At 36.0% G+C, this 288,358-nt stretch overlaps 2 protein-coding genes and 1 pseudogene across 4 annotated transcripts; 1 reads left to right on the forward strand and 2 right to left on the reverse strand.

Moving 5' to 3' along the window:
* Nucleotides 1-29,789: 29,789 nt before the first annotated feature.
* VRK2 (VRK serine/threonine kinase 2) lies at nucleotides 29,790-129,521 on the forward strand. Of its 2 annotated transcripts, none has more exons than XM_060117289.1 (13): nucleotides 29,790-30,078; nucleotides 32,377-32,517; nucleotides 69,457-69,506; nucleotides 70,187-70,256; nucleotides 71,858-71,945; nucleotides 73,548-73,653; nucleotides 74,859-74,951; nucleotides 101,568-101,700; nucleotides 110,281-110,401; nucleotides 112,774-112,841; nucleotides 116,607-116,773; nucleotides 121,959-122,120; nucleotides 129,150-129,521. In XM_060117289.1, the coding sequence occupies exons 2-13, from the start codon at nucleotides 32,382-32,384 to the stop codon at nucleotides 129,492-129,494; spliced, it is 1,539 nt and encodes a 512-aa protein (XP_059973272.1). In that variant the 5' UTR covers nucleotides 29,790-30,078; nucleotides 32,377-32,381; the 3' UTR covers nucleotides 129,495-129,521. The 2 variants fall into 2 exon arrangements, with proteins under 2 accessions (XP_059973272.1, XP_059973273.1); XM_060117290.1 differs by having other exon boundaries at nucleotides 112,774-112,832.
* Nucleotides 89,433-91,173, reverse strand: LOC132501547 (60 kDa heat shock protein, mitochondrial-like; annotated as a pseudogene).
* On the reverse strand, nucleotides 129,108-214,638 carry FANCL (FA complementation group L). Of its 2 annotated transcripts, XM_060117292.1 has the most exons (15): nucleotides 214,504-214,591; nucleotides 206,599-206,696; nucleotides 204,797-204,855; nucleotides 202,724-202,784; nucleotides 200,199-200,255; nucleotides 195,064-195,164; nucleotides 181,946-182,042; nucleotides 176,640-176,708; nucleotides 135,053-135,203; nucleotides 132,745-132,828; nucleotides 132,204-132,249; nucleotides 132,042-132,123; nucleotides 131,254-131,370; nucleotides 129,896-129,967; nucleotides 129,108-129,599 (listed from the first exon to the last, which is right to left on the reverse strand). In XM_060117292.1, the coding sequence occupies exons 5-15, from the start codon at nucleotides 200,250-200,252 to the stop codon at nucleotides 129,558-129,560; spliced, it is 915 nt and encodes a 304-aa protein (XP_059973275.1). In that variant the 5' UTR covers nucleotides 200,253-200,255; nucleotides 202,724-202,784; nucleotides 204,797-204,855; nucleotides 206,599-206,696; nucleotides 214,504-214,591; the 3' UTR covers nucleotides 129,108-129,557. The 2 variants fall into 2 exon arrangements, with proteins under 2 accessions (XP_059973275.1, XP_059973274.1); XM_060117291.1 differs by lacking the exon at nucleotides 206,599-206,696 and having other exon boundaries at nucleotides 214,504-214,638.
* Between the last annotated feature and the right edge of the window lie 73,720 nt (nucleotides 214,639-288,358).

A 288,358-nucleotide genomic window follows, 5' to 3' on the forward strand; every position in this document is an offset into this window, starting at 1 on the left:
TACTTAAATGTTCTGTGCCTCAGTTTCCTCATCTGTAAAATGGAGAGCATATTAGTATTCAGCTTGTAATGTTGTTGTTGTGACGATAACATCTCTTATTGCATGTAAAGGATAAAAAAACTCTGGCACATAATAAGAGTTTAACAAACATTAATTATTATTGATAGTATTTTAATCATCATATTCCTATAAATCTTCTAATTTACAGATTCTCCACAAAATTAAAATTGTGTTTTAATTTTGAATAGAGTTTGCATCTAAATGCAATCTTTTTAAGACTTCTAAATTCCTTCATTTGTATAGATGCCACCTTTTCTAGACTCTTGTGGGGAACATGAACTAGAGAGTTTTGAAAATTTGCTCCTGTTTCTTGGAATGAACCTGTTTTATTTCCCCCAGAGGGCATTTGCTTTATCTCTTCACAATAGTTTTCCTTCCCTGAACTACTAAATTTTCCATTTGCCTGGTTATTTTTGTGTTTGTTCAGCTTTACAGAGTGAGACACTTGCTCAGTTGGGGAAGGTGTTGCTGAATGAGTCAGCAGTTACGTAGGTTTCATTTCTGCTTTAGTTACAGTTAAAGGAGAAAAGAAAATATCTTCATTTTCTATAGCTTTATTTTGCTGGATCTGAGAGTCGCAAGTGCTGGCAGTGAGCAGTGCAGGAGTTTCCAGGGGCAGGACTCACATGACGGAATGTTCTCTGCTTTGGTAAGTGGGTTTTCTTTCACAGTTGAACAACCCCAAGTTAGCTGATCTCCTGCCCCTGCCTTCTCCAATTAATATTATTAATCTCACTGTTGGTCTGTTGTGACACTGCTCACTCAGCCAGTAGTTCTATTGGTGCCCTCTCTTTGCCCTCCATTCACTACTGGAGCGGAGTCAATCCTCAGCCTCTGCTCAGAGATTGGATTATGTACAAGAGGTGTTAGGCAATCTTGTTTCCTTATTTCACAGGTGGACTTTTTTTTGTTGTAAGTGCCTTATCACAGTCTAATTTTTATGGCTCTCCATCTGCTCCCATCTGCAATAGTTTTTGTAGGAACAATCCTCTAATATGGGCCTCTTAATGGCCTTTTTTCCTGTTATGCAACACTTAATAATTTTTCTAAAATTTCTCCCATTATTTATATTTCTTTGATCAATTTCTTGGAACAGTGTTAAATATATGAACACACATTACTATCCTGAAATGCAAATCTCCTATTTTCTTTTTTTGGGGGGGAGATCCTTACTTTTCCAAAGCACTGATATTAGTGTATAACGAACCCATATTTCAAGTATGGGATTAAATATGTAATACAGCTCCTTGAAAAAGTCAGTTACCTTATTTCTTGTTAATTATAATAAAGTCACTTTTTTGGATTTGTTGTTGAATTTCTGTTAAACAAATAAATGAGCACAATAATGTGAATTTTTAAACAGCTACTTGATAACTATATGAAAATATTCATAGAATATGTTGCAACATAATAGAGACAACAAATATGTAGAAGATAATCTCCCTTGAATATTAGAAAATATATTTTTAAAAACAAAAGCTTTAAATCCATTAAATTAAGTCTAGTTCTTTAATGAGAGAAAATTTTAACTTGGTTCATCTTACCTGTTAATTTTAAAAGATCTTTATTTTATGACTCATGTACATGAGTGTTTTCCTCCTTTCTAAAATTCATGTTCATTTGCAGCAATTATTTATTAAAGTCTTACATTCCTAAAATTTATGTTTCAAAAGGTATTTTTTCGTTTATAAACATAGTGTAATATTGTAATGTTGAATTATACTTTTTCAAATTACAGCACCCCTGAAGAAATTCTGATATGCCCTCCAGTCTACTTAATTATACATCTGACTTCTCCGTAATTCCTCTGAATAAAAATACTGGTCTAAAAAAAGATACTGATCTATGTGGAGAAACCACATTGAAATCTATGTTTGGTTTATTTATTTATTTATTTATTTATTAACATCTTTATTGGAGTATAATTGCTTTACCATGGTATGTTAGTTTCTTTTTTTTTGAATTTAATTTAATTTATTTTTTTCTACAGCAGGTCCTTATTAGTCATCAACTTTATACACATCAGTGTATACATGTCAATCCCGATCACCCAATTCATCACACACACACCCACCCCCTGCTGCTTTCCCCCCTTGGTGTCCATACGTTTGTTCTCTACACCTGTGTCTCCATTTCTGCCCTGCAAACTGGTTCACCTGTACCATTTTTCTAGTTTCCAATTATATGCGTTAATATACGATATTTGTTTTTTCTCTTTCTGACTTACTTCACTCTGTATGACAGTCTCTAGATCCATCCACATCTTTACAAATGACCCAATTTCATTCCTTTTTATGTCTGGGTAATATTCCATTGTACATAAGTACCACATCTTCTTTATCCATTCGTCTGTCGATGGGCATTTAGGTTGCTTCCATGACCTGGCTATTGTAAATAGTGCTGCAATGAACATTGGGGCGCATGTGTCTTTTTGAATTATGGTTTTCTCTGGGTATATGCCCAGTAGTGGGATTTCTAGATCATATTGTAATTCTATTTTTAGTTTTTTAAGAAACCTCCATACTGTTCTCCATAGTGGCTGTATCAGTTTACATTCCCACCAACAGTGCAAGAGGGTTCCGTTTTCTCCACACCCTCTCCAGCATTTGTTGTTTGTAGATTTTCTGATGATGGCCATTCTAACTGGTGTGAGGTGATACCTCATTGTAGTTTTGATTTGCATTTCTCTAATAATTAGTGATGTTGAGCAGCTTTTCATGTGCTTCTTGGCCATCTGTATGTCTTCTTTGGAGAAATGTCTGTTTAGGTCTTCTGCCCATTTTTGGATTGGGTTGTTTGTTTTTTTAATATTGAGCTGCATGAGCTGTTTATATATTTTGGAGATTAATCCTTTGTCCATTGATTCATTTGAAAATATTTCCTCCCATTCTGAGGGTTGTCTTTTCATCTTGTTTATGGTTTCCTTTGCTGTGCAAAACCTTTGAACTATCATTAGGTCCCATTTGTTTATGTTTGTTTTTATTTCCATTACTCTAGGAGGTGGATCAAAAAAGATCTTGCTGTGATTTATGTCAAAGAGTGCTCTTCCTATGTTTTCCTCTACGAGTTTTATAATGTCCGGTCTTACATTTAGGTCTCTAATCCATTTTGAGTTTATTTTTGTGTACAATATTAGGGAGTTTTCTAATTTCATTCTTTTACATGTAGTTGTCCAGTTTTTCCAGCACTAATAATTGAAGAGACTCTCTTTTCTCCATTGTATATCCTTGCCTCCTTTGTCATAGATTAGTTGACCATAGGTGTGTGGGTTTATCTCCGGGCTTTCTATCTTGTTCCATTGATCTATGTTTCTATTTTTGTGCCAGTACAATATTGTCTTGATTACTGTAGCTTTGTAGTATAGTCTGAAGTCAGGGAGTCTGATTCCTCCAGCTCCGTTTTTTTCCCTCAAGACTGCTTGGGCTATTCAGGGTCTTTGGTGTCTCCATACAAATTTTAAGATTTTTTTGTTCTAGTTCCGTAAAACGCCATTGCTAATTTGATAGGGATTGCATTGAATCTGTAGATTGCTTTGGGTAGTATAGTCATTTTCACAATATTGATTCTTCCAATCCAAGAACATGGTATATCTCTCCATCTCTTTGTATCATCTTTAATTTCTTTCATCAGTGTCTTATAGTTTTCTGCATACAGGTCTTTTGTCTCCCTAGGTAGGTTTATTCCTAGGTATTTTATTCTTCTGGTTGCAGTCGTAAATGGGAGTGTTTCCTTAATTTCACTTTCAGATTTTTCATCATTAGTGTATAGGAATGCAAGAGATTTCTGTGCATTAATTTTGTATCCTGCAACTTCACCAAATTAATTGATTAGCTTTAGTAGCTTTCTGGTGGCATCTTTAGGATTCTCTATGTATAGTATCATGTCATCTGCAAACAGTAACAGTTTTACTTCTTCCTTTACAATTTGTATTCCTTTTATTTCTTTTTCTTCTCTGATTGCCGTGTCTAGGACTTCCAAAACTATGTTGAATAATAGTGGTGAGAGTGGACATCCTTGTCTTGTTCCTGATCTTAGAGGAAATGCTTTCAGTTTTTCACCATTGGGAATGATGTTTGCTGTGGGTTTGTCGTATATGGCCTTTATTATGTTGAGGTAGGTTCCCTCTATGCCCACTTTCTGGAGGGTATTTATCATAAATGGGTGTTGAATTTTGTCAGTAGCTTTTTCTGCATCTATTGAAATGATCATATGGTTTTTATTCTTCAATTTGTTAATATGGTTTATCACATTGATTGATTTATGTATTTTGAAGAATCCTTGCATCCCTGGGATAAATCCCATGTGATCATGGTATATGATCCTTTTAATGTGTTGTTGGATTCTGTTTGCTAGTATTTTGTTGAGGATTTTTGCATCTATATTCATCAGTAATATTGGTCTGTATTTTCTTTTTTTTTGTAGTATCTTTGTCTAGTTTTAGTATCAGGGTGATGTTGGCCTCATAGAATGAGTTTGGGAGTGTTCCTTCCTCTGCAATTTTTGGGAAGAGTTTGAGAAGGATGGGTGTTAGCTCTTCTCTAAATGTTTGATAGAATTCACCTGTGAAGCCATCTGGTCCTGGACTTTTGTTTGTTGGACAATTTTTAATCACAGTTTCAATTTCATTACTTGTGTTTGGTCTGTTCATATTTTCTACTTCTTCCTGTTTCAGTCTTGGAAGGTTATACCTTTCTAAGAATTTGTTCATTTCTTCCAGGTTATCCATTTTATTGGCATAGAGTTGCTTGTAGTAGTGTATTCGGATGCTTTGTATTTCTGCGGTGTCTGTGGTTACTTCTCCTTTTTCATTTCTAATTTTAGTGATTTGACTCCTCTCCCTCTTTTTCTTGATGAATCTGGCTAATGGTTTATCAATTTTGTTTATCTTCTCAAAGAACCAGCTTTTAGTTTTATTGATCTTTGCTATTGTTTCTTTGTTTCTATTTCATTTATTTCTGCTCTGATCTTTATGATTTCTTTCCTTCTGCTAACTTTGGGTTTTGTTTGTTCTTCTTTCTCTAGTTCCTTTAGGTGTAAGGTTAGAGTGTTTATTTGAGATTTTTCTTGTTTCTTGAGGTAGGCTTTTTTTTTTTTTTTTTGCTGTACGCGGGCCTCTCACTGCTGTGGCCTCTCCCATTGCGGAGCACAGGCTCCGGACACACAGGCCCCGCGGCCATGGCTCGCGGGCCCAGCCGCTCCGCGGCATGTGGGATCCTCCGGGATCGGGGCACGAACCCGTGTCCCCTGCATCGGCAGGCGGACTCTCAACCACTGCGCCACCAGGGAGGCCCAAGGTAGGCTTTTATACCTATAAACTTCCCTCTTAGAACTGCTTTTGCTGCATTCCATAGGTTTTGGATTGTCGTGGTTTCACTGTCATTTGTCTCTAGGTATTTTTTGATTTCCTCTTTGATTTCTTCAGTGATCTCTTGGTTATTTAGTGTCATATTGTTTAGCCTCCATGTGTTTGTGTTTTTTACTTTTTTTGCCCTGTAATTCATTTATAATCTCATAGCGTTGTGGTCAAAAAAGATGCTTGATATGATTTCAATTTTCTTAAATTTACTGAGGTTTGATTTGTGACCCAAAATGTGATCTATCCTGGAGAATGTTCCATCCGCACTTAAGTAGAAAGTGTAATCTGCTGTTTTTGGATGGAATGTCCTATAAATATCAATTAAATCTATCTGGTCTGTTGTATCACTTAAAGCTTCTGCTTCCTTATTTATTTTCATTTTGGATGATCTGTCCATTGGTGTAAGTGAGGTGTTAAAGTCCCCCACTATTATTGTGTTACTGTCAATTTCCTCTTTTATAGGTGTGAGCAGTTGCCTTATGTATTGGGGTGCTCCTATGTTGGGTGCATATGTATTTATAATTGTTATATCTTCTTGGATTGATCCCTTGATCATTATGTAGTGTCCTTCCTTGACTCTGGTAACATTTTTTATTTTAAAGTCTATTTTATCTGATATGAGTATTGCTACTCCAACTTTCTTTTGATTGCTTTTTGCATGGAATATCTTTTTCCATCCCCTCACTTTCAGTCTGTATGTGTCCCTAGGTCTGAAGTGGGTCTCTTGTAGACAGCATATAGATGGTCTTGTTTTTGTATCCATTCAGCAAACCTGTGTCTTTTGGTTGGAGCATTTAATCCATTCATGTTTAAGGTAATTATTGATACGTATGTTCCTATGACCATTTTCTTAATTGTTTTGGGTTTGTTTTTGCAGGTGCTTTTCTTGTCTTGTGTTTCCCACTTAGAGAAGTTCTTTTAGCATTTGTTGTAGAGCTGGTTTGGTGGTGCTGAATTCTCTTAGCTTTTGCTTGTTTGTAAAGCTTTTGATTTCTCCATGGAATCTGAATGAGATCCTGCCAGATAGAGTAATCTTGGCTGTAGATTCTTCCCTTTCATCACTTTAAGTATATCATGCCACTCCCTTCTGGCTTGTAGAGTTTCTGCTGAGAAATCAGCTGTTAACCTTATGGGAGTTCCCTTGTATGTTATTTGTCATTTTTCCCTTGCTGCTTTCAATAATTTTTCTTTGTCTTTAATTCTTGCCAATTTGATTACTGTGTGTCTCGGCATGTTTCTCCTTGGGTTTATCCTGTATGGGACTCTCTGTGCTTCCTGGACTTGAGTCACTATTTCCTTTCCAATGTTAGGGAAGTTTTCAACTATAATCTCTTCAAATATTTTCTCGGGTCCTTCCTCTGTCTTCTCCTTCTGGCACCCCTATAATGCGAATGTTGTTGCATTTAATGTTGTCCCAGAGGTCTCTCAGGCTGTTTTCATTTCTTTTCCTTCTTTTTTCTTTATTCTGTTCCGCAGCAGTGAATTCCACCATTCTGTCTTCCAGGTCACTTATCCATTCTTCTGCCTCAGTTATTCTGCTATTGATTCCTTCTAGTGCAGTTTTCATTTCAATTATTGTATTGTTCATCTTTGTTTGTTTGTTCTTTAATTCTTCTAGGTCTTTGTTAAACATTTCTTGCATCTTCTCGATCTTTGCCTCCATTCTTTTTCTGGAGTTCCCAGATCATCTTCATTATCATTATTCTGCATTCTTCTTTTGCAAGGTTGCGTATCTCCACTTCATTTAGTTGTTTTTCTGGGGTTTCATCTTGTTCCTTCATCTGGTAGATAGCCCTCTGCCTTTTCATCTTGTCTACCTTTCTGTGAATGTGGTTTTTGTTCCACAGGCTGCCGGATTGTAGTTCTTCTTGCTCCTGCTGTCTGCCCTCTTGTGGATGAGTCTATCTAAGAGGCTTGCACAGGTTTCCTGATGGGAGGGACTGGTGGTGGGTAGAGCTGACTGTTGCTCTGGTGCTCAGAGCTCAGTAAAACTTTAATCTGCTTGACTGCTGATGGGTGGGGCTGGGTTCCCTCCCTGTTGGTTGTTTGGCCTGAGGCGACCCAACACTGGAGCCTACCTGGGCTCTTTGGTGGGGCTAATGGCAGACTCTGGGTGGGCTCACACCAAGGAGGACTTCTCAGAACTTCTGCTGCCAGTGTCCTTGTCCCCATGGTGAGCCACAGCCACTGCCCGCCTCTGCAAGAGACCCTCCAACACTAGCAGGTAGTTCTGGTTCAGTCTCCCCTGGGGTCACTGCTCCTTCCCCTGGGTCCCGATGCACACATTACTTTGTGTGTGCCCTCCAAGAGTGGACTCTCTGTTTTCCCCAGTCCTGTCGAAGTCCTGCAATCAAATCCCACTAGCCTTCAAAGTCTGATTCTCTAGGAATTCCTCCTCCTGTTGCTGGACCCCCAGGTTGGGAACCTGACATGGGGCTCAGAACCTGTAATCCAGTGGGTGGACTTCTGCAGTATAAGTGTTCTCCAGTCTATGAGTCACCCAACCAACAGTTATGGAATTTGATTTTACTGTGATTGTGGCCCTCCTACCATCTCACTGTGGCTTCTCCTTTGTCTTTGCATGTGGGATATCCTTTTTGGTGAGTTCCAGTGTCTTTGTGTCAATGATTGTCCAGCAGCTAGTTGTGATTCTAGTGTTCTCACAAGAGGGAGTGAGAGCACGTCCTTCTACTCCGCCATCTTGGTTCCTAATCTGGTTTATTTATTTTTATAGTAGAGGTATGGGCTGACTAAGAACCAGACTCTGATTTTTCTTTTTCTTTTTTTTTTTTTTTTTTTCCCGCGGTATGCGGGCCTCTCACTGTTGTGGCCTCCCCCGTTGCGGAGCACAGGCTCCGGACGCGCAGGCTCCGGACGCGCAGGCTCAGCGGCCATGGCTCACGGGCCCAGCCGCTCCGCGGCATGTGGGATCCTCCCAGACCGGGGCACGAACCCGTATCCCCTGCATCGGCAGGCGGACTCTCAACCACTTGCACCACCAGGGAGGCCCTGATTTTTCTTTTTAACTCTCCTCTATATGATCAATGTATAGCTGACCACTTCCAAATATGAAGGTACAAATAACAGGTTCTCTCCATTCTGCTGGTTTTATTCCATCTGCCTGAAATGCTTCTCCAGCCCCAGGGCTTCAACACTACCTAGTCTACACCCTCATCTCATCCAAATAACCTCTGCGTAACCATGGGTTATGTGCCCCCTTCTCTGGGAGTTTTCCTGAACCACCAAGCTTGGCTTATACTACCTGCATATGCTCATCAGTATTATAGTTCTTTTCACACAGTATTGAAAATACCACTCTAAATGCCTTTCCTCCCAAATAATTAAGCTTAGCAGGCAAGAACTATGCCTTCCTCAAATTTCTATTTACAGTACCAAGCATAGCATCCGCTCTCAAAAATATTTGTGGAACTAATTACTAAATAATGTTACCATGTTAAACGTTAGAATGATAAAGAAAAAATTTGAAAACTGCTATCACAGAGCTGGCAGCACTAAGAATATCAGTACTAGTTCTTTAAGTGTGGGGGTACTATATGCTTGAAGACTAATTAATAAGTATCTCTGAGTTTGTGAAAATTTGGCAGTCATCATGTAAATGACAACATTATGTAATGTTGACATAAGCTAAAATTTAGCCATGACTCATATTCATACCAGGTTTTCATAGCAAATGTGACAGAGAGAAATGAGACAATTATCCAGGAAATTGGGGTGTGTGATGGGAGTCGAAAACTTTGACCTAAATGATGGTGAGTGTATAATTTAATTCAGCTTTGATTTTCAATTATGACAGAAAAGGGGATAGCCTTCCAGTTAATTCAGGATCTTTCAGGCTTCTTAGCCTCCTGTTTCTAGTGCAGTCTTTCCTTCTAAACAAGTGCTTTTCATCAACATGACCTTGGGATTCTGTTCATAAAGCTACATTTCTGAGGAGGACGAGGGCTTCTAACAACTGCTCAGAAGTATACTAATCCCTTTAATGCTTAAAGAGTAAATATATATTATTTCAAAAAGAGAAAATTGAGTATATTATACAAAATTATAGTTATAGAGAAATAACTAGAGGAAGTAGAAAAACTATACGCTTCAACTTTTTAAACAATTCAAACATTTAGAAGGAAAATACAAATATACATGCAAGACAAACACAGGCCATTAGGGATGGATTAAAAAGAAGTATTAAAAATAAACCAAAAAAGATGTTTAAAAAAAACCCGAAAGAATATGAATGAAATGGTTAACACAGAACCTGGCATATAAGCTCTCAACATATAGTAAATATTAAAAATAAATAAATAAACCAAAAAAGCATAAAGCAAGGTAACATCACCAAGAGTAAACATATCAAAACATGTGGAAGATCTATACACAGAAAATATTAAACTGTACTTAGGGACATTGTTTGAAATAGTAAAATACTGAATGCTAATTAAGTAGCAATCAACAAAGATCTGGTCAAATAAAGTGGGAGTACTTAGAATCAAATACTACCTAGCCACTAAAAATTAAAAATGTTCTTTTTTCTTTGTACAGATATGGAGCAATAGCCAAGATATACTGTTAAGTGACAAAGCTAAGGTATAGATTATTGTGTAAAGTATACTACTATTTGGGTAAAATGCAGACAAATTAATGTCCTATGTAAACATATGCATATACAATAGAATACAAATATATTACATATATGCTTAAATTTGAATCAAAAGCCTCATAGGAAATATTAGTTGCTTCTGGGGAGTAGTATTTGGGGTAAGAAAGAAACTTGCTTTTCATTGTATAATTTGTTGTACAACTGAAAGATGTGCATGAATTATCTTTTAAGTTTTTTAAAATAATAAGTAAAATCTCTGAAGTAATTCTAATACTTAGAGTTAAAAGCCACTGGTCTAGTATAAACCATTTAGACCTTAATAAAGCCACTGTGTAGCAGAGGTTCGTAAACTTACCTGTGCCATAGACCCCTTTGACAGTCCAGGAAAGCTTTTAGACTCACTCCTCATAAATCTTTGATGTTTTTTAAGTGGATGAAATAAAATAAAATACTTAGGGTCATAAAGGAAATAAAATCTATTAAAATTAGTTATCAAAATATTTTTAAAACCGAGATCTGACAGTGGGTCAGATTTTTGTAATAGTGATGAACATAAATGATATTTTGAGCTCTATTATGATATGAAAACATATTCAATTTCTTTTGGTGGAAAAGTCATAAATAATGCTAATACTACATAGTTTGTTATATAATTACAGTATATGTTAATTTCCAGTTAAAATTAGTGAAAATAAAGATGTGATTTTTTTTCCCTCCCTTCCAAGTTCACAGGCCACTCCTAAGGTCTATCCAGGGATTCATTGAGTGTCTATGGGCTCCAAATTAAGAACATTTTCTTTATAAGAATTCTCTGGGCTTAAATTCTTTCAGATTAAAAAAAAATACAGATCTTTGTCATGAGGGTTTCAGATGAGTAGCTAATATGTTAACTAGAATTTTTCTTAATTCCCTCTTATAAATATGCTTGGGATATTAATTTTTTTTAAGATACCACAGTCAACAACTCAGTCAGAGATATTGTGACAATTTTGAGTTTATACTAACCTATGAAATTAAAAATACATCAATCAGTTACCCAGTGACTCCTTTCTGTGTAGACAGCTGTTATTACTGATTCTAGCCCTTTTTTTTTTTTTGGTAATTAAACTTCCTCACTTTTCCCGAGCCCTAAAGTCAGTGAATTACAACTTTTTACATTTTCTTTACTTTCTGCACAGGACTCAGCCTGTAACAACTCCCATACCTCTCCACACCATGACAGATTGCTACTAAAACCTACATCTTCATTTGATTTTATATAGCATCGTATTTTTTAGCCTCGGGTATAAGATTGAAAGAAATTGCTCAAATTCCAATGCCCCTGCCTTTTAAACAATGCTTGCTTCTTCTTTTGTCTCAACAGTCAAAACTGTTAATACTTTGAACCCTCTTTAAGTTGCAAAATGGCCACTTGAAAACCTTAATCAGTCAGAAAGTTGGTAAATTATACCTTCATGCTATCCATATTGAGTACCCATTACTCCTGGACATAGCACATTAACTGACTCATTAGCTATTGCAAACCATATGGAGTTGGGTTTGGGTGAGTCATTTTGATAATATCCTGAGGTGAGTTTCCTAATTATTGCAATTATGTGATCTCAATCATGAGGCCAAGCTCACAAAATAGTGTCAGTGCCTTTAGAATGAGTGTCAATGCACCCAGACAATGACTGAGATGAGCAACATGCTCTTTGGTTGTTATAAGTCCCTTGATACCCAAAAAGTAATTAGTTGAAAACTTCTGAGAAATGCCAGAAACAGTCTTGAGAATCAAGTAAGCATGGAGTGTTACAGTGCTTGACAATCATGAATAGATGGGCCAGAGCTGAAAGTGGGAAAACTTGAATATCTTACTGTTGATGCTTTTTAGACTTTATGTTTCTAATATAAATTTTGAATAGTATTTTAAGCAACAGGCAGATTTTTTTTTAAAAAAAAAAGGAGTGAGAAAAGAGCAAATGTAAAAATTATGTTGTCTATGAGAAATTCTGTGATAATATCACAAAACAAATGTGGGAGTTTAGAAGTTCACATATTTGGGGGGATGGGGAGCAAGAGTTGTTTTTTAAATAACTGAAAGTTTCATATTGTAAAATATACATGAAAGTTATCATTTTAAAGTGTACAGCTTTGAGGCATTAAGGGCATTCACAGTGTTGTTCAGCCATCACCACCATCCATCTTCAGAACTTTTCATCTTGCAAAACTGAAACTGTACCCATTAAACAAGAAGTCCCCAGTCCCTCCTTATCCTGGCCCCTGGTAACTACCAATCTACTTTCTGTTTCTATGAATTTGACTGCTCCGGGTACTTCATATAAGTTTAATCATACAATATTTATCCTTTTGTACCTGGCCTATGTCACTTAGCATACCTTTAATCGGTTCATCTCTGTTATAGCATGTATCAGAATTTCCCTCCTTTTTTAAGGATTAATAATATTCCTATATGTATATATGCATACATACACATACCATGTTGTTTATCCATTCATCTGTTCATGGACACTTGAGTTACTTCCACCTTTTAGCTATTGAAAATGAAACAGAGGAATTCCCTAAAGCTTACCAGTTCCTTTCATTTTTCTGGTTTCTTTACCTAACAGCCAAAGATAAACATTAGAAATCAAAAATTTCTGTTCTTAGGGCTCTAAGATATATATGAAAGCACAATCAGAGCTGCTGAAGTGGGTCATCCGGGGACAACACCTAAACACTATTGCAAGATCAATATGGAAGCTTTGGAGGGGAGTGGTCATGCTCAGGTTGATGTAAACAACCAAACTGTTGACATATGGAGGTTTTCTGGAAAAAGGAAAGAAGTCTGTAATCCCACAGCTGAATGATGAACAGATAACTAGCTAGGAAGAAATAGTTTAAATATTTAAAATCTAGAGATGGGGAGACACAGGAACAGCTTCTGAAATGAACGTATATTTAGGCTGGAAGTGTGGTCAGTGTGAGTAGGTCTCAGATTTGAAAAGCACCATTCACACTTGTGAATAGCTTTAGAGTTCTGGACAGATATTTCCAATTTAAAGGTTGAAATAACAGGCTTAGAAGTCAGAATAAATCAGGAATTAGTAGCAGTTTGTGTGTGTGTGCGTGTTTTATTTTTTCATTCTGTTAGAAGTATTAAAACACTTGATAGTGATATCACTTGTTAGTTGGAATATAAATTAAGTGGATGTATGATGTTCACCAGTTGGTCCATGGAGAAGACACTCCCATTGGCTTTAACAGTTCTAAGGTTATTTTTGGTCAGAAAGAGAATCATGGCTTTCTTGATATTTTATTTTGGAATTGTTTGTTCTTCTAAAATTGAACCTGTCCAAATTTATTCCTAGCTAGCCTATCCACTGATCCTGTTGAAGCAAACCTATTACCTAAATAAGGGCCAAATACCTTAAAGACATTTTATTTCAAGGTTTTCATGCTCTCATAAAGACCTGACTCATAAAATACTAAGCTCTTAAAGTGTTATGTAATATTTGAGTAACAGTGCATGCTGAGGGTGCTGAATTTAGTTGCTTAATGTGACAGCAACTTCATGAGAAGGATCAATAATTTTGGAAATAAGGTTATCTATAGAGCTTCAAAAATAAAGGAAAAAAACCTTCTCTAGAAACTAAATGTAAATGTGGGTGATGGACCTTGTTTTATCTGCTTAAGGGTTAGTTTGTGGAATAAAGGCAGAAGGACTGAGTGGTAAGGCTTCTCTTCTGGGCAAAGGACACCTCATTTGGCCACTATTTAATTGAGTCATTCTGTCCTTAATCCCATGTTACACTGAACATTGTATGAAGTATAGCAGAGCGGTTAAGAGTACAGGTTCTGCAACTAGACTGTCTGGATTCATATTCTGTCTCTGCTTCTTCCCTGCTCAGTGATTGTAAGCAAGTAACTAAACTGCTCAGATCCTCAGGTTTATCTGCTATAAAATAGGGACAATAATATACATATTTCATTTTTCTTCTCTTTTTTAACTGTTAAATGAGTTAATACCTAGAAAGCAATTAGAACAGGACCTAGGACATATTAATAGTTTAATATGTGGTAAGCCATTACCGTTGCTCTCACTGTGGTTTCCTTCTTTCATTTGACTTTCTAACAAGAATTCAAAAACCAATTTTAGGGAAAGCCCAAATTGAGGAATCAGACAAAAGAAGAAAATCATAGGCTAATTTTTTAATTAAAATGTTTGCTATATCTTGACCATTTCTAAGTCTTTTATCTACCTCTATGTTCATTGCTCAGGGCTGTTAAGTGAATTCTGCTCATGCATACATCATGGTTTATCTTCTTACCTGTCTCAGAGCTGAGGGACAGCCAGGGATGTGGGCATGAACTTTTTTTTCAGGGACAGAATGATCTCTCTAGCTGGATTATGATCTCTCTAGCTGGATTAAAGATGCCCTTCTATTTTGGAATGCTTTAACCTGGTGTTTTTCAAGGCTGGTTCTGTTTACCAGAGAAAGGATGCCAGTTGGGTGGCTTTTCTAGAAAAGGTAAGCTTCTGTTAGAGATACTCAAAAACCTTTCACCTGACCTTTGCAGATCACTGGTTTCTGTATTAGCTTTTCCAAGTAGTGCCTCCTTTATCTAATTTTTGCTCCCGTACTTCTAGTCCCTTATCATCTAATTTACAAGGTGTGCAAAACATTCATCAGTTTGTAATGCTCCCTGTGATTTCAGCATAGATGACTACTCTTCATGCATTAAACAGTGTTCTGTAAAACTATGTGTAAATGAAATAAAATGTGACTCTGCTGGAGGATTTTAATACTTCAACTATTGCAAGTCTTCCCTCTTCCAGTGTACTCTGTCTCGCTTCTTCCATTACATCATGGAGATGTGCCTAGCACATTTTCCCTTCTGAGAGAATAATGGAAAATCTTTCCATTGCTGAGAATTATTGGAGAGTCTATTACCTAAGAGTGGGTGTTGCCAGTGAGACCAATGGCATGTGTGTGAAAGAGAAAAGGGTGGGAAGTGAGGGAGGGGGACAGTTTAATATGTAATTTATATAATTAATTTCTGTAGCATGAAAACATTTTATATATTTAGCTAAGGGAAGTTGATAGGACTCCTGCAGACAACAGATCCACAACACTCTTCCTATAAATATGAAACCATGAAAAGTAGGTTTTCAAATAATTTGGAGGTCATGAATTAAGCCTGTCAGTATTGACATGTGTAGCGTTTTAGAAGAGTGAATATGGTTCTGCATAATTTTTAGAATATATTGACCTTAATGGACTAAAAGACCATTTAATAATTTTTCTTATAGGCTGGTGGCAAAAGGGAAATCTTTCTTTGTTGACTGCTGAAGAAATACGAATCTGCAAATTTTAGTGAGGTTTCTTTTGTTGTTTTTTTTTTTTTTTTTTGCAGTACGCGGGCCTCTCACTGTTGTGGCCTCTCCCGTTGCGGAGCACAGGCTCCGGACGTGCAGGCTCAGTGGCCATGGCTCCGGGCCCAGCCGCTCCGCGGCATGTGGGATCCTCCCGGACCGGGGCACGAACCCGTATCCCCTGCATCGGCAGGCGGACTCTCAACCACTGCACCACCAGGGAAGCCCTTTAGTGACTTTTAGCTAACCTACGGCTATATAGTTTTAAACTTCTATATAAAAAAGTAGCAATAAGTTAAATAATAGTACCATTTAATGCAAATTAAGGGTGCCCTTCCCTTTTTAATCTTTTCCCTTCCTAATCTTCTAGAACCTCTGTCCCATTATATTCCAAATTTAAGGACATCAATTCAGGGTGCCCAGTGAGGCAGCAGAATGAGAAAAACCTCACTGGAGGCCAGTGAGAATCCAGGATGTCATGTAAAGACAAAACACCTCTCCATCCAAATCCGTGAACACAAATAAAATCCCACAGTATTCAAATTACATCCAGAGAAAGGCAACAGGAATGGGTAGTGGTGAGACAACTTTTATAGAGTGAGAACAACAGCTATGATGGATAGTATAACCTCTAAGATGACAGAATATAAATCCAAAAGAGTCGCTTAAACAACAGGAGACATGGTTTCTCCTACTTAACAAAATTATGATTTTTGTTTGGATCACATGTTTGTGGTAGTGATGGCGGGAGTGGTGGAAAGAGTCTGAAAGGGATTGGTGGATTTGGTAGCCGCCTGTGTAAATGGGGGCTCAGAGTTTAAGAAAATAGTCAATTGTAGAGTTAGTCAACTGTATAAATAAAAATTACTTTTTACTTTTTGTATATCCAATTCAATATATATAAATAAATACTGAGTCTAATACAGATAGAATTATTGACAGAATATTTGTAAGTGTTTTAGACTAGAAAAATAATACTGGCTCCATCTACGAAATTTATAGAAGTATAAGTATCCAACATGGGAGGTCAGAGAGGATAATAGGAATGGTTACATAAATAAAGAGAAAAAAAATGCTGCCCTCTGAACAGAAATGTGCTTGTATTTCCATGGTTTAAATACTTTAAAACAGAAGTCTTAAAAGAAGAATTTGATTTGGTTAAATGACATAGTTCTAGTAAAATGTGACAGCACTGCAATATTCTTCTATCTGGTGGAGGAGCGAAATGCCATGGCTGGGGCTTGCTTCAAATGAAGAATTGCCTGGTAAGGAAGACAGTGACTGTCTGTTGTTAAATAGAGCTCAAACAAGCTCTTAATCTACATCTTTAATCTAGATGGAGAATGTCTGACTACTGCACCTGGACTCACCAGCTATTTTTAGGATTCAGGAAATTGTTTTCATCTTGGGACTTCTATTGATCCCAATTTAGTTCTTTGTACACCGAGAGAGAGGTGACACTTTAAGAGTGACAACCAGTAACATCATTTCCTGGTTTTGTCCATAGTTCCTATTTACTATAGCTCTATAACAAGGGTTAGGAATATACAAAAAAGGAAGCAGTTTTTTCCAAAAAGTAATCCAATAGAATCGTTTCTGGGTTCTTGAAACTCTTGACAGTTACATTAAAACACTTAGCAATTTGATCTCTCTTGAAAAATACCTGTAGACATTCTGGAAGATGAAACATCTAATTGCAGTTTAGTCATCCAGTAACTCTAAAAAAGCTAGCTGAGAAGGCTATTTATAAATTCCTTTAAAGGCCTAAAGAGCTCTATGGAAGCTGATTAACTGTTTTCTATTTCTATTACAAACCAAATTGAGGGGAAAAAATAAAAGACAAACCTCCGGGCATGAAGTCATCTGCATAATTTGCATCTCCAATTTTCTTCCACCTTCAATATCTTTTACCTGTTTGGCCAACTTCCACCATTATTTTGTCTTAGACCAATTTCCTCACAGGTACCATTAGACTTAAACTCTCAGAGGTCTGATTTCCCTCTCTAATGTTGTTTAGATGGGAACTTTTTGCTTTGCATCAATTCAAGTAGAAACTGACGTTTACAAAAGAAACTTTTACTAACATTTAAGGGGAAAGTTAAGTGATTCTATACTAACCAAATGTAGACTTAACCAAGAGCTAGTAGTATGGCTGGCATAGTTTGCAAGATCTTCCCCTATTTTCTTTTCTTAGCCACAATCTTTTCTCATGGCCAGATTAAATTATTCAGGTTGATAGGCTAAGGTATGCATAGGCTGCTTTCCTTGTCATATCGAGGTCCTTAGGAGTTTTTGTTTGTTTTTGGTTTTGTATCAGAATGGCCACTTTGGTTCCGGGCTCTGTTGAGCTTCTGGTCTACAGTTATCTTTGACTGTTGACTCTTATCTTTCATAGTCAATTGACTTTTCTTGAGTATCTGGATGAAGAAGGCACATTCCCATCTGGCTGCTAACAATGCTTTCTGATGTTGTGAAAGAAACATCCCACACAGTACTTATCATTGTTGTTTGCCCTTTTTGAACATTATTTGAGCTCTAGAGTCATTGGTCTTGTTTTCTAGTCCAAACACCTGAGTGATCAAACCTTCAGATGGTGCTAGCCCTCAGGCTGCGAGTCACCCCCAGCCTGCAAATCATCCCAACAGGGGCAAGCCATCCTCTCTGTAACCTCTCTAAGCTCCTGACCCACAGAGTATGTGAGCTTAGTAAGATAGCCGTTGTTTTATGCCACTAAGTTTGGAGTGTTTGTCACTTCAAATGGTAATTGAAACAATTGAAAATATAAATTTTGGAGTCCACAACACATACATTGCATTAAAACTTTGGGACTAGATGGAATGAAAGATGATCAGTGTCTGTGCCCTGAATAGAGCCTGAGCTGAGACAGATTAAGCAAAGTAGATTTAGAAGGAATAGCCAGTGGGCTAGAAAGAGCACTGGGAGAATGTTGGAAGAGACCTGAGATTGGAAGGGATGCATTTTTTGGTGATGGGACCAAGGGTATGATTGCCAGTTTCCTCCCTTCCTTCAGAGTAACTGACTTCAACAATTGACTTCAGTAGGAGTGGAGAAAAAAAATCATTGAAGTTAAGGGGTCAAATAAAGAAAACTTTAAAATACATTTTAAAATGATATTTAAAATACTTATTTAGACTGCAGTTCATCAATGTTTACCACCAGTATCTTCCAATGGTAATTTCCATAATTTACATGCAATCCAGATGATAAATGGGTGCTTTCCAGTCTTTCAAGATCTAGACAAAATGAACTCAAGGTCGTTTCCTAAAATTTCTATGGATTTTTAGGGGCTTGCATTCTCATGGCTACCTCTGGTCTATTGCTTCTTCATGTGCCATTTCAGATTTGAGTTACATTTGCTCAGATATGTACATAGACTCTTCAATTTACACACTCAAACACACTGAAGAAAAAATGGGAGGAAGGTAGAAGAGGAGTTGAAACCATAGCAACCAAAACAACTTTTGGGTGAAACAGTAGACATCATTCTTGAATGATCTTTTGTCAATCCTACAACCGATGTCTCCACAGTGATCTCTTACCTCATCCAACATCCAGCTTCATACCATCTCTCTGGTTTTTATGTTCTGTCTTGCTTCCTTCTCTCTTACTCTTGGAAAAGTAAGAACTTCACATTTTTCTAAATTCTATAGAGCAATTTTCCCTTCAAGTTGTCCAGCAAATGAAATTCTCTTCCATTAGTGGTGGTATGTTTATGAATAGATAGAAAAGAAGCTCTCTTCTTACTTTTGACTTATTTTAATGTTTTATTTCCTCCAGGATTTTAGACACTTTATTCAAGTAGGTTTGCTAGTATATGTTCTGACTTTTACATGTTTGAAGATATCTCTATTTTTGTCATCATGCATAAGAATAACTTGATTGTGTTTAGCATTCTTTTTTTTTTTTTTTTTTTTTTTTTTTGCGGTACGCGGGCCTCTCACTGTTGTGGCCTCTCCTGTTGCGGAGCACAGGCTCCGGACGCGCAGGCTCAGCGGGCCTAGCCGCTTCATGGCATGTGGGATCTTCCCGGACCGGGGCACGAACCCCTGTCCCCTGCATCGGCAGGCAGACTCTCAACCACTGCGCCACCAGGGAAGCCCATGTTTAGCATTCTTAAGTCACAATCATTTTATTTACAGCTCTGTGGTCGATTCTTTTTCTTCTTTTATTTAGTGTCTTAGAGAAGAATCTTTGAGACCCATTTAATTTCGCTGGTAAGTAGATTTTTGTCCTGCTATATTATGGATATTTTCCCTTATCTCTGAAGCTTATTATCCTTTCTTTTGAATTCTAAGAGATTTTTATAAGTTTATCTTCTACATAACTAATGTTGCCTTTTCAGATGTAACAAATTGGGTTACTTTCATCTTTTAATGAAAATAATTATGTTATTTGTTTTTTTCTCTTTGATTCAAGAGAATTTTTTTCTAGAATGCTTTGTGGTAGTCAGAATAATGACACACCACCGCTGAACACCCACCAAAGAGGTCCGTGTTCTGATCCCTGGAAACTATGAATGCTACTTTACGTGACAAAAAATACTTTGCAGATGTGATTATGTTAAGGATCTTGAGAAGGGAGCATCATCCTGGATTATCTGGGTGAGCTCAGATAATGTATTATCAAGGGTCCTTATAAGAGAGATCAGGAGAGTAAGAGCCAGAGAGAAATACTGGAAGATGCTATACTGCTGGCTTTGAAGATAGAGCATGGGACCACAAGCCAAAGCGTGTAGGCAGCCTGTAGAAGCTAAAATGTCAAGGAAATGGATTCTCCCTTACAGTGTCCAGAGGAACACACCCTACTGTTGTCTTGATTTTAGAATTTCTAACCTCCAGCTCTGTGAGAGAATAAATTTATATGGTTTAAGTCATAATTTTGTGGTAATGTATTAAACAGTAATAGAAAATTAATGCATACTCATTAGTTTCATAGTAAAAAAGTCTTCTTTAATTTTATTGCACATATGAATCAAAAAATGTTAGAATTCTTTTCTGTTTATTGTAGGAATTTTATTTTTTATAAAAGGTATTTTTGATTTTTTTAAAAAAAGAATGTAGTGTAAATTATAGGATTTTTCCTTAAGCATGGTAATTTTTCTCAGTTTGGTCATCCACAGAGGGCTATCTATTCTTTCCTAGTCTTGTCTTATGGCTAGGTCGAAATGGATATGATTTTCTCACTAGTATCTCTCCAGTCTAGATCAAGTGATAAATGGAAAAAGTTACAATCTAATAGTGTAACTCTGATGTCTTCCCAAATCTCAAGGTTTTTGAAATAACTCTTTCCTCTATCATAGAAATAAAGTAACTCAGGCTCCCATCTAATGCGTGTGAAGATAACGTAGTTGTTTCCTAAATAATTTCTGAAGTCTAAGTAAGTGCTTACGAATTTTAACAACCACTTGCCATTTCCCACTATGAATCATTTAGAGAATGATTACTCAGTAGCAAGAGTAATCTTAAAATGTAGATAGTATCATGTCACTCCCTTGTTTAAATTCTTCAGTGGTTCCTCATTTCACTTCGGGAAAGACAAAAATCTTTAAGCTCACAAACTTCAGTGTTATCTGTCCTGTGCCTACCTCGCCAGGATATCTGCTGCTGTCATCTCTCACCATCATCCTTTTGAGGCCTTCAATACATCAAGTTTCTTCCTACCTCAGGACTTTGCATAAATCCTTTCCTCCATGAAATGTTTTTCCTCCCCACCCCTTCTGCCTCCTAACAGCTCTTCATCCTTCAGATTTCATTGTAAGTGTCATTCCCTCAAAGGTTTCCCATGACCTTGCCTGCCAGTTAAAATTAGTTCCTCCTGTTACAGCTTCTAATAGAATCCTATAAATTTTCTCAGTGATTATTTAATGTCTGTCCCCTCTAAAAAGCTATAAGTTTTAAGAAGGCAAAGACTATGTCTTTCGTTACAGTCTATCTCCAGAGCCAAGCTCAAGTAACATTTGAGTAAGTGAATGAATCTGAATTGCTGTTTCTGGCTTCTCCATGGTGATTTCTGGCCATTGCATTTCATCCTCTGTTCTATTTCATTAATCTGTCTTAGCTTCAGAGCATGACCATCACCTCTCATCTTTGTTTTTCAGTCCCCAAGTCTGTGTTAAATGAAGGCTCATGCCAGGTTGCAGGTTTAATTTTTAAACTTCATTTATTCATTCAAAATATTTGCACTGGGCACTATTCTAAACATTTAGTGATTCTTTCTTGGTGTGGGGAACAAGATGCAATGTTGCCAGCTCATTGCTCTATGAGGCCTTGTGGTGCCCTTGATATGGTCCAAATGTTTTGGTCCGTATATGTGAGGTTATGCTCCTAAGGATACAATGCCTGGATTTCAAGTTTAACCCTAATACTTCTGAATTTCAGAGGGTGGTGGTATTAATTCGCCAGTGTTTTCTCTACTGCATTATGAATATATTACCCTTTTAAAAGAGGATGTTTGACATTGGCACTGCATGCCTTCCTTCAAAACAATTCTATGTATATCTATATTATTGATACTTTTAAAAGAAATGCATCAAGGTTTCTTGCATATGGCCAGTATTCATCTTTACTTTCTGGTGCTAATGTGGAAATTTTTCCTCTTTCCCATTTAAAAAATATTTTATTAGGCATTGCAATCAGAATATGAAAGCAGGGAGATAAAAGTCTGCCCTTTTTATTATCTTGCCCAAAAGCTGCCAGTGATTTCTTCACCAAACTATGATCTCCTTACCCTCTATCTTGTCTGTTGTCTATTTATCAGTTTATTTTTGTTATGGGTAGGAACTGCATTCTAGGAAATTATTATGTATATTAAAAACTCACGAGTATCCATATAGCGTGAACTATCCTGTAATAGATCGTCCCGATAGCCTCAGAGGAAGAATTTCATGACTCTAGTAACATTTGCATTTCATAGTTGATTGAGTACCTTGTGAAATGAATGAGTACTATCATGAATACTTCACTCTGTTGGATCACTCCAGTATATTGGCATTTGAATGTTCATCACCACTATCAAATCAATTCAGCATTACTAACTTCACTTCTAGGGAATGGATTTTTGTAGCCTTCTTCTTCATAATTTGGAAGAAGAGAAAAGAGAAAGCTCCACGAGGTATGAAAGAGTGCTAGAATTCCTCCATTTTATAAGTGAATTCAAGTGACATCAAATGAAACCCAACCACATATATGTGCGAATATGAAACACTAAGGTGTGGATAACATTCAGACATAAAATGAGATCATTATTCTCAAATAGAGTTGTTATTTTGAACAGTATTATTGGAGGATAATCTTGGAAAGAAGAACTTGTAAAACTAGTTGTGGCTGTAATCCATTAGAATGACTTCATAAGAGTGGCTTGTAAATATCCTCTTAAACATAGTTGAATGAGAATAATTGTCCTCTTACGTGCTTGAGACAGCTAAATACAGCATGGTCTTTCCAGAAATGACACCAACACAATATATCATTAATTTTATCCAATTGTTTCCTGAAGTGGCCCCAATTATATGATTTTTTTTCATCTAATATAGTTCGTTTACAGAAAGTGGAATATAAGCAACATGGTATTTTATTTTCCACTAAGAAAGGGAGTCTATTTGATATAATAATATTATTTTGGACCCTTTATATTGAGAAAAAGAATATACATCTTGTTAAACTACAAAGTATCCACATTCAACTGGGTACCTAATTATCTTCCCTGAGGACTTTTTTTTCAAGAACAAAGGTGATGAGGCAATGAGTATATCATTAGTTTCATTTTATAGAGATAATGCTCATGCATTGTTCTTTGTCATAGTAAGTAAAACATTTCAGAGGTCTAAAATAAAATATTAATCTACTCCCACCTTTCCTATTCCACATCCTGAGAGACCCAGTGTAATCAGTATCAGGATGATGTCTATCTTCCACATCATTTTCTATGTTTATACAAATAATACAATAATACAAAATATGTATTTTATACAATTAATACAAAATATGTATATATGATGTGAAAATATCCAAGACAATATACAAATAAATTCTATTTATTTAATTCTATTTATTTAATTCTATTCTATACTTCTATTATAAAATTACTATAATCAAAAGAATATGGTATTGGCTGAGGAGTAGACCTTTCACATACACACCCCTCTATGTTCTGTGTAGCTATCACACATGAGCAGTTAGTGTCAGCCTCCTGCTCAAGCTTCCAGTGATCCTCCATTGTTTATAGTAGTTCTGTCCAACAAAACTTTCTATGGTCATGGAAATATTCTATAACCTGTTTTATCCATTAGGGTAGCTACTAGCTACATGTGGCTATTGGGCATTTGAAACATGGCTCATGGAACTAAGGTACTGAATTTTTAATTGGGCTTAATTTCAATTAATTGAAATGTAAATGGTCACAAGTGGTTTGTAGCTACTGTACTGGACAGCACAGATCTGTAAAGTCAAACCCAAACTCCTTATCAAGCATTTAAGATCCTTCATAATTTTATCTCAGATGACCTGAGATCAAGGCCTATAGGACTTTAGAATAAAAACTGAAAGATAGTGGTGCTGCAAACACAGGGAAAAAAAAAGCCTAAAAGCATGGCCTACAGGACACATGGGAATACTATTCTTACCTCTGCTTTGAATATATCATCAATTTTATTATTGAAAGCACAGCTTCTGCTTAAAAATCATTCAGCAAGTTTCCTTCCTCCTTTTCCAGTTCATAGTTTTGATTATTGCAGGCATGTTAGTTGGGGAGAAAGAGGATGTAAAGGGTGAATATAGTCTTATGATTAATTAACCTTTTATGATGCATGTATTAGGGGAATGGATACAGTAGGACTAGCACCACTTTTGACTAACCAATTTTAGGTTTTACCACATTCAATTGTTTGAGAGATAATTCAATACATATTTACTTCCAGTTGTTTAGCAGCGGGGCTCTACTGAATATCTCTGGAAAATATTTTATGGAGTCGTTGACATATTGACAAATGACAAAGAAAATTTTTTGTATCGTCTTTCATTTATATGGACAATCAAGAATTATGTCTTTTGGACAAACAAGTTCACACTTTGTAATGGTCTTGTATGTGAAGAATGCAAAGATCATAGCTATTTGGTCTGATTGTTTATCTGATAGCTTTGAGATTCCATTTATCTGAATAATATTATTTTCAAAATTTCTGTGTCAGTAACTGCTTAGCTCTCCAGGGATTGCACATTTATGAGTGCAAATGGCCTCCCGATTTTTATAAAACAAAACTAGCTTCTTTGGCAGGCAAAATGTTTCCAGTGAAGTGATCTCCTTTTCTCACATTAAATAACAAAGATTGGATTTTTCTAAATGTTTTGTCTATGCAACATCTTTAACACTTTAATTGATTTGAAATGATCTTGGCCTTGTAAAGTATGTTCTCTAAATGGTTAGGTTTTTCTTCTTTCTTTGAACCAGTGTAAGCATTTCTACAGCACCTGGTTCTTTGAAAAGCAGAACCCATGCCATACCTACAAGTTGGAACACCTCCAAGAAAGTCCTTTTGTTTGTGTGTGTTTGTGGTGAATCATTCATAGTCTGTGAGATCTATCAAAATAGCGTTGTCTGAAAACCTTGTTTTCCTATTTTTTTCCTTCAGATGACTCATACTTCAGTGCTTTCATGCCTAGATTCTTTTTTCTTTCTTGTTTCTCATCATGTTCATTCAGAAGATGTTCTTTCACTAGTTCCAAAATTTGTATTTCTATATTCTGTCAGTTTTCATCTTGAAACATACACACAGCAATATGCTCGGAATTATAAAATTCTGCATTAAATCCCAACACTTAAAAAACCCCTCATCTTCTCAATACAGGTTTACCTGCACTTCTGTTCTCATTTTTATTTAGTACAAATTTATTAACATTTTAATTTCATTAGTGCTTGAAACTGTATTTTATCTGTTAGGAAGATTTTGGCTATGAGAAACATAAAAACCAATGCTAAGTGGCTTAAACAACAAGGGTACTTGATACCTCATGCATGAATGTGAAAGGTATGGTGGCTTCAAGGTTAGCTGAATGAGTAATAATGGTCTCAAGGACTCAGGTTCTTTCTATCTTTCTCTTCAGTCATTCTTTTCTTTTAAGTCAGTTTTATTGAAGCATAACTTACAAAAAAAATTCATGACTTTTAAGTGTACAATTAAATGAATTTTGGCAATAATCACTACCACAATCAAGAAATTAAACACCTCTATCATTCCAAAAAGTTCCGTTAGCCCCTTTGCAGTCAATCCCATTCTCCCAACCTAAGCCCTGCCAATTTCAATGGAATTATACAGTATGTACTCTTTTGCATCTTCTCTCCTTCACAAAGCATCATGTTTTTGAGATCCATCCAGGTTGTTGCTTATATCAATAGTTTGTTCCTTTTTATTGCTGAGTGATAGTCCATTGTGTAGGAGATATATTGCATACCACAATTTGTATACCCATTCACTAGTTGATGGGAATTTGAATTGTTTCCAGTTGTTGACTGTTACATAGGAAGTTGTTATAAATGTTCACATACAAGTTGTTGTGTAGATAGAGGTTTACAATTCTCTTGAGTAAACACTTAGGAACATGAATGCTGGGTCATACGCTAATTATATGTTTAACATTACAAAAAACTGACAAACTGTTTTCCAAAATAGCTGTACTATTTTGGATCCCTACTACCAGTGTAAGAGAGTTCCAGTTACTCCACATACTTACTAAAACTGGGTATCTTAGTGCTTTGTGAAGAGCAAAATTTTTAATTTTTATTAAGTTAATTTATCAGTTTCTTCATATAGGTTTTCAGCTTTTTTCCCCCCCTGGGTACATTCTAATTACACAAATTCAAAGATTACAAAGATTTACCAAATCCAAGATCATAAAATCTTTCTCCCAGGTTTTCTTCCAAAAGTTTTATAGTTTTAACTTTTGTATTTAGATTTAGGTTTATGATCAATTTCAAGTTAGTTTTTATGTGGTGTATAAATTATGGGTTGAGGTTCTTTTCTTTTTTCCTCTCTTTCTTTCTATAATAGATGTGATAGATAAATAGATAGATAGATAATAGATAGATGTTCTAAGTGTTCTAACCTCATTTGTTGAATGTTCTGCAATTTCTAGTGTGTTAGATTTGTACTTTGTTCTAAACTCATGGTCACAGATGACTGCAAAAATTCCAGGCATCACATTTGGAATGACATGCAGGAGAGACCATCTCTTCATAGAAGTGTACAGGAAACTTTTATTCATCTCTTATTACCTATACTTCATACATGCTTCCTGTCTAAATCAATCAGTGGAAAGGGGAATGGGACCACCATCACTCATTTATTCTTTTAAAAAGAAAATGGCACGTTTTCTATATGCATTCTAGGGGCTAGGAGTACAGTAGTGATGAGAAGAGTAAAAATTGTTGCCTGCTTTTATGGAGCATACAATTTACTGAAGAATACTATTTGCCTATTTTCAAAATAAATAAGTAACTGGTATAATATGTTGTTGTACAGTATTAAGCACTGGGAGGGAAAAAGGAAAAGGGACTATGAAGTATTGTGGGTAGGTTGAAAGTTTAGATAGGTTAGTTAGGAAAGGGCTCACGGAGTTGACTTTTGTATAGGAGACCTGAAGAAGGTGATAAAGTAGGCCATACAGATATCAGATTGAAGAGTGGTCCAGACAGAATGAAAAGTGCAATAGTCCTGAGAACAGCAAGGAGGCCACAGTGGTTGCAGAAAGTAACAGGAAATGGGGGAGGTACAGAAACATGTAGATCATTGTAGGTAAGTCATTCTCAACCAGCAGCAATTTTGGCAAAATTTACAAATTTTGGTAATGTCTGGGGGACATTTTTGGTTGTCACAACCTGTAGTACTACAGAGGCTCAGGGTGTTGATAAATAACCTACAATGCACAGGAGAATCCACTTTTGACTATCCTCCCCTTTGTCAACAAGGAATTATCTGGCCCAAATGTCAGTAGTACCAAGGTTGAAAAACACTGTTTTAGGTCATAGTGAGGACTGGCTGACAATGACTGAATTAGAATGTCACTGAAGAGTTTTGAGCAGAGAAATGGTCTAAGCTTTTTAAAAGATCATGCGGCTGTTTGTTGTGAATAGACTGAGGGGTAGAAGGGTAAGAAATACGATAGCTTTTAGGAGGGTACTACCAGTATCCAGGAAAGACATGGTGGTTTGGACCAGAAAGATAGAAATAGGAGTGGTAGGAAGTGATGGATTCTGGATATATTTTGAAGGCTGAGCTAACAGGATTTATGAACTGCTATGAACTAAATATTTGTGTTCTCCTAAAATTTGTATGTTGAGACGTAATCCCCAAGGTGATGGTATTTGGAGGCAGGAGCCTTTGGGAGGTAACTGAGTCATGAACTTGGCCAGACTCAGGACTGTGAGGAATCATCTCTGTTGTTTACAAACCACCTAGTCTGTGGTATTCTATTATAGCAGTGGGAAAGGGCTATGATACTAACATACTAGGTATATGTAGGTATGAAACAGAGGAGCCATGTATGACCCCTTAAGAGTAATCTGTTGTGCCTGGTGCTGTTGTTGCATCTTCCCAAAGATAGTAACCTGGGGAGTGGGTAGAAACCTGAACAAATTTGGAATGGCAGATTTAATGCCCATATAAACGTTGGGCAGGCAAACAATAGCATCTGTTACATATATATCTTATAGAAATAAGAATGGATGTTGTTAGACTAGTGAGTGACTATCTTAAAGGGCATGATTATTCTATGTATAGACTATTGAGTTTCTTTAAAAATGCTTTTTTATCCACATCAGAGATTTTTTAAATTATTTATTTATTTATTTTTGGCTGTGTTGGGTCTTCGTTTCTGTGTGCAGGCTTTCTCTAGTTGTGGCGAGTGGGGGCCACTCTTCATCGCAGTGCACGGTCCTCTCATCGTCGCGGCCCCTCTTGTTTCAGAGCACAGGCTCCAGACGCACAGGCTCAGTAGTTGTGGCTCACAGGCTCCGTTGCTCCGCGGCATGTGGGATCTTCCCAGACCAGGGCTCGAACCCATGTCCCCTGCGTTGGCAGGCAGACTCTCAACCGCTGCGCCACCAGGGAAGCCCAGAGATTTTTAAAAAGAGTCTTCTCATGCCATCTTTCATTTGGTGACAGTTTGATAGACGTAGGAAGGCTTAAAACCCTATTCCATCAAAGTCATTAAAGGATTTTGACTTCCAGTATTTGCATCCCAAGCAATTACTGACTTCCCATATAAGATGTTGATGTATTGTTTAAGAATTGCTTTCTGAGCATTTATTTTGCCTAACCTAAAATATTATAAGCTAACTATGAGTCCTTATTATATGTTAGAAAACTACTTATTTCTTTCACTTAATTATCATCATAATCTTATAACCAATAACCTGACAAACTCTACTTAGGTTTCTTGACCAAACTCTACTTAGGCTCCCCTGAACTCTTACTCAAATAGGCCTTGACTTTTGGACTTCCATGTTCTCTCTATACTGTCCAATTTTAGCAAACATCCTGCTAAGTTTAGCCAGAATCTCTCCATTCTCCATATCTAATCCAGTTCCTCATCCTCCACCACCCGCCCCCGGTGATGTCTGATCACCTTGGCCTGTCTTCAGCAGGAATTCTGTTAGCACCATCTAACCAGAATACTCTCCTCTCCCCTGATATTTCCTCTTAGTAATTTTCCATCCACTGACCCCCACCCAGGTCCTTGGCTATAAATTCCCGCTTTTCTTTGCTGTATTTGGAATTTAGCATAGCTCTTTCTCCTATTTCAAGAGTTTTGAATAGTCTTCCTTACCATTTTAAGAAATGTCGGAATAATTTTTTCTTTAACAAACCTTCTTAACCTGAATAACTAGGGTTATTTCCATTTCACAGACCAAAAAAAAAAGAAAGTTTTGTAAAGTAATTACGTTTAGTCAAGATTATCCAACTAGTAAATGGATCTTGAGCCAATATGCCTCTGAGAACTTAAACACAGTGTTATAGACCTTCCTGCTCACACAGGCTTCTTGCTCTAGAGGCCTGGCCAGTGTGACTGGCTGCCCGGGTAAATGCTCAGTAAGGACCGGCCCGCTGACTTGAAAACTCTAGGTACCGAGATCATGGTATAAGAGACCTGAAATTCCTTCTACACAAATGCACACCAAACTGATGTGATGGTGTAGACCCGCCGCCGCCTCTTCGTCTCTGCGTCCCCGAGCGCTGACAGGCCTCCTGAACGAGAACGCTGGCTGCGGCCTAGGCGAGGCTCCGTGGGCCCCGGGCCGGAGTCTCCGCCCAGAAGCGAGCTGTGTCGGGCGCGCGCTTCGCCGCGGGCCCAGGTGCAAGAAGTTAGTTTGGCCCCTTCCGCGGGCCGCGCCGGCTCCGGGCCCGCCTCCCCGCGGGATTGGAGGCCCGCGGCCCCGCCCGGCCCTGCTAGGCCGGCGGGAGGCGTCGCGCGGTTTGGCGGCGGGGACGCGGAGGGCCTGGTTAACCTCTTCTCGTCCCCGGTTCCTGGGGGTCGCGTCGGGACCCCACACTTCCGCGCCCCGCTCTCCGCCTGCCCGCCCCGCGTGGCGCCCCAACCTGGGGAGGAGCTGCGGTCGGAGAGAGACGCCGGGGCCTCCGGGCCGCGCCCCAGCCCCGGACGGGCAGCGGTACCTGCTTTCGCGGTTGGTCCTGACTTTTTTCTAACTCAGTGCGTGAACCTGGCGCCCCTTCAACTCCCGTTCGCCCAGAGGGTGGGGCGGAGGAGTGAGGCGGGCAAGGAGATTGGGTTTCTCTTTTCGTCGGTCTAGAGGGAGGTTGAGTCGGGAAGTGAGTCTCCAGACGCCGGCGAGCTTCGGGTGGTTCGGGCAGGCCGGGCGTGGGGGTGTCCTGGGCCGACGAGCGGGCACAGGCGGGCGGTGGGCCGCGCTGCCCCGCCCCTGCCTCCGCTCTCACGGTCCTCCGCCATGGCCGCCCCAAGCCCAGTCTTGACTCGGGTTCAGGCCTCTGGGTAGCGGTTTCTCCCCGGAAACTCGTGTTGAGCACTTTTCATCGCAGCCCTGGGAGGGGACCCCAAAGCAGCAGGGATGTCTGTGTCGGTACTGGCCTTGAGAGGAGGCTGGCGCTTCCTCCTGTGAACTTGGACTCCGCATCCATGCCCAGAATGCGCATTGTATAGTCAGTCACCTTTCAGGTCTCAAGTTCTGATGCCACAGAGTTGCCCCCAAACTTGTCTTCTTTATACTGATTGAGAATTTATGCCCTGCTGAAAAGTTGTTCTCTGTAGACTTTAGGTTTTTTTTTTTTTTTTTTTTTTTTGCGGTACGCGGGCCTCTCACCGCTGAGGCCCCTCCCTTTGCGGAGCACAGGCTCCGGACGCGCAGGCTCAGCGGCCATGGCTCACGGGCCCAGCCGCTCCGCGGCATGTGGGATCTTCCCGGACCGGGGCACGAACCCGCGTCCCCTGCATCGGCAGGCGGACTCTCAACCACTGCGCCACCAGGGAAGCCCCTAGACTTTAGGTTTTAAATCAGCAAATAAATGTTGGGCCCCAGTACATAAAGTACTGGTCAGTATATATAAAGTACTGGTTAAAACTTTTCCTGTTTTGGGCATCGTTCATTTAAATTCCTGGCTTCCCTTGTGTTCGCGTTAGGAAGAGGACAGGTGAATATTGTTAAAGATTTCTGCTGTGTTCCTTTGCTCTACCTGGGGTGTTGCTGCTGAGTAAAAGATAGGGCGTTGATTAAAGTAAGTGAAGCAGGGAAAACCTACCAAAAGGAACAGAAACCTTCTCATTCCGAAGACGGATAGCGTATACAATGAAAACTTTACTTTCATTTCAAAAGCACTCACCAGTTTTAAAAAATTCTTTGGAAATACTTAGAGGATGGCAGTTACTTTCACAGTTAGTTTCAGGCCTGTATGCTGTGTGTGTGTGTTTTTCCCGAAGAACTTTTCTCTTCCGACTCAAAAATCTCTGGTGCAATTCACTAACCTGTGTACAATTAAAATTAATTGGGTAAAGTTGTATGGCTATACTATGGAGTCCATACTTTTGTTGTTGGCAGTACTATATTAATCTCTAAGACAGGGCAGTTTTCACTGGTGAGGGTGGGGAAGGGACAGGATATAGAGGAACAGAAAGAAGCTGAAAGTAGTGTGCCAACCCTGAAACTGCACAGTGGCCTCGTGCTCTGCTTAGTTATACATCCATGAAAACCCAGTGCTTCGCTCATTTAACAGATATTTACTGAGTACCTACTCTGTGTCAGTTGCTGGGCTTGGTAATGATGTACATTGCCGTCGTCCATGTTTTCCCAGTCAAAAGCTGTATTTTCTTTCCTAGTGACTGAAAACCTCATCTTTGACACTTAGCATTCTCAATGAAAGGACTATTTTCATATATATGAAATTTATTTTCTTTTTGTAATTGGAGATTGTTAACTCATTTCTTGAGGTGTATTCTGCACTGTTAATAGGTTTTTTTTTTTTTGCGGTACGCGAGCCTCTCACTGTTGTGGCCTCTCCCATTGCGGAGCACAGGCTCCGGACGTGCAGGCTCAGCGGCCATGGCTCACGGGCCCAGCCGCTCCGCGGCATGTGGGATCTTCCCAGACCGGGGCACGAACCCGTGTCCCCTGCATCGGCAGGCGGACTCTCAACCACTGCGCCACCAGGGAAGCCCCTGTTAATAGGTATTTTGACTGCCTAACTGAATTTCGGAAATGTTAAGTGAGGTTCAGCAGGTTTATTTGTTTTTTAACATCAATGCCTCTTAGATTTCAATATTGTAATGTTGGTGAATCTCCAATTTGAATAAAATGTGTGGGCTTTCCTAAGCCCAGTTGACTTCAGAATCCTAATTTCTGGGAACCTGGGAAAGTGCCCCATAGAAGACATTTTAAGAAATGTATTTTATCTGGAGTTTTCTTTGTTGTTGTTTTTATTTTTAATCACTATTTCACCCCTTCTGCCAACAGAAGTGATGCCACCAAGAAGAAAAGAGAAATACAGACTTCCTGTTCCACTTCCAGAAGGCAAGGTCCTGGATGATATGGAAGGAAAACAGTGGGTGCTGGGCAAGATGATTGGCTCTGGAGGATTTGGTTTGATATATTTAGGTAAAGTATAAATCACCAAATATTCTTATATATGTGACTATAACTGTGATTTCTTAATAGTATTTTGAAAATTGAAACTTTGAAATAAGATATAATCCATAAATGTACTTTTCTAAGTAGTATGAAGATAATGTTTAGTAAAATGTCTAGGTTCAAGACATGACTGACCCCAGTCCTTGTTGTCCATGTTTTTCTGAATGACTCTTAGAAGTCTTTTCAGAGCATAATTACACAGTCTGCCAGACAAAATGTTAATGTTCCTTTTTGAGAGTGTTTTCCTGGAAACATTGCTTTTTACAGCTCAGAGAATGCAACTGTATGAATACAAACACTTTCCATTTGTGAATCTTAATCATTAATATTTAAGTAGTACAGGGTTCTGGTCATTTCTTAACTAGGCCTCACTGGAGAACTGGGCCTTCATACCTCAAGGCATCTATTGTGTGGAATGAATTAACTTCTGTACATCTAGAATGGTACTAGTTACATGCCATCTTGAGATAATTGTTTTTTTTAACTAATTTATTTTTTATTTACTGTTTTTTATTTTTGGTTGCATTGGGTCTTTGTTGCTGTGCGCGGGCTTTCTCTAGTTGTGGCGAAGGGGGGCCACTCTTCGTTGCGGTGTGCAGGGTTCTCATTGCTGTGGCTTCTCGTTGTGGAGCATGGGCTCTAGGAGCGCGGGCTTCAGTAGTTGTGGCACTCGGGCTAATAGTTGTGGCTCGCGGGCTCTAGAGTGCAGGCTCAGTAGTTGTGGCGCACGGGCTTAGTTCCTCTGCGGCATGTGGGATCTTCCCAGACCAGGGCTTGAACCCATGTCCCCTGCATTGGCAGGCAGATTCTTAACCACTGTGCCTCCAGGGAAGCCCCTATCTTGGGATAATTAAGAAAATAGACACTCATTTAGTTTTTGTGTTCTTTGGTACAGGTAAGGAACCTGAGTTGAGTATACTTTTACACTACGTTTAAAAATTTAAAAATTACACTGACTTTAAAAGGATTATTCAGGGCTACCTTGTATCTGTAGTTTAATGATCAAGAAATATCCATTACAAGATGAGATTTAATGAATAAAATAAGATAAATATTAGTGATTAAAAATATGCTCTTAAGGAGCAGTTCTTCTAAATATATTGACTCATTATATGTGTGTCTGTAAGAATTTAAGAAGTTGGTAAAAAACCTTCTTTGGAGGAATCTTGGGTTCCTCATTAAACATTTCAAAGTGTAGGGAAGGAAGGACTTTCCCTCTACCCTCTTAAGCTTGATACCTGGGTTTATGAAATAAACTTACAACAGGCAGATTAACAGGAGAAAAGGTATACAAATTTATTAATTATTTTAATGTTACTTGCACAGTAATATCAGGAAAAAAAGTGAATAAATACCCTAAAACACGGTGAGATTTGAGAGCTTACATACTGTCTTAATAAGGGAAGGGGAGATACAGGCCACTTAAGGAACAGTAAATTATTTTTAGGAAAGATTAATAGCCCTTAGAAAAGTAGATGGGGGCTATGATAGTTTATAACAAAGTTTGGGATTATAACAAAGTTTGGGAGTGCTGTCAACTTCTCATCTCTTCTGTGATGAGTCAGTCTTTTCTGGTTAATGAAGCGCTCCTGGAGGGAATTTAAAACAGTGGAGTTTTTTTTTTTTTTTTTTTTTTTTTTTTTTGGAGGCTCTGTCTTTAGGCAAATAAAGGGAGTTCAGAGGAAGCCTCTCCCTACATTTGCTATTTTTCAAATGCCTTTAGTTCAAAATAATCCTTATGCCAAAGAGGCATATTTTAGGGTGGCATATTCTGCCACCCTTCTCACACAAACATGTTTCATGGATCATGAAGGATAAAGCTTCTCTTCTGATAAAATTAAGATTGTAGTTTTGAACAAATGGATGAAATTCAGTCAATAAGTAACTTAGTAATCACCTGAGTGTCTAATCTAGTTGGAAAGATAAGACCAACACAAAATTATTGTATGGGTTAAATAAAGAACAGCTTCCCCATTTAAAGGATTTGAACTTTCTTGAAAAATGCTATGATTCTAAGTACTAGATTGAGTGACATAGACAGCACTGTTCAATAGAAATGTAATACAAGCCATGTATGTAAAGTAAAATTTTCTAGGAGCCACATTAAAAAAAAAGTAAAAAGAAACAAGTGAAATTTAATTAAATAATATGTATTATTAAATACAATATATCTAAAGTATTATAATTCCAACATGTTATCAATATTAAAAAAAGGAAATATTTCACTTTTTTAGTTAAAGTCTTTAAAATCCAGGATGTGTCTAGTCATATTTCAGGTGGTCAATAGCTACGTATAGGTTGTGGCTACCACATTGGATGGTGCAGATAAAGACCCTGAGAGTACTTGGGGTCTACACAGAATAGAATTCTTTGTAGAATAAGTGTTGGTTGAGACTCTGAATTAGTGAATGCTCTCGTATGTCAGAGAGTAAGGATCTCTAGTACATTGTCTTGACTCAAGGTCAGAGAAATGGAGTTGAATAAATTATTTCTGATGTGGCTGAGCTATAGCCTTGGATCGCACAGCTTATCAGTTACACTTTCAGTTTTCTAATGTTTGGATTATTTGAGTAATTTCAAAGAACTACAGAAAAGCATTGATTGTGATGGTCTTATTTCTTTTCTCTTTTTTAGATGTACACATTATATGTGTTAATATGTATTTAAATTTAAGTGCATGTTTAAAGTTAAATTATATGTCTATACACATAATACATATATGTATGTGTACATATATGTGTATACATACTCACTACTTGTGTGGTTCCTGTTGTGAAAAAGGAATTTATTTGCTTAGGCATGTGGTTTATTTGTCCCTATTTAAATACAGAAAAATCTTTGCTTCTTTCAGTCCAAGTACTGCACATATTTTTTTACTTATTTTTTTCTCAGTAAGATTTATTTTGCAACAATTTTCAAGGTTTCATATGTTATGAAATACCCCCTACTATCTGAATTTCAGAACCTGGATCCTGGAAATATAAGCAAGTGCACACGTTGGGGGAAGGACTTTAAAGAAATGTTTAGCTGTTTTGAGGAAAAGTCTCCATACTTCAGAATATATAATAAAGCTGTGTGTTCCAAGTGTTGTTATTGTTCTATCAAAAGTGGCATTCATAAATCATAAGATCAGCTCTTCAGTGAGATGCCATCAGCAACAACTTCATTAAAATTAGCTTTTACTTATTTTCAAAGCTAAGCAAATCCATATGAAATTATATCATGTTTTTGCATTTTACCATGGTTCTCATCACTTCCTGTATATATAAATGAAGAAGTAGGTAAATTCAGGTTTCCTTAATACCTTTGTGTCCAGTTTCTTTTTAAGCATCATATTTGCCAGATATACTCTTTCAGCAGACACTTCATCAGCATTTGTTACCAAAGGCTGAGAAGAAGCTAACCGCTATGTCTAACTCATTGTGTGTGTACAGCTGTCCTCGAGCTTTGAGATCAATATCCAAGGCCTTTTCAGTAGTCAGAAAGAAGGAAAGGGGAAGGGGCAGAAATATTTTATGTTTACTCTTGACTTGGAGAAATAATGTGCCTGTAGCATTAATAGAAATAGTAATAAGAAGGAAAAGAAAAGTCTGAATACAAGACAAAGTTCTTTCTTTGTATATGAAAAGAGAAGAGGGGAAAAGGGAGAATGGAAACTGGTTTAGGGGGTGGAAAAATTGCTGTTATTTTGGGATCAAATAAGTGAAAAAAATTTCTAAAACTTCAGGAGAGAGAACTAAGAGTTTGAATTCTACCTTAGTGCTAGGTATAACATAGAACCAAGCAAACTAAGGGAGAATTGCACGAATAAAAGCATGGGCTTTGGTGTTAGGCAAATTTGGGTTGAATTTGACTGAGCCTTTTGCAAACTTGAGTGACTTTCACCTATTCACGAGTCTTTGTTTCTATTCTGTATGATAGGGGTAATAATAATAGTGATGATTAAATAGGATAAGGTTTTTTTTTTTTTTTTTTTTTTTTTTTTGTGGTATGCGGGCCTCTCACTGTTGTGGCCTCCCCCGTTGCGGAGCACAGGCTCCGGATGCGCAGGCTCCGGATGCGCAGGCCCAGCGGCCATGGCTCACGGGCCCAGCCGCTCCGCGGCATATGGGATCCTCCCAGACCGGGGCACGAACCCGTATCCCCTGCATCGGCAGGCGGACTCTCAACCACTGCTCCACCAGGGAGGCCCTAGGATAAGGTTTTTAAAGAACTTGGAACTCGATAAGCAATTCAATGTAATTTATTTATTTATTTAGAATTTCCCATTCTCAGTGATAGTTGAACTCTAAATTCAGTGTCTGTTACCGCAGGAGATTAGGATGGTGACAAAGACATCTACTGGAGAGTTTTTCCATTTGTCCTGCCATGGACTGTGATGGATTTAGCTACTGAATGTGGTAAAACTAAGAACATAAGAGAATGTCAGTAGAATGACATTTTACTTACCAACCTCTATCTATTTTTCCCACTAAAATTTACAATAGTAGCCATGATGACATAGTGAAAAGTTCTCATTTAAGCTGTTATCTTATGTTTCAGATATGAAAGATACCGTGTTTCAGAAATTAGTCAAAAATCTAGAAAAACAGAATTACAGGTAATAAACTTCAGCCAAATTCTTCAAGTACTCATGAAGTCTTCTTATATTAGTACAAATAGAAATGATTTATCTGTGTAAGTTTTAGTTTTTTGAATTTGAGCATAACCATGACAATTTAACATCTTTGGAACATCAAGCACAGACTAGATGTTCAACAGTTATTTGCCTGAGAGATGGAGATAGATTGGGCTGCTTAATCCACACAAGCCAGTTGCTTTATTCTCTTCCATAATTATAGATGTTACCCTTAACTCCAGCCTGTAATCTTAGAGATGTACTCTTAGTCACAAGAAAAACTGAGACAAATTAACTCTCATGATGTCATCTAAAAAAATCTCTATACGTTTTATTGACAATAAATCAATAGCATTATCTTTTCTAAATAATATGTTATTATAACTAAAATTAGCTCTCTTGAAGCATTAAGATCAATCATTTATTCATGGATAAATGTTTAGACTTCAAGTGACTGCCATGCATTTTTTGGGTAATCCTCTCAGATCAGCTCAATTTTGCTCTTTAGAAACAGAAGAAATCTTTTTTTTTGGTGGGGGGGTGGTAGGACAGGGAGAAGAGGATAGGATGACTAGGAGTTTTAGAAATTATCAAAGTTTAACTCACGTATTTTATTGATGAAGAAACAGACTTCTATTTATGAAGAAATAGAAAAGATTATTTATACATGTATGTTTTTTACTTATTGTACTTTCTAGTAAGCTGGAATGGATTGATTTTTAAGGTATGCAGAGTAGTGTTCAGAAGAGCCTAATGATAATGCTAGCAACAAAGTAGAGTTACTGAAACATATACTGCTTCATTATACATTGCTGTGTTAAATGTTATTTTGGCAGTGTTTTATAGAGAAGGCTTTGAGATAAGCAGTTACTCTTATCTGATACAGTGCTTACTAGGAACCACAATTGTTACTAGGAAATTTTGCAGATGATACTGTGTGGGTGAAAAGAAGAAGGAAATAAATATGAAATAAGGATAACTTGTACTAGAAACTGTAGTATATAAGATAAATTAGTTCTCAGATGAAGGTGTAAGAGATAATAGGTGATATAATCTCAACAGAAGAAGAGATCACTTGGGATTTTGTGAGTTTAATAAACTTGATATACCTTTCACAAGAATACTTAAAGTCCCTCGAAGTTGTATTTTAATTTTGTATGTGCTGTCCATCAGCTATTAATTTTGAATTTTAAAAGAGTGTTCATTTACTTATCAGTTAAGAAATCTAAGTATCTGCAAAAGTTTGGATTCTTTGTATAAAAAGAGAGTGTTCTTCTAAGGCTTACTTAGCCTTTTCTTATCTCTTTCATTTTTGTAAGTGTCTGATCTTCTTTTTAACATATTTTATATTGTGGGTCTTCAGTTTCAACATTTCTACTCTCAAACTCTTTTGCCTTAAGGGAAGATTTACAAACTGCTCTGTTCTTCAATGATTTATATATTATGTCTCTTCCACTGCACCTGTTACTATCTTATAACTTTACAGTGGTCAAGGTTTTTAAAGTTGAAACCTGTTTGCTATGGGGAAATGTCTTCTTCGTGAAATGAGTTCACCTCTATTGCCACACAATAAAAAAACTCCCAGCTTTCGGGAGCTTCTGCCTTCCTTAGGAAATAAGGATAGACTTTTGCTTCTGAAGTGTTTTAGGGTTTTTTTTTTTCTTTAGATATGGAAGAAGAGTAGGAAGTATGGTCCTTCTTTTAAGAAACAGGAATATCTATGTTTATAAAATAAATGAAAAGAAAATTAAGAAACTCTAAAGCTCTAAATGGGAGAATTCACTAGAAATTAGCTATTTGGATGATGAAAATTTGTCCACCATCCACATTTAACAATGATTCAAAGTGTTTGTGGATCTTATACTGCTTACATAGTTTTGCAGTTAGTGGTCCTTCAGAAAGTTTGTCCCTTATAACTCCATTATGTGAACTGAGTACGCTATGCAGTATTCTATGTGAAAGTGTATTTTAGGAGGAAAGACACAAAACGCAGCAATTATTTCAAGAAAATTGTTGAAGATTTCCATTGTTTCTTTTAAAGAGGTGGACTTCATTTAGTCAGGTAGACTTTTCTTTAAATCTCCAATCAAGTAATACTTGAGGAAAAAGGTTCCGTAGAAAGACATCCATTGAAGGCCAGAAACATCTACAGATGCAATGTGATCTCAGGCAATGAAGCATGTGGCCCTTCATTGGCATTATATGATAACAGGAGGATCTTCTGGCAGAAGAGCTGACTTTTGCTGAGTTCTGCATGCTGCCCCTCCAAACCCATCTTTGATTGGCACCTATGCCCTATTGAAACTGGCATCACACCTTCTGAATGGGCACAGTGCCAGCCTAGCAGATGGGTATGGGCAAAAGCATGCCAGAAACCCAGTATGTGCATCAAGTTTAAGTATCAGGGGCCCAAACTCCCATCCAGGGATATAAAAACTGCAGTCTGTTGAGAGCTTTTTGTGCTTAAGGTTAAAGGACATGCCATTTCTACTCCAGCTTCGAGGTTGATTAATTTCGAAAGTCAAACAGGAGCTCCTGTGGCTGTGTCAGGCAAAATTCTGTCTTTGGTGAATGAGAATTACTACTTCATGTAGGGAAGAGAAAGTATTGTAATGAAGTGTCCAATGAGAGTTAGTCTCCCGCAAGGGCCTCCAGCACTTAAGCAGCATGCATTCAGTGGAGATGAATATTTCTGTTCTCCAGCAGAGCCAGGTGCATTCAAAGCCAGATCTTCAACCTGCTGCAGTAAAGAACCCTAAATTTAGAAAGGGCAGGTAAAGTTTGGAACTCCTTGGTGGCAGCTCTCACCCTGAGCTGATGAGGCTTCACAAAAGTATATAAAGGAGATGAAGGAAAAACTAAATAAAAAACCTTCAGATTACTTCAGCCTGAAACAGACAGATCTTTAACAAACCAAGGGGAAAAGTTTAGTCCCTTCTCCTCAATGCAGAAATTCTTCTGAATTTTATATCAATAAAAAGTTAGTTTACCAAAATGTTAGAACCAACTTAATGCATAAGTAACAAAGCTTCCTATTCTAACATTTATTTCATTGCATGTCTATCATGTATATAAACTTCACTTCTTGAATAATGGATTTTGCATAAAATTGAGTTCTAAATATCATATTCCTTATGATCGTCTCACACCAGCTACAGAACTGGGCAAAAAAAAAAAAAAAAAAGGGCATCATTCCTGTGATCACTTTAATCGTATCCCCTAAATGCTCTTAAATTTACAAGAATGCCTGTAAGACCAGCTGTGGCCAAGAGAAGCTTTTTCATAATCACCTTATAGCCATTGCTTTTTCTTTTCCACTGTGTAAACTTTATCTATGGAGCAGATTCCATGAGACCATTGTGAATACTTCAACGTATTCAAAACATATAACTGCCACAAATTAAACTACTAAAACTAAAGCTGGTGCATTGTAACTGCCAAGTAAAACTGGCACGTCCCTCTGTCAGACTGCGGGAGAGTATGCCATACAGTCCTCAGAAAACACAATTCATCCAGAAGCACTCTTGTCACTTGCTCTGATATTAAACCAGAGAAAGTGACATTAATTAAAGAAGTGACGTGAGCCAACAAAGGCAATGAAATTCTAAGCTTTGGCTCATGTGCAGACCTTACTCCTACTTGCTCTGCTTAGGTATCGTGGCCATTTCTGAAGAGGAGTGTGGCTACTTCCCTTCTCCTCCTCCTTTCATCTTTCCATTCTGAAGCATCATTTTCAAGCAACTAAAATTTCATACCCAGGGTTGCACTAGCCAGTTGGTACACTGGTAGTCATTGCAGGGTTTCCCAGAATAGTCATGTGGTGGCATGTGATGCATTTACTGCACTTGGTAACTGCATGAGATGAACAACAACTAGAGACAGAAGAGAGTTGGTCTTACAAAAAGGCAAGCAGCAGCCTAATCGAGTAGGGTACCTAGATTCGGTAGACCGGGAGCTAGGGGAGTCTGTTGCTAGGATCGCTGGTGGAAACGAATGATGGCTGGTAGGCCTTATGAAAATTCTAACGTGCTAACGAGCCGAGCAGGGGAGTAGCCACAACTTTTCTCACTCTCTCTTTGTTCCTTCCTGTAGTGTGCTCTTTCTCAGTGCTTATCTTGTTTCATATGATTGCCATTTGTATGCTGTTTACCGTCCATCAACACTAGATTATAAACTCCTTGCAGGTATTCTCTCAGAGTGTTTAGACAAGGCCTTGCATACAATAGCTTAAAAAAATGATTGGTTAAATTAACTCTAAAACTAGTCTGTTCAGGAAAAATAATTTTCCCAACAATTAGGTGATCTGAGATGAAATTTTGTTCTCTATATACTATAACATGCAGCATGTGTGTAAGGCACTGTCCTTTTAGATGTAGAGACATTGTTTTGTATATTTTGGGGAATTCGAGGGGAAAGAAGTTTCTGTTCATTCTCTTTCCAAGTATGTTTTTTAAATACAAGAAGCCTTAATCCATAGATTATACGATTTATTGGGGAAAGTCTACTTTGCTAATGCCTAGTGCAGAGAGAGTTAAAAAAAAGAAAAGGACATTATATTAAGACTAAATAGTTTTGTGTTTAGAATGAAACAATTTACTGAGTAGCACTTAATTGAAGTAGACCTAATAGCAAGTATAAACTTTTGTGGAGGAAATAGATGGGGTTTAATGTTAAATGGATTGACTTATAGGCATGTAACATGCATAAGAAATCCACTTTTCAAAGGGTATAAAGACAACTTTAGCAGAAAATAAATTATTGGAATTTCTTTTAATCCAGGTGAATGAAAGGTTTGATTAAGAGTTTTGTACATAGTCAGAAGCTTTTGTTATAGTTTCTGGGCATGGGTGTTTGAGATCAGGAATTTTCTATCTATGTAATTAGTCGCGAGGTTTAATGTACATTTTTCGTATCAGGCAGACAATGGCTTCAAAGAGACAGCAGCGCTGCAAAGGAGCAAGAAAAGAAGGCCAAGGTTGACATACACAGAGGCAAAACAGTGTAGGAAGAATCAACACGTTTTGCAAAATCAATCACTGAAAATGTGTCAGTGTTCAGGAGACTGTCTTTAATTTGCAATCCAAGTGAAAAAGAGTATTTAAATATGAGAGGCAGTATTATTGAGCCCAGCATGCCTGCTACCACTTGTTTGACTAGCTCAGAATAGAACACTGAGAGGCAAGGGCTCAAAGTTAAATGAACATTTATACATTTTAAAATCAAATGAAAGATGCAGAGTATATTCATGAATTAAATTTTTTTTCAGAACCCTAAATTTAATCAGCTGGAATTACTTTTAAAGTGTCATTCTATTTAACTTTTGGGAATGATGAATTTGCCTTTTAATAGGGATGCTGTATTTTATCATGAAGATGAAACAAACTGTCTTTTGTTAATTATTCCCCAGAGACACTGGCCATTTTTCTCTCCTATGCTTAGTGTGGAGTAAAGGCAGCTTCCCGCAAATTTATATCAAGCAAGAGCAATCAGAAGCTACAACATGTGTGAAAGAGGCTCATGGAGGGCATAGTGTCCATTGTAGGTGTTCTGAGTGCTACCTAACGAAGTTCTTAGAGGTAATGTTACCAAAGCCTCACTATGGAGGCTATGAACGTACGACATCGAACAGTAAAAAGGAATGAAAGAAAGAATCTCCGGTAAAGTGTAGCAGATGAGTCAAGTGTGTCTGGGGCATACTGCTAGGGATGGTTCTTGAAATCTTTTTTAGACAATCATCATCATCATGATCAACTGCTGCTAAAATATTTTACTTAGTGTGTGCCATGCTCTGTGTTAAATGCTTTATATGCATTATTTCATTTAATCCTCTCAGCAGCTTGATAAGGGAGTTATTGAGGCCTAGGAATGGTAAGCAATTTGTCTCTATGCTATAGTTTTAATAATTGCCTCCATCTACATTTGAACTCAGGTTTCTTTGCTCTCCTGATTGATGTCCTTTGTCAAAGAACACTTTGAATTTATTACTAGCCAGAGAAAATAGTGGCAAATGACATGCTTGTGACATGCTCATTTCTAAAATAACAGTGAAATATCTAATTGATAGTATTGGCAGCTAATGTAAAAAATATGTTAGTGATGATGCTGATAATGGTGTCATTTTCATTCAGATTGACAACGTGAGGTGTAGATCATCCGTGATATGTTTTTAATATTAAGTTCACAAAATCTTTGAAAGACCATCTGATATTTATAGCAAATCTAATGTTAAGAACTAGAAAAAATACATACACTAAAAAATGTACTATACCTAGATCAAACAATATTTTTATGAAAAAGAAGTGAGAATAGTCAACAGTGCACACAAACTGATGATAAAGATTTGGTAGGTTTTTCTGCTTTTTAAAAAATGAGTAAATTTGTTTAGTTTATAGGGATTTTATGCATTTGTTTTAAGGCTAATAACCAACAGGAAGATCAGAAGAAGCCTCTAAATCCCTATGATACAGTTTTAATAAGCATCATGTAAAAATATTTTTACAGATATTGAATTATTTTTGACCATGTCTTTTTTCATTGGATAATAATTTTTAAAAATTAATTAATTAATTAATTAATTTTTTGGCTGCATTGGGTCTTCATTGCTGCACGGGCTTTCTCTAGTCGTGGTGAGCGGGGACTACTCTGTTCCGGTGCGTGGGCTTCTCATTGCAGTGGCTTCTCTTGTTGCAGAGCATGGGTTCTAGGTGTGCGGGCTTCAGTAGTTGTGGCACACAGCCTCAGTAGTTGTGGCTTGCGGGCTCTAGAGCGCAGGCTCAGTAGCTGTGGTGCACGAGCTTAATTGCTCTGCGGCATGTGGGATCTTCCCAGACCAGGGTTCGAACCCATGTCCCCTGCCTTGGCAGGCGGATTCTTAGCCCCTGCGCCACCAGTGAAGTCCTGGATAATAATTTAAAGATACACTATTTAGAAAACTTGGTCTTTTTAAGAGTAAAATAAACAAAAATAAATACTTGGATAAGTGAGATCTTGATAAAGAATATGTTTCTTTATAGAATTTGTTCAGATGCCAAAATATTTTATATATAATCGAAGTATAGTTTTTGAAAAAGTATTCAGTTTTGCCAAGATATTATTACACAATAGTAATTTATTATGTACCTATACATGATTTTATGAAAAAAATTATAACATTTCATGAAGAGGCAAATCTTTAAGTGTTTTTTTTTTTTTTTTTTTTTTGCGGTATGCGGGCCTCTCACTGTTGTGGCCTCCCCCGTTGCGGAGCACAGGCTCCGGACGCGCAGGCTCCGGACGCGCAGGCTCAGCGGCCATGGCTCACGGGCCCAGCCGCTCCGCGGCATATGGGATCCTCCCAGACCGGGGCACGAACCCATATCCCCTGCATCGGCAGGCGGACTCTCAACCACTTGCGCCACCAGGGAGGCCCTTTAAGTGTTTTTAATGGAGATAGTTATTAGATATTGCAAAGCTAGTTTTTATGCTATGATACTTTTTTCTTGGGAGTATATACATAGCAAGGAAAAGAATGAACAAAATATATTACATTAGAATACATGTTATTGAGTGCTTATGGTGATATACAGTTATTAATTTCAGTTTCTGGAGAATGTGAAGAAAAATGCTGTTCATTATACTTGATCTTGTTTCTATTAAAAGATCATGTGTTACAATTCTAACATATATCTCCAGTGTCATATGTGAGTATTACAATTGGGCCTGAAGTATTAGTTATGTAAACCTTCTGTCTTATAAAGTGTTAGGAGGGTGGTAGAAGGAAAAGTAGTAAAACCCACTAAAAAATCTCCACACAATACACTTCAAGACAAATGAAAAGAAAGCAAAACAAAGTGGTGTACCTAATAGACCATTTTTGCTGTGTGATGGAAAGGGGAAGAAAAACATTGTAAGACTTCTATAATATCAGAATTTCTACTTCAGCAGAAAGATTTTGACCAAGTACAGATGTTCTGAAGTTAACTAGTTTAATGTAAATGGAATGCATTATGGAATCTCTCTTAAAAATAAGAGGTTTTTATTCGGGGAAGGACTTTTAAGTTTTTTCTGACCCTGAAAATCTGTGAGATCCTGAAAGATGGTGAGAGATATTGAAACATGGATAGAGGCTTTAAGGAAAGAATTGACCCAGCTGAGCAAAGAATTAGCTATACTACTAATGAGCAAGCAAAATAAATCTAAGGCACAGAAAAATGATGTAAAGAGAACATCAAGAAGAAAAAGTAATGGTTCTGTTATCTTTTTATGTAGTATGTTTTTGGATAATAAGAACATTACATGAAAAGGTAAAGACTTTCAAAACAGAGACCATAATGAAAGATATAAGAAAGATTTCCCTTATTTGAAACCTAATTTCAGCATGAATATTAGGAAGTGTTTCAAAAAGAGTGAGTGTGGAGCCAAAGTTCTTACATAGTGGCTTTTTAAGCTTGAAATGCAGAATATATAATATCATTTCAGGGAGGGAGTTCAGGAACTACTTCAGCCCTTAATTAATTCATAGACTAACAATAGAATAACTTCATAATAGCTAAGAGAAATATGGCTATCATTCCAGTACACTATCTGGCCAAACGGAATGCCTCTTAAGAGAGAAGGAAACATTTGAGGACTTAGGAAATCTGAAATCATTTTATAACAGATTACCACAAAGATAAAGTAGACTTGAAAGTATATAAGTGAAAAAGACTTCCAAGAAATAAATGAATTACAAAAAGATTTGATGACACAAAGTAAAAAGTTTAGTAAAAACTGGACTTATGAATACAATTTTATAATGCAATTCACATTTCTAAAGTAGATTAAAGAACTGTGGTTAGGAAATATAGGGTTAAGAGTTAAACAGAAATGTTGGTACATATCAACTGTTCAAGCAAGCTCGAAATGTTTAGTTAATAATAATAATAATGAAAACATCTGAATTAGAGTATATCAGTGTGAAGAGTGTTTAAGAAATAGATAAATAGATTGAAAGATAGTCTATTATAAGATAACATATGTAATATGTACCACAACCAGTAAGTAATCGGTGAAGGAGAGCAAAAAAGAATAACAATAATATAAATTTACAGAGTGTTGTATTATAATTCAGTTGCCAATTACTACATTAGATAAAAACTGTCTGAAATCCCCTATTAAAGAATGTCATTGACAAAAACCCCATAATCACTTGCCAAAAGAGAAATACCTAATACAATAAAATATAAAGACACTAAAAGATCAAGTTTCTTCATGCATGTGTAAGCAAAGAGTAAGATAAGCATTTTTTAAATTGTTTTATATTCCATAGTAAAAATTATTAAGAGAACTAAACAAGGACATTATGTAATGGCAAAAGGTTAATAAAGCCCAGTGAAAATGTAATCATAGAATCCAATATGACCAGAATGCTACTGTTCGTTTTTCTTAGAGAAGAAAGAAAATCTAGCAGGTGTTCAATAAGAACATGTTACAAATATAACTAGAGGTATTATAAACAGTCAGGAAATGACAGATCAATCACCAGTAGGTCTTCACACTGGTCTTTATGGAACCCAGGTATACAGGTGAAAGGAGTAGGGGCTGTGGTTCACTCCACCCATGTTTCAACCTGAGCATTTCTGCTTTGATCTGTTCTGTGTATCAGGCTGCCAAGAAACATTCCATTACTAAAAAAGTGGAAGATAACTGATATGCTACAATAATTAATAAGCTCCAGAGTTGAATATGCAGTTAATAAGAAATGATTTATACTTGGAGGGGACTTAACAGCATTATAGAGAATAAGATCTTTCTTCCCCAACTGTACAAGAACTCATTTTAAAAATTGTGCGTGGTGATTTATTAGTAGTAAATGTAAAGAAAAATCAGAATTTTTATATGTCATAGTCTTGGAACCCAAGTGTGGAAATAAATACCAATATTGTCTTGCTTGTTTTGTTTTTATGACCTGCATTCTATCTCAAGATTCTAGGTATTCAAATAGTGTTTAAGTTCACCTCCCCCTTGACGCCTACTGTTTTCCTTTTTGCATTTTCTGCCAAAGTTGTATATCGTGTGTTTGTTTTCAATAATATTTTTGCCTCTCTTTTGTCAGAGACAAAATTTTGGAGAATTGACATTTTTAATGTTGAGTCTTCAATCCGCAAGTAGAGTATCTCTCTCCATTTCTTTAGGTCCTTGATTTCTTTCATCAGCATTTTGGCTTCTGGCATATTGGTCCTGTACATGTACTTTTAGGTATATATGTAAGTTTTTCTCTTTTTCTTTTTAAAATTTTGATGCTATTAAAAATGGTGTTGCTTTTGTAATTTTGGTTTCCAATGGTACATTATTAGTATATAAAAATACAGTTGATTTTTGCTTGTTGACTATACGTCCCATCGTCTTGGTAAATTTACTTATTAGTCCTAGGATTTTTTTTTTTCAGATTCTTTGGAATTTTCTATATAGATAAACTTGTCATCTGCAAGTAGGAATCACTTTATTTCTTCCTTTCGAATCTGTGTACTTTTTATTTGTTTCCTGACTCCTTGCACTGGCTAGGATTTCCAGCACTTTATTGAGTAGGAATGGTGAGAGTGGACGTCCTTGACTGTTCCCAGTTTAAGGGAGAAAGCGTTCAGCCTCTCATCACTTAGTATAATGTTAGCTATAGGTTGTTTGTAGTATTCTTTTTCAAATTGAGGAAGCACTCCTTACTATACTGAGAGTTTTTATCCTGAATGGGTGTCGAATTTTGTCAAATACTTTTTCTGTATCAATTGATAGGATCATTTGGTTTTTCTTTTTTAGATTCTTAATATGGTGGAGGACATTGATTTCTTTTTTTTTCTTTTGCATCAACATTATGAGGGGAGGATATTGGTCTATAGTTTTCTTTTTCTTGCTTTCTTTTTTTTTCCCCCTACCGTCTTTGTTTGGTTTTGGTTTTGGTTTTAGGGTAATGCTGGTTTCATAAAATGAGTTGTGAATTATTCCCTCCTTTTTTGCTTTCCGGAAGTGAATATATAGAATTGATGTTACTTGTTTTTCATGTGTTTTGTAGAATTCTACAGTGAAGGCATCTGGGATTAGAGATACCTTTTTCCAAAGGGTGTTTGTTTGTTTGTTTGTTTGCTTAGAACTTGATTTCACCTGGGACTTGTTTGGTTATTTGCTTCATATCAGGTAACTTTTAGTAGTTTGTGAATTTTAAGCAATTGTTCCATTCCATCTAAGTTGTCAAATTTCTATGTATAGAGTTGTTCGTAGTATTAGTTTATTATACTTTTAATGTTAACAGTTTCTATAGTGATACTCCTTTTTCATTCCTGATATGGATCATTTTTCTCTTTTTTTGCTTTTCTTTTTTGTCAGTCTTGACATGGGTTTGTAAATTTTATTGATCATTTCAAAGAAACAGCTCTTGGTTTTGTGGATTTACTGTATTTTTCTGTTTTCAATCTCACCAATTTGTGTTTTTTTCTTTTTTGTCTCCTTCCTTCCATTTGTTTTAGGTTTAGTTTGCCCTTTTTTTCCCCTAATTCCCTTAGGTGGAAACTTACTTATTTGAATCTTTCTTCTTTTGTAGTATAAGTGTTCAATGCTAAATTTGTTTCTAAGTCCTCCTCTGACAGAATCCCACACATTCTGATATGTTTTAGTTGTCATATATTACATCTGTATTAACTTAAATTCCCCCAGACCATATTATAATTTTTGCTTTAACCATCAAACACATTTTAACTGAAGGAAAGTGTAATCCATTACATTTTCCCAATATTTACCATTTTTTTCTCTTCTTTTATTCCTGATAGTTCACATTTCCTTGTATGATTTTCTTTTCTTTTCTGAATATCTTTCTTTAGCAATTCTTATATAGCAGATCTGCTGGCTATGGCTACTCTTAGTTATTCTTCACTTGAGAATGTCTTTATTTAGCTTTAATTCCAGAAGGATATTTTTGCTGGATATTGGATTGACTGTTCTTTTCAGCACTTCAAACATGTTGTGACTCTTCCCTCTGGTCTTCAGGGTTTCTGATGAGAAACCCACAGTGATTTGAGTCATTTTACCCTGTAGTTAATTTATTTTTTACTGTAGCGCCTTTCAAGATTTTTCTTTGTTTTTGCTTTCAGTAGTTTGATTATATGTGTCTGGGCATTGATTTCTTTGAGTTTATTCCCATGGGGATTCACTGAACTGTAGGTTCATGTATATATAAAATTTGGGACATTTCAGCCATTATTTATCAAATACTTTTTCAGCATCACACTCTTACCTCTCTACCTCTGGAACTCCAATATCATGAGTGTTAAATGTTTTGTTATTGCCTACAGGATCCTGAGACTCTGTTCAATTTTTCCATACTCTATCTTGCTGTTTTTCAGGTTGGATACATTTTTATTGATCCATCCTAAAGTTCAGTGACTCTTTCATGTATCATCTCTATAATCATATTGAGCCCAATCATGAATTAAAAAAAATTTTTTTTGTTCATTGTATTTTTCATTTCCAAAAGTGTCATTTAACTTTTTCTTTGTATATTCTATGTCTTTGATGCATTGTCTGTCTTTCCATTTGTTCCAAAAGTGTTTGCCTTTATTTGCTGGAACATTTTTATAATAGTTGCTTTGAAGTCTTTATCAGATAGTTCCAAAATCTGTATAATTTTGGCATTGATGTCTTGAATTAGTGTGGTGATTTTGTTACAATTTATTAACTAAACTCCATAGTTTACATTAGGGTTCACTTATATAGTACAGTTTTATGGGTTTTGACCAATGCATGATGTCATGTATCCACGATTATAGTGTCATACAGAGTAGTTTCACTGCCCTAAGTTTCTCCTGTGTACCACCTATTTATCCCTCTGCCCCCTGTTCCAGAATGGCATACAGTTGGAATCATACATTATGGAGTCATTTCAAACAGGCTTTTGTTTCTTTTGGGTACACCCAGAAGTGGAATTGCTAGATCACATGGTAGTTCTAGTTTTTTTTTTTTTTTTTTTTTTTTTTTTTTTTTTTTTTTTTTTTTTGCGGTATGCGGGCCTCTCACTGCTGTGGCCTCCCCCGTTGCGGAGCACAGGCTCCGGACGCGCAGGCTCCGGACGCGCAGGCTCAGCGGCCATGGCTCACGGGCCCAGCCGCTCCGCGGCATATGGGATCCTCCCAGACCGGGGCACGAACCCGCATCCCCTGCATCGGCAGGCGGACTCTCAACCACTTGCGCCACCAGGGAGGCCCTAGTTCTAGTTTTAATTTCCTGAAGAACCTCCATATTGTTTTCCGTAGTGGTTATACCAGTTTATATTCCTACCAATAGTGTACAAAGCGTTTCCTTTTCTCCACATCCTCACCAGCATTTGTTACTTCTTGTCTATTTGATAATAGCCCTGCTAACAGGTGTGAGGTAATATTCACTGTGGTTTAATTTGCATTTCCCTGATGATTGGTGATGGTGAGCACTGTTTCATGCACCTGTTGGCCATTTGAATGTCTTCTTTGGAAAAAATCTGTAAGAGCCTTTGGCCATTTTAAAATTCGGTTATTTATTTATTTTTTGCTATTGAGTTGTATGATCCTAGTAAATATATTTTGATATTGGATATGTGGTTTGCAAATATTTTCTCTCATTCCATAGGTTGCCTTCTCATTTTGTTGATGGTTTCCTTTGCTGTGCAGAAATTTTTAGTTTTTCAGTTAGTCCCACTTATGTATTTTTGCTTTTATTGCCTTTGTTTTTTTGTTTTTTTTTGTTTTTTTCTTTTTGCGGTATGCGGGCCTCTCACTGTTGTGGCCTCTCCCGTTGCGGAGCACAGGCTCCGGACGCGCAGGCTCAGCGGCCATGGCTCACGGGCCCAGCCGCTCCGCGGCATATGGGATCCTCCCAGACCGGGGCACGAACCCGTATCCCCTGCATCGGCAGGCGGACTCTCAACCACTGCGCCACCAGGGAGGCCCTATTGCCTTTGTTTTTGGTGTTAAATCCAAAACAGTCATTACCAAGACAGATATGAAGGAGCCAACCCCCTGTATTTTCTTCTGGATCTTTTATGGTTTTAGGTCTTACACTCAAGTCTTCAAATCCATTCTGAGTTGATTTTTGTGTACAGTATAACATAAGGGTCCAGTTTAATTCTTTTGCATGTGGCTATCTAGTGTTCCCAGCACCATTTATTGAAGAACCTGTCCTTTCTACATTGTATATTCTTGACTCCTTTGTCAAAAATTAATTGACCATGAATTATTTCTGTACTCTCTATACTGTACCATTGATTTACACTTCTGTTTTTATGCCAATACCATACTGTTTTGATTATTATAGCTTTGTAATACAGTTTGAAATCAGAGAGTGTGATGCCTCCAGCTTTGTTCTTCTTGCTCAGTATACTTTGCCTATTCAGGGTCTTTTGTAGTTCCATACAAATTTTAGGATTTTTAAGAAATTTCTGTGAAAAATGCCACTGGAATTTTGGTAGGAATTACATTGAATCTGTAGATTGCCCTGGGTAGTCTGAATGTTTTAACACTGTTGATTCTTCTGATCCATGAGCACATAATATCTTCCCATTTATTGTGTCCTCTGCATTTCTTTCATCAATGTTTTCAGGTCTCTGGTGTACAGATCTTTCTCATCCTTGGTTAAATTTATTCCTAAGTAATGGATTCTTTTTGATGGTACTATAAGTGGGATTGTTTTCTGAATTTTTCTTTCTGATACCTCATCGTTAGTGTATGGAAACAGTTGATTCTTGTATATTGATTTTGTATCCTGGAGTCTTAAGGATTTTCTCTATAGAATGTCATCTACAAACAGATAATTTTACATTCTTTCTTCCCAATTCAGATGCCTTTTATTTCTTTTTATTGCCTGATTTCTCTGGCTAGGACTTCCAGTACTATGTTGAATAAAAGTGGTGAGAGTGGGCATCCTTGTCTTGTTCCTGATCTTAAAGGAAAAGCTTTCAGCTTTTCACTTTTGGGTGTGATGTTGGATGTGGGCTTTGCATAATTAGCCTTTATTATGTGGAGGTATGTTCCTTCTATACCCAGTTTTTGAGAGTTTTTTGATCGTGACAGCATTTTGAATTTTGTCAGATGCTTTTTCCGTATCTATTGAGATGATCATATGATTTTTATCCTTCATTTTGTTAATGTAGTTTATCACGTTAATTGATTTGCATATGTTGAACCATCTTTGCATTCCAAAATAAATCCCACTTGATCGTGGTATATGATCCTTTAATGTACTGTTGAATTCAGTTTGCTAATTATTTGTTGAGTATTTTTGCATGTATCTTCGTCAGGGATATTGGTCTGTAATTTTCTTTTCTAGTAGTGTCTTTGACTTGATCTTTTCAATTGTCTTTCTAGTCTCTATTTATTTCCATTCTGATCTTTATTTCCTTTTTCTACTAATTTTGAGCTTCCTTTTTTCTTTTTCTAGTTCCTTGATATGTAAAGTTAGAATATATATTGGAGTTTTCTTTTTTCTTAGTGTAGATGTTTATTGTTATAAAATTCCTTCTTAAAACTGTTTTTGCTGTAACCCATAAGTAGTGATATGTTGTGTTTCCATTTTCATTTGTCTCAAGTTATTTCTTGATTTTTAAAAATTTCTTCTTTGAACCATTGGTTGTTCAAGAGTGTATTGTTCAATCTCCACAAATTTATGCATTTTCCAGGTTTTCTCTTGTAATCGATATCTAGTTTTGTACCATTGTGGTCAGAAAAGATACTTGATATGATTTCAGTTTCTTAAATTTGTTAGGACTTGCTTTGTCACCTAGCATGATTTATCCTAAAAAAACGTTCCATGTGTGCTTGAGAAGAATGTATTCTGCTGCTTTTGATGGACTATTCTATATATATTAGGTCCCTCTTATGTAACGTGTAGTTTACATCCATTATTTCCTCACTGATTTTCTATCTGGATGATCTGTCCATTGTTGAAAGCAGTGTATTGAAGCCCTGTACTATTATTCTATTGCAGACTATTTCCTCCTTCAGATCTATTAATATTTGCTTTATATATTTAGGTGCACCTATCTTGGGTCCATAGATATTTACAATTGTCATATCCTTTTGATGAACGGATCCCTTTATCATTATATAATGATCCTCATTGTCTTTTATTTATCTTTTTAAATGAATTTTTATTGTAGTAGAGTTGCTTTACAATGTTGCATTAGTTTCTGCTGAACAGCAAAATGAATCGGCTATACGTATACATATATCCCTTCTTTTTTGGATTTCCTTCCATTTAGGTCACCACAGAGCATTGAGTAGAGTTCCCTGTGCCATACAGTAGTTTCTCATTAGTTATCTATTTTACACATAGTATCAATAGTGTATATATGTCAATCCCAGTCTCCCAATTCCTTCCACACCCTCCCTTTCCCCCTTGGTATCCATACATTTTTCTCCATATGTCTGTGTCTCTATTTCTGCTTTGCAAATAAGATCATCTATACCATTTTTCTACATTCCAAATATATGCATTAATATATGATATTTTTCTCTTTCTGACTCACTTCACTCTGTGTGATAATCTCTAGGTCCATCCACCTCATTACAAATAACTCAATTTCGTTCCTTTTTATGGCTGAGTAATATTCCATTGTATATATGTGCCACATCTTCTTTATCCATTCATCTGTCGATGGACAGTTAGGTTGCTTCCATGTCCTGGCTATTGTAAATAGTGCTGCAGTGAACATTGGGGTGCATGTGTCTTTTTGAATTATGGTTTTCACGATATATGCCCAGTAGTGGAATTGCTGGGTCATGTCTCTTGTTACAGTTTTTGGTTTAAAGTATATTTTATCTGAGATAAGTGTAGCTTTCCCTACTTTCTTTTGGTTTCCATTTACATAGGACATCTTTTTCCATCCCTTCACTTTCAATCTTGTGTGTCTTTGAAGCAGAAACCAATCTCTTTTAGATGTCATATAGTTGGGTCTTATTCTTTTTATCCATTTAACCACCCTGTCTTTTGGCAAATTTAGTCTATTTACATTTAAAGTAATTGTTGATAGGTGTGAACATACTGTTGCCATTTTGGTAATTGTTTTCTGGTTGATTTGTAGTTCCTTTTTTTCTTTCTTTTTCTCTTGCTCTCCTCCTTTATGATTTGATGATTTTTTCATAATGATGTGCATTGATTTCTTTATCACTTGTTTATCTGAAGTTTTTGTTTTTGGAATTACCATAAAGCTTGCATGAAGCATCTTATGCTTGTAACAGGCTGTTTTAAGCTGATAACTTAACTTTGAGTACCTAAAAAGCTCTACATTTTTATGCTCCTCCTCCACACGTTTTATGTTTTTGTTGTCAAAATTTATATGTTTTTGTCCCATGTATTCATTAACAAATTATAATATAGTTTTTTCTAATACTTTTGTTTTTTAACCTTTATACTAGAGTTGTAAATGATTTACCCACTACAATATTAGTATATTCTAAATTTAACTATTTGCCAGCTAGTTTTATACTTTTATATATTTTCATTTTAATAATTGGTATCCTTTTGTTTCAGCTTAAGGACTCCCTCGTTTAGCTAGTTTCTGAATCTCTTTCAGAGGGAGTCACTGGGTTTGTGGCTGTATATTCGGTGGAGGGAACTGCAGGAGCCTACTATGTCACCACCTTGGGTACTCCTCAGTTTTCTTAAAATGAAAATTTTAATGATATAAATTTCTTTCTAGATGCTACTTTCATTCATTAAATTATTCATCAAAAATTTAAAGAATGCCCACTAGGCCTTATAATAGGTGCTTGGGATACATCTAAATAAAACAAGCTATTCTGTCTTTGTGAGGCTTACATTCTATCAGAGAAACAAGCAGTAAATTTGCACTTTAACTACATCCTAACTAGATTCAGTATAATATTTTCAATATTATATAGTCCTGTGTATTTTCTAATTTTCATTGTGATTTCTTCTTTGGCCTAGGGACCAGGCATTATGGTCACAGAATGTAGCCTTAATAATCCTTGTTCTTTGATATTTGATGAAACCTGCTTTCTCGGTAAAAATATGGGCAGTTAAAAAAATGTTTTATGTTGGGTTAAAAAGAAAATATATTCTTCTGTTGTTTTTTATGTGGCCTTTAGATAAGCACTGTTAATTCTATTGTTTTAATTTGGTTTTGCTTATATATTATGGAATTGTATTAAAATCTTCCATGATCTTTTTCACTTTGTCAGTTTTTTTTCTTGGAATTCTGCTTGTTTGGGACATATGTTATGAAGGCACATTATCAGGTGCTTTCAAGTTCATAATTTTTGTCTTTCTGTTGAATTGTTCCTTTTAGATTAGGGTGGACTAACTCTATGTCTAATAAGTCTTCTTTCCTAAGACTTACATACTTTTGAAAATATATATTCCAGGTTTCTTTCAGCTAATTTTGGCTAATTAGTTTATTTTTTATGTTTTTATTTTGTTTCTCTGCACCACTAGGTGTTTTTTTTTTTTTGCTTTATAACAAATTTAATCAGTTATACATATACATATGTTTCCATATCCCCTCCCTTTTGCGTCTCCCTCCCACTCTCCCTATCCCACCCCTCCAGGCGGTCACAAAGCACCGAGCTGATCTCCCTGTGCTATGCGGCTGCTTCCCACTAGCTATCTACCTTACGTTTGGTAGTGTATATATGTCCATGCCGCTCTTTCACTTTGTCACAGCTTACCCTTCCCCCTCCCCATATCCTCAAGTCCATTCTCTAGTAGGTCTGTGTCTTTATTCCTGTCTTACCCCTATGTTCTTCATGACATTTTTTTTCTTAAATTCCATATATATGTGTTAGCATACAGTATTTGTCTTTCTCTTTCTGACTTACTTCACTCTGTATGACAGACTCTAGGTCCATCCACCTCATTACAAATAGCTCAATTTCATTTCTTTTTATGGCTGAGTAATATTCCATTGTATATATGTGCCACATCTTCTTTATCCATTCATCAGATGATGGACACTTAGGTTGTTTCCATCTCCGGGCTATTGTAAATAGGGCTGCTATGAACATTTTGGTACATGTCTCTTTTTGAATTATGGTTTCCTCAGGGTATATGCCCAGTAGTGGGATTGCTGGGTCATATGGTAGTTCTATTTGTAGTTTTTTAAGGAACCTCCATACTGTTCTCCATAGTGGCTGTACCAATTCACATTCCCACCAGCAGTGCAAGAGTGTTCCCTTTTTAACACACCCTCTCCAGCATTTATTGTTTCTAGATTTTTTGATGATGGCCATTCTGACTGGTGTGAGATGATATCTCATTGTAGTTTTGATTTGCATTTCTCTAATGAGTAAAGATGTTGAGCATCCTTTCATGTGTTTGTTGGCAGTCTGTATATCTTCTGTGGAGAAATGTCTATTTAGGTCTTCTGCCCATTTTTGGATTGGGTTGTTTGTTTTTTTGTTATTGAGCTGCATGAGCTGCTTATAAATTTTGGAGATTAATCCTTTGTCAGTTGTTTCATTTGCAAATATTTTCTCCCATTCTGAGGGTTGTCTTTTGGTCTTGTTTATGGTTTCCTTTGCTGTGCAAAAGCTTTTAAGTTTCATTAGGTCCCATATGTTTCTTTTTGTCTTTATTTCCATTTCTCTAGGAGGTGGGTCAAAAAGGATCTTACTGTGATTTATACCACTAGGTTTTAGTATACATTTATTTATGTATTTTTTAACAACCTTACAGTTGCTGTCCTTAGAGGGTGAGCTTAGTCTATTAAAATTTATTATGATTACTTGCATCTTTTTTCAAATCTAAGATGTTATTGATTATAGCATACATCATTATTTTATATATGTATGTTAAGTATCCATTAGATGCTTAAAAATTCATAATTATCTTCCTCTTGAATTGTTTGTTTTTTTGTGTTTATGTAAGACCTGCTTTATATGTAATACCTAATACTGCCCATTAAACTATGACACAATACCTTTAAAATAATCTTACATATGGAACACAGTTGTTGCAGTCTGTGTAAGTCTTTGGTTGCCAGTGTCAGAAATTCAAATGAATTTAAGCAAAAGGGGGATTTATTAACTCTTGTAAGTGAGAAGTACAGGGCTTTCCTGGCTTTAGGTATGGGTAACTCTAGGGCTTATGCAATGTCACTAGGACTCTTTCTCTCTCCCTGCCTTAACCCTACTTTCCTCAGTTCTGGATTTTATTATCAGGCTTTGTTTTCCCTTTACCAAAGGAAAGTGATCACTGCTATTTCTAGGATTATGGTGTCCTTAAAGCTTATGGTCTATCTTGTGTTATGCAGCATTTTAATGTCAAATGCTAGGGAAGACTTTTATACCTAGTTGGGGCACTTTGCTTTTTCTGAACTGGTTATGGTGGCCTGTGGGCTTGTACATTCCAAAGTGCTACACTTGGTTATGTGGTCAACTCTGGAATGTAAGGGAGGATACACTGTGATAGGCACCCCTACTAGGTCTACATGGATAGTGGGAGGTTTGGTTCTTCAAAGGAACAACCAGATGAGGTTACCAATGAATAGAAAAGAGATGCTAGATAGGCAAATCTCATATAAATGTACAATGCATTCCTTATCATGTCATCAGACTTCTCATCAGAAATTTAAATGAGGATGTGAGACTACTATACTTTCAACACTATCACTGTCTATGATTGATCTTTCTTCTCAACTTCTAATAGATCAGTCAGCTGTAACGTACCAGACTAGATCCCTTTCCCTCCAAGGTCAAGTCCTATCAGTTTCACTTTCTGAAATTTCTGGAATCTGCTCATTCTTTTAATCTGTCATTGATACTCTAATCCAATCTGTAGTTCTCTCTTCTCTAATCTCTCAATATTAAATCCTTACTAATCTATCTATATCTACTCTGGTTCCCTTTCAGTCTTTTCTCCACATTGTAGTGTAGTGATCTGTTCAAGATGTAAATCTCATTATGTGTTTCCTGCTCCTCAACTATACCTCAAACTTCTAAACTCTTTCATGGAGAGAAATTCTTAGCTAGATTTGCATCTGGCTCTTTATCATCTCTTCAGCTGTTTTTGCACAAGCATTCCCTTTTGTATAATTACATTGTACATTCTCATCATACTGTCCACCTCTCCTTTTAACACTTGTGATAATTACAGTTTTACACCCCATATGAGTATTTGATGAATGTCTGATTTCTCCGCTAGACTATGAAAGCAGATACCTTGTCTTTGTCTGTTTTCTGTCATTATTTAATTTCACTACCTAGAATGTGAAGGATTCTATTTGTTTTTAAGTAGGAAATAGATATTTATTTAATTAACTGATCGATTGCTGTAAAGAGACCTCCATCGTCACTAGGACAATTTATTTATTCAACATCCATCTCCAAGAGCTTTCTGGTCAATTGATTTTGGATTTAGACCCTCTAATATAATCTGACTTGGAAGTTTATAGAGAATATTGTGTAGCTTTCAAATGACAAGTGTGGGGATGTTTCAAGTATCTGTCAACACATTCATGTGAAATCATATGAAAGGAAGATTCAGATTATAAAGCAGTAAAGATACACTTTGAAATCAGCAAGGAGTAGAACATTGGACTGGTTGGATATCTTTTTTCCCCACTTGCAACATAATAAGTTACTTATCTAATTGAAACCCTCATTTTCCTTTTGTGCTTTTCTGTTTCTTATGTTCTGTTGGGTTTAAAGATGTATTTGGGGCTTCCCTGGTGGCGCAGTGGTTGAGAGTCCGCCTGCTGATGCAGGGGACAAGGGTTCGTGCCCCGGTCCGGGAAGATCCCACATGCCGCAGAGCGGCTGGGCCCGTGAGCCATGGCCGCTGAGCCTGTGCGTCCGGAGCCTGTGCTCTGCAACGGGAGAGGCCACAACGGTGAGAGGCCCGCGTACCGCAAAACAAACAAACAAACCAAAAAACAGCAAGAAAATTTAGCTGGAAATTATTTAAGGTCACAGAACACGGTTTGGAGGATTAAGCATCCACATGGGTTTGCAAATTTGCTGTTCCACATCCCGAGCCAGAGGTGGACCTGTTTAATATTGTCAGGCAGGAGAAAAAGGGTAATAGAAAAAACACTGAAGTTTGGTTGATTTCAGAGCCTCAATTGTCTTAAAAAAATTAAACCTTGTCTAGTGAGTTCAAGAAAGATTTAAGAATATACACTGCATCATGTTTAAACAATCTGAGTGAATGAAAGAGAAAAGTGTCCTGGGGGTGGGTAGAGGGAGGGGAGGAAAGTGGGGAGGTGACACCTGCAGAGGGGAGGGGCCCTCAGAATGGGTCTTGAACTCGTGTGGGTCACAGACCCTCTGACAGCCTGATGGAAGCTTTCTCAGAAAAATGATACGTGATTTTGCATATAGTCTCTGAAACACATCCTCATTCACAAGCTGCAGATGATAAACCCCTGGGTTTGGTGGGAAGTACCTACCAGCATCAGGAGACCAGTGTTTGTGGACAATCCTTTGGAATCCTTACAACTTTTAAAACTTTGTGGTAAAATGTACACAACATAAAATCCATCATTTCAAGCATTTTTAGATGTATAGTTCAGTGGGTCTGTAAACATCTCTTCATGTCCCCACGTTCAATTCTTTTGTAGATATACCCAGAAGTGGAATTATTAGATCATATGGTAACTGTTTAATTTTTCGAGGAATCACCACACATGTTTTCCACATCAGTTGTACTACTTTACATTTTAATATAACATAGGGTTGTAATAGGGAAGAACATTTTATATTCTCAATCACTAAAGGGATGTTGCCTATAAGCTTAAATTGCACACAATGGCCCATCTCGGACTCCTGCCTCCCGAGAGATTAAGGTAAATGAGCATTCAGCTAAAATACCTGTGTTTAGCTCCCAGGAAACCTCCTGAGCAGGCCCACCTGTGAGTGACTGCACGAGGGAGAAATTAACACCTCCCCTCCGGAGGCTGACAGGAAGTGCTTGGTTTTACGCCCTCCCCTTTTAGTGTAAAAGGACCGTGAATTCTGACTCAGCAAGATGGTTCTTTGGGCGTCCAGCCCGTCATCTTGCTCTGCTGCCTTCCCAGATAAAGTCACTCTTCTTTGCCCCAGCGACTCGCCTCTCAATTTATTAGCCTGTCGTGTGGCGAGCAGTACAAGCTTGGACTTGGTAACAAATTTTGAAGAAGCCACCCAGGAGCCTTGCTGCTCGTGGCCTGCCAGCCTTGGTTGGGGAATTCTGGGGTAAGACCTTAGCAGCTGCCGGGACCCCGTGTCCTGAGGGTCTGCCCTTCAGAGTTCTCTGAAGCAGCACCGGCCGCCCCAGCGCTTGGCAGAGGAAGGAAGGAATCCACGTTTGGGAGCCGACGGCCTCCGTACGGTAGGGTAAGTGGCTCCGGTGTGTACAGCCGGGAAATTGATTCCTCTCCGTTTGGGGCTTTTTCTCTGGAATAAGCCAGTTTGTTTCGTATTGGAGTGGGGTGTACCCTGTTGGAGAGAGGAAAGAGTTGTTGGACTTTTACCCGATTTGTGAACTGGTTCGTTTGCTTCTCTGAAGGCTAGCACTTGTATGCGCTGTTTGTGTTTTATCTTGAATTTCTGTCTCCAAAAATGGGGAATGTTTACCACCAACTAAAGATTCTAAAGAATATTCATCGCCCCCGTTCAGTAGGAAATAGCCAGGGCAGTCTTTGTCCCTTTTCCCACAAGATTGTAGACTGGACGTTGACAGTGGGTTATGGTAATGGGGAAGAACCTCTGTATCCTGTTACTAGTTAATGACTAAAGCGATGCTGCCTAGAAGCTTAAATTCTCCATAACGGCCCATCTCTGGGACCCCGGCCTCTCGGGTAATGAGCATTCAGCTAAAATACCTGGTTTAGCTCCCAGGAAACCTCCTGAGCAGGCCCACCTGTGAATGACTGCAGGAGGGAGAAATTAACACCTCCCCTCCGGAGCCTGAGGGGAACCAGGAAGTGCTTGGCTTTAGTCCCGCCCCTTTTAGGATAAAAGGAGCCTGAATTCTGACTCAGTCAGGCAAGACGGTTCTTTGGGGGGACGAGTCCACCATCTTGTGGGTTTGGGGGCTCTCTGAAGGAAGTCGTTATTCTTTGCCCAGCAACTCGTCTCTTGATTATTGGCCTGTCCTGTGGCGAACAGTATGAGCTTGAGTAACAGAGTTCCATTAAAACTTTTGTTTTGGGGCTTCCCTGGTGGCGCAGTGGTTGAGAGTCCGCCTGCCGATGCAGGGGACAAGGGTTCGTGCCCCGGTCCGGGAAGATCCCACATGCCGCGGAGCGGCTGGGCCCGTGAGCCATGGCCGCTGAGCCTGTGCGTCCGGAGCCTGTGCTCCGCAACGTGAGAGGCCACAACAGTGAGAGGCCGGCGTACCGCAAAAAAAAAAAAAAAAAAAAAAAAAAAAGATGTATTTGCTGTTTTGGACACTTGCTTTGAGAAAAGAAGCAGGGAGTTTCTACTGCCTTCCTCCTCAGGAAGCAAAGACCATTGCCTAGATTCAGTATTGTACTGAGTGGACCAGGGTTAGGGCCAGGACTATTTCTCTCCAGCCTTGGGTACCATAGTGGTAAAAATAGTTTGCCATGGGGTCGGAGGACAGGCTTTTCTCATCCTTTCTTCTACACTAGGACTGGACCCCTTCTTCTTTTTATACTTTCTTTAGTTTTTTACTTCGTAGGTATGGATAATCCACTGCCCCTGCGGTTCCCTTGGGACTGCTGCGTGGGTGAAAATGAAATGATTATATGAATAAACAGGAAAAGAAAATTTTAATTAATATAAATAAGTTAGTTTCTTTTTTACTGTAAAGAGGTCTGGGTTCACAGTTTATATCTAATATCAACCAAAATTGAAGTATCAATAATTTCTTTGACTAATAGCATTGCTAACATCAAAGTTTTTGGAGATTGCTTAAGAAAATTGTGCATGAGTTGGCTTAGCTGTGAAGTAGAATTTATATAGTTTAGTAAATTTATAACATACTTTACATCTGTTAAGTGAATTAATAGAGAAAAGACAAGTTGATAGAGTTAGGAGCAAAGGAAAAATGTTAGGAATAGTAATGAGAGGACATAGCGTTTTGGTAAATATACTGAAAATATACCTGAAGAATTTGATCATAATCTAACTGACAGTTTTCAATATTAGTTTGACCTTTTTTCCCTTCACTTTCCTTTTTTTTAAAAAAAAAATTTTTATTGGAGTATAGTTGCCTTACAATGTTGTGTTAGTTTCTGCTGTACAGTGAAGTGAATCAGCTATATGTATACATATATCCCCTCTTTTTTGGATTTCCTTCCCATTTTGGTCACCACAGAGCACTGAGTAGAGTTCCCTGTGCTATATAGCAGGTTCTCATTAGTTATCTATTTTATGCCCAGTAGTGTATATATGTCAATTACAATCTTCCAGTTCACCCCACCCCCCCCTTTCCCCCTTGGTGACCATACATTTGTTCTCTTGCTCTGTATCTCTATTTCTGCTTTGCAAATAGGTTCATCTGTACCATTTTTCTAGATTCCACACATATGCATTAATACATATTTGTTTTTCTCTTTCTGACTTACTTCACTCTGTATGACAGTCTCTATGTCCATCCATGTCTCTACAAATGACCCAGTTTTGTTCCTTTTTATGGCTGATAGTCCACTGTATATATCTTCTTTATCCATTCATCTGTCGATGGGCATTTAGGATGCTTCCATGTCCTGGCTATTGTAAATAGTGCTGCAGTGAACATTGGAGTGCACGTGTCTTTTTGAATTATGATTTTCTCTGGGTATATGCCCAGTCATGGGATTGCTGGGTCATCTGGTAGTTCTGTCTTTAGTTTTTTAAGGAACATCCATACTGTTCTCCATAGTGGCTGTGTCAGTTTACATTCCCACCAACAGTGCAAGAGGGTTCCCTTTTCTCCAGACCCTTTCCAGCATTTATTGTTTGTAGATTTTTTGACAATGGCCATTCTGACCGTTGTGAGGTGATACCTCATTGTATCTTTGATTTGTATTTCTCTAATAATTAGTGATGTTGAGCATCTTTTCCTGTGTTTGTTGGCCATCTGTATGTTTTCTTTGGAGAAATGTCTATTTAGGGCTTTCACCCATTTTTTGATTGGGCTTTTTGTTTTTTTGATATTGAACTCCATGAGCTGTTTGTATATTTTGGAGACTAATCCCTTCTCTAATTCCTTAACTAATCCCTTCTCAGTTGCTTCGTTTGCAAATATTTTTTCCCATTGTAAGGGTTGTCTTTTCATCTTGTTTATGGTTTCCTTTGCTGTGCAGAAGCTTTTAAGTTTCACTAGGTCCCATTTGTTTATTTTTGTTTTTATTTTCATTGCTCTAGGAGGTGGGTCAAAAAAGATCTTGCTGTGATTTGTCAGAGTGTTCTTATGTTTAACTCTAAGAGTTTTATAGTGTCCATTCTTTCATTTAGGTCTCTAATCCAATTTGAGTTTATTTTTGCGTATTGTGTTGATTTCATTCTTTTACAGGTGGCTGTCCAGTTTTCCCAGCATCACTTACTGAAGAGACTGTCTTTTCTCCATTGTATATCCTTGTCTCCTTTATCGTAGATTAGTTGAGCATAGGTGCATGGGTTTATCTCCAGGCTTTCTATTCTGTTCCATTGATCTGTATTTCTGTCTTTGTGCCAGTACCATACTGTCTGGATTACTGTAGCTTTGTATATAGTCTGAAGTCAGGGAGTCTGATTCCTCCAGCTCTGTTTTTCTTTCTCAAGATTGTTTTGGCTATTTGGGGTCTTCTGTATTTCCATACAAGTTGTAAAATTTTTTGTTTTAATTCTGTGAAAAATGCCATTGGTAATTTGATAGGGATTGCATTGAATCTGTCAATTGCTTTGGGTAGTATAGTCTTTTCCACAATATTGATTCTTCCAATCCAAGAATATGGTATATCTCTCCATTTGTTTACATCATCTTTGATTTCTTTCATCAGTGTCTTATAGTTTTCTGAGTACAGGTCTTTTACCACCTTATGTAGGTTTATTCATAGGTATTTTATTCTTTTTGTTGCTATGCTAAATGGGGGTGTTTCCTTAATTTCTTTTTCTGATCTTCCATTGTTAGTGTACAGGAAGGAATGCAAGAGATTTTTGTGTATTAATTTTGTATTCTGCAACTTTACCAAATTAATTGATTAGCTTTAGTAGTTTTCTGGTAGCATCTTTAGGATTTTCTATGTATAGTATCATGTCATCTGCAAACAGTGACAGTTTTACTTCTTCTTTTCCAATTTCTATTCCTTTTATTTCTTTTTCTTCTCTGATTTCCATGGCTAGGACTTCCAAAACTATGTTGAATAATAGTGGCGAGTTTGGACATCCTTGTCTTTTTCCTGATCTTAGAGGAAATGCTTTCAGTTTTTCACCATTGAGAATGATGTTTGCTGTGGGTTTGTCGTATATGGCCTTTATTATGTTGAGGTAGGTTCCCTCTGTGCCCACTTTCTGGAGAGTTTTTATCATAAATGGGTGTTGAATTTTGTTGAAAGCTTTTTCTGCATCTATTGAGATGATCATATCGTTTTCTTTAATTTGTTAATATGGTGTATCACATTGATTAATTTGTGTATATTGAAGAATCCTTGCCTCTCTGGGATAAATCCCACTTGATCATGGTGTATGATCCTTTTAATGTGTTGTTGGATTCTGTTTGCTAGTATTTTGTTGAGGATTTTTGTGTCCATGTTCATCAGTGATATTGGTCTTTAATTTTCTTTTTTTGTGATATCTTTGTCAGGTTTTGGTATCAGGGTGATGGTGGCCGCGTAGAATGAGCATGGGAGTGTTCCTTCCTCTGCAATTTTTGGGAAGAGTTTGAGAAAGATGGGTGTTAGCTCTTCTCTAAATGTTTGATAGAATTCACCTGTGAAGCCATCTGGTCCTGGACTTTTGTTTGTTGGAAGATTTTTTATTGCAGTTTCAATTTCATTACTTGTGATTAGTCTGTTTATATTTTCTATTTCTTCCTGGTTCAGTCTTACAAGTTTGTTCCTTTCTAAGAATTTGTCCATTTCTTCCAGGTTGTCCATTTTATTGGCATAGAGTTGCTTGTAGTAGTCTCTTAGGATGCTTTGTATTTCTACAGTGTCAGTTGTAATTTCTCCTTTTTCATTTCTAATTTCATTGATTTGAGTCCTCTCCCTTTTTTTCTTGACGAGTCTCGCTAAAGGTTTACCAGTTATGTTTATCTTCTCAAAGAAACAGCTTTTATTTTCATTGATTTATGCTATTGTTTTCTTCATTTCTATTTCATTTATTTCTGCTCTGATCTTTATGATTTCTTTCCTCTACTAACTTTGGGTTTTGTTTGTTCTTCTTTCTCTAGTTGCTTAGGTGTAAGGTTAGGTTGTTTATTTGAGATTTTTCTTGTTTCTTGAGGTAGGAATGTATTGTTATAAACTTCCCTCTTAGAACTGCTTTTGCTGCATTCCATAGGTTTTGGGTTGTCATGTTTTCATTGCCCTTTGTTTCTATGCATTTTTTGATTTCCTCTTCGGTGTCCTCAGTGATCTTTTGGTTATTTAGCAGTGTATTGTCTAGCCTCCATGTGGTTGTGTTTTTTACAGGTTTTTTTTCCTGTAATTGATTTCTAATCTCATAGCGTTGTAGCATTGTGGTTGGAAAAGATGCTTGATATGATTGAAATTTTCTTAAATTTACTGAGGCTTGATTTGTGACCCAAGAAGTGATCTGTCCTGGAGAGTGTTCCATGTGTGCTTGAGAAGAAAGTGTATTCTGCTGTTTTCGGGTGGAATGTACTATAAATATCAATTATGTCTATCTGATCTATTGTGTCATTTAAAGCTGTGTTTCCTTATTGGTTTTCTGTCTGGATGATCTGTCCATTCGTGTAAATAGGGTGTTAAAGTTCCCCACTATTACTGTGTTACTGTCGATTTCCCCTTTTATGGCTGTTAGGATTTTCCTATGTATTGAGGAGCTCCTATGTTGGGTGCATAAATATTTACAATTATTATAGCTTCTTGGATTGATCCCTGGATCATTGTGTAGTGACCTTCCTTGTCTCTTGTAACAGTCTTTATTTTAAAGTCTAATTTATCTGATATGAGTATTGCTACTCCAGCTTTCTTTTGATTTCTGTTTGCATGGAATATCTTTTTCCATCCCCTCACTTTCAGTCTGTATGTGTCCCTAGGTCTGAAATGGGTCTCTTGTAGACAGCGTATATATGGGTCTTGTTTTTGTATCCATTCAGCCAGCCTGTGTCTTTTGGTTGGAGCATTTAATCCATTTACATTTAAGGTAGTTATCGATATGTATGTTCCTATTACCATTTTCTTAATTGTTTTGCATTTGTTTTTGTAGGTCTTTTTCTTCTCTTGTGTTTCCTGCCTAGAGAAGTTCCTTTAGCATTTGTTGTAAAGCTAGTTTGGTGGTGCTGAATTCTCCTAGCTTTTGCTTAACTGTAAAGCTTTTGATTTCTCCATCAGCCTGAATGAGATCCTTGCTGGGTAGAGTAATCTTGGTTGTAGGTGTTTTCCTTTTAGCACTTTAAATATATCCTGCCCCTCACTCCTGGCCTGCAGAGTTTCTGCTGATAAATCAGCTGATAACCTTATGGGGATTCACTTGTATGTTCTTTGTTGCTTTTCCCTTGCTGCTTTTAATATTTTTTCTTTAATTTAATTTTTGTTAGTTTGATTAATAGGTATCTTGGCATGTTTCTCCTTGGGTTCATCCTGTATGGGACTCTCTGTGCTTCCTGTACTTGGGTGGCTATTTCCTTTCGCATATTAGGGAAGTTTTTGACGATAATCTCTTCAAATAGTTTCTCAGACCCTTTCTCTTTCTCTTCTTCTTCTGGGACCCCTATAATTTGAATGTTGGTGTGTTTAATGTTGTCTGCAAGGTCTCTTAGACAGTCCTCATTTCTTTTCATTCTTTTATCTTCATTCTGCTCCTTAGCAAATATTTCCACCATTGTATCGTCCAGCTCACTTATTCATTCTTCTGCCTCAGTTATTCTGCTATTGGTTCCTTCTAGTGTAGTTTTCATTTCAGTTATTGTGTTGTTCATCTCTGTTTGTTTGTTCTTTAATTCTTCTAGGTCCTTGTTAAACATTTCTTGTATTTTCTCGATCCATGCCTCCATTCTATTTCCCAGATTTTGGATCATCTTTACTATCATTACTCTGAATTCTTTTTTAGGGAGCTTGCCTATTTCCTCTTCATTTATTTTGTCTTATAGGTTTTTACCTTACTCCTTCATCTGTAACATATTTTTTTGTCACCTCATTTTTTTTTGATGAGTATGGCTGTGTTCCTGTCTTGCTGGTTGTTTGGCCTGAGATGTCCAGCACTGGAGTTTGCAGGCAGTTGGGTGGTGCCAGGTCTTGGTCCCGAGATGAGGACCTCTGGGAGATCTCACACTGGTTAATATTCCCTGGGGCCTGAAGTTCTCTGTTAGTTCAGCAGCTTGAACTTGGCGCTCCCATCACAGGAGCTCAGGCCCAACCCCTGGCCTGGTCATACAGGGATACCTCCCATCCCCTTAGGTGTCAGTGGTCCCCCACTAGCGCCCAGTAGTTGCTCTGTGAGAATTGCTCTGATGCATTCTTCTGTACTTGTGAGGACATGCGAACTCCACGTTCTTCTACTCCATCATCTTGACTCCGTTCCCCCTGGGCCATCCTGGAGAAGAGGGATTGAAGCCAGGGGAAAGCTAGAGCATGGGAGACCTGTCAGAAGGCTTGTTTGATGAAATCGGGTAAAGGATGGTGACATTCTGTACCCGGGCTTTACCCGCGGTGGGGCAGTGGGCACCTTGGGCAGCCAAGGTGTGCTTCCACCTCTCACTGATTGTTGATTATCCTTCCTGTAAGCACCTGGACATTTCTGCAGCATCGGCTCCTCAGACCAGCCAGATAGCTTCCATCAGCTCTTTCAAAGCTGGGGGAGGAACAGGTTGTGCAGGCTCTGGGTTCAGCTTGGCTAGTCTATCCCAAAAGGAATAGCATGTGTTTTGGGGAACACAAAGGGATGCTTTTCTCTTTCATAGTTACGACACTGTGGTTATAAGGGACTTCATATGTCTTCTACAATAGCAAAGAGAGGAACACACTGTTTTCTTTCATTTCCAATATGCTAATTGGTACAAACTGCTCTCAAAGGCGTCTGCATGCCAAATCCAGAAATTCTATCTGCATATTCCACTGAAGATTAAGTAGCCTGTCACAGTTCTTTATTTCTTTGATGGTTGTTGAGCTGCACCCCACTGGCCTACAAGGCCTCTACTTGCCCAGCTTCAAGACTGAAGATAGAGCTCGGACAGAGACATTAGTGTTTAATGGATGGGGGAGCATACATGTCTGAATCAAGGTCCTGGAGCAACCCCCCACGGTTTGTGGTGGACAGTGGACAGGATGTGGTGGCCGACTTTGCTGGGGGGGTGGGGGGAATCCTTTCAGTATCCTTTAAACATCATCCTGACAAACAACACAGTGCCTTGCCTATTCTAGCTTCTTGATAAATAAATATTGGTTAGTTGAATGAATAAAGGAATAAATGAATGAAGAGTAAATAGTTGAATGACAACATTCTAGACCTTCACAATATGAATAAATATACATGTCAACTTCTCTTATCAAGATTTGCATACAAAGTAATCTTTTAATAATTTAGATAATGTAGATGAAATGATTGATTTGATTTAAGAATTTGAACAGTGGAATTTTCATAAGTTGGATTACTGTATCTAAAAATGCAAATGGTAAGTAATAAAATGAAGTAAGATAACTTGAAATTGAAATGAGCTTATGTTATGAGATACATACTCTTTAATTTAGGAATAGTTGATTGCTAGGCTCAGGAGATGATTTTTTAAAGACTTTATTCTCTTTCTAACTTGATTTATTTTAGAATTTTGCCAAGTAGAAGTTGTTTTGAACTTTCTACTTAAAATGAATCAGTGTTTACTTCTGAATTATCATAGATTTTAATTTAGCAAAATTCAATCAATGGATTATACTATATATCATTTATTGGGTGTAATGCTATATATCTAGAAAATAGGTTCCCCTACATTTGTTTGGATCTATGTGATTGATATAATCTGTTGGTTTCCGTGTTTGAATGTTTGAGTATGGTTTATGGTAAAGAGTATGGGCTGTGGTGTCAGATTTGAGTTTCAATCCCCAATCTGCTGCTACTTAGTGAACAAATTATTCAACTTGTTAAACCTTAGAAGCATCTTGTATAAAATGGAGGTGATACTTACCATAAGAGGTTCTTAGTCCAGTGTCTGGGATATAGTAGGCATTCAGTAATTGGGAACAACTATTGTTTTCCTCACTGTCTTTTGTTCTGCAGCTTTCCCCATAAATAACCCAGATAAAGATGCAAGACATGTAATAAAAGTGGTAAGTATTGCTCTTAAATTTGTGTTTCACATATATTTGACATTTTTATCTTCTGCTTTATTCATTTCATTTTTGTAAAAATGTTTCTCACCTTAGTTTTCATAATTTTAATTAACAATACATCTAATATTATAATTTTCACATTATTAAAATGTAAAGACTGGAGAATTTTGTTCTTCTGCATTGACATTTATCATCCTTGTGTCTTATCTAGCTCTCTATCTTCTGCCTTTCTTTTCCTCTCTGCTCTAGATGATAAAGTCCTTAAAGGCAGGAATGAGGTTTTATTTTTGTTTGTATCCCCTGTGGCTGGTACTATGAACAAAATATTGTAGACACTCAGTAAAGGTTCATGTATGAATGAACCACCAGGGTAGTCTGCAGTGTACCCACCCTGTTATACATGTTAGTACACATTGAGTGTCTGTGTACGTGTACAGTTCTCAGTGTTTTTAGTAAGTTCTTTCCATAAGAAGACTACTTTCATGTCTAAGACTGTATAGAGATAGCATTACAAAATGTTAAAAATGAGGTTCTTTGTTTATTTAGTGCTTTTCTGAGATTTTTGTGATTCAAGTACTATTATATATTACATATGTATACTCATTTTCACAGTTGAAATACTAATTCCATCTTTAAATTTTTTTTCTAATAAAATTAACTGTTCTTTTCTTTTATAGGAATATCAAGAAAATGGCCCATTATTTTCAGAACTTAAATTTTATCAAAGAGCAGCCAAAAAAGACTGTAGTAAGTAAAATTAGCAAAGTAAGCTACTTCCATATGTATGTTTGCTAAAGTGGCTGTTAATATTTTTGTCTTTTTCTGGCCTTATGGAAAATTCTTTTCAATTAGGAATTTTTATTGTAAAATGATACAGTTATTGTTACATAAAAACAAAACACATGGTATACAAATCTTGATATTATATACATAATTGGTTATATATTTCAAGTCAAAGTTATTTCTGTTACTTTACATAAAATGTTGGATTGTTGATCTAAGCTACCAAGAGTTCTCTAGGTATAAAAGATAGTAAAATGAAATTGTTTCTTTCACAAAAAGCCATTTGGATAAAAAGGATATAAGAAAAAGACAATAAAATGGGCAGTAGATTATAAAGAAAAGGAATGACCATAGAATAGATTCGGGCATAGTGTATGGAAATGATTAAACATTAAGATGATTTAGAAAATACGTTTAAAATGTTAAATATTTGTATGTTGAGTAATTAATTGGAGCTGGATATCAGATGTAAGAACTATCAGTTAGAGGATTGGAATATGAAATAAATATGAGCAGAGCTAAGAAGAAAAAAAACATGTTATAAATACTGTATGATATAGATGGACTAGTAAAGCTTAAAGGAAATTGATATGAGTATAATTAAGGTCCTTTACATTATGTTTAGGAAAGAGAATGATGAGTCTAACCTCAATAGTTAACTTTGTTTTCTTTAACGAAACCTTCTGAGCATTAAGACTATAGTCTTTACTAACTGCTTAAACTATGTCAGAGTGACAAACAGAATCCATTAAACTTCATTGCTTATCAGTAGAGCTGTCTTAAACATTAAGCATATATGGTAGAAAAATGAAAAATTAAATAAGCTGCCTGATTATTTAAGTGGATTTGATTTTTTTTAAACAAAATTTAATCAAAACAGTTTCAGTACAACAGTTTCAGAGTAAGATGATTTTTCTGCCTAACTTTTATTTATTTATTTATTTTGACTACTGTGGCTTTAGACTTTTAGTAATACAGAAGAAAAAGCTGTCTTTCTACTGATCCTTTGGTGGTTAACATTTTATATTTAAAAATGTAACAAACATATAAGGGAATTAATTTTTTTAATGAATAGAAACATTTGTGTAAATGATATCAATGCATTTTATGACTGCTATTTTTGTTTTTGTTTTTTATTGCATATTTTATTTTTTATATTAAAAAAAATTTTTGTAATATAGTGGATTTACAATGTTGTGTTAGTTTTTGCTATACAGCAAAGTGAATCATATATACATATATATATTATATATATATCCACTCTTTTTTAGATTCTTTTACCATATAGGTCATTACAGAGTATTGAGTAGAGTGACTACGACTATTTTTGTTTTGGTTATAACTGATTTAAAATTTTAAAATGTTAGAAATCTGTGTATGTTTTTATGTTAATTATAGTGATAAATAGAATTTGCAACTATGAGCTAGATATATTTGATTTTTAAAAAATGTTTTTAGGAAGGTCTAATTTCTATTTAAGTTAGCTAAATAAAGCATCTACGCAAAAGTAAGAAATACCTTTCTAAAAAAGTGTACCTTTTTTCCTGTGAAATTTGTCTTTGCAGTCAAAAAATGGATAGAACTCAAACAGCTTGATTATTTAGGAATTCCTCAGTTTTATGGATCTGGTATTACTGAATTCAAGGGAAAAAGGTAAAATGGAATTATTATAATCAAATATTGTCCTGTAACTATTTCTCATGTGGTCTATTAGTTATTTATTGCTATATAACTAATGCCCTAAAATGTGGTGGCTTATAATGACAAACTAATATTATCTTAGTTTCTGTGGGTCAGTTATCTACGTATAAATGGCTTCCCTAGATGGTTCTTGCTCAGGACTTCTCATGAGGATATAGTCAGATGTCTTTTGGGCTGTAGTCTTCTCAAGGCTCGACTGGGGAAGGATCTGCTTTCAAAATCACTCATGTGGCTATTGGCAGGCCTAAGAAGATCAGCTTTTAAATTCTCTCACGTGATTTGTTGGCAGGCCTCACTTCCTCACCATGTAGGTCTCTCCAGAGGGTGCCTGAGTGTCATAAAGGCATGGCAGCTGGCTTGCAGTAATTGAAAGAGAGAGAGAAGGAGAAAGAGCACACACAAGAGCATGCATCCAAAAAGAAAGTCACAGTCCTTTTATAATCTAATTTTAGATGTGATAGCCCATCATTTCTATTGTATTCTTTCTGCTAGAAGCAAGTCATTAAGTCTACCCCATATTCAAGAGAGGAGAGCTAATCAAACTCCATCTCTTGAGGAGAGGCACAACCAAAAATTTGTAGAAATATTTTTAAACTCACCAAACATGGCTAGTCATCACATATAAATAATTAATAGTAGCGATTTTTTTTAAAATGTCATTTGTTAGGTACCCATTTTGTTCTTTCAGTAGCCTTTTAAGATAGGTGATAATATTTCTTTTCCTAGGTGAGAAAATAGGCTCAGAGGTCAGTGCTTTGCCTAAATGGTCTTTAAATGCTATAAATTTTTAAAAAAAGAACAAACAGTAATCTTGAAACAAAGTCAAGGGCTACCTATAGGGGAGTGAATGGCTGAGTAAACCATGGTACATCTATATCATGTAAAACTATGCAGCCCATTAAAGGAATCAATTAGAGCTCTACCAGTTGATTTGGAAGGATTTCAATGAGATATTATTGAAAAATGTATGATGCAGAAAAGTTCATATAATTAGATTGCATTTTGTCAAAAAAATTCCTACATGTATTTGTGTGTGTGTATACATAGATAGATATAGAATAGGGGCAGATATGAAGGGAAGAAAAGGAGCGGGGAGAGGTCCCAAACAGAAAAGAAAAGGAAGACATACATTTAGGAAAACACATGTTTATAAATATATAGAGAAAGTAAATATGATTTTATAAGGCCAAGAAACAAATATAAATAAAATTTTCTGTATGGAAAAATAATTGTTCCAGGCCATATGGCAAGAAGGTGATGGAGTCAAAATGAATTAAGTTCAAGACTAATTTGGAAAGACTTCTCTTTTCCTGTTCTAAGACAGTGTGAGTGGTTCAGCACAGAGCTCTTCTACTCAAAAACTAACTGCAAAGTAAATACTTAGTATGTTTCTGGAAAAGAACGGCAATATAACGTACATTCATTCTCTAATGGTTCAGATTACATCATTCTTTATTGTTAAGTTGGGGGTATTTTTCCATTGTTTCAAATTCATAAATAGACAGTTTCGGCATTGCTATTTTAACATCTCCTTTTGACTTCTCCTTCTTATAGTTACAGATTTATGGTAATGGAAAGACTGGGAATAGATTTGCAGAAGATCTCAGACCAGAATGGTACTTTTAAAAAGTCAACTGTCCTGCAGCTAGGTATCCGAATGGTAAGAAAGAATGACTTATTTCCCATGCTCCATTTTCAGATTATTTACTTGTTACAACATACAAATTGTTGCCCTTTGTGGAATTATCAGAGAATGAAGGATTATTGCCCTAGAAATGTCAGTTATTGAGCGTAGATACTATTTTGGTGAAATTGATAACAGTGGGCTCTGTAAGTGACAGAATGTGCTGTGTTTGGCACTACAAACTCAATTAGGCTTTGGTTCTACAGTCTGAGTTTTTTTTTTTTTTCTCACAGCTTTGTTTTACATATCAGAACAAGCTTGCATTGCTATAAGAATAACCTCTCTTTTGTCAGTTATATTTATAACAATGCAAAGTATGGCAAAATATTTTATTTTCCATACTACACATGTGGTGGTAAGGGGGTGCTATAAAGTTTTTATTATGAGTTTGGGATGGTGGCAGTAATTAGTGTGGCAATGAATAATATATACTTTGCCAAATAAGAAGCAATGAAATCTTAATAGCACCCATGCACACATTTTGTTTATACCACGTATTTGTCTTATCTTGTTTGTGTTTGGTTTGCCTAAGCTCCATTTTATTTTTTCCACTTTAGATAGAATGCGACTACTCATGCCAGGTTGGGATGTGGCAAACAGAACTCATTAATTTTCCCATCCATCCTCTAGCCAGCCAACAAATGTTTATTGAGCACTAGGCATAGGTAACATGCAAGTCTCAAGGGTTTCAGAGATGAAGCATAGGTGTTTTCTGTTACTCTACAGAGGGAGAATGCCTTTCTCTGTGATCATGGACGTGGGATTTTGTTCTGGGAGCCCCAAAACCTTCTCTATAATTATTGCTTGGGCGAGGGATTGTTGAGTGGGCGTCATGATTATTTCACTTTAGGTCTCTGATTTTATCATAATTTTCCTCTTTGCACAGTATGATTTGGGCACCTTGCTGTCAGGAACATAGGCATTGTTGAATCTTGGCTTCCTCTCTATCAGAGGTGCATTTAAAACACTTGATATTTGAGGATCCTTTTATTCACCTTTTTCCCAGGATGAGCGACCAGCACATGTGATAATTTTAGAATAGATAAATGCATAATTGTGAAATACATCATTTTGTCATTGTTAATGTGAAAAAAATACATGTTATTCTCTATTCACAATGTTCAGGTTGATCTGGAGTTCTAAATAGACATCAGTATAACCTTATATATTTCTTTTCACAGTTGGATGTACTGGAATATATACATGAAAATGAATATGTTCATGCTGATATAAAAGCAGCGAATCTACTTTTGGGTTACAGAAATCCACATCAGGTAAATACAGTATTAAGCTTTTGCCTTCAGTAAGGATCCTCAAAGTACCATACTGAGACATTCAAAAAACAAACTCCTAACAGGCAAAAGTTTGCAAATGAGGACTTAACATGATGAGTGTTGTAATTTATCCTATCTTGCTTATCTAATTTAATGCACTAAACTGATAAGTGATTAGGATGAGGAAGCTGAGACTGGGGGCGGGGGGGTAAATAATTTATTAATGGACATATAATGGCTGAGCAGGGATTTGAACTTCTGAGCAAATATAAACAAAAACCATCAAAATGCAATGAGAGGGCTTCCCTGGTGGCACAGTGGTTGAGAGTCCACCTGCCGATGCAGGGGACACGGGTTCGTGTCCCAGTCCGGGAAGATCCCACATGCCGCGGAGCGGCTAGGTCCGTGAGCCGTAGCTGCTGAGCCTGCGCGTCCAGAGCCTGTGCTCCGCAACGGGAGAGGCCACAACAGTGAGAGGCCCGCGTACCGCAAAAAAAAAAAAAAAAAAAAAAATGCAATGAGAGAAGGGATGGATTTATGCAGAGGAAAAAAAAAGGCTGTCACCTTAGTTCTTCCACTGTATAAACAATTAAGTTTTAAACAGAGCAGCATTGCCGATACAACTTTTTGTGATGATGGAAATGTCCTGTATGTTACTGTCCAGTATGGGAGCCATTAGCCACATGTGGCTGTTAAGCACTGGCCATGTGGATAGTACAATACCAAATGCTGGTGAAGATATGGAGCAACAGGAACTCTCATTCATTGCTGGTGATATGGCCACTGTGGAAGACAGTTTGGCAGTTTCTTACAAAACTGAACATACTCTAACATATGATCTGGCATTAAATTCCTTGGTATTTACCCAAAGGAGTTGAAAACTTATATCCACAGAAGTACCTACACACAGATGTTTATAGCAGCTTTATTCATAGTTGCCAAAACTTGAATAAAGATATCCTTTAATAGTTAAATAAACTGTGGTTCATCTGAACAACGCAATAGTACTCTACATTAAAAAGAAATGAGCAGTTAAGACATGAAAAGACATGAAGGAAGCTACATGCATATTACTAACTGAAAATCTGTATAATTCTAATTAAATAACTTTTGGAACAGGCAAAAATATGAAGGTGCTAAAAACATCAGTGATTGCCAAGAGTTAGAGAGAAGGGAGGGGTGAATCGGTGGAGTACAGAGGACTTTGAGGGAAGTGTGTCAAAAGCCACAGAATATTGAACACCACAAGTGGACCCTAACGTAATCTGTTGACTTTTGGTGATAATGACGTATTGGTGTAGGTTCATCTGTTGTAACAGATGTAATACCATGGTGTGGGATGTTGATAGTGTGCGAGGCTATATTTGGGAGGAGGGGAGAGTGGTGTATGAGAACTTACTGTACCTTCCACTCAGTTTTACCTAAATTGCTCTACATTTAGTAAAATTGAATTTGAAACTGCTCTTAAAAATAGTCTTAAATAATGAGACTTGTGTGACCTAAGAACTGAATTTTAAATTTAACTTAATTCTAATTAATATTTTTTTCATCTTACTTTCTTCCCCAGCTTTATTGAGGTTTAGTTGACAAAAATTGCATATGTTTAGGTTGTACAACATGATTTATTTAAGGTATACAAAGTGATGATTTATTATACTATATATTGTGAAGTGATTAATCAAGTTAACACATTGATCACTTCACATAGTTACCTTCTGTTTTGTTTGTGGTGAGAACACTTAAGACCTACTCTTAGCAAATTTGAAGTTTACAGCATTATTAACTATAGTCACCATATTGGGCATTAGATCCCCAGAACTTATTCATCTTCTAACTAAAAGTTTGTACCCTTTGACCAGCATCTCCCCATTTCTTCCACACCCCAGCCCCTGGTACCACTGTTCTATACTCTGATTTATAAGTTTCACTTTTGTATATGCCACATATAACTGAGATCATACAGTATTTGTCTTTCAGTGTGTCTTGGTTTATTTCACTCAGCATAATATCCTCTAGCATAATGTCCTCTAGGTTCACCCATGTTGTTGCAAGTGGCATATTTCTTTCTTTTTTATGACTGAATAATACTCCATGGCATATATATACCACATTTTCTTTATCCATTTATCCATCAGCAGACACTAAGGTCATTTATGTATCTTGGCTATTTTTAATAATGCTGCAGTAACATGGGAATACAGATATCTCCTCAAGATAATGATTTCTTTTCCATTAGATATATACCCAGAAGTGGATTGCTGGATCATATGGTAGTTCAATTTTTAATGTTTTTTTTTTTTTTGAGGAACCTCCATACAGTTTTCCATAATGACTGTACCAACTTACATTCCCACCAACAGCGTACAAGGGCTCCCTTTTCTCCCATACCCTCACCAACACTTGTTATCTCTAATAGCCATTCTAACAGTTGTGAGGTGTTGTTTCATTGTGGTTTTAATTTTTCATTTCCCTGATGATTAATAATGTTGAGCACTTTTTCATATACTAGTTGGCCATTTATATGTCTTCTTTGGAAATTGTCTCTTTAGGTTCTTTGCCCATTTTTGAATTGGGTTATTTTGTCTTGCAAGTGAGTTATATGAGTTCTTATGTATTTCAGATATTAACCCCTTATCAGATATGTAGTCTGCAAGTATTTTCTCCCATCCCATAGGTTGCCTTTTCATTTTGTTGATGGTTTCCTTGGTTGTGCAGAATCATTTTAGTTTGATGTAGTCCTACTTGTTTATTTTTGGTTTTGTTACCTATGCTTTTGGTTTCAATTGCAAAAAAATCATTGCCAAGGCCGGTGCTCAAGGATTAGAAGAATTAACATTATTAAAATGTCTGTACTACCCAAAGCAATCTACAGATTCAATGGAATTCCTACCAAAATTCCAATGGCATTTTTCACAGAAATAAAAAACCAATCCTAAAATGTGTATGGAACCACAAAAGACCCTGAATAGCCAAAGCAATCTTGAGAAAGAACAAAGCTGGAGGCATTACACATCCTGAATCAAACTATATTACAATGCTATAGTAATCAAAGCAGTATGCTATTGGCATAAAAACAGACATAGCCCAGTGGAACAGAATAGAGAGCCATGCATATACAATCAACTAATTTTTGACAGGGGTGCCAAGAATATTCAATGGGGCAAAGATAGTTTCATCAGTAAATGGTGGTGGGAAACTGGGATATATGCATGCAAAAGAATGAAATTGGACTCTTATACCATACACAAAAATAAACTTAAAATGGATTAAAGACTTAAATGGAAGACCTGAAACCATACAACTAGAAGAAACCTAGGAAAAAAGCTTAATTTTGGGCTTCCCTGGTGGCGCAGTGGTTGAGAATCCGCCTGCTAATGCAGGGGACATGGGTTCGAGCCCTGGTCTGGGAGGATCCCACATGCCGCAGAGCAACTAGGCCCGTGAGCCACAACTACTGAGCCTGCACGTCTGGAGCCTGTGCTCCGCAACAAGAGAGGCAGCAATAGTGAGAGGCCCACGCACCGCGATGAAGAGTGGCCCCCGCTTGCCACAACTAGAGAAAGCCCTCGCACAGAAACGAAGACCCAACACAGCAAAAATAAATAAATAAATAAATAAACTCCTACCCCCAATATCTTCTTTTAAAAAAAAAAAGCTTAATTTTAATTGGTTTACATTTACAAAACCACATGTGGCTGGTAGCCACTGTATCAACAGAGATTTAAAGAGTTAAAAAATTGAGTCTATAAATAATTAGAAAACATTTAACTGAATATTTAACTGAACTGTACATGAGGAAAGAAATTTCTAAATAAAAATACCCCCAAAATCATAGAAAATATTGTGAAATTTCAAATTTTAAGATATCTGTATATTAAAAAAATTGAAAAATAAAAGGCAAGTGAAAATCTGGGAAGTATATTTATGACAAATATTTTAGGATATATAGCAAGCTTTAAGAAAATTAACATGAAAAACACCAAGTAATTTCTTAAAACAATGATTAAAAAGAATGAGCAGAAAAGAAATATGACTACCTGAGAAATAAATGAAAAAAAGTTCACCATCACTAAAAACTAAGAGATATGCAGATCAAAACAGTGAGGCAACATTTTAAAAGAACTTATCAAATAGGAAAAGTCTAAAATAATAATCTGATGATATTGAGGCTGATGAGGGTGCAGACACTTGTAGAATGCCAGTGGGAATGTAAATTAAATGGGAGTAGTAGAAGAAATTAAGTTAATGGAAGGGCAATTTGGAAATATATATTAAAAGCCTTTAAATGTCTGCATACTTTTTTAAGGTTAGGTTTATTGACGTATAATTTACAAACAGTAAAATTCGTCCTTTTAAATGTATAATTTGATGTGTTTTGACACATGTATATCGTATAACCTCTACTATAATCAAGACAGAGCATTTCTATCATCCTCAGAAATTCTCTCAGTCAGTCCCCTTTTCTCACCCTGAGGAAATGATTTCTGCCCCTATTTTTTTTTTTTTTTTTGCATTTTTAGGGATGTCATATAAATGGAATTATAGATTTTTACTCTTTGTGTCTGGCTTCCTTTACTTAGCATAATATTTCTGAGATTTATCCATGCTGTAGTTCATTCCTCTTTAATGATAGGTAGTAGTCCATTGGAAACTACTGCAGTTTCTTTATCTGTTTACCTCTGGATAGATATTTGTGTTGTTTCCAGTTTTTGACCATTATGAATGAAGATGTATAAACATTCACGTACAGGTTTTTGTATAGGTATATATTTTAACTTCTTCCGGGCAAATAACTAGGAGTGGAATTTCCGGATTGTGTGGAAGTGTATGTTTAACTTTAAAAGAAACAGCTACACTGTTTTCCAGAGCGATTGTACCATTATACCTTCCCACCAGCAACGTGGATAATTCAGTTGCCCCATATCTTGCCACCACTTGGTTTCATTAGTTTTAAACATATAAGCCATTATAGTAGATGTGTAGTTATATCTAGTAGTAGGTTTTTTAAAAGTTGTTTTATTTATCCCACATGAAGTGGGAGCATAAATCCAGGCGTTGAATTCCCTCATTGCTGTAAGTAAAAAGGATCAGTTTTTAAATTTTATTTATTTATTGTGAATTGTCTGCTCATGTCTTTTGCCCATTTTTCTAACTTTTTTGTTTTTATTCCTTGATTTTGAAGAGTTCTTTAGATATGAATTATATTAGCCATTAATCTATTACATATTTTGCAGATATTTTCTCCCAATTTGACTTTTCTTCTTTGATTATACTTGTGTTGTTTTATTGTCATGTAGAAGATGAATTTAAAAATTTTTAATGTCAGATTTATCAGTCTTTCATTTACTATGGATATTGAGTCATGGTTAGTAACCTTGTTCTACAGACAGGTGTATGAATTTTATTATATGATTTCATTCTTTACATTTAAATCTCTTTTTCACTTAGTTTATTCTTTTACATGACAGGAGGTATCAACCAAATTTTATCTTTTCCTAAATGATTTTCCAAGTTTTCAACAATATTTATTAAAAATAAAAAACTTTGCTTCAGTGATATTAGATGCCACCTTTATTATATACTAAATTTCCGTACATACTTGAATTTATTCATGTACTTTCCATTGAATCCTTCTGGTTTGACTGCCTATTTATGCTTCATTGCCATACTAGTGCATTAATTTCTGAGGCTTTGTAGTGTATTTTAATATCTGGTAGGGCTGGTAGTGCCTCATAGATTTTCTTTTTCAGTGAAATTCTAGCTATTCATATTTTTCTATATTTTGTTGTGTAGCATTTTCATTGGAATTTTGTTAAGTTAGGGAAAACCTGACATCTCTATGATTATAGATGTTCTATTCAACAACAGGGAATGGTTTTGAATTTCACCAGTTTTTACTTTTGTATCTTCTGAGGTATTTTAAAGCTTTCCTCATATTAGTTTTACACATTTCTTGTTACACTTATTCCTAAATATTAAACCATTTTTGTTTGTACTGTCAGTGCAGTTTTAGTCTACCGTTTTATCTTCTAAGTGATTATTGTTTGTGTATATGAAAGTTATTGATTTTTATGCATTCATTTTATATCCTGTTAATTTATTGAATTTGGGGTAGTTTTAGTAATGATTCTCCAGGGTTTTCTTAGGAAACTGTATATCATATACAAGGAGATAATAGTTTTCCTTCTTTTCCACTTCTTATTATTTCCGATTTGTTTTCCCTAATATGCATCCAGTATATAGTAAATTGTAGTGAAGTTCATGACCATCCTTTCCTCTTCTTCATCTTATTGGAAATGCCTAAAGTAGTACCCCAATAAATGTGATTGATACTGGCTTTAGGACTAAGGCATATCTGCGTATATGTGAATATGTGTATGTGAGTGTGTGTGTGTCTTTATAGTTATATTAAGGAAATACTCACCAGTTCCTCTGTTCTTGAATGGATGTTTTGTTTGTATGGAATGGGTATTGAATTTTGTCCAGTGATTGTTTAGCATGTACGGAAATGATCACGTTTTTCTCAGGTCAATTAATATGGTATAATATATTGCTGTGCTTCTAATATTGAACCAACCATACTTTCCAGGAATGAATCTCACTTTGTTATGGTATATTATTTACTTAATATGGTACTGAAGTGTGTTCAGTAATATTTTATGTAGTATTTTCTTATTGGTATTTATAAGTGATATTGGCCTGTAATTATCTGTTTTTGTACTATTTTTTTTTATCAGATTCAGGTATCAACATTTAACTTGATTCATAAAAAGAATTTGAGGTTTACCTTCATTTTCTGTGTTCCAGAACTATTTCTACTGTATTGGCACCATTTTTTTTTTTTTTTTAACATGAAATTCTCTGGTTCTGCTGAGGACATTCCTTGTAACTCTCGATTGTTTCCCATGGAAATTGATTGTTAAGCTCTTTAATCTCTGGTTGGGTCAATTTTAGTAGTTAGCAGTTTTGTCTAGTTTCTCAAATTTATTTGTGTGATGGTCTGCATTGTACTCTCTTAGGACTTTTAAATTTCTTCTCCTTCAATGATTGTTTCCTTCTAGTTATTTTTTATTTTATTTTTGCTTTTTTCTTCTTTTTTTTTACCGTGATGAAAGTAGCTAGTTTGTCCATTGTTAATTTTTCAGCAAACTTGGATTTTGATTTATTAATGAGATATATTGTTTTTTCTTTTCTATTTCATCAATTTCTGATTTTGCCATTGTTATATCTTTTCTTGTGCTCTTTTAATTTGACCCTTTTGTTCTTTTTTCTTGGTTTCAATTTGGGATCTAATTCATTTATATTCATTAAAAATTTTTTTACTTCTGTAGGTGTTTAAGGCCATGATTTTTCCTTTGGTCACTGCTTTATATTGTACTTCATGGATTTTGATATGTAGTGTTTTTATTATCTGTATTTTTTAGAAGGTTTGTATTTCTTCACCAAAAAGCAGTGCAGTAGAAGGTTTTTAAGTTTTCATGTAGAAAGATCTCTTAAAATTTTTTGGTTATTAAAATCTAGACTTGTGACAAGATGGTCAGAGTATTGTTTATAATAATTTTATTTGGAATACACTGAAGCTTTTATCATGACTTAGAAGAGGATCAGTTTTTGTCAGTCTTCCGTGTTTTCTTGAGGAAAAGATAGTCTTTATTTTCATAGTGTAAAGTTTAATATCTTTCCAGAAGATCTACCTTATTGACTATATTATTTATGCCATCTATATCTTCATTTAGTTTTTGTCCACTTGATCTATTTTGTACCGAGAGTGGTATTTAAGCCTTCAATGGTTAATGTGTTTCTGTTGGTCTCCTTGATTCTGCTGTAGTTTCTGTTTTATAAAGATCATTGCTGTGCCATTTGGTAAATATTCATAATTATGTTTGTTGTGTTTCTTATGTGTTTTCTTTGATCTTATATTCTTTTACATTTTTTTGTGGGGGAGGAGTCTGTTTATGAAAGTTTATATTTTTGTTGTAGTGATAATCTTGGTATTTACACCTTTTAAAGATGCTTTGAGCCCACTCTTCTGTGTTTAACTTTTTAGTACTACGATGACAGTCCTTTGTGGTATTTTTTTTTTTACCACAACTTTAATAAGTTCACTATCAGTGAGTTTATTTTACTTTCCTCCTTTCCTTACTGTTGTCTTGAAGTCATACTACTTTGTCAGAATATATATCATTTGTATATTCTTCATTTATCCCTAGCCTTGTTTTTTTTAGTGTTAGAGATAATTATATTAAATGCTCACCCTTCTGTCCTTTTGCCGAAGTTACTCATCTTTTGATTGTTTGAAACTAATCTTCTAGTAGATTGTTCAAGAAGTACCCGTGGGTATAGCATTCCCTTGCATGTATAAAACTTTTGCAATAGCATTGATGCCTGAAGGATAGCTTGGATGGATTTAAAATATTTAGTTCATACTTTTTTTCCTTGAGTTTCTTGAAAAGGCTGATCTATTTTTGCCTTGTTTGCAGTTTGCTTTTAATAAGTCGGCTGCCAGTTTAATACTTACTATTGTATGTTATTTGTCCTTTTTGCCATGCTCTCTTTAGGATTTTTTCCTTTATTAATAGTGTCTAATCATTGTACCAGGATATGTTTTAGAGTAGATCATTGTGTATCAGTTTTCCCAGATGGGCCCTTCTGATATATAAAATAAGCCTTTTACTTCCAGAAAGTTTTCTTGGTTTATTGTTTTAAATGTTAGTTCTCTCTTCATGTGTGTTTTGAATTTAAACTATGGAGAAAGGAACTTCAGCAGGAAGCTATTTAATGAACAAAAGAAAAATAAGTGGGAAAAAAAGATTCAAAATTAGAGAGGGAAGATGTTTTTGAATGATTTGGCAAGAGAAAAAGGCAAGAAAAGTTGACATTTGTACAGCCTTTGCCAAAGCAATAGGGTTGTTAGGATTGAGGTAAAATTGGGAAGTAGAGTCAAAGAAGTATTGGATAAAAACAGCAGCCTTCTTAGTTACGGTGGAATGGAAAAGTTCTGACAAGGCTAATAATCAAAAGTCGTGTCCTGGGGCTTCCCTGGTGGTGCAGTGGTTGAGAGTCTGCCTGCCGATGCAGGGGACACAGGTTTGTGCCCCGGTCCGGGAGGATCCCACATGCCGCGGAGCGGCTGGGCCCGTGAGCCATGGCTGCTGAGCCTGCGCGTCCGGAGCCTGTGCTCCACAACGGGAGAGGCCACAACAGTGAGAGGCCCATGTACCGCAAAAAAAAAAAAAAAAAAGTCATGTCCTGGATAGCCAATTGGGGGCACAATTGATGTTCTGGAATGTTTTTATTTTGTTGGGTTCTTGGGGAAAATTTTCCCAAAATAATATTCATAGTGGGATCAAGCAATGTTTTTCTTTAAAATAGCCCCATTGAGAGTCTGAATGGCCTACTGTAGATTATTTTGATTCTTCTCATCACTTTCCCTGTATTTTAATAGCATTTTGGCCATTTCTTGATAATTCATCTGAAACTATCCAAATATAGAATTTTGAAGATTCTTGAAGTGTACACCCTTTACCTTCTTTCTTTCATGATTTTCAACATTTTTATTGAAAGAAAAACAATCCCAACTTCATCTGTGGAAAAATCCCATTTTTAAAAAATCTGGGATTTTTTAGGTACTTCTTTACATCATCTCTGTTTTAGTAAGATATTTTTAAAGATCTTTATTTTAGACAAAAGATTAAAGAAAATGTTTTAGTGCTAATATTGTACTTTGTACAAGAAATAGAAATCAAATGTACTGGTTTGGTTAAAAAATTCTTTAAATTAAAATAGTATTACCAGAAATGATACTGAGTGGTGGTTTTGCCAGTGAGTAGTACCATTCATTTGGCTGCATCTCCCAGTGTCACTAGTGAAGGAAGTTGAAGCACTTTAACTAAAATCAGGGTTTGTACCCATCTTTTTATTTATGGAAGGCAACCCCTTTGTTGATCAGAAGCATGTTGTTTTTTCACACAAAGCCTACATCCCTGCTCTTACCTGAAGCCTTTCTTGATGATTCTGATCTGCACTGATCTCTGTTTCTAATTTCCTTTAGCTTCTAATGTGTATTTTACACACATGAGCACTCAAGTCTCACTTGTCTTGTGTTGTCTTATACCCTGAACTAGAAAGAACTCCTTGAGACTTATAGGAAGGTATACTTCTCTTCCTTCTTTTGTATTCCTCAGAGCACCTAGGTTAGTGTTCCTTTTGTAATAACCCTTCAAGAAATACTTTACTGACTTCTCAGGACACGAGGCCAATACCTCTCACTTAGTACCAAGACTAAGTGGTACTTGATTGTTCAGCTCCTTGACCCCATCATGCGCCGTGTGTTTCTGCCCCAAAGCTCCTGCTAAGTCGAAGGTGATGGCCCTCACAGATAGAGAAAAACAGTTCTTCATGTCAACATCTGGAGTGATAAGTATACCATTGGAAACCTGTGATTTTTACAAACACTTGTTTGATTACTGGGACTTGTGCTAGACTGAAAGTCAGGAAACCAGGTTCTGGTCCCAGCTCTGACACTGAACAGAATTACAGCTTTCAGAAAATCGTTTAACTTATGTGGATTTTGGCTATTTACTGTATAAAATGTGGGACTCTGACTAAGTGATCTCAAAAGTTCCTCTTTGCTGGAAAAGTCTGTTATTCTCTGAAAACATGTTTTCCAAGTACTTAATGCTTATTGCTGAAAGTAATGTTTCTTATACTGTTTCCAAAGTGTCTTGATTTTTGTTGCATAGCTAAAGAAGTTAAAAAGTTTAAATTTAGAAAAAAATTTAATGATCTGGGAGCAGGAATTGTAGCACCTGACCTGTATCTGGTGACAAAATACTCACTTTCAGATTCCCTAGGATATCCATAGGGTAGGGTCATAAGCCTCATTAAAGCTGCTTGTTCACTGTTTGCTACAGGGAATTCTAACATAATCCATTTATCAATCACAGTTACTTATAAGATGGAGTGTGAATTTGTGTTTGTAAGAATTTTGCATGGTATGTGCAGATAATATGGTTACCATTTAGAGAGAGTATTTCCTTTGTTGAATGTATATAGTCCTGGTAACATACCTCTGTATCTTATTATTTCCAGAGTAGCATTATATGGTCTTATCTTGATGATACCATAATATTGCTAGATGGTACAGGTGGCAAGGCTACTTTCAAATATTTTGATATCACATGTATAGGGTTATACTGTAGATTAAATAACATGGTGGTGTTTACAGTCACTTAAAGTGTACAGTAACATGCATGTTATTTTCTTTCTTCCTAGTGAGGTTCTGCTATATTTTTTCAGTTGAGTAAAAATACTTTGAAAATTGTTCCTATGATTTTAGTTGTTTGAACTTTTTTTTTTTGCAGTACGCGGGCCTCTCGCCGTTGTGGCCTCTCCCGTCGCGGAGCACAGGCTCCGGACGCGCAGGCTCAGCGGCCATGGCCCACGGGCTTAGTTGCTCCGCAGCATGTGGGATCTTCCCAGACCGGGGCACGAACCTGTGCCCCCTGCATTGGCAGGTGGACTCTCAACCACTGCGCCACCAGGGAAGCCCCTGTTTGAACTTTTAAAATTAATATTTTATGAGTTTTATATTAATAGAATTATTTTTTAAATATGCACTTTCACTGAAATTTTTATCTCAGTATAATTCTTTGTCATATGAATTTGTTGTTTTTGAGATTTAATAGGTTGTATGTATCTGGTATTCATAGATCAGTTCTACAAACTTACTGTTTGGGGATTCTTTCAGAATGATTTGTCAAATAAAAATAAAGTCAGCTCCAAATTTTATTTCCATCTAACATTCTATAATGTGTTAATACTACTATGTTTTACTATGCTCTAACTTGTTACTTTAAAATTGTTTAAGTAATCAAATGTATTTCTAGCTCTGTTATCTGATATTTAATAGTGTTCCTGTCGTTAAAATTTATTCTTAACATGCGTATATTAAGATGTCTGATTTTGAATCAGATTAGTTCCATATAAAAATTCTTATTTCAAAATACTATGCAAATGACAGCTATATGAATATGGACTACTGGAGTCATATTATTGGAGGGTCGTGTTGGGTGGAAAAATGCTGAAGAAAACATCATAATAATTATAATTTAGAAGCCATGGTCTCCATATTTAAAACTAATATTTTGTGAACCTTATTTCCCAATGCAGAGACTCTGAGAACCTGTTAAGTATATAATTTTGCCTTTAGGAAGACAGTTTTTTTAACCTTTTATTTAAAAATTTTCAAACAACAACAAATTTCAGTACTAAAAAAGAGGGAACTCTGTATCCTCATCACCTTGATTTAAAAATTAACATTTTGAAAATTTGTTTTATATATTTTTTTGGCTGAAATGTTTTGAAATAAATTATAGCTATCATGGCATTTTGCCTCTAAATACTTAAGTATGTATGCATTGCATATGTATGCAGTAAGGACAATTCACCGTATTATCACAATGCTTTTATCACACTTAACAAAATTAACAATCATTCCTTAATATCAGGTATAGTTTTATTTCTTCCACTTTCTTCTTTTTCCTAAAGTTCAAGAGAAAATGGGAATAGAGACATTTTTTATTCCATTTGTCCTTGAACTCTTTGTTTCTCTATCTCTTGCAGTAGGCTTCTCTGTGGCACAGCCTCCCTTTCTGTAAAGTGGATCATATGATCCACTTTTTCTAGATCATATGATCGCTTTGGTCCCTTTTAGTTCTCATAGCCTCTTACTTCCTGGATAGAACTGGTTGTTAGCTACAAATCTGACTTAGGAAAGTACTATCACAGAACCAAGTGAGCGTTTCTTTCAGTTAAATATCCATCAGGAGAGCAAGTTTGTAGTCTTGTAAATAGGAAAACAGGAATTATGTTTTATTCACTGATGTGCATCCAGCAGCTAGCACAAAGTATGGCATATAATAAGCACTCAGTAAATAAGTGATGGGTGAACAATGAGTAATTGAATAGGTTAATGCATAAATGAATTGATTAATTAGTCATTCAGTGTTCAGGAGTAACAGGTAAAGCCAACTAAGTAGAGCTGGATATAGTTTAACAAAGTACAGTAACTAAGCTATTCGTACATTTCTTAAATTCTTATTGGGAGAAGTCTAACCACTGTGTCAAGAGATCTTTACTACTTAATATAGCCATGAGGAGTGTTTTCTTATAGATGGAGCTCTGTCAGCATATTCACAAAGAGAAATGAGAACGAGGGCTGCTATGGGTTGAATTGTGTCCCTTCAAAGGATGTTAAAGTTGCAACCCTCCAGTACTGTGAATGTGATCTTATTGGGAAATAGGATCTTTGCAGGTGATCAAATTAAGATGAGGTCATTAGGGAGGGCCCCAATCCAATATGATTGGTGTTCTTATAAAAGGGGAAATTTGGACATAGAGACAGACATGCATAGAGGAAAGATGATTTGATGATAGGGAGAATGCCTTCTAGAAGCCAAGGAACACCTGAGACTACCAGAAGTTAGGAGAGAAGCATGAAACAGTTTATTTCTCACAGCCCTCAGAAGGAACCAACCCTGCCGACACCTTGATTTCAGACTTCTAGCCTCCAGAACTGTGAGACAATAAATTTCTATTGTTGAACCCATCCAGTCTGTGGTACGTTGTTATAGCAGCCATGGAGAATTAATACAGGGGCCTAACATAAATCTTTGAGTGGAGGTTGGGATAATAAATTTTCCAAATAATTTTTTTTTAACTTTAAACAATTTTTTTTTTTTTTTTTTTTTTTTTTTTTTTTGCGGTATGCGGGCCTCTCACTGTTGTGGCCTCCCCCGTTGCGGAGCACAGGCTCCGGACGCGCAGGCTCCAGATGCGCAGGCTCAGCGGCCATGGCTCACGGGCCCAGCCGCTCCGCGGCATATGGAATCCTCCCAGACCGGGGCACGAACCCGTATCCCCTGCATCGGCAGGCGGACTCTCAACCACTTGCCCCACCAGGGAGGCCCTGGAGGTTGGGATAATAAATTTTCCAAATAATTTTTTTTTAACTTTAAACAATTTTTATTACACAAAGGTTGTCACATAATTGGATATTGCTCTACTCTGTACACAATTATTCTTACTCTCCACAGAAAGGCTGCTTCTTAACTTCTCATCTGTTGATGGCAATCACTAAAATCCTGATTTTAACAGAATAGTAGTAAAAATGCCTCAGTGATTTAAGTTGAAAGCAGTACATTGGTGCATGGCTCTTATACTCATTTACCAGGAATGTACAAATGTCTTTATTCAAAAATACAAAATAAATTATCTGTAGGCATGGACAATGACAGCAGTAAACCATTCTGTGTTGTCAACTGAAACCAGTAACTGATGGTTATAGTGATTTTCTTAAACATCAGCCAGCCTTTTCTTCAGTCATCTCCTTCAACTGACCTCTCAAAGTTATTGGTGAGGAACGCTGCCTCGAGCATCCTCTCGCAGCTCATTAATGATGGTAAAGCCCTATTCTAGGAATTAGAACATGCCACCTCCCATCCCACCTCCCATCCCACCTCCCATACCACCCATTCCACGCATTCCAGGATCTTTCTCTTCTTTAGGAATTTCTGTGACTACAACTTCTGCTGTAGTTAACAGAGAGGCCACTCCAGCAGCATCCAGTAATGCAGTTCTTACAACCTTAGTTGGATCAATGATTCCTTTTTCCACCATATTCACAAAATCTCCAAGCATAGCATCATAACCAACTTCTGAAGAACTTTGCAAAATTTTCTCAACTATCAGTGATCCTTCGACACCTGCATTCTTAGCAATGGTCATTGCAGGAATTTTGAGTGTTTTTTTAATAATTTCTATACCAATTTCTTGATCTTCATTAGCTGGAGTTATTGAATCCAAGTCTGGAAGGCACCGAAGTAGGGCACAGCCCCCTTCCAAAACAATGCCTTCTTCAACAGCAGCTCATGTAGCATTAAGGGCATCTGTAACTCTGTCTTTCTTTTCATTCACTTCAACATCACTTGTCCCACCAACCTTTAGCACAGCAACACCATCTGAGAGTTTTGCCAGACGTTCATTCAATTTTTCCTTTTCATATTCACTAGTTGTAATATCTAACTGCTTGATGATTTCTTGAATACGCTTTTCAATTTGAGCCTTATCACTTTTTCCTTTCAAGAGCATGGCATCATCTTTGGTCACAATGACCTCTCCAACTTTTCCTAAGTCATGAGGCTGAACATCTTCAAGATTTAGAGTTAGTCCTTCTTCTCCAAATACTGCACCACCAGTAGCAATAGCCATGTCTTTAAGTTGGTTCTTTCTGTTGTCACCAAAACCTGGAGCTTTGACTGCTACAACCTGAAGACCAACTTTCAGCCTATTCAAAACGAGTGTACTTAGAGCTTCTCCATCGACATCTTCAGCAATTATGACCAAGGGCTTACGGTGAGCATTGGCAATTTTAAGAGCAGGAACAATGGACTGGACACTAGAAATTTTCTTTTCACTTAACAGAACATAGGCATCTTGGAATTCACATTTCTGACCTTTTGATATATTAATAAAGTATGGAGAGATATACCCTCTATCAAACTTCATGCCTTCAATAATTTCTAATTCATCATTCAGTGTTTTTCCATCCTTTACTGTGATAATGCCCTTTCTTCTAACCTTTTTCATCGCATCAGAAATAATGTTGCCGCTTTGCCTCCATTTGCAGAAATCGTAGCAACCTGGGCGATCTCTTCCGGGGTTGTCACAGGTTTAGACTGCTTCTTAAGTTCAGCAATTATAGCATCAACAGCTAACATCACACCTCTCCTGATTTCCACTGGATTAGCACCTTTGCTAATCTTCTCGAAGCCTTCCTTGGCAATGGAACGTGCCAGTACAGTAGCAGTAGTGGTGCCATCCCCAGCCTCTTCGTTTGTGTTATTGGCAACATCTTGAACGAGTTTCGCACCAATATTTTTATATTTATCTTTTAAGTCAATGGACTTTGCAACAGTCACACCGTCTTTTGTCACTTTGGGACTTCCCCAACCCTGTTCAGTAATCACCGTCCTTCCCTTTGGCCCCATAGTAATGGCTACAGCATCAGCTAAAAGGTCTACACCTTGAAGCATTAAGGCTCGGGCATCTGCACAAAATCTTACATCTTTGGCATAAGCCCGAGTGAGATGAGGAGCCAGTGCCCTGGACACTGGCCTAATCTGGCGAAGGACTGTGGGCAATCGAAGCATTTCTGGGGCAGCGGCACGGTTAGTGAGCAATGAGACAGGCTGTCGGCGGCGAGTCCCAAATAATTTTAATGAAAAGCTCAAGATAATGTTCTGTTCCACGTAAGCTGTTAACACCTTGGCATGAATATCAGTGTATTTTGGCCATATATGAGCTTTGGATACAAGGATAAGGAAAGAAAAAGGAAAGGGGTAAAAATAAGAACAGAAAGCCCTTTTATTTTGCCTAGGGCCCCTCCAGGCAAATTGGTCAAATTGGTCAAATTGGTCAGTATGTCTCACAAGATTTGTTCTTACACATAGCATCTCCAAGCAGTTAGTTCCTGAACAGTCTGCTTGTTTATTCTGGAGCTAAATGTCCTTGTTCTGAATCAGAAGATACAAAAAGAGGGGTGTTTACCTTCTCCTAATCCCAGGCAAAAAGTTGGTTAGAAGAAGCTTGAGACTCTTTGCATAACTTTGTATTATGTTGGCGATTCAGTGTAGAATCGTGAAGGGTGTGAGCTCTGGAATCAGACTCCTCGGGTTTGAGTTCTGGCTTTATCTCTTCTTAGTTCTTATTCTTAGCCACAGTATTTTACCTCTCTGTGCTTCAATTTCTCCCTCTAAAAATAAGGATAATATTACCTCACTCAAAGAGGGATTGTAAGGATCAGATGATTTAGACATGTGAAAGACTTAGACCAATATCAGGCACATAGTAAGCCCTCAGTAAGTAAGAGCTAGAAAAACATTTTTTAAAGCTATTTTTTAAGCTTATGACAAAAGAACCCCTTATCTTATTTTTGCTCCCCCAGAATTGTTTAGATTTATGAAAAAGGACATTTGATGTTCTGGTTAGATGTTAAGAAAATGGTAATGAATTGATTTAATAAGTGTAGTTCTCCCAGGCGGGTAGTTTGATGATAGGTGTCCCTTAAAAGTTGTAAGGAACAGAATGTTCAGGGTCTGTTTTCTATAAAAGGGAAAAAGAATTCACATTTTAGGAATGTATATGTTGTGTAAGTATAGGATGGTCCGTTTAACGAATCACCTATCCCCAAGAATATAGTTCCCAAGAGAGTTAATGCTATTGAAAAATTAGTGTCCGTTCATAATCAATACATGTTTGTTGATGCCTACTGGGTCCCACTTGTCATATTATTTAAATTTCTGAAGACCAGATGTATACATGACCAAACAATTGTTTATGACCAAAATATTTGAGCATCCTAATTCACAAAGGGCTATATATGTTGTTGTTTTTTCCAGTTAATATGGGAAGTGGCATTTCTGAATTCTGAGTCAACTCACTGAGCTGTATAAATTGGTTGGATTAAGAGGTATGCCTGTTGTGGGACTGTTAAAAAACTATGGACCCCCAAGGGGATGTGCATGTAAGAATGGCATGATTGCTGGCAACCTCAACACTGTCTTTGAAATCAGTAGAATTTGTAGTTAATGTAGAGCAAGGAGATGCTTTTGAATGTTAGATAGCTGTGTGTTATGTAGACACAGCTTACATGTAGTGAAACTTTTTATAATGTATCTGACAGTCAAATTATATCAGCTAACATTTTGTATCTGCTGTTAACAGATAGACCAAGCTCTGATAATGCTTACCAGCATATTGCAAAGTCTTAAGCTCAGATTTGATTTAGGCAAAGAGGAAGCCTGTGAATTGGATGCAATTCAGATTATCCTCTTCCATTGCCTATTTATTTTGTTAAAGGACAGACACAAGTGAAGCGGTTTCATATCATCTTGGAAATGAGAAAGAGAAGGTATTGTAGGTTTCTTTATATAATCTTTGAGAACTTGTGTCAAAAGGAAAAATTGGAAATTGACTGTAATTGGAAAAGTTTTGTTTTGTAGGTGAAGGTATTTTTAGTAAAGAAGCAATTGCTAGCCTATGTATTATTGAGGGAATTTCCCCCCAAAGCCTGGAAAGAATAGTAAGTCACAGCCCAGCTGTCTTGGATTAAATAGGCTTTCACATAGGTTGAAATAGAAGGGCAGGTCATAGGGTCAAAATGCTAGTATCATTAAGAATACTGCTAAATATAACTCAGTATTTTGTTATGAATGCTTGAATTTATGGCGCCATTTAAGAGAGTCATAGACTTGGGTCTGATGGAGCAGTAGATGGAGTGAAGAGATAGTGATATGGCACAGCTTTCTGCTTTTTCTTCATATGATGACTTCATGGATGTGTCTTTAAATCTCTCACTCTCAATGAGTATTAAATATAAAGGGGAAAAAGGGTAAAATTCCAGTAGGTAGTTGTGAGATCTAGGAGGAAAAAAAAAACCCAACATATAAAGCACATGTAAAACAATATATAAGATCAAACTGTATTTTTGAAAAATACATCTTCATGTTTATTCTAATAAACATCCTGTTTGAAAAGTAACCTGGCAGCTTTTAAAAGTCATATTCTTTTGTCTAGGCTGACTAGTGATAATGCACATGTGTCATCTGCGGCATTGTGTTACTGGCAAAAAGAAGGTAGGGAAGTTGAGGAGAAACAAAAAAAGTACTGTATAATAAAAGAATAAAAAGCACACATTTATATCAAAATGTAGTAGCAGCCATGAGGCTACATATAGGTTTGTAGTAGATATGAATGACTTTGTGAACATAAACATGCTGCTTATTCATTCCATGCTTCATTCCCCTTTTGGCATGTAGTGGTTTCCATTAGTCAGTAAGCATTTAGTTTATTGTGAAGATTTTCACATTATAGTATCTTGTTGAAAGAATAGGAAAATATTATGTGCTATTCAAATAAGATAAATGCTGGCCCTTTTTTAATAAAAGCTTTTAAAGTTGCTGAATAAGTCTGTATATTTTTCCTAGAGTTTTGAAAGTGTTTTCTAAATTGCCACTAAACAAAGTCACGAATAGTGACTATCTCCCTCCATTGTATAATTTCCATCAGTCTCTGATGAGAGTTTAAGACACATTTCTTGCTACAACAGGGTGTGCTAATTAAAAGGGTTTAATTGTTTAAAATAGTCTAAATTATGATAAGGTGATTAGATTTTACAACAGGAAAATTTTAAGTTCTTGAAAAGTGAATCACATCTTGGGGTGTATGTGCATCTCTTCTCTAATGTGAATCTGCAAAGTGGCGGTAAAGGAGTAATGTGATTTAGTGGGTGGTCGCGTCTCAGTGGGCAATGAGATCTGTCCAGATTAGCATCTTTTTTCTCTTCCAGCTCCATAATCTCTTGCAGCCCTTCTCCAGCTCACATTTTCCTGTCCAGCATATCAAGTGTTGAGAAATGCTTCCATGTGAGCCATTCTGGCTGTTTGATACTTAGTTCCTGGTTGATTGAGGAACAGGAAGGCAGCAGATTTGACTCTTGATGGGAAGGAGGTCCTTTATTTTTTCCATCAACTATGAGTCTGTCACTCAGTTCTGCATAAATTGAGAGAACCAGGAACTGGTTGGATTAGGGTGTTAGCCAAAAATGAGTAAATCATTTTCTTTCCAAATCTTCTCTGCTTCCTCCTATTCTCTTTTTGTCTATTCATTGAATCCTCATATACCCAGCTAGCCACATTGTTTTCAGTTACCTTTGACTCTATCTCTCAACCCTCTTATGGCTCTGTTCTTTGTCTCCCTTCTTCGTTCACCAGTGCCCTAGTCCAGCCTCCCACTGTCTCTTGCCTGGACTAATGTCATATTCTCCTAAATGGACTCTCTGCTTTCATTTCCCCATTATGATGCTGCCAGTGCTGATAATATTATTCCTTGCCAAAAACCTTTGGTGACTTCTTTTTGCATACAAAAATTGTGTCCCAGCTTCTTAGCATGGTTTTCAAAGCTTCCTGTAAACTCATGCTAACCAGTTTTTTTTCCAGCTTGTGTTGTGTTTCCAATAACCTCTTCACTCCCAGCACACACTGACCCAGCCCTGGTTTTCCTTGTTTTATCTCTTCTTCCCTATCTCCATTTGTGGAAATCTTAGATATTTTTCAAGGCCCCAATCAATGTCATTTTGTTCTTTGAGTTCCCCAATTAAGAAGTAACCTCCCCCTACTCTAAAATATTATTACATTTAAATCTGTTATACTTTTGTTGGAGTAGATGTTACCTCTAGATGTGCTTGTGTCATCTCTCCTTCCTCTGTGTGGGACGTATGGAAAAATCTGTCTTCTGGTTAGGCTGATTTAGGTTTGGATCTCAGCCTTGCCAATTACTATAAGTTTAGTTGTTTTGCACAGAGCACCTAAACTCACTCATTGTGTTTTCTCATCCTCAAGGTATCTTAAAATAACTTGCTCTTAGTGTCATGAGGGTTAAATAATTTGACTTCTGTAAAGCACATAATGCCTTCGCATAGCAAGTATTCAATAATACGCATTCATTTTTGTTTTTCTTTCCTTTTTAGAATGTATGATTCTTGATATTTTATCATGCTTGGTGTCTATTGAAAGGAATTTACTTCTATTTGTCCAATTATTACCATCAAGTCAAATCAGTGAAATTTTATTTAAGCCTACTATGCAGAAGACCTCAGAGTAGGTGCTGTCATGGATACAAAAATGTATATATCATTATCCTGGCCCCTTGTCCCATAGGATTTTACAGCCTATAAATGTGGATCCAAGGCATAAATAAAAGCTAAATACTTTGTACATTTTTAAAAGGTAAATCCATCTGAACACAAATGAAAACCCAATGAATTGCCTTGAGGTTAAAAGGATCTACATACCAGAATAGAATTCAGGTATGAGTGGTGGATCTCGGAAGTGTGAGATGTGAATCCAGGAGGTGTGGTAGGAGGTGGAGAAGAGCACTTGGGGTATCCGTGCTGAATTGAAGACAGAGGCCCTTCCAGTGCAGGTCACTGCAAAGACGAGTTCTCACAGGGGGCTCTTTAACCATTCCTTTCACCCATCCATTTGGAAAAACAAAGTGATGTAAGACCTTACAAGCATCAGAAAGCAAGGAGAGGGAGGTAAAGGTTTAATTAAATGCATAACTTGAGAATGTGGCATATATCGTTGCAAATCTGGCTAGGTAAAATAGGAAGTTGATTTTTGAGGCAGATCTGTTTGGTATAGGAAAGTTGTGATTTTCATGGTCATCAAAGGCTAATTTGTTTTTCATCTTTATTAGTTTAGTGCTTCAAATTAAGGCTATGATTTACTGACTACCTGTGTCAAATTTGTTTTTCAGAGAGGCAGATGCTGAGACAGCATTAGGAGTGCAAGGGCTTTATTGAGGGAAGGGAGTATAGTACCTATATAATAGAAAGATAAAAGGAGAGGAAACAGGTTTGGACAAGGAAAGCTTTCAGAGTAGGATGTTGCAATGACACCTGTGAAAGGAAAGGAGACGAGAAGGATTGGGCAGGGAGAGCTCAGACTATGATACAGTTCTGAGAAAGTCTCAGCCAACCCATTAGGGAGCACCAGAGCAAAAGGATTCCATTAGGAGAGTCTCCAATTGGGTAGAAATAGCCACACAGCATTCCCACCATGATCATTCTTTAGTAGGAACTGCCTGGGAAGAGTGTCACCTTGGCTCACATGCTGTGGTGGTTCCTAATGGCCCTGCCTCTGGAAGTTGTCAGATTATTGCCCTTCTCACAGGTGAAAGGCCATTTCTTTCTTGATGGGATTGTACCTCAGTGGCTATTACACTACCTTTTCAATAATGAAGTATTAAAATTGAAAGTCCTTGAAAGCATTAGTGAAGATTAGATGTTTTTTGAGGGGGAGGGGACAGCTGAGAAATTCACTAAAACAATAAAATTTTTTGTAGAAGCTGAATTTAGTGACTGACTGTTGGATGACTTGCATTATTTGGGTGTATCACATTATTTTTCATCTGTTAAATGTGTATAATGACATATCTCCCCTACCTGCCTCACAAAGTTGTAAAAAACCAAACAAAACTAAACCATAGTACATATCTAAGGAGGGATGAGAGAAAAATGAGAGTAGCATGTGGAAATGTGAGAGGCAGTACAGTATGATCGAAACATCTATGATTAAAGTAAAGAGAAGTGGTCAAGGCTGTTCTTCTATTCATGGAGAAAGGAAATGGTTACTAAATTCAGAAAAGTTGCATAAGAAGAAAATCATTTAAAATGCATTAGGGATCTAGATATTTAAATTTTCCTAGGTCTAGTCTTATTATAATACAAATAATAACCCCCTACCTGATCTTGATGATCTTGAGATTCCTACTATAGGCTTGTCTAGAACTAGGGTTATTATATGTATTTATCCTTAAAGTGAAAAATATTAATGAGTTGTTATTTTTTATTTCATAGAAAAAAGGTGATAATATAAAAAAAGTTAACTGAAACTAAGTCTTAGCTCAAGGACATACAAAAAATAGGACCGAGACTGCAAACCCTACTGTAGATTGGGTTTTCTGCTTAAACTTATTTTTGACTCCAACAAAATTTCAGAAATGGACAGAACCACAAATTCTATACTGTATTAAAAAAAAATAGACAACACCAACAGTGAAAAGTCTAATATCAAGAACAAGACAAATATGCCCACTCTCGCCATTTTTATTCAATATAGTACTGGAAGTCCTAGCCAGAGTAATTAGGCAAGAAAAAGAGATAAAAGACATCTAACTTAGAAAGGAAGAAGTAAAATGGTCTCTGTCAATGACATTATATTATATAGAGAAAACCCTGAAGACTACACCAAAAAATTGTTTGAATAAATGAATTCAGTAAAGTTGCAGGATACAAAATCAATTGACAAAAATCAGTTGCATTTCTATACCCTAACAACGAGCTATTGGAAAGAGAAATTAAAACAATTCCATTTACAATAGCATCAAAAAGAATAAAATATTTAGCAATAAATTTAGCCAAGAACATGAAAGATCTGTACATTAAACTCCATAAAACATTGATGAAAGAAGTTCAAGAAGACACAAATAAATGGCAAGATACCCCATGCTCATGGATTAGAAGAATATTGTTAAACTGTCCATACTACCCAAAGCAATCTAAAGATTCAGTTCAGTCCCTTTCAAATTCCAATGGCATTTTTCACAGAAATAGAAAAACTATCCAAAAATTTCTGTGAACCATAAAGGGCCCCAAGTAGCCAAAGCAATCCTGCAAAGAACAAAACCACCAGAGGCATCACACTTTTTGATTTCAAACTATATTACAAAGCTATAGTAATCAAAACAGTATGTTACTGACATAAAAAAAGACACAGACCAATTGAGCAGATTAGAGACCCTGGAAATAAACACATGCATATATGGTCAATTTTTGACAAAGGAGCCAAGAATATACATGGGGCAGGGTTAGTCTCTTAAATAAATGGTGTTGGGAAAACTGGACATCCACATGGCAAAGAATAAAATTGGACACCCCTTTGTCTTACACCTTACACAAAAATTAACTAAAAATGGATTAAAGCCTTGAACATAAAGCTTGAAACCATAAAGCTCTTAGAAGGAAACATAGGCAGTATGCTTTTTGACATTGGTCTTAGCAATGTCTTTCTACATATGTCTTGTCAGGCAAGGGGAACAAAGCAAAAATAAACAAATGGGATGACATCAAACTTAAAAGCTTCTGCACAGCAAGGAAACCATCAACAAGATGAAAAGACAACCTACTGAATGGGATAAGATATTTGCAAATTATATATTTGATAAAGGGTTAATATCCAAAATATATAAAGAAGTCATACTACCCAATTAGCAAAACAAAATAAGACAATTTAAAAAAAATGGGCAGAGGACCTGAACATTTTTCCAAAGAAGAGATCCAAATGGCTGACAGATACATTAAAAGGTGTTCAACATCACTAATTATAAAGGAAATGCAAATCAAAACCATAATGAGATATCAACTCACACCTGTGAGCAAGGCTATTATCAAAAAGACAAAAAATAATAATTGCTGTGAGATTGTGGAGAAAAGGGAACCTTTGTTTACTGTTGGTGGAAATGTAAACTGGTACAGCTACTGTGGAAAACAATATGGAGGTTGCTCAAAAAATTAAAAATAGAACTACCGTATGATCCATCAGTCTAACTTCTTGGTATATTTCCACAGGAAACAAAATCATTATCTCAAAGACATCTGTACTCCCATGTTCACTGCAGCATTATTCAAATGAGTTAGTGTATTCTGAGTCAAATGGTTAGTGCATGTTTCCTTTACTGTATTGTTAGCTTCTTGTCTTTATATTAAATGTAGATCCTGCATTGCCCTTCAGAGTTTGAGTAATGCAGCACTACCTTGAGGCCCATAGCTCAGTGATGACCAAGAGGGCCTTAAAGTTCCCCTCAGCTTGACTAAACTTTAGATAGGTTTCCTCCTGACCGTAAGCTCCTGTCCTCCCTTTTCTTACAGCATTTACTTAAGAAACTTTGAAATTATAAATTCTTTCTCTGCTCCTTTGAGATGGGAATCTTTTCCCAGCCTCTTGCCAGTTTTACAACCCAGGAATGTCTTTCTCAAGGACCTCCAGGACCTGGTAGTCATCCCTTTAAAATGTAATCTTTGTTAAAGAGTGTTCTCCTATCTCTACAGTCTTTGAGGTGGGGATAGGAGCCTAAGCATCAATTAGCAAACGTAGATAACCCAGTCATGTTGACCTGTGTCCCCTTAGTGTTCTCCAGTACTCTTCACTAGCTCAGCCTCAGCTCTTAAAAACTTTCCCAACTTTTGTTTCAGTGGAGTTGAGATCAGTCACTCTTCCCTATTACAGTAGTCTTGAATACTTTCTTATCTGTTTAACTTGTCTAGTGCCTTTGAGTTTGATTGTGATTGAGATGAAGTTTCTGGAGTCAGACTCTGGCTCCATTTTACTACACAAGTCACAATGTCACTGACTGAGCTTCAGTTTGCTTACAAGTAAAATGGAGATAATGGTACCTTCCTACAGGATATCTGTTCATCAGTCGATGAACATTCAGCTCTTCTCATGCTCTCTGGTATCGATACATATGAGGCATAATCCATATTTTAGCCATAAAACATCCATAAATTTTAGGTCTTTTTTTTTGGTTAATCTACATGAAAAACATCTTGATAGTTTTTTTTAATAGTAAACTGTTGTAGTGTATTTAAAATATGTTTCCGTTTGCTATCAATATGTACATTCTCAGGATATCTACTTTGCAAAGTGAAGTCTATTTAGTTTTCAAAATAAATAAAGATAAAAATGCATCATAAATAGCGAAAGCAAGCAACCAGTTATACATCTGATCCTGAAGTGTAATTACTTTGGGCAGTTACTCCTGAGGCCATCTTGAGAAATAGCATCTGTGAGTGAGAGACAAAACTGAAATATCATGTTTTCAGACATTCCAGCAAGCTATGTTCTCCAACAAGTGAAGGAAGCTGTGCTGTTTATATTTTGAAATTCAAAATATCTCCTACTTAGGCTATCCTGAAACCAAAAACTTAAAGTAAAATTTAATTTTCTTTAATAGATATCTTTTAAAATACCAGTTGTAATATTCTGTTGTCTTAAAGCTGCATCGTGAAATGTTGCCTTATTCTCTAAATTTTAAAGAAACACACATGAAACAACACATTTTAAAAGTTGAAACTGCTTTCTTTTCCAGGGGGTGGGGGGAGGAGCATGGTAACATATAACAGGGAAGTACGATATTCTGACTACATGTCAGAATAAATGTCTATTTGTAACTGTTCCCGATTCAGTGTATGCTCTATCTGTAAAACTACTTCTCCCCTCCCTTCTCTCTCTCCAAAAGTAATCTGAGAAAAATTCACTTGAATTGCTATCTGACTTTTAACAATCTATATTCTGTTTGGAAACCCAGCTTGCGATTCTGACTGACTTACAAAGATAACAGTGATGATATGGATCCGTCTGAAAGGCCAAAAGTACTGCATTGATATTCCATTCTTAAATACGGACAACATGATGGTGTTTTTATTTATTTATTTTTTAAGAGTAGTTATTACCTCTTACAGTCTGTTCATTATTTTTAAACTTCTTGTTAATGGAGACTCCTGTAACATTAGGTTAAGATCTTTAGATTGTTTGCTCTCATCTCCCCTCCCTGCTTGAAACAGTTTTGTTTACAGGAAGGGGTTACAAAAAAGGCAGAGCCTCATACGCTGTATGAATACAGATAAAAAGACATATTGTGGTTTATGACGTCTACATGCCCACCTGGAGGGAAGGGAATTTAAGAGCAAAAGAAAAAGACTGAAAATCTAAGTCAACTCAGAAACAAGACTTGCCTATGATGAAGACAGGATTTAAGTCAGAAAGTTCATTGTTATGGCCCCCAGTTGTATATATTTTATCCTAAGGCACCATTTGGTTTAATAAAATGTAGATCTGAGGCTTTCTTAACCTATCAGTTTCTTAAGGCTTAATTATAAAGGTTATATTTTCAGAGGACAAAAACATTATTCATTTGTCTGTTCATGTCTTCCAGGTTTATCTTGCAGATTATGGACTTTCCTACAGATATTGTCCCAATGGGAACCACAAACAGTATCAGGAAAATCCTAGAAAAAGCCATAATGGGACAATAGAGTTTACCAGCTTGGATGCTCACAAGGGAGTAGGTAGGTTTCTTTTTTTCTTATTTTTATTTCAGAAGAATAATTAGAACGAAGAGCCTTAAGGCTCCATGAAATGACCTTTGCATAGTCAGTTTGAAGAATGAGAACATTGGTGAGATGTTTATCAAAAGTAGTGAGTTCCTGGGCCTCCCTGGTGGCGCAAGTGGTTGAGAGTCCGCCTGCCGATGCAGGGGATGCGGGTTCGTGCCCCGGTCTGGGAGGATCCCATATGCCGCGGAGCGGCTGGGCCCGTGAGCCATGGCCGCTGAGCCTGCGCGTCCGGAGCCTGCGCGTCCGGAGCCTGTGCTCCGCAACGGGGGAGGCCACAGCAGTGAGAGGCCCGCATACCGCAAAAAAAAAAAAAAAAAAAAAAAAAAAAAAGTAGTGAGTTCCTGTATGCCAATGAATATTCTAACAGAGGGAGGAGATACAGACTTCGACAAGTGAAAAAGGAATAAAAGGTGTCAGGTAAGCAAAACTTCATGCTCATTTGGGATAGGAAAGTACTAGTTGGTTTAGGTTAAGCTTGGAGGTCAGCAGCTGAATTTTTATGCTGTAGTGACAATTACAGATTTGGTACAGGTACACATGTGAAGAATTATTCCTGTTTTTCATTGTGCCCTTATCAGAGCTTTAGAAGATACCAACTCAACAATAAGGAAACCTTTTCTGAACCTATGAAGTGTTAACTTGTGGAAATCTCTCCTAGTCGCCTTTCATATATCTTACTTATTTAAACTCACTTTGATGGTATTGGAAACACATTTGCAGGTAAATTACATACATAGTCCTTTTATTGGACATTGATTGTACTGCCTTGCATTCCAAGGGAGACTTAATTCAACAATTCCCTAATTAGTTAAAGTCATAACCTATGTCTTGTATTCATTTACCATTAATTAAACCTTAGCTGTTTATTACACTGCAGTCTAAATCCAATAGCCGAGCCAGAAAGCCATGGAAAAGGAAGTAGGAGGTCAATATTGAAAATATATGGTGCGGAGTCCCACTGATGGTTGCTTTGTTCACAATCAATATGGTCAATGCAACTGTACTTTCTTAGTTGCTCTGTCAGCAAGACAAAAAGTCAATTCTAATGTTATGCTAGTAAAAAAAAAATGGTGATTATTGAAAAACTTTGTCTTTCAAAATTATATTCTTCATAAACTTTGTTTATAAACGTATTTTCAAATATGCTAAACCAAATAAATACAAATAATTTTAAAACTGCTTCGAAAGGATCACATTTTCACTAAAAGGCAGTTAGACATTTGCACTTGTTAATGGCTGTTGAACTGTTACCCTAAACTGATACTTTCTAACGAGTTTTAGTTGGTGCAAACAACTGTATATTATTGCCTTTTCTATTAAAAGGACCACTGACCATGTAATGTAGAGGGTCTTGATCATTTTCCAGAGCAATTAAAACCCACAGTAGTTTAAGGTAGGCCAATGAAAAAGTAAAACAAGTGTGTCGGTTGTATACCTTCTTCCTTTCAAGAAGAATCATAGGTTAAATTTTCTGGAATAGAAATTACCTTTTATACTCCTGATCACAATAAAACAAATCACTACATTTTTTTTCAAGGATAGTTTGATTAGAAAAGTAGTGATTTGCCAGATACATTAGTATGAAAGAATATTTAGAAACCTGAGAGTACTTTTTGATAGTGGTATAAACTGGAAATTCGTCATACAGATTCTTAAGCTTTGGTCCAATTATGTTAATGATGATATTAACTTATGGTTGGGCCACTTAGTTCAACCCATAGCTCTAATACTGATCCTATTAGAGTTTGACTATTAAAAAAACATCTAGGGGCTTCCCTGGTGGCACAGTGGTTGAGAGTCTGCCTGCCGACGCAGGGGACACGGGTTCGTGCCGCGGTCTGGGAAGATCCCACATGTCGCGGAGCAGCTAGGCCCATGAGCCATGGCCGCTGAGCCTGTGCGTCTGGAGCCTGTGCTCCACAATGGGAGAGGCCACAACAGTGAGAGGCCCGCGTACCCCCCCAAAAAAAAAAAAAATCTAGGAAGCCACTGTGATTGTGGAATGGGAAAGTAGAGTTGTCGTATGTTGGTCTGGTCAGTGTTTGGACTGTGGTAATTCTGCAAGTCCTCAGTTATTCCATAGTTTAGGGAAGTATTTTCATTGTGCCATCTTCATGAAAGATTTGAACAAAATTTTATTCCATAGTGCATTTAAGTTTTTGCTCCCTAAATAATAATACATGTCGATGAATTGGGTAGATTTCACGATGATAGGTCTTTGGAGAGAAGATTGAACTGAGAATGATGGGAGAAAGATATTATCTCTTTGGGAAGACTACTCAGGGGAGAGCCTATATTACGTAATTTTGGTATTTGAAAGTTATGAGCTGGAGTGAGTATTCATTTTTATCATGAGTTTCACAAGATTTCTATAAAAATTAGATTCCCTTAATGCATTTAAAATAGAGTGTACACTAAACTTTTCACCATATCTGTATTTACATGTAGACATACATATATATGCATATATATACACATATATGCATGTATATACACGTGTATATATACATAGATACATAGATGTAGATATACACACATGTATATTTGCTGAAATTTTAACATGCAGTTTTAGTCTAGCATAAAAAAAAGAAAGGTTTGATATCCTCAAATATTTGAATACTATTCACTCCTCATGTTTTACATTTAATTTTCCAAAATAAAACATTTCACTTTAGGATTTTATTAGAAATGAAGTAATCATTTAGTCATATCTAGAAACTAGAATTAAACAAGGCCATACATCCTTGTAGGTAAATGCAGAATGTCAGATTCATAAATATTCATGTGTTTACTTTCAGTACACACTATGTAGTTTAATCTCAGAAAAATCTTTTCTATACCAGTCCAGCTATGAGATCAAATAAATACTGAGGAAGGTAATGCAAAGGAAAACATAAAGAGCAAAACAAGTTATCACTAGGAAATATAACCTCTAGTTATCAAAGCATTTGTTATGTTTTAGGTTTATCTGTGCTTGATCAGGCCCTGGGAAATATTCAGCCTGGAATGTAAAAGTGACTTACGGATTAGCAATTTAACAGATATATTGTTAACCTGATCAAACTATCTGGTCTCCGCTACCTTTGTAGTGGTTATTCAGAAACAGAAGCTAACTCTCATGTTTCTGTGGATTAGTTGGGTTTTTATAATGAAGGAGCTTGTATAAGGTGCCAGTCAGCAGTTTCACCTAAGCATTTTCTAGTTCAACTGTGTAAAAGGAGGGTAGCTTGTATTATTATAAGCCAAAAAATATGAATAGAGATATATAGAGGTGAATGGACAGATGGATGAGTGGATAGATAACTATTCTTGAACTATTGTGCATCTATATATCTGTGTTTTTTTAATTGCAGTTATTCTTCCAAACTCAGTTCTCATATATGACCTAAAAGTGTTTTCTGAGTGGCTGAAGTGCTTCATTTAGTGTAAAATTTGAGTAATATATTTTGGGCTTATCTCATCTGTTATTAATTTTTTATTCTTCATAAAAACCAACACATATAAACATTGACGTATTTTGGGCTTGTTGCCTGATAATTACAGAGAATTATATCTGTGTCAAATATACTATTTTAAAATTTGTTACATTCTTAGTAATGTTAAAAAGCAATATTTGGATCAATGTGTGGTATAGATTTTTGTAGATTTTTCTGCTCACTGAGGCATGCAGTCAATACCTAATTTCTCTAGAGATATACTGCATTTAACATACTGAGCTTTTTTAAATACTTCAGACTTGTGCACTGAGTGTATAATACCTGTTTTAATTTGACATCATTGATGACCATAAAATATGATATCTAAATTGCATTTTAAATGTCCATTTGTTTATATAATATGTTCAGTATCAAGGAAAGAAATATATTACATACTTTTAAAATTTTTTGCCAATTGCTACAGCATATAAAATCCAAGTCTTGTGTTATTTCTTGCACGGCTTCATTTCACTCTAATCTAGCACTCCAGCTTACAAAATATATGTGAAATAAACTGAGAATGTGTTTTCATGCTACCAAACTTGGGGAAATGACATGGTTTATACAATATTTATCTTCTTAAACAATAATTCAAAAACGGGAACCCATTTTTCAATTATAAGATATTAAGGTAAACCATCAAGTTATTGATATGCTCTATTGAATCTATTAGTAGTCAGAAAAACACAATGTTGATTTTTATTTTTAAGTAAATTTCACTGCTATAAATAGTCTTTGGTTGATGTATAAATAAATTTTAATGAAGACACTATTCTTTCTATATGACATAACCCAATTTTGACATTTAGACATGACTTTCAAAGTCTTGGCATAGGTCTTAAACTATTTGGCTGAGTTAAGAATACACATTGGTCAAATGTAAGATACCTTTGCTCTGTTGAATAACTTTTCCTAAGCCTCACACGTGTTTCATAAAAAACTAAGGCTTAGAATTTAAAATGTACTGAAGAAATAAAAACGACCTGGGTTTATTATTTTATTTGAAATGTGACACATTGTATTCTACTTTCCTAATATCCTTTTTGAAATTGCAATAAATTGTGGCCACCATAAAATTTCCTAGCTCTTTATACATCTGAATTGACGAACTACTGAATAACATTGGTTACTAGTTAGAAAAATAAGAATAAACTTTAAATTTATTCTGCAGATAGTCACCATTCACTTCTCAGATGAACGTCTTACTCAGATGTTTTCTGCTTTCTTATTGTCATTTCTGAGTATATAAACTAGTATTTTGAGCATTTAGACCCTGTCTGCTTAAGGCAAAAGTTTTCAAGTTCACTATTATTTCCTAGCAAATCTTGTTTTTCTTCCTACTTGATAATGTTACTCTATGTAAGAAAAAAACTCAACAGGAAACACTTTAGGCAAATAATCAGAGCCATTTTGGGATTAACACTGATACTTTTCTTTTTCTCCCAGTTCTTTCATTCCATTTGGTGAATTGCACCCAGATAATTTTACTCCAGTTTGTCATTAGAATAAGGACCAGTCCTCCAATGTGATTTCTTTGTTGTTCTCATTTCAGCTTGGAAGGACCGTTTAACACTTTATAAATTAATGTTTTAATTAGACATTCTTCTTCATCAGAATGAAGTAGTTTTACAGAAATAGTGTCATGTAAGGATAGTTGCATGAAAAATTTTGTTAGTGTTACAGCTTAGCCCTCAGGATCTGCTTATTTCTTCCTTGCCAATACAACTGTCTTTGGTCAGTATGTCTTTTGGTGTTTTAAGTTAAAACGCCTGCTTCAAATACTTCCCTAACTGTAGAAGGGTATATGTAATGTTGTCTAAATGGTGCAAAACTAACAATGGAGGCAAAGTAATTGGTAGATTGAGTGGAGTGTTGGCTCTGGAGTCTGAAAGATTTGGATTTCAATACAGAGCTCTGTGACTTTTTGCTGTGCGATACTGAGCAAGTTATTTAACCTCTCTGAGCCTCTATTTTCTTATTTGTCAACAGGGTTAATGATACCTCATATTGTTAGGATGATTAAATAAGATAATATAAAAACAGTAGAGTGTCTGGCACGGTAGCAGCTTCATAAATCACATTGATCGTTTTTATTTTAATTATGTATTCTAGTGTCAGCTGTTTCTGGAATCTGCTTTCTAGTGAAATCGAATTCAAGTCCCACCCCACCTGTGCCTTTTTTTTTTTTGGTTAGTCTTGGCAATACTTTATCATTTAGAAATGTTGAGCAACTGAGAACACCACAGGCTTTCAGTGAAAAGATTCATTTACATTGCTCCATATTAATAAGCGAAATAAAAATTAGATGCTAAATTATATTTAGAAAGTGACAAGAGAATATTGATAACTAAATCTTCCTATATTTCTAAGCAGAAGTACTGTAAGTAAAAGTGTGACTTTAGGAAATCTATATGAAAATATGCTGCTAATGATTATATTAATTATCAAATGCAACTGAAAAACCTTATGTATTACAATAAATTATACAGAAATACAAATTATACAAAAACAAAATAATCCATAATATATGTTTCAACTTTCAAATTAAAAAATATTTTCATTGTTAGATGTTAATTAGTAGTCTTCCTCAACTATGATCAATTCTTTTTTTTTTAATTTTCAGCATTTTATTTGTTTTCAAATATACAGGAAATAGTAGAATAATATAGTAAATATCCAAATATTCAATTCCTAGATTCAACAGTTATCATTATCATATCATCTATATTTTGATGATGTACTTTATTTAAACTTAAAGATATATGATCAGTTCATTGTGTTAATTACATACCCATTCATAGATGCTAATATTGTCATCCAAAATATTTTAATTAATTTAACCAGTGTTAAAATTACTCTTCTGTATGTAGTAGATGGAGAGAAGACATAATCGCTGGTACAGTCTTAGAGTTTAACTTCTCAAAAACACATCACACTTTGCAGTTTGTTTCCCTGAGAGGGAATTTCAGGGAAAGGTGTGTACTTGGAAACATTTTTAATCCTTTCATCTCTCTGTTTAATGGTGGGAAAGAGTGACTATAGAATTTTTTTTTAACATTACATGTATGTCTGCAGAACTTATTGGAAACAATGAGTGGTAAAACATTTACCTAACAATAATTATTAATGTATATATGCAGTAAAAGAAAAAAGTTTGAAAAATGTGGTGCTGTATTTTAATTAGGTAAAACTGAACTATGATAGTGAAGTAAGTTAACTCTCGAAGGGCTATTTCAAATGAAGACCAGTTTATGAAATATTGGCTTCAGAAATCTAAATGACTTGTCATTACTTACAGCTTCATATCAATTAATCCCTCAGTTGGGGGGTTGGGGGAAGTGGCTGGGAAGGTTCATTCCATTTTAATTCTGATTGTTTTTCCTCAAAGGGCCTCTTATGTGTAGCCTATGTCATCCAAACAGGTGCCAGAATATAATTTTTCGAAAATTAGAGGATGTGAATTTTTTTAAGTGGTGGTGATCAGGAATTGCCATAATGGAAAAGGGATTTGTGAACACATCTGTACAAATGGAACCATTCCATTATTAATGGGAGATTTATTACTGAAGAAATCACTACAAAACAGTGTGGTAGAGATTGTGTTTTTATTTTAATAGGGGAGCCAAGTCTTGCATTAGGACATTGTTGAAGCTTGTGCAGAAAGTAAACAGTACCCATGGGACTGTTGCATTCTGCTTGATTGAAGGGCCTTTAATAAAATCCAGTACTCTAATAGCAGTTAAGATAGAGTATGTGTAAGAGCTAATCTTGTCTTCTGCTTTTATAGTAACTTATGTATGGTGACCAAAAGTAGTTATGATGTGCTAGCAGCATTGTTCTTTGTAGATGACTTTTTAAATTAAACTAAGTTTACTGAGTGACTTTTCAAAATGTATGTAATGAAAGATAATAAAACCAGGATACCTGTTTACAGCAGGTTTAACAGCCATGTATTGCACTTAGGAGATTTTATATCCCTACACAGATGAACATTCAAGTAATGGTAGAAATGTAAGCCAGCCTATTGTTTTATAACAATTTGGAATGGTTATAAAAATGAGTTTATTTTGTGGGATTTTGTTAATGTTTTAATCATTATTTCAGTAATATTTGTTATATTTGACATGGTTCTTAGTTTTTGTCCTTCTTTTGAAATCAGTTACTTTTAAAAAAATACAGAAAATTATCATGAAATTAGTCTATGGCACTAGTCTGTAGTTTTATATAAATGATATTTACAGTGGCCTCAAAATGTTCTTTTACTGTATTTTTTTATGAAAAGCCATCTTATATTAGATTATGGAAACCTCTCTTTGGCTTTAAAATTTACTTCCCACCATCTGCACCCCACCCCTCATGCACACTATTTCTTTACCTTTATATTTTTTATTCAGGAGATTTGATCAGAAGTTTGCTTTAGCACTGCTTATATCTAAAATAATATTTGTAAAATTTTAGATCCGTGTACCTAAAACAGGCATATTTATCCTGTACTTTCATTTAATTGAAAAATCTTAAGACCTGTTTTTTAATACTGTACACTAGATGGCAGTTTTGTCATATTCTTCCGATTTCCAGTGCTGCTAGTATGAGTGGAACAGGAAAGGCCATCAGTGTTTAGTCTGCACTTGAAGGGTCTCTGCATGACCAGTGCAGACCCCATGGACTTCCTGGAACATATGTTAGCAATTTAGCTGCAGACATTTATTTCTTTGTTTTACTGCTTGGCTCTTTGAGAAAGTGTTGGTGCCAGGTTATGGGTTGTCTGGATCATGTCAGAGGCCATGGAGATCAAGTTCATGTGACAGGCCAGACTAAGGAAGGATGAAGTTGGAGGAGGTGAGGAAACTGACCCTTACTTTCAACAGCAAGAAGTCACTGCCTTTCTGTGGACTGGGGCCAAACGCCTGGGCGTTTAAGCTTTACTCCAGCTGAACAAACAAAACACATCGCCCATTTGGCTTTTTCATATTTCATCGGTGGTAGTTCAGTGATTTCTCTATTTCTCAAAAATGACTTATCCCTCATCTTTCTCTCTTAATGCTTATTCCTATAGCCCTGTCCAGACGAAGTGACCTTGAAATCCTCGGCTACTGCCTGCTGCGGTGGTTATGTGGGAGACTGCCCTGGGAGCAGAACCTGGAGGACCCTGCGGCTGTCCAGACAGCTAAAACAAAGTACAGATTTTCAAGTATTCCGTTATGTACAGCACCAGGTCTGAAGGGATACCTTAAAGCGAGTTAATATCTCAGAGAAGACTGCCGTTCAACCTATTCATTCATTCAACCTGTTCATTCAGTAGGATAGCCAAGGCACATTTCTTAAATTTGAAAAATATTTTAAAAAACTCAAACAGCTTACAGACATAAAATCCATTAAGCTAACACCTATGAGATCATATGTATGAGCATTGTAATACAAAATAAAAAGTGAAATATTTGTTCCTTCACACGGTGTTTTCCAAAGCTTAGATTCTAGGTGGTGGTATTTTCAAGGAAGAGTATTTTCAGATTAGCATTGTATAAGTATATGGAGTTAGTGTGAGCTTGGTGTGATTGATATTAACTGTGCAAAGCAACAAAGTGAAATGGGACAAACAGGGCTTATATTTTTCAAGTGAGGGCAATATACATTGTTTTTAATCCTGTTCTTGGGGGGAGTGTATGTTTCTTAAGGAAGAAACACAAAATTTGTATATGAGGTGTTTATGTAAGAGATCATTTTGCAGCCACATAAACATTTTAATATTCCACAATTTTTATCACCTAAACTCTATTAGGATGAGAATTAGGTTAGACTGAGAATAGAGTAGGTTACTATTTTACTGTTTTTCTCACTGATCAGGCCTAACAAAAAGTCAATTGCATGTAGCACAGCATAGCCAGTTTTTCATTATGCACCAAGATATTCTCAACAGTAGTTATCCACAGATATAATATCACAATTGGGAAAAGCAGCTGTATTTTAATAGGGCAAGTCACAACAGAAGTTTACAAAAGTGGTAGCTAGCTGATCCATAGAAACCAGTCTTTCTAATTCAGTGTGGCATCAATTCTTAATAGAGAGGAAAGCTAGCCTGCAGATACAGAATAATGCAGATTACATTTGTAAATACTGACATATATTGTATGAAATATTTCTCCACTTGGAATCTTGATTGTCCTAGTCCCTTTCCCAAAACTAACACAATTATATGTCAGTATTAGAACTATATAATCAGTTACTTATTGCAGTGATTGATGTGTCCATATAACCCTCAGGTAACTAACAGTTTTCAATATATGGGTCAAGTCAAAGGACAGTAATGGGCATATATAAAGTCTTGGTTTCCAATTTTCTACCTCAGTTTACCTAATTTGAATAAAATACTTTATTTAAAAGACTAACATTTTAATTCCAATTATCCTATATGTGTTTTTCTTTTAATAAGACTTAATAATATTATTTGTTTTAGTCTTTTATCAATATGCATATATAGATGCCTTCATTGTATATATCTCTAATGAATATACCTACATGTATATATTTGAATATAATAGGGTATTACATAAATAATAAAATATAATGTTAATAAACATAATCTCCATTTGTATTTTGGGGCCCCTTGCATATATTAATATATTCATTTTGACCTGATTACTAATATAAACCTATTGACCAACAAAGCTAATATTTATTATGAAGTTTATAATTAAGACATATATATATAATTAAGATACGTACATATATATATCTTATATATATATAAGACATGTTCAAACTTTTTATATAGTACATAATCATAATTTATTCAACTTGCTGAGAAGGCATAACGCTGAATTACCCTATAAGGGCAGGCTTGTATATTTAACCATAATACTGTATCCCATATGCCCTTTATTTTCCTAACATAGGTTAATATTAGATCAGTGCATTTATCGTTGCAATTCTGCCTGTGCCTGAGTTTGTGAATCAGACATTCATATCAGTAACTTTAGTTGAATGTTTATATATTTGTGGCTGAAGCAACTTAAGAGATTTGTATTTGTTCAGTCTAAAACACTGGAAAGTGTTAGAATAATGGGTTTTTTGTTTTGTTTTTTGGATATTTCTTGTTAACCTGTTTAATCATGGCATAGCATAAAGCAACTGCCCAATTGAGAACAATATACATAAAATATTAAATAATTTGCCCCTTCCCAGTGCTGAGTACCTGAGGAAAAATATCCTGAAAATCCAGATAAAATTTTTCTATGTATTTTTTTCTTGAGGTTTTTTTAAAAAAAATAATGTATCCCTACTTCTACATTTCTACATGTACAGACCTTGTATTAAAGCATTTATACTGTAGTTCTACATTTAGTTTCTAGGTGATTGATATAAAATCGATCAGTGAGATTTGAGGGATCTCCCCCATCCACTTACCCTCTTACAACCATTACAGGTGGGTGAAAAAAAAAAGTATGGAAAGTCACATTACTGGTGACCCATAGAGTTTTGTTTTCTAATCAAAACAGTAAATCACAGGATTGCAAACAAATTCACTGTGCGTTACTCTGTTTTGTTTTAGTCTGTTGGATGAGCTGCCTGAGTCGGTGCTTAAATGGGCTCCTTCCGGAAGCAGTTGCTGTAAGTCAGGTGATAACTTCTGCCTTCTCCTACGTGATTTACAGCTCACCACATTTGTCACTCTTGTTTTGTAGCTTTTGCTGCACCCAGTCCCATTCCCATAGTGGTGGGAAGAAACTCTCCAGGGTTACAGATACGTTGCTAGAGAAGAGACTGTTTAGATCCTCTTTTCATTAGGACACAAGAATGCTGCAAGAACAAATGCAGGCAGCATTCTGGGCTCTGCTGATGGCATTGCTTTCTTTTAGATGTATATTTTGGGAATCATGCACAGGTTTAATGGTCAACTGTATCTGGTATTTCCAGAGTGGACTTTCTGTTTTTTGTTTTTATGTGTGTTGCTGAAAGAAGAGAAAGTTGATCTAAGGAAAGACTACTTTCAATTAATAATTTAAAAAACCAAACCATTAAACATTTGAATGCTGTTTAGACTTGGGTTATAGTCTGACTCAACAGCCAGAAAAAAATTTTTGGATTGGCAAGGCATATGACCTTGGGATTCGGAGTATATTTCATTAAACAGGTTTCTCTTTCATGTTAGTATAGACCATTTCGGAATTCTTAAATTGGTAGTACTATCAGTAAAAATAGTAAGGCAATTCAGAATTACCCAAGTGCCGCATGGCACATCGTTCAGCACCGAGTTAACCACCGAGTTAGACTGCCTCACAGAGCAGAGCCTGCTTCTGCTGTCCGGCTTGCTTTCTCTCCGAGATGATAAGCAGAGTGAATCTTGATCTCTGTTTCTACCGGGCAACTTCGAAGTTAGCTTTTAGCTGACTTATGAAAGTAAATATGTACGCTGAGTGTCTAGATAAGGTCAAATAGTATCAGTTTCCACATGAGAGTTTAAAAGTAGAGTTAAATCATCTTAAACTTACATTTACAGCCCTTCTTGGACCAGAAACCAAAATTTTCATTTCCTTAGGAAATGAACAGACCAGTTCTGTTTTCCTACCTCCATTTCCCAAATCCCACAAGTCTGCCCAATGTGAGTCTTCTGCTTCCCACTCTCTGTTGTCGCTTTCCTTCTGATGGAGGGAGGCAAACGGAGAGTAATATTCTCATTTGGGGGGATGGGTTGAAAGATGAAAACTTTTCATTTATGTAACTGCACTGAGTAACTCAGTCAATATGCCAGTATTCCTTTTTGGCTAATATTCTTATTGGCATTTTTACCAAGTCACACAGCTTTCATTTTACTCAACAGGACAGCAAAAAGAGAGATGAGGAGATGTTAAAAAAATTTTTAAATTGTATATCTCTTTTCCTGACTCATGCAGAAAAGGTAACTGTTCAGTTTAGGATTAGGAAAGAAAGCCCATGTGCCCTGGATCGTACACGGTAAATGCTTATGGACCAGTGTATATTCTGGGATACTGCTATTGCTAAATATAATATCTGAGTGGTACGAGCAATGGTGGGAGGAGTGCCAGGCTCCTCTTTTTCAGTACAAACCATTTGTTTGGGTCTATACTATTCTTTTATAAAATGAAGATTTCTATTTCTAAAGCACAAAATGTTGAAACTTTATTATTAACTGAAGGTCTCTTAAGTTAGTTGGTTATGCTTAGGAGAGTGGGTATTGCTAGCATGAGAATTAATCCAATTTTACAAAAGGTTTATTACTAAGACATTTTATGAAATAAAACAGCTGAGAAGTTTGCGACATGCATGTCCAATTCAGTGTAATAATATCAATAATAGTTTCAAAAGTTTCTGTCTCTTGAAATGATAGTAATGATACTTAATATTTCACTAGCTTAAAAAGCAGATGATTCAAGAATGTCATAATTTCATACTACTCAAAGCATTTGTTTTATAACTCTGGAAATATGCTAGTAAATTAAAAGGTGTACTTAATATAATAAATCCAGATCTTGAAAGGCTAACAGTACTATATCACAATCATCTAAGCGTCAGGTTTATAATATATTCATAACAGAGGTGGCTCTTTTCTTTTTCTCCCTCTCCTGCCTCACTGGTACCTCATTTTTTCAAACCCCAGACCCATGAAGGCTTTGCAGCACAGCTACTATCAGCTGGTGGAGCGCCAGGAGTCTTCCATTGTCTTCTAACAGTGATTTGTGAAAAGTGTCCCCAACATATTCAGCTCTCTTCTTCATTTGGGATATTCTGGTTAATAGAATTGTAATATATACCAAACTGGGCTTACCAATCTTGAACAAAGAACAACAGAATATTCATATTAAAATGGTAGTGGATGTACTTTAATCTTTTTTCTTTTGGATCATCTCTTCAAGAATTGAATGCCTCCACAAAGGGCTTCTGGAAACATGAGTTATAAATGTGATGAAGCTGCAGCACTTCCTAGTTACAGAGATCTGGTTGAGCGAGTGCTAGATAACAGAATTTGACATCTTATACATTAGAGAGGAAAAAAGGGAGGTTGCAGAATTGCCACAGTATCCAAAAACCCAAAAAAACTCTGGAGCCAAGAGTTTTCATTTTAGCTGCAATAGCCTTATGTTCCTGGAAAATAGTTGTGGACAATACAGTGTAAAATGGTCATTCTCTGATTTTCCTTGGCGGGGAGAGATGATGACTATTCCTTTTGGAATTTTTCCCTGTAGGGAGTGAAACCCAGTGTCTCTGCAGTTCCCCACTTGAAAGGAGGTAGACCTGGAAGGGAGCAAAGATCTAGGAAGTCAGTTCTGCCAAGCCACGAAGCTTCCCCAATTTCCCCACCATAGGATATAAACAACTTAGTGAGAAAGTAAGAGGTACTTGTGTCTGGGTCAGTAATAAGTTTTTGAAGAGGAAAGTCTTGAAAAACTAGTTTATGGAGTATAAACATCTCTGTTAACAAATGAAAATATGCCAGTTTTTAAACAGTGTATGGTATTATCACTTATAGCTCAGATTCAACCTCCACCTGAAACAAAAATGCAAACTACCTTTGTTGTAAAGTGGCTATATTTCTAATTTTTGGTTACTGACTCTACCTGTACTGTATTTAAAAGTTTGTAGTTCATAACCTTTTTTTGTGGGGAGGTTACTATACCATTCTAGGGAAGAGAAAAATTAAAAGGTGGCAACTTCTCATCCTTGTGCTCTAAATCAGAAAGGCTATGCATGATTGCACTGGGCTAGCTAGGTATGCAGGACTTGAACGAGGTTCGGCAAATTCTAAAGTCAGTCATGGCTAAAACTGTAGAATTCAAGGTCATTTCTAAATGAACTGTTGTAATCTCAAAATCAAAGCCTTAATTACAATTTGCAATGATTTCTTCCTTTAAAGTAAGGACGTTTATAGTATTTTTTGTTTGTTTTTGTTTGGTTTTTTTGTTTATAGTATTTTTAACTGAATTTTTAAAATTTCAAAAAATTTATTTTTAACTGAGTTTTTAAAATTTCAGAAAAAAAGTGTGAAGCATGGCTGGTTGTTATATTATTCATGTAGTTCTTAGTAGTTGCACCCTATAAATCAAAATCACTAACTATAATTTTTAAAATTTGCTTCTTTTGATGAGTGAATTGTAAACATATCAACAAAGATATGTTAAAAAAAAACAAAACACTAGTTTCTCCCATCTTGTCCAATCTGTAGGTCACTAGATTTCAGTCATTTTTGGATATCATTTAAAGAGTACTTTCCTGTTAAACTATTCATTCTTAGTTTCTTCAAGGGGGGTGTATGTGTGTGCATGTACTTGCTTGTGTAAGAGAAAAACAACAGAGATTTTGAGAGTATTAGAGTTTTGAAATTTTTTCCCATTATGAATGACATTTAAAAAATTTAATACTTCACAGGTGAAATAGCCCAGTATTTGGTATGTGCTCATAATTTAGCATATGATGAAAAGCCAAACTATCAAATGCTCAAGAAAATTCTGAACCCAAGTGGAATACCTTTAGGACCACTGGAATTTTCCCCTGAAGGAGAGAGCTTAAATGTGCGTACTCCAAATAATCAAAAGGTAAGTAACAGTCCCTGGAATCCAGTGATGACCTTCTGTGAAGCTTATGTACCAAATGAAGTTGTTTTAGGTGTCAAAATGAGTCTGACAGTCCTGTTTCTTACTTATATCTAATTCTATAATCCCCTGAGCTCTGAAAAATTTTATTGAAGGTTCCTTTGACTTGTTGTCTTTAAGAGAAAAATAGTAGGATCTGTGGCCTGTTGTGTATTATTAAAGAAATAAAGCAGTCACTGATGTCACAGAGATAGGACTAGGGTAAGATATGAAAGGCGAAACCAGCTTTATTCATGGAAACCTTTTTTTTTGCTGCTTTGCTTCAGATTTTCTTTAGTCATCCCTCTGTTTTTGCTTACTCTTGGCCATAATTTGGTGGTGGTAATAATATTCTTAAATTTTACCAGCATATTTGTACATGCTGATATTTCAATCTATAGAAACAATCCTTTTTTGCAAAAAGTTATTTTTTAAAGTTATACCTTCCACTTTATCTTCCAACTAACTCCCTCACAGCAACATTAAAAAAAAAGAAATTAGAACTGGAAACAACACAAAAGAATTAGAACTTGAAACATTTTTTAAGAAGGTGGGAGAAGCCTGAGACTGCTATCAGCAACATTACTGAACAGGCAACTAAATGTCTAATCCTGCCTTGACACTGCCCATATGCAAAAAAAAAAAAAAAAAAAAAAAAAAAAAAAAGGAGGGCTTTGTTTCCTGATGCATGTACATTAAGGTAGGGTCAGGATGTCATTCATTTTTAATATTTCTTGTGAACTTTGGATCATCACAAGTATTCATGAGCCAAGAATGCAGGATGCAAACTAATGTGACTGATAGGCTGCTAGATGAATGGTGAGTCAAGTATCAGTGCACAGATGGTTCTGATTTGCTGAATTTTGTAGCTGCTGCAACTGAAGACATAAAATATCCTTCTAGTCATAAATTAGCTCTTTGGAAGCAAAACCTTGGCACCAGAGCTTTACAACCTTCAATTAGTAGGGAAAGAAGTATTTGAATGACTGTGGTATTGACATCTGTAGGCCTGCATAGTAATCATTCCTAATAGAAGAGAATATCTGTTTGAGGAGGTTTTGCATGGCTAATTAACTACCAGTGAGAATATGTAATTTTTTCATGATCTCCTGATTGTCACCTTTCTCTCATGATACAATTACATTTTATTGTAGCAAGTGCCTCACAAACCAATTGTCAGCACTATTTACGTATTGCAGAAGGCAGAACAAAAGTTCATGTTTAATAAAAAGCCACTGGATTTTGATCTTGGTAATTACTGAGACTTATTTTAACAGTTTTATTGACTTTTGTGTTTTTACCACTTTTGCAACAAAACAAAGAGCCATTTCCTTGACATAGTATTTCCCTTGCAATAATAGCCAGCACTTAATCTACACTAATTTAAGTAGATTTTTTCCTTTTTTGTAGTTTTTCAGTTTCATAAACTTAATTGAAATATAAAAGAAGCCATTTAAAAAACTGATAGCTGTATCCTCTGATATAAAATTCTAATTATTACCCACCAGAATTTTCATTTTCATCAAATTCAAAGGATGTTTGTTGCGAAACCATTTTTATATGCAGAGATAGAACATAAAACATTTTTTTCCAGTGAGCCTCAATCAAAAATATTTTATTCTTCCCTTTTGATTAGAGCACTTTGATTATGAGTAAAAAGAAAACACTAAGAATAATATGCATTCTTAAGACTTTAGCTAATTACTGTTAACAATATGATCAGCCTCAGTATATAGACATTAAGATGAATCGGAGATATATTTCATAGCAGATCAATATTTACTGAATAATGACTTTATTTCTGTAGTATTTTGAGTACACTAATATATTTGATAATTATATAGGTTCACCATATGTGACCACACCTTAAATTTCTTTTTATTTTTAAATTAAGTTGACAGATTTTGAAATGCTGCAAAAACCAAACTTGAAAATGATCAAATGCACAGTATGATAATATAAACTGTCCTGAACTCAGTTTTCCTAAATGATCAAGGATAGTTTCCACAGTTGATTGCTTCCATAACAAAAATCATTTTTAAGTCCAGAATGAATATCAATCACATGGCCCCAAATTTCTCTCTTTTTAGACAGAATCCCCTCATTAGTAGCTAAAGATATTTCTTGTTACTCTATACATGGATCTAATTATTTAACAATAAATAATGAACTCTGGACCTGTACTTTTTGGATAAAGATACTTAAAAAGAAGTCAGTGGACCAGGAAACATACATAGTTAGATAAATAAAATGTTTCTATGATTCAGTATTCAAAGGAAAGTTATGAATGTTTAATTTTTTAAGTGTTATTTCCCTCAGTATAAGTGGTTTGTGCCTTTTAAATTTAGTAGTTATAACAAAAATATGTTTTGGTTAGGTATTATAAAATAGCACATCACCATAAGAATCTCAGCAAACTTACAGCATCTTTTTGCAAAAAAAAAAAAAAAAAAAAACAGAGGGATTTATCCAATACTGGGTTTTACTAGGCATCGTAAACTGTTCCCTATAAGCTGAACCTTCTTCTTGAAGTCCCCAAATACTGTTACTGGAGTTAAATTGGAAATGAACTTTTTGTCAAGGTAGTAGAGATGTTGATATTTTTTCCTGAAATGCAGATCTTTTGGGACATTTGCCTTAATCAAAATGATACTACGTATAGCTGATACTACTCTCTAGTAGTTCTGAAGGCTCTGGCATTGTCATATTAGAAGAATCTTATCATCAGGGCTACCTCAGTCTGTTTATGCCATCCACTGGGATGTAATGTCCAAAATTCACTGAAGGACACCATATTCAGTAAGAATGCTTATTGAGGTGAGCTAAAGCTCCAGAATTCCTGGATGAGAATGCTAAAGCCAAGCTAGAAACCAGCATTACTGGAGGCCTCAATTCAACCCTTGAATAAGCCATTTCCTCAAGAGCCAGTAGTGGATCCTTTTATCAGTTTACCAGTATCTCCCTCCTTATTCTGATGCGTGAATCCATTTTGTAATGTTATAGACACCTGAGCACAGTGAGCCGCTCATCCTTCCTGAACACTTTACTAAGGCAGAGGAGTAGCTGTAGGTCATAGTTAAAATGTTCAAGCTATCCTACCTTTCAGACAAGAAAAAGTTTGTTTTCTTCATTCACCCTGAATCTGAGGTTCGTATAGCAAATCCAGGGGTGAATAGATTATTACTGGTAGTAGTAATCTTTGTATTGAACTTAAAAGCTTACAGGATTCTTACTTGAGCTTTAATTCTCAAAATAATTCTATTAAAGTTGTCTTCATATTTCTTTTCTGTATGAGAAAAAGAATATAAATTCTTAATTATAAGCACATTTTTGCTTATTGAATTTTAGGAGTCCAAAGGTATTCCTTATTTTGTAAAACAGTATGAAGTGCCAATGAAGAATTAAATAAAAATTACCTTATTTGAATAGCCACTTTCTGGAAAGTGACACACATTTGGATAGTATCCTTCTATTTGATTATGTGGGATACCCAGAGTGTCTTCTATATTTACTTTTTTATCTTTGATAAAAAGTTTTACTCTGTTCACAATTAAGGGTTAAACTTCATGATCCCACTTCACTCTTATCATTTTAGAAGTTTCCCTAGAAATAGAAATTTTCCATAAATTGGATATCATTTTGTTTATTAGCTAGAAGTGCTCATGGCAGCACAACTTAACCATCCAGCCAACTGACAGCAAATCCAGGAGGCATTGTCTCTTCCAGGAGGCCTCAGAGAGGACTGAATATATTAGACCGAATTTTGTTTGTACATCAGAGTCTCCCAGACCAAAAACTGTTATACCTAAAGTGCCTAGCATATAGGAGGCACTAAAATTCTCAATATCTCAACTAATCCTTTCTGTCACAGAACACATTTCATAATGATTGGCAAGCCAATGTTTTATTAAGATAGAACTATGTACAGTAGCCTTGGGAAACACTTTGTTTCACACTAGTGGTATGATGGGCATTTATTACCAAGATAACTTCAATGGAAAACTGGCTCAGAAGGTGGTTACACATGAATTTTCCTAGGAGTTGGGGAGAGTTGAGTGGTAGAAATAAAGAACCCCTGAGTGACGAGAAAGCAATTCCAATTTTCAGGTTACTAAGAAGCAATGGCTTTGCTATCCTTTGAGAAGCTGGGATCCAGGAGGAGGGGTGAATAAAGAATGGTGTTGTGACAGCTTAAACCTAGCCACAAAACACCAGCATATTTTAAAGGGAAGGAGTGAACACACTTGGCAATAGAAGCTAAAAGTTGAGAGACTACAAATTAAGGCTCTGCTTGCCCAGCCAATGTAATTCATTCTCTAGTTTGGCACTGGCTACTCCATTATTTCCCCTTGCACTGTTCCTATCTTCTGCCCCCTATTTAACCCATGAAAAAAGGTGACGGCACTTTGAGCTGCTGTAAACATGAAGCTGCTGAACAAATACTTCACATAAGGATCTTCACTGTGGCTTTCAATCTTCCAACTGTATTGTGGGATCTGCCCTTCTATTTCTGTGTCTACTTCAAGGTTATTGAGAGTCAGTCATCCCCCAGATAACAGCATGGTGTGAAAAAGAAACCTTAGAGACAGCAAGCTTGTTGTAGAATTTAACCTCTGATACTGGTACACAGTATTAGATGACATGGACTGTTATTCATCTGCTCAAAGGTTAAATTACCTGTATAAAAAAGTAAGCAACATCATAAGCTCCTTTTGTATGTTCACATTAATTAGGCTCACTTCAGTGATAGAAAACTAAGATTCTAATTAATAAGAATTTAAACTAAAAAGATGTCCTGGATCCACTCCCAGCAAAGGTTAATAATGAATTCATGTGCAGTTTTCAAATGTGACAGTTTTCTGTAAAAATGCTGTTTTCAATAAGCAAGTTATCTATAGAGATAATTTCTAAAGAGTGCACGACAGTGACACTAATTTTTATTGGTCTTGTCCTATTGAGGAGAAGAGGCCTGGATCTTGCCAACTACTTACTTTTCTATAATTTCCATTTGTTGGTTTCCTCTTTATTTCTTCCTTTTTTCAAAGCTTGGCAAGTATAAAATTTTCAAGAATCTGGACGTGAATGCATTTTTTTTTTTACAAGTGTCAGAAGTTTTCCTTATATATTATTACTTACTCTGTATCAACAGGTTGATTCACGAAAGGCTGCAACAAAGCAAGTCAGTCAGATGCAAACTAGGTTACTAGAAAAAAAAGGCCACAGTGAGAAAAGTGCTGAGTCCTGTGCAACGTGGAGAAAAGTGCAAGAGGAGGAGAAGCTGATTGGGTTGTTTAACAGTGAAACAGCGCAGGTGAGAGGCGTTTTGTTGTTGTTTCCCTTAATACTATATTAGAATATGCCCTTTGGGAATAAAGACTTTTATTTTCTCCTGAGGGCCAAGGCTGTACAGTTTTGTTAAATGAGAAAGGACAGAAAATATCCTATCCAGTGGATAAAATCAAAGCAGCCAAAACCAGTTATCATAGAAACAGAATGACAGTGAGCACATTTTTGCATGCAGATCTGATTTCTTTCTTTAGCCCGAGAATCTAACGAAGTGCACTTGAATTTGTTATGCCGTCTACGATCCATGAGGGACTCACCGTATTCCATACTGTTACGTTGGCTCCTCCAGTCTAACTCATAAACAGATGTGAGAGGGTCCCTGTCACTGTGGTTGTATTTCAAAAATGACGTACTTTTATATCATCCGATCATTTGTTTGGTTAGTGACTCACCTTTAGCAGATGCCTCATTCAAGCAACAGCAAAAGTCTTTCCTAATTTAACCTTTTTTGACGAGAAGCATACAAGGTATTTCTATCTGCAGTGAAAAAACATTTTTCTCAAAATGGCTAACATTTTATATGATTTCAACATCGTTTTCTCCAAATGGTTTCAGGTAGTTTACAATATGGAACAAGATAATGCCCCCATCTTCTATCTCCCCCCACGCCCCCCCCCCAAAAAAAACAACTGGTTAATCAGGCAGCTGGGATGTTAATCATTAAACTGAGCACTGAATTTGGCTCTGAACTTCCTGGCAGCCAAGGCAAAAATTAGAAGCCTACAAGTTAGGCATTTCTCATCTAACTAGCAAGCATACAAGTTTATCTAGAGAGAAAAATGCTTTTTTTTAGTACTAATAGGAATCTTTTGCATTTATTCTGTTATAAAACCATAGTAGCATCATTTCCTTTTTGTTTTATTTTCAAATTGATACAAAGGAATCTACTTCAAGAGGACACATTTTATAGTTCCCATTTATAAAATTAAAGACAAATATTGCTTGGTGACAAAATTTAGATATTCTTGAGTGCTCTTTTTCAACCCTCCATTGTATAACTACATCATAATTTGCATATCCATTCTCCTATTAGTGGGTACCTGGGCTGCCCGTGTCTCCAGCCACCATGAATATAGTTGCTCTGAATATTCTGACACAAGTCCTTTTATGGATATGTTTTCTTTGTCCTGAGAAGTGGAATTGCTGGGTCATGGGGCAGATATATGTTAAACATTATAAAAAGCTGACAAATACTTCCCACTTTATACTCCCATCAGTAACGTATGTGAGTTCCAGTCATTCCACCTCCTCCCCACTATTTGGTGTTTGTCAGTCTTAATTTTAGTCAACGTGTGTATATTAGTTTCTCGTGGTGATTCCAGTTATCTTTATCTGATGACCAATAATTGTGAGCACCTTTTCCTGTGCTGACTGCCCATGCATATACCTTCTTTTGTGAGGTGTCTCTTCAAGTTTTATCCATTTTTATTTGAATGATTGTCTTTCTATTATTAAGTTGTAGGAATTCTCTATATATTCCACATATGTCTCCTGTCCAATGTCTATATTGTGGATATGTTCTCCTAGTGTGCAGCCTGCCTATTCATTTACTTAACAGTGTCTTTGATGAGCAGGAAGTATTTGTTTTTATTTGAAATTCAACTGATCAATTTATTATTTTTTTCTGTAAAGAAATCTTTGCCTACCTCAAGGTCACAAAGTTATTTTGCTATATATTTTTTAGAAGGCTTATAGTTTTAGCTTTCATATTTGGGTCTATGAGCCATCTCAAATCAGTTGGGTATGGTGTGAGATAGGGGTTGAGGTTCCTTCCATATTGAAAGCCAGTTACCCCAGTACCATTTCTTAAAAAGATTTTCCTTTTCCTAATTAAATTTCTTTGGAGCCTTTTTCAAAAGTCAGCTGACTATATAAGCATGGGTCTATTTCTGGACTCTCTTTTCTATCAATCTATTCCACACTGTATCAATTACTGTAGATTTATAGCAAGTTCTGAAATTAGGTAGTTTAAGTCCTTCAGCCCCTTCTTTTCTTCAAAGATGCCGTGGCCATTTTAGTTCCTGGTCCCCTCCATAAAATTTAAGAATCACCTTGCCAGTTCCCACTAAACAGCACAATGGGATTTTAATTGGGACTACACTAAATCTAAAGATCAGTTTAAAGGGAAATGAAATCCCAACAACATTGAGTTCTCCAATGCATAAACCTGATACTTCTCTCCATTTGTTTCTTTCAACAATGTTTTGTAGTTTTTAGTGTAGATAACCTATACATCTTCTATTAAAAGTATTTCTCAATATTTTGGTTTTTAATCCTATTGTATATGTCATTTTTTCAAAAATTTTATATTCCAGTTATTTGTTCCTGGTATATAGAAATAAAACTGATTTTGTATATTGACCTTGTGTCTTGGGATCTTCCTAAAATTCACTGATTAGTTCTAGTAGTTCTTTTGTATTTTTAGGATTTTCTACATCATCAATCATGTTGTCTGTAAATAGAGTCTTCTTCCTTTCCAACATGTATGCCTTTCATTTATTCCTTTCATGTCTTATTACACCTGCTGGGACCTCTAATACTATACTAACATATACTAATATCCTAATATATACTGACTACTCAATATAGTAATGAGAGTGGGCATCCTTGTTCCTGATCTTAGGGGGAAAAGCATTCATTCTTTCACCATTAAGTATGATGTCAGCTGTAGGTTTTTCCTAAATGCCCTTTATCAGGCCGAGGAAATTTCGTTGTATTTATAGTTTGTTGAAGAATAAATTTTAGTCGTGAATGGGTATTAAGTTGTTTTGGGGGATGTGTTGAGATGATCATATGATTTTTCACCTTTACTAGTATAATGAATTGCATTGATTTTTGAATGTTAACATTTTATTTCTGGAATAAATTCCATTTAGTCGTGATGTTTTGTCATACTGAATTCAATTTGCTATTTTTCCATTACGGATTTTTATATTTACATTGATAAGAGATAGTGGTCAGTAAGTTTTCTTTTCTCTCAACTTCCTTGTATGGTTTTGTTTTCCAGTCATTATATGTTACATTAGAGGGAAGTGTCTATTTTCAGAAAATGTCTCAGTAAGATTTGCCTTTCATAAAAATGACAGTTTAGAAAGAAGACTATCTAGGTCTACAGTTTTGTTGTAGTAAAATTTCAAATTATGAATTTACCCTCTATCACAGATAATAGTGATTATTAGATTTTCTTTTTCTTCTTGTGTCAGTTTTGGTAATTTGATCTTTCAAGGAATTTGTCCATTTCATTTAACTTGTCAAATTTGTCAGCACTATGTAGTTCATGATATTCTCTTGTTATACTTTTAATGTCTTCTTTATCCATTCCTGATAATGGTAACTTTATTCATTTTGCTTTATAGTGACACTGTCTCCCCAGTCCTAAACCATGTAAAGCATTGGTCTTTTCTGCATCACTATAGTTTTGTCATTTTGAGCATGTCAGTATAAATCAGATTCTACACTATGTAACTTGTTGAGATTGGCTTTATTTCTTTTACCGTAACACCCGTGAGATCCATGCAAATTTTGCATCTATTGATATTTCATTCCTTTTTATTGCTAGGTAGTATTCTGAGGTATGGATGTAGTGTTGAAGAACATGAGTTTCTTCCAGTTTTTTGCCTTTCACTATTTAGTATGATGTTAGCTGTAGATTTTTGGTAGATGTTCTTTATCAAGTTGAAGTTCCCCTCCATTTCTAGTGTATTGAGAGTTATTATGAATGGGTGTTGAATATTGTCAAATGCTTTTTTATATCTATTAATATGACCATATGATTTTTCACCTTTATACTGTTACTATGGTGGATGACATTGATTGATGTGTGAATACTGAAACACTTTTACATTTCTTGAATCAACCCCACTTGGTCATGGCGTATTATTCTTTTCATTTGTCATTGGATTCAGTTTGTTAGTATTTTGTCGATGACTTTTACATCTCTAATGAAGACTGTTGGTCTGTAGTTTTCTTTTTATTTTATTGTCTTTTTCTGGTTTTGGAATCAGGTAATGCTTGCTTCATAAAATGAGTTGAGACATCTTCTAATTTCTGGAAGAGACTGAATAGAATTAGTGTTTTTTTTTAAATGTTTTAGAGAATTCTCCAGTGAAACCGTCTGGGCCTAGAGATTTCTTTTCCTTTTTTAACTATGAATTCAAGTTCTTTACTAAGACTATTCAGATTATCTATTTCAAGAGTGGACAGACTTTCCTATAAAGAGCCAGACAGTAAATATTTAGGTTTTACAAGTCATATGGTCTCTCTTTTGTTCAACTATGCATTGTAGTGCAAAAGCATCATATACAAATAGGTAAACAAATGAGTATAGCTGAGTTCCAGCAGAACATTTATGGCACTGAAATTTGAATTCCATGTAATTTTCAAGTGTCACAAAGTATTTTTTCCAGCCACTTAAAAATGTAAAAACCATTCTTAGGTGGCACGTTCTACAAAACAGGTGTTGAGCTGGATTTGGTCTGCAGACCACAGTTTACCACCCCCTAATCTATTTCATCTTGAGTTATTTTTGATAATTTGTGCTTTTCTAAGAATTGGTCTCTTTCATCCAAGCTGTTATATTTTTATTTGTAGAACTGTTCATAGTATTCCTTTATTTAAATTCTCTAAATGGAATTGAAGCCTATAGTAATATTTCTTTCCAAATATCAGTAATTTGTTTTCTCTCTTTTTTGGTCAGGTTTATCAATTTTATTGGTCACAGAGCCAGCTTTTGTTTGAGTTTTCTCTATTTTTGTTTTGTCAATTCCATTGATTTCTGCTTTTATTTGTATTTCCTTCGCTCTGCTATGTATTTCTCTTTTTCTAGTTGCTTGAGGTAGAAACAAGCCTCAGTTATTGAATTGAGACTTTTTTTTTTTTCGGTACGCGGGCCTCTCACTGTTGTGGCCTCTCCCGTTGCGGAGCACAGGCTCCGGATGCGCAGACTCAGTGGCCATGGCTCACGGGCCCAGCCGCTCCGCGGCATGTGGGATCTTCCCAGACCGGGGCACGAACTCGTGTCCCCTGCATCGGCAGGCAGACTCTCAACCACTGCGCCACCAGGGAAGCCCGAGACTTCTTTTTTAATATAAGTATTTAGTATTAGAGATTTTCCTTCTAACAGTTAGCCATGTCCCATATTTTTTGATACATTTTGATTTTCATTCAGTTCAATATATTTTTAAGTTTCTCTTGGGTCTCTGACCCATTCAGGAGTTTTTTAAAATTTTCAAATGTTTGAAGATTTTCCTGTTCTTTCTTTCCTTCAGCTTGATTTAGGTGTATTTTCCATTTCTTTTTCTATTTCAGGTGGAAGATTAGGCTACTGATTTGAAACCTCTATTTTTTTCTAATACAAGCATTGAATGCTATAATGACCTACTAAGTCCCATTTTAACTGCATCCCATAAATCCTTATATATTGTATTTTAATTTTGTACTTTCTCATGAGACTTCTTTTGATGTCTTGGTTATTAGAAGTGTGTTGTCTAATTTCCAAATGTTTAAAGATTTTCTGTTACTGATTTCTAATTTATATTATTATCTGAGAACATGCTTTGTATAATTTTGTATTTGTTAAGGTTTATTTCATAACCCCCAGGATATGGTCTAGGTGAATATTCCAATTGCGATCGAAAAGAACATGTACTCTTCTGTTTTGGGGTGGAGTGCCCTATAGATATCAGTTAGATCCCATTGGTTTGTGTGATCTAACCTTGCTGTTTTTGTCTAGTAGTTCTCTGTTGATTACTAAGACTGATGTTTTCTAGTAAGGAGGATGTGAGCTGCTGCCTCTTTGCTGTCCCTTGCTTAGTGCAAGGCAATGGTCATCAGTAGGGCTACGTACCAGTAAAACTTTACTCACAAACAGGCAGCTAGCCAATGAGCCACAGTTTTCCAACCCTAGCCAGACTGTCTCTCCCCATCAGAGCCCTCAGTAAACTGAAGACAGCTGGTGGTTAAATCCTTTGATGAGTGCCTTCTCATTTGACATCATTTGTTGTTGCTTAAAGAGAGATAAGGTATTTAGGTCACACAAGAGATGATTCTGTCTTGAAATTTTAGTAGTTTGACTTCTATTCTTACCTAGACGGGGATTAACTAGATCATCCACTTCTACATGTAACTTATATGTAAATGCAGCATAGGTTAGCTTGCCTGTGGCTCTCAGCCTTTAGAAATATGATTTGATGGTGTATTTCTTTTTCCTTGTGCAAGAACAATGCTTTATGGGCCTACTGGAGTAACCATTAACTCATTTTGCCTTTAGTGAATTAAGCTGACAAAACTTTAGGAAAATTGCATTCATGTGACTTTGTTAGCTCTCAGGCAGTAAAGAGTAGTTTATAGATTTCTTTTTAATGGAAAAGCTAAAGAGCCTTCAAGACATTTCTTTTGACACAGTGAAACTGTAATTTGTATAAACTGCTTGATTCCCTTTTGCTTAGGAGATTAGGGTGAGCATCTTTTCTTAGGTAAGCTTCTGGACAAATAAAGATTTTTACCAGCTGTCTTCTCCAGGTTTGTTATGGGAAGATGTGAATCTCTGGTGCTCCGGCAGGAGGCTACAGGGGGCAGGCCACTGGCTAAGGCCAGTCTGTGGGTGCACAGCACCACCATCTTGCTCCAGTGCTTCTAGTATCTTTAATTATTACTGTCTTATCCCCCATAAGATTAAGCCTTTTTCTTTTTCTTGCCAAAAAATTCATTTTTTCATATTCTACCCTATTTTTAGATTATAAATTATTTAAGAAATAGCCTACTTCTTGGTTTAAAAGAACCAATCAATCAAATTAACCAGATTTGGTCATTTGATGCTGGTAAGTACTTTATAAATGCTTTAAATCAAGAACCTAAATATAACTTCTCAGGAAAAATAAAAAGTACACAAAAACTTGATCTTGTGTAACAAATTTTATTTAGTATTCTTATAGAGTACACAAAATAAACACTTGGATAACTCAAACTTAACAAACACATATGTATTTTCTCATAGGAAAGCACAAGGAGAAGACAAAAATACTGTGAGTCTCAAGAATTTCTGAATGGAGTAAAAAGTTCTCCACAAAAATCCAGCTGTATACAGTTCCCCAGTTCATTTTATGAACCCCATCAAGATTTTACCAGTCCAGATATGTTCAACAAGTCAAGCTCTCCATCTTGGTACAGGTACACTGCTTCAACTGGTATGGAGGTCACAGAATTAGACAGTTCTACAGGATTTTGGCTTACAATTTCCCAGTTTACTCTTAGTGAAGAGATAAAGGCAGATGTATATTATTATGGCTTCACCATTCTTCTTCTTTTGATATTAGTATGTCTTGCTTTATATTTTCTCTAAAGATACCAAATAAAATCCTTTTGATAATTCAAGTTTCCAGTTCTTCACAGAAATGTTGTCTTCTTATTTCAGGCTTTTTCTCCCAGACATTTTCAAGGTAAGTGGCTTAGAAAAAGAGGAATGCTTTATATTGAGATGGTGTAATGATAGAGTTTGGAAAATACTTTTTAAGGTTCAGATCACCTAGGAAATCTAGAAAAGGGGTTAACTTTTTTTTGATCAAAGGAGAACTCTGAAAATTAAAATGTTAATAGGGACAATTTATCTTAGAAAAAAATTTAAATACATTGACAGATGTTTCCAAAAATTTTATATAAGCTGATATACTATACAGTTATCTTCTAAAACATATTACTAAAAGCTAGACACATTTTATGAAATGTGATTAATAATTTGCTTACCTTACTACAATATGGACATTCACCAAATATGACGTTAAAACTCTGTCTACTAGTCGGTAGTCCTCTCAACCACTGAAGATTTTAAAAAGAGAAGAAAGGGAGCAGTGTCAACATGATTACATATTACAGGTACTCCAAATAAATTTTTCTTTTTGAGTGCATTATATTTTTATGCCAGATGATTTGCCTTCTTAATTTTCTTTTGTAAGAGGAACATCTCCTGAGCCAATACCAAACTACTAAAATGCTGAATAACAAGGGGAAACCAGTATGGACTTCAAGGTCTATACCACTGATTTATAAGCAAATTATAGGCCCCTTTAAGAATCTGATAAAAAGTATGCACCTTCTCTACCCCAAAACAGATGTACACAAAAATAACTCCATGGGGTTCACAGACCCTCCCTAAATCCATTAATCACAAATTAAGAACTCCTGCTATAAAAGATATCCTAGGCTCTTTAAAATTTAGGTCTTAATTCTGATCTTAATCACCAATAGTAGGGTTAATTCTCAATCCATTAATTACAAGCAGGAGGCAATCCATTTTTAAAAATTAAATGAATTTTCATTATTACAAAAGAAAGCACATGTTCCCTTAAGAGTATCTCTATAATTAGACCTAGTATTTTATGATTTTTATATAAGGTAAATTGACATCTCTACCTAAATTCTCCACTGTTAAACTGCAGCTAGCACCAGCTGCTATCTCTAATCACAAAAATCAGGAGGTAATATTAAGGAAGTTTTTAAAAACCGAAAGCACTATACAACTGCAAGTCATTTTGTATATAGATGCACATACAGTTAGTCATATGTCCATTGTGCCCTAAGATGAATGCTCGAGAGCAAGTGACTGCAGACAGGAGGGAAAGCAGACTTCTCATGTATTATATATACAGTAAATAAAGTGTCATTGACTAAGAGTGTTGAGTTATTTAGATCATAAAATGCATTCTTCTCAATATCAAAAGTAGGATTATTACATTTATTCTACACTTAAAAGTAATAGGTACAGTACTAGCTCCCTTTCACCTTATTGCCACCATTACTCCTACTTAACAGAGTTTGCATTGTGGTTACATGAGATATTTACGGAAAGATTCCAATATTCCATCAGTTTAATTTGTTATGCATCAATAAACAGTCCATGAGTATATTCTAGATACATTTTCCCACTTCTTGGATACTTTAGGACATTTATAAATTCATTAGTAACCACTGAAGAAATGAAATACACATTTGGAATTAACTTGAGATAATGGCAATAAAAGATCACTATTGACTAAACAGATTGTTTAGATTTCAAATATGCATATTTCCTATGCTGTTAGTCTTACTGATATTTTTATTTTTACCTCATATAAACATATTTGATGGAAAGGCTGTCCACACTGTGAATTATCACACACTTGATCAGGAATGGCACCATCAAGTTGATAGGCATAACAAATTCCACAATCCATAGAAAAATCCTTCAAAAGAAAAATATTGGGGGATGGGGTGGTGGGAAAAAAGAAATATTTATAAGAATACACAAGGTGAAATAAAGAAGTGAATAATATGGTATTAGATACTATTAAATTTTTATAAAATTTTTATAAAGAACTGACATTAGCTGGTGATTATACTAAACTTCAAAATTCTGCAACTAAAGGAAAAAGACAAAAACATCCCCACCACTTTAGTAGTCTACATTCTTAGCAGCTTTGTCAAAAATCAATTCTTAGTTTATTTTTGCAGTGTCATAGTGTCTATTCAATTTTGAAAAACTAGGCTGCCAACCTTCACAAACACTTGTTTCAAGCTAATTAGAACTTTATTTCAGTCCATAAGCAGATAGTATAGAAAATCCAAACATCTCATTAGCTGCATTAGACCTTTCCCCGACCTTTCCCCTATTTTTAATAATAAAGATGTCATTAATCACTTTACTGCTACAATGACCATGGAAAAAGTACACTTATAACCACCAATCAAAGGTTAACAAGTTCTTTGATGCAACTGCTGCTTGCAGTTCAGAAGTCCGTTATAATATTCTTCCAATTCCTTCCCTTTCAGCCTCATTTTTCTCTGGTGCTTAAAAGAACATTTGACTTTCATTATGCAACACTATTTGGAATATCAAAGCACTGATAAGACTTACAGATTTTTCCAGGATAGCACGAGCTGGAAAATCAATTTCTAAAACATCTTTCAAATTTTGTAACAGACTATTTTCTGGATCCCTGAAAACATGAAAAAAAAAAACTGTTATTAAATTTGTAAAATCATAGAAAAATAACAATTATATTGCAAAGATACCTACCACAAATGTATGTTTCTGCTCAGCCTAATTCCCAGGGGTTTTACCACTTCAAATATTAAAAAAAAAAAAAAGTTTAATAATTTAGGGTTTGCTGCTCTCATTTTGTAAAGTCACATTTGGCACAGAATTTGCCTCTTTTTATTGAGCTATAACTGATAACACTATTACAGATTTAGGTGTACAACATAGTCATTTGGTATGTGTATATACTGCAAAACGATTACAAGTTTAATTAACATCTATCATCATGCAATTACAGTTTTTTACTCTTGATGAAAACTTTTAAGATCTAATCTATTAGCAACTTTGAAATATACATAATATTTGTTAATTACAGGATTTGTTTCCTAAGTACATGATTAGAAAATCTAAATCATATATATTATATATTAAAAAAACACATAAGTACAGTTCACAATGAGACATTTTCACTTAAGATGTTTACCATTAATATATTAATATGTTAGAATAATATTTAATTACAGTGGTAGACAAGTATTTTATAATTGTGTTAAAAACATTTAAACCTGAGATCTCGTACCATGGTCAGCTCCAAGAAAACAGCACTCAGGAAGCATAGTAGGATGCCTGGGGTCTACCTCTATATTTATCGAAGCATTATTCCCTAGAATAAAGGAATATTAAAGCTTTTAGAAGTAGAACAGATAATGAAACAAAAAATAAAGGAGTATTTGTCTGGGTACTTTTTTCATTGTATACCCAAAGAAAGATTAACTAATTGTATTATATATATAGTTTTTTATAAAGGTAAATATACTACTAATTCATAATTTAACAAAAAGAAGTAATTTGAAAATTTTGATCATGACTAAAGATTTGGGGATCCGAAGTTTCAAAAAACAGAGCCAATCCATAAGTTAATATAATTAATTTAGATTCGAATCCTGGTCAGAATTCCATTAAAGTTTGAATAAAAATTTTCTATGGAGTGATAAAAATCTTTAATATATAAAAATTACAAGTCACAAGTTTAAGAAATAATCTAAACGATATCATAATATTCTTGAAAAGTAATAGAACAAACATAAAAGACTAAAAATACAATAAATGGTAAAAATAAATGTTTAAGATTTGAGTTTTATAAAAACATTTTCTGAAATCTTTATCTCCCTGTGAAGCTTTCCTGGATAAGTTAACAGAGGGGTCAATTCATATTAAATTTTTGGAAACTGTTCATTTAATAACAAAAACAACTAACAGTTTACAGAATCTCAAGAAAAGCTATTTCTACTTGGCACTAAATTCTTTTATAACTGTACTAGAGTATGTACAAATTTCAGAAATTGTATTGCTTTTTTTGAAGGTACATAGTGTGGTTGTTTAAGGTTAATTTCGATTTCATTTTTATGGTAAAAATGTCTTGATAAATTCTATATATTATAGCGTAATCCTCTGGCTAAGGTTGACAACAATATAAATACAATTATTACAGATCTAGCAAAAAGAGGTAATCAAGTAAAATAAAAAAGTAAGTCCAGGTAATTCAATAAGAAAAACAAAATTACAAAAAGTTAATTTATAATTTCATTGGTTAATGCATTTTTTACATGAACACATATTTCAGGTTAGCCTTTAGCAATGTCACCTAATGGCTCCAGAAAGTATTTTCACTTAACAACAATGGTTGTATTAACTAATCTTTTGATTAATTTGCTGAAAACCTGGTCCTAAAAGGGCAAATCAATGCCTGAAGAAAAAAAAAGGAGCTAAAAGGTAAATATAGGGAGAGTGAATAAATACCAGGTTGTTTACGCTGAACAATGAGAAATAAGAAGTATATTTAATCATAACCTAAGAGAAATAATTATTTTAATGGGGCCATTAAGATAATAAATTACTACACTTCTTTGAAGAAAATATTTTCATTTTAGTATCTACTTGTTCACAAATATACCATAACTTGGTTAACTATTCCAAATTAAATATTGTTAAGACTTTTTCAAACTTGATAAGTAACAATACTGTCTTTAGAATTGCTGCGCAGTTATACTTTCCTCTTCTCATAGTAACGTGTCACTTTTCCCCCCAGATAAATCTATTATGCCTGGGTAGAAACTACTAATTCGGATATGATTCACATCAAAATATCAAAATATCCTTCATAACTATATAGTATTTACTGTGAACTCAAATATAGTTTAAAACATCTAAAATCTTGAGAGGTTGAGCTTTAAAATTGACTTCATGTATTGCTTGCTCATAATGAGAATACATAAAACAATCATCTCATAGTAAAGAGAATATGGTAATATTTCCAGGATGATATTTATGGTTATTCCACATCTTATTAATTTTATATACTTATAGTAAATTAAATACTTAAAATATATTCAATTATTATTTTGTAAGGCTTTCTTTTTACTCTTCAATGGCATGCACGGCCCACTTCAGGTTCTTTTACCCTCCTCTATATTCCTGTCAGAAAATACTCCCAAACTTGTTCGTACTTGTCTAGTTTCACGAATGAAGACTTCATTACTTCTAACACAGTTTTTTTCCTAAGTAATGGAAGTTTTGAAAAATCTACTCCACAATTTCTGTGATAATTGAAAGCTAATTAAACACTATCTCTGAATGCTACTTCCATGGATTAGATCATCACCTTTTGTAATGAAACACCTCAGTACTTGCCCTTTCTACTTGAAATATTTACATTTAAATACATAGTAATAAAAGAAATCATAGTTCCTCTCCCAAAGTTTTAATAGTTGACTTCATACAAAAAGTCATCTAAGAGTCCAATGTCATCTTAGATTCATTTTCCTAAGAAATACAAAATACAATCAAACACCTTTAAAAAAAACCTCCTTAATCCTCTTTTACTCTACCTAATACAATTCTGCGTGCTGTAGCACTCCTTGTAGGTTTTTCCGGCTCAAGTACCCAAGTCTTCTCATCAATTTCATCCAGAACATCCCAGAATGCCTTCAGTGATTCCAGTGCTGCCAAAAACTGACTATGAATGCTTATTAAGGAGCTCTGTGAAAAGACAGACGAAAGCTGAATAAGCTGTATGACACTATCAATAGTGGATTATCTTTCACTTAGGATACAACTCAGTTTACATGTTTTAAGCTCTGTTTCATTTCAGCTAAAACTAGACTCTAGTAAACAACAGTCAACTCTCCCTGCTTCATTATCTCTTCACCACTATTAGTATTAACAGAATTCTTTTTTGATTGTCACTGGACTGTGCCCTTATCAAGAAAGAATTGCTTTTTAAAAACCATATTTATTATGATGCATTTTGTACATATGTATGGAAAGGCATACCTTGTATTAATAATTACTATTATTAATGTATACAATATATATTTAGCATAGTGTCTATACAATTTTAGTATGAAAATATTTTTATTTTCGCTCAGTTATCAAGTTAAATGCAGTGCTATTTGTAACTTGATTAAATTACTTTTACACACTGTTAATAAATAACTTTGCAGACTTAATTAGACAAAGAGTATGAAAAGGTTTTACACACTTTTAAAGAATTCAACAGAAATTACAAACAGGATTTCTTTTGATGTTAAATTTTTAGCCAATCTCTGAATTCAGTATTTCAGGCATTAATCCTTTATGGAATTATATACATTTTCACTAAATGACAAGAACTAAAGCCATCACTGATTTTAAAAATCAATTCATAAAGTCAAGAGTTTCTTATAAAATAATGTGGTATGGTTAAAAGATACAACTATTTACTAAATATTTTATATGAAAAGCCATCAAAACTAAAACAGTTTTAAAAAGAATTAAGGATTTTATTTACTGTTTCAAATAAGCAAAACATATAAAAAAGTCACTGAAAAACTGTTGGCTCGTATCAGATGTATTCATCCAAAATAACTGATACAAGCCAACAATTCAAGAATATGATACACCCTGAGTAAGATGAAAAGAAAGAACTCACTTCCTTAAACATGTATTTTGTACTTATGTACTTAAGGAAAACCCATTTCATCTCATCACTTCAGTCAGGGTGTACACATAGATGGATTCATAGCTCTGATTCACCAAAGCAGTTTCAACTCTTCTTCTATACACAGAAAAAAGTTAAGAGTAGGAACTAGGGCTTAATGTGTAAAAATAACCTTTTATTACAAGTATATTGAGGGTAGAATATTCTCTTCTAGTATACCATACTTATCCACAAGTTTAGATGCCAGAATCCAGAAATCAGAAACCTAAATACCCAAGTGTTTCTTTTTTGTTTAACTGAGCTGCACTTTATTTCCTCTTTCACTGAATGCACCACCATTCTTTACATACCCAAATAAGAAAGCAGCTTTGGTCCTTGTAGATTTCCTCTGATACCTAATAAATTCTGTAAGTTAACATAAGACTTAAGTCCATATTTAACATATTTCTTGATAACTCTATTAATCCTAGTATTATTATATATTATTAAAATAATCCCCTATTCTTATTTCCATATTCAGACTTGCCATCCTTGACTTAAACAACCTTCCAGCAGAGTACCCAATTTAAAATATAAACCTGAACAGATCAGTCCCTCTCTTAAAACCATTCAAACCAACATCCTAACTGGATTTTTTTCCCCTCTAGTCATATTCCCCTAAAGCCCATTATTTACATTGTGATTAAGCTGATTTTTGTATTCTACAAACCTGATACTATAATTTCCTGGTTTACAATAAACTGTTTTAAGTACAGTTCTTCTCAAAGTGATGTTTTGTCTTTGTGATACTACCACGTAATAAAAGCAACACAAGTTCCAAGAGCTGTTCAATAAATATTTAAGTAAATTGAACTATTTGACATAAGAAAATAATCACTGATGACCACCATTCTATTTGGTCACCATTATTTACAAGTACCTTGCAAATTATGTTTTATGTTATCGTTAGTGATTAAAACCACAGTTCTTTATCGTGGCTTATAATTAATATTGTTTAATATGTATACATAGATATGTTTACATAAAGTAAATTGAAATACTTTCTGTGGGTTTATTTACAACTACAAGCTTCAGTAACCATGTTCCCTATTATCATTCCCAAATCTTTTTAAGCCAGATGGAGAACTCCAAAACTACTCAGCCATTTCTATAGAGATAACATCTATATGGCTGTCTAAGACGCACACCATAATTGGATGGTTCCAAACTGATCTCATCATCTTCCCAAAGAAAAATTCCCTTCCCGCTGTTTTTTTTTATTAGTGAAAGGGGCTACTACTTGCCCTATTGCCCAAGCCAGGAATCTAAGCATAGATTTAAATAGATTACTAAAACAACCTTCTAACTGAATTTTCTTCCTTTAGACATAGCCCCCTATTGTAACTAAACTGACTTTTGTACTATGTAAGTCTAATACAGTAATTTCTTTGCTTACAATAAAAGTCACTAATCACTAGATGCAAACATAATAAACCAACTGGTGGACAGTATGTTGGCATTTTTAACAGCTTTACTGAGGTATAATTGGTATACGAAGAACTGCACATATTTAATGTGCAAGTTGATGAGTTTGGGCATATGCATATACCCATAATACCATCACCATAATCAAGGTAATAGATATAGCCAACACTTAACACTTAACAAGAGATCTCTAACATGAGATCCCTAAAAACACTTAACATGAGATCTACCCTCTCAACAAATTGTGAAGTGCACACTACAGCATTGTTAACTGTATTGTACAACAGATCTCTAGAACTTATTCATCTAGCACTCTGTACCCACTGAACACCAACTCCTCATTTCACCCACCCGCCAGCCACTGGCAACCACTACTGTACTCTCTGTATCTATGAGTTTGACTTAGATATTTCATATAAGTAGAATCATGGCAGTATTTGTCCTTTTGTGACTAGTTTATTTCACTTAGAATATCCTCCAGGTTCATCCATATTGTTGCAAATGGCAAGATTTTCTTCTTTTTTAAAGCTGTCTTGTATATACTACATTTTCTTTGCCCATTCATCTGTTTATGACAGATAAACAGATGGACAGTTGGATTTTTTCATATCTTTGCTATTATGAGTAACACGACAATGAACATAGGAGTGCAGGTATCTCTTCAAGACTCTGATTTCAGTTCTTTTGGAATATACCCAGAAGTGGGATTGCTGGATCATATGGTTGTTATATTTTTTACTTTTTTGAGGATGCTCCATACTGTTTTCCATAGTTGCTGCACCATTTTACTCTCACCAACAGTGTACAAGGGTTCCAATTCTTCCACATCCTTGCCAATACTTGCTATTTTGTGGGAGTGTTTGTTGGTTTGTTTTTGATAATAGCCAACCTAACAGATCAAAACTATGACATGATACCACGTTTTAGTTTTGATTTTTATTTCCCTGATAATTAATGATGTTCAGCATCTTTTTATATAGTGGTTGGCCATTTGTATGTCTTCTTTGGAGAAACGTATGTTCAAGTTCTTTGCCCATTTTTTAATCAGGTTATTTGTTTTTTTGCTGTTGAGTTGCAGGAGTTCCTTGTATATTTTGGATATTAACCCTTTATCAGACAGTTTGAAAATACTTTCATTTCATAGGCTGCTTCTTCATTTTGTTGATTGTTTCCTTTACTGTGCAGAAGCCTTTTAAAGGTATGATGTAGTTCCACTTGTCTATTTTTGCTTTGTTGCCTGTACTTTCAGTGTCATATTTAAGAGATCACTGTCAAAACCAATATCAAGAAACTTTTCCCCTATGTTTTCATCTAGTAGTTTTACAGTTTCAGGTCTCATGTTCAAGTTTTTAATTAGTTTTGAGTTGATTTTTGTATACAGTATGAGGTAGGCATCTAATTTCATTTTTTTTGCATATGGATATCCAATTTTCCCAACACTTTGTTGAAGAGACAACTCTTTAAAAATCAGTATAGTAGTGTCCCTCTCCTTTCTCTCTCTCCATCTATATCTATATTTTAAAATCTATAATTACCTATTTCATTGAAAATCCAAGGAAAAGTTAACCAAAAAAAGTCATAAAATGCTGTCACATGGTATCTTTCATTTGAAAGTAAGTACCCCCAAACACATTATCCATTTCTTGTATGCTTGAATGTAAATAAAATCCTAAACATAGCTCTGCTTAAAATGCTAACTCTGAAAAGGTATGTTTTTTAAAAAGAAAATGACAGCAAAATAAAAACAAAAAACCCATGAAACAGCCACCCTGAAACTAGAAGTCAGTTGATAATTACAGAAAAAGTGAATTTCAAATCCTAAAAGTCATCATCAGTCTCCCAAGGCAACAGAAATAAAAGCAAAAATAAACAAATGGGACCTAATCAAACTTACAAGCTTTTGTACAGCAAAGGAAACCATAAACAAAACAAAAAGACAACCTACAGAGTCAGAGAAAATATTTGCAAGTGATTTGACCAACAAGGACTTCATTTCCAAAATATACAAACAGCTCATATAACTCAATATCAAAAAATCAACAATGCAATCAAAAAATGAGCAGAAGACTTAAACAGACATTTCTCCAAAGAAGACATACAGATAGGCAACATGAAAAGATGCTCAACATTGCTAATTATTAGGGAAATGCAAATCAAAACTACAATGAGGTGTACCACCTCACACCAGTCAGAATGGCCATGATTAAAAAATTGACAAACAATAAATGCCAGAGAGGGTGGGAAGAAAAGGGGACCCTCCTACACTGCTGGTGGGAATGTAAGTTGGTGCAGCCACTATGGAACAGTATGGAGGTTCCTCATAAAACTAAAAATAGATTTGCCATATGATCCTGCAATCCCACTCCTGGGATTATATTATATATCTGGAGAAAACTATAATTCGAAAAGATACATGCACCCTAGTGTTCATTACAGCACGTTTTACAATAGTCAAGACACAGAAACCACCTTAATGTCCATTGACAGATGAATGGATAAAGATGTGGTATAAATATACAATGGAATACTACTCAGCCATAAAAAAGAATGAAATAATGCCATTTGCAGCAACATGGATGGACCTACAGATTATCATACCAAGGGAGGAATGTCAGAAAAAGAAAGACAAATACCAAATAATATCACTTATATGTGGGACCTAAAATATGACACAAATGAACTTATCTATGAAACAGACTCACAGACATAGAGAATAGACTTGTGGTTGCCAAGGGGGAAGCGGGGTGGGAGAGGGATGGATTGGGAGTTTGGGATTAGCAGATGCAAACTATTATGCATAGAATGGATAAACAACAAGGTCCTACTATATAGCACAGGGAACTATATTCAATATCCTGTGATAAACCATAATGGAAAAGAATATGAAAAAGAATATATATCTGCTGTACTGCAGAAATTAACACAACATTGTAAATTAGCTATGCTTCAAAAAAATAAATCTTTTAAAAAGTCATAATCAAATTTTACACAGTATTTTTATGCTCCAAATAAAGTCTGAAAAGGTGAAAATTGAGACACAGAAGCATTTCTCTTAGCAATTTTAATGAAGTGGACATTAAAACTATTGTATCAATAAGCTCTCTGAAAAAAAATTTTTCTACAACTGCTTATTTTATCTGTTAAATCATTCACAAACTCTTAATTTTCAATTGATTTCCCTACTGAAAATGGGGGGAAAAAGTCTAAATGTTAACAGTACAATTAAATATTCTATATACATCACCATAAATGCCAAGGAAGTACCCTATAATATGACCAAATTTGATATCAAAGTTCAGTAAGTATTTTGCAAGGAGAAAAGTTCTCAAATTTTTTTTTCAAAAATAAAAATTGCCAAGTCCTCATTTTTTAATATAAGCAGTCTCACATCACACCAAAACTACTGTGCAACTGTCTTAAGTTTTCTTTCTTTCTTTAGGGAGTTGGGGGGAGACAATATGCAATGTAAAATAACATGTGAATCAGATAAAAACTGATAAAAGGTGAGAAAGCTTAATATTAAGAGGTAACATAATAAAAATGCAAAATGTTGGTAAGGATGTAAATCAACATGAACTCTCACATTCTGTGGGTGAGTATATAAAATGGCACAACCATTTTTGAAAAGATTTGGCAATTTCTTTAAAAACTAAATATATCCTTACTTGTAACTTAGCTGTCCATAAAAAGACTTATGTAAGAATGTTCACAGCAGTTTATTCATAAATGTCAAAAATTGGTATAAGTCCAGATGTCCATCAATAGGAGAAATGATAAACTCTAGTATATTCATGCAATGGAATACTACTCAGGTATAAAAAGAACAAGCTACTAATACATGTCACAACATGGAAATTTCAAAACTATGTTGAGTCAAAGAAGCCTACGTACAAAAAGAGTACATACTATATGCTTCTGTTGATATGAAGTCTGGAACAGGCATAGCTAAGGTATGGTTGGGAAAAAAACTGGATATTTACTGGGAAGAGAGAGGAGACTGAATGATGGTCATGTTCTGCATCTTGAGTATGGGCTGCACCAGTATATTCTTTTTTTTTTTTTTTTTTTTTTTTTTGTGGTACGCGGGCCTCTCACTGCCGCGGCCTCTCCCCATTGCGGAGCACAGGCTCCAGACGCGCAGGCCCAGCGGCCACGGCTCACGGGCCCAGCCGCTCCGTGGCACGTGGGATCCTTCCGGACCGGGGCACGAACCCGCGTCCCCTGCATCGGCAGGCGGACTCTCAACCACTGCGCCACCAGGGAAGCCCCAGTATATTCATTTACTGAAACTTATAATACACTTAGGATTTATGCATTATTCCCCAATTTTACAGAGAACTGAACTCTAGTTAAAGGTATGCATACTGAAGTATTTGGGGGAAAGATCTGATACGTGCAAATTACTTTGAAAGGCCTCAAAAATCAGATGGATTTATGGACGGAACGAGGTACAAATGGAAATATAAGTGTTAAAGCAAGTACAGTGTTAACTATAGAATCTGGGTGGTGTATATATGAATATTCACCATAAACCTTTTCAATGTTTATGTTTGAAATTTTATAATAAAATATTGGGAGGAATTATATAACTTATATGAGTTATTTATTATAACTAAGAAAATTAAAACTATATTTTCTGGATTAGGTTATAGACTAATTTTTTTTTTTTTTTTTTTTTTTTTTTTTTTTTTGTGGTATGCGGGCCTCTCACTGTTGTGGTCTCTCCCGTTGCGGAGCATAGGCTCTGGACGCGCAGGCTCAGCGGCCATGGCTCACGGGCCCAGCCGCTCCACGGCACGTGGGATCCTCCCGGACCAGGGCACGAACCCGCGTCTCCTGCATCAGCAGGCGGACTCTCAACCACTGCGCCACCAGGGAAGCCCTTAGACTAATTTTTTTCAAATATTTAACAACTGATCTCTTTACATAAATCTTTAAATCTATATATTTAAAACCATCTCTAAAACAAAACATAAATATGCCTTCTGAGAAAAGCGGCTCACTGTAGGTGGCAAGTTATAATCTTTGAAATGTCTGTTACAGGTGTTCTTAACAAGAGAATCATAAGGTTGGGTTAAAAAAATGCATTTTATATTCTCTAAGTAAAATTTGGCATTTCACTCAACTATGGACATAGATAACAAACCACACAAATGGTATCACTACCTGTAACTTTCTCTACAATAAAAATCACACTGCAATCACTTAGGGAACTTAAACACTAATATCTAGATTCCATTCTCAGCCATTCCTTTTTAATTGATCTTGTTACAATGCAGCCTTAGCACTAGGAATTTCAAAAGTTCCCCAAGTGATTCTAATGTGCAAAGTTGAGAACCACAGGTGGAACAATGAAGAACAGCCATCCCTGTTATAGTCTAAATGTTACCAGACATATTTCTAAAAGATTCAAGCTCATGAGGGAAAAGAAAGGCATCCTTATGAACATTTACATGATAACTTTAATTTCACTCTTTTCTCACTGTTGACATTTAATATTTTATTTTATTTTTGCAACCAATTTTGGGATTTAGGGAAGCATACAATGAATTTGTAAAAATGGAACACAGTTTATAAAATTAGACTTATGGAGAAAAGTTTTAACTTTAACTTAAAATAGTCAATTTGTAGCCATATACAACAAACTATCTGGGTCAAGAATCAAAGAATCCATGTCCTCATTTATAGTATACCAAGTTATACAAAATTAAGTAATACTACAAGATGAATTATGTCTTAATACAATTCAATACAGCAAATGTGTATAATGTATAAGTGTTATGCTCTACAGTAAATACTGGTTGATATAAGATACAATAGAGTATGTTAGTTAAGATCATAGACTTGTAGTCAAATATTTAGTCTCATTCCTAGTTCCACTACTTAAAACTAGTTGCATCTTTCTCAGCAAATTAATCTCACTTAGCTTCTGCAATATGGAAATACTGTTAATCCTTACAAGATTTGAGTGAGATGATGTATATAAAATGCCAAGTGCTCAGGATACAGTACATGCTTAAGATTGATAGCCACTATAATTAAAAGACATATGGTCCCTGACCTAGAGAAATTCTATCAAATCAAAAAATATTTGTACCCTATTAGACAAAGGATTAACACCCTTAATATAAAAAGTTACTGAAAATCAATTTAAAAAATACATATGTATTAAAGAAAATAGGGGATTAAAGACAGTTTCCCAGAGAAAAAATTCACATAATCACATAAAAAATACTCAACTTCATAAGTTTAGACATTATTTCCAATTGCAAAATTTCAGGTAAGAGAAAGAGAAGAGATGAGCAAAGCCTCAGAGTGAGAGGATGGTGAGAATAATGAGGTATATGGGATGGGGGTCTGCTTTCCCAGAATAACTTTTCCTTTAATAACTGAGGTAGCTCAATTCCATGGTATGGCTTCTTTCTTACAGCACTCCCATTACTAGTCACTGCTTTATTACAGAACATCACTGAAGAGGTGAGCATTCTATAGGTCCTATGGGACCATGGTACATGCCCTTAATCCATTCCAGAATAATCAAGAGTGGTTTTGTTCTAATTCAGCACCAATGATTCTGTTCCAAGGCTTCACCTGTCCCTGGGTAATGTGGTTTTAAAAACAACCCACTTTATATAAAAATTTTTATTTTCTTCTTTGTACTTTTCCATACTTCCTACAATAACATTTATTATTTGTATAATCATAAAGGAGCATATGTAGAACTAGAAATAAATGGTCTGTCAGCTATCCTTGCATTTCATGAATGTGTATAGTGAAAAACATACTAAACTCAATTCACTGAAACTAATATTTCAACCATGTGTCAGGACTGTTAGGATCTCCAATACAAAGATAAAAGAACCCAGTACACAAAGAGGTCACCATTCTAATCTTGATGGGTAACAAAGTATCTGATATCAAGACATACCCAGCCTCTTAAAGACTTAATATTACATCTATAAATGTGAGTGTGTGGTAGATAACTTCTAAGGTGACTTCCAGCTCTAAAAGTCAAGAACTCTAAATATAACTTTGAAAATCCATGAAGTAGCTGATTCTGTCCACTTAAAAGTAGGTATACTTCCTTTCAAGATGCCAATTACCATAACATACTCCCATTTATTTCCAAATTGTGTTTATAAACATATTTTCTCATTCAAATTATATATAAATTATAAATAACTTATATGATTCACTGTAGAACAATCATTTCCTCTTTAATCAAAAGAACTTTTATACCAGAATCAAAATATTTGGATTACACTTCATATCCCCATGTATTTAAGGGGAGAAGTCAAACATGCATTATACAACTACTATTTTTTTCTAAAATATAGGGACAAAATTTCAGTCTTCTATAACTTCTGAGTTTGGGAATAGGTTTGAAACCACAAGTTTCTAGCAGGAATAGAAAAGCAACTACACAGCTCAAATATGATGAAAATCCAAAAATTACACCCAGAACACTGCAACTGGTTAATTCATTAATCAAAGGAAAATGTCAACCTTTTTAGCACATATACATAATTAAAAGAAATAAAATAGAGGAAAAAAAACTGTAGAAGGAAGACAAAAGAAATTATCAGCAAAACCAAAAAAATAAAAATTTTAAAACCCCCAAAGCAGGCACTTCCCTGGTGGCGCAGTGGTTAAGAATCCACCTGCCAACGCAGGAGATACGGGTTCAAGCCCTGGTGCGGGAAGATCCCACATGCCGCAGAGCAACTAAGCCCACGCGCCACAACGACTGAGCCTGTGCTCTAGAGCCCACAAGCCACAACTACTGAAGCCCACACGCCTAGAGCCCATGATCTGCAACAAGAGAAGCCACTGCAATGAGAAGCCCGCGCACTGCAACAGAGAGTAGCTCCCACTTGCCGCAACTAGAGAAAGCCCGCACGCAGCAACAAAGACCCAATGCAGCTAAAAATAATTAAATAAAACAAATAAATTAAATAAAAACAAACACAGAAAAGGCTTAGTGTCCCAAAAGCAATAAACTATCCTACAGAGAAGAAAAGTATCCCAGTAACCAAGATAACAGTGTAGGAGCCTCTCACCTAAGCCTTGCTATGGGAAGGGAGAGGATGTGATGCTAAACCACCTCTTGTCCTTAAAGCGCCAAAAAAAATTTTTTTAAAGGAGAAATACTGAGAAAGTTAGAAAACATAAAACAAGGACAAGAGAGTATATTCTATATTCCACTCTACCTACTCCAAAGATTTTGCAGCATACCATGTTGAAGGCATAACAACCACAACATTCATTATTTTATCTATGTATCTTTCAGTCTATTTTTATGTGGGGTAGGGCAATCACTAAAAAAAAAAAGGCACAGACTAACCACCAGACATTGGAAAACTGTATCTGTAACATTCCATGCACTGGGAGCACAAGAGCTAGGTTTAACAGGGAAGATATTCCCTGATATGGAGTCCATTCTTCCTGTGTGAAAAGCAAAGGTCAGAAGATTAAAAAGAATGTATTAATCTTGAGGGAAAAAAACCAGACATCTCGACATGATTTGAAAAGAGCAGGCATAAAGATATTAATAAGAGATCAATTTAATATTAGGTTCACCTAAGGCATTTAATGAAATTCTCTGCACTGAAATCAGGATACCTGGACTGTTCTGTATATAGACTTCTCGGTGAGAAGATCTGTATGTGAGATCTCTGTGTTGATGCACTGAAAATTTCTGAATAATCACAATGCTGAACAGTCTGTTTGGTGTGATAGATTTGGCATTTAAACCTTTAGATCATGAACCATTAGAAAGTTCATCTGGTCAAATGTCACCAAATCATGACCTTTCCAAAAAAATTAAAAGGCATATTCTATCTCCTGACTAGTTTTATATTACTGAAACACAGTCTATTTTGGAAATGCTTGCCAATTTTTATTGCTGGCAAGTGTGATGAATCGAGTACCCCAATATTTGACCAGAGGGAAGGTCAAGTTGGTTATTCTTGTTTATATTTAATAAATAAATAAACCATCAGAAAACTAGGTTATATCAGTATTCTATAAAAATCTTGAAGGGTATCTCATTTTCTCATGGCACATAGCCAATAAATAGAGAGGAGATGAAAATGTTCTTATTAACTCCATGGCTAAAGGATATATATTTAGTGAAAGAAATCAGTGCTCTGGTTTCCATTGTCACCATCCACTGATGATTGCTTGCTTATATGCTTAAGTCTAAACTCTTTTCAAAACATGCTAGTCCTGATTACTTAAATGTTAATAATTTTTTTTTATATTCGACAAAGAAACTGGGTAACAAGTACAAGCTAAGAAGTTAGTGGCTGTGACCCATTATTATATAGAAGTTGCATAAAATTTTTCAAATGGTGGTGACAAGCCAAAGGAAGCTGATAGCAACTGTAAAGAAAGTTCTGTAGGGGTAAGGACATCATTTGAGAGAAGACTAGTATACTCTTTGAATTATAAATAGAGTTTTAAAAAGGCCTGTCAAGTTATATTGCTTAGAAGGTCACCTATAGCTGCAAAGGTTTTGTTCAGTCTTGAAAAACAAATCAAACAAGCAGAAGGCAACCATCAGGATTTTTTTAAGGAAGGTAAATTTCTGCACCATAAGTATAACTGGTATATTTGGACCCTTGTCCTACATCATCTTTATTTGTACCTATAACATTAAGTGATATATGCAATGATAATTTGAGCTTGGGATCTCCCCCAAAAAGCAAAGCCTGAGGCCAGGGCTTGTGTACAGATAGGTTATTGGAAGTAATCTCAGGGATTGAGAGGGAGTAGGGACTGGAAACAGTATAAGCGAGGAGAGAAAGCTAAAATAAGGGTGTACTTTCAAGATGGTTACTGTGGTCAATGGCAGCTCTGTGAGAAGTTCTAGAGAAAGCTCCTCAGAACTGCCACCCAAGAAACAGAATTCAGGAGCATTTATTCACTGTCTTCTATTCCTGACTGGTCGAGTTGCCCTAAGGAGGGTTATGAATTCTCTCACATTTCCATCTGCATACATATGTATGCCTCATGGCTCCCATAAACATCACTGGTCCTAGCATTAGAAGAGCTGTGGGGCAAAGAGAGAAGCGGTAGAGCTTAGGTGAGGTGTTTTGTCAAGATACACAAACTGAAGCAATATGGCTGAGTAAAAAGTAAGTGCAAAGGAAGTGAAGTATGGAGCAAGAATTATCTGATTCCTAGCCATTTGCCAAAAAGGGAAGTGACATATGGTCAATTCTCCAAGAGTTAAATAAACCTATTTTGAAAAAACTTTCCTCATAAAATTAATTTATATAAAGCTTTAATAGTAATAAAAGGGATATATTTGAAATACCCAAAATATATATCTATATAAAATATTCTGCCTATTTTGTGTTGTTGCCTTATTATTGAGCTTTCAGAGCTCTTTATATATATTCTAAGCACAAGTCCATTATCAGATACATAATTTGCAAATATTTTCTCCTAGTCTATACCTTGTCTTTTCACTCTTTTAACAGTATTTTTTCAAGAGCAAAAAGTTTTAATTTTGATTAAGTCCAACTTCCCAACTTGTTCTTATAAGGATCTTGTTTTCTGTATTGTGTTAAGAAATCTTTGCCTATCCCAAAGCTTTTCCTTGTTTTTTCCAGAAGTTTCATTGTTTTAGGTTTTACATTAAGTTTATGATTCATTTTGAGTTAATTTTTACATATGGATTGAAGTTCATCTGTTTTGTATATATATAGCAAATTATTTGTCCCATTTATTGAAAAGACTGTCTTTCTTCCACTGAATTATCTTTGCACCTTCACTGAAAACAGCTGTATGCATACACAGTTATATGGGTATATTTCTAAATTCTCTATTCCAGTGATCTTTTTGTCGTACTTTATATTAATACTACATTGTCTTGATAGAAAGGTTTGTCTTAAAGGTAAATTTATAAGTCTTGAAATCAGGTGGTATTAGTCCTCCAATTTTGTTCTTTTTCAGTTTTTTGGACTATTCTAAGTTCTTTGCATTTCCATATGAATTTTAGAATCATTTTGTCAATTAAAAAATCTACTGGGATTTTGATTGAGATTGCATTGAATCTATAGATCAATTTGGAGAGAACTAACAAGTTAACAGTACTGAGTCTTCTAACTCATGAATATAGTTTATCTCTCCATTAATTCAGGTCTTTACACAAAAGATTTGTAGATGCTTCACCAAAGAAGATATAAGATGACAAGCATTTAATACGTTCAACATCACTGGTCATTAAGGAAACGCAAATTAAAATCACAAGGAGCTACCACTACACACCTATTATTAGAATGGCTAAAATGAAAATGACTGGACATACCCAATGTCAGTAAGGATGCAGAGAAACCAGAAGCGTCAAACACTATTGTTAGGAATGTAAAATAGCACAACTGCTGGGCCTCCCTGGAGGCGCAGTGGTTAAGAGTCCGCCTGCCGATGCAGGGGATACGGGTTCGTGCCCCGGTCTGGGAGGATCCCATGTGCCGCGGAGCGGCTGGGCCCGTGAGCCATGGCCGCTGGGCCTGCGCATCCGGAGCCTGTGCTCCGCAACGGGAGAGGCCACAACAGTGAGAGGCCCGCATACCGCAAAAAGAAAAAAAAAAAAAAAAAAAAAAATAGCACAACTGCTTAAAAAAAAACTGTTCAGCAGTTTCTTAAAAAGTTAAATACACACCACCTAGATGATGTAGCCATTCTAACCCTAGGTATTTGCCAAAGGGAAATGAAAGCATATCTTCATATAATGACATTCACATAATGTTCACAGTAGCTTTATCTGTAACAGCCACATTCTGGAAACAACCCATCCTATCCATCAACAGGTAAATGAACAATATATGGTTACATTCATACAAAGGAATACTACACAGCCTAAAAACAATGAAATATTACATGCTACAACATTGATAAGTCTCTAATTATGCTGAGGAAAGAAACTTGACATAGAAAAGTATATAGAACTATATAAAACTCTAGAAAGGAGAGCAGTAGTTGTCTGGGGATCAGGAGGAAGGACACGAGGAACAGAAGGGAGAGATTAAAAAGGCGAAGGGGGAAACTTGGTTGTTGTGGAAATGTTTATTATCTTGATTGTGGGGTTGATCTCACGGGTGTAAACATTTGTCAATGCTCACCAGATCATACACTTTAAATATGTTTAGTTTATTGTATATCAATTATACCTCAAAAAAGCTGTTTAAAAAAACACTCATTCTGATTTCTGGACAGTAATGAATCTATACATTAGTACCTTCTTTGCAGTAGATCTGCAGTAGACTTCTCAACATTTAGGACCTAAAAAATTTACAAAACAGCTATATTTCTAACAGCAAAGACAAAGGCAGAAGAGTGTTCATAAACCCACCACTTAGATAATAAAAGCTTATCACTTTTATATGTATATATTGGGCAAGGAAGGAAAAAGGATATACATGGGAACAAAGATGTTAGCTGTTATTAGATTATGTTAAACTAGGAAAGCACTTAAGCAGAAAAGTGTGAACACTGCCAATCTCAAAATGTAACGCTTATTATCTTTAAAAGCATTTTGTTACTTTTATAATACCTGAAGTGATATAATAATGTCAGTCACTTAACCAGATCTTAGAGTATAATATCTTCATCTTAAGTACTATTATTTCCAGTATTTTAATAATTTTCTCACAGTCCCGGAATGTGATCTTTTGTGCTCTGATGACACTTAAATTAATAGCATAATTTTCTGGTACTTGCAACAGTTGCTTTCCATTCTGATTTTTTTATACTTTCCTATAATATGTGCACATAAATCCTCTAATAATCATTTCTGTCTTTTTCTCTGAGGGATTCAAAAGGCTTGATTCAAATATCAAGAGATTAAACTTCTAAAGAAATTTAATTTTAACATTAATTGCAATATTCCCAATCAGATATCTTTAAAGAGATAAATCTCTTAAATATTCAGTTCATTTGATCTTATTTGCAAGCTTCATTAATTCTCTCAACTCTTTCTGTAGGTATAACTAAATCTATTAAATCAAATGCTATTCTCTGTCACACAATCCATAAAGAATGCATCACCTCTTCTTACAGTTTATTTTTACTATAACTGACCACTGATGATTTAAAAGATTTGCTACTATTCTTAAGTCATGTGGAAAGTATATATGCCCACAAAGTTAAATGAAACACATTCACTCCATGTGTGGCCATTACAGAATGACTGCAGCAACTCTATTAATAAAAAAGATAAGGAAGAGAGAGAGGGAGGGAGAAGTAAACAAATGTCTGTCAAGTGTATGTTGAAAATGAGTAGGCACTTCCAACATGGTCTTAAGCTATCCTATATTATAGACCATTAAAAAAAGAAAAGAAAACATGTCAGGCCAATTAGGTGAGGATTCTGGGTAGATGACTGAGTAGGAAGCACCAGGAATCTGTCTCCCCACCTAGACAGTAAATGCACTGACAGAAACTGTTCTGGAACTCTTGAGTCTACAGAAGGCTTGCAACTTTGGTTAATTTCAGCTCTTAGCTACCCATCACCCTGCCCCACAGCTCCCTGACAGGCAGCCCTGCACACACTTCAGGAGCACCCTGCACACAGCTTAGAGGAGCCAGGGTGGGAGAAAAGGATCTGTCTTCCAAATATCAGGTATCTGTGCTCTGATGGCTGACTGCTGCTTCTAATCTCAGAGGAATACACAAATAGGCAGTAGGATATTGCTGTTGTACTTCCTCCCACTGTTTCAAGTCCTTCCCTCTCCTGCAGAAGTGACCTGCATCATACTTAAGGAGCCACTGACCCTCCCCCCCCCTTCATTTTTCTCTTTTTCCCCTTTTGAGTGTCAGACTTTAAAGATTAGAACATTCAAAAGCAACTCAATGAGTGAAAAAGCAACTGGGATGAGTGAAATAGGTGAGGAAAATTAAGAGGTACAAACTTCCAATTACAAAATAAATGAGTCACGGGGGTGAAATGTATGGGGAATATAGTCAATAGTATTGTAATATCTTTATATGTTGACAGATCATACACTAGACTTATAATGGTGGTGATTTTTAAATGTATAGAAATATCGAATCACTATATTGTGCACTAGAAACTAACAGTGTTGTAGGTCAATTAAACTTCAAACAAGCTCATAGAAAAAGAGATCATATTTGTGGTTACTAGAGGGGAGGGGTGGGGGAGGAGGAATTGGATGAAGGTGGTCAAAAGGTACAAACTTCCAGTTACAAGAAAAATGAGTGCTAGGGATGTAATGTACATGATTGATATTATTAACACTGTTGTATGTTATATATGAAGTTGTTAAGAGTAAATCCTAAGAGTTCTCATCACAAGAAAAGATAACTTTTGCTTTTTCTTTTAATTTGTATCTATATGAGATGGATAGTCACTAAACTTATTGTGGTATTCATTTCATGATGCATATAAGCCAAATCAATATGCTGCAGAGCTCACACTTATATAGTGCAGTATGCCAACTGTATCTCAATAAAACTGGGGAAAAAAGGCAACTGCCTTAATAGGAAAATTTTGGAAGTCACTCTGCATGCCCAGGGAAAGGCTCAAAAAAGACCAAAAAAGACCTTAAGAGTACACCTCAGGCTGATCCTTGATGCAGAGACATCCTGCAACAATCAAGAACACAAAAACATAGAGAAAAAAAAATAGGGAAATTTTGATCTTTCCTCTCTGGGGAGAGGGGAGAATCCAATTTCTAAAGTTACCACAGTATATGACTAAAATTTCCAGTTTTCAACAACAACAACAAAATCACAGGGCACTAAAAACAAAATAAAGTGTAGCCCTGATTCAAAGGAAAAAAATTAACAGGTTCCAAACACAGACCTGAGAGTATCTCTACTAGACAGAGAATTTGAAACAACTGATACACAAGCTTTAAAGTAAGATGTAGAGCAAGTCAAGAAACCAATGTATGAACAAAATGGAAATATCAACAAAGAGAAAGAAGACTTGCAAAAAAGAACATAAAAAGAAATTCTGGAGCCAAAAATTACAATAACTAAAATGAAAAATTCACTAGAGAATCCAAAGGTGAATTTGAACAGGAAAAAAATCTGTGAACATGAAGACAGGATGTTAGTTATTATGTCTGAGAAGCAGGAAGAAAAAAGATTGAAGCAAAGTGCATGAGTCTAAGGGAACTGTATGACACCATCAAGTTGACCAATGTATGGACTGTGGGGTCCCAAAAGAAGAAAGAAAATGGCAGAGAGAATATTTGTATAATGTCTGACAAATTCCCAAATTCGCTGAAATACACAAATATACACATCCAAGAAGCTCAATGAACTCTAAGTAAGATGAACCAAAGAGATCCACACCAAGGCACATTATAATCAAGCTTTCAAAAGACAAAGACAAAAAGAGAATCTTGAAAGAAGTTGAGAAGTGACTCATCACACACAAGGGAACCTCAAAAACTATTAGCAGATTTCTCATCAGAAACTTTGATGACCAGAAAACTGTGGGCTGATATATTCAAACTGCTAAAAAAAAAAATGTCAACCAAAAATTCTATAGCTGGCAAAATTATCCTTCATCAGTGTAGGAGAAAAGAAGACATTCCCAGACAAACAAAAGAAGTCTGCTAACATTAGGCCTGCCCTGCAAAAAATGTTAAAGAAAGTCCTGTAGGTTGAAATAAAAGGACACTAGACAGTAGCATGAAGCCCTATGAAGAAATAAAGATCTCAGTTAAGGTAAATACATGGAGCAATTATAAAAGCTAGCACTATTATAAAAATGGTTTTTAACTCCACTCCTTGTTTTCTACATGATTTAAGAGACTAAGGTTATTTTTTTAAACTAAGAATTATTCAACTCAAAGCCAGTGTTACAGTAACTTTGGTTTGTAACTTCACATTTTGTTTTCTACATAATTTAAGAGACAAAGGCATTTAAAAGAATTATTAGTTTACGGTTTGGTGCATACACTGTGTAAATATATAATTTTGTGACAACAACAACTGAGAAGGGTAGGTACAGAGCTGTAAAGGACCAGAGTTTGTATGTTACTGAAGTTAAGCTGGTATAAATTAGAGGGTTATAACTTCAGGATGTTAAATGTAATTCTGATGGCAACCACAGAGAAAATAGCTATAGAATATATACAAAAATAAATAACAAAGGAATTTAAATGTTTAACTCCAAAACAAAATCAACTGAACTCTAAATAAAGCAGTAATGCAGAAAATAAGGGACAAAATAACTATAAGGCATATAGAAACAGTAGCAAAATGACAGATTAAGTCCCTCCTTATCAGTAATAACTATAAATGTAAATAGGCTAAACTCTCTAATCAAAAGACAGAGATTGGCAGGATGGATAAAAACACATGATCCAACTATATGCTGTCTACAAGAATATCACTTTAGATCCACAGACACAAACAGTATTAAAGTGAAAGAATGGAAAAAGATATTCCATGCAAATAATCACCAAAAGAGAGCAGGAGTAGCTACACTAGTATCAGACAAAGCAGACTTTAAATCAAAATAGGTTACAAGAGACAAAGAAGGACATAATATATTAATAAAAGGTTCAATACAGCAAGAAGATATATAACAATTATAAGCATTTATGCAGCTAATAACAGACTATCAAAACATGAAACAAAAATTAATAGTACTGAAGAGAAATAGTTGTATAATATAATAATATTTGGGAGACATCAATACCCCACTCGCAATAATAGAACAATCAGACATAAAATAAGGAAACAGAGGACTTGAACAACACAACAAACCAACAAGATCTAACAGACGTATATTGAACACTCTACACAATAACAAAAGAGTACACATATTTCCCAAATGCACATGGAATATTTTCCAGGACACATCATGTTTTAGGCTACAAAATACATACAAAATAAATTTTAAAAGATAGCTATCATATAAAGTATCTTTTCCCACCATAACAGGATATAGTTAGAAATCAATAAAAGAAAGAAAACTGGAAAATCCACAAATTTGTGGAAATTGAACAACATACTCTTAAACAATCAATGGATCAAACAAGAAATCAGTGTAATTAGAAAATACTTAGAGACAAAAAAGAAAACACAGCATACAAAAACTTATAGAATGCAGCAAAAGTACTAAAGAGGATATTTATAGCTATAAATGCATACATTAAAAAAACAAGAAAAATCTCACCATCAACAACTTAACTTTACAACTAAAGGACCAAACTAAACCCAAAGCCAGCAGAAGGAAATAAAGATTAGAGAAGAGATAAGTAAGGTAGAGAATAGAAAGACAATAGAGAAAATCAATGAAACTAAAGGTTGATTCTTTGAAAAGTTCAACAAGTTGACAAATTTTAAATAAATGGGACTAAGAAAAAAAGAGAATTCATACTACCAAAATTGGTTATAAAAGTGGGGACATTATTACCATTTACATAAACAAGAATTGTAAGAGAGAACTATGAAAAACTGTATGTATGGCAACAAATTGGATAACCTAGATGAAATGAACAAATTCCTAGAGACACAAAACGTTCCAAGACTAAACCACAAATAAATAGAAAATCTGAACAGAATAATAAGGAGTAAGGAGACTGAATCACTAATCAAAAGATCTCGACAGAAAAAGTCCTGGAAGTGTCACTGGTGAATTATACCAAACATTTTAAAGAAGAACTAACACCAATCCTTCTCAAACTTTTCCAAAAAATTGAAGAGGGGAAAATACTTCCTAATTCATTTTATGAGGCCATCTTTACCCTGATACTAAAACCCCAAGAAAACTTAAAAACCATGATCCCTTATGAATATTGATTAAAACATCCTCAACAAAATACTAGCAAACCAAATTTAGCAGCATATTAAAAAGATTACACACGGAGATCAGGTGGGATTTATTCCTGGAATGCAAGGATGGCTCAACATATGCAAATCAATAAAATGTAATACACTATACTAACAGAATGAAGAAATCCATATGATCATCTCAACTGACACAGAAAAAGCATTTGACAATATTTAACACCCTCTCATGATAAAAACACTCAACAAACTAGGATCAAAGAAAATTACTGCAACATAATAAAAGCCATATTATGAAAAACTGCAACAAACATCACACTCAATGTTGAAAGACTGAAAGCTTTTCCTTTAAGATCAGGAACAAGGCAAGGATACCCACTTTTATCACTTCTATTCAAAACAGTACTGGAAGTTCTAGTCAGATCAATTAGGCAAGAAAAAGAAATTAAAAGCATCCAAACTAGAAAGGAAGAAGTAAAATTATCCCTGCTTGCAGATGATATAATCTTACAGGTAAAAAACCTATATTCCCCCCCTCAAAATTGTTAGAACTAAGAAATTAATTCAGTAAAGTGGCCACTTTGACCACCAAAAAAGTCAATACACAAAAATTAGTTGTATTCTGAACAGCAACAATGAACAATCCAAAAAGGAAATTAAGAAAACAATTTCATTTACAATAACATCAAAAAGAATAAAATACTTAGAAATTAACCAAGAAGGTTAAGGAATTATAAAATGAAAACAAAGAAACACTCCTGAAAAAAATTAAAGAAGACATCAAAAAAAAGGAATCTCAAACCAGATTCATGAACTGAAAGACAATGCAATCCTTTTCAAAATCCCAATGATATGTTTTTGGGCAGAAACAGAAAATCCTATCTTAAAATTCATATAGAATCTTAAGAGACCCTGTATAGCCATACAATCTTGAAAAAGAACAACAAAGCTGGAGGGAAAAAGTGGAAAGGACAAAGTGGAAATCACATTTTCTGATTTCAAAACTTACTACAAAGCTACAGTAATCAAAACAGTGTGGTAATAGTATATGACAGTCTATATATAGACAAATGGAACAGAAGAGAGAGCCTAGAAATAAACCCTCATATACATGATCACATGATTTTTGACAAGGTTACCAAGAATATTCAATGAGAAAAGAACAATCTTTTCAACAAATGGTGCTAGGAAAACTGGCTATCAATATACAAAATAATTAAGCTGGCTCCTTATCTAACAGTGTATATAAAAAGTAACTTAAAATGGATCAAAGACCTAGATGTAAGAGCTGTAAGTATAACATTCTCAGAAAAAGACACAGGGCAAAAAAGCTTCATGACATTGGATTGGGCAATGACTTCTTCAATAAAGCACCGAAGGCACTGGCAACAATAGAAAAAATAAGTTGGACTTCATGAAAATTTAAAAATTTTGTGCATCAGGGGACTTCCCTGGTGGCAGAGTGGTTAAGAATCCACCTGCCAATGCAGGGGACACGGGTGCAATCCCTCGTCTGGGAAGATCCCACATGCCGTGGAGCAACTAAGCCCGTGCACCACAGCTACTGAGCCTGCACTCTAGAGCCTATGAGCCACAACTACTGAAGCCCGTGCGCCTAGAGCCCATGTTCCGCAACAAAGAGAAGCCACCGCAATGAGAAACCCCTGCACCGCAACAAAGAGTAGCCCCTGCTTGCCGCAACTAGAGAAAGCCTGCGCATAGCAATAAAGGCCCAAAGCAGCCAAAAATAAATAAAATAAAATAAATTTATTAAAAAAAAATTTGTGCATCAGAAGACAATAGCAACAGAGTAAAAAGGCAACACAAGGAATGGGAGAAATATTTGCAAATCTGATAAAGGATTAATACCTAGAATATGTAGAGAACTCTTAAAACTCAACAACAAAAATAACCTAATTTAAAAATGGGCAAAGGAACGGAATAAAACATTTATCCAAAGAAGATATACAAACGGTCAATAAGTACATGAGAAGATATTTAGTATCACTTAAGGAAATGCAAGTCAAAACTATAATAAATACTACTTCATTCACACCCATTAACAGAAAGTAAGTTTTTGGTAGGATGTGGAGAAACTGGAACTGTTGTGCACTGTTGGTGGAAATGTAAAATGGTACAGCAGCTCTGGAAAACAGTATGGCAGTTTCTCAAAAAATTAAAGACAGAATCACCATATGATCCAGCAACTGAAAATGGGGACTCAAAGAGCTATAATGCACATCAATGTTCACTGCAGCACTACTCCCAAGAGCTAAAATGTGGAAGCAATTCAAGTCCATCAATGGAGGAACAGATAAACAAAATGTGGTATATACATGCAATGGCGTCTTTTCAGTCTTAAAAAGGAAGAAAACTCTGACATATGCTACAACTTGTATGAACCTTGAGGGTATTATGCTAAGTGAAGTAAGCCAGTCAAAAAAGACAAATACTGTATGATTCCACTTATGTGAGGTACTTAGAATAGTAAAAACCAGAGAGTCGGAAAGTAGAATGGTGGTTACTAGAGGCTGGTGGAAGAGGAGAATAGGGAATTATTGTTTAATGGGTATAGTATTTCAGTTTTACAAGATTTGAAAAGAGTTCTGGAGATGGATGGTGGTAATGGTAGCAACATTATGAATGTATTAATACCACTGAACTGCACCTTTAAAAATGATTAAGATAGTAAATTTTGTGTATCTTACCACAATTTAAAAAAATAATAAAGTAAGATGCTAAGAATGCCAGGAGAGGGCTTAGATATTGTAGCAGCTTGACCCCTGACTGATAAACAAACCCCTGTGGTTGTTTTTCCATTCTTCTTTATCTCTCACATGTTAACTCTGAGAAAAATCATGTCTTGTACATTGCTACTTAAGACCCTTAGTATTTAGTTCAAGTACATTTCTAATATGCTATGTTAATCGTTTAATACAAAATACACTTCCTTTATTTTGTATTAAAATAAAGTTTTACATAATAAAAAAAATCAAGCCAATCAGTAAAAAACTCGTCTTCTAGCTTTTTGTTCCAGGTAAGTCAACCAAAAAAAGGTGCTACTCCCCTCATCAAAAAAGTTGACTATATCTAATTTTTATTACTAAATAAAAAAATAAAAAATAAATAAATAAATAATTATTACACTAAAAACAAAATAAGGAAATAAATGGTCACAAAAATCTTTGCTTTCAGATAAGGTCAAGACTAATGACTGAATATGTGTGTTGCTAGCTACCCATGTTACCTTCACAGCCAGAGCCAGGGAACTACCTACCAGCAGTGACATCATTTAAAAAAAATACTGTCCCATTGCTTCTGCTATCTACCAACTCCAAAATTCTGGTTTGCTTCATTATATCCACCTGCTAAATTAGTCTGGCTTCTAATATTCAACTTTTTAGCACAAAAAGAGGGTGAAAGTAAGTATATTTCATAGCTGAAAGTATTAATCAGTGAGTCTAGCAGATCATATTTGAATTAACATGTCTTTCATATCTGAATTATCATTTGTCTTCAATCTACTGGATCTTTATTTTCAATATGGGCATCTATTTTTTCCAAAAGGATGGTTTAAAACACACACACACACACACACACACACACACACACACACAAAGTATATGAATACTCACATATTTTAAACTATCCCTTGGATTAAAAAAAAAGTACAAATAGACATAGTGCACATCAATTTGCCAGACAGGGTCCCTGACAGGGACAAAACATAAGGTAGAGAATGTTAACAAGCTGTGTTTGTGTTGAAGAAAAATTGCTTTACTGGTATTAGCTAAGACAATCTTTTTTACCCAAAAGTGTTTAAAGTATAAATCACAACATTAAGAAGCCATTTAGAGACTGATATTTATATATTTTCTTTTACGTGGGACACTTGCTATGTAAGAATATTTTATTGGTTTCCTCCAAACTATAGTCCAAACAATATTTCTCTCAACACCTCTCATCTATGTTACTTATGGTACGATGTATGTAGAGTCATCTACCACAACCAGATAGCCTGTTGAGACTGACGGTCATTTTGCATTTATCATCCCTATTTCATTTTTCAACACCAGAATACGTCTTGATTGTTGCATATAAATGGAAACATTGTCTTTAGAGCACATGTAGTTCAACATACAAAGAGAGAGATACCAATTACATGTTGTTATATATAAATGTGGGTGTGTTTATATATACAATTATACAATATAAATGTATATTGAGAGATATCATTTCTTTGCCCATATTAAGTGTTGCTATTTTAAAAGCTAACCAATTTGCAAATTGTGTTACCTCCCTATATCATTTTGTACACCTATACAGCAATTTACAATTCAAAAGCACTACCAAATAACTCAATTTACTCTTACAAAGTCATGCAATCTATGACTTAAATATTCCTTCCCTTTTTTTATAAAGTTAAATGATTTACCCAAGGTCATGCACTGTAGGGATAAAGCTAGAATTTAACCCAGACTTTAAGACTCTGTGTTCTCTTTTTACTATGTTACAAGTGATCCAGCAGAATTAGCTCTGAAGCCTACCATGAAGGTCTGCAACAAAGTCAGATTTATTAACATCAGCAAGTAAATTACTTAATGTACCTTAAATTGGTACTGAAGTCATCTGATAAAAAAAACCTGTTCCATGCTACTAGTCTCATTGGGTCTTTAAATTCATGGAAGAATTTTACCATACCATAAAAGTATCTCATGTGCTCACAAAGCACATATCTCAAATCTTCTAACTTTGATAACCTTAGCAATCAACTGAAATTATACTGATCTTCCTTTATCTGGCAAGTAACTGACTGTATGAGATTCAAAGCTATATCTCCAACTGCCCACTAAACACATTTATTTAGACATACCATAGGCATGCCAAACTCATCAAATCCCAAACTGAATCTGTCTCTAAACCTCTTCTTACTGCATCCTCTACCTCACTTGGCAGTACCACAATCTATGTAATCTAGTTACCCCCACCAGAAGCAGTGGCAGTAATCCATGGGATCTCATGCCCAATCCATCACCAAGTTCTATCAATATAATCTGTGGAATTTTCCCAAACAATCCCCTTTCATCCTTCCCTGCAACCATTAACCTAGAACAGACCCTAATTACTGCCTGCATGGGTATGTACACAGCTGCCCCTCAGTCTTCTTCACTATAGTCTTGCCATTCTCATTTAGAACCTTCCTCTACACAGAGTGACCTATTAAAAAAAAAACTTGTTTTGCTGAAAACTAATCTACAGAGGTGCTCTGAGAGGAAGGAAACAAAAAGTCATGCCAGAGATTTATAATACATCTTGGCACACCAAGAAAGATGAGAAATCCTAAAGCAAGAAACAGCAGAACTTAAATCTAGAATTTCCTAAGTGTATTAGATCAGAGTCCTTTCTCCACCTTAATCCTATTAATAGCCTAAAACAAAACAAAGAAACACTTTGAGAAATGCTATTATAAAACAGAAATTGGAACAGTCACTCTCACTTCGGGGTAAGATGGCGGGAGAGTAAGACGCGGAGATCACCTTCCTCCCCACGGATACACCAGAAATACAGCTACACGTGGAACAACTCCTACAGAACACCTACTGAACGCTGGCAGAAGACCCCCAGACCTCCCAAAAGGCAAGAAACTCCCCACATGCCTGGGTAGGGCAAAGCGCAGAGATTCCCGCACAGAGATTCAGTGCCGAGCGGCACTCACCAGCCTGAGGGGGCTTGTCTGCTCGCCCGCCAGGGCGGGCGGCGCTGGAAGCTGAGGCTCGGGCTTCGGTCAGAGCGCAGGGAGAGGACTGGGGCTGGCGGCGAGAACTCAGCCTGAAGGGGGCTAATGTGCCACAGCTAGCCGGCAGGGAGTCCGGGAAAACTCTGGAGCTGCCGAAGAGGCAAGAGACTTATTCTTCCCTCTTGGTTTCCTGGTGCGCGAGGAGAGGGGATTAAGAGCACTGCTTAAAGGGGCTCCACAGACGGGCGCGAGTCACGATTGAAAGCGCGGAGCCCAGTGACGGGCGTGGGACGCTGGGGCTGCTGCTGCCGCCGCCAAGAAGCCTGTGTGCGAGCGCAGGTCACTGTCCACACCGCCCTTCCGGGAGCCTGTGCAGCCCGCCACTGCCGGGGTCCCGGGATCCAGGGGCGGCTTCCCTGGGAGAACGCACGGCGCGCCTCAGGCTGCTGCAACGTCACGCCGACCTCTGCCGCTGCAGGCTCGCCCCGCACTCCGTGCCCCTCCCTCCCGCCCGGCCTGAGTGAGCCAGAGTCCCCGAAGAGGCTGCTCCTTTAACCCTGTCCTGTCTGAGCAAAGAACAGACGCCCTCCAGCAACCTACACGCAGAGGCGGGGCCCAATCCAAAGCTGAGACCCAGGAGCTGTGAGAACAAAGAAGAGAAAGGGAAACCTCTCCCAGCAGCCTCAGAAGCAGCGGATTAAAGCTCCACAATCAACTTGATGTACCCTGCATCTGTGGAATACATGAATAGACAACAAATCATCCCAAATTGAGGAGCCAGGAGTCAGTGCTGTGCCTCTGAGGTGGGAGAGCCAACTTTAGGACACTGGTCCACAAGAGACCTCCCAGCTCCACATAATATCAAACGGCGAAAATCTTCCAGAGATCTCCATCTCAACACCAGCACCCAGCTTCACTCAACGACCAGCAAGCTACAGTTCTGGACACCCTATGCCAAACAACTAGCAAGACAGGAACACAACGCCACCCATTAGCAGAGAGGTGGCCTAAAATCATAAAAAGTCCATAGACACCCCAAAACACACCACCAGACGTGGACCTGCCCACCAGAAACACAAGATCCAGCCTCATCCACTAGAACACAGGCACTAGTCCCCTCCACCAGGAAGCCTACACAACCCACTAAACCAACCTTAGCCACTGGGGACAGACACCAAAAACAACGGGAATTACGAACCTGCAGCCTGCAAAAAGGAGACCCCAAACACAGTAACATAAGCAAAATGAGAAGACAGAAAAACACACAGCAGGAGAAGGAGCAAGATAAAAACCCACCAGACCTAACAAATGAAGAGGTAATAGGCAGTCTACCTGAAAAAGAATTCAGAATAATGATGGTAAAGATGATCCAAGATTCTATTTCCCAGATCCAAAATCTTGGAAATAGAATAGACAAAATGCAAGAAACAGTTAACAAGGACCTAGAAGAACTAAAGATGAATCAAGCATCGATTAAAAACACAATAAATGACATAAAAAATACTCTAGATGGGATCAATAGCAGAATAACTGAGGCAGAAGAATGGATAAGTGAGGTGGAAGATAAAATAGTGGAAATAACCGCTGCAGAGCAAAATAAAGAAAAAAGAATGAAAAGAACAGAGGACAGTCTCAGAGACCTCTGGGACAACATTAAACACACCAACATTCGAATTATAGGGGTTCCAGAAGAAGAAGAGAAAAAGAAAGGGACTGAGAAAATATTTGAAGAGATTATAGTTGAAAACTTCCCTAATATGGGAAAGGAAATAGTTAATCAAGTCCAGGAGGCACAGAGAGTCCCATACAGAATAAATCCAAGGAGAAATACACCAAGACACATATTAATCAAACTGTCAAAAATTAATCACAAAGAAATCATATTAAAAGCAGCAAGGCAAAAACAACAAATAACACACAAGGGAATCCCCATCAGGATAACAGCTGATCTCTCAGCAGAAACTCTGCAAGCCAGAAGGGACTGGCAGGACATAATTAAAGTGATGAAGGAGAAAAACCTGCAACCAAGATTACTCTACCCAGCAAGGATCTCATTCAGATTTGATGGAGAAATTAAAACGTTTACAGACAAGCAAAAGCTGAGAGAGTTCAGCACCACCAAACCAGCTTTACAACAAATGCTAAAGGAACTTCTCTAGGCAAGAAACACAACAGAAGGAAAAGACCTACAATAACGAACCCAAAACAATTAAGAAAATGGGAATAGGAACATACATAGCAATAATTACCTTAAATGTAAATGGACTAAATGCTCCCACCAAAAGACACAGATTGGCTGAATGGATACAAAAACAAGACCCATATATATGCTGTCTACAAGAGACCCACTTCAGACCTAGAGACACATACAGACTGAAAGTAAGGGGATGGAAAAAGATATTCCATGCAAATGGAAACCAAAAGAAAGCTGGAGTAGCAATTCTCATATCAGACAAAATAGACTTTAAAATAAAGACTACTAGAAGAGACAAAGAAGGACACTACATAATGATCAAGGGATCGATCCAAGAAGAAGATATAACAATTGTAAATATTTATGCACCCAACATAGGAGCACCTCAATACATAAGGCAAAAACTAACAGCCATAAAAGGAGAAATCGACAGTAACACAATCATACTAGGGGACTTTAACACCCCACTTTCACCAATGGACAGATCATCCAAAATGAAAATAAATAAGGAAACACAAGCTTTAAATGATACATTAAACAAGATGGACTTAATTGATATTTATAGGACATTCCATCCAAAAACAACAGAATACACATTTTTCTCAAGTGCTCATGGAACATTCTCCAGGATAGATCATATCTTGGGTCACAAATCAAGCCTTGGTAAATTTAAGAAAATTGAAATTGTATCAAGTATCTTTTCCGACCACAATGCTATGAGACTAGATATCAATTACAGGAAAAGATCTGTAAAAAATACAAACACATGGAGGCTAAACAATACACTACTTAATAACAAAGTGATCACTGAAGAAATCAAAGGGGAAATTAAAAAATACCTAGAAACAAATGACAATGGAGACACGATGACCCAAAACCTATGGGATGCAGCAAAAGCAGTTCTAAGAGTGAAGTTTATAGCAATACAATCCCACCTTAAGAAACAGGAAACATCTCGAATAAACAACCTAACCTTGCACCTAAAGCAATTAGAGAAAGAAGAACAAAAACATCCCAAAGTTAGCAGAAGGAAAGAAATCATAAAAATCAGATCAGAAATAAATGAAAAAGAAATGAAGGAAATGATAGCTAAGATCAATAAAACTAAAAGCTGGTTCTTTGAGAAGATAAACAAAATTGATAAACCATTAGCCAGACTCATCAAGAAAAAAAGGGAGAAGCCTCAAATCAATAGAATTAGAAATGAAAAAGGAGAAGTAACAACTGACACTGCAGAAATACAAAAGATCATGAGAGATTACTACAAGCAACTCTATGCCAATAAAATGGACAACCTGGAAGAAATGGACAAATTCTTAGAAATGCACAACCTGCCAAGACTGAATCAGGAAGAAATAGAAAATATGAACAGACCAATCACAAGCACTGAAATTGAAACTGTGATTAAAAATCTTCCAACAAACAAAAGCCCAGGACCAGATGGCTTCACAGGTGAATTCTATCAAGCATGTAGAGAACAGCTAACACCTATCCTTCTCAAAGTCTTCCAAAATATAGCAGAGGGAGGAACACTCCCAAACTCATTCTACGAGGCCACCATCACCTTGATACCAAAACCAGACAAGGATGTCACAAAGAAAGAAAACTACAGGCCAATATCACTGATGAACATAGATGCAAAAATCCTCAACAAAATACTAGCAAACAGAATCCAACAGCACATTAAAAGGATCATACACCATGATCAAGTGGGGTTTATTCCAGGAATGCAAGGATTCTTCAATATACGCAAATCAATCAACGTGATACACCATATTAACAAATTGAAGGAGAAAAACCATATGATCATCTCAATAGATGCAGAGAAAGCTTTCGACAAAATTCAACACCCATTTATGATAAAAACCCTGCAGAAAGTAGGCATAGAGGGAACTTTCCTCAACATAATAAAGGCCATATATGACAAACCCACAGCCAGCATCGTCCTCAATGGTGAAAAACTGAAACCATTTCCACTAAGATCAGGAACAAGACAAGGTTGCCCACTCTCACCACTCTTATTCAACATAGTTTTGGAAGTTTTAGCCACAGCAATCAGAGAAGAAAAGGAAATAAAAGGAATCCAAATTGGAAAAGAAGAAGTAAAGCTGTCACTGTTTGCAGATGACATGATACTATACATAGAGAATCCTAAAGATGCTACCAGAAAACTACTAGAGCTAATCAATGAATTTGGTAAAGTAGCAGTATACAAAATTAATGCACAGAAATCTCTGGCATTCCTATATACTAATGATGAAAAATCTGAAAGTGAAATCAAGGAAACACTCCCATTTACCATTGCAACAAAAAGAATAAAATATCTAGGAATAAACCTACCTAAGGAGACAAAAGACCTGTATGCAGAAAATTATAAGACACTGATGAAAGAAATTAAAGATGATACAAATAGATGGAGAGATGTACCATGTTCTTGGATTGGAAGAATCAACATTGTGAAAATGACTCTACTACCCAAAGCAATCTACAGATTCAATGCAATCCCTATCAAACTACCCCTGGCATTTTTCACAGAACTAGAGCAAAAAATTTCACAATTTGTATGGAAACACAAAAGACCCCAAATAGCCAAAGCAATCTTGAGAACGAAAAATGGAGCTGGAGGAATCAGGCTCCCTGACTTCAGACTATACTACAAAGCTACAGTAATCAAGACAGTATGGTACTGGCACAAAAACAGAAAGATAGATCAATGGAACAGGATAGAAAGCCCAGAAATAAACCCACGGACATATGGTCACCTTATCTTTGATAAAGGAGGCAGGAATGTACAGTGGAGAAAGGACAGTCTCTTCAATAAGTGGTGCTGGGAAAACTGGATAGGGACATGTAAAAGTATGAGATTAGATCACTCCCTAACACCATACACAAAAATAAGCTCAAAATGGATTAAAGACCTAAATGTAAGGCCAGACACTATCAAACTCTTAGAGGAAAACATAGGCAGAACACTCTATGACATAAATCACAGCAAGATCCTTTTTGACCCACCTCCTAAAGAAATGGAAATAAAGACAAAAATAAACACATGGGACCTAATGAAACTTAAAAGCTTTTGCACAGCAAAGGAAACCATAAACAAGACCAAAAGACAACCCTCAGAATGGGAGAAAATATTTGTAAATGAAGCAACGGACAAAGGATTAATCTCCAAAATTTATAAGCAGCTCATGCAGCTCAATAACAAAAAAACAAACAACCCAATCCAAAAATGGGCAGAAGACCTAAATAGACATTTCTCCACAGAAGATATACAGACTGCCAACAAACACACGAAAGGATGCTCAACATCTTTACTCATTAGAGAAATGCAAATCAAAACTACAATGAGATATCATCTCACACCAGTCAGAATGGCCATCATCAAAAAATCTACAAACAATAAATGCTGGAGAGGGTGTGGAAAAAAAGGAACACTCTTGCACTGCTGGTGGGAATGTGAATTGGTACAGCCACTATGGAGAACGGTATGGAGGTTCCTTAAAAAACTACAAATAGAACTACCATACGACCCAGCAATCCCACTACTGGGCATATACCCTGAGAAAACCATAATTCAAAAAGAGACATGTACCAAAATGTTCATAGCAGCCCTATTTACAATAGCCCGGAGATGGAAACAACCTAAGTGTCCATCATCGGATGAATGGGTAAAGAAGATGTGGCACATATATACAATGGAATATTACTCAGCCATAAAAAGAAATGAAATTGAGCTATTTGTAATGAGGTGGATGGACCTAGAGTCTGTCATACAGAGTGAAGTAAGTCAGAAAGAGAAAGACAAATACTCTATGCTGACACATATATATGGAATTTAAGAAAAAAAAATGTCATGAAGAACCTAGGGGTAAGACAGGAATACAGACACAGACCTACTAGAGAATGGACTTGAGGATATGGGGAGGGGGAAGGGTTAGCTGTGACAAAGTGAAAGAGCGGCATGGACATATATACACTACCAAACGTAAGGCAGATAGCTAGTTGGAAGCAGCCGCATAGCACAGGGAGATCAGCTCGGTGCTTCGTGACCGCCTGGAGGGGTGGGATAGGGAGGGTGGTAGGGAGATGCAAAAGGGAGGGGATATGGGAACATATGTATATGTATAACTGATTAAATTTGTTATAAAGCAAAAAAAAATAAAAATTAAAAAAAAAAATTAAAAAAAAAACAGAAATTGTGACCATGCCACCTTTCTTCCTTATAACCCCATCACTTTGGGATAAAGTCCAAGATCATCAGAATTGGTGTAGCAGACCCTGCCTAACTCTAAGCAAAATCTCCAGTCTTATCTCTGACTACAGAGTTCCAAATGATGTGTAATGCATGTATTATCTCCTACAATGTTATGCCTTTGTTCTCTGCCTACAGCAGCTCTGTCCTAAAGGTATCATGTGTCCTCCCAAGCCTAATTTCTCAGTTCTCAAGACTCACTGAACTCAAGTAACACTTTATCCAGAAAACTTGCTTGACACATAAGGTTAAATTATGTACCTCTTCTCCATCTTATCAAAATGGCTCACCATACACATCACTCAACACATTTTACTGAAACTATCTTTTTAAGTACCTCTCTCCTTATCAAGACTGAAAGTTACTCCTGAAAGCCTACCCTAGGATGTTAGAACCTGGTTAACTCACCTTAAATTCCTTAGGATCCAGCTCAGTGCTACACATACAGTACACATCTTCCTCAACTTATGATGGGGTTATGTCCAGTTAAATGTTTGAAAATGCATTTAATACACCAAACCTATGGGACATCATAGCTTAGTGGAGCCTACCTTAAACATACTCAGAACACTTACATTAGCCTACAGTTGGGCAAAATAATCCAACACAAGCCTATTTTATAATAAAGTGTTGAATATCTCATGTAATTTACTGAATACTGTGAAAGTGAAAAACAGAATCACTGTATGGGTACAGAATGGTTCTAAGTGTATCGGTTGTTTACCCTTGTGACAGAGTGGCTGACGGGGAGCTGTGGCTGGCTGCTGTTGTCCTGCATCATGCAGAGTATAATTTGGCCTATCACCAACCAGGAAAAAGATCAAAATTCAAAATAAAGTTTCTACTGAATGTGTATCACTTTTGCACCATTGTAAAGTTGAAAAATCTTAAGTCAAATTAGGTCAGGGACCATCTGTAGATATTAAATGTCTGTTGCATTTAAACTATTTCCCATTGAAAAAAATGTTGCATCTTGATTTTCTGTTTATGTACTTTTTCAAGGTAACCTGAAAAGAGAAGAAAGACTTGACCATGACAGAATCACAATTTCATCTAATGAAGCACTAAAAATAGGATATAACTTCCCTACTAGATCTTTGTGAGTCAGCTCTCTTACTTATCTTACCTAAGTTCTATGAATGTCCAAAGAACCCCAAACTTCCCACACTAATCCCCACCAAATTATACAAGAAGGCAGGAAAATAAGTCAGAAGATTTATTTCTTTCATCACTTGCCTCTAGTTTGAAATGTCAAACCCCATTCATATTTAGCATACTTATTTAAAACTTTTAATACTGCACTTCAGCTAGCAGCCCACGGGTGAAAGCAATGAAAAGGATTTTAACATTATGTTCACAACTAGTTTATACATTAGAATTCAAATAAAGTAAAAACTACACATTTAAAATCAGGCAAAAAGAGGGTTACAGCTACTAGGTAAGGAAGGTGGACTGAACACACAGATCTAATTTTACCCCCACCCCCAAACTTACTATATTGTTGTTGTTTTTTCCTTTAAGGCATAATCTCACAAAAACAAGGAGAACTAAAGAGGCAATAAAACCAAATTTTGGAAGCAGGAAAACAAAGGAATTGCTCTTATGAGCATAGATGCAAAAGAAACAGAATGTGGAAATATATAATATATACTGGAAATTGTATATGTGTATACAAACATATATACATGTGTGTATCTACTGACCAATCAATTGATTGATCAACATATAGATTTAAAATACTCCATAACCTAACTGGGTTTATTTCAAGAGGGCAAGATTTATTTAACATTAGGAATGGAAAAATATAATTCACCACATAAACAGAATAAAGGAGAAAAACCGTTTGATTATCTAACATATAGAGAGAATATACTTGAAAAAATTCGACTTTCATTTATAACAAAACTCTTAGCAAACCAGAAACAGAAACAAATTCCATTAATTATTGGTAAAGGATTTCAGTACAAGAACTATAGAGCAAAAATCTACCTAATGATGAAAACGAAGTTTTCCCTTTGAGATCAGGAACAAAACATGAATGCTTGTGTTTACTATTCAGGTTTCACAGTTTATTAGATATCCTAGCCAGAACAGTTAAGGCAAAAAAAACAAACAAACAAAAACCAGAAAGGCATAAAGATGGCAAAGGAGGAAATAAAACTATCATTTACAAATGATATGATTATGTTCATAGAAAATTCAATGAAACTACTGATTATTAGATAAGAGAGTTTAACAAAGCCACTGGATAAAAAATCATCTAAAAAATCTACTTGTAGACATCAGCAAGAAACAATAAAACTGAAAATTACTGCTACATAGAACTAAGAATGGCCAAAATTTAGAAGTCTGAAAATACCATGGGATAGCTAGGATATCATTTTTTGCCCCTCAACTCCAAATCTACTCTATCTGCCTTGTGATAATGGAGGTTCACGCTGTAAGCATTTCTCTTTTACAGCTGCATGGTGTTCAGCCCTATCAGTAGAGGATGCCAGAGGGTTAACTGTTACTAATTCAGACTGCTGTTTCCTGCCCAACAGTGTTGCTCCACTCTCGCCTCAAGGGGGCGTTTTCTGCTTGCTCAGTGACTTCTAGGCAGAAGGCTGGAAGAGTCTTCTCCAAGAAATCTGGCCAATTAATCAAAAAGACCTAAAATATTGACACTTGGGGTTCCCCATTATGAGATCTACTCAGGTGACTCTACAATGAAGTTCACAGTTGACAAGCCCCACTCGCACTCAGAGCATTCAAATGGCTTTTTTTTTTTTTTTTTTTGCGGTACGCTGGCCTCTCACTGTTGTGGCCTCTCCTATTGCGGAGCATCAGGCTCCGGACGCGCAGGCTCCCGACGCGCAGGCTCAGCGGCCATGGCTCACGGGCCCAGCCGCTCTGCGGCATGTGGGATCTCTCCGGACCGGGGCACGAACCCGTGTCCCCTGCATCGGCAGGCGGACTCTCAACCACTGCGCCACTAGGGAAGCCCTCGAATAGCTTTTAATAGCTGACTTTTAATCACGAGCAGGTAACCAAAGACAATAAGCCTAGAAAAAGAGCAACTCAAGGAAATAGAAACTACTCAGATGGAAAAAAAGACATATTATTAGTATCTCTGGGGACAAAAGAAGATTTATCAATTAAGTAAACTCTTAGAAATGAACATGATAGTATAAGCAAAAAAAAAACTCAACAGGAAGGCTATTAGGAAAAGCTGATGAAATTTACCAGAAAGTAAAGCTAATAGAAAACCCAGCGTAGATGATTAAGAGCAGATTTAGACAACTGATGGAAAATTGTGGGTTGAATGAGTTTTAAGTACACAGAAAACTAAGGAAATGAAAAAGTAAGACAACTGTTAACTCTAGGTGGTAACAAAAACTGGGGTAACAAAAGAAAAATAATAATTAAGTATATGGCTTATCTCTGCATAGTATACATATATGTTCAAAATAATAATGTAAACACTGAATATTGACATAATCAAAATTACAAGATAACTATCTGGGAAGGATAGGAGGTATACGTGTGTGTGGAGTGGGGAAAGGTAGAAGAAACAGCAAATTCCCCATTATCTACAGTGGAAAGTTAACAGATAATGCCTAAACCAAACCAACGAACAAAAGGTAGTATAATTACAAAAGCATGTAATAATATAAATTATATTATAACACCAAAAGAATCAGCTAACAATTAAAAGTAGTTGACCCTGGAGAGGGAGAAAAAGGTGAGAAGGAGGCTAGGACATGCCGTTTTGTCTAAAAAGAAAACAAACAACAAAAACCCTTGTAAACCTAACTCTTTAAACTATGTTCATATACAACTTTTATTAAAGTATAACCTTAAAAAAATTAATAGCTTGCCCACATTATAAAAATAAACTAGAAAATACGATTTAAAAAGAAAGATCACATTCACAATAGCAAAAAAAACCCTTCATACTTAGGAATAAACTCAACAAAAATGTACAAGATGTGGATTAAGAAACTACTGCTATTTAACTGGGGGACCTAAATAAATGTAGAGATAACCAGTTCCTAGACTGTGAACATATCAGTTCTTAATTGGATGGATAAATGTAAACCCAATTATAACTAAAAACTAAATTATTCTAAGGATTACCTGGAATAATAAATGCACAGCATTATCAACAATGTTTCAAAAAATATTTTGTTAAGTGATAAGCATAGGTTCAGAACTATTATCCAGTGAGATCCCAATGCTAATAAATGAAGGCATTAAGGGTGGTTTTATATTTTCTTAATTTTGCTTATTTGTATTTTCTCTCTTTTTTAAAATCAATGTAGGAGTACTTTTAAAATAAATTATGTTATTTAAAAAAAGGCAGTTAATAGGTTATTGAGTCCAATAGGTCAGACCATATCACACAGGTCTACCATATCACATAATCTCAATAATGAACTAAGTTTCTTTGTTTTGATTGCATTGATGTCGTTTTATCCATACCATTATAGCAATAATAAGATGGCCAAGAAGGCAAAAGTATATTTAATTAACCAATTTAAGGGTGAACAAAAATCCAGTACTATGAGTTCTCCAACAAGGACAGCAGAGAGAAAAATGGAAAGAAAGATAATCCAGTAGGTCAAAAAGGAGAACTTCCTCAGGATCCATACAGTGTGATATTGAGAGTTTTCTTCCCCTAGCATTCTGTTTGTTCTAAACCAAATATATTTTAAGATCTCTGTGAAAAAGTTTATTATTTCCATATACATATGAACTGAGGCAAAGAGCAGTCATGTGACTTGTTTGAAATTATACAATTAAGTCAATGGCTGAACTGTAAACAGAACCCAGGGATACCCAACTGCTAGTCTGATGCTCTAACTAATGGATCATCCTCCCTGCTATGTAATAGGACTGTTTCCTTTAATTACAATTTCTTCATTCACCATCAGATTATCAGCCAGAAGCCTTATCATTGGTTTTGCTCTTTCTTGTATTCATGGCATTAATCCAAGAATATGAGATTTACATGATAAAAAATATAAAGACCACTGTTTATGTATCATACCAAATCTGAAAATTCCAACCAGTGTGACGTAGACAGTTCACAAGCCTGCACTTAATGGTATATTTATAGGTAAAACTGCAATTTTAGCATCCATTTTGGGGTTGGTCAGTGACCTGGAGAAAATTAGTTTTGTTTTTATAGAATCACTAATGTCAGTGCACTTAAAATCTTACATTAGAGCATTCTATGTCTCATCAGTCAACAATACTCACAAATATGACCTATATATAGAAGTCGAAAGGGTAGCCGATTTTAGAGCATTTGTGATGTTGGGAAGTAGAATAAGATAAAAATCATGACATGCTCTTACATTCTATGCTGAAATCTATAAAAGAAAATTGACTGGGTAAACAAGTAAGTATCTGAGAAGAGGTGTGCAGTCACTTGTCTTTGAGAAGCACTTTGTGTTTCTTTGGCACATATCACGGCAGCAGTAGTAGCAGCAGCCTTGCCCTTGGTGCTGATTTCTTACTACTCTAAATGCCTCCTCTGAGCCAGAATACACTGGCTGTTGCTGATCATGCTGTGAGACACCTGCACTGGCTACTAGGCTTGTCATGACGCACAAAACCCTACCATCTTCAGCTTGACATTGTGCAAGTTATAATTATTCATCCAAATGAATATGTCAGAGCAGCAGCAGCAGACCTCTCATCAGAGCAAAAGAAAAATACATCAAAACATTATCAACCCAGCAGGAAGACAGGGACCATAAGGAAAATTACCCATTTTTAATATGGATGCCACAAAGCCATGCCTATTATTTTACAAAAAGAAAGGAAAATAAAGATCTTCCAAGTTTAAAGTCCAGAAACACTGAATCCAAAGAGGAAATGTACAAAAAGCAGACAAGGAATTTTTTTAAATCAATTATCTGGAAGCTATTTACAATCTTTTAAATATGTTTGCTATTAGACTACAATAGTAACATTTATTTCGCTTAAGAACCACATCTGTTTAAAAATTGTTTAAAAAGAAAAAAGACTGGAACTCCCACAAGCAGAATTGTGTCCAATAGGTCAATGATAAAAGATACACAGCAAAGAAGTTTGATGTTGCTTCATATTTCCAAAATGTAAACTAACATTACCAACACTTTTATCACATCTAAAAAGACTCAAGAGTTTATACTTGCTGGCAGTATCACCAAAATGCTTACAATGTACAGCTAGACTCTAACAACAGGCAAATAGTATATTTTGAAAAATTTCTGAATTTTAGTGGTTTATGTAAAAGAAAAACTGAAATCACCCCAGACTGCCACAAATGAAGATAAATCCAAATTCTGTGAGCATATATAAAATAGGCAAGTGTAAATACAATTCCTATCTCATACTTAAATATGAAAAAAAGTATAACTTTATAACAGACTTTAGGAGAATATCTTTTCAGAACAAGATATGGAAGATTTTCTCGTTCAATACACAAAAAGCAGAAATCACGGAGAGTGATAAATGTGACCACACTAAAACGTTAAACTTCTGATTGAAAAAATATATCATATACAAAGTTAAAAAACATGCCACAGGGAGAAGATACTTATATCCCATATAACCAATAAATAACTAGTATTCAAAATATATAAGAAATGCTTATAATAAAACACAAAAATTTAAGTAGGCAAAGATTATAAACACAATAATAATGAGTATCAGTTTTTGATAAGAATTAAGGTCACACTAAAATCAGACGAAGACTTAGAAAGGATTTGGGAAAGTAGGAATTACTATGCATTGCTGGGTAGGAGTATAAAGTTATGCAACCGATTTTAGAAGATAACTTGGCAATATTTTGTAATCTCAAAGAGATGTGTTCCCTACAATACAGCATTTTCACCTTTAGGCATAAACCACACTAAAAGTCTCACATGTGTAAAAGGAAACACAGAAGGATGTTCACTGCAGCACTGTTTAAGAAAGAAATTGTGAACAACCATACACGTAGGGCAATGAATAAATTAACTGGTGGATTCATATAATGAAACGATATAAAGCATTTAAAATGATATAAGATCATGGGTAAATCTCAGAAACAATGTTGTATAAAAAAGGTCAGACTGCAAAGGTATTACAGAATATGGCATAAACAAGTGTAGCAAAAAAGTATGCATGGATAGCATACACACCAATTCCAGTCAAGTGGTTTACCTCTAGAAAGGGAAAGAAGGAAAGAAAGAGGAAAGGAGAGAAGCAAAAGAGGGGTAAAGTTTTAGGTCCCAGAACATTTTATTCCTGAGAGAGACAGAAAGAGAGATATCTGAAGCAAATGTGACAAAATATTAAACATGTCAAATTTGAGTTGTGGTTAAAATGGTATCCAAATTTTTATCTGTACTATACTAAGAATTTTAGAATGTTCTTTTAATTTAAAAAAAGAATTTATGACATTCCAGTTACTACTAATTAATTCTGTATTCTTAGAACTAATACAAAATAGAAAACTTGACATATGACCCAATTAAATCTAAATCTGAATTTTAATTAATATTATAAACACTTATTCCATACTTATATGTGCAAGGCACTGAGCTGGTGGTGTTAAGTAGGGATAGAAAATTTAGAAGAAATTGCCCTCTAAGATTTTCTAGTGTTAGAGTCACAAACTAATTTTGCTAAATGGCGGGATAAGGTAAGTGCTGAACAGTCTTTTTGTGGAGATGCAAACTTTTTCACAGATTAAAGTCTGGGGAAAACTTTTATGATTATCTAAATTAAAAAAACTAGGAAACTCATCAAAAACATATTCCCAAGGTTGAACCTTGGGATTTTAATAAATATTAAATTATAATTTAGAGATAGCATATCTGGAAAGAGTAATACAATCTAGGTACAAAGTTATACCATGACCTCACATAATACATAAAGATAAAGTTTATAGAGCCAAATAGAAAATGTATATTCATGTTTTTTAAAAAGTATGCAATTTATGTATAATTCCAATTCTTTAAAAAACAATCAAAACAGTATTTCTTATACATTTATAACACATATCAGAATACCAAAAGCAAATCACAGGGTTTTTCCTCCCCTTTATTTGGCTGTGTTTTCTTGATTTCCATTGGAAGGAGGGAGACTTTTGTTTTTAAAGAAGAAAACAAGAAAAATATTTTTTAAATATATATGGTATGATTAAAATTTGACCCTTCACAAGACCATTTAAATCCTGTTAGGCTTTTTTTTTTTTTAAACTAACTTCATACACAAGACAATTATTACTTTACTCTATATATTATAATTTAAAATGTAAGTATATATTTTCACTTGAACCTACCAAAACTTCATAACAAAAATAAGGGTAGTCTCTATTTAGAGAACATTTGTAAAACTTCACTAGGAATTTTTGTTTCGCTTTGCATAAGAATAGAAAGGTTCTCTTCATTTTGGTATCAGTTTACTTGGTGAGACAAGGACTATGCCTGTCATCATTAGATTGTTCTTTGAATCTAACCACCATTCTGCCAGATCTTTAAAAATCACACACGTGAATGTTGATGGTGGAACTGTTGATAATCATACCATATTTTAGCCACACAATGGTACAATTTACAATGCATTCCTAAATACATTAACTTGTTAAATATCAGCAATGCACTGAGAAATTGACAGGAATAGAAGAATCTCCTATATTCTTTACTCAAAGTAAGAATGTTCCAAAGCACTTACAAAAACAATATAGTTTTTGTAGGATGAACTAAGGACAAACACTTTAAAAAATAAAAACTGAATAGAAATGGCAGGGTTTATATTTTCAGTCATAACTCATTCTCCTCTGAAAAAGATTCTCTGATATTATGTCTGAAAAATGTCACCCAGTTTTTAACCTACTGCTCACTGCTTTATAAAGAGTTCCTTAGGATTTAAATTTAAAGTAAAATTTCTGTCAATAGAGCTTCTTCAAGTTTAACACTCTCAAAGTCCTGTTTATAAATAAATGCTTAAAGAAAACTGAAAAAAATCACTTGTAATCTATAATGGCCACTTATAAGTAAACAGAACGTGCTTTTTAGCTACTTAAAATAAATTTAAGAATTTACCTGTGGTGTCCAGGCAACAGAAAACTGAACAGGAAAATCCACAATACAATCTGGTGATTCTGCAGGGTACTATAAAAAAGCATAAAGTTAGGTCATTTTTGCTTCAGTGTGACAATTTCACATAAAATATTTTAGAAAAACTGAATATATTAGAAAAAGTATTATTATAAATGAAAGTGTATTATATATCAATATTTCGATTCTATTATTATAGAGATATTAAGAGCTGATTAACAGTCAAGTTAAGCTCAAAAGGTACAAAGTTTGGTGATTTGGGGTGCCAAACCAATCGGTTTTGAAAAAAAGAGTAATGAATTAAGTCAGTGTCAGGTCAGCTGCTAATGTGATTTGAGGGGTAAACCACACTGAATCTCAGTTTCTTTATCTTTAAAGTGAGAGATAAAAATGGTTGATATTTAATTTCCTTTCAGTCTAAAATTTAACCTCAAATAGCCTCAGTCACTTGTTAAAAGAGGCAATATTTGTTAAAAGAATCAAGAAATGCACAAAAGTGAACAAATATAATTATCAATTAAAGAAGTATTTTCCACAACAAAGCATTTAAATTTAGCAGAAGATAAATAAAAAGAAACAATGAAAGGTCTCTGGCTTATTAAGGAAAAACAAAATAATAGTTTTAAGAAAAATCTTTTTATGGTTGATAAATAGAAAATTAATTTACTCAATAGTTTTATACAAAAAGTGATAGTCATAGGACTAACTAGGTTTCTAAGTTAAGAAAGACAAAAGGTAGTTTTTCTTAAAATCAGTTTTGTTATTAGAGAATTGTATTACATGATTTCTCTAAGATTCAGTCTGGATTCTTGAAAGTCACACGTAATTTTTAAAGTGCTCATTTCTTTCCAATACAAAGCTAAATTTACTAACATGAAAATTAGTTTTAGGAAAACTCCTTTCTCTCATTTGACAAAATGTTTAAAATAAGTTTTAGACTTTCACTTTTTTCAACCTCTTATTTTTAACTACTTTGTTGCATAGCAAAAGGGCACAAAAAATTATCACTATAGTATTTGTTACAAACATCAGCCCATTTGAAATCAATGCTTTGAAAAGAATTAACATTTAGTTACAATGATAGTCTGGTTAAAAATAAACCTATCAATGTATACTCTGACTAATGGTATCTAGCTATGCAGAAGTGATAACACAAAGGTAAATATACAGGAAACCATATAGAAATATAACAGTGCTCTAATTTAGAAGGAAAAAAGAAAGAAAGGTCTGGCTGGGATTACAGAAGAAACCCTATTTCAGACAATTCAAACTATTAGATGATGTACATCAGATTATAACTGCTGCAATCACTGGAAAAACAATTTTTACACAAGTCATGTGATTATCTCAAAGTAAATGCAGGCAGAGATCTTAGCTTTTTCTGGTTTCTAGTGCTGCTAACTAACTTGTGAACTTGGATAAGTCATTTAACTTCTCTGGCTGTTTTATATGTAAAAATGATGGAACTCAACTAAAAGCACTGCTGCAAAATCTCTTTTCCCTCTAAAAAATGTTAATATTCTGCAAAAATAATGATGCACACTTAAAACCTCCTTGGGTCAAAAATGGAATATTTAGTTCACCTTGAGTTGCTGCTATTTATTGTCTACTGAGCTGACAATGAACAATATCAACTCTCTAACTTAAACAATCATCAACCCAGTTAAGAGTATGAACTTAATGTTTACTGTATACAGAGTAGATAAACCAAGTAAAGTATCTTAACTTTGGAAGTCATTAAGTACGTAAGGCACATTATGTTAAAAGAGAAGATGGGGCTTCCCTGGTGGCGCAGTGGTTGAGAGTCCGCCTGCCGATGCAGGGGACATGGGTTCGTGCCCTGGTCCGGGAAGATCCCACGTGCCGCAGAGCAGCTGGGCCCGTGAGCCATGGCAGCTGAGCCTGCGCGTCCGGAGCCTTTGCTCCGCAACGGGAGAGGCCACAACAGTGAGAGGCCCGCATACCGCAAAAAAAAAAAAAAAAAAGAAAATATGATCCTACATTCAAATAGGACTCAGGGTAGTAAATGGCACGTATGTACTGATAAAGAAAGAGATCCACAAGGAGTTAAACAAAAAGCAGGTTATAATAAATATAATATGATGCCACATATCTGAGATAACATTCAAATATATGTTTTAGGTGTAATTATGCAAACATACAAATATGTATATAATAAATGAGACTGATCCATATGTATGTGGCTTTACTGTCTGAGTTAAATGTATATATATTGTGTTAATTATATTCACTTCCAAGATCAATTTTGTTTATATAATATAATAAATGCTACATAACTGTATTGAACCTAAAAAGCACAAATTTATACACTTCTGGATGATTTAACATGAATTATGCAGTAGCATCCTAGATACTCATTTTTGGAGTTGTTTGTATTGTAGTACTAACTACATCAATAACTGAATACAATATTGTAAAATGACTGTCAAAATTCAGATTATTTTTCAACAGTAAGTTATAGGTATATACAAAGCCACTAGAGACTAACTGCCAAAAGCTTTACTTTAGAAATCCAGTTGACAAGAACAACAAAAGCTCCACATAAAGAAATTAATTGAAAAATAGAGTAATTTATAATTTTTCATTAATATAGTTTTTCAAGTCTCACTTGAAACAATTCAATCAAATCAATAACTATAAGAGAAAATAATTATTATATAATATTAAGTATATATTTTTGTCACAAACATTTTTTAGACTCTATGGTATACTTTTCTATGGAAAAATTTAACCCAACCTGAACTGTGATTGGACCCCCCAGCAAAAGAATACATACAAATTGCAGCAGATTACAAAAACAGCCATCAGAGACAGAGTGCACAGCCTCTGAAACATATCTATGATTCGTTTTTCAAGTAGTTCTGATCTTGGCCAAAGATAAGGAAGCCCTAGGCTACTTCTTTTTTAAAGGAAAGACAAAAATTTCATCTCATGGTTTAGGATGAACTGTAAATACTGCATAAAAATACACCTATAAAAATGACAAAATTCAACTGCTTCTCATTATATTTCTTTTTGATTTATATACTTACTTTTAATGGGGGATGTCTAGACAAAATTGATATTGTTTTCTTTGTGGGTTTTTGGAGACAGTGAGGTAGAGTGGCAGAATTGAGAGAGTATGTATTCAAGAATAAAAACAAATGCATTTCTTTACTACGTATCAAAAAATATCAAATAAAAGAAATAGAGGTTTGTGTATTTACAAAAATAAGCATGTTGTAAGGTTTGTCAAAAAAAAAAAAAAAGAGCCTGACCCTTCAAAATTCAGTTTGGATTAAGATTTTGCATTATGTACTCTTAACATGTAAGTTTTAGCTTTCACTGTTTTTAACTGACAATCCCAAATATTCCTAAGAAAGAAATGACCACATCTAAAAGACAACTTTAGTCTCTATGAAAACCAAACTAAATAGACAATTAAAGACTCTAATAAATCATATCAACACAAGATTCATTTAGTTTCAGCCTGTCTTTTTTTTTCTTTTTTTTTTAAACGCAAATTTTTTTCTTACTAACTCAAATAAAGCTTTCTCTTCTCTCTTGCCAGGGCATCCATAATCGTGCTTCCCAGCTATCAATGCTGCAAAAACTGACACTTGAAAATATTCTCTAGAGAAATATTAAAAGTGTCACCTTATCTACCTTGAAAAGTTATAAGAAAAAGCAGACAGAAGGGACCATACTAGTGGCTACACATCCTCCCTCTCAATACTACCAATAATGTCATTAATCAGAATTAATAATAAAATCTTGTAGGTGTAGTGACAGGCAATGTAGACTTAAATCATTATCTCTTAGTAAGTAGAAAAGACTGCAAAAATAAGGCTTTTAAAAAAAGAATTGGGATAGGATGTATTTTAAATTTTTCATTTTGGTCTTCATAGCAGCAAAGCAACTTTTATCAATGTACAAAATATAAACAAATAAAACTCTGAAGAAAATGACAGAACCCTTGCCACTGGCAGTATATGACCTTAGGAAGGATAAAGGCAGATTTCTCCTTGATCTTAAAAAAACACACCTTTAAAAATTAAAAAAGAAAATAAAAACTTTTTCATTTTCATTTAATAAAAATATTCATGTAACTTATTTTACAAAGAAGATTTCTATCCCACTAATTTTTTCTCAAAACTTATCACATATAAATCTTGAAATTATACATAAACATTCTGTGTGTAAGAAAAAGAGAGAATGAGTCATTTCTCAATTTGTCTGATAGAGGCACTATAAGATACCAACTTTTCTGTGTCACCCAGTACCGCTTTATATATTAATTTTCTCTCATGAAAAGCTTAAATGCCAGACACATTTTTAAAAAGGACAAACACAACTGATCTTTTCATCACTACAATCTCATGAAACAGAGTTGATTGATGACTCCTAGGGACAATTAAAAAAAAGTTAGATGACCTGGTTTTCTCAAAGTCTAATGTTTCCCCAGTGATTACTAAGTAAATGATTAATATCCTGAACTTGCTTATTCCACTTATTTCTCAAAATTCACAATCTATAATTTAAAAATAAAGACAAAACAGTTATGTTTTGTGCCAATAAAATTAGTGAGTAGCTATAGACCACTAGCCTGTAAGAGCTCTATAGAGCTGTATAGAGCTGTATATACACCTCTATAGAGGTGTATAACCTTTGCAAAATTTTTAAACAGAGAAGTAAAAAAATTTCAGCCAAGATAACAGAAAAAAGTATGCATATGTGTGTGTCTGTATTTGAGGGGTCGGGGGAAGTCAGAAATAAGAACAACAAAGGAAATTCATAGTAGGAGTTGAAGACAAAAGACTTTCTTCAGTAGAACTTTACTTGGAATAGTGGATACTTCCAACTCTTTTCTACACAGGATGTTACAAAAATAACATTATGGTACTTTGAGGCTGCCAAACCTTATTTGTAGTATTTCTTTACTATAAAGTCTATATTTTGAGCAAATTTGAATTAAAACAGTGACATGAAATTATAGCTAGGCTTTGGGAAACTTAGTGAATAAATTTTTTGAGGCATTCCCAAATAATTTTTTTATTTGGTTGTGCCGCACGGCATGTGGGATCTTAGTTTCCTGACCAGGGATCAATTCTGCACCCCCTGCTTTGGAAGCGCAGAGTCTTAACCATTGGACTGCCAGGGAAGTCCCCCAAAATAAATTTTAAGTGTCATTTTTTTAGAAGCAACTAGCACTCGTTTACATTGAAAACATTCACAGGGTTCATTTCCCAAAGTATTTCCTGGCCACAGTAACAGTTTAACAAAGCACATACCTTCGCCTTCAACTTGACAGTGATGAGATGCTCTCTACCAGAAGCATCTTCGGCTTTTAACTTGATGGTACTAAAGCAAGTATCCACATACACAAGCCTGGTGAGTAGAAGAGAATAAAAAACGATCACAATAGAGAGGGTGGGGCTGGGGGGAAGGGGAGGTTGGAGGATGGCAGGATTTGAAATGAAAATATTTGCTATATTCCTATTAATCCCTTACAAAAATTAATCAGAGGAATTTGTGTATGCTATCCCATTATGCTGCTATAGATTTACTGTCGTTAATACACCAGCCCAGTGCTTAATGCAGTCATAGATCTCTGGATTATTTACAACGTGTGTCAAGGCTCATGCTGTGGTCAGTGAGCACTATGTTTCGGTTTTCCATCACCGGAACCTTCGGCACACACAGCATGTTCCTGTCAGACTCTACTTATGTACACATTAAACTTCCTGTCAAACTCTTTGATCCATTTCTGTAGTTTCATACAATATGAGACTTTTATGCTTCCTTTATTTGTTTTTCTCCTCAATGAACTTCTCCTTTATTATAAATAATGTTACTGTACAAAAGCCTGGCTAGTATTAGTTCATATACTCAAATTGATCCTCTAAGGAAAATGCTGTATAAGCACAGGTACAACCTGGTCTCCTAACAATAAATTTTCTTTTTGTGCAATATATAGCTTCTGACACTTAACCTGGGCATGTATTCAAGATGACTAATATTTTAAACACATACCACAAGCACAATTGTTTTGGCTTTAAGTTGCTCTAAATGCATGAATTTTTTACAATAGAAACCAATACCCTTTGAAATATATCATTCTGTAAAAATATGGTCCCTTGAGAAGCATAAGCTACTGCCAAAAAGGTTCAAATTTAGCAGTATATTTACTAGTGAACTGGGCATGTGGATATTTTTTTGACATTTTTACAATATCATTCTCTTGTAAAGATAAAAAGTAGCCTAACAGTATTGCACAACTTATCACCCAGACTGATGGTAAAACCTGTTAAGAGTTCAAAACTAACATTAGCCTCCTAACCTAGGGAATATTTTTTTAACAACACTATATGCTGTTTAGTCACTGGCCAGATATAATGGTAAAATGGGTCAATTTCAAGAAGTGCTGGGCAATAAAGTTGTGGAACTCTATTTGTAATGAAAAACAGATCTAAATCTGAAGATACATATCTTCAATAATAGAGTAAAAAGTAAAACAGAACAAGCTTTATCAACAGAAAAAATTTTTTATCATAATCTATAAAAAGCCTAGAGTCTTAGAAAACAAAAGAAACTTATTCTAGAAATGTTTATTTACAAAAAAATCAATGACTCTATATAGTTAATCATTATTTTCTTTCAGCTTTATTTGTAAATGTCTCATATCCCCCTCCCCTCAAAAATTTACAACATGAGACTTTATCACAAGTTTTATCAGTATGACTCTAAGGGTTAGATACATGGGCATCTGACTCTTTGAAAACATCAACACTTCAGATTCAAGATGTTAAGATGAGCATATGCATTTACATCCTCTCTCTACTCACACACAGAAAAAAGGAATTTTAAAAAGATATGCATAATCCCACAGTTATAAAAAGCACAAGGAATAGCATCAACCAAAGCAAATTTTCAACAAACTTTATAAAGATGTAAAGTGGTCAGAAGAGCACTGAGTAACGAAACAGATTAGAGGAGAGAGAAAGAGGGCTCCAGGAGGGAAACAGCTGGCAAAAAAAGAAAGTCTGCAGAACAGAGGGTATTACTTATATGTGGGGAGAAATTAAGGAAAATTTTTAAAAATACGAGAAACAAAAATGGGAAGAGGAAATTTTAAACTAAATCATAAACAATAAAGCTATGTTGAAAATGGTAATTGCTCTACCATTAGCTTTTCAGTGAAAAATATTTATGTAGTCATAAAAAATTGAACTGCTTACTAATTACAATTTTTAGAATTCAGCAATAGACAAAGCTAGCAGACTTAATTATAGTTACAGAAACTAATGTAAATATATTTGATCATTGCAATTTAAAACAGAGACAACAAAAATTGAGAAGGAGAAAGGAGAAAGATATGAGGAGGGAAGATAAAAAACATTAAATTTTATAATTGCTAATTTGAGAGTAAGAGATACCATCTTTAATTGAACAGACATGAAAGAAGTTTAAGAAATATTAAAGCGAACAGAAGAATAAAAGAATAGTGATGAAGGGAGAGAGAAGGCAGTATATGAACTAAATCCATTTTTATTATAGTAGTTAATCAGTATGTAATTCTGATCAATCAAGCAATGCTGAATATAGGCATATTTTTTAGAAATACAGAAGTTACTTGAAAACATGAACATTTCAGAGTGTTTGTCTCAAAGTATAAGACCAGGGATAGGATATGGTATGGAAAAAGCCTGCTGCTTTTCATTATAAGCCCTAAATAGTTTAGCATGATGAATATATACAGAGAGAGAGAGCAAGAAGGAATAGGGAGAGGGAAGGAACAACTAAATCACCAACTAGTACTTTTCATACTTCTCATTGCTGCTTGGCATCAACATGTTCAAAATCACTACGGAACATCTATAAAATAAGACAGAAATAAACTAAAGTTCTAGTCTTTTGTTTGCAATCACACGGACAAAGTTTAAGATGTAGAAATAATACATTAGAGAAAAACAGGCTTATGCTCAAAATACTGCCCTGCAGTCAAAAGGATCATAAGGTTAATTCTGTTAAGCTTTAAGACAAAATTCAAACTTTTAAAAATTTATAATTTCAGGTTAATCTCAGCAGGGTCATTTAAAATTAAACATTTTACCCATGTTGATTCCTGTCTACTTTGTTTAGGGAAGAAGGAGAAAAGTAATTGTGATTACTACCACGTTTAGTACATGTGACTGAGATTGGCAAATGTGCTCTAGTATTTATTCTCAGCTGCTTCCTTTTGGTAATAGGATCCCAGCTACTGTAGCACTCCACCTAAACCGAGTTTTAGCTGGGTACACTCTATCCAGCTAGCAACCCTTCCAGCTGTCCTTGGGTATCAGCATATCACTAAATTTTGGCCAGTGTACTGCAAGCAGAAGTGATATGTGCACCTTTTGGATCACTTATAACAAAATCGTGGCTACCCCTCCCCCAATCCCTCCCATTCTCCCTTCCTGTAGAGTGGAACTTAGGCCAATATGACCCAGCAGAGACCATGCCAACAAGAACAACCTCTTAGTGCAGCTCTGACCAACAGAACTTTCTGCGATGATGGAGGTATTCTATATCTGCACTGTCCAAAACGGTAGCCACTCATCATATGTAGCTACGGAGGACTTAAAATGTAGCTAGTATGAATATTAAATTTTTAATTTGAGTTAATTTAAATGTAAGTATCAATAGTCACATGTGGCTAGTAGCTACTATGCTGAACAATGCAGCCAGTGGATGGTTGAAAAGCAAAAGAAACCTGGGCTCTTGGATGACCCTGTGAAACAAAGCCACCAACTCACTCTTGACCACCTGCCTACCTGTGAACTGTTAAATGAGAGATGAATAAAATTCTCTTTTGTTTGAAACACTGAGGATTTGGAGTTCTCTTTGTTAAAAGCAGCTCAGCCTGTACTTTAACTAGATAATCAATATTTGTATCTATTCACGACAGAAAGGAATATCTTAATGTTTGGTCTACAGAAGAGATATTAAAGGGGAAAAAAACAGCAATAAGCTCTTACAAGTAATATTAAAATCAGTTTGTCTTTAAAAAAAGGCTATTTCGAATGTTCTCTTTTATTGGTAAGTTGGATATCTCAATTTAAACAACATGAAATAAATAATTTCTACTCATTTAAATAATACATTTGGGCAACTTTCATTATTGGAAAGCTCAAATTTTTGAAAAGTTATAAACACATTTAAAACTTATAAGTTTAGCTATTTACTACTTAGCTAGACATATTCCAAAATTGACTAAGAAATTATAAAAACATAAATATAAAAATCTAAAGAAATAAAACACTATACTTTTTGCACTTTATTTTGCATTTATCATTTGCTGCATTTCTTTATAAGTTACTGCTTGCAATAACTAAAATGGCACTAAACTTAGAGTTAAGGTTTTTTAAATTTTTATTTATTTATTTATTGGCTGCATTGGGTCTTCGTTGCTGCACACTGGCTTTCTCTACCTGTGGTGAGTGGGGGCTACTCTTCGTTGTGGGGCATGGGCTTCTCATTGCGGTGGCTTCTCTTGTCATGGAGCACGGGCTCTAGGCGCCTGGGCTTCAGTAGTTGTGGCTCGTGGGCTCTAGAGCACAGGCTCAGTAGTTGTGGTACACGGGCTTAGCTGCTCCACAGCATGTGGGATCTTCCTGGACCAGGGCTTGAACCCGTGTCCCCTGCATTGGCAGGCGGATTCTCAACCATTGCGCCACCAGGGAAGCCCAAGAGTTAAGTTTTTTAAACATTTGAAAGGGATATTAATACTTAAGCTTCAGAGAGGTTTTTGTTGTTCTTCTTAATAGGTGAATGTTATCAGTATAGAAAAACAGAATGAATGTGCTTTATATCTCTTGAAATACTGTACTTACTCTGACCAAAAGCTTAAGTTATACAGTTCTTTTCATTAAATATCTAGATGCATTTATGTACTAATAACATCAAAAGGCAGACTTCATGTTTTAATGAGGACCTTCATGTTTTAATAAAGCACAAAAGTTTCCATTTCCACTCTCAACTTTAAGCATTAACTACTTCAAAAAAACAACCTCCCTAGTTAACATTTTTCCTCCCTGTGTTTTCTGTACACCAGTCTATCCTGCCTTCCATTAACTAGATTAATCTTCCTAAATATCTTTTTAATCATATCAACCACTTGCTCAAAAATACTCAGTGAGTCCCCATCACCTGCATATAAAGAATCCTTAGCCTAATAGTCAAGACCTTTCAGTTCAGCCCTAATATTAATCCTCTTATGTGAGCAACTGATCCACTCCAAAGTCCAAAAATGAACTGCACATTTCCATCACTACAAAGTTGCCTCCCCCATTCCTACCCTTTTAAGGCTTTCTATATTCCTCCCAAGCTTTCCCAACATCTACTTCCTCTCAGAACCTTCCTAAATTATCCGTAGCGCAAAAGAACTTCACCTTTCTCTAAACTCTCATACTGCTGCTTTTTGTGTTAAGTTTTGCCTCCCAATCAAATAAGCTTTTTTTAAATAAGCAATATGAAAGTTTTATTTTTCTACGTATGTGTCAATGCCCTATATATTATATGAACATAAACAAGCTGCTGTCAGACTGGTTCATATTTACTGATTCACATGTAAGTTTTAAACAACTAAATGCAAATTCTGTTTAACTAGATACTCTAAACATATTACCAATGTTTTGAAGGACAATTTTTTCACTATCATATAATTTGCATTCAGTGATTTGGATATATGTATGAGGTAAAAGCACTCTATTTATAAAGGTCATTTAGAATGAAATTCATACTTTTAACATCTATATTCTTATGCGTTATACAACAAAATTATCATTATGATTATAATTAAATCATAACACTAATTATATGTTGTAAAACTCATATATAGTCGGACCTTTTGGTGAACTAGTGTCTCAACAACTTTATATTTACTTTACACAAGGTATTATTTGAGTCACATAACTTATGTTTCTTTTCAACCCTTATTACTAAGCATCATTGGTTTCATTTAAAAAATGAAGAGTATGTGGCTCTGAGAGGTTATGTGACTGCCCAAGGTCACACAGCTGATAAGCCAGAATTAAAGCCCTTGTCTCATTACTGGAATTAATTTAGTATTAACAAGTATCTCCATTTCTCCCAATATGTTATATAATTCTTTGAAATGCACTGAGAATTATAGAGGATATCACCATCAATGAATTAAGTCCATTTCAAAAATATTGGACTTAATTAAAAATCTAATTTAATACATGTTGACAATCTTTCAGCAGCACAACAAATTTAGTAAAACTCAGCTCTTTCCCAAAATAAATTTAAAAGGCCAAATAGTTTAATTCTACTCACTCTAAGCAATAAATAATATGCTACATTAAAAAGGACAAAACCATCAGGTCACTACCCCCTGTTTGAATCATTTAAGCTCTGAATTCTCTAGGACCATGTGATTACTAAAACAAACATAAGATATCCTATAAATAAAGTGACTATGCATTTTTTTGAACTGGGACACTTTTGAGACTAAAAGGGGCCACGATAAAAGGCATAAGTTAGGACTATCCTAAGTAAAGTGGGATATAAATCAGCCATTCTATAAAGCAAACAAAGCTTTCAACTTCAGGACATTCTTAATACCAAACAGAAAATCCTATTAAACCCCAAGAATTCTGTTTAATTCTTACTGTTTTAATGAGCCATTCTGTAACATAACACAAGCAGAAGTTAACAGAAACCCATCAAGACACTTTTTTGCATCACCCACCTTTCTGAGCCAGTATAACACCCAAAATCAACCAAACTTCATCATACCCTTAGGACAACTTGCTGTTTTTAGTGTGTTTTTAAAGAAGTTGAAACAAGTATAGAAATTACAATAATAGCAATCAAACTTAAGATCAGCTACTAATTCTCAATGTCATTTCTATTAAAAAAAAAGTATACGAATATAGAGGAAAAAGGAAAGATTTCAATCATATTTTACACATTTCTTTTTCTAACTTAATTTTTTATAAAGCTTGACACTATAGAACTGATTAGATATGTCAAGTATGTAATTTAAAAACACAGCAAGGTTTTCCTTACCTTAAAAAAAAATCCTTCTTTTATTATCAGATTTTACTATTCCACTAACAAATCTACAAGATTATTATTTAGAGTGTAAGTAAAATATAGATATTTTATTTGGTCTAGGAATCATGAAGATTCTGAAAATCCATTTAAATCAATTTGTCATGCAAATCATTATGTGTGTTATTTTAAAAGATGTTTTAAATTAAGAAGCTAGACAGCTGCTCAGGCAGCACCTCACAAGGTAACAATTCTAGCATGGGGACAGCACAGTTCATTTGTAGCTCTGAGGGTCCTGAAACCCAGTATTATCAGTGTGCCAAGTATACCAGGCCTGATTTAAGAATTAAGTCACAAAAATAAAACTGAAAGGAGATGTTCTTACTTCGCCAGACAGTGCTGGATTAATACGGACAAAATCATACTATTTGGCTTCTCACAATCAATCCATGCAGACGACTTCTCTTCTGCTAACACACTGTTTATTTGTAAAGACTATGAAACTAATGATTAGGTAACAGCAGGTATATTCTAATTCAATCATGCATCCTAGTCACTATAATTAAACTATGAGCTTTCATAAATCTAAGCAACAGATTTCAAAACTATCATTTTGCACATGGCCAATTTTATCCGTGGTGCGACAGGTCACACTTTGAGGCTGAAAACTAATAAAAACTATGTCCAAGTACTTGAGGGCACTTTACTAAAGGCTCCATACCAGAGCTACCCCCACAGCACAACTCCAGGGAGCCATCATTCACGCCAAAGCCTGAGCACTGTTATGCAGCCAGCCTTGGCAACATACACTCATCTTATATACAAAGCTGGGGATGAAAATATGTATCTTGAAACTTATTCTGAGAATTAAACAAGAACTCTATAAGGTAGCTAGCAGGAACTTAAAAATGGAAGTTCCTATATATAATAATCTAAGGGGGAGACAAACATTTATATTGTGATGAATGCTATGGTAGAGGCATTCATATCCTTACCCTTGGCTTTCATCTATTATCTAAGTTAGAGACCTGTTCCTTTTTCTCCGCTATCAGAACAATGTATATAAAGCAAAGTAAAGGCAGTACTCCCTATTTATCTATAAAAATTTATTCCATAAAATATTTTATATACTTGCACTATTTCTCTTATAACTTTGTTGCTAACAGCTCTCAAAAATCCTGTAAGTATATACCATAGTACCTATCTGAGTTAGAATTAAGTACTACTGGGATCCATCTACTTAAATTCTGACTCTTCCACTAGATGTAAGTTCCATGAGGAATCTTAAGTCTTGCTTGTGTATCTTCACTGCCTTACATTATAGGCATTCAAAAAATAATAGGTGGAAAAAAATGAACAATTCAGAAATCTGATATTTGCATACTCAATGCTTCAACTGATTTTCATTACTGGAGTTCTCCCAATAATGTCACATCTGCTTAGAAAACTGCCTCAAACTGACTATATCAAAATAACAGAAATAAAACTAGAAGAACATTTCTTCTTCCCATTCCAAACCCTTCCTCCATTCCTAACTATCCTCTAAACACTAAGATCTTAACATTTAAGCATCAGAAAATAAGTCAAAATAATTTTTCTCTTTTCTATCACTTTAAATTCCAAGAATGATCAGGTCCATGACATCAACGCCTCAAGAAAAATATTCATAACTTCAGCAGAATTGTCAAGAGTGCATCTCAATTCATCACTTGCCTTCTGTCTCTTCCCTCCATTGTTCTGCTAAATTTTCTAAAAAAGGTTTCATCCATCCCAAATCCTATTCAGGAATGATACCTTATCAAATAAAACGTAATTTCATGAATACGCATTAACCAGTCCTCAATATCACCATAATAGTACATTTAAAATTATATGTAACATCCATTTCTGGCTAAAATGGAGTACCTTACTTAAGACCAAAACTTCCACTGAGAACAACTAAAGTAGCCTGATGAAAGGGAAAAGAAAAAAAAAGTTTGAAGGTGTCAAAAATATTGCTAAAGCAACCAGGACTTGAAGGACCAAGGTCCTGAAGAAGGGGGAACAGAGGAGAAGTAAGCCAACATTTCAGCCATTTTTCCTTCAGGGTATTTAGCAATTCTGGGCATAGGGCAAGAAAAGGAGGATCTGGGTAAATGGCTCAGGCAGAGAGCTACTAGTAAGTGGCAAAAAAAAAAAAAAAAACAACGAACAAAAAAAAAAACCCAACAACAAAAAAACAAAACAAAAAACCTAACAGCACTTCTGGCAATCTCATGAGGATAGAGAAATAAAAATAACAGACTTAAAGGGCCAGAATCTGGTGAAAAGGTAGTGTCAGAGACTGCGGCCATATATTCTGGCAATTTTCCATCAAAACTTTTAATAAACTGCAAGGGATAAGAGGATAAAAAGCCAAGCAGTAAGCCAATGAAAAACAAAGGATAATACTTAGAAATCTCATAATGCTGAGGAGAAATTTATTAGAATTTAGAACCTACCAGTGGGAAAAAGTCCCAGTGAACATCCCTAAGCTCTCAGTGGGAACCCTTGGAGGGTAACCGGTAAAAGCAAAGTAAACAAGAGGTATATGAAGCACTGCCCAAAATGCAACCTAGACTCTAATGGGCTAAAGGTAAACTAGCCTAATGGAGACAAAGATTAGAGTTTAGGATATACCAAGGGAGAAATCCAAATGAGCACACTTGGCTCTTGCTTAAAAGCTCTGGAGGTTTATAGCCTGGGAGAGGGAGAGGAGCAATAAGAGCCCTGCAAAAAACGACAACCCACCCTGAACCATTTCAGTCTCTATGGCAACCTGCCCCCACTTTATTTTCCTAGCAAAGAAAAAAGTAAACCCTTTGTAGAAGAAACTATCATCTGGAGCTTCCAAACTTTTTAATACACAATTTCCAACACTCAACAAATATTACTAGGCATAGCACTGCAGCCTGAATGGCCAAGGGCAAGTACAGAAGAACAGCCAAGACAGTGGAAAAAGGTGCATTAACTAGAAATTAATGCCTACAAATTAAGCCAGTTTCCTCATTTCTCCCCTTTTGCCATTTTGGGGTTTTGTTTTTTTTTTCCCCCAAAGAAAAAGCAATCATGTTATTGAGAAGAGACACAGAGATTTAAGGTTTTTACATATTTTTTTGTTATACGGTATTCAATTTTGTACTGATTCAATTGTGAAAGTAAAGAAAAACCCTTACTCTTTGCTGTTAAAAAAAAGTCTAGGCCTTGGTATTCACCCAACAAAGTTGAAAAATAACGTACACATGAAAAACCTGCACATAGATGTTTACAGCAGCTTTATTCATAACTGCCAAAATTTGGAAGCAACCAAGATGTCCTTCAGTAGGTGAATAAACTGTGGTTCACCCAGACAATGAACTATTACTCAGTGCTAAAAACTAATGAGTCAAGAAAAGACTGAGAGGAAATTTAAATATGTATTACTAAGTGAAATAAGCCAATCTGAAAAGGCTTCATAATGTATGATTCCAACCATATGATATTCTGGAAAAGGCAAAACTATGGAGACAGTAAAACAAACAGTGGTTGTCAAGGGTCAGGGGAGAGGGAGGGATGAATAGGTAGAGCATAAAGCATTTTCAGGGCAATGAAACTACTTTGTACAATATTATAATGACAGATACACGTCTTTATACATTTGTCCAAAACCATAAAATGTACATCACTACAAGTAAATCCTAATATACACTATGGTTTTGGGGTGATAACAATGGTGATAACAATGTGTCAATGTAGGTTCATCTATTGTAACAAATGTACCACTCCGATGGGGGATGCTGATAATGGTGGAGTCTATGTGTGTATTTGGGGGCAGAAAGTATATGGGCAATCTCTGTACCCTCCTAATTTTGTGATGACCCTAAACCACTCTAAAAAAATTAAGTCTATTAACAAAAATTAATAAAAGCGCTAGGAATGCCAAGATCCAGGACTGTATGACAGAGAACCACAAGAAAAAAATAAAAAAATAAAAAGAGACTCAAGGGGATCTAGCTTATGGGAGTAGGTAGAAAAATTTTAAAACAACAATTTAAAAAAATAGAGAAAAAGATGGAGAATTTCAACAGAGCATTAAAATCTAGTAGTTATACTAATATCTAACAAAGTAGACATTAAGGCAAGAAATATTGCTAGATATGAAAAGAAACATTTAACGATGAGGGAAAATCCACAGGAAGATGCAGCAATTATAAATGTATATGCACTCTAAATTAAAAACAGAACTTCAATATGATCCAGCAATTCCACTTGTGGGTATACGTCCAAAGGAAACAAAATCACAATGTCAAAGAGATATCTGCACACCCATGTTCACTACAGCATTATTTACAATAGCCAAAACATGGAAACAACCCAAGTGTCCACTGACAGATGAACAGATAAATAAAATGTGGTGTATATATATATACACAATGGAATGCTTTTCAGCCATAAAAAAGGACTTCCTGCCATTTGCAACAACCTGAATGACCTATAATGGGCATTATGCTAAGTGAAATAAGTCAGACAGAAAAAGACAAATACTGTATGATCTCACTTATAATGTGGCATCTAAAAACATACCCTAGGGCTTCCCTGGTGGTGCAGTGGTTGAGAGTCTGCCTGCCGATGCAGGGGACATGGGTTCGTGCCCCGGTCTGGGAGGATCCCACATGTCGCGGAGCGGCTGGGCCCATAAGCCATGGCCGCTGAGCCTGCGCGTCCGGAGCCTGTGCTCCGCAACGGGAGAGGCCACAACAGTGAGAGGCCCGCGTACCACAAAAAAAAAAAAAAAAAAAAAAAAACTAAAAAACTGAATTCATAAATACAGAGAAAAGATTAGGGGTTGCCAGAGATGGGTGTGGAGGGTGGGTGAAATGAGTGAAAGAGGTCAACAGGCACAAACTTCCAGTTAGAAAATAATTAGTGGGAGTGTAATGTACAGCATGATGACTAAAGCTAATAATATTGAACAGCTGACCTGAACATGGCAGTTAGGTACACCAACCCCCAACACAGTCGAAAATCCACCTATAACTTCACAGTTGACCCTCCATATCTGCAGTTCCACATCCACACATTAAACCAACAGCAGATTGGATAGTACTGTAGTACATATTTATTGAAAAAAATCTGCATATAAGACCCCGTGACACTCAAGGGTCAACTGGATTGTATATGTGAAAGCTGCTAAGAGAATAAATCTTCAACGTTCTCATCACAAGAAAAAAATATGTAACTGTGTACGTATTCATGTTAACTAGACTTCTTGTGGTGATTATTTCATAATACATACATATATTGAATCAGTATGTTGTACATCTGAAACTAATATAATGTTCTGTGTCAATTTTATCTCAATAAACAAACATTAAAGGGAATTCTTCAGTCAGGAGGAAAATTACTCTAGACAGGATAGAAATGCAGTAAGGAAGAAATGAAGAACACTGGGAGAAATAATTGTGTGTGTATGTATAAAAATACTGACTTTAAAAACAACAATAATAACGTTGGTCAAATTTAAATATAGAATTAAAATGCATTATAACAACAACACAACAAAGCGGAGAAAATTCATTAAAGAGTTTTAGATCCTCACAATATAAGAAAATTGGTAAAGATAACAATGTATATTTTGCTATGTGTATGTTGTAATCTCTGAGGTAACCTCTAAAATAATAAAAAAAAGTATACCTAACAAGTTAATAGAAAGAAAAATATAATAAAAATTGTGATTAATTCAAATAAAGGCAGATGAAGAAAAAAACACAAAATACATGAGACAAATAGAAAACATACAGCAAGATAATAGACATAAAACTAAATATATTGGGTGATGTCAGTGAAAATGGCAGTCAGAAATTCCTAAAATTCTCCCCTCCATATAATAGAAACAAGAAAACCAACACAAAAAACCTGTCAGATAAAAAGGCAAATATGTAAGGTGATGAACGTTAATTAATACAATTGTGGCAATCCTTTCACAATGTATAGGTATATCAAATCATCACACTGTACACTTTAAGTATGTAAAAATTTTGTCTATTATATCTCATTAAAACTAAAAGAAAAAAGAAAATAACGTTATATGTTCAGTGAAAATATGGTAACATCTTAATTTACTGTGTACATAAAAATGTTATTTTTTTCCAAATTATATTTAGAATTTTACCTTGTAGGTCAATTTTTTTAGGATAATATACCTTTAATTCACAGCCACAATAAGAATCAGATACTCTAACTACATGACACTTTTGACTAAAAACAGTACAAAATAAATTGCTAAAACTGCAAATATATTAAATTGAAATGCGTAAGAGAAAGGCATTTCTAAAACATTTTAAAATAGACATACTTATCCCAACCAAGAGTTCCTATCTCTTCGATAAGGCTTGAGTAGAACTGAGGAGGAGGAGGTAGTACATACAGCTCTTTTTTATTCTTTAAAGCAACTTCCTGTTTAAAAGAAAAAACTTGAATCAGCTTAGGAATGCTACACAATGAATTATTAGTACCTGATTATGAAACACAATTCTGTAATCTTTGCACCTAACTAAATTATCCATTATTTTTATGGAAAATCCAGCTGAATGATTCCCCTTCTCATAAAAAAAGACATGAAAAGGGTAAAAGACTGTACTGAAGGTCATGTAAAACTGTCAATTATTATACCATACAAACTTAAGACTCTCATGTTCTCCTAGACTATTATTCCTATCGGAGATGAAAAAAATTCACACACACACACATACACAAAACCCCCTCATTCTCAAGGATTCACTATTTTTCTACTCCTGTTGATATAAAGAAACATGTACCTTTAAAGAAAAGCCTGAACTCTATGTACATTGCCTAGACTGACACATTTGCACACCTTTGTGAATCACATTCTTACAAAAACCCTTCATTATCACAATAAATATATACCTGTTAATTTCTTTCACTGACTTACATGCTGTATTACCCCCAGACCAGCTAAGTGTTTTGTCATCTATCTGGCTAGATCACAGCTCCTTTCCCTGCTAAGCCCACCTATGATATCTTTAAGATGGTTTATGTTCCCCCAAACAAAACTAAAATTTACATTTTTACAAGCAATACAAACATCACTAGAGTTGCTGAGGCTGAAAATTACCAGTTATTTCGAAGGTGCTAACCTAGACGAATATTCTATTTGGAAAATAAAAATAAATGTATCTATACAGATGTTCATATGGTCTGGATTATCGAAAGGTTATTATAAAAAGAAATAATAAAACCAGAAATTAATAAAAACCAATAAAGAAATTAAAAACCAGATATAATAAATAAAACCAGATGGGAAGAAGTATAAAAATTATAAATACTTCTGGTAACCCTAATAATAAGTATAAATTTTTATTTAAGTATATATTTATTAGTCCTTATCCTTTTTTTTTTTTTTAACAAGCATAGGAGACAATTAAATTGAGGTAACACTAGAAAGAATAGATTTTTACAAAACAGCATTTCAAGATCAGGACTGTTTACTGAAACTACTTTAATAGAGTTCTAAATCTGCTTTAGGATAAAAACAAGCAAACAAACCAAACTGTGAAAGCAGGTTTGTAAAGCCCAGAATGTCTATGTGAATTAGAAGGGAAGCTCCCAGAAGACAAAAAGTATACTGCTTTTTTATAAACTAAATACCTAATGCTGTATATAGATAGCCTGATGGTCCACAGAAATAAATTTGTACTATTAAGATTATCCTGTTACTAATACTACTAATAATAATGTCAATATCATTCCTGGACTTACAGATGTAATAGCTATACAGTATTTATTTGGAAATTTTTTAAATTCAAAAATATTAATTACTACTATTCATGTATACTGAAGGTTAAAAATAAACTTGGATAATAATAAAAATGTACTTTATCTAGGTTTATGACATTTGTAAACTCTGCCTTCTACCTTGGGTGAGACAAGTTGTTCCTATTCTAGAACTGTAACAGAGAAAAGGGCAAAGGCAGAGAAGCAAAGTGTTCTTTGTGGACAAGGAAGCAAAGGTACATGGAAGAAAGAAAACAGGCTTTATAAACAGGTTTAAATTCCTAATTTTAAACATTTCCAAGTTTTGAGGCCTTAGGCACTCAGTGACTCAGCCATAAAAAAGGAATAAAATAATTTACCCTGTTGAGTTCTTTTAAAACAACTGTTCAGGGCTTCCCTGGTGGCACAGTGGTTTAGAGTCCGCCTGCCCATGCAGGGGACACGGATTCGTGCCCCGGTCCGGGAAGATCCCACATGCCGCGGAGTGGCTGGGCCCATGAGCTATGGCCGCTGAGCCTGTGCGTCCGGAGCCTGTGCTCCGCAACGGGAGAGGCCACAACAGTGACAGGCCCGCGTACCGCAAAGAAACAACTGTTCATTTATCAGATATGTACAAGCTCCTACTATACGCCTAGTTATTACTAGGAAACTCCAGGAGAGATTTAACAAAATTTCCTGAAATAAGATCAACACCTACTGATTTCATTTGGGCAACATTCTCAATACTTTCACCAGTGATTATATTAAATGAACCCTATTACTAACAATACAACCCAATAAACTACAAATTCTTACATTTTTAGGTACAGTGCCATAAATGTGCAATAGTATCACCAACTCTGTCCACAATTGCTTTAGAAAGCTAAAGTATAGGGTCTCATTTTACTCAGAAATGCAATAACAAATGTACTAAATAGAATATTGTGAATTGGAGATCAATCTCCAATTATTTTAAACTAATGAGTAGTTCTTCAAAATTAAATGACCGATAGAGCTTAAAGTTAGTTTCAGTAGTAACAAGCCACAGTATATACAGTTTTTACTCTGGTTCCCTTACTCCAGGGATCCCCAACCCCCAGGCCATGGACTGGTCTCAGGCCTGTTAGGAACAGGGCCACACAGCAGGAGGTGATGCACAGCAGGAGGTGAGCGGCAGGTGAAATGAGCAAGGCTTCATCTGCCGCTCCCCATGGCTCGCATTACCGCCTGAACCATCCCCTCATCTCCCCCACCCCCCCACCTCCCAGCTTCGTGGAAAAATTGTCCTCCACAAGACCAGTCCCTGGTGCCAAAAAGGTTGGGGATCACTGCCTTCGTCCTATTTGTACAGGTTATCAAAATTATGATAAAAAGACAAAAGGAACTTTTCAAACTTTTGTTCAATGTCAAGGAGATGTAAACCAAAATACGCTTCACTTCTTCACCTTACATTTTTTAAGGTTATCCTGTTGTGGCCTTTGACGAAATTGATAATGAATGTTGATAATCCTTATTAATTAGGGTTTACAAATTTATTAGTCAAAATTTAAACTTTAGAATCTGATTTTTTTTATACTCTTTATTTTGATCCCAAACTTTTCACCAAAGCTCCACCTCAGCGGGTTGTTATGAGGATTAAAAAAAGGACTCAAGACAAATCTAGCAAGTAAATAAGCTCTGAATATGTGGCAGCTGCTTCTAACAATAAGAAGGCCTCAAAAAGCACCACAAAGAAATATCAAACTGCTTTCAGCTGTTAGTAGCTATATATTGGTATTGTAATTTTGTAAAACAAATATAAAGAAATATTTTATAGATATGGGAAAAGCATAAGTAAAACATACGAGTAAAAACATTAAAATAACTATATTAATATTTGAAATGAAAATTTTCAGATTTAAAAGAGATATAAGCATAAAGTCAAAGACGTAAAATCCCTAAGCCAAATTTGAAATGAAAATTTTGAAATGAACTCATGATTGTTTTCTTTCTAAAAAGCATTTTTTTCAGGCTTTGTCCACTGAAAAGGCCTAGAATTAATACCAATGAACACTCCAGTTTTGAGACTGTGGCATCCAAATACCATTTCCTACAAAAAAAACCAAAGCTCTTCAGAAAAATAGGATGAGTTAATGAAACTGGGGCAAATGGTGTCATAAAGCAAAGCTTGGATTGTGTTAAAAGAACTCAGGAGCCAACATGAAGGGGCTTACACTGACCAAAAATGGTACAGTTTAAGCACTGAATAATGACTGCAATGGACTAAAGTTAATCAAATATTAAAAAACTCATGGGTTCATAATAATATTTTTTTAAAAAAAGCATTAGTTTCGAGTTGCTAGGCACCAACTCATTATTCTAAAAATTGACTTTTTTAAAAAAGGAAAAAGAAACAAGCATTTATCCTATCTCTCCAGTATAAGCTATGCCTCAAATTAACCAAATACCTGATGAAGGGAAATTCTTCTCTGTAAAAGATTTTCAGCTAATAAATGTAGATGATGGATTTTAAAAAATCACCATTTGCAATCCCTAATGAAATAGCGGATGTAGTCAATGACTGTCATTGGAAGCTAAAATCAGTAGGTGATAGGCTGATGGGAAACTTTATATTAGATGGATCTAAACCTATTGATCAATCTTAACTCCTCTAAACGAGGAACTATCAGCCACCATGTACCTCCTGATGCAGGGTAAGAAGTACAGAGCACAAAGTATTCTTACCAGAACAAATGAACCCAATTCTGTTGAGACCCTTAGATCTAACTGCCAGATTACAAAAAATGTAGAAGAATATGTTAAAAGACACCATGAATATCTAATAAACCAAATCCAGAATGCAGGAAATTTTATAGGACACATAATCTGGCTTTTCAATGAGTAGATGGCACGAGAAGAAAAAAAAAAAAACGATGAAGGGAAGAAGAGATGCTGCTATAGGAAGTAATTAAGAAACTTAAGAGACATATCAACTAAATATAATGTGTGGACCGTGTTTGCCTACTGATACAAACAAAGCAACTATAAAGAATTAGCACTAACTTTATTGGGATTATAACAGCATATTTTAAAATAGACAAAAAAACACTGAAGTGTTAGACGTATAATCTGACATATTATGGAGAAATGGATACAATGTCCAGGGTTTCTTTTAAAATGCTCCAGTCCCTTTCTCCTAAAAGAGTAGGGGAAGAAATATGATTGGCAAAACTTTGAAGTTAGGTCATGGGCCCATGGGTATTCTCTGTAGTCTTCCCTCTTCTGTTAATCAAGTATTTTATGTATAGTTAACTGAATAATAAATTATCATATGTAACTGTATATATGGAATGAAGCCTAACACATTTTTCAGAAATCTGTAGTTGTATACAAAATTATTTATACATTGTATTATATCTTTATGTGTGCCTTTTTAATCTCTCCGTAGATGTTACATTCTCTAACAGACCAGAAGTACATTTTATTTCTTCACCACCTGTCCAAGACTAGTGTCAAGTGTGCCCAGTTTAGGATACAATCAAATTGGTTCTTACACATAGTTCTACTCCTCATGCAGTTTCAGAAAAGTACCATCCACATTTATGCACAGAGTAAAATAAGACATTAATGATTGGGAGTTGAGAAGCTTTAAGTTCTAATCATTTGGTTTTTAAAGGAATTACAAAAACATTCAAGATTTACAGAATATGTTGACAGTGTTAGAAAACAAATTCTTACCAAAACCATCTTCAACTCCACTAGAAAGCTCATTAGATCAGGAGAGTGCTGCATTCTCTAGATCAAAACAACATTTCCAATTAATTTCATGTGTACAATGAATATTCCACGTGCTGAAATGGAAATAAAATCCAAGCCCATGTGAATATGGAAAAAAAAGTATTAGCTATATCTACATCTTAAAAGTATAAGAATTAAAGTATTGGTCATCAACCCTATTATTCCTACCAATTTCATTCTGAAAGACTAATTAAAGCCCTCAAATCTATTTTGGTGAGATATACTGAATTATGTAAGAATGTCACTTAAAATCGCACACATTCCTCTATTTCTTCAGCACTGACTACTGTCAAGTTTAGCAATCTAGCAAACCACAGCACTATTTACCAAAAAAAAAAAAAAAAAAGTATGAATGGAGTGTCAAGAGGAACATAAAATATAAAAATCAGGAAATCTATACAATTAAAAGAATCTAGTCAGAGCAATGAATTAACTAATCAATAAAACTGTCTATTTTAATTTTTTTCCTTCACCTTAAAGACTACCTATAATTGTTAATTTTGTCCTTTCACAACTAACCTGTATTAATTCAAAAAGTCAATCTTTCAATAAGGTAGAACAGTTACAATAGAATGGCAAAAACGAAATAACTTCTGAAGTATAATGAATTAAAGTGTCATGGCTCCATTTCCTAGAAATCTTTGATTCTTAAAAGAAATTATAGAATAAAAGAAAGCAAAAAAATTCTCATTTAAAATTGCTTTCTTAGACAAATCTCTACATCATTTCTCTGCTTAAAATCAAAATGTTATTTTTGTTACTTTTTCTGATGCACTGCACTACCACCACACAGTTCTGAAGTGGATACGTAAATTTGTCTTTACATGAGAAAAATAGTAATCAAAGGTATTTCAACAATACATGAGACATATGATTCACATCTTAACACAGCTTTGTGTGGGCACATGTTTGTAGAACAAGTCTTTGACTTTCCCTTCTTCTATACAATATTTCCCCTGTAGTTTATTAGAGAGGAATAATAAATTATACCAGAGTGTGCAAACTACAGCTCAGAGGCTAAATCCAGCCCAATGGCTGTTCTTGTAAACAGAGTCATAATGAAGTGCAGCCACACCTATTCATTTACCTCTTGTCGAGGCTGCTTCGGCGCTACGAGGGCACAGTAGAGTAGTTATGACAGAGATCTTAAGGTTCCACAAAACCTGAAAAATTTACTATCCAGTCCTTTACAGAAAATAATTGCTGACCCCCCCCAATGCATATTTACTAAAGTTAGAAATGACACAAGGCAAGAATAGTAACATTCAACTGGACTTTGGAATAAAACAAAGACTGAAACTAATACTGGGTTCTACATGACCAACTGGAGGGCAGGGAGGAGATAAGTAATTGGAACTTTTTCTAGGAATTCTCTTGGTGAATTGGTGGAGAAAAACTGTTATAGAATTTATTATTATTCTTAGTCTTCATTAACAGTTTTTCTTCAAGCTATTTAGATATCTCATTAGATTCATTTCTTAAAATTTAGTATACAATATAGTCTCAGTGGATGGGGAAGGGGTGGTGAAGAGAAAACAGAGAGAAATAACTTAAACATCCCCTTAAAAATCTGCTATAATTATACTGCCAGCAGTGACAGCCTACATTCTACAAATCAAATAGTTTATTTCCTATATTTCTTTGTGGTTCAGTACTGCCTTAAGTGAGAGTAACTGTCATTGTCAATTTCATAGATAATAACCTGCTTTACAAGAGAAAGTATAGGAAATCAGGAAAAACACACAAATGAATAAAGCATTAAAAGAAAGGCAGTTCTACTTCCATTTATTTTCCTACAAGAGGCATTTCATTATTTTCAGTTGCTTCAGTAACTGATTAGAGAAACAAACAACAAAAATCTTTAAAGGAATTTTCAGGTAGAGGAAACTAAACATTAAGAATAACTGAACTGGGATGGAGAGGTGGATGGCGGGTGAAGGATGTCAAAAGTACAAACTTACAGTTATAAATTTTTTTTAAAATAAAGAATAACTAAATAAATCCTGCCTATATCTCACCTATGCCACCTTTGCCTTTACATCTACTCTCATTACATATGCATGCATGATCCTAAGTGATTTCCACTTCACCTTTTCTGTTGCTAATCTTGAACTACAATCGCATTTTTGCCACAGATATCTTTCAACTCCTAAATGGGTTCTGGGATTTTTTGGTACCACCACTATTCAGGTGGATATGGGTGTATGCATTTGAAGACCCTAAAGTCTCAAGGATGGAAATAAAGTTTCGACACAAATGCTGGCTGGAGATGTGCTGAGGATTCTGAGACAGGAAACATGTTATATAAAATATGGATCCTTAAAATATTTGCTAGATAGAGATGAAACCTACAGAATTCAGCAACTACTAAACCAGTTGTAACACTCTGCAAAATAGGTCTTTAAAATAGAGTATATTTAGTAACTTCTTACCCTCGCTTAAAACAAACCTTTTAAAGGACTTACCTGTTGCACTACGTGATGATATCCGTTAAGTATTGCTTTCAGCTGCCAACTACATAGTAATCTAAAATTTTAATGGAACAACATCATTTATTCATTGTTCAGAATTAAAAGGAAAAAACTTATTTGTATGCTAACTCAAACATGTACATACATAGAAAAGAATGACATAAAGATAATGCTGACAAGTTAATAATATTTTTATCATGGGTACTGTTGAAAATGATGTCTTCCAACTGTTGGTACTAATTTTATTCAAAATATAAATAACGGCAATCAGCAAACAACATGCAAACAAAACAGTACTTTAAAAAAAAAATTTAACATATCCAAAGCAAAGTTTTCTTGAATTGGATTCTTCTCCAAGAGAGGTTAAATAAAACCAACAGTTTTGATCATAATATACAGAACTTGTATTTGCAAAAGCATATGTAGCCATCTATTCTTCTTCCAGTTCCAGATTAAGGACATACTTTTAATTGTGTAAGTAGTGATAAGTTAATGTTCATCTATCTACTGGCTCACCTCAGTTGCACTCTCAATGTTACTAGGTAAGTAACTCTTCTAGGAATTGCTTTTACTTACCTAGAAGTAGAAGGCCCCTCAGAGTTTTCCCAACCATGAGCTTTTCAAACCATCATGACCCTCCATTCTTGGTCTGCTAACCCTCATTTCCACTGCTATCTCCTATCATAGAGGCAGAGTAGTTCATTCAACAGCCCACAGGAAACCCCTTCACCAAATGTGCTTTCCACCCCTTCCCACCAATTCAATCACATCAATCCACTAATTATCCCTTTACCGTGGTATCCTTAACTTATTTTCTGCTCGTTTTTTTTTCCTCCGTAATATTAACTTGTTCAAGCAAATCTTATTTTTTTAAAAAAACCACATAATTGTAACTCCTCCTTGACTACACACACTTCTCTGGCCACTCCTGTTCTTCAGAGTAGTTTATACTGTTTACATTTCCTTTCTACCCATTTACCCACTCCCAAAACCCCAATAAAAGCTGGCTTCAACCACTACATGAAACCTATGCAATCTAACCTGATCCCTTTGCAACAGTCAGCACTGTTAACCATTCCCCTTCTAAGCCTCTCTTTCTTTGGCTTCAGAGACAACTGTCGAGATTTTCCTGTTACTTCTCTGGTCAATCCTTTGTCTTCTTCCAAAGTCCTCTTTATTTACCAGTCCTTTAAACACTGTCATGCCCTCAAGATTCTGTCACTGGCTTTCTCTTCTCACTCTATCCATGCAGGCACTAGAAAGTCTATCCATACTCATGGCCCCAAATCCTACGCCTACTGTGACTTCTACATACGTCTCCATTCCAAGTTTCATGCTCAAGTTCCACACCAAACCACTACTACCTACTAAAAATCTCCTCTTGATATTTAACATCTGATATGTCTTAAAACAATTCCTCTTCTACTTCTTCCATCCGTGATCTCTTCTCTAGCTTAGTGATCTGAGTTAGGAACTTGAAAAGAATCCTCCACTCCTCTGTCTTACCTGCCACTTCTAACCAGTCACAAAATCCTGTCAGTTCTACTGTAACTGTCTCTGGAGTCTTCCTCCCTTCCTACCCTCAGATATTCTGGAGCAGAAAAGAGATTTTAGGCGCTACCTAAATCCTAAATTTCTAATCTTGTCTCTTGACATTCCTTGAAGGGCTGTCCATACCAACAGCCCATGTTGACACCTAATTTCTATCAGGACTGAACTGATAATGTGGGTCTTCCCACGACTGAACATACACATAATTAACATCAGTCAAAGTTAGAAACAAAGTTTTCTAATTCTTTTGTATTCTCCAAATATTCTCACTTGTTGTTTACTGCTTTAACTAAAAAATAAGTAAATTAGAGAATGTGTTACCATTGAAAAACACTTCAACACCAGGGAAAATCATTTACAAAGCACACTGATTTGGAAAAATCAGAAAAGCTTCTGGTTAACTGATTAATAAGCATTTTAGGCAGAACTCTGATGACTAGAATCAGCTTATACCAGATTAACGACTGCTCATCCCACCAAGATGCATGTACTGTATATAACAAAACAACACATCACCTTGCATTCTTCAGTTGTAAATCTTTGGGCAGCAATATTCTAAGATGGAAATCTCTTCCCTGTGGGAAACATTAAGAAGGTTCACTCAAAAAAGAAGGTTCATTTCATCTTTCACTTAAAGAGAAGTCAAACACAATCACATAAAAAAGGCAACATTTTCCTTTATTTTCTAAAAGGTATCAACTTTATCCAAATACTTGCTAAAATATAAGCAACAGAATAGTGCATTTGAGGGAAAATAACTCAAAAATGTCTGTCAGAAACTTTGTGATTGTTGGGTAATCAAAACACTAAGATAGGGGGCCTCCCTGGTGGCGCAGTGGTTAAGAGTCCGCCTGCCGATGCAGGGGATACGGGTTCGTGCCCCGGTCTGGGAGGATCCCATATGCCGCGGAGCGGCTGGGCCCGTGAGCCATGGCCGCTGGGCCTGCGCATCCGGGGCCTGTGCTCCGCAACGGGAGAGGCCACAACAGTGAGAGGCCCACATACCGCAAAAAGAAAAAAAAAAAAAACAAAAAAAAAACACTAAGATAGGATTTTGTTTTTAAAGAAAAAGTTACTCACATAAATAAGAAATACTAAGAAATTGTTAATGTAGACATAAAGAAGAAATTTAAATGTTATTTCTTAGGAAATAAAGAAAAAGGAAATTCCTTCAAATTGCTTTGAATACAGAAGAAAAAATCATAATGTAAAGTCATATATAATAATTATAGGTTTCATATTTGTAATTTTCCAGAGTTTAATAAAGTGAAAATATATTTAAATAATCTAAATATATAGACAGAAATATTTTCATAAATCAGAGTGTGTTTAATTCTCCCACACTCGCACAACTTTAATAAAATCCCTAAAATATTAAGTTATTTAATTTAAATATTCACTAACTATACATTTGAAAAGACCAAATTTTACTCAAGAATCTTTCCAAGGAAAGAAGGACAGTTCTCTGAGAAATATATTCAGTTTTACTTTCTTGAGAAAGTGAATGGGTAAGCAGCTTAAACTTTGTACCTTAAATAGGATAATACACATGAAATCTGAGCAAAGGTAAGCAGAAAAAGACAAACAGAAATATAATCTTTTACTCCAACAGTATAAAATGAAAAAGAGTAATAAAATTCTTGAAAAACAATTACCACGAGAATTTTAGCAGAGTCTCCCTCAAAGCAGTTTCAAAAATAGAGGAACACAATTAAATGTACCCCATAACCTTTACTTTCATGGTAATATTGCAGTTCTGACTTTCATTACATTCAAATGTCCTTTAAAAAAATGAAACAAAATGTACTACTGACCTTTTCAAAAGGTCAAGTAACAATAATTCACTATTTCATTAAAGCGCTAAAAGGTATTACGTAGCAACTTTAACCTAACTTTACAGACATCCCACACATAGGTGTAAGAACAATCTGGAATTCAAAATTTACATGAAAAATAGTAAAACTACTCTACTGATCTGTTATGTGAAAGAATAAAATTCCAAAGTCCCTTATTTGCAAAATCCAACCATTTTAAAAGGGCAAATGCCATGTCACATGCCATAATACTTTTCTGATTCAAGAAAATGTCCAAAATTATCTTTTTTTAGTTAAACCATAGAAAAAATGTTAATTGCTCTCATGAAGCAGATTTTCCAGGCTTACAGGGAACAAAAGTACTGACAATTGCCTAAATCTGAATCTCTCTACATATCATTCCAAAAAACTATATACATCAAAATTAAGAACAAATAGAACCACAAAAATCCCATGTCTTCGGCAGAATCAGAAGAAAGAGAATACCATAAACTTCAAAATTACCTCTAAGAAGAAAAATTTAAACCACTTTCCAGTGCCTTCCACCCTGGGGCTCTAGTGGTTTCCACGCTGGGGCTCCCACATCAAGTCCTTTTAGAGAGCTAGGGGATTCAGAAAAAAAAAAAAAAACATGGAAGACAGAAGAGGGGACTGGACTATGTGCAAAAAATAATAATAAAGATTTCTGGTAAATCAGAGCACTAATTACAGGGAGGGGACTTATTATCAACACAAAAGTCAAGGATCTCATCTTGGATAAGAAATGTAGGAGAAGAAGATGGTAAAAGAGATATCCTTTGGAAACTGGGTGTTAGGAGGAAAAAGTACCAACTATGGTAGACTTAGGATCTTCTGTAACAAAATAAAAACACTCAACTCCTCCTTCGACACTACCAAAATAACTCATCCATAAAGTAAACTACACTTTGCAGACAAAAGAGGGTATTCTTGAATGAGGAATTTAATAAACTATTGCAATGCTTCACAGACACAAAGATAATGTCTCCATCAATACTAAGCTACTGGGACTTCCCTGGTGGTACAGTGGTTAAGAATCCAGCTGCCAATGCAGGGGACACGGGTTAGATCCTGGTCTGGAAAGATGCCACATGCCACGGAGCAACTAAGCCCGTGCACCACAACTACTAAGCCTGTGCTCTAGAGTCCGTGGGCCACAATTACTGAGCCCATGTGCCACAACTCCTGAAACAAAGATAAAAAGCAGAGATTTCTCATACATAATAATGTAAGACAGCGAAGCAACATTGCTAAAGCACTAAAATAAAAAGTCAACCTAGAACTTTATACCCAGTGAAAGTATCTTTCAAAAGGCCAAATCAACAATTTTTTGAGACAGAAAACAACTGAAAGAATTCATCACTAGCAGACATGCACTACAAGAAATGTTAAAGGATGAACTTCAGGAAGAAAGTAAATGAAACAAGGTGAAAAATCTGGATATACAAGAGTATCAGAAACAGTAAATATACAGGTAAATATAAAAGACCTTTTTTCTTATTTTTTAAAATCTCTTTAAAGGATAACTGACTGTGCCAAAGCTGGAATAACTTGAGCAACAAATAAAGTAGTATTGGAATATAACTCAAAATGTAAAATATCCATACGTCCATACTGATATGATTGAATTAATGGAGAAATTAATCTCCCATACAGAAGAATTCCAGACAAATTAAGTTGACCCTTGAACAACATGGGTTTGAACTGTGCAGTTCCACTTATACATGGATTTTTTTTTTTTTTTTTTACAATAAATACATACTGTAGTACTATACGACCTGCAGTTGGCTGAATCCACAGATGCAGAACCATGGATACAGAGAGTGGACTGTAAAGTTATATGTCGATTTTTGAGCACATGAGGGTTAGCACCCCAACCCTTGCATTGTTCAAGGGTCAACTGTACATAGATACTCCACCTGAAAGAGGGGGAGCATAATTCCCCACTCCTTAGTGAGGGCTGCTCATAGTGACTTCCTTCCAAAGAGTACAGTATGGAAAGCAGGGAAAAAAGAGTAACTTCCCAGTAGAGAAACCTGACAAACCCAACTTCAGCCAAGTAATCAAGGTTAACATCAACAGTCATAAATCATATTGACAATGTGTACCCTTAATATGATGTGATGAAATGGTACTTAAAATCTGTAATGTTCCTCTCAAAAACACATAATCCCAGCCTATTCATGAGAAAAACATCAGACAAATCCTAGTACAGTATATACTTGACTAGTATTCCTCAATTAAGAGGGTCATTTCATAATCATAAAGAAGTCAGAGTCATCAAAAACAAGGAAAGTCTAAGAAACCATGACAGCTAAGAGAAGCCTAAAGAGACATAATAACATGGTATCTTGGATGGGAACCCAGAACAGAAAAAAGTTATTAGGTAAAAGCAAAGGAAATATGAATAAAATACAGACCTGAGTTAACAATAATGTACCAATATTGGTTCATTCATTGTAACAATGTACCATACTAATATGTTAATAATAGGACAAACTGTGTTTGTGTGGGGAAGGAGATGGTACATGGGAACTCTCCTTACCATCTGTTCAATTTTTCTGTAACTCTACACTGTTCTTAAAAAATAAAAGTCTACTAATTTTTTTTAAAAAAAGCTAATCAGCTGCTTAAAAGAGAATTAATACTGTATTGTGAAGGTTATAAGATAAACAGAAATAAAATATATGGCAACAACAGCACAAAACCAGGAGATTAGAAATACAAGTAAACTACTCTAAGATTCTTACACTATAAGGGAAGAGGTATACTTGAAAGTAGATTATGATAAATTCAAGATGCATATTGTAAACCCTAGGGCAAACACCAGAAAAGAGAGACAAAATATAGATACTACTTAAGAAAAAAAAAAAAAAGAAAAGAAACAGGTAATAAGCTGACAAAGGAGATAAAACAAAATTATAAAACTCAATTAATGTAAAATGCAGAAAATAGGGAAAATATAAAAAATAAATAAAAGAACACATAGAACACATACAAAACAAATAGCTAGATACTAGATTTAAGCCCAACCATATCAACAGTCACATTAAATGTAAAGGGTTAATTAAACAACCCCAAGTAAAAAGCAATGATTATCAGATTGGATAAAAAAGCAAGGCCCAGAAGAAATCCACTTTAAATATGAAGACACAAATAAGCATAAAATAAAGAATGGCAGAAGATAAACCATGCCACACTAATCAAAAAAAAAGCTGGAGTCACTACATTAGTATCAAAAAATATAACTTCCAAGATTCCAAAGATTATTACCAAGGATAAAAAGGATCATTTCAGAATCATAAAGGAGTCAGTTCAGCAAGAGTGCTTACAATCCTAAAAGTTTATGTACCTAAAGAACTTCAAAATATATGAAGGAAGAACTGACAGAAATGAAAGTAGAAATTGAAAAAAAAATTATAAAGTGGCCCCCCCTTATCCACAGTTTCACTTTCTGCAGTTTCAGTCACTTGTGGTCAACTGAAAATATTAGTTGAAAAATTCCAGAAACAATTTTTAAGTTGTAAATTGGGCACCATTCTGAGTAGTGTGATGGAATCTCACGCTGCTACACTCCATCCCACCCAGGATGTGAATCACTCTGTCCAGGGTATCGGCCTCTTAGTCACTTAATAGCTGTCTCGGTTATAAGATCCACTGTCCTACTATCTGAGTGCTTGTATTCAAGTAATCCTTCTTTTAGTTAATAATGACCCCAAAACGCAAGAGTAGTGACACTGGCAATTTAGATATTCTTTTACTGTGCCTAATTTATAAATTGAACTTTATCATAGGTATGAATATATAGGAAAAAACATAGTACATATAGGATTTGGTACTATCCACAGTTTCAGGCATCTACTGGGGGCCTTGGAATAATATATCCCCTGCAGATAAAGGGGGACTAATGTAGGTGGAAATTTCAACACCCCCTTTCATTAACTGAACAAATAGAAAATCAGTAAGTATATAGAAAACTTGAATAGCGTTATGAACCAATTTGACCTGACATTTATAGAACACTCTACCCAAGAGCAGCATAATATACATTCTTTTCAAGTATGCACAGAACATTTACCAAAATAGACCATACTCTAGGCCATAAAATAAGTTCCAATAAATTTGAAAGAATTCAAATCATACGAATTATACTGGGACTAAATCATAAATCAATATCAAAAAGATATCTGGAAAATCCTCAAATATTTAGAGATATATTGTTCTTCTAAGTAACCTATAGGTCAAAGAAGAAATTAATAAGTATTTTGAACTGTAAAAAAAAAAAAAAAAGAAAATATACCAAAATTTGTGATACAGCTAAAGCAATGTTTGAAAGAAAACATATAGCACTGAACATCTACATTGTAAAAGAAAAAGGTCTCATTATCAATGACCTAATCTTCCACCCAAACAAATTAGGAAATTTAAGATCAGGAATCAATGAAACAGAAACAGGAAAATAAAAGAGAAAAATCAATGAAATCAAAGTAGGTTCTCTGAAGAGATCAATAAACTTATAGGTCTCTATCCAGATGCATCAGGGAAAAAAAAGACACAAAATACCAATATCAGGAATGGGCACAGGAGATATCTATAAAATATATTCTTAATTTCTTTGATACTTCTACCTTTAAGTGTTGGTGCCTCATCTCCTTTTGAATATGGACTGGATTTGAAACTTGCTTCTAATAAATGGCATAAAACAGAAGTAAATGTGTAACTTTAGAGGCTGGGGGAGAAAAAGCACTGTGCAGCTTTCTGCTTGATCTCTGTTTTATCACTTACTCAGGGAAACCTAGCTGCCATGCTGTAATGACAGTCAAACAACACTATGGAGGTCCATGTGGTGAGGAACTGAGGACTCTATCAACAGAAGTAAAAAAGTGAGGCCTGAAGTCAATAGCTATGTGAATGAGCAATCTTGGCAGCAAATTTTCCAGCTCTAGTCAAGTCTTTAGATAATAGACATCCTGGCCAACATCTTCACTGCAAGTTCAGGAGAAACACTTATCCAGGATCATCCAGCTAAGTCACATCCAAATTCCTGATCCATAAAAAAGGTGAGATAATGAATGTTTGTTGTTTTAAGCCACTAAGGTGTAGAATACAGCAAAAGGTAACCAATATAGGGAGCATCATTACAGATCCTAAAGCCATTAAAAGGATAATGAGAATATTAAAAACAACTTTTAAATCAATAAATTCAAAAACTCAGATGAAATGAAAAGTCCTTGAAGGAAACAAACTACCAAAGCTAGGGGCTTCCCTGGTGGCGCAGTGGTTGAGAGTCCGCCTGCCGATGCAGGGGACACGGGTTCGTGCCCCGGTCTGGGAAGATCCCACATGCCGCGGAGCGGCTAGGCCCGTGAGCCATGGCTGCTGGGCCTGCATGTCCGGAGCCTGTGCTCCGCAACGGGAGAGGCCACAGCAGTGAGAAGCCCACGTAATGCAAAAAAAAAAACAAAAAAAAAAAAAACAAAAAAAAAACTACCAAAGCTCACTCAAGAGAAAAGAAAGAACCTGATAATAGAGAAAACACTTTTAATCACACAGATCGCTAACAAATTGAAGGATCAATTAAGTTACAAAGAGTTGAAGTTTTACAAACATCACTGTCTAATCATGATGCAATAAAACTAGAAATAACAAAATTAAAATGAAAAAAGACCTTCCATGAGCAAAAATTTTAATCTTCTATTAAATAACTCCCAGGTGCAGGGCAACTACAAATTAAAATTAAGTTCTAAAAAATGATGATAAAACACTACATGTCAGTATCTACAGGACACTTTTAAAACAGTGATGATAGGAAAATGCAAATCGTTAAAAACATATCAATAAAAATGTGCTCTCACTGGCCAAATCTGGGACAATTTGAACATCAAATAGGGAAGTAAGGACTATAATCCATTAGATAAATTATTTTTTAAAATTATTTTAAAATCCATGAGCCTGATATAAATGGTAAAGGGAAAGCCACTCTTTATCACAGAATGCCAATTAATAAATATCGAAGAAATGACAGAGTTAGAAAATCATCATTGGCAAACATCAATTAACTGACTCAAACAAGAGTCAATGGCTGCTACAACAGGGTGGGGGAGGAGGGAGTTTGAGGCCTCACAGTAGCTTCCTATAAGTACTTAATAATTACAATAGGAAAATCTGGCAGATGCCACCTTAAACAGGTGATCAGAGATAACATCATCAATAATGAGACCTGCTGACATCTTGTGCCCTAAAAAGGACACAATATTCTTTCTGTGGTGTATCTGTCAAAATTGCATAACCTGAATTTAATGATGAAGAAACATTAGACAAATCTAAATTGAGGGACATTCTACCTAATGGCCAACATGTACTCAAAAAATGTCAAGTTCATGAAAAACAAAGAAAGACTAAGGAACTATTCCAGATTAAAGAGACACGACAACTAAATGTAATGTGAGATTTTTACATCAGATAGTTAGGGGCTGGGAAGGGGTATACAAAATGCATAATTGCAACATTAACAAAATTTGAATTTGGACTCCAGATTAGGTAATGGTATTATATGATGATTAAATTTCCTGATTTTGACAATTGTGGTTATGTATGGTTATGTCCTTATTCTCATGAAATATACACTTAAGTATTCAGGAATAAAGGAACACTATGTCTGCAACTTAATCTGAAACTGTTCAAGGAAATAATGTGTGTACACATCCACCCACATACACAGACTCAGAATAACAAATCAAAAGGGGCGAATGTAAAATGGTGAACCCCCTTAAAGAGTATACTCAAATTCTTCCTACATCCTTGCTATTTTTCTGTAAATCTGAAATTACATACATTTTTAGACAAAACCAGCTCCACCAAAACAAAGTTAAATAAAATCTTTAGGTTAGGATTTCAACAAGCTGCTTAAAGCAAGTACAAATGAGATTTGTAGCTATAGCCAGGATAAAATAATTTCATCTAATCTGAATTTTGATGGCTACACATGTTTTCTAAGAGGCTTTAGCAGATACAGACATATAATACAAAATACTTTCCTTAAAATGCCTAAAATTAGATATAACATGGTTCTGATAGAAATGGAACTTAGTAACATCTCTTCAATTTTTCTAAATGCTGTGAAAGTTTCCAACTAGGTAACTCAAGATCAATACTTCCAATTGGGGAAGGAAAACGTGGATTAACTTTATTCCAGAACTTTCTGTGAGAGTCACAGTGAATTTGAAAACAAATGAAGAAGTCCAAGTGTACGGTCTTTAACCTTTCCTTAATCAGTGTATTAGGATTAGTTCCACACTTAATATTCTTAGGGGTAGGTAAAATTTTCATTTAACATGTGAATTTAATAATTCACTCAATATTTTTGAGAGATTACTATGTGTCTTGAGGAAACTTCAAAACACATGTTAATTCCTAGCATATGGCCCCTATTCTCAAAAAATATGTGCGTTGTTCAGGGAGAGGGCACAATGTTGAATGTAATGGCCAGGAAGCAAAGCCTATACTCAAAATTCTCACCTAAGGTAGCTTGATGCAGTGTAGAGGGGGAAAACCCAGGAGTGGAATCAGATAGCCTGAGTTTAAGGGAGTCCGTTGCGATCATGGACAAGTAACAATCTCTCCGCTTTCCCATGCCTTGATTTACTCAACTATAAAACGAGAATAATCACTTTTTAAAAAAATTTTCTGCCTCCGAGGCCTGAGGATTAAGTGAGATATTGTACTTGGAAAGCGCTTTGTAAACTTCAAAGCCCTACACGTGTTTACTATGGGTAATAAACTCCACAAGAGAGGCCACTTAGAATCAGCAAAGGTAATTAATTCGGTTGTCAAGATTTCCTACAAAACATCGCCACCTGGATGAGACCCGGTACCCAGGACTTGGCAGGGAACCAAAATCAGGTTTTCCTCCAAAACGTTTTTTCTGCAGGAAACACGAATATTATGAGGGAGCGCAGACTCCCCTCTGAATGACCTCCAACCTTCGTGGGGGTGGGGCATGTTTGAATAAAGACAAGCAAAAAACTGACCAGTTAAAACAAAAGTTCAAACGTGGGACAGTTATGAGCGAGGCAAAACTCCGTGAGGGACGGGGACGAGGGGGCGTGGCCCTCCGCCCCGTCCTCTCCCCGCCCGGGCGCGCGCGCGGGCCTCCCAGCGTCCTGTCCCGGGCAGCGACCCCAGCCCAGGCGTGGAGGTGACAGCCAGGAACGGGTTTACAGCAACGGCCCACGGTTCTCAAACTTCTAGTCTCCTAGGAGTCCTTACTGGCCGCCCCTCTCAATCCCCACAAACCCAAGCCCCTAACCCCTCCGGTCACAGACTTCAGGGCCGGGGCTGCGCCGCCAGAGGGAGGCTCTCCTAGCGAAAGAGCAACACCCGGGCGAGTACCTGAGCTGAAATGAATCCTTCATACACGGTTTTCGCCCGGTTCTGAGGTAGAAGCAGTGGGAACTGGCGCAGCAAGCTCGCTTCCGTCTCCGCCATGGCTCTCGGTCTGCGGAGACGCCGGGGAACCAGCGGACGCCGGGCCCCGCACATGCGCAGTCCTGCCTGCGCCTAGGGCGCAGGGAGGCGGAAACCCGTGCCTTTGGCGGGAAGAAACTTCGAGGCTTCCGCGGGCAGTAATGAAGGTCTGAGGCTACTCAGGACACCTGAGCTCAGGGTCAGCCAGAATAGATGCGGCTTGGCGGGAGGCAACATTGGTGCCAACGGGAGGCAGGAGGGAAGCTTGTTTTCAGGTTCACAGGTCTGACCGATCAAGCTCATACTAGCCTTGATTGTCCCAAGAACCCTTTTGGATATGTATATTAATCCAGACTCAAGTCAACACCAGACTTAGTTCTGCTGCACTGCACTCACAAATATCTAAGGCAAAACAGGAGGGAAAATTGCTGATGGACTTGATGAAACCGAAGTTAATTTTTCTTTAACAACACTTCCTGAACATATTTCTAACTCAGGAATGGTAATTATCCATTCCCTTTTACTAAGGGGTGGTTAAATAAGGAACTTAATATTTACTGCACAGTTATTTGATTCCAGTCATACTCAGTGCATTACATTTTTGAACCCCAGTATTTGCAAAACGTCATTATAAGGGGCTGCAGGCTGTGCAAAAATGAGTAAGACATACACCCTACCATTTTTATTGCCCTCAGAATGGGGTTAGACTTCTTGAAGATTCTTTAAGTTTGACAAGAATTATAAGAGTACTCTGGATGCTTAGGGAAAAACAAGAATGTTGCCTCAGTGGTTAAATATAAATTACAGTAATGCAGTGGTTTTCAGAATGTGATCCTGGAACCATTAACATCACATGGGAACTTTAAGAAAGGCAAATTTTCACGCCTCTGTCTCAGACCAAGGGAATCCCAAATTCTGGGAGTGAGGCCCAACCATCTGTGTTACAACAGCCCTCCAGGTGTTATGATGCACGGGCTAAAGTTTGAGAACCTCCTCAGAGGCATGACATACCATCCACTCAATTATGCAATTCATTTATTAAGGATGACAGGCTACGAGTTTTGTGATGGGCATAAAGTCAAGGTTGTACAACAACAGAACCAACACAAAGATTATTAGGACATACAGTCACTGCCCTCAAGGACTTTATAACTTTTCTGCAAGTTAAGACATTTGCTGTTTCTAGTATTTCAAACTTACCACCACCATATTCCCCACGGAACCTCTACCCTTCCTTCAAAGAGCTTCTCAATGGCTACCTTTTTTAGGAAAACTTTCTTATCTGCTGAAAATTATTGCTCTCCCTAATCACTTGGTATATTTCTTGGTACAGTGTAGGTATTCATTAACTATTTACTAAAATAAATATCCACTAGTCCTATAGGCAAATTACAAATAGGTATTACAAGAATTCAGAGGAATGAAGGAATTTTTCATAAGATATTTGAATTGGTTTCCATTTACAATATCATAATAATCAGACTATAGCACTATTATAGACTTTATAAGATTTATTTAAATTATAATACAACAACATGTGTAAAGCACTTCCACATTTTATTTTATTTAGTCTTGATGGCAGTGTTCTTTAGGTATGTATTTTTTATAATGTCTATTTTGTATGCAATCAAATTGAGATTCAGGGATATTAAATAAGTTGCTCAAGATAGTGACTTAGTGACTTGTACAATGAAGATTAAACTCAAGTCTTCTAAATTTTAGATTCAATAATCTTTCCATTAAGTCATGGCAGAGATGGACTTACCATCATGAAACTCAGGAGAAGTTAATCTAAAGTTGTTAATGACTCATGCTAACAGTGGGGTTTCAAGAATTTGATTTTGATAGTTTGATAATAGATTTACCAAAATAATATATTTCTTCTGAATATAATCATAACATTTTCTACCTAATTCACATATTGTGAGGAAAGAGGCTAAGAACATTTTGCCCAATAGTTTCCTCAGGAGCTAAAGTTTTTCCATGAAAGCAACCTTGGCAATTTTATATTCCAGCATCCTCATTACATACATTAGGGAAATTAAGTCCAGAAAACTTACTGTCCTAATTTACTACACTGAGCTTTTGGTTAACAGCCTAAATGTCTTTGGCCTCCTGATATCACATATTCAAAAAGGACTTTCTGGACCTATAATCTTCTGGAGACTTCCTATATATCAGTTGAGTCTTCCATGAATAGACATGCACCTTTGTCCAGACAAGCCATCTTTATTACACTCACTCCCCCTACCATCGATACACTGGACTGTGTAGTTAACAGCCAAACAGTTGGTTTCTTGCCTCTGAATCCTCATAACTAACTTATAGATTTAGAAATTTTCACAAAATTTATTGCTAGATATCATCTTGGTCCCTAAGGAAAAGATATTCAAATTCAACTACTGATTCATGGTAGTTGAATTTGTAATTGAGCATTCCACATTGATAAAGTCTGTAATAAGGAAACCAACCATCAAAGAGCAAGGAGAGATATTTATAAGGTCTTCTTAATTCAATGAGTCAATCATTCTCCTCAGGTGTTCAAGACTGAGTGATGGATCGCACTGTCATCAACTCATGTGTGGTATGCTGGGACCACTGTTTACATGTATCCCAGTCTAAGACAGCCACTCTCAAATTCACAGAGAATACGCAATATGTTTAAAACTCAGAAAGCCAATGAACTATTACCACCATCAGCATTGTTTTAATTTTGGAATTACTCTGACAAACTTCACACAGACCCTCACAAAAGTTCAAGCTCTTCAAGGCATCCTAGGCATGACTTATTTTATATATTCTGCTGCAAAAATTAGTAGTATTTAAATGTTATTTCTTAAGGGAGAACTATATGTTCTAACATGGAAAAATCTCAAAACATTTTCATGAATGAAAAACACAGGTTCCAGAATGGTATGTTTACTAATATACCATTTATGTTTAAATAAAGAAATAAAGTCACAGTATATTACTAGCAGTAGTTACTTTTGGGGCGGAAGATAGGGGACAAGGAATGGGGGTAATGGCCTGAGGAGACTTTCACCTTATCTGTTATGTTAAAAAAAAATTTAAAGGAGATTATTAGCCTTAAAATTTTAAATACTTATACCATTCCAATTAGCATGTATCACTATGTTATTGCCTAAATTTTCAGCTTTGTCCCAGGTGTTTCTTCTCCCAGTTCCCATCAGTATGGAAGAAAATAGGATGCCAGGCATTAACATTAATGAGAATAATAAGGGAGAGGTTGCTTGAGAGTACTGAAAACATATGGGAAGAATGTTGGGAAATGCCAGCATTAAGGAAGAATGGAGTAGGAACAGCCATTTAAGAGTCCTCTAGGTTGATGGCAAAGATGGTGGAGTAGAAAGACCCTGAGCTCATATCCTCCCATGGACACACAAAAATTACAACTATTTACAGAGCAATTATCTATGAGAACAATGTGAAGACTAGCAGAAAAGATTTTCCACAACTAAAGATGTAAAGAAGGAACCACAATGAGACAAGTAGGAGGGATATATCCATGTGTCAGTACACACACTCCTGGGTAGATATCAACCACAAATGGGAAGATAATCACAATTGCAGAGGTTCTCTGCAAGGAACAAGGGGTCCAAGCCCCATATTGAGCCCCCCAGCCCAGGGGTCCTGCACTGGGAAGATGAAACCCCAGAACGTCTGGCATTGAAAGCCAGCAGGGCATGCATATTAAAGCACCAGAGGTGTGTAGGAAACGGAGACTCTGCTCTTAAAGGGTGCACACAAAATCTCACATGCTCTTAAGTTCCCACACAGAGACAGTAATTTGAAAGAATCCTGGTCAGACCCACTTGCTAACCTTGGAGAGCCTCTCAGAGAGGCAACAGGCAACTGGGACTTGCTCTGGGGAAAATGATGCTGGTGGCAGCCATTTTGGGGAACATGTTCTACCACAAGGATGCTGGTGTTGGCAAGCACCACCTTGGAGTCCTCCCTCTAGCCTGTTAGTGCAGGAACTTATGCATCCACCAGTGGGCCAGCACCAGTCCTCACACGCCCTGGGCCAAGCAGTCAGCAGTGTAGAGACCCAGCCCTGACCACCAGTGGGCCAGCAGCTACCACACAAGGCAGGCACTGGCAGCCAAGCAGGCCTAAGGCCAGCCCTGCTTACCATTGTGCCCATGGTAGTCATCCCCATCACAACAGAGGGGTCCACACAGCCCACATAAGGGGCACCCCTGGAACATATAGCTCTGGTAAACAGAGGGGAGTGAGCTTTTGGGCCCCATAAAACCTCTCTGACATAAGTCCTCTCCAAGAGCAGGAGAAATAAACACAGAAAATTGGGTAAAATGAGGAGAGTTAGGAATATGTTTTGAACAAAGAAACAAGACAGAACCTCAGAAGAAGAACTAAGTGAAGTGGAGATAAGCAATCTACCCAATAAGTTCAAGGGAATGATTATAAAGATGCTCAATGAACTGGGGAGAAGATTAAACAAAAAGTTAGATAATATAAAAAGGAACTAAACAGAACTGAAGAATATAGCAGCTGAAATTAAAAAATACACTAGAAGGACTCAACAGTAGATTAGATGATACAAAGGAATGGATCAGTCAGTAAACTAGAAGATAGAGTGGTGGAAATCACCCCAGCTGAATAGAAAAAAGGAAAAAAGAATTTTTAAAAATGAGTATAGTTTAAGAGACCTCTGGGATTGCTGCAATCTATAGATTCAATGCAATCCCTATTAAATATACCAATGGCATTTTTCACAGAACTAGAACAAATAATTTTAAAATTTGCATGGAAACATAAAAGACCCCGAATAGCCAAAACAATCTTGAGAAAGAAGAACAAATCTGGAGGTATAATGCTCCCTGATTTCAAACTGTACTACAAAGCTACAGTAATCAAAACAGTATAGTGCTGGCACAAAACAGACACATAGATCAATGGAACAGAATAGACAGCCTGAAATAAACTCACACACATATGGTCAATTAATCCATGACAAAGGAGGCAAGAAAGTGCAGTGGGGAAGACAGCCTCTTCAATAAATGGTGTTGGGAAAACTAGACAGCTACATGAAAAAGTATCAAACTGTACTACTCTCTCACACCATGCACAGAAATAAATTCAAAATGGATTAAAGACTTAAATGTGAGACCTGAAGCTATAAAACTCCTAGAGGGAAATATAAACTCTTTGACACTGGTCTTAGCAACATTTTTTTGATATGTCTCCTCAGGCAAGGGAAACAAAAGCAAAAATAAACAAATGGGACTACATCAAACTAAAAAGCTTTTGCACAGTGAAGAAAACTATCAACAAAATTATTAAGCCACCTAGAGAATGGGAGAAGGTATTTGCAAACAATACAACCAATAAGGGCTTAACATCCAAAGTATACAAAGAACTCATACAACTCAACATCAAAAAAGCAAACAACCCAATTAGAAAATGGACAGAGGACCTGAACTGACATTTTCCCAAAGAAAACAAACAGATGGCCAACAGACCATGAAATAATACTCAATATCGCTAATCATCAGGGAAATGAATATCAAAATTACAATGAGGTATCACCTCACACCTGTCAGAATGGCTATTATAAAAAGGACAGCAAATAACAATTGTTGATGAGGATGTGGAGAAAAGGGTATCCTGGTGCACTCTTAGTGGGAAAGTAAATTGGCATAGCCACTATGGAAAGCAGAATGGAGAAACAGAATTTTTAAATTAAAAAAATTTTTAATTTAGAAACAGAATTTTTAAAATTAAAAATATAACTACCATACAATTTAGCAGTTCCACTACTAGGTATTTCCCCCCCACACACACACACACACAAAACCCAAAACACTAATTTGAAAAGACACATACATCACTATGTTCACTATTGTTTATAATAGTTAAGATATGGAAGCAACTTAAGTGTCCATTGATAGATGAATGGATAAAGAAGATGTGGTATATACACACAATGGAATATTATCCAGTCATAAAAAATAATGAAATCTTGCCATCTGTAACAAGATGGAAGGACCTTGAGGGTATTATTCTAAGTGAAATAAGTTAGAGAATGACAAATACCATATGATTCATGTGTGAAATCTAAAAAGCAACAATAAAGAAACATAACAAAACAGAAAGAAACTTACAGACACAGAGAAGAAACTGGTGGTTGCCAGAGGGGAGGAGTGTGGGGAAATTGATGAAATAGGGGAAGGGGATTAAGAGGTACAAATTCCAGTCATGAAATAAATAAGTTGTGGGGATGTAATGTATAGCATAGGGATTATAGTCAACAATATTGTAATAACTTTGTGTGGGTAGAGATGGTTGCTAGATTTATTGTGGTGATCATTTCATAATGTATAAATGTCGAGCCACTGTGTTATACATCAGAAACTAATATAATATTGTGTGTCAACTATACTTTATTAAAATAAAAAGGAAACTGGAAAAAATATAAACTTCAGCTTAATGAATTAAAAGAAAAAAAGACTAAGGCATGGTCAGCAGTCTGGAATGCTACACAAAGACTGAAAAAGTTGAGAATTATGGGGAGGCCTTTGGATTAGAAAAAGCACTGATAAACTTTAAAGAGCAGTTTGCTCTTGCCTATTTTTCTATCCAAACATGCAGAAGCAGCTCATAAATGGTGATGTAGTGAATAATTTTGGCATTACTTTTAAGTGTAAAGCTTTGAGAAGACCATGTTCATGATAAATAAACCATAAAGACTTTGTTATGTGACCAGAGTTTGGTAGGTGATATATGGCAGGGATATCCTAGCTCCTACAACCCTATCCAAACTCTCTGGAAGCAAATTCCCTTGTTAGGTAGGTTTGCCTAGATCCATGGGCGGTCCAGAAAAATAATTTCCGCTTCAATCCAGGCAGTAAAGTTGAGGAGCAATGACACCCACAACCCAACCTCAGGTCAAAAAAGGAGCATTGAAGGGCTAAATCTGCTAAAAGTGTTAATGGGTTACAGGGGTGGGCTAGAATCAGGAGAAAATTTATGAGGTCATCATCTAAAGAAGGATAGGAAGTAAATGGATTATTCAAAAAAAGTCTCTGAAGACTCCTGAATTCTTGTGAAAAAAGGAGAATCCAGGTTATTAGACAACCCTCTTCTTCAGCAAAGTACAATGAGAGCCTCTTCCTTGGAAACATTTTCCCCACACCAAAGCCACTGATAGAGAGATTAACAGCTCATATATTTTGGTGAACAACTGGAAGAAATGTCCTCAAATAGCTAACACCTAACAAAGATTGCAACTCAGGTAATGAGTGTTGCAGTTAAGGCTGGGAGAATAGATGAGAACTACTCACAGCGGGTGCAAACTTAGGCCACAGAGTCGAGGCTGTGGAAGGAAGAGACTAATAAATACATAGGGCTAGGAAAGAGTAGCTGTTAAGAGGAGCATGAAGGGTGCAGAGAGAAAACCTGAAGGGAAAAATGACTGTTTATTTCAAAATTTGACCTACAGCTAGTCAACCCCATTTACCCTAAGAAACCGAAAGGAAAGCAATAGAAAAGTGCATACACAGAGAAGATAAAAAAGCTCTCACTTTTATTCTGGAAAACTGAAGCTGAGAAATAAAAGCGGGTGAGAGAGAACAGTTGTAATCTTACCAGTTCTCAATTATGGGTTTCTGATCCTGCTTTGAACCATCATAATCATGTTAAACTATTATAATACACAGGTGTCCAGGTTGTATCCTCGACTAGTGTTTCTCAAAGTGTGGTCCTTGGACCAGCAGCATTGGCATCACCTGAGAACATGTCATCCCAGACCTGCCCGAATCTCTTAATTTTGGGAGACGAGCTCAACAAATCCATGTTTTAACAAGCATATGATTAACAAATCTATGTTTTAACAAGGGATTCTGATACAAGCTAAAGTTTGAAACCATTACCTTAGACTTAGTAAGTCTACATTTTTACATGTGATTCTGTTGTGCAGCCAGTTGAAGTCATTGCACTAATAAAATGGATAATTGTTCAGACAGATGTCTTACAGTTCCAGGCTCAGAGTTAGCTGGCCACATATTTAAGGCTCAGAGGATATTAGCTAAAGGAATAAACATATTTCATTAGTGTCAAGCCTATATTTAAATGACCCGCAATACAGAGATCATTTTAATTATAAAAAGAGAAATAAGTATATATTTTTAAAGCTGAAAGATTAATCCCAGTTGGGTCTGATGCTAGGGAGCTGAAATTTTCTTGCCTTTTCTCTCATAGTCCCAAGATCATTGCTGGAGCTCTAGCCATCATCAGATGGAAGGGCAATGATAGCTTTCCCAGAGGCTCATTTGAACAAGTCTTATGTCAGATTGGCCATGCCATATGCAAAAGGTCTGGGAAATGCAGTTTTTCAGCTAAATACATTGCCTAGAATTCAGTTAGAATAAAGAAGAGAATGGTTGAGATGGGCCATTTTCAATTCCTGCAACACTGTGAACCCTCATCCCCCAACAACAAAAAAGATTTGAACCTTATTGGTATCGCATTATTAATGAAATGCATACTTTGTATGACACATTTTCAGACTAAAGATCTATTATAAATATGTGTATTTCCAAAGATATAATAGTATGTTTTCCTGTATCTTCTATCATGATAATATTTCCTTTCAAAGAATTCAAAAATTAATTTATATTTTATTGTCTAACTGAATATCATCTATAAAAGTAATAAGGATTAGAAATCAGATGAATAGGTAACATTTTAAGAAGGAATAAAGAACCAATTTCACATTTTGGAAATTTGTGTGTGATTTATATAGTAATGAGATATGCTACAAATAGAATGAGGAAGCCATGAAATTATAAGTATATTTTCCATCAGAAAATGTCTTTCAGGGCCTCCCTGGTGGCACAGTGGTTGAGAGTCCGCCTGCCGATGCAGGGGACACGGGTTCGTGCCCCGATCCCGGAGGATCCCACATGCCGCGGAGCGGCTGGGCCCGCGAGCCATGGCCGCGGGGCCTGTGTGTCCGGAGCCTGTGCTCCGCAACGGGAGAGGCCACAGCAGTGAGAGGCCCGCGTACAGCAAAAAAAAAAAAAAAAAAAAAGAAAATGTCTTTCAGCTTTGAAAAATAAATAATATATGGTTGTGCTTTGTGCCATTCCTTTAAAGAATCCTTTGCTGATAGGATAGAATTTATTAAAATTGTAATTTGGTTTCTATTTAATGTTGCTTGTTTTATCAATACACAAAGCAAGTAAAATAACACGAATTGTCTATAATGTGAAAATAGCTGATTTTACAAAATTTTGAGAAATAACTAAATAAAAATAAATTAAAATCACTCTAAAATTCAGAAGCTATTTTATACATTTCATTTCCAAATAAAACCATTTCAAATATCTTAATAAGGAATAGTAACACTCTTTATTCTTCAAAATCTTAATTATATACCATCAATGTTAGCAGGTCTATGGGGAAACAGATATAATCATCCATTGCTGTTATTATGTGTAATTTGTAAAATGTTTCTAAAAAGCAATCTACTTATACATAGCAGGAACCATAAAACTTATTTTCTTTTGAGAAAGTACCACTTATGGGAGTATATCCCAAAAAGTAATTTTAAAAAGTTTATGGAACCAAGAGATGACCTAATGTCCAGTAAGTTGGAAATAGTCAAGTTATATAATATGATAGGATGTCTAAAAGCCATTAAAATTACAGAGATACATATGTATGTGTGTATAAAATATTGGTGTATAAAAAATGTGCATGAAATCCCAGTATATGAAAAGAGCAAATCAATGTCAAGAGAAAGAGAAGAAACTTGCATAATTAGTTAATATTTTAAAGGTAAAGGATTCTTTATTTTTCTTTGTAAAGCCAGTTACTTAACAGTACCACAAATTTTTAAAAAGAAGGCATTAACAAAGATTTTTATAAAAGTAAATGCTGTCATATTTTAAATCATCTATTGAGTTGGAGGAAACGCAGTATAATGAAAAGAGAGTTAAGAAACTTCAGTTCAAATGCTTGACTTTGTATAAGTCACCTAATGATCTCTAAGGTCCTTTGCAATTCTAAAAGTGGATTTGTAAGAAATTTTGGGTTCAAAAACAAAAACTACACACAATTAAGTTTGGATTATCTGAATAATAAACCTGAAATAAACTTACTTTGAAAATCTTATTCATATTGTCAGTTATCTCCCTAATAAGAATGTTTGTGAAATCTAAAGTGGAATAGTGAAATTGGATGTTTTTACTGTTTTGTCAACAATTAGGAAGTTAATTTTGTATACTTTTAGGTAGACAATAAATGCTTTCAGGAAATGATGGAAAGTTATGAACCAATTATCGCAGCAGGAGATGAAGTCCGTGTTCAGTCTATGGTGAGCAGCAACAAAGAGTTGCAGCAAAACAACTTTACATAAGTATTATTTTGCTTGATGAATTAAGAATTCCCCAAATCCTTAAGATGCTCGTGTTCAAATTATGGGCTATAAACCTTATCGATCCAGATGTAGATAATCTCCCTTCTGTAGGTGCTTATCATTCAGAAATGATTATATAGCATCATTCCAAAATTCAAGGTATGTTTATATACATATATATAACTATTTCAAAATGACAAAAACATTTTAAGTAACTACAGAAAATTAGCAGGACTTTAAAAATATATTTCAAAACCTTCTTAAGTATATAAAATTGTTTCTTGTAAAATAGTTATAATCTTCAAATAGTCTATCTGAGGAAGATTCATTTTAATCTCATTTTCCTTTATAGACTATAAAAGGTACAAAGGAAAAGACACTGTGAAAGGAAAAAGGCACAAAAGAAAAGGTGTCGTATGTCGAGGTTGGCTAGTCAAAGTTTTATAGCTGGGACTTCATTTGAAAACCTGACTGACAAAGATAAAAGGTGAAATCATACAAGTTTGTAGGACTCTTTAGAGTATTATTCACTAGACTTATACATTAATATAAATATATTTATAGTTTTGTACTAGTATGTTTCATATAAATTGTAATAGTGTAGAAGTATTTTCTATATTTAAAATTTGTTCAATTCTTTGAAAAAGAGTATCTTCCCTCACTGTAGTATACATGATTTGGTAAGAGTCACAACCTAAATTTTACTCTCTTCCTCAACTGTCCTGAGACTCTGAAAAATAGATGTAAACTCAGAAGAATATAAAAATTGAATAGTCTCATTGGATAAGCAAACAAGTTCATCCAACAAAGGTAAAGCCCCACAGATAACCCCTCTGCCAAATAGTCTTAGCTATGCTTTATTTAATTAAATTTCAACTAACCTCATTTTAGTCAAATACAACTTCATATACTGTATAGGACATATTGAGCTAAAACCCATAGTCCTTAGGCCATTTAAATGAAGCCATACCCATGTGAGATGTGACTATAGGTGAAAATGGATAAAAATGAACCTGTAGAGCCAGAGGTCACAGAGAGCAATGGAATTCTTCATGAAAAGCAGAATCAAAACCCAATCAAGAAATGTGTTCTGCTGCCAGGGTAGGGCTCCTTACAGTACCTACCCTGCAAGATTTCCTAACCTTTACGAACACAGTAACTGATCTTATTTTCTACTCCCTTTCCCAGATGGGTAAACTTATTATATTTATCCTGTCTGGGCTCCACCATTGTAGTGTGTGTCTGTGCATGCGTGTGTGTGTGTGTGTGTGTTGAAGTGGGAAGGGGTGGTGACAGTGACCAGAGGAATCTAAATCCAGATTCTAAGAGAGAGGATGTGTACCACTGAGAAATCCTGGAATTTGAGACCAGTGCAATGACAGATGAAACTTTGGCTTGTCCACTTGGGGGAGGTGGTGAGTATGTTTTTTGTTTGAGAAGAAGAAGGATATTTGACGATCAGAAGAGCAAAACAAACTACAGTAGATACTACTGTGTGTGCTCACCAAACCCATTTCCTCTTTCTCCTGGGTCTATAACTATACATTTCCAGCCTCTTTTGCTGTTTGATGTGGCCAAGTGACTGAGTTGTAGTCAATGGAACCTTCAATGCATGATTCAACATTCTCTTTTCCTGTCTACTGGCTTGAATCAAAGGATTCTGAAGCCCTCAGGAATGATGGAGGCATGAGGTAGAAATAAGCTGTGTCTGAAATGTCTTCCAATTGACTTCATATGGAAGAGAAATAAACTTTATTATAGTTAAGGCACTGAAATTGTGGGGCTCATTTGTTACACTAGCACGTAGCACGCATTATTCTAACTAATACAGTAGGTAGCAAATTGCTATGGTATTTAGATTCCATTTCATCATTTAAAAGAGTGACGTAAAAGTTTTATTGTAGAAAGTCCAATATTTACAATATACCAAATTTTATCCTTTGGAACTAATTAAACTTAAAATGAAAAATTTTAGATGTCAACAGAAATCTGTCCAGTTAAAAATTTTAATCTGGGGGATAGTTGAGTTGAAAATATGAAGACCACTTCTCTGAGGCTCCACTATTCTTCTTCACTGTACATCTGTGATAAAGCCCAGGTGATACTATGCAGATTAAGAATCTGCACATAAACACATTCAACAAATCTGAAACATCTACCCTGGGATAAACAATTACAACTCATTTAATCTATTTATCAAAGTTTCTTTTTCTGCCAAACTTCTGTTTGCAGACATTTTGTCAGCTTCTTCTTACTGAGTAGTAATAAAATTGAATGCCTTTAAAAATAGCTAGTACTACAGACTAGTAACAAATCCATACTGAATTTCAATAACATTTTATTGTACATAAATGTGTTCTTACCTTTCTTTCTCTTATTTCTAAGGCCAATAATTCTGGATATTTAAAAATATCAGAAGGAAAGGAAGTCATTAAAAAGTGAAAAGTTTTTCAAGAGTTAAGTTTTTAAGCTTTGGGGGAAAAAATAAATTTTAAACCAACTTTTTAAATCTTTCAAATAGCAGTTACAATGTATGATTCCAATGGACAAAAATGTCAGCATATTTTCACTGTGTAAGAAGTCTGGAAAAAGACTTTGTGTCAAAAGTAAATTAATCTTTCTCATGATATAATCAAACAAATTTCCATGGACCTTGCTGTATTTGGTTCATTATCAAAATATTTTTGAAATCTGCATTGTTTTGCTGTTCTAATGATTTTAAAGTTTATTCTGTGTACAATGTTTTAACATCAAAGTAACTTAATGGCAGTAAAATATAAATATGCACTTGATGTAATCAGTAATTCCTCTGTCCTAAACCTTCCTAATAAACTTATTCCATGAAAAGAAATTCTTCTTTTATTTTTTTTATTTTTTATTTTTTTGCGGTATGCGGGCCTCTCACTGTTGTGGCCTCTCCCATTGTGGAGCACAGGCTCCGGATGCGCAGGCTCAGCGGCCATGGCTCACGGGCCCAGCCGCTCCGCGGCATATGGGATCCTCCCAGACCGGGGCACGAACCCGTATCCCCTGCATCGGCAGGCGGACTCTCAACCACTGCGCCACCAGGGAGGCCCAGAAATTCTTCTTTTAGCAACGAAAATGATCTAATGATTACATTTAGATATTTTTACTGCTTACCTTCTCAGTCGTACTGATTACCAAAAGTCTTTCTATTAGAAATTGTCAATTATGGACATAGCTGAATTATCTTAGTCATTGAAGCAAAAAGAAAAGTTTTTTTCTCAATTAAATAACCAGAGCAAAAACACCACCACTGGCCTGATTTATCCAAACTGGAGAGCTTTTGGTAGATTGTACCCATTGACTACCAACTCTCCAATAACCAATACCAATACCAATACCAATAACTCTGTCCTTGTTGGGGTGCTGTGCTGTGCTAGCCAAATTTCCCTGCAGGACTGACTGACATCCCTCGGCCTGTTGAGAAGGCTGGCCATCTCTCAGCTGTCAGCCCTTTCTCTGAATTGCCCTCTGCTGAACAGTGAGCTAACTGGCCCAAGGTAGTGACTTACTTTAAACCGACCCATCTAATGATTGCTAACATAGGGGTCCAAAGTCTTCTCTCTCTCTCTCCCCACAGTGAGGGACACTCTGAAGGGCTAGCTCAGCTTCAGAGCTCCTCCTGTAATCAGCTGAGGCCTTCTTGTGCCCGAATTACATTCCTACTTCTCCCTCTACCGAAGGCGGCTTCCTTCCATCCCCATAAGTGTTGATCCCCAGACAACTACCTAATAAACTTCCTCCTAGGGCTTCCCTGGTGGCGCAGTGGTTGAGAGTCCGCCTGCCGATGCAGGGGACGCGGCTTCGTGCCCCGGTCCGGGAAGATCCCACATGCCGCGGAGCGGCTGGGCCCGTGAGCCATGGCCGCTGAGCCTGCGCGTCTGGAGCCTGTGCTCCGCAACGGGAGAGGCCACAGCAGTGAGAGGCCCGCGTACCGCAAAAAAAAAAAAAAAAAAAAAAAAAAAGAATATGTAGTAACTTCCTAGTCATCCTGGCAGTACGAAATTCAACACCATAAACATATTCAGGTTTTTTCAAGCTCCTGTGAAAACTCTGTGATGTTAGTTCTATCATTTCCATTATGCGGCTGAGGAAACTGATGCTTAGGAAGCTAAAATAATTTCCCCAAGGCTACAAAACTCAGGCTGTCCTAATTCCAAAATCCATACTCTTCACCTCTGCACTAGGCCTCTCTGATAAATAAAGAAGATAGATGAATGAGACATGGATCCTCCTCTTAAGGATTCACTATCTAGTATAGGAAGATGCTGTAATACTTGATTATATTTTATAACAGCTTTATTGAGATACAATTCACATATAACTCACCAATTTGAATTGTGCAATTCCATACCTATTAGCAGTTACTACTCATTTCTCCCACTCCCAACTCTAGTCCTGGGAAACCACTAACCCACTTTCTGTCTCTATTTACTTATTCTGGACATTTCATACAAATGGAATCATATGTGGTCTTTTGTAGCCAGCTTCTTTCACTTAACCTAATTTTTCAAGGTTTATCCATGCTGTAGCATCCATGAGTACTTCAATTAGGGCTGAACTTTTTTTTAAACTTTTTTTTTATTGCAGTATAACAGAAATACATGCAGTTTGGGAAAAAAATTGTTCATTTGTAATTTTTGTTAAATTAATGATGTAAATACTCTCTTAATGGTTAATTTTAAGTTACCAACAGTTTGACACTTGACTCACAAAATACTGTTTAACAATTGGCCCTCATGAACTAGGGTGAACCAGCTTTAAGGGCTGAATATTATTCCATGGTATGGATATGCTACATTTTGTTTATTTACCCAATCATCAGTTGATAGGCACTTGGGTTGTTTCCATTTTTGACTATTAAGCATAGTGCTGCTATGAACATACATGTATAAGATTTTATGTAGATATATGTTCTCGTTTCTCTCAGGCATATACCCAAGTGGAATTGCTGAGACATATGGCAATTCTAGAGATATTTAACCTTTTAAAGAGCTACCAGCCTATTTTCTAAAATGCACCATTTTACATTCTCACCAGCAGTGTATAAGGGTTCCAACTTCTCCACATTCTCCCCAACACTTGTTATTATATTCCTATTCACTATAGTCCTCTTAGTGGGTGTGAAGTGGTATCTCATTGTGGTATATTTGCATTTCCTCTGTGGTTAATGATATTGAGCATCTTTTCATGTGCTTATTGGTCATTTGTATACCTTTTTTTTCATTTTCTGGTTCCCAGCATGGGACCTCCACACCACAAGCAAGCTGGGGTGAAGGTGATCAGGGGCCAATATCCTGGGCCATGCTGAGCCTAAGGTACAACCTCCACCCTATGAGTGGGGGCTGGATGGAAGAAGGGAGCTTGTGACTTCTCAGCTACACTTGCCAGAATTTAGCCTCTGCAGCTCAGAGCTGGCGGGAGTAAGAAATGCTGGTAGCCTGCCCCTCCCAGTGAAATATCGTATCCCTTGACTGTGAGCTGAGAGGAAAAGGAGCCCCATCTTCTTGGTAACACCTGTCCAAACTAGAGATTCCATCATGCTGAGCTAGGAAGCTGGGACAGAGAGAGCAAGCAAATCATGGCTCAAGTAGATTTTTCTGAATAACTCTTTCTTCCTTTAATGTATTCCCTTAGGACAATTCCCAGAGACATTAAATGCTTTTATTTTTTTATAATTTTCACCAGCTGTGATTGTTTCCCTGGGGAAGGGTCTCCAATGGGTCTTCCTGACTCTTTTCTAGAAATGAAACTCTCACTTGATTACATTTTCAATGTAAGTAGTTAAGAGCAGGGGGTCTTTAAGAGTCAATCAAACAGAATGAATTTAAGTCCAGACTTTAAAAGTTGTCAGTGTACAGTAAACTTTGGGCAAGTTACATAACTCCACTGTGTTTCTATTTCCTTAGCTAGAAAATATGGAATAAAAAATATCTACCTTTACAATTGTTGTGAGGATTAATGAGATTTGAGTAACATGGCTTAGTACATAGTTCTCAATAGATGTTAGCAATTATTAGTAATAATAATGTTAAAAATAATTGTTGTCATTAGGATGTTCCACCAAAAATTAAACTTGTGTGGCTTTTTTTCTCTCCCTTTCCTAGTGACAGAGATTTCCATAGAGGACAAGTTACTCTGATGCACTGAAGTTCCCTTCCCAAAGGGAAGTGTGTAGCTTCTCTAGAGTCCCATCATGTCAGCTGGGCCAAACAGAGCTTGGTACATCCATTGTCCCAGAAAGGGCATATATAAATTATACTGATATATTTTTTCAGGATCAAAAGGTGATAGCTACCCCACCCCTGATGGTATTGATGTCCAAGGATAGTAGATCCAAGATCACAGGAAGCAGACATCTGAACCAGCTGTGTTTCTGGGGTTGTCACAGGGAGGTGTTGTGAGTCTTGTGGTCTTGTAAGAGCCAAAACTTAAAAATTATGACTTTGGGAACCCATCAAAGACACACTAGCAAAATTCAGCTCTGACCAAGTTACATTTCTCTCTCAAAGCTACAGCAGCCTGAGTAAAAAGTTGCATCAAAAGCAGATGTAGGGCTTCCCTGGTAGTGCAGTAGTTGAGAATCTGTCTGCTAATGCAGGGGACACGGGTTCGAGCCCTGGTCTGGGAGGATCCCACATGCCGCAGAGCAACTAGGCCCGTGAGCCACAACTACTGAGCCTGCACGTCTGGAGCCTGTGCTCCACAACAAGAGAGACCGCGATAGTGAGAGGCCCGCACACTGCGATGAAGAGTGGCCCCAGCTTGCCACAACTAGAGAAAGCCCTCGCACAGAAATGAAGACCCAACACAGCAAAAATAAATAAATTAATTAATAAACTCCTACCCCCAACATCTAAAAAAAAAAAAAAAAAAAAGCAAATGTACATTGTCTAAAGCAGTGGTTTTCCATGGGGAACAATGTTGACCCCCAGGGCATGTTTGGCAATGCTTGGAGACATTTTGATTGTTACAACTTGGGGTGGCAGGTACCACTGGCACCTAGTAGGTGGAAGCCAGGGATGTTATTAAACATCTCACATTACATAGGATGGCCTCCTTCAACAAAGATTTTCCAGACCAAAATGTCAAATATGCCAAAGGTGAAAAACTCTCTTCGATAGGAATGTGTAGTAAGACTCTTCAGCATCTAGGCTTGGTTGCCAGTCTTACTTACTAGAATTACCAGACTCTCCACTCTCCCTGCTTAGTGTATATGTCCGTCTGAATGGCTATATTATTCCCTGGAACAAATAATTCCAAAATCTCAATGGCTGAATACAAAAAAAGTTTATTTCTTATTCATGTTACATCCCATCACAGGTTGAAATGCTTATCACACCAGGGACCCAGGCTGATGAAGACCACTGCAACACATGCTTGCACAATCACTGCAGCAGAGGGAAAGTAAGGACAAATAACAGACCTTAAAGGCTCCTACAAGGAGTGAAACATGTCATTTCACATTTCATTGGCTAAAGCAAATAAAGTGGACACTTCTTTCTTCAAGAGAACAGAAAAGTATATGCCAGTATACTACATCAGGGGTCCCCAAACTCCAGGCTGCAGGCCTGTAGCAGTCTGTTAGGAACCGGGCTGCACAGCAGGAGGTGAACAGCGGGCGAGTGAGCCAAACTTTGTCCTCTGCTCCCCATCACTCGCATTACCGCCTGAACCATTCTTCCTCCCAATGCCCCCCACCCGTCAGTGGAAAAATTGTCTTCCACGAAACCGGTCCCTGGTGCCAAAAAGTAGGGGAGCGTTGCACTACATGTTTAGAAGAACAGGATTTTTTTGAACAGCTCTAATGACTGTCACATAGTGAATATCCTCCTGATTATTCTTTTTAGGTTATGTAAACCTGTACAACCTTGGAAAATTTGAGGGAGTGATCAAAGAGGGAAATGCTTTTTTACCCCTAGTATGGCATTTAAGGTCTACTTTATGTAATTAACTGGAAATAAAATGTGATCATATTTGTGCTCAGTTTGTGGAGTAGTGAATTAAGGTCACATTTTGAGACACACACACACACACACACACACACACACTACAGTGCGGGCAGAATAATTGTTGTCAATTCTACCTCACGGGTCAGGAAAAGTTTAATAAGTGAGTTACCTTTAGCTCAGTCCTAAACTATGAGTTAGGTGTTCACCGAGTGAAATAAATTATCCCACAAAGAAGCTGAATAAAAGTTACAGAAACGTTAAAGAGCTTAGAATGTTTGGGGAACTGCCATGAGGTTCTTACAGGTAAGGGATGGGGAGTGGTAAGATATAAGGCTGAGCAGGTAGGAAAGAAAAATGTCAGAAAGAATCTCAGTATACATTTGGACTTTATCCTAAAGACAAAGTAGAGCTATTAAAGGATTTTAATCTGGAAACTAATCTGATAGATTTAACTTTTAGAAAAGTTTATCAGAGAGCTCTGTGGAACATGAATTAGAAGAGGCAAAGCTAGAGGCAGTGAGATCATGTAGGAGTTAATTACCATAGTCCAGGGAAAATGCTGAGGGAAAAGCTATGAGAATTGATATTAAAGAAGTAGATCCTCCCTCTCAGCTCTCTTTTAGCTCCTTCCCTTCATCCAATTGTAATAGTTGGGGTGACTCATTGCTCACTACTGGACCCTCTTCTCCATCTACTCTCTTCCCTTAGTGATCCCATCTAGCCTATGGATATTAAATGTCTTTCCATATACTGATGACTTCTAAATTTATCTTTCTCACCCCAGCCTTCAGACTTGCACACCTAACTACCACATGACATATGACATATCCACTTTAGATGTCTGTCATCACAAATTGTTGTATCAAAAATGGACCTCCAGAAAATGACCATTTATAACTCTTAAATAAATAATTGATTGAGGCTATAAGATCAATAGATGCTTAAACCATTATGTGAAAAGTTATAATTAAGTAGATATTCACATGATGCAAAAATTATCAACTTGACAATGGTGGAATCAGGCCATCACCACCTGAGACCTCTTTAGCTAAAAGCCATAGTCCATACATTATGTGTTGACTGAGGTGTTACAATATGAAGTACAGCACCAAAAGTGTTGGATACAAATCTAATCAAGCTTTTGGATGTAACTTCTAGTTTACTGGTAAAACAGAGATAGAGGAACAAGCTGAATGAGATCGGAAGGAAACAATCAGGCAAATCCAGAATGTCAAGTATACCATAGGACAACTGAACCAAGTTGTTCGCCCAGGCAAAGGCATGGGGAAAAAAAAGGCAAGAGGGGAAAGGATGGTTCAGTTTTAAAAAGAGACTTAGAAACTAACACTTACGAGCAATTTGAAACTTTGTTTGAATAGTGATTTAAATGAACCAATTGTAATGGCCCTGGAAAAGAGATTTCTGGACTGGTGAAGTCTTGATAATGGTACAAATAACCAAGTCTAAGAACGATAAAGAGAAAATTAGTATATTTAGTATATAACATGCTAAAAATGTAAGTTCTTGTGAGACTTTTATGTAGAAATGACCAGAGACCAATAGTTCTCAACCAAGCAGTTAACTGTAGTTTTAACAGTTTTTCTGGGTTTGCTAAAGTGAATAGGAACCCACTGTTGGTCTCTTTTGGTAAAATAAAAGACTGGAAAGTCCTGGGCACAACATAGAGGAAAGAATTTAAAGACTTTGGGAAATAAGAAAGTAGATTAAATGGATCTTGTGTCTCACCCCTATATCCTGACAGGGTCCTGAAGACTCCTCTTCCTTGCCAATAAAAATACAGTGATAAAGAAAATACCCAAATATTTAAAAGTGCTTTGCTGGTTCTTTTTTTTTTTTTTTTTTTCTGGGCTGGGAATACTGTGGAAGGAGCTACAATAAAAATGGTATTCCTGATCTCAGGGGGGATGTGAGAAGCCAGCTGAGGCCTGGCCCAGGTGCTGACTGTTAACAGTCTGAAGCAAAGTGGGTATTGTTTTAATAGCCAGATGCTACACTCAGGGATCAGGGAATGGCCTCAGTAACAGAAATCTCTGGCTGTGGCTAATTAATCATGGGGTCCCCAGGAATGAAACAGACAGACAGCAATTAAGGTGTGTCTTGATTTATTTAACCAAAGCTATTCTAGGTCTGGTGAACAGAGGCCTCACTGGAGCCTAAGTGCTAGAGAATTTTGGGTTCACAGACCCAGCATCACCCAGTGAAAGAGAGGCTAGTACCTGTGAGGAAAGATCCTGCTGTGACACTACACAGGCATACTGTCAACCTTCTGCCTTGTCTTTCCTAGTGGGGCTGGCAGTTGTTAACCTGAATACCTGTACATTAAGGAAAGGGAAATACCTAAACTTGGGAAATATTGGATATTGGCTCAAAGTTATCACTGATTCTTGGGGACTTGTAATTCCACTGTAGTTAGCTGGTTAGAGCTGGGGATCATTATGGAGCCAGGTGATAAATTGAATTCTGACCTGAGTTTATTTCATGGTTGGCTGAGTGGGACTCCCAAAAGTATCCTGGGGTCATTTTCTCAGATCCTGAGTGAATTGTGGGAAGGGATATTTTAGGAAACTGGCAGATCCCACACGGTTTCTTACTTACCCCTATAAAGTCAGGACTATTATTTTAGGAAGGGCCATTTGGTACTCTCTTTCCCTGCCAAAATAAGGAATGAACAGGAGCACTACAACCCTGAAGGTTGCTTCCTGAAAGGTGTAGATTTGGTGATTAATAGGCTGGTGTGGCTTTTGCAGTCTCATAGGTCTTGGAGAATGACAGTGGATTATTGGAAATAAAATCAGTAGAGGCTCCAGTTGTGGCTGCCATGGCAGGTTTTTTCTCCTTACTAGAATAAACGAATGTATCTGTTAGCATTTATGGTGCAGTTACTGATCTTGTCAAAATATTTTTTATGTATTTTGGTTGATAGGCACCATCAGAAGTTTGTCTTCATTGACATAAACACCAATAAATCTTTATTGTCCTGCCTCAGGGATACACAAGCTTTCTGGCTCTGTGCTACAGTCTAGTTTGCTGGGTCCTTGATCAAGGTCCCATTTTGATCCAATATGCATAAAACATCATGCTGATAGGGCATGACGATCAGAAAGTAGAAATGCTCCCAGATGCTTTTGTAAGTCATATATGTGAATGTGAAAGTGTGTAAGAATAAAGAGCTCTGATGTGACAGTAAAGGACCTGGGTGTCTGAGGACCTGTGGCATTCCAGGCTACTCCTTTCAAAATGAGCATCTAAATTTTAGATGCAGCATTGTTTACCTCTTACTCTGACCATTAACAAGATGATCTAAATTTTATCCATCCGTAACTGGGGCCCATAGTGAAAGAAAGCTTAGTGCCTGGTCCAGGGTTTCAGTGCAAGTAACTGTCAACTGGTCCTCATGACCTGGAATTTCTCATGGTCCTTGAATTTCCTCTAGCAGACTGAGATACTGAATGGACTTGCTAACTCCAGGAAAAAGATACAGAGAGAAAGATTCTCAAGTTTGGACAAAGGCCATGCCCTCTTCCGTAACTACATTTTGCAGAAAAGTTCTTGACTTAAATTTAGCTCTGGAGGCGACTGCCTATGGGATTTCATCTGGCTCAAGCTTCCAGTAATGAACTGTGTGCTATTCAGTCAACCCAGCCATAAAGTTTGTGGTGCCCAGTAATTTAATAACTGAACAGGTCCTACATTCCTATGCCTTCTGCAAACTGCCACACTTGTTTCAACTCACATCTATAGTCCAGAGGGAGTTTCCTATAAGCAATTGACTGATGATGTAAAAGTCGGTTTTACATCCTAATTTAAGTAGTGTAGGTATTGGAGCATCTTGGTTTAATCTTGGAGCATTTTAAGAATGGCTCCATATAATATTCCTATACCAGATGGAAGAAGACTGTTGGCTCTTAGGATGTTGAAGAATAGAAATCGCTTAATAGGCAGAACTTGTGTTTCCATGTTAGACTCTTTTCATGGAAGAAAATCTGGCCTGAGGTAGAGATATATATTGATCCTGGGCAGGGGCTAATGGTATGAATTTTCTAGGATTTGGAAGGAACAAGATCAAAGGATTGATCAAAAGCAAGTTGAAGGAATGGGTATATGCATGGGATGGATCTCTTCAAAGAGTCCCAGAGCCTGGAAATGTTTGTGCCCCAAGCAAATACTCAACAGAAGGCCCACAATGAAGAAAAAGCTCCTTAACAATCAAGTCAACAGGGTAATCTTGCTCAGTAGTTGATGTGTGATTTCATCAACAATGTGTTGTTGGGGCAGGAGATCTGAGGAGGGCAGTGAGAAGGGAGAGATGGAAAATGGAAAAGGACATCACAAAAGAAGTAGAATTTTTGCCAAATGGCTCTGAAAGCCCAGATGAAGCCAGAGATGATGGATCTATAGCTGCAACATGAGCAGGTATGAGTTTTTCTTCAACATCCTGGATTTAAGAACAGAAAAGCTAAATTGATCCAAATTTGGGGATTTACCAGTGGCTATAACTAGAAGTACAGCTTGTAGTGGGTGTTGGATAGGGAGTAAAGGAACTGCTGCTCTTCCTGAGAAAATTCTTTGCTTTCCAACACTGGTAACTTTTCCAAAATTTTTTTTTACCGAGGTAACAGTTTGACAAGAAAGTTTTTAAGATTATGATGAAAAGACGAAAGAGGAAGCAGTGTGAGAACAGGACTGTGAGTCACATTAGAAAGATTATTAGATTTGACCACCCTTGTTCAATTCACTAGCAGCCACTGCACAGGCCTGACTACAAAGCTTGTTCCCCTGATTTCTGAGACTAACCATTCTCTTGGGGGTAATAGAAAAAAACAGGATCTAAGGCATTGAGTGTTCTGGCCACAAATGGTTGCCATGATATACCAGGGAGTCTATCCTGAGTAGACAGAGAAGTGGTGAGTGATGGACTGAAAGAAAGGGGATTAAAAGATTAAGGGAGTGCCTGGGTCTAAAGTGATCCATTCTTGCAATCCACCTTGGCTCCAACCATTAGGATTTTCTTGGTCCATTTTATAATTGCTCCTTTCCATGTCTGTGCCCTATTCTTCTCACTGGAAATCCTTGCCTCCACCTGCCCATTCCTATATTACAACTTTTTCAAATCCTTGTTCAAAACTTATCTCTGAAAAGTGTCTTTTGAATCACCCTAATTACACCTTAATTTTAATCTCTTAATCTACATCTCAGCTTTGTGCTATTTGAAGACCCTGCATTATAGTAATATGCACTTGTTGATGTTTCTCTGAAAGTATTTTCACTTATTTCATGTGCATTTGTTCTGTTTCCCTACCCAAACTAAAAAATTGCTAGCAAGTACTCTGTCTTTTCTTCTGTACTCTGACATGGTGGGTTTACCAGTGAACTCATTGATTTAAAGAGATTTTTAAAAAGTTAAATATGTTTATTTTGATTTCACTCATATAGATAGGTTCTGAATTCTTAAATCCAAGATTTTACTAGTCTAAATCTAAATTTTATATTTTCACTGGCGATGAAAAGTAAAAGTTTGAATTTTGATTTTGTATTTCTGTTTTATGAAAACATAAACTAAATCATACTGCAAAGGCATTTTTTGCCAGGAGGCAAAAACAGTGGACTTTAAAACCCAGAAGCATTGGAACCAATAAAATACACCTTTAGAATGCTTTACTTTAACTTGGAATTCAGCAAAGGAGCATGAAAAATATACAATTAAGATTATACTACAGAAGGAGGAACAGTAATCATTTTTTAGAGAAAATTTCATCCATAATTGAAAATTATATAGAAAAAGGTTGAAATTATCACTAAAGTGGAGAATGTAAATTAATCTATGGTGCTGAAGAGATAGTTCTTGCACCATAATTTCTTTTATTCTTTTAATACCAACAATGTTAGTTAATTTACTACTAGTTTTTTTTCATGGGGTCCTCTTACAAACTGAACCCTTGAGTTCAAATAGATAGATTTCATTTTGACAAACAATGCTTTATAATGTCCCAGAAAATATTTCCCCTAGAAAAAACACTTTGTTTACTCCATTCATAAAAGATTCTGGCAGGGTTTGATAAACTCTATTTTTTAAAGCAACCCTCAAAATAACACGCTATTTGCTTTAGGCTTATATATCTTATGGGATGTGTCAAAGATTCTGAGCCTCACATTTTAAAAGACTTGTTCACTGGCAACACATGAATCTGAAAACGATCTGGCATTCAGGAAACTGGTCCATTTTAACCTGTTCCAAGTAAGATCATGTAAGTCTGATTTAGCATAATAGTTTTAAAAAATTATTTAATATAATTTAAATGGCCACTTACAGATTGTGGATGGATTATTCATTTGTGATGGGTTATATAGAGGGAACTCTCCATTAAGGGGAAGATTGGCCAAGACAGACAATTCTTCTGATCCCTTTGTTTTTTGAGTCTATAAATGAATGAGACAAAACACCAGGAGAGGAATCATGATACCCAGGTTAGGCTATGATCTTCCATGTGTATATGTATATGCACATATAAAATATGTATTTGTATATATACATATATATGTGGCACATGCATTGATTTTTGTGACATGGTTTGGTGCTTATTATGAAATTTTTTATCATAACAAATTCTAAAAATGAGATTAACAAATCACTTTAACCATAGACCACTGAGAAAAGCTTAGAAATTTTCATTATTTGGCTTCTATTAAAATTGACTTTTATATCAAACTTAAGCTCTTTTAAGTTATTTGGGGACTTAAGTTTTAAGTCTAGAAATTCAGGATAAATTGGTTCAGGTTGCTACTTTAGGTTGTTAATATAGACCCTGTTTATTTTTTGTTTTACCCTTAAGAAAATATCCCAAAGAGCATTTCTAATCTCACCTGCTAGCAACAGAAACTCTTTAACTGCTGTGTCTTTTATTTTGCAAGAGCAATCTATATCTACACTGAAGGTCAATTTCTGTTGCCACATATAATGATTAATTAGGCATAAAATCTGGTGAGATTATTTCTTGAAACACAATCTGATTGTAGTAACATTTAAATATAAAATTTAGGGAACAAGACTATATCAGATCATAAATATATAGTATGTTATCATAAGTTAGGTAGTAAATTTGATTCTCTATATAAAAATTATACTTATTCCATTATAATCATATCTCATGAAAATACATTATAAGTAAGTTCCTTAAAGCTAGGAACATGTATATTTCTTTCTATGCCCTGAATCAACTGATTATGCATTAACTATGTGGTACAATTTTAGGAATTAAGGAAATAACTGTGCAATGAATTAATGAATATCATAGGTTTCCAGATTATCTGAAGCACATGGTGAGATAAAGGGCAGGGACTTCCCTGGTGGTCCAGTGGTTAAGAATCCATCTTGCAATGCAGGGGATGCCAGTTCCATCCCTGGTCAGGGGACTAAGATCCCACATGCTGCCAGGCAACTAAGCCCACGTGCCACAACTAGAGAACATGTGTGCCGCAATTACAGAGCCCACATGCCGCAACTACTGAGTCCACGTGCTCTGGAGCCCACGTGCCACACTAGAGAGAAGCCCACACAACGAAAGATCCTGCGTGCTACAGCTAAGACCCGGCCCAGCCAAAAAATAAAAAAATAAATATATACATATATATTTTTTAAAAGTGCAGATAGCTTTTCTGCACTCCACAAAATACAACTAGATCCTTTGTTATCCATCAGTGTCCTATTTTTCTCTGCCAAAGAAACTGCCCTTAACATTTCTCAGGTTCCACAAGGAAACTCTACCACTTTTAGAACGGAAAGAGTAGTTATGTTGAGCCTGTATAATTTATTTTTAATGCATCTCTGCCAGGTCCATTACTGTATGAAAACTGAAACTTAAAATTCAAAACTTTAACATAGCTCATTTAGAATTATCACTGAAGACATATAATAGCCTAGTTAGGAAGTTAGTACAAATAGTTCTCTAACTAGTCCCCAAACGGATCCCTGCTTCCATCCTTGGCCCTCTACTGCCAACACAGAAACCTTTAAGATTCTTTTTAAATGGAAATCCTATCATGTCACTGTAAGGCTCAAATCCCTCCAATATCTTCCCATTTCAATCAAGTAAAAGCCAAAGTCCTCAACATGGTTTACAAGGCCCTATAGGATCTCTCCTGCCACCTCCTTTTCATCTCTGATCCCATCCCCTACTATTCTCCTTGCTCACTGCTCCAGCCACATTAAACTTACTGGTCCTTGAACAACCAGGTATCCTCCTGTCTCAGAGTTTTGTACTGGTATTCCTGCTGCCTGGAATGTTTATTTCCCACATGGGCTTCTCCCCCTCTCCCCATCTTCAAATCTTTGCCCAAACATCATCTTTTCAGTACGACTTCTTGGTCAACTCTATTTAAAATTGTAGCCTACCACCACAACATCCTATATCCCTTAGCCTGATTTATTTTTTCCCTTAGACTTATTATTTTCTAAAAACTGTAAATTTAACTTGTTTATTTTGCTTATTGTCTGTCTCCCCCTCTCAAGAGTGTATATAGACTCCAAGAAATAGGATATTTTTTCTGTTTTATTTTCTGTCATATCTACAGCACTTAGACTAGTCCCTTGAACATAATAGAAACTCAAATAACTATATGTTGAATGAACTATTACATATACAAATTTTACCTTAATTTTATCAGTTTTCAGTCATGTTAGAGTCATAGAGTTACTAATGAAATAAGCTAATGAATAAATAAACTATATAGATTGAAATCTGAAAATGATCTGATACAAATGTCATACTTTATAAACGATATACATTTACAAGTGAAATACAAATGATACAAATGAATATCACATTTTCCTATAAATTATAATATATTGAGATCTTGAACATATTTGAGGAATATATGAACAGAATGAATCATACAAGCACCCATTCTGAGCAGGACCTATGGCCCTGCGGGGATAGGAGAAAGTCAGTTCTATCCCCACACTGCCCCAAACTGCAGCTGAAGTGGAAATTTTTCTAGCTATAAGATGAACCTCCAGATCCAGACAAATATGAATTTAAAAGACCTAAGTTAGTTTGGTGGATCAGGTAGGCCTAATGGCTACTAACTGAACCCAGGTCATCACTCATGGGGGAGAATGCTGGATGAAGGTGACCACTGCTGAGGACTTTATCACTTCACCTCTTGTAGGCTTAGGACATTTCCTAGCCTTACCTTTCTTGAGTCATGGGTGATGAGTTGGAGCAAAAGGCATTTATCAGTCAGATATAGTTAGTCATGAAGTATTCTAAGCAAATACTGGCAATTGGACCTAATGTACTAACTTGATAAAGTACTAACCATATTACTTGTTACACCATATTACACCACCATATTACACCACCTCAGGGTCTGCCAATTCATGGACTTACAAACGGGTCCTGGCCACATGCACTTCTATTTATCCCAGATGCCAGAATCTAGTGATGCCCATAGCTTTAAGTAGAGTTCACATAGAGCAGTAGGGGAGAAGAATGACATTAGGCCACATCAGTCAAATCAACCTTGGTGATTAGTGGGTTGACATAGGTCAAAGCAATCTCATCCTGTTAGATTCTGCATCCCTAGCACCTGGCATACTCATTCATTCCTTCCATACTTTATTTCTTTGCTCAGAAATATTTATTGAGAACCCACTTGTATAAGGCACTGCTAGAGCTAAAATAGTGAACAAGAACCAACACAGTCCTTGCCAGGATGGAGCATACATTTAGTTGGAGGGGCAGATATAGCATAATACAATTATGATATCTATTACACAGGAGAAGTAGAAGTTGATAAGAAAGCATACAGCCTAGAACTGACCTAGTTTGAGATATAAGCTATAAAGTCTCATAGGAAGTGATTAATCTGAGATCTGAAGGATGGATAGGAGTTTATTAGGCAAAAGAGAAGAGGCCAATATGTACAGAGGTACCAGTCTGAGGTAGGAAGGTGCATGGTACTTTCAAGAAACTGTAGTATAAAGAATAGGAGTGTGGAGAGGACTAAAATGACTCTCATGTATGAGGCAGGAGACAGTTCTTAGAATGCCTTAACGTCAATGTAAGCAATTTTATATTTTATCATAAAGGCAATAGGAAGAGTTTGTGGGATTTTAAGGAGGAGTCTGACATGATTAGACATAATTAGAATCTGGTTTTTAGGGAAGGCATTACCCTGCGTAATGTAACATTACTTGGAATTTAAAATTTTAGTGGCTGTAGTGCTGTTGATAACAGAAGGGTGAAGGCAGGGATCACTTAAGAGGCTGTTGTATAACTGCTTTTGCTAACTTCTAACTAGGCCATTGACTGTCTGTAGTGATAATCTGAAGTGAGAGTTCCTAGCGTTATCTTTTAAATCATGCTTTTCATATATTAGTGTAGATAGGGAAAGATCAGTTGAGAGGCTATTGAAGTAACGTGGGTAAGCTATGATGATGCTTGGACCAGCGTGGTGGTGATGGACATGGGAAGAATGGCAGGATTCTAGAGACAGAAAAGAGAATCAATAAGGCTTGCTGATTAATTGGCTATGAGGTAAGATGGGCTTAACTGGAAGCATAGTTGAGTTTTTACTAGGCTCATGGACAGATAAAGAACTGACTAGTGATGAAGAATTGTAGGTTCAGTGTTGAATGTACTGAGATTGAGATACCTGTGAGACATCCAAGTGATGGGCAAAATGGGCATGAGATATATGGGTTTAAAGCATGGAGGAAAGATCTGAGCTAGAGATATAGATGGGAGTAGTCTGCACATCGATGGTAATTGAAGCCATTGGAATGGACAGAGCATGGAAGTCTAGACATTACATCAAGTGAGATAAGAGGAGGTTGCCTTGAGGAGCTCAAACATTTCAAGGTTGGATAGAGGGAAAAGGGCCATCAAGAGATATTGAAAATAAGTTATCAGAGAGGTGGGATGAAAACCAGTCAGCATCAGCCTACATGTTTATGGAATGGATGAATGCAGGAGAGTTCTGAGGAGATAGTACTAGATTCCTCTCTTTATCAGCAGAACACAGAGATCCCTGGCAGTGCTGAGAGCATTCATCCTGGGCTGTAGAAAGCAGAAGTACACTATCCCAAACCCCCAAGTATATATCCTCATTGTCCTTGTGTTTAGTCTTGTGTGTGACCGGCTCACTCTGGTCTCTTATCTAGGAGGCAGGCACTGATAGTAACAAACTGTCTCTTAGTTGACCTACCATCACCACCACCTAGCTGGCATTCTAGCCGGCTTATCAGGAATGAAGGCTGGTCATGGGCAGTGACATCCTAGGCTAGATCCTATGCTGACAAGGCATGAAAGCCAATCCCTTCCTTTCCTACCTTAGACATTATATGTGCACCACTCGTGGGTGGGGCTTGAAGGAGCGCAGAGGGGCAAAGAAGGAGCAGTCATAGACTTAGAGTTCTTAGAGGCGACTGCCTCAAAGAGTACTTCTCAACTTTAATGTGCACATAAATAACCCAGGGCTCTTGCTAAGATGAAGATTCTGATTCAGTACATCTGCTTTGCTGCCTAAGATTCTGTATTTTCAACAAGCTCCCAGGATATGGGAATGCTGCTGCCCACACTTTTAGTAGTTTAACTTATACACACAGGCTAGCAATCCAGAAAATGAAATAGCCACCTAAGCAGCTAGAGCAGAACCTGATCACGAGAGGGATGGGATGCTAACCTAAAGCCCACATCTGACCTCAAGCTTTAGGGACAAGTCCTCCAACAATGTGTATGGATGGTGGTACCTGATTAATGTGCATTAAATCTGATTACTTAAAGGGCTCCACGATTATGGGCTTCATGCTCCTTGGGTGCTTTTTCATTTCCTGGGTCCCCAAACATTTATTCCAGGAGAGTTTGAAGCATAATATATTTGTAAACACAGATACAAAGCAAAATTTCCATAGATTGGCAGTATCTTTAGCTGTGATTTTGCTTGGCAATATAAAGAATATTCCTGGTGGTAAAGGCAATGAAGAAATATTTCTGGTAAAAAAAATTGAATCCACTGGAAGAGTAATTTTATAAGGCATATATTATGTAACAAGTAATTAGTCCTTTGTGTATGAGGCAGCCTCAAAGAGTTGTATTTGGATCAGCAGTTAAATTCTAAAATCAAATAATATAACCTCTATACCTATACAACTTTGCCTTCTGTAAGGTATGTTCAAAGTAAAAGAAAAAGCTGAACGAATATGGCATAAAGAGACGCAGAGAAAAAAGTACTGAAGAATATATAATATAAAGAGAAGCAGATAAGGAAGATTAAAAGGAGGATTTTTACAGGGGAAAAACAATTTTATTTTACTGTAAAGACCTAAATGAATAAAAGAAGACTTTGAATGTGAAGATGATTAAAAAGACAAAATCATTAGCTAAAGATATTTACAAGTTTAGACTCTTTCATTTTGATTGTAATTTTAATTAGCTGGACACTGGTTGGGGATGGAGAAAATGAAAGCCTACATCATCTACTTACTCTTTAAATTGAATTCCACCTTAATTTTCTGCTCTTCAGTTCTTAATTTTCTCTATTTTTGTTCTAAGTAATCCGGTTATCAGGCTAAAGTGATTTTCCCTCAGCCAGGTTTAGCATTCAGTATTTGCATCTGTGAACCAAAAGTTCACCCCATTGTTTTAGTATTTGTTCTTTCAATAGCAAAAACTCTCTGCAGGTAACTTTTTTCTAGTCCTTTGTCTATACAGCAGGCTGCTTTGTATACTTATGACAGATGACTAATAACAAAGGCTTCTATTTTTAAAATAATTATGCTCTATTTACCCAGTTTTCCACAAAATTTACTCATAAAATTTAGGAGGCAGCAAAGCTTTAAAATCTGTAGTTTCACTGTTCATTAAAACCATTTTTGTGTGTGCAAGAAAGTTGCTTGTTTCTGTTTTTCTGATAAAATACAAGCCAAAAAAATCAGTATTAGTTAATCACATCAAGGATTTATGTCTGTGTGAATAAATTTTTCAAAAATGACATTGATATAGAAAAAGCACATCTGTTTAGAATAACCTACTTTAGAAAGGGTTTATCTTCAAGATATTATCTGCCTCTTTAGCGGGCTATTTATTTTGCATTTGTTAAAGAAAACAAAATTAGCATAGCTAACCATGTATTATGTGTCTCTCAGTTTGCCCTGCCTTCCAAAAGGAATTCATTCAAATAATGTGAAGTAACAACGTGTCTTGAGGTATGAGGATGAAAGGCACTACTTAAGTGGTGACAATTATTATTCTGCCACAGATAAAGAGTAACAATTGACTTTTAAAACCATTGTGGATAATTTCATCTTGCTTCCCATACCTCAGAGCCTAGAGTGCTCAGCACATGTTATACACTCAAACTAGGATAACACATATACAGTGATGGGGAATATAAAATTAATTATCCTAGTAATTAGACACCCCAAATAAACACTCATTATAATCATGAGAAAATGTTATCATGGGATGCTACAGAGTTCTCTTACCTGCAAATCTTTTACAATAGGATACTTGGGTCTTTCTGGCATGGTTTATGAGTACCACTGAACAGAAGGTGATGACATTGATTAATTGTCCTGTCTATGATAAATCTCTTTGAAATGCATCACACCTGAAAGACCTTCTTCTTTAATGCACTATCGGAATGATGTACCAATTTGTTTAAAGTTTGGATATGCTGCAGCAGCACTGAGATTTTATTCCATCATTTCTTGTCTTGCCCATTTCTCCTGAGACTTGCTGCAAAACGTCTTCAGACTCTTGCATGAAAGTCAAGTGGAGTGCTTTCGAACTATATAGATCCCTGAGGCCCTGTCCTTCTTTGGGGTCAAATAAACCCAATTTGTGAATCTGAAGACACCTGCTAAGATGAGGAGGGGATGTTTGAGGAGTTAGAGAGTGGCAAGGCATGGTATTCTCCAATAAGGTGATATTTCTGTCACCAGCTGCAGCTCCCCACCAGATGCTTTCCCAGCCTGGGTTGGATGTACATACTCTGACTCCATACCCCACCCCCTGACTCCTATTGTAACACTTAATAGCACTATGTTGTAACTGTTTGTTTAAGTGGGAAGCCCCTTCTTGCCTCTCAAGTCTGTGAAATAGGACCTTGTGTTTCTTGCCTACTCTTCAGACTCCAGAATCTAGTACAGTTCCTGGAACATGGCAAGTACTCAAAAAATACTTGCTGAAGAAAAGAAAAAAATTAATGAATACACTTCTTAAAGGAGAGCAGCTTGAGTCAATTAAGTACATTTTTAAAAAAGAAAAGGAATTTAGTTTTCCAGCAAAATGAAACAGAGAAACAATAACAACGGTTAACAACTAACAACGATTAAATTCTTGCTGTGTATTAGAAATAGTTCTGGGCTTCCCTGGTGGCGCAGTGGTTGAGAGTCCGCCTGCCGATGCAGGGGACATGGGTTCGTGCCCCGGTCCAGGAAGATCCCACATGCCGCGGAGCGGCTGGGCCCATGAGCCATGGCCGCGGAGCCTGCGCGTCCGGAGCCTGTGCTCCACAATGGGAGAGGCCACAACAGTGAGAGGCCCGCGTACAGCAAAAAAAAAAAAAGAAATAGTTCTAAATGCTTTAATGGTAGTATTTAATTCATACAACCCTGTAAGTGAAATACTACTAGCAGTGTTACTATATTTCAAAATAAAGGAAGGTCCAGCAACTTGTCCAAAGTCACATATCTAGAAAGGACTGGGCCTGAAATCAAGGCAGCTGGACTCCAGAGCCCATGATCCAAGCTATTACTCTGAGTAGTACCGCGATGGTAAGGGGGCTGTGTTAGGAGGAGGCAGGGGAAGTGCTAAGAATAGGGTCCTGCTTTCAAGGGAGCTTGTCTGAATAACTTGCTCCCTCTTTTTCTCTGAAATTTAAGAGAAGCAGAGAGAGGGAGAGAGGAGAGGAAAGGGCAAAGTGGGTGGGGTTGGTGGGAAACAACTAGTTCTTCATTAGCAGGTCTGTGACCCATTTTATACTTGTTTGATTCTGTTCCAGACAAGCAATACTGAGTGAAAAATTCTCAAACCAACACTTAATTCATATTTTTAATCATTCTTTGAGTATTAAAAAATATGAGAATTATTCTTTATTAGAAAAAGAAATCTTTGAAATTTTTTTTTGCTGTCAAAGTAACCAACATATTCTTTACATATATGTATGTTTCTCTCTATATACATTTATATATATGTAAATGTTTTCTTAGACCTTTAATTTCACGCTACCAATTTCAATACTACCACCATAGTGTTTACGTATATTCTAAAACTATCCAATGATGTGATAAAACAGCTAATTCATTTTTACTGATGATCATGCAACCTTAGAAGGATTTAGGTTTATCAAGTCTCTAAACAAAAATTACAAAAATAATATAAGGTAAAAAGAAAGAAATAACTTGATTTGTTAGGGAACAGGGTTCAGGTGCAGGAGGAAGCATATCAAAGGCATATGAAATATCATTACTTTGAAAAGAAATAAAAGAATAACAAGTTTAGAACATTAACTATCAAATTACATTTTTTTAAGAAGGGCAGTTAAAATGTTGATGAACAAATATAAGATGATGACTCAGGGGCACTAAAAGTACGAAATGTGTGGGTTCTACTAGATAATACAATAAGTACTGGAAGTTCCACTTTATAACCCATTGTGATTAAACAGCATATTGCTGAAAATGCAGATGTGATACTACCATAGGAAAGCCAGTCTTTTTAAAGATGTTCCTAATTAAATCATGAAAAATCAAAAAGAAAATGTTGAGAGAAGCCATTTTGGGTTTTTTTGTTTGTTTGTTTGTTTGTTTGTTTTTGCGGTATGCAGGCCTCTCACTGTTGTGGTTTCTCCCGTTGCGGAGCACAGGCTCCGGACGCGCAGGCTCAGCGGCCATGGCTCACGGGCCCAGCCGCTCCGCGGCATGTAGGATCTTTCCGGACCAGGGCACGAACCCGTGTCTCCTGCATCAGCAGGCGGACTCTCAACCACTGCGCCACCAGGGAAGCCCGAGAGGGGCCATTTTGAAGATTTTATTAATGACGCATTCATAGAGAAGGCTTTATTAGATTTGAACTAGCAAATGCTAATGTTAGTCCACAAAATGATAGATAAGCATTTTTTCCCCTAAAACATACTTTCAGGGCAAAGAGATTTTTGTAATCCAAATAGCTTTAGATTCAGTTAAGTTGTAGTAATGATAGATTTTGATATTTGAGTTAATAATGCTCTAATTAATTCATATCTGTCTATGACAGATATATTGATTTCTACCATTTCTCACACAACATTCTACCACTAAACAGAGGATTCCTTCTAATATTCAAATAGTTTTTCTAGGAGGGCCAGAGGGTAATGACTTTACTTGGAAATTGATATCAAAATATCAAGTGTAAATTGTTCCATTGCAGAAGCTCTTGTTAAATGTTTGCTGAGAAAACCCAGGGAAGACCCAATTTAGGATTAATCTATGAAATGTATTAATAATTTCAGAAAGTGACAAGTACATTTCTTGTTATTTTAAACACTATTACCTCCTCATTCACTGGCTAATTGCTCACTATCCTTTAAAACTCAGCTTAAGAATCATTCTAGCCAGGGATTCCCTGGTGGCGCAGTGGTTGCGAGTCCGCTTGTTAATGTAGGAGACACGGGTTTGTGCCCCGGTGCGGGAAGATCCCACATGCCGTGGAGCGGCTGGACCTGTGAGCCATGGCTACTGAGCCTGTGCGTCTGGAGCCTGTTCTCCGCAACGGGAGAGGCCACAACGGTGAGAGGCCCATGCATTGCAAACAAAACAAAACAAAACAAAAAGAATCACCATAACTGAGAAACTTTTCCTTATTCCTCTCTTTTTTGGCTCCTAGGTGATCCCCTATCAACCTGTGGACAGCCTGCTCTTTACAGAACTATAATCACTTATCTGCAATTATAAAATCTAAAAATCTCTGAAAAACAAAAGACTTTTGTGTTTGATGCAAATCCATTTGAGGACAAGTCCTGACCTAGGAAGTCCTCTGCAGAAATAGTACCCTGTTTGTTGATTATGGGCGTGCTTCCCCAAACCACATTAGGGGGTTGGCATGATTTATGGCATATGTATAATGCTGCTTTTTCTAGAATCCAAGGAATATTTTGAAATACATCTTGCCCTGGAGTGGGGTGATCCTGATTGGCCTGGGACTAAAGGGCTTCCTGGGATGCATGACTTTCAGTGCTAACACCAGATGAACCCTGGGCACACAGGGACATTTGATTCTCAGGCCTTAGCACAACATTGAGTGTATATAAGATATTCAAAACATGCTTGTTGAGTGAATGAACAATGAAGGAATTAACAAATGAATGAATAAACTGCCTTTAGATATTCTCTGTTCAGTATAAAAAGTCTGAAAATATTCCACATAAATGACAAATTCACCAAAGTCAATTTAGACCACTCCCTACCAGAAATGATGCCATTAACGTGTTAATTTTAAATGTTCTAACATATCCCTTTTAATTAATTCTTATAATTTTCTCAGCTATTCATTTAGTTAAAACCCAAAACATACAACCCAAGGTGAGCCAAAAGTCCTTGTTGGTGGAGGCTGAAAATTACTCATATTTACTTTGATACCCACAGTAACTCTAACACCTAAATGGAGATGTTTGAATATGAAAATAAATTTGTTGAAAAGAATTTTTTTTTTTTGGTCTGGGGTAAATAATAAAGTGATACATACTTGATGAACATCAGAGAGTTGTTCCTCTAAATTATAAATTGTTATTCTCTAACTAATACTAGTTAATCTATTTACTATAGCCTGAAAATGGTATGGTTTAATCCCTGCATGCTATATTAATATAAGGTACTTCTATACTTATAATTGATGATGGACTTAAAAAAAAAAAACCTCTGCAAACTATTTTTTTCTTATAATGATAGTAGTACAAACCCACTTTAGATAAAGGCCCACTCTTACTATACCTGCTCTTTGATTTGATAAAAATCCCTTGACTGATCAATTTCTCCCTAATCTATTAGCCCCCCATCTGGCCTAATTTATACACGGGGCCTAGACTACATGGTTCATCATCTGAACTTTATTCTCTCCAAGTTATTCAACCACTGTTCTAGCACATTCACTCAGCAACATCTTACCTTGGCCAAGCTAACAGACCACTTGCTCTGCTACACTTGGGATGCTGAGAATAGCTAGAGAAAAACCTCAAGACCATACAGGCACTAGTACACATTTATGGTTTCCAATCTTGGGGCCTCAATGCCATTCCACAGTCCTTATACCCTGTCAGCTCGCTTTCCCATTTGAACTCAGTGATGCTTCAATTTTGCAATATTCTTCAGTTTCCTTAACCAGCTGAGCTTGCCTCCTACTCCACAAAAAAATTAAGTCTATGAAGTTTGAGACCTCAGCTTATTCCCTGTTCTCTCCACCTCCACCCCCACCCCCTTCCACACACACTAGTTTATCTATACCTACATTCATACGTACTTGCTTTTCTCAAGTCTCAAAGGTTAAGATCTAGGTCTTCCTATTTAAGGCCCCCTCTTTCTGTGCTTTCAATTTCAGTGCTTGCTGTCTCCTCCAAGACTACACTCTCTTCTGTTATTTTCATGCTTTATTTTCTCTGGCTTGTTCTTCTTATCCTAGAGATATGTTCATGGGTCTTGCATTCTTAAATGAACAAAGCAATAACACTAGCCACTGCCCCCCACCTACATTCCCTATACTCTTCCCTACTCTCCTTTTTTGCTCAGTCAGCTGCCTCTGAAGAGGAGGTGACTCTTGCTTCCTATAACTCTTCAACACTCAAACTTTTTGCACTTAGGTTCTGCAGTTATTAGTTTTGGGGAAAAATATTACCCACAACTTTTAGGTAACCAAGTCCAATGATCATGTTTTGCTTCCTATCCTAATAAGTCCCCCTGTTCCGTTGAACTCTACTGACATTTTCTTGCAGCTCTCTAGTCCAATGCCGTTTCACTCTCCTCTCCCACCTCTGTCCACTCATTTTTCATTTCCCGGTAGATTCTTTCTCCTTGTCTGCTTCTTTTATATTGTGCCCCACAGAGTTCCCAGTTTTCACTCGCCGGTGCTTCTTTTTTCTTTTACACACTCTCTTACACAATCTCATCATTTTCATTGTTTTAGCTCCCATTTATAATGCTAATGATGTCCAAAAAATGTGTCTTCAGCCCTGCCCTCTCCCTTCCCCTTTGTATTTATATATCCAATGGCCAACTAGACAGACATATCCCTTTAGATGTCTGATAATAACCATGTATGTAACACATCCTAAACTGAACCCATCATCTCCCACCATGCCCTCTACTCCCCATTTATTTCTACCATATTTCTAGTGTAATACAGTGACTTATAATAAGAATTATATATTTGGTCTGGTAGAGCTCCTAAAACCATTGGAATTTCCTAAGTGATAAGTGCAAAAAGAGTCTACTGTCATTCATAACAAACCCCTTTCTACCATACCTGAGTTTAGGTTAATGAGGTGACTATTGGAAAGTCCCTAAGAATGGGTATCTTGTTGCCAAGGGAATCAACAATGCGATTAGAGGGTTGGAACTTTTACCCTCACCTCCCCACCTCCAGAGAGGGGAGAGGGGCTGGAAGTTGAGTTAATCACCAATGGCCAATTATTTAATCAATTGTGCCTATATAATAAAGCTTCCATAAAAGACCCTTACTAAAAGGGGTTTGGAGAGTTTCTGGATTGGTGAACACATGGAGGTGCCAGGAGGGTGGCACACCTGGAGGGCAAGGAAGCTCCCTTCCCCTTTCTTCATACTTTGCACTACGCTTCTCCTTCTTACTGTCCCTAAATTATATCCTTTCATAATAAACTGGTGATCTAGTAAGTAAACTGTTTTCCTGACTTCTGTGAGTCATACTTACAAATTACTGGACCTGAGGAGGGGACATGGGAACCCCCAATTCATAGCCAGTCTGTCAGAAGTACAAGTGACAACCTGGACTTAAAATTGGTGTCTGAAGTGGCCGGAGGGCAGTCTAGTGGGACTGAGCCCTTAGTCTGTGGAATCTGATGCTATCTCCAGGTAGACAGTGTCAGAATTAAGTTAAGTTGTAGGATACCTGATCAGTTTCCACTGGAGAGTCAAATTGCTTGGTGTGGGGAAAACCCTCACACATTTGGTACTGGGAAGTATTGAGTGTAGAGAGAGGAAACAGAGTTTTTCCTTTCAGGTAGCAATGGTGATGTATCAAAACACAATCTGCAGTTGTCACTCCTCTGCTTAAATCCTTTCATGGCTCCTCATTACCTAATGTCAAAACTTCTTAGTCTCATATATTATAAGGCTCTCTTTGACCTGGCACTCCCCTATTTCCCTGGTCTCATCTCTAACCACTCCCAGCTTAATGTTTTAAGCATTAGGAACTCCAAGCCGCTTATAGTTTTTCACGCACTTTATATTATTTTATGTTCTGCCTACTTGTTCATGCTTTTTCTGTGGCCTGAACTGCTATTCTTTTTTTTTTTTTCTCTGTTAGCTCTTATTCATCTTTCAAAACCTATCCCAGGCATTATTTCTTTTAGCAACAACTTTTATTAACCAGTAATTGTGAGAAGAAAAAAAGCCAAAACAATTTATTTCTAAGGGTAGCCTCTGCGAGGGTAGTGTTGGGTGAGAGTTTAGACATCCTCAATGCTCCTTGGTGGATATTTCAGAAGTACCTGCAGAATAGTGAGGGCTGGCTCGGGAGTATTTTCCTCTTCTAAATACCATTGTGATCATCTATTTGGGCACCTCCTTGTTTCTACATTTTGCTTCAATTTCCTTACATCTTTCAGACGGAAACAAAACAAAATTACCAGGTCAAAAGTTAGTTTTCATGTCTCTTTCTATATACATATTGCCAAATTATTTTCAGTTTTACAATTATATAATACCACAAGCAGAGTTTTACTACATCCTCCCCAGCATTGAGTATTTTTATATTAAAAGTTTCTTTTGCATTTGTTAATTTAATAATGAAACAAAGCAGGGCATTTGTGTGTCCATTTGCATAATTTGCATATTGTGATGCTGTTCATTTTCCCCTGTACTTGTTTACTAGTGGTAGTTCTTTGTTCAGCAATCCTATTTTTATTTCCATGAGTTTTTCTTGTTCTCTGATTGACCCTCTTTTAATAGCATCCTGTTCATACTTTATGGATACAGTATTGCATGAAATACTCGTGAGGTATTATCGGAGATTATTTTTCTTTATTTTCTTTAGTCTGAATTCTGTCTTTCTTTGATGGTCATTTCTGTTCTTACTTCGTGATCATTCTCCTTCATATTACAGGCTTCCCTCATTGCCAAGTAATCCTTTTTTACATGTTTATATGTAAGAATGCGGCAATAAAAATAAATGACTATGTGCTCTTTGTCCAGGAGCAGAGTTTATCCACTGACATGCTTTGCTTTAGGGTGAGTAGGGTGGGAGCCAGCCATCAAGCTGGGAGACCCTAAAGCAAGGAAAGAAAGCTTTGCTATGGGGTAGCTTTATCACACTCTTAAATTAATTCTCCCCCAGAGAAGTGGTTCGTTTTCTTTGGAAAAGGCAACTCTGATCTTCTTCCTTTTTTTTCTTTTTCTTTTTTTTTTTTTTAAACTTGGGCAATAAATAAATGCTTGACTTCAGGGGATTCTGCATGTGTGTGCATGTGCATGCGTATGCGGGAGAGAATGAGACAGGGTGGAGAGAGACAACAGTGACTGAATTTTATGTACGTGTTGCTGATGAGCCCTTTCTTTCCGGCTCCAAGTCTCACTCCCTGATATTTCAGAGTCCAGCTGTGGGGCTCAGGAGGGCAGATCAGTCAGGTCCCCTGCTTTCTCCTCACTCTGTCACCAGTCAATATTCCTCTTCCCACCTTCCATTTTGCAAAAAATTGGTTGCTATTTCTCACCCACAGTCTCTTTATGGTTGTGATATTTATCAGGGTTTTCCCTTTTGGACATTGATGTCCAAATAATTTGCTTTTTTCTGAACTTAAGATCTTTCTAGTTTTAATTCATTTATATAAAAGCTTTCTAAAATTAAGGAGTTAACACATTAAGTTCACATATGATACAAATATTTCCTTACCATCTTTTTACTTTGGTTTATTTTGATGTAAAGAAAGTTTATTTTTATCTAGTCATCTCTCTGTTTCTCCTATGTTTTTATTCTATTGCTTCTCCATTTGGAAAATTCTACTCATTTTAGATATTTACTATAGTGAATTATGTGTTCCTTTGGATTTTCAGTGTTTTTTCAGTGTTATTCATTTTCAGTGTTATTCTCAATAACATTTTATTCCTCTAAGTGTAGTTTGGTGTATGGCAAATTTTCAAACTTTTTGTTTTCTTTTTTTGGTGAAAAACTCTTTCTTCAAACAAAATCTTACATGGAAATTTAACTGATAAAAATGAGAAAATGGAATGGTTAGGTGAATTGGTGTTGGATGGTTGGGGTGGGGCGGGGGTTGATTCACTAAGTCCCATCTCTCTTTCCTGCTTTCATCGCTGGTCCTATGTTTGACAGGGTACTTCGTTTTTGACAAGTAAATTAAAAAGCACTGGTATATGGTGTGAAGTAAAAGTCAAAACTGATCCTTCCTAAGTTGCCAACCAATTATCTAAAAACTGTCATTGGTAAGACTTTTCTTCCCCATTGACTTATAAAACCTTTATGATATATTAATTTATTACACATAGTATACTCTATTTGGAGGCTCTCTTTCTGTTCCATTAACCTATCTCTTTTTACAGCAGAACTCTATTGTTTTAACTAGGATAGAAATAGTTTCATTTGTAATAAAGCTGATACCCATTCATTGCACTTTTTCCCAGAATTAAAAAAATACTCTTGCCAATGTATTATTCCAGAGGATCCTGAGAAAAGTTATGTTGTCTTTGGGTGATATGATTCTCAATCCATAGGAATTCTAAGCTATTAATTTTTGTTTTGATTCTCTAAGATCTTATTTATTTTAGCCAAGTTGCCCTGTCCCAGACTGATAGCACTATGTTAAAATATCTTCAAATAATTGTATTTCTGTTCCTCTTTTTTTGGTTCGGAGACAGTTTATTTCCTTAGGTATTTTGTCATCCTGGCTCTGTTATTTGGCACTTAATCTCAGTCCCCATGTGATAACTAGCCTCAGGTAGGTCCAAATTCATCTGTGGACCAGTCTGAGGATGCTCAGAAAGAGTACAATCAGCAGCTGAAGACCAGGAAGAAGATCTTTTGATGAGGAAAGACTGACACTGCTAACAGCCCTGGTAGATGCCAAGGCTGTTAGAACAAAAAGGGCTCAGTGTCAGATAGTCAAAGAGGAAGCTGGAGATGAAGTAGAAGGTCAGGGGGGGCATTCTGTATTCTGCTGTATACTTCAGTGATTTGCTAAGTAAACATCTGTTTTAAAATATACTACTTGCCTTAAAGCTAAACCTATATTTATCTTATTAGCAAAATTAAAATAATGAGTGATGACTTTTTTTTTTTTTTTTTTTTTTTTTTTTTTTGCGGTATGCGGGCCTCTCACTGTTGTGGCCTCCCCCGTTGCGGAGCACAGGCTCCGGACGCGCAGGCTCCGGACGCGCAGGCTCAGCGGCCATGGCTCACGGGCCCAGCTGCTCCGCGGCATATGGGATCCTCCCAGACCGGGGCACGAACCCGTATCCCCTGCATCGGCAGGCGGACTCTCAACCACTTGCGCCACCAGGGAGGCCCGAGTGATGACTTTTTGTTTTAGTGAAACAAGGGACTTAGTGTTTTCGCATTCTACTCTAAAACTCTTTTCCTTTTTACTAGTCCTGGCTCATTTAATCTGGAGTCACAAGTACCATCATTAAAAAATATTTCCTTTATCTGATTTTTAAATTCTATTTTTAACCATGATGCCAATATAAACCTTTCCTGATTTCTTTTCTTTTCTCCACTCATTGCTATTGTTTTCACTGATTTTGGTTCTCATTTCTTATCCCTATCTGACACAGTTTACCATTGATTCATTTTTTTTAAGTGAGACGAGCATCTCTTAGTAGCCTTTCAGAAATTATACCTGGATGATATATTTTCTGTGGCTTTTAGCATCTGAGAATGTCTTCTGGTTATCACTGCACGTGAACAACAATTTAATTGATTTTAAAATTACTGGAACATTGACTTTTCTCTAAAAGTTCTATAGAAACTTCCCCAATTGTCTTGATACTTATTTTTGTGGATGCCAGTCTAATTTTCATTATTTACAAAAACAAATGTGTATGTGTGTGTACGTGCATGCATGTTTGCACCAATTGCTTGCCAAGTTCCTGTGTCAGTCAAGAAATTTAAGGTTTTACCAGGCTATGTCTAGGTACTAATCTCTGTTCCTAATTTCTGCCTAGTCTTGGTTCTCTTATTAGACCTTTTTTTCTGTTATAACTTGCTTATTGTTTCTGATCCATTTACTCAGCTATTTATAACTCTTCAGATTCTAATTCATATTTTCTCTCTTTATATAGTCACTTAGATGTCTGGGAACATTTCTCAAGCTTAGCCTCTGTGTCATTGATTTGATTCTTTGTAGTCTTAAGCCTTATTTTTTTCTGTTTCTAGTAAATCTAACTCCATTTTGTTTAGTGTGTTTTTCATCTTATTCTACTTTCTACTCATCTTGTCCTGCTAATCTCAGGAGGGTAGCTTGGGGGAGTGTTGGACAACCAGGGAAGGGCAAAAGTTTAGGCTCGCCACCTGGCCTTTGCTGGAGGGGATGAGGGGTTTTTTCCTGTGGTGTTTGCTTTTATAGAGCAGTCACTGTCTAAAAAATTCTGTCCTACTAGGCTATCTCTTTCTGCTCCTTTGGCAAGACAGATCAGGCTTTTGCTGGGGCTTTAGTTCTGCACCCACTGGTGTTTTCTTTCATTTCTCTGCTCCCAGTCTGGAATACATGAGGCATAAAGAAAACCCAGAGAACTCATCACCACGTTGTTCCTTTGGTCCCCAGATCCCTAGCTGGTCTGCTTTCTTGTCTCTACCTTTCAGAGTCGTCTTTGGTTTATGTGTAACATCCAGGGTTTTTAGCTGTACTTAGTAGGAGAAATAGGGAAAAGGGCAGTTAGTCCATATTTCAGGGAGCAGAAGTCTTTAGCTGAAAATTTAAAGATAAATAGGGAATAACGGGAGACAATGAATTGAATGCACTTTTTCCCATTCTCCAGTCAAATCATCATAATTTATATTTTCAAAGAATAGTCCTGGGTTCCTGGTTTGCTCTACCTGCCCTAGTCAGACACACAGGGAAAGCCAGGTCACCTCCACAAGTGTGGTCAACATGTACTGTCTTAGAACAGTTGATATTTTAATTTTACAGTTAATTTCAGAATCATTTTTACTGCTTTCCCTACATTACAGCATTTGACTCATTTGTCTTTCAAAGGACTAGTAAACCTTAATTTGCTTTAGCAGCTTTGAATGAATTTTTATTGTTTCTTACCATTGCCTTTCAACTCATGTAATTTGAAAACGAAATGCAAACTGTAAAACTCAATCAATCTGGTAGTATTCTTTAATATCAATTTTTATATAATTAACCCCCAAACTGTGTTCAGTTACTAACAATTAATCTTATGCACTTTGAGGGACAACACTAATTTCACACTTAGTAGCATTTAAAAGGAAGGTGGTGCAAATACTATGGGGAAAAAATCCCTCCCTAAGGAGTTATGCTTTATTATCACTGACTGGAGAATAAAAGTTCTTTTTCATTACAATCCACTGTAGGTTCCCACATTTCTTTAACTCTATACCAGTAGAATTGTGTAACAAACACACAAGCAGAATTACTCATACTTTAGTTACAGTGAGACCATCAGCCTTTTCAAAAAAGATCCCAAATTTTCTGTGTTCTTTTGACAATTTTTTTGAGTTGGTATTCCTATCAATGCTATATGGTTAACTGCTCCATTGATACTGACTGTCAGATGTCAAACAATGGAAATGTAACAGGAGAAAGAATGAGAACAACAACAGCTGAAGATAGAAAATTATGGAAATTTTCTTATTATACAGGAAATGTCCATAGAAATCAAGAACTCCCCAAATCACAATGTATTTCATCAGTGCTTAATACATGTTATATTGCTATATGACTCTTTTTATATATTACTGGCTTTTAAAAAAATTGTACTGATTCTTAATTGAAGGATTACATTATATCTTATTAATGACTTATATGTTCATAAGTATTTTCCCTTAATACTTGGTGTCTAAAGATGATATCAAGTCTGAATCATACTAAAATAATTTTTAGAGTACCATTTTAATTTCTTCTAATAATTCACAGTCAACTATCGGTGCTATGAATAAACCAAGGTTTGAACTATCTCCTAGTGTCAGAAAAAATAAGGAATACATATTGCATTGTATGCATGGTGTTTAGCAAAAGGTGCACACATATCATTTACTTTGACTTTTCATGACTTTGACCTTTTAGGTGCTTCTTGTTAGTAACTGAGTGATGAAGAGTTGTAGCCAATTTTAATGTTTGTAATTCATACTCAGATATGCAAACTGATGAGCACATTATACATTTTTAAAATTATAGGGACAATTTATAGTGCAAAGTGACATAGCTCCAGGGGCTGAGCACTGGCCTGGGAACTCAGAGCTGTGCATTTTAATTTTGATTAACTCTCAGTGAGACCACAGGCACAGTATCTTAATCTCCCTATATCTTGGATTAATCATCTATAATATGTGTGTAACAATTTCCTTCCTGTAGGTGAGGTGAGGAATAACTATGAAACAGAGTTTTAAAACAAAAGATCTATATCTATATCACATAAAAGACCAATATGAGGCAAAAGATTTTATGGGTTTAATAAACATCATATTGTATCATGCACACAAAGCTAAGACAAACAGACCATTGTCATGAGAAGATAGAAATCATCATATCCTGATCTAGAAGTTTTATTAAAATGCATGTAACATAAGAAATAAAAATTTCATAATAGCTTTCAGACACTTATGTGGACATTCATTATTAAATGAGCTTTATTCCTTATTTCCTGTTTCCTACAATGCTATATACATCTTCCAAATGTATAATAATGCATTTTTAAATGCTTTATTAGGTATACTCTGTAAAGGCAGCCTTTTTTCCCCCTCTCCCTAACAATACCTAGGTTTTCATTAAGCACTTAAACTTTACACCAGGAAAACAAAAATCATGCAAAAGAATTCAACTTAAAAGTAGGACATTACAAAATAACACTCAAGTTCACAGTAATTTATAGCAAAGAGTAAATCTCTATTTTTAAACTCACCTAGTTGTCCTACCTGTTAAATGATATACTATATCCTGAGAGCCACATAATACATAGGTGCAAATGGTGAGTTGATGTTGGAATTTGAGTCTCTTTAATTTCCATATATTGAAATATCCATCTTTTTGGCTTAATAAATGGCTCTGCAACATTAAATTTCAGCAGGGAGGCCATTCTCCAGTTGTGGAGCAATACAGTTTTGAGTCCTTGTGTCTTCCAAAGCCTCCCTTGCATTGTGAAGCTGATATTTAGAAAGCTCTAGCAAACTAACACCTGCTAAACATAAATCACATACAGAAATCTACAACTGGACAAGCTTAGGAAGATATAATAGATCATATCCATGAATAACCTCACAATGAATTAAGAAAACCTTAAACTTAATCCTATAACCTGACAGCAGACTGACTTATGGAGAGCTGTAATGTGGGAATTAGACTGAATGCCAGATGGCTTCTAGAAGTCAAACTAAAAAAAAAAAAAAAAAAAAGAAAACAAGAATAAACTGCAGTCAATGATAAGCACAGGTAGGGAGCCTGAGGAGGACAAAGGATGAACTACTACTTTACACTATATTCTCTTTCTTTGTTTCTCCCAGTCAGCTTGATGGAAAGTAGTAATGTTTGACTAGTTACAAGCCTAATACCAGATGTCAGTTTGAACAGGTGCAAAAACAAAGAATAGAACAATTCCATTTGGAACATCATCAATTTTCCTCTTTATGGAGTCCCTGATATGTTTTGTGGGAACCCACCTAGTAGGTTTCTTATTGTTATTCCCCTGCTTGTGAGAAATTCTATTCGATGAATACACAGCATGTTCCCTTAGTCAGTGGAAAGGGTTAAATAGAGGAAGGGCCAGTTAATTTATCTGCGACCTGGTCTAGTTCCAATAGGTCAACATTGTGAGAGGATACAGAGCTGGAACTTTGAGATCACCCTAAGTGGAAATATGCCTATTACCTGTTACCATCACCACATAACTGTAAAGTGCTATGACATATTTCTACCAGTGAAAGATGGTGGAAACTGGCACTGCCCATTATCAATGTTAAATGTGTGGTCAGTACTAGGGCCTCATACAAACAGGCAGCTGGTTCTACACAGCCAGTTGGTAAGTTGGATGCAGGCAGACAGAGGAAGACCATATCCCTCCTCCATAGGTGGTCTCTGTTTCATTAGGCTTCCAATTGATGTGGCTGCACGATAATCCAAAAATGTGTGATGGGAACATCACTTTCATTTTTCATTAACACTCCTTCACAAATGTATCAGAGGCAGGTAACAAAACAGAGATTTTTGCCCGGCTTACTTTTATCCTTTTGGAGACTATTGCATATCCAACATCACTGCTGGGTGCTTAGTTTCTACTCTTTTAGATTCATAGTTTGATATGATAAACTTCTTTAAGGAAGTTGTGGAAATAGTAGAAGAGCTGCTAATCTTTAAAAGACAAATTTGGGAGTTTGGGATTAGCAGATGCAAACTATTATATGGAGAATGGATAAACAACAAGGTCCTACTCTATAGCACAGGGAACTATATTCAATATCCTGTGATACACCATAATGGAAAAGAATATGAAAAAGAATATATATATGTGTAACCAAGTCACTTTGCTGTACAGCAGAAAATAACACAACATTGTAAATCAACTATACTTCAATAAAATTTTTTTAAAAGGCTAGTGATTTAGGAAAATCAGCTTATATATAATAATGAATAGTAAATGGCTACTGAAGTTAGGTGGGACAAGAAAAAAATAGAGATGATGCCTATTGTCTCAGGATATCTACCAGAAATGTGTAAACCATGAAATGTTTTTGAGAGATGTTAAAGATCATCCTGGATGATTTCCTTATTTTCATTTCATAAAAGAGGAAGTGAAGGCTTACACTGGTTCTGGTTTTCCTACTGCAATGCAATTATTGACAACAGCTAAGACTGGAAAGCAGGACTTCTAACTTGTGCCCTATTCAACATACCATGTTCAGTGCATACTACGTGGGTGCAGATAACTACTAAGAACTACATAATTCATATCCCCTGCTTCCATGAGCCTACATCATAGAGTCTATTCATATAATTATATCAAGACATCATCTAAAATAGACCCCAATTTGTAGCTTTTGGAGAAATCATTAAGGATTATGCTGTGAGTAGCAGTGTTAATTTCCTGGTGCAATAGTTACCATCTCTGTTTTTCCTTGTATCACCCGCCTTCAGTTCCCATGGTACTATTGGCTTGAAAGCCCACCATGAATCCCCATCCAGTGATGCCAGTTGTGCCACTCTGCCTTGATTATATCCAGAAGCCTCATCCCAAGATGAGAGTGGACATCTCTCAGATGACCAATATCTTTTGTCTAACTCCAGAAAAATGGCGGCCTCCTGCATTCCTGGCAACCATGCTTTGTCTACATGATGGGACTCTGGTTGCAGTGTTTTTTTGAAGTAATGAAGGAGACCTAGCGCACAGGGCTTATCCAACTGCCACAATCTCAGAGCCAACTCTGGCTCCATGGGTCCCATGTTTTTCTCTTCTGCTTTCACTGAACCTTATCTTTATTCCCTCTACTTCTGGTAATTTCTTGCTTCAGTAAGTGGGGAATCACCATCCCTTAGTCATAGGCTTATGACATACACCCAGAAGTTGAATCACAGCTCTTTTTTCCCTCAGGATTATTCATCTAGCTAGTTTAAAACTAATGTAATCATCCCAGAATATGAATATCAAGAAAAAGAATGACTAATTTCAAACTGTCTGAAATTCTTCAGAATATTTTACATGTATAAATACAGAATACTTTATATGTATATATCACAGAGTTTGCTCAAAATTTCCAGTATGTATTATATTCATTTCTTTGCCATAAATGTTAGAATTCATACTACCCACTGTGGTTCATCTTTTTTCTCTTTTAAGAGCATCCAATCTTCATCACCAAAGAGAATGTTATATAGGTAACAGTAGCAGATAAAAGAAAAATAGATGGCATATTTTAGTTACATTATTTTCTTGTAATTAAAAGTCATGTAATTAACCATATCCTATTTCTTATAGTATGAGTAAGAAGAACATGTTAATCACATAATCAAAACAAATGGTATGTATACTAAGTGCATCAAGTGCCTCCAGACATACATTAATTTCATTTGTAAAATTCAGCTGTCTTAAAGTCTCTTGCAAATTTATCAGCAAAAATAAACAAAATGATTAGTAAACTGAGAAACTTAAAAATATATGATACTATGTATAAAATAGATAACTAATGAGAATCTACTGTATAGCCTGGGGAACTCTACTCAATGCTCTATAGTGACCTAAATGAGAAGGAAATCCTAAAAAGAGGGGATATATGTATACTTATACCTGATTCACTTTGCTGTACAGTATAAACTAACAGTATTGTAAAGGAACTATACTCCAATAAAAATTTTTAAAAAATAAATGAAAGTAAAAAAAATATGAATAGCCACCCAGATTCTTTGAAAAAATGTTTCCTGATTCATATCAATACAAACATTATTTGTATAATAAAGTTAAATGGAAGTATTTAATCATGGATATTTGTCATTAGGCCACTTTGTTTAGTGTCATATATGTAGATTTAAAAATTCACCTTAATGGAATTATATTAAAGGCACTGTTTCAGGATAATGTTCAAACAATGTATTTTGCTTACAATTTTTGCTTAAGTAAAAAAGATCTGTTGGGTTTCAACCAGCATGTGCATGGTATGAATGAAACCCTCTGCTCCCATTAGTGGGTTTCAGGGTTGTATCTTTCATGAAACCTTTACATCCCCAGGTTCAGAGTCAGCTGGGAGGTACAGTAGTCAGGCGTAAAACAGATATTTTTAGAATTTGATTTCTAGATTGAATGTGATGTTAGAAATAATGAAAATTCCATTAAGAAAATGAATTAGAAATTTAAATATCTGAAGAGTAGAATTTGGATCATGGCTATGTTGTCACAAGGAAACCAGATCATTTGCCACAAATGATCTATGTTCCTTGTGGCTATGACAAAATAGGAAAAGAAATATGCTAAAAAATGGAAAGTTAGACAATCAGTATCTGTAATGCTACAAATAACAGAAAACCCAACTCAAGAGCCTAAATGATAAAGGAGATTGATTGCTCAGGCAAGGAAAATCAAGAGGTAGGGCAGGGCCTCCCTGGTGGCGCAGTGGTTGAGAGTCCGCCTGCCGATGCAGGGGATACGGGTTCGTGCCCCGGTCTGGGAGGATCCCATATGCCGTGGAGGGGCTGGGCCCGTGAGCCATGGCCGCTGGGCCTGCGCGTCCGGAGCCTGTGCTCCGCAACGGGAAAGGCCACAACAGTGAGAGGCCCGCATACCGCAAAAAGAAAAAAAAAAAAAAAAAAGAGGTAGGGCAGACTTCAGGGCTACTTGATCCAGAGGCTGTCAAGGACACAGTGTTTACCTCTCTAATTTTCTGTGAATTAGGGTAAGGGCATCATCCCAAGCCTACCTCTCCTTGAGGCGAGATGATGGTGCCCAGCCTTAGTGGAGTTCCGTGCTTCCTTTCCAATTCATGGGAGAAAAGTTTTTAAGCAAGTCGATAAGATTCTCCTAGAGCTGAGAGACTGGGAGTGGGCTCACCTTTCCCTAAAAACATGAATTATATAGGGAAGGAGTAAATACATATCCCTTCTACCCTCCCCTCCAACTTCTGATTTCCAAAAGGATGGGGAATGTGGGTAGGTAACTAATATTTGTGCATTATAAAATTAAGACAGAATTTTCCAATTAGATTTGACAGGTACCAATGAAATACATGAGTCTAGTGCCCATGATTTTATTTAGGGAAAATATCAGGAGATATTAAACCTTAAATCTTTGTGTATGGAAGGACTTCTATTACAAGAGATATGTAGATTGAACCTTACAAAACACGAGGTTTGGGGGAAATGTAGAGCCACATTTTTATTAACAATAATATTGAGGAAAGGCATAAGAAATACTTCATATTTCTTGCTGGTGTCAATCTAAATTTTCATATCCAAAAACCCTCACTGCTTTTGTCTTTTGTTCTTTTTAGGCCATGAAAAAAAAAAAAAAAAAGGAAACTCTCTCAAAAACTAACAATCAGAGCTGCCTGGTTGACAGGGGATGCTTGGGTTGCAAGAAGACCCAGAAGCAAAGATTCTAAATCAAAGATTCAGGGGCAATTTGAGTTTGCATTGAAGATCCTTCTGCCTGTAGCAGTTGCTTATGTGTTATGTTCAATTGACATATAAGCACTGTGAAAAATACTCTATTACAATCTCTGATGACATTAGTGTTGTATATGTCATAATGTTATTGTAGATAGAAACTTGGTTTACTTAATTCAAATTATGACTATTCCTTAAAAGCAGAACTTAAAAATTAAGTTTATCTACATAACTGATCAACCTAAGTATTTATTATGTATACTATTCTATACCTAACAGTGAGCAAGTTGTTATAAAATAAAATATATAGAAAATGAAGTCCCTTTTCAGAGACTAATTATTTCCCATTCCAAGTAAGAAATATGATATAATGGCCAGAATAGTTGTTCGATTTATATGGCAAATATTATTACTTTGACCAGGTGGTTTTACCAATATAAAAGGAAGCTGTGGGGAATCATTATGAAAAAACAAACAGACAACAACAACAACAAACCTAAACTGATTGTAATCCTCCCACCTCAAAATAAGAGAATTGATTTGACTTAACCAGTGGAGAATAAGTTCTTTGGAGTCTGCATTTACAAGGAGTTGCAGTTGGCTTTTCATGTAGTGGCTAGTCTTCTTTTTAAAATGAACTTGTATATTCAAATCAGTTGCTAGGGGAAAGCAAACTTCTCCTTCAGTCAAACAAAAGTTCGACATTTGGAAAGAGAGTTGAAGGAGTTGTGAGTATCCTTTCCTTTTTGTGCTTTTAGGGAATGCAGGTGCATTTCTGTGGCAAAGGAAAAAATGAAAGGAAAACATTCTACTCAAGAATCTTGGAATTTCATACGTAGACTTAGAAAACAGTGTTGCTAGAATTGTTTACTCTGAATAATTCTCTTCAGTCATGTGTGAGCTGTTTTATTTGGGGTAGAGCTGCTAATTTAGATAACACTTTAGAAAGAAAAAATAATGATTACAGTGACACATATACTTCTGAACTAGATTTTTTTGTTTGTATGGTCAGATATTATATGGATGGAAATTTTCCCCAATCTTTATTTTTCCTTTGTAAATGTCTTTACAAACCAGCACAGTTCATGAAAAGGTCTTTTATTTATCAATCTAAGCTAAACAACTCAAGGTCTAATCTATGTCTAACATCTCAGCCTTTAAATTTCTATTCATTTTATTTTTGATGGTACGTGGGCATTCTTGTTTAATTAGCGGTACGAGTGGGAGAATCTGAGGTCTCAAATTATTAGCCAAAGTCACTGGGTTACCTGCTTAAAGCTGATCAGATAGGTTTTCTTTCAACCATCCTATTACAGGAGGTTTTTGTAAACTAGTGTTATAAACGATTATTTTTAGTTAAGAGAAGCCCCAGGAAAGATTAAAAAAATGGATATAAAGACATTCCAGTTCTTGATCTTATCTTTTTCTCATCTCAACCTTTAGAGAGTCTTGCTGGAAGAACACAAGGAAAGACAGGAAGGCTTCTTACAGATCTTTGAGACCTCCTTCCACTCAAATCCCAGGGGAGCTAGAACGCTATACCTCTGTGGTTCAAAAAGTCTTTGGACCAGAAAAGGGGCCTTTATCTGCCAACATTTCAAACATATTCAATCAAATATTGATCTAGAAAATCAGCTACTTTTTCCTCTAGCAAAGAAATTAAATTAGTACTACCTACTGAAGGCCTATACATGGTCCTCGGGAAGATAATGATGGTACCCTAGGCTATTCCTAGGATCAAAAGTTTATATGGACACCAAACTGATTTAACATTTTCTGTAATGCATGGAGACAAAAGGGTGAAAGATCTGCTTGCCAATAGTAATGTGCTGGAGATTATCTCATGTGGCGAGTCCTTGCATCAAGAAGCCAGGTTATGGTTTTCAAATCCATCTCATCTCTGAAAATAAAAGGAATGGAATGTGGCCTGTTTCACCTCACTGAAAGGTTTTCATCACCAGAAATATCTGATGGCTCTTATTCAAGTTGACAGGAGCACATGTTTCTCTGACTCATAAACAGTCCCTCTCTCTATTGTGTCCTGTTTCCAAGGAGTACCTGATGTTATGTTATTAAAGAACAGGAGGTTTGTCTGCCTATTCTTCCATAAATATGAAGATATCAAAAAAATGATAAAAAGCTTCCCAAATTCTAAAATCTTTTGGAATGTCAAGTGTAACTTATAAAATAATGTGTTCAAGTTAGTGTATGATAGAAAAGATAATCTTTAGCCTCCATATACTGAAAAATGTGACAGCCCAATTTTAATTAGAAATGTTAGGTTGCTTGTCTCTTCCAATAGTACCTACGATTTATTTATGTTACATTTCCTTACAGTCTTAAACAGTTCTTTTTCTTGAGATGTCTTTGAATTTTTCTTTACTTTATCAAGAAAACAAAAATGGATTATATACCTTACAAATTGTGCATGCTCAAATCAAAATTGTCATGAATTAGTAAAACTAGGAAAATAAACTTTCCTTGAATCTTACACGTGGTAGCCATGGCCATCAGCATTGTGAACCTCCTAATTACAAGGCAGCGTTGCAGAGACTAAGCATGTGGACACCCACTTTACTCAGCAAATCAAAGCTTTCCAGGCTATGGGATTGTTAGTTGTTTGACACAGAGGTTAGATTCTTAGGTAAGATGGGGCATATTTTGGAAATCTGGAACTGACTTTGGGTTTTTAATGGTACTGATCCTTTATTGGGAAGATCATTTCAAACATTGTCACCATGAGGTCACTCAGTTAACTCTTTTGACTGAATTGACTGATGATGCAACCAAACTATTTCTCTGAATTGACTTGTTTTCAGCAACATGACAATGCAGTCAAAGAATTATGGAAAGAAATAGTGTTCATGAGTGACTACTGTCTGTCAGTCACTTTGCTAATTGATGAGAATACAGGGATGACCAAAAATATACATGGGTCCTGCTCTCAAATAATTGCTTAGTAAACATAACATTCCTTCTGTGATAAGAGATGTGAAAGAGAGGTACAGACCTTTGTTAAGCAACTGGTTTGGGCAGAGCACTTTGTTTATTCACAAATCAGTATGGAAACTTGTACGAAGGTTAACAAGATGAATTGCAAGTGGAAGAACTAAGGAGATCTGACTTAACGGGATTCAGAAAGAAAAACTACATAAGAAGAGTTGGGTTTATGGCCAGCTTAGTAGGAGACCATGTGATGTGACTTTCAAAATAACTCAAGCAATTTTAGAATGATTTACAGGAGCCCGAGGTATAGATTAAGAAAGGAAAAAGACATCAGTGTATTTGACACTGGTCACATGTTTTAGGCTCCTTTTCTGGGAAGTATAACTTAAAAGGGTTATTAAAAATCTGGTGGTGTCCCAAGGAGCTGACTCCGTACGGTGAAAGGTCCAGAAACCACATCTATGAGAAACATTTGAATAAACTGGGAAGCTTGACAAAGAGAAGACAAGGGAGAGTATGATAGTGTCTTTAAATAATTAATATGCTGTCATGGAAGATGAATTGGATAATGTTGTATAGCCATACGTGACAGATCTTAGACCAACCAAAGGGTGGAAGTTACAAGATTAGGTTTAACATTAATGATGAACCTTTCAACAATAAAAGCTAGTTGAAAATGTAATGAGCCCCTTTGTGAGGTATGGAGTCTATGGCATCAGAAATGTTCAAATAGTGGCTTGAATTAAAGCATTTTTCAAGAATGCTATGGAAAGATTTTTTAACATTAATTGAGACACTAGACCAAATATTTTCTAAGGTCTCCCAACTCTGAATTTCTATGATTTTGTATTATATTTGATAGAAAAATTTGTCTTCTAGAATGCACAAATGTAAAATTTTCATTTTTTCTGCAGAAATTTAGTGAAAGTCTATCACTGTGGGAGGAAAATAAATCACACACAGTCTCTGATCTCCAGGTGCTGCAGCCTAGTAGACATAACAAGCATCTGAAAACAAAGAAGTGACTCAGGATGAAATCAGTGCTGTGACACAGTTATATGCAAACTTCTCCGAGAAAATATGGTAGTATTCAATCCTGATGGAGGTGGTAATAGGGGAGAAGTAGAAAAGCTTAACAGAGAAGGCAGGAGATAATTCTTCCTGTTTTTATTTTCTTTTTGAGGTATGGATAAAACGTAAAAAGAGTCAATGACCCAAAGCAAAGGGCACGTTTTGTTACCTCCTGCCAAGGTACTTTAGTATACTACGAGATACACACACACAAGATTAGTAAAGTATGGTTCTGTGTCTGTCCAATGTTAAGTCCTATATTCAGTACAGAGAATAGAGATGTGGGGCTTTGTTGTAGAGTCCCATATGTAAGCTACAGAATGTGTATACCTGTGTTGGGCATAATATGCTTTATAGATATATAAACAAAACTGTGTAGATCCTAACACATATATAACTTTGCACCTAAAATATTTTATTTATTTTTATTAAATATCTCCACTTGGAGATATGCAATTTCCTTTCTCCACAGTGGCTTTAAGAAAAAAAGAAAACAGCCTTATTGAAATTTAATGCAAATGCCATATAATTTACCCACTTAAAATGCATAATTCAACTGTTTTTAGTATATTTACTGACTCCCTATCCTTCTATCCTCCTTAGCCCTAAGCAACCATTAATCTACTTTCTGTATACATTTGCCTATTCTGGAAATTTCATGTAAGATGTTGTATTTTATGATTGGCTTTTTTCACTTAGCATAAAGTTTTCAAGGTTCATTCATGTTGTGGAATGTATCAATACTTCATTCTTTTCGTGGCCGAATAATATTGCACTGTATCGATATACCACATTTTGTTTATCCATTCCATCAGTTGATGGGCATTTTGGTTGTTTCTACCTTTTGGCTATTATGAATAATGCTGCTACAAACATTTGTGTACGTTTTTCATTTACCTCAGGTATGTAACTAGGAGTGGAATTACTGGATTGTATGGTAATTCAGTGTTTAACTGTTTGAGAAACTTCCGGACTGTTTTCCAAAAGTGGCTGTGCCATTTTACATTCCCACCAGTGGTGTATGAGGGCTCCAATTTATCCACATCTTCATTATTATCTGATGTTTTGATTCCAGCTACCCTAGTGAGTGTGATGTTATATCTCATTGTGGTATTTCCCTGATGACAAATGATTATTTTCATGTGATTATTTGCCACTCGTATATATTCTTTGCAGAAATGTCTATTCAGATCCTTTGCCCATTTGAAAATTTGGTTATTATTTTTATATTATTACTTGCAAGACTTGACATATTCTATATAAAAGTCGCTTATCAGATATATGATTTGTAAATATTTTCTCCCATTCTGTGGGTTGTCTTCACTTTCTCAATATTGTCTTTCGAAGCACAAAACTTTTAATTTTGATGCAGTTCAATCTATTTTTTCTTATGTTGCTTGTGCTTTTGTGTCACATCTAAGAATCCAGTGTCGAATCTGAAGTCATGAAGATTTACCCTTATGTTTTCTTCTAAGAATTTTATAGTTTTAGCTCTTATATTTAGGCCTTTGATCCATTTTGCATTAATATTTGTCTATGATGTAAAGTAAGGATCCCACTTTATCCTTTTGCATTTGGCTGTCCAGTTGTCCCAGCACCATTTGTTGAAAAGGCTATTCTTTCCCCATTAAATGGTCTTGGAACCCTTGTCAAAAATCAGTTGATTGTAGATACATGGATTTATTTCTAAGCTCTTCATTCTAACCCATTGATCTATATGTTTATCTTTGTACCAGTACCACACTCTCTTGATCACTGCTTGCTTTGTAGTAAGTTTTGAAATCTGGAAATGTATGTTTTCCAACTTTGTTCTTCTTTTTCAAGATTTTTTTGGTTATGGTGGGTCCCATGACATTCCCTAAGAAAGTTAGAAGTGACTTGCTAATTTCTACCCAAAAAACCCCCACTGGGCTTCTCAAAGGCATTGTATTAAATCTGTAGATCAATATTGGGAATACTGCCATCTTAGCACAGTTAAGTCTTCTGATCCATGAATATGGGATAGCTTCCCATTTATTTAGATCTTATTTATTTTCAACAATGCTTTGTAATTTTCAGAGTATAAGCCTTGCACATTTTTGTTAAATTTATTTGCAAGTATTTTATTCTCTTTGATACTTTCTTAATTGGAATTGTTTTTTAATTTTATGTTCATATAGTTTATTGCAAGCACACAGCAATACAATTGGTTACCTTTTATCCTGCAAACTTGCTAAACTCATGTATTACTTCTAATAATTTTTTTAGTAAGTTCCTGAAGATTTTCTATATACAAGATCATGTCATCTGCAAATAGTTTTGCTTCCTCCTTTCCAATCTGGATGCCTCTATTGTGGCTTATTAACAAAATCTTTAATAGAGAGGAATAAAAGAGTGGGGTAAAAAGACAGATACTATGCTGAAACATGCATATTTAGATTTTTGTGAACTCACATTGTAAGAATATTACAGCCAAAAATAGGTAACAGTTTTATAACATTTACTTTGCACCAGTCACTTTATACTTATTAACTTACTTAATAATCACAACATCCCTATGAGGTTGTTGTATTTCATTTTATAGATGAGGGTGCTAAGGCATAGAAATGAAAACGGCCCCACAGCCCATAAGTGGCAATGATGGAATGAAGGACTTAATAACAACAGCTAAGAGTTGCATTCTACTTAACAACTTACAAGGTATTTTCAAATAATTTATATTTCAATTAATGCTCAGTATAACTAAGCAGGAAATATGTACCCATTTTACAAATGACAAAACTGGTGTTCAGAGGTATTAAATGATTTGAAAAAAATTCCATAATTAATAAGGCAAAATCATAATTAAAGTTCTTTTGACTGAGGCTTTATTTATTATATCACAAGTATACTTCTGAAAGCCTTTCTTCATGTTGGATATAGAGCAGCCCAGTGGCTTGTACGCAGGATAGAAAATATTGCTAACTATTTCAGCTAAGTTTCTTTGGATGCATTGGTCAAAGCTATCCTGGCTAATCCAAACAAAAAGGGAATTTATTGGAAGTGATTAGGACAGCCATTGGAGCTGGAGGAAAAGCATGACTATCAAGCTTTGGAAAGTCAAATCTCAGGGCAGACACTGGGATCTGGTATACAGAATTAGTGAACAATCTTTCCAGGGCTTTGTGATCAAGAGGAGTCAGATCCAGCTATTGTCTATTCTGTTGACGCTCTACTCAGGATTCTAATTCCAAGAAGAGTCTGATTTGATTGACCTAGCTTGATCCATTGGCCCACTCAGTGACTTCTAAGTCCCAGGAATTCTAAGTTCAATGGAGGATGGCAAAGAACTGGGATGCTGTTTTCAAGAAGAGGAAATGGGCATTGTGATAGCCGAGCTCTTCTATCTATTATGCTAATATGTGCAAACCACTTTGCCTTCCACTACCACAGGTCACACATCTTTAAAATAGGGAAACTAAAAAGTGATCAGTGGGCATATTTTGAAAATTAACCTTTCAAAGGATTCCTTGAGATTCACATATGGAACGTATTCCATTATCCATGAATATGAACCCTATACTTATGGTATCTTGTTTTATAGACTCCCACAAGGTACCATGTCTCTATATGTGCATGTATGTATGTATATACATATGTATATACACACATATATAGTGTCTGTGTATAATGTGTATATATTTCATATGTATAAAATATGTTATATAAATTATATGTGTACATGTATACATGTATGTGAGTATATACACATATATACATGTATACATGTATACATAATATATATATAACACACAATAAAGAAGAAAAATGATAATTTTTTAGTGTCAAAGAGGATATGAATTTTCCACTTTTCAGTGGGAAAAAAAGTATTATCAGTTTACTCTGATTTTTATTTTTTACTTTGATTCTCACCTTAGGACATAGAATATAGTTATAATATGGGAAAGCCATTATGAATGCACTCTAGGTTCAATAGTTTATCAGCATAAAAATGTGCCTTAGCACAACAACAGCTTTTCCTACAGGTAGGACCAATGTTGTAAATTGTCTCCATTGCTTCATGCAGAAATGTACCATGGACTGCTTAATTATAATTTTTTCCTATTAGTTTTGTTTTTCTTCATTATCGTGCCCTCACTGTAAGGTTCTATAATGCAGCTTACAAAAGAAAAGCCACAAGATGCTGGGGATAAAATGAGAACAATCAAGAGGAGGTAAAGAGACAGGCAAATGAAATTATTATGAATGGTGCATTGTAATATTTCTGCACTGTACTTTTTTATATAAAGGAACAGAGCAATTTAAAAAGGTGTATTTTAGCTGTGGTGAAAGAGCAGTTTAATTGGTTATAAGTAAGTGTACATGACACAGTACAGTTGGATTGCCCCTGGTGAAATCAATTTGTATTCTAACATTTCTTAAGACAGACCTTTGTTTTTCTGGATGGGCACTTTCATTGGCTTATGAGTGAAGGTATTTGTGAATTTGGCTGCAGGAGATGTAGAGTGGCCAGTGAGCAAGGTGCAAAGAATGTGGGCTTTAATAAATAGGAATTCCAAAGGATTTTGCAGGTTTAGCTGAGTGGTGACACCTGCTCTCTTCCCAGCTGCCAGAGCATGGAATATTATTTTTGCACTTCCATGTCACATTGGCCCATGATAAACAAACCTATTTATTTTATAAGAAACAATAGCAACATGATATGACAACTTGAGCTGGCCCAGTGCAACTCAATTGTGTTATTTTCTGATAACAGGAGTATAGCTTGTGTCATTGCTGTATATCACTTTCTCTGTGTAAATTTGGTTTTTTTCAAGCCTAAAAGACAAATCCAGCTTTTATTGCTTTTATTATCTTTGATAAGTGACATAGCAAGAGCTGCTGCTCCTTGCATTAAACTTAACATTAAAAAATGATATAAAGAGACTTGAATTAAGATTCAATATGATTGTAATTTATAACAAATAATTAGGCTGCTTTCAGATGATAATATTGTCTACCATTTGGCTTCCTTTTTGGAGGAGGGGGACATAGGTCTACGTCCAAAGGAACAACACTTTCCAGCTCCATTCTTTCTTTCAAAACTCTTATCAGTTGAGATATTTCTGTTTTAGATTACCCAGAATAATAATTTACTTACTTATATAAAAAGCACAGAAAAGCTTTTGTTTTGTCATGAAAATCAGAAGCACACTTAGATTTTCAAATAAAAAGGAAGCATTTATATTTCATGCAACAAATTTTAAAATTATTTTTACTGTGAAGTTTCCATGATAGAAAAGTAGAATTTAGCACAAAAGAACTCATTTTAATCTTTTTTCCCACCTCCAGAAAAGACAATAAGCATGTATACTAAACTTTCAAAGTATTATAGCATGCTTGTTTCATTTTCAAATTCTGCTGTAAATTCTCCTTGCCCCTGTATTGAGAAAAAACAGGTGCCATAAAAACTAGGGAATATCTGTGTCTTTGATATGAACAGACATTGTATGTTAAGTGTACAAAACAGCTACAGAAACTTGAAAACCAGAAATGAAACACAAAGCAAATTCATGTTTTTGCTGATTGTTTAACAACAAACAATTCTTTACAAATCATCATAACTTAGGCATGAGGGGTAATGCACTTTGCAACTGAGTTTTGAGCATGATGTTGCCTTTTTATTTTGACTTGTCTTTTTTAGTAAGATACATTTATCCTTCAGGGCTTGAATTTTAGGTCTTTTCTTTCTGACATTACTTATATCCACTCATGATCACTTCCATGGATTTATGCTGGGTTGAAAGTTTTTACTCTGACCATCATACCCTGTATGACTGGGCTAGAGCTGTAGTGACAGTGGGTAAGGAAACGTGAAACAAGAGCAAAATCTAAAACAAAACAATAACAATAAAAAAATAGCCACTATGGCAACATCCTTTATTCTGGGAGAGGTGCTTGACTGCATCTGAGTGGAAGAGGTGATATGACTAAAAGTGAGAAGATGATTCCCACTGTCCCTCCTTTGATCCAGGTAATAACTGGAGATGAATATCACAGTGTGGTTGACATGTCAGCTCACACTTGCCTCCTGGCTCACTTATGACAGGTTGACCTGTCATTTGATTTGCATTCCTCAAGCCAGAGGGCTGCCCTTAAGAATCACTAAGAGTGAAAGAAAAACGGAGCTGGAGGACTCAGGTTCCCTGACTTCAGACTATACTACAAAGCCAGAGTAATCAAGACAGTATGGTACTGGCACAAAAACAGAAAGACAGATCAATGGAACAGGATAAAAAGCTCAGAGATAAACTCACGCACATATGGTCACCTTATCTTTGATAAAGGAAGCAAGAATATACAATGGAGAAAAGACAACCTCTTCAATAAGTGGTGCTGGGAAAACTGGACAGGTACATGTAAAAGAATGAAATTAGAACACTCCCTAACACCATACACAAAAATAAACTCTAAATGGATTAAAGTCCTAAATGTAAGGCCAGACACTATAAAACTCTTAGATGAAAACATAGGCAGAACACTCCATGACATAAATCACAGCAAGATCCTTTTTGACCCACCTCCTAGAGAAATGGAAATAAAAACAAAAAAAAACAAATGGGACCTAATGAAACTTAAAAGCTTTTGCACAGCAAAGGAAACCATAAATAAGACAAAAAGACAACCCTCAGAATGGGAGAAAATATTCGCAAATGAAGCAACTGACAAAGGATTAATCTCCAAAATATACAAGCAGCTCATGCAGCTCAATATCAAAAACACAAAGAACGCAATCCAAAAATGGGCAGAAGACCTAAGTAGACATTTCTCCAAAGAAGATATACAGATTGCCAACAAACACATGAAAGAATGCTCAACATCATTAATCATTAGAGAAATGCAAATCAAAACTACAATGAGATATCACCTCACATCTCACACTGGTCAGAATGGCCATCATCAAAAAATCTAGAAACAATAAATGCTGGAGAGGGTGTGGAGAAAAGGGAACACTCTTGCACTGTTGGTGGGAATGTAAATTGATACAGCCACTATGGAGAACAGTATGGAGGTTCCTCAAAAAACTAAAAATAGAACTACCATATGACCCAGCAATCCCACTACTGGGCATATACCCTGAGAAAACCATAATTCAAAAAGAGCCATGTACCACAATGTTCATTGTAGCTCTATTTACAATAACCAGGATGTGGAAGCAACCTAAGTGTCCATCAACAGATGAATGGATAAAGAAGATGTGGCACATATATACAATGGAATATTACTCATCCATAAAAAGAAATGAAATAGAGTTATTTGTAGCGAGGTGGATGGACCTAGAGACTGTCATACAGAGTGAAGTAAGTCAGAAAGAGAAAAACAAATACCATATGCTAACACATATATATGGAATCTAAAAATAAAAAATAAAAAATGATTCTGAAGAACCTAGGGGCAGGACAGGAATAAAGATGCAGATGTAGAGAATGGACTTGAGGACACGGGGAGGGGGAAGGGTAAGCTGGGACGAAGTGAGAGAGTAGCAATGCCATATATACACTACCCAATGTAAAATAGATAGCTAGTGGGAAGAAGCTGCATCGCACGGTGAGATCAGCTCAGTGCTTTGTGACCACCTAGAGGGGTAGGATAGGGAGGATGGGAGAGAGGCACAAGGGGGAGAAGATATGGGGATATATGTATGCATATAGCTGATTCACTTTGTTATACAGCAGAAACTAACACACCATTGTAAAGTAATTGTACTCCAATAAAGATGTTAAAAAAATAAAACAAAATAAATTGTAAAAAAAAAAAAGAATCACTCAGAATATGGAAGGGCAGGGTTACAACAATCTCCCAAGCAGGACTTCTTCTTCTCTATCATGCCTGGGGAAAGGGGAGGGGTGGCTGAGAGAGAGAGAAAGATTCCCTTCTTAACATCCCAATCCAAGGGAGGAGGATGCCACAGTGTAAGGAATTGATAGCCTTGAGAAGTGCATTGTACTTGCTCCTAAGGCTTCTGTGAGACAAAACAGTACCTATTTGCAACTGTGGAGAAGTGACACTGGTGACAAGCACACCACTTTCTCAGAGTAAATGAGATGATGTAGATGTTTTTTGTCTTATGGGAGGAAGAATCATTCTCATTATAAGTGGACAGATAATGTGATTTCTAAGGGTCTTTCTAGCTCTGTGTCTTATAGTCTTACAACTTAGTCAGTGTGTACGTGTTAAGGAAAATATACAAGGCTTAAAAAGAAGAGTGTAATGAAAACCTGAAAAATGTGGAATATGAGTTATTTCTAGGCACTACATTCTAGCTCCGTCTCTGTTACTAGCCAGCTCTATGACCCTCAACCTCTCAGTGCCTATTTCCCTGCCCACCCAATATGAAATGGAAATAATACCTGTTCTGCTCATGTCACCAGTTACTGTAAGGCTCAAGATAAAAACAAACAGGCTTATACAAAAGTGCTATGCTTTCAAGCACTATCATATATAAGCCTCCTGGATTTGCATGGAAGCAAAAGTCCTCCACTTCCTGTACATTCTCCCTTAGCATGACATCTGTTACTGGAACGTCTTTCCACAAAGGTTTGAGTTGAAAGAGTGCTCCCAACGCTTCATTCATTCATTGATTCACTCATTCAATCAACAACTGCTCAGGCACTGTGATAGGTGATGGGGATATATAGAAGAAAAGATCATATTCCTGCCCTCAAGAAATTTACGTCACAAAGAGGCAAAATATGAAACTTGATGAAATGATATCATGTGACAGTTACTGGAAGGAAAGTGGGCATCATCTGCAATGGGAGCCATGAGAAAGAAGTATCTAAGTATGAATAGGAAATCTGGAAAATTTTCATAGAGGAGGAAACAATTGAATTGACTCTTGAAGGGAGCATGGAAATTCACATGTGGTCAGAGGTGGAGAGTAAATTTCAGGGGACAGGACTACTATGTGCTAATACTTGGAAGTGTGACAAAGCACAGTCCATTCATGGAATAGCTCTTATGTACTGTAGCCTAAAAAAAGCAGAGGGTTTGAGGAGGATATGGTAATAGGCAAAATCTTAATCAAGAAGGACTTTCCACGGTCAGGAATTTGAAACGTATCCAGTAGGTGATATGCTGTAATTGTTGAATATTAGGTAGTATTAAGATTGCATTTGCATTTTGGAAAACTAATTTTGGGGATGTAACTACTAGAAATAGTAAGAGTGAAGGATAAAAATTCTATATGAAACGTATTCAAGGAATATAGGGGGTGGGGTTTTTTTTAAAGGAAAAAAGAGACTAAAAGAGAGTAATATTGTCCTGAGGTAGTTATTTAGAGGTTGTTTAAAGGTTGTTCTAGAATGAGAAAGAGAGCAATGAAGGACAAAAACCTGAATGGATCTGGAAAGTTGTAAAGGGTCTGTGAAAAAGAAAGGGGAAAAAAAAGGGAGAGAGAGAATCTTATCTCATGTGCTCAAGTTGGCTAAGATTGAATGAATTTATTATAAGGTTTTGAAATGAGCTTTAATAGTAATAGTGTACTGATGTAAAGCTAGAGTTTGTTTTTCTCTCTCTAAAGGACAGAGTTTCTTAGATAACTGGTGAGCTCTTAGCATAAGACTGTAAAAGGTTTTTCTTTATTTTTTGAATAATCCACGTAGGAAACAAAGATTCTGTCTTTATGTTGTGGTGTGTTGTCTTTATTTTGTCCTCAATTATTTAGGAAAACTGAATCTTCTCACCAAACTTTAGATGAGCTAAGTTTTTTTTTCTTTTTATAATCATTTTACCTCCTATATTTACTTTAAAAGTCTTTTATTGTTTCATAGTGATATATGATCCTATTTAATCAGTTGCTCAAACTTTTTGTCATTTTTCACAACTTGATATTTTATCTTCCTCAAGTCAAATCCTAAATAAAATCTTGATCTCAAACTGACTTTGAGATTTCCCAGAGGGTTCCTAGAAAATCTCAAAAGATTTGTTCTTTCACCTTGTGAAAAGAGAGATATTTAAAAAATAATTAGGCTATTTCTTATGTTTAATTGCATAACAACATTGTCAAATAAAAGCAGGGGATTTCTCTGGTGGTCCAGTGGTAAAGAATCTGCCTTCCAGTGCAAGGGACGTGAGTTCGATCCCTGGTCGGGGAACTAAATTCCCATATGCCGCGGGTCAACTAAGCCCGTGCGTCACAACTATTGAGCTCGTGCACCTCAGTCAATGAGAGAGCCTGAGTGCTGCAGACTACAGAGCCCACGCGCCCTGTAGCCCGCGCGCCCCAACTAGAGAGAGAAAATCCACACGCCACAACTAGAGAGAAGCCGGTGCACCGCAGCTAGAGAGAAACCTGAGCAGATGGCGTGGCGTAACAAAAAAGATCCCGCATGCCTCAACGAAGATCCCGTGTGCCGCAACTAAGACCCCATGCAGCCAAAAATAATAATAATAAAATAAAATAAATAATAATAAAGAATTAAATAAACAAATATTTTTAAAAATCCACTGAAAATCTACATTAAAAAAAATAAGAGGAGATACTTAACTTTCTCTGGGTTATATTTGCATGGATACATATTGTTAATATAAGTATTTCAAAATTATATAAAATTCATAGAAATTTGTCAGTGTTCCAGCTGTTCATGATATCTCCTGATAGGTTATCAGTCATAATTCCAATTATTACCCTTAATGTTGAATGTCACAGAAACAACAAAATTTTCTTATCAGTTGCATTACAGTTGCCCCCCCTCATCTGCCATTTCACTTTCCATGGGTTTCAGTCAAACATGGTCTGAAAATATTAAATGGAAAATTCCAGAAATAAATAATTCGTAAGTTTTAAATTACGCTTCTGAGGAGCATGATGCAATCTTGTGCCATCCTGCTCTCTCCTGCTCAGGTTCCCCAACTGCTGACATTGTCTGCTCCTGACATCTAACCATCAACATCATCATGGTTCTTTGATCCAAGATCACCTGAAACAAATGACCCTTCTTCTGACTTTCTGTCATAAGGTCAAATAGTAGCCTAACACTCCAACACAATGCCTATTCCATTCACCTCCCTTCATGTCACCTTATCATCCAATAAGAAGGGTGAGTACAATACAAAAAGATATTTTGAGAGAGAGAGTGAGAGGGAGTCCCCATTCACATAACTTTTCTTACAGTATAGTTACAATTGCTCTATTTTATTATTAGTTATTGTTGATAATCTCTTACTGTGCCTAATTTGTAAGTTAAACTTTATCATAGGTATGTTATGTATAGGAAAAAAACACAGTATATTTAGGGTTCAGTACTAGCTGCAGTTTCAAGCATCCACAGGGGATCTTGGAACGTGTCCTCTGTGGATAAAGGGAGGATGACTGTATTTTTATAATGAACTCTTCATAAATCTTTAACGATGGCCATTTTAAGTCTTTTGCTGTTCACAGATAGTTATTATTTTATTCTGATGCTTTCCTGAAAGAACTTGCAATCAGCAATAAGCCAGAATGCTTTGTTCTCAACAAAAGGGACTGTCTTAGAGATCCATGGAAAGGATTATGACAGGTACTCTGGGGTACAGGCTTCTGGTGGTATTGCTTAAATAACTTTGAGATCATACCACTGGACTGAGTAAGGATTTCCAGAACTTTAGTGGGGAAGCTGATGGGTTCATAAAACAGCTAACCCAAGATCAATCAGAGCAAGAATTAACAACATGGGACTGAATGGACTGATGAAGAATGATTATGATTTTTACGGCCTTATGTTTGGAGCATTGCTAGTTCTTTAATATTCTATTTTCTGGATTTAAGGAATCCCTTTTTGTTTTCTCTTAAGCTAGCTATAACTCACAACAATTTAGTAAATTATACCTTTCTAAACAAAAATGAAACATTTGTATTTTCCTCCCTACCTGATCTCTCCAGAATTTGGAAACTCTTATTGAGTATTCTTATTTTCATTGCAATATAGTTATTTGCCTAGATTCAATAGGAATCTGTTTTCCTTGTATTGTAATTGGGAAAATTGGTTATATTACCGAGGCTTTGGCTAGAATGTCATACTTGAGAATAGCGTGCACAGCATCAGATATGAGCAGACAGTTTTAAGGAACTACAGTTGACTTTATGGAGCCAATGTTTACAAAGCCCTCTTTAAAAAACAGGCCAGTACTGACTTACAGGGTTCCCAGCATTACACATGAGTAAGGAAGGCCATTTAAGTTTCCAAGTCTATGAAACTTAAGCTGCTTTGGGGACCCCAAGGAGAGAGGAATTCACCCAAATCTACAGGTAATGTAGGTGAAGTCTGGTAGCAAGTCCTTAGCTTGGTGTCCTAGCCTTGAGAGACTTTTGAAAGTCCAATCTGAGATTCCTTAGGAAAGTTCCAGCAAAGCAAAGTTAAAAAGGCCTATGTGGTCAATTATCATTTTTGCTGAACTTATATAAATGACCAGGCCAAATTTAATGAGACTAGATTTATTTTGTAAACAAGTGTTATTTTACTTTGATTATATTTGATCAGAATGGGGGTGATTGTACAGAGAAATTCTGTGTTTCATTGGAAAACTATAACCCATCCTTGTGAGTTACCAGATTCCATTCTTGTTCATTGTCTTTGAGCTATTTTTTTACCTCTTTGTAAACTGGATCCTGCATTCACGTACATTTTGTCAGTAATTAATGTTTCCAATTTTTCTCCTACCCTCCTGGCTTGGCACCTCTGAAAACTAAAGCTGCCTTTTTCCTTCCTGAAGACCTGTAAGCTGAAGGTGGCTGACTTGATATAACTTCAAAGGCTTTATCACCACAAGTGTTGGCCACCTTAGAAGTTTCACAGGAACACTTGCGCCTCCCAATCTCTGCTCCAGGAAATGACCATGACAGTAACATTACCAGTATAATGCTCACTAAAGATGCTTCAAGCCCAAAATTGAGAAATCTTCTTGACCAGCTGCCCTCTGGACTTAAAAATTGGGTTTATCATCCTCTCCAACCATTAGTCTTTGTTTTTCTCTCCTTTTGCAGACTTCCCACAACTTCTAACCTGAATCTCTCTCCACAGCAATCAACCTAACTTCTTTTCTTGTCAAATTTCTAGGAAAGTTTTGATAGGGAAATATGCAGACCCACTCAGACCTCCGAAGTTGCTGTAAAGATTATTTTAAAGTGAAAACATTTGCACTAAAAAGATGCAGAAAGAAATCTTATCTGAACTTCCCTTATCTGACTAAAGCAGAACCTCCAGAAAATACAGCTGCCATTAACCCCCTCCAGGGAGTTTTCTGTGAATTCAGCTGCCACAGAAACAGGCTGCCCATTTCTATTAGCATCAAAAAGCCCAATAGTACCTTTCATGCCTTTCTATTGAAACATTAAACATCCCCCTCACTTTTGTTACATTTTGTATATAAATTTTTAATCTCTGGCTATTGAGTGAGTTATTCATAGCTAAACCTCCTGCATGTATGGAGTACATGTGTAAATAAACCCTTTCTTTTCTCCTGTTAATCTGTTTACTGTCAGTTAATTTACAGGCCCCCCAATCACTGGACCCAAGTTGAAAGAGGAAAAGTGTGCTCCCAAAAGTGACACAGTGAATGGTGGAATGTAGGCAGTAGTTTGACACCAGGAAGTCAGACCTGTTAAGATGTATAGAACTTCAAATGAAAATGTACATGATCCATAGTGGGGTGGAAGAGAAACATGGTGTCTAGAAATGGGTCCTCCAGGGAGCTTTCCATGATGAATTCATCACACGTCATGATTGCTTTCCAGTCGTAGAAGCCCTATTTATCATTATGCTGAGGAGGGATACAGTTCTTGCAGGTGAACTTAACCTTAAGTAAATTCACTAGACTGAGTTACAAAACCTGAGGGTCATGGTTAATTTATTATAAGAACCAGATACCCTACAAATCAGCAACCCAATCCTAAGACTCAAGAGGAATGAAAACATACCTTCACAAAAAGATTTGTACATAAATGTTCACAACAGATTTAATCCTAAGAGCAAAAAACTCAAAGCAACCCAAATGTTAGGTAGTATATTGATATAATGGAGTACTATTCAACAATAAAAAGAATGAGTTCCTGATACAAACAACAACATGGACAAATTTCAGAAACCATTATACTGAACTATAGAAGTCATACAGAAGAATTCACACGATGTGGTTGCATTTACATGAAGTAATAAATTAGGCAAAACTAATTCATGGTGATAAAAATTTTTAAATGGTTGCTTAGAGGAAAGTGTGAGCAATTGACTGGAAAGATCCTTGTGGGAACTTTCTGGAATAATGGAAAAGTTCTATATTTTGATTGGAGAGGTGATCAAAGTATTTACAGTTCATGAAACTATACATTTAAAATACAGGATTACTATAAAATGTAAATTTTACCTCAATAAGATTATTGCAAATAAATATACACAAGGGAAGGAGACACCAACATGGAGTGAATGTGAGAAACTTGATAATGTAGGAGAGCTGATTTGCAACTGAATTTAAAGTTTCAAAGAACAAATACAAGGAATTGACAAAGAGAAAGATTATGGGTGTCACAGTAGGAAAACAAGACATAGAAAAAGCAGCAAATCACATATTGAAGAATTAGGTGAGTAGGGTAATTTGTATATTTTTCATTGTCCTAAGATTATAAGCATGAAAGACGGAATGGAATTAACTGGCCCTTAGGGTGCCAGAGGGGCTGAGGACTCCTGGCAGTGTTCATCTGGGGTCCCTGCTGATTTGCCTTTAGTGTCCTGATGACCAATGTACAAAATGATAGCGGCTGCTTAGTTTTCATAGATTCAGTCTGGGAAGTGGTGTCCTAGGAACCACTGTGACCTGGCTCCTGGGTGAGGGCCTTGGGAAGGCTCAGGCTTCCAGAGGAAGTGTTCTGCCGCGGCCACAGTGGACTCAGCCTCATTTAAGGTATAAAATGTCAGTTTTCAGTCAGAGTCACAGCAGACTTGCCCCGAAGATTTTGGAGATTGAAGTGCATTTGAATAAACATAATTCACATTCTTAGCCAAAATCTGATCAGAATACTCCAAACATTTCATGCCTGCTATGCTCAGTTATAATTCCCTTGAGATGCACTCTATTTCTGGTTCCCAATGAAGCTGAAACAAGAACAGCTTTTTGCATCACGTTTTAGCATATTCACTCAACCCAGGTAGGCCAGAGATTAGTGAAAGTGGAAACTAACAAAGGAATGAAATTGCCCTATCTTCTGAAAAAGTGGGAAATTTGTTTTTGCAGTACTGGGTAAATGTTTGTGTGGTTCTGACATTCCTAAATAGATAGTGTGACTTTTACTTTCATTTTTATGCTGAAACAGCTCCCTTCGTAGATAACCTCTCTATGTACAGCATGTGAATCCATATGATTTAATTCTGACATTTCCTGTCATGGCACTCTGAAATCTTATCATTACTTTTTTTTTTTTTTTTTTTGTGGCACGCGGGCCTCTCACTGTTGTGGTCTCTCCCGCTGCGGAGCACAGGCTCCGGACGCGCAGGCCCAGCGGCCATGGCTCACGGGCCCAGCCACTCCGTGGCATGTGGGATCTTCCCAGACCGGGGCACGAACCCATGTCCCCTGCTTCGGCAGGCAGACTCTCAACCACTGCGCCACCAGGGAAGCCCTTATCATTACTCTTTAAAAAGATCTACTCAACATAACATTTCTTTTCAAATTCCCTGGAAATCTCATAAAGAACTGTATTATTGCCTACTTCAATTTGCAAAATGAATTTCATGTTAGCTAGGTTTTTCCTAATATATTTTCACATATATAACTACAAATATATATTTTTGTAGATTCACATATCATGTCAAAATTTATGATTTAATTCATTGTGCCCCTAAAATTTGTGACTGTTGAAAAACATTTTTGATAAAAAAAATTCATACTGTTGTTGACACATATAGAACATGAATTTTAACTTTTTTTTTTGCGCTATGCTGGCCTCTCACTGTTGTGGCCTCTCCCATTGCGGAGCACGGGCTCCGGACGCGCAGGCCCAGTGGCCATGGCTCACGGGCCCAGCCGCTCCGCGGCATGTGGGATCTTCCTGAACCGGGGCACGAACCCGTGCCCCCTGCATCGGCAGGCGGACTCTCAACCACTGCGCCACCAGGGAAGCCCTAGAACATGAATTTTACCTTACAAAAACCTAATGGTTAAAATTTATAACCTGTACAATTCTTAACAGTTTTTATACTTGTACTTCCTTAACTTTCATTAACAATTAATTTCAATTTATTTCACATATGGGCATTTTTTTCTTGACTTAAATGATGTATTTTTGTATGCTTGGTGTCATTTGTTGTGTGAGCTATTTTTAACATTACTCATTTCACCAATTTAAAATATGTTATATTTTCTGATGTCTTTACAGTATTATATATCACTTGTTTATCTGAAATTTTAGAATTACCTTTTCAGTTCTGAAGGCACAGTGCTGAGTTACTGGAATGCAGTTGAATAATCTATGTAAGAATTTAGTTTTTAATATACTTTTCATATAAAATGTTTATATTTTGAATTCCCCTTGAATCTGTACATATATATATAAATATTTTTGTATGTGTAATGTATACACTACAATGGGTAAGTATAAATTACACAGATAATTACACTTTGAAAAATGGTGAGATATACTAGCATGGTTACCTCTGAGGCTTTTTTCACTTATTTATCATTGTCCACACTAAGTAATTACCATCATCAGGGATATCTGGTTATTTTTTTCCCCTTCGTCACTAAAAGCAAGTTTCCTACTTATGACCACAAAATTATGTTTAAATTTTTATTTACAAATTGGCTTTTAGAAACTTTGAAATCATTATAAAACAAAATAAAATGAAATTTTAAATTCTGGGCAGACTTAATTTGAGGGTTCTTCCCAGCCACAGCCACTTCTCTGAGAACTGTCCCTTACCACAGAGGTGACCATGATGATTCAAAGTGGCCATCAACTATGCAAAAGTTGATTGAACAAAAGTATGGGTGCCTGGTTAGAGTGAAACCGATCCAGAAGCTAGGTTTGGTCAGACCTATTCTCTCTCTGAAGAATCAAGGATTAAGAATTGTGACATGGTGAGAATGGATCCATTGTAACAGAGGATTTGCCTAGAAAGTCATTTGCTTAGAAAGTTGGTGCTGGTAGATGATGGGGGATGGGAGGATGCATCTTTTGACCCTAGGCATGAGGAGTGGAGAAATAGTTGGTCTGCACAGAGAGAGAGAAATTAGAGAAGAGCACCCATGGTGCCCCAGAGACTCCTATGTGACAGCACATATAAGTTCCTGATAGATTTCTAACTCCTGGCTCTAAACCCTTATTCAGTCAAGCAGTGCCCCCTACCTTTCTGTTCCAGGGGATTCCCCATTCATTCTTTAATAAAATTATCTTTTTCCTTTGGTTAAATGGAATTTAAATTTTTTTTTTTCTATGTCTCCAAGAGATCCTACCTAAGTTATCTGGCTGAAAATAGCTCTATTAAACAGAACATAGCAGAATTACCAATACTACTTACCAATGTTTGGGGTTCTGGGAATAGAAGTACATGTGAAATAAGAAGAAGGAGGAGAGAGTTTCAATTTTTCTCATGAATTTCAGGCTAAGTTTAGACAAAATTTCAAAATAGGCAAAATGTGAGCATGATACCTTGCTACTCCTTTTCTGTACTCTGGTCTCCCATTGTTCTTCCTGATATCCTAAGCCCTCTACCACAAATTCCTATTCTGAGGACGATAAAATAAATCTATGTCGTTTCCCAAAGTTTCTAACATCACAATACTATTTACTGTTTCTACTCAACAAAATTAAGTGGAAGGCACATAATCCCTGGAATGTGAAATTACAACTATGTCACATACCTGCAATTACCCTGTGGTCTTGGTCAAGTTTTTAAAACTTTTGAACCTCAGTTATCACACATCTCTAAATCTAACCCATTCACATGTATTGTGATTTCAGTTAATACTGACCAAGAACTCTGACTCAATTATTTTAAACAATAAGGCAGATGAATTCATACATACAACACAAAATCCTAAGGGTGTCCAGTAACTCAAGTATTTAAGTTAGTGGCTAAGTAACATGACTAAGGACCCTGGAACTTTCCATCTTTCTGTCATCCATTTCCAGGATGGTAATTTAACAACCTCCTGGAAGCAAGATGACTTCTGCAGTTCTGGTTTTATTTCCTTTGAAGTCTATGTAGCCTCACATGCCAATACAGGTGTCCCCTGATTTTCAAAAGTTCACTGTACACCACTTCACTTTTATGAAATACATTAGTACCTATTTTTGCTAACTGGAAGAAATCTGAAGAATATTTTCATTTTTAGGGAAAAAAAGTTGAAAAGGAAAAATAGCGTTCAGCGTTCGTTTTGCAGGTGCAATTATAGAGGCAGCAACACCCTGAGCAGCAAGAGTGGCCCTGCCAAGCTCCTTCCCTGGGAAACACACTCAGTATCTCAGTATCAAGCTGCCATAGCTTTAAACAGTGTCTGTGAGCTTCTGTGCTTTATCTCGATTTATTTTGTGCATCGTTTGCAAGATGTGTCCTAAGGTAATTGAATCTTCACTTGATGCCATTTTGGCTTATGAAAGGTTTCATAGGAACACTCTCTTTTCAGGTACCGGGGGAACCTGTATAAGAACATCTGATGGAAGAAAAGGGACAGATTTCTTCCTGTGCATCCTTTTCCTTCTTCCTTTTTTTTAGATCAAAATAACCTTTTCTGGAAGCCCTTCAACAGGCCTCCTGCATATCTCATTGTCCTGAAATGAATTACATGCTCACCCCAAACCCATCATTAGTAAGGCAAATGGAAAAAATCATGATTAGTTTAGACTTTCCTTGCTTTAACCCTGAGTCACAATGAG

This window comes from Mesoplodon densirostris, chromosome 14 (genome assembly GCF_025265405.1).
Source record: "Mesoplodon densirostris isolate mMesDen1 chromosome 14, mMesDen1 primary haplotype, whole genome shotgun sequence".
In the NCBI taxonomy this organism is placed as follows: Eukaryota; Metazoa; Chordata; class Mammalia; order Artiodactyla; family Ziphiidae; genus Mesoplodon; species Mesoplodon densirostris.

Excerpts from the sequence above, each read along its gene's own strand:
- VRK2 (XM_060117289.1), top strand. The coding sequence starts at position 32,382 with ATGCCACCAAGAAGAAAAGAGAAATACAGACTTCCTGTTCCACTTCCA. Across the intron at positions 70,257-71,857 it reads AGCAGCCAAAAAAGACTGTA|TCAAAAAATGGATAGAACTC; the intron begins GTAAGTAAAATT and ends TTGTCTTTGCAG. Across the intron at positions 116,774-121,958 it reads GTACTCCAAATAATCAAAAG|GTTGATTCACGAAAGGCTGC; the intron begins GTAAGTAACAGT and ends CTGTATCAACAG.
- FANCL (XM_060117291.1), bottom strand. The coding sequence starts at position 214,599 with ATGGCGGAGACGGAAGCGAGCTTGCTGCGCCAGTTCCCACTGCTTCTA. Across the intron at positions 135,204-176,639 it reads CTGTTGCCTGGACACCACAG|AGCTCCTTAATAAGCATTCA; the intron begins GTAAATTCTTAA and ends GTCTTTTCACAG. Across the intron at positions 132,124-132,203 it reads AGCAGAAACATACATTTGTG|GGATCCAGAAAATAGTCTGT; the intron begins GTAGGTATCTTT and ends TCATGTTTTCAG.